General features: G+C 40.6%; 5 protein-coding genes, 1 long non-coding RNA gene and 4 other non-coding genes across 20 annotated transcripts; 4 read left to right on the forward strand and 6 right to left on the reverse strand.

The window, feature by feature from the left end:
- The first annotated feature begins 18,717 nt into the window (after window positions 1–18,717).
- On the forward strand, window positions 18,718–18,836 carry LOC133614022 (5S ribosomal RNA). Its single transcript, XR_009816531.1, has one exon. It is a non-coding gene; the product is annotated as a 5S ribosomal RNA (ribosomal RNA).
- A 1,041-nt stretch (window positions 18,837–19,877) lies between these two features.
- On the forward strand, window positions 19,878–37,369 carry LOC133613922 (uncharacterized). The gene is made up of 4 exons (XM_061971846.2): window positions 19,878–20,767; window positions 20,987–21,107; window positions 22,044–22,274; window positions 35,516–37,369. The coding sequence occupies exons 1-4, from the start codon at window positions 20,243–20,245 to the stop codon at window positions 36,970–36,972; spliced, it is 2,334 nt and encodes a 777-aa protein (XP_061827830.1). The 5' UTR covers window positions 19,878–20,242; the 3' UTR covers window positions 36,973–37,369.
- Window positions 37,370–39,908: 2,539 nt separating this feature from the next.
- Window positions 39,909–39,981, forward strand: trnap-ugg (transfer RNA proline (anticodon UGG)). Its single transcript has one exon. It is a non-coding gene; the product is annotated as a tRNA-Pro (tRNA).
- Window positions 39,982–52,015: 12,034 nt separating this feature from the next.
- Window positions 52,016–68,339, reverse strand: LOC133613926 (uncharacterized). Its single transcript, XM_061971855.2, has 4 exons — window positions 68,133–68,339; window positions 66,850–67,116; window positions 59,515–59,739; window positions 52,016–54,047 (listed from the first exon to the last, which is right to left on the reverse strand). The coding sequence occupies exons 1-4, from the start codon at window positions 68,233–68,235 to the stop codon at window positions 52,744–52,746; spliced, it is 1,899 nt and encodes a 632-aa protein (XP_061827839.1). The 5' UTR covers window positions 68,236–68,339; the 3' UTR covers window positions 52,016–52,743.
- Window positions 68,340–70,522: 2,183 nt separating this feature from the next.
- On the reverse strand, window positions 70,523–70,594 carry trnap-ugg (transfer RNA proline (anticodon UGG)). The gene has a single exon. It is a non-coding gene; the product is annotated as a tRNA-Pro (tRNA).
- Window positions 70,595–74,812: 4,218 nt separating this feature from the next.
- LOC133613921 (uncharacterized) lies at window positions 74,813–243,372 on the reverse strand. 9 transcript variants are annotated; one of them, XM_072914400.1, is made up of 5 exons: window positions 137,383–137,857; window positions 124,615–124,833; window positions 90,544–90,768; window positions 76,904–77,076; window positions 74,813–75,115 (listed from the first exon to the last, which is right to left on the reverse strand). In XM_072914400.1, exons 1-5 carry the CDS (start codon window positions 137,567–137,569, stop codon window positions 75,074–75,076), a joined length of 846 nt encoding a protein of 281 aa, XP_072770501.1. In that variant the 5' UTR covers window positions 137,570–137,857; the 3' UTR covers window positions 74,813–75,073. The 9 variants fall into 9 exon arrangements, with proteins under 9 accessions (XP_072770501.1, XP_072770500.1, XP_072770496.1 ...); XM_072914399.1 differs by having other exon boundaries at window positions 76,738–77,076; XM_072914395.1 differs by having other exon boundaries at window positions 74,813–77,076.
- LOC133613933 (uncharacterized) lies at window positions 156,848–165,396 on the reverse strand. Its single transcript, XR_012050758.1, has 4 exons — window positions 165,366–165,396; window positions 164,095–164,365; window positions 163,813–164,028; window positions 156,848–157,213 (listed from the first exon to the last, which is right to left on the reverse strand). It is a non-coding gene; the product is annotated as an uncharacterized lncRNA (long non-coding RNA).
- Window positions 169,969–187,208, forward strand: LOC133613927 (uncharacterized). 3 transcript variants are annotated; one of them, XM_072914403.1, is made up of 4 exons: window positions 169,969–170,355; window positions 171,420–171,600; window positions 177,296–177,556; window positions 184,518–187,198. In XM_072914403.1, exons 1-4 carry the CDS (start codon window positions 170,323–170,325, stop codon window positions 185,834–185,836), a joined length of 1,794 nt encoding a protein of 597 aa, XP_072770504.1. In that variant the 5' UTR covers window positions 169,969–170,322; the 3' UTR covers window positions 185,837–187,198. The 3 variants fall into 3 exon arrangements, with proteins under 3 accessions (XP_072770504.1, XP_072770503.1, XP_072770505.1); XM_072914402.1 differs by having other exon boundaries at window positions 171,370–171,600; window positions 184,518–187,197; XM_072914404.1 differs by lacking the exon at window positions 177,296–177,556 and having other exon boundaries at window positions 171,370–171,600; window positions 184,518–187,208.
- Window positions 200,829–217,929, reverse strand: LOC133613928 (uncharacterized). Its single transcript, XM_072914401.1, has 4 exons — window positions 217,545–217,929; window positions 216,643–216,873; window positions 210,558–210,926; window positions 200,829–202,775 (listed from the first exon to the last, which is right to left on the reverse strand). The coding sequence occupies exons 1-4, from the start codon at window positions 217,645–217,647 to the stop codon at window positions 201,289–201,291; spliced, it is 2,190 nt and encodes a 729-aa protein (XP_072770502.1). The 5' UTR covers window positions 217,648–217,929; the 3' UTR covers window positions 200,829–201,288.
- LOC133614017 (5S ribosomal RNA) lies at window positions 218,472–218,590 on the reverse strand. The gene has a single exon (XR_009816526.1). It is a non-coding gene; the product is annotated as a 5S ribosomal RNA (ribosomal RNA).
- Window positions 243,373–246,098: the final 2,726 nt, after the last annotated feature.

The raw sequence follows: 246,098 nt of genomic DNA on the forward strand, positions 1-246,098 counted from the left end.
CTATATTTAATGCCTCATGTGGGGTAGACTACTGTTGGGTTTTGCATGGTTGAATGAATGTATGTATGTATGTGTATGCTTGCTTTAGTACTATTATCTTGTGTTAATCATATAGCGTTGTTTTTTTTTTGTTGTTTTTTTTTGTTGTTGTTGTGCTTGCTACCATGTTTCATCATTCCATGTATATACTGTCCTCTGGACCCCTGTCAAAAGCTTCTTCTAGCTTATTTGGGGGACCCTTTCACGTACAAACATCTTTAAATGATGATATTTCACTACTATTGTAATTGTTATATGGTATTGTGAATAAACTTGAAACTTGAAAACTTGAAAAAAAAAATGTGAGCCAAGACATCCAGGGGGTTTAGCTCGCTCGTCTGCGGGAACAAACTGCCGCCATTGCTTGCCGTGCTACCGAGGCCCTTTGTCCCTGAATTGCTCACACACTCCGGCAGATTCAATGGGGGTCTGGCGGCAGATTTCTTTGACTTTATGGTTGGAAATGCATCTGCTTTGAGTGTTGCAGGATATCCACACATTCTTGCCATCTCTGTCGTAGCATAGCTTTCGTCGGTAAAGTGTGCGGAACAAACGTCCAATTTCTTGCCACTTTGGCATCTTTGGGCCACTGGTGCAACTTGAATCCGTCCCTGTTGGTGTTGTTACACCCTCCGACAACACACCGACGAGGCATGATGTCTCCAAGGTACGGAAAACAGTCGAAAAAACGGAAAATAACAGAGCTGATTTGACTCTGTGTTTGAGAAAATGGCGGATTGCTTCCCGATGTGACGTCGCTCCGAGAGCCAATATTAAAAAGGCGTTTAATTTGCCAAAATTCACCCATTTACAGTTTGGAAATCGGTTAAAAAATATATGGTCTTTTTTCTGCAACATTAAGGTATATATTGACACTTACATAGGTCTGCTGATAATGTTCCCCTTTAAAAAAAAAAATTCTTTTTTTTTGTCCTGTCCAGCTTCTCAAGTAAGTCATATAGTTGATGTAGATGATCATATAGTAGATGTAGATGATCATATCGGCTGTTCACATTGACTTTACAAAAGAGAAGTGTGGGATACTTCTCTTGTTGCCTTATTTGTATTTGACTTTATTAAATGTATTTATATTATCATTTGCTGCAGCCGGGCCGGAGCAGGAGGGGATAGAAAGAGAAGAAAAAGGAAGACAGAGGGGGAAATTGTGGGGAAAAAGGGGGATTAGACAGAGAGACAACAACAACAACAGCAAACACAACAACAACAACAACAACAGCAACAATAGAGCAACATCAGCAAATAGGACATGTACAAATATGATGGTAAAAGTAATAGCAAATAAGCAGTTAGCAAAAATAAAGAATAATACAGAAATGACAATGAGCATTATTACACTACAAATGGAGCAATACAAATACCAATAGAAATAGCGCTATTGATAATGAACAATACCAATACTTTACCTTTATTATCAACAATACAGTTGTTTGAATGCAACAATACTTATACGTAATGATAACTTGAGATACGAAAGAATGCAGAAAAATGGAGGGGGAGAAAGAGAAGCAACCAACATTAACCTTGTAGATTGTTATAGTAACAATAGGTCAAGCTTTGTCAGTGTGCCATGTGTTGTACCCAGTTTACCCTAGGGCAACAACGTTAATATATGTTTGATGAAACCTGATTATGTGCATGAGTGTACGTGCTTGTACAATGAATGTATATGTACAGAATGTGTATATTTGTTTGTACAGTGAATATATATGTACAGAATGTGTATATGTGTTTGTACAGTGAATATATATGTACAGAATGTGTATATGTGTTTGTACAGTGAATATATATGTACAGAATGTGTATATGTGTTTGTACAGTGAATATATATGTACAGTATGTGTATGTTTGTATATTGAATGTGCGTGTGGCTGTACGAACTTTAAGTATGTAAATATGTACTGTATTTGTGTATGTATGTGGGAGCGTAGGTACCTATGTATGTATGTGTGTATGTATGTATGTGAGTATATGTGAATTTGTATGAACAATATATTCAACTCCCAGTGTGCGTGGGAGCCAGAGCACGGCCCCAGCCCCCCCGCCCCCCGAGAGCCCAACCCACAAACAGTAGGTGTGGTGCCCAGGGAACCAGGGACCACCGCCCCCACGCAGCCAAGCCGGCCAGCGACAGGAACCCCAGAGCCCGGCCCACCGCACCGCCCACAAGGGCCAGCAGCAGGCCGCAGACAGACGCACCCGGCAGAGGACAAGGCATGAGAAAAGCAGGGGACAGCCAGACCCCAAGCCAGTGAGAGACCACACCCCACACGGGCATAAGCGAGACGCCCCGCCCGAGGGACCCAGAGACTCCCCGCAACCGGACGGGAAGACCGCCCCCGCCCCACCGGCAACCGGGCCCCCACGAGTCCACCCCCCACCCCAGGCAGAGAGCGTGGCGAGGCCATCCCCCGGCCACCCCACCCAAATCGGACGCCGCAGGACCACCCGGCACAGGGCCACGGGAACCACCCACCCTACCTGCAGGGACCCCAACGATGGAGATGGAACAACCAGCAACCGCCCCGCCGAGCTCCCCCCCTGAGGGAGGGGAAAAAATCCAAAAATAATATTAATAAAATATATTAAAAAATAAATAATTAAATAAATAAAAACATTAAAAAAAAAAATAATAATTAAAAGAAGATCACAGACATGCTGACACACAAGGTCACTACCCCAGCAACTGGCCAACTCGCAGCACCTCGTAATACCTTGCAGCACCAAGCTACCACAATAGATGCAGGGACTAGACTCAGCAGGCCCCAACCAAGACGGGCACCCGGAAGTGATGGACGGTGGGACCCAGGAGCTCCAGACACGCAGTCCGGATGCAGTAGCCTGAGGCGTCGACCCCCGCCTGACAGGCAGGCCCAGAGCGTACCCCCAGAAATATACATACATATACATACACATACACATAAACATATACATGTACACATACACATATGTACATACAGTATACATACACATACATACACATACACTATGTACACATACATACATACACATACACACATATACATACATATACACAGTTCGTCAGCCCCGACAACCACCACGCGCGCGCGCTGCCACCAGTCACAACATCAGCCACCCCCCTGCACCAGACCCAGCAGCCACGGGCGCCCACACCACAAACAAACGGCAGCAGAAACAGCACCTGCAATACCCCCAGACAGCCAGCACCACCCAATCAAATCAAAGCGATAAAAAAAGCTGAGACCGGCAACCACACGCCAACAGGACTACGGAGACCAGCCAGCGCCAGCCCGCCAGTCAGCCCAAACGCCAACACGCAAACAAGAGACACCAATACCCCCACCCCCCCTCACCACCAAAAGACCCCACCACCCCATCCCAAACCCGCACAAACACACCACCGCCCAAACAACCGAGTCCCAGCATCCAGACCAGACATGGGGGCCGTGCCGCCACCACATCAAGTCACCAACAGAGACCCCACAGCGCAAGGTCGGGCCACACGGGCACAGACCCCACCCAACAGGAAGTGAGACCCGCGCGACGCCACACACAAATAAATAATATGATTTTAAAAATAATTTAAAAAATAAAATAGAATAAGTAAATAATAAAAATAAAAATAATAAATACATTAAAAATAATAATAATAATAAATGAAAAAAAACCTGGCAGGCCACCAGACCGCAGTCCCCGCCGGCCGATGAGGCAATGAGGGGTGCGCCGAACCCCAACCACCCCCCATGCATGTGTACAAGTCCCCCAGAGTGTCTACTGTGTAGTTAAAATTAGGAGGTCAGCCGTAACAGCCGACCTCCAGTCCCTATTGATGTGTGTAGCGTGAGTGAGATATGTATGCTTGTGGGAACTAATAATGCGATTAAAATTGGGGGACATCAAGGTCATGGTGGGTCCCAACCAAGCCGAGCCCCCCAAATCCTAAGTGTCTAATATGCAGCTAAGATTGAGGGATGGACGAGCAGGGGACAAGACAGGAGGACTGGAGCCCCATAGGAGGCATCCTCATCCCACCGCCATGCCTCCCCGCAGGACAATCCCCAAAGTCTTATATTTGTGTGACTGTGTGTGCTATAAGTAGGAGGAGTAGAGGGCCCGGACATCCCCCCCAGTCCATGTGGCCGCCAACCAGGAACTACGGCCAGGAGGTCGCCACCCATCCCTACCATCAAGTGTTAAACTGGAAACTAATTTACAAACACAACTTCATCACACACAATACTCCACTGTGGAGTTGTTGTTATATTCCTATTATGATCCTGACCTCATAGTAAACTACCGACCGGTGTCCCACCTTCCCTTTATTTCGAAAATCCTCGAAAAAATTGTCGCACAGCAGCTAAATGAACACTTAGTGTCTAACAATCTCTGTGAACCTTTTCAATCTGGTTTCAGGACAAATCACTCTACGGAGACAGCCCTCGCAAAAATGACTAATGATCTACTGCTAACGATGGATTCTGATGCGTCATCTATGTTGCTGCTTCTTGATCTTAGCGCTGCTTTCGATACCGTCGATCATAATATTTTATTAGAGCGTATCAAAACACGTATTGGTATGTCAGACTTAGCTTTGTCGTGGTTTAACTCTTATCTTACTGACAGGATGCAGTGCGTCTCCCATAACAATGTGACCTCGGACTATGTTAAGGTAACGTGCGGAGTTCCTCAGGGTTCGGTTCTTGGCCCTGCACTCTTTAGTATTTACATGCTGCCGCTAGGCGACATCATACGCAAATACGGTGTTAGCTTTCATTGTTATGCTGATGACACCCAACTCTACATGCCCCTAAAGCTGACCAACACGCCGGATTGTAGTCAGCTGGAGGCGTGTCTTAATGAAATTAAACAATGGATGTCCGCTAACTTCTTGCAACTCAAAGCCAAGAAAACGGAAATGCTGATTATCGGTCCTGCTAAACACCGACATTTATTTAATAATACCACTTTAACATTTGACAACCAAACAATTACACAAGGCGAATCAGTAAATAATCTGGGTATTATCTTCCACCCAACTCTCTCCTTTGAGTCACACATTAAGAGTGTTACTAAAACAACTCTCTCGTTTGAATCACACATTAAGAGTGTTACTAAAACGGCCTTCTTTCATCTCCGTAATATCGCTAAAATCCGTTCTATTTTATCCACTAGCGACGCTGAGATCATTATTCATGCGTTCGTTACATCTCGTCTCGACTACTGTAACGTATTATTTTCGGGTCTCCCTATGTCTAGCATTAAAAGACTACAATTGGCACAAAATGCGGCTGCTAGACTTTTGACAAGAACAAGAAAGTTTGATCATATTACGCCTATACTGGCTCACCTGCACTGGCTTCCTGTGCACTTAAGATGTGACTTTAAGGTTTTACTACTTACGTATAAAATACTACACGGTCTAGCTCCAGCCTATCTTGCTGATTGTATTGTACCATATGTCCCGGCAAGAAATCTGCGTTCAAAGAACTCCGGCTTATTAGTGATTCCCAGAGCCCAAAAAAAGTCTGCGGGCTATAGAGCGTTTTCTATTGGGGCTCCAGTACTATGGAATGCCCTCCCGGTAACAATTAGAGATGCTACCTCAGTAGAAGCATTTAAGTCCCATCTTAAAACTCATTTGTATACTCTAGCCTTTAAATAGCCCCCCTGTTAGACCAGTTGATCTGCCGTTTCTTTTCTTTTCTTTTCTCCTCTGCTCCCCTATTCCTTGTGGAGGGGGGGGGGCACAGGTCCGGTGGCCATGGATGAAGTGCTGGCTGTCCAGAGTCGGGACCCGGGGTGGACCGCTCGCCTGTGCATCGGTTGGGAACATCTCTGCGCTGCTGACCCGTCTACGCTCGGGATGGTCTCCTGCTGGCCCCACTATGGACTGGACTCTTACTATTATGTTGGATCCACTATGAACTGGACTCTCACAATATTATGTCAGACCCACTCGACATCCATTGCATTCGGTCTTCCCTAGAGGGGGGGGGGGGGGGGGGTTACCCACATATGCGGTCCTCTCCAAGGTTTCTCATAGTCATTCACATCAACGTCCCACTGGGGTGAGTTTTTCCTTGCCCTTATGTGGGCTTTGTACCGAGGATGTCGTTGTGGCTTGTGCAGCCCTTTGAGACACTTGTGATTTAGGGCTATATAAATAAACATTGATTGATTGATTGATTGATATTAAAATGAGAAACTGATGCACTTATTGAGTGATAAAAGTATTTTATTATTTGAAGATTTCATTGTTAAGTACAAGCTGGGGGGAAAAAAATACAAAAATTAAAAAGGCTTTTGTTGAAAATATTCTAATTACAGTATATCATCTTTTTAATTATTTACTATTTTTTCTTTACTGTATTTTCTCTGGAACAAAAAATTACTCACATCTTGAAAGTTTCCATTCTTCCAAAAAAGACAGAATCAATCAATCAATCAATCAATCAATCAATGTTTATTTATTTTTGCTGTAGGGATGATGCGTCAGTAATGCTGTAGTCTCGCGAGAGAGAGCGTACGTGACGCGGGGAAAAAAAAATAGAATCAAGTGGCACACGCAGCTGCCAAACAATTCTGATTCACTCAGAAAATAAAGCAAATAAAACTTAAATATCAAAATCTGGAGGCACTTGAAGGCTACATCGAAGAGTGCTACGATCGTCTCGTCATGGGGAAACCATCTAAGACGCCAACGTCTAAAAGAAGCCGCCCGGAGGACTCACCTGGCCATGTGTCACCACCGGGCACAAACTTCACCGACATCCTGGATTCCATCGACAAAAGGCTGACTTGTTTGGATGGCCGCCTCGCACTTGTCGAGGTTCTCCACAAGGAATTCCAAGCCATCCGAGAGAGTTTGGAATTCGGACAACAGCAGGTCATTTCTCTCGCCAAGGAGAACGCCGCTCTTCGTGAGTCCGTAAAATCCCTCACCGACGGAGTGACGCAACTCACTCGAGAAAACAGGAGCATGAAGGAGACGATGTTGGACCTCCAGGCAAGAAGCATGAGGGACAATCTGGTCTTCGCGGGAATACCGGAAAAGACCGAGGAAGATCCAGAGGAAACCATCAAGTCCTTCATGGAACACCAGCTCAAGCTTCCAGCGGACACCATCAGGAACATCACCTTCCATCGCGTCCACCGGCTTGGAGCCAAAAAGCCGGAGAACAGGAGGCCGAGACCCATCGTGGCCAAATTCGAACACTTCAAGCAGAAGGAGCGGGTGAGGAACCAGGGCCGAGAGCTGAAAGGATCCAACTTCAGCATCAACGACCAGTTTCCAAAGGAAATTCTCGACAGGCGCCGCCATCTGTTCCCGCTTCGCAAGAAGTTTATCACCGAAGGATGCCGTGCAGTCATCGCGGTGGATAAACTTTTCATCAACGGCCAACTTTACCGTGATCCAGAAGCCACGCCGTGGCTGTATTATTAGCGTCTGATACACGGTAAATGTTGTATTTTTGTTTTGTTTTGTTATTCCATTATGCTTCAATCCCTCTCTTTTTTCCCCCCCTCTTGCTCACAATACACCTGTGCGTCACATAGCGCTCACGTAAACACCATACGCTCTCTCTCTCTCTTTCTTTCGGTAAACCAACATGTTTACTATTTTACTTTCTTGTTTTCCTTTTTATGTCACTTATTTCACTACCTGTTTAATCCACCACTTTCTTCTTTTCTTTTTATTTTATGCTTTTTGTTTTGTTTTTCTCTTTCTATTTCTCCACCTGTTGTGTGTCCCCTTGTTGTCATCAGCATTTACACTCACAGCTAATACATGCACAACTATACACACTCTGCACACCTACATATATGCATGATAGGTTTACATTTAGATACAGACATGCATTATTTACACATAAGGTACACACATACATCCACACACTTAGTTACAGTCTAGTTTAGTATGTCCACTATACAGTTTGTCACTTGGAATGTGCGTGGTGTCGGGTCAAAGGAAAAAAATATAAAAATTCTTAATCATTTGAAGAGCATGCAAGCAGACATTGCTTTACTACAAGAGACTCACCTCTCCAAGTCCGATACCTCAAAACTGCATTCATCGCAATACCCACACACATACCTTGCTAGTTACAACTCCAAACAGAGAGGCATAGCCATTCTCATAAGTAGAAAGGTCAACTTTACAGTCCATAACTCCATTACTGACATAGAGGGAAGATACATCATTCTTAATATTTCTGTTGACGGGAGAAACTTATGTATCGCCAACATTTATGGTCCAAATGTTGATGACCCCTCCTTTTTTCACACTTTCTTCTCTTCACTTTCTCCTCACTCAAACCACTGCTTGATTCTAGGAGGGGACCTCAACTTAGTATTTAATCCAAATATAGATCGGTCCAGAGTGACTGGGAGTCACCGTGAGTCTCAGTCAGTGGTAATACTTAAGCAATATATGAAGGATTATGGTCTTTGCGATGCCTGGCGTTCTTATCACCGCACTCTTAGGGAATACACTTATTTTTCTCCAGTTCACCACTCATTCTCTCGCATTGATTACTTTTTAACTAGTAGCTCAATTTTATCTGACATCTCAAACATTCACATCCATCCTATCATCATCAGTGACCATGTACCTGTCTCACTTTCCCTCACCAACAAAACTATCACTGCACCTATCAAACAATGGAGACTTAATACATCATTACTAAAGGACCCAGACTTCCTAAACTATTTTGAGAAAGAATGGACAGATTTTTTAGATTTTAATGATCAACCAGAAATCACGGCGTGCGTTCTCTGGGAGACGGCAAAAGTAGTTATGCGAAGAAAAATGATTTCTTATTCATCATACAAGAAAAAAAAGGAACGTTTACTAGAGCAGGAACTTGAAAATGAAATAAAAAATATTAGAATTAGCTTATGCGAATTCACAACATGATCACACTCTGAACAAACTGAGAAAACTCAAATTAGATTTAAGAGAAATAATTGATAAGAAAAGTCAATTCCTGCTCCAGAGGTTACGCTTAGAAAAATTTGAACATGACAATAAACCAAGCAAATATTTGGCTAACCAACTAAAATTAAACAAAGAAAAAAACTCTATACCATCCATCAAGGATTCAGATGGGAACATTACACACGTTCCTGAGGAAATTAACTCCATCTTTAGAGACTTTTACAGAAACTTGTATACACCCCAGATTGACCCATCTCTTTCAGACATTGAGACATTTCTCAATGGTATAGACTTACCTAAATTGAATACAAGGCAGGTATCAAATTTAGATCTTGCTATTTCTGTAGGCGAACTACACGATGCTCTTCAACAGATGCCAAACAATAAAGCACCAGGGCCTGATGGGTTCCCTGTGGAGTTCTACAAAACATTCTGGTCACTGCTAGCTCCGATATTTACGAAAATGGCTTTAGAGATTAAAGAAAACTCATTCCTTCCTCCAAATATGAACTCTGCCACGATCAGTCTCTTGCTAAAACCTGATAAAGACCCAACACTTCCATCCAGTTACCGGCCAATCTCCCTGATTAATGCTGATCTTAAAATTATCTGCAAAGTATTAGCTCAAAGATTAGAAAAAGTCACTCCATATATAGTACATCCTGATCAAACAAGTTTCATCAAAGAGAGACAATCGTCCAACAATGTTCGCCGTCTACTCAATGTGATAGACTATTCTGTTATTCATAATCTAAAAACAGCTGTTGTTTCATTAGATGCTGAAAAAGCATTTGATAGAGTGAACTGGAATTTTCTTCTAGCTACTCTACAGAAATTTGGATTTGGAGACTCATTTATAGAATGGATTAAGGTCCTATATAGTTTTCCTACAGCTTCGGTTAGAACGAACAGCCAAATATCTCCAAGGTTTAATCTTATGAGGGACACAAGGCAAGGGTGTCCACTTTCTCCGTCACTGTTTGCTATATTTATTGAACCTCTTGCAACCGCTATTCGACAGCATGCAAATATTAAAGGCATCCATACCGCAACCGTTCATCATAAAATAAGCCTTTATGCCGATGATGTATTACTTTTCTTACAAAATCCACATTCTTCTCTTCAAGATACAATCTCACTTATCAATAAATTCAGTTCTATTTCAGATTACTCCATCAACTGGTACAAATCTACTGTGTTACCAATTAATTTTGACTTTCAGAGCACCTCATCGATTCCACTGCATAAAGGGAACATTAAATACCTGGGAATCAATATTTCCTCCACATTGTCAGATCTGAATCGCTTGAATTACTCCCCAATCTTAAAATCGATTGAGGATGATCTGGCGCGTTGGAAAACACTGCCAATCTCACTTATGGGAAGGGTTTCTACCGTGAAAATGATGGTCTTGCCTAGGGTTAATTATCTATTTTCAATGATTCCAACCAAACCTTCTCAAATCTGGTTTAAGTCACTAGACTCACACATCAATCAGTTTCTTTGGAAGAGTAAACCAGCACGAATCAGCCTTAAAACTTTACAAAAACCCAAAGAACATGGGGGTCTAGAACTCCCAAACTTTTCCTATTATTTCCTTGCAAATAAACTACAATATATATTAAAATGGATCAATCCCACTTTATTAGATAGTTTATGGTTAGAGATTGAACAATCACTTAGCCAGGAGATCTCAATTTCTAACTTGCCCTTTATTAGCCAAATTCTCCGAAAACACAACTGCTTTAAAAGTATTAATATACGCACTACCTTAACAGCTTGGTGGGAGTTTTTGAAAATAACTGGGTCCCCGCTCACTCCATGCCAATTTACGCCTATTTGGAATAATCCTGATTTTCTTTTAAACAAGAAGCCATTGAACTTTCCAACATGGTATGATAAGGGAGTCGGATGCCTTGGGGATATCATCAATGCAAACAGTTTTATCTCTTTTAAAAGTTTAATAACACAATATGCAATCAATCCTAATAAATTTCTAGAATATATACAAATCAAATCTGTAATCAGCGCAAGATTCAACAAAACAACATGGGAAAGTAATCCTACGACCGTTAAATTCTTCAAAACATCTGCCCCCAAAGCTTTATCCAAAGTATATGCTCTCTTATCAAAAATAGATAACACAATAAGTATTCCAACTTCTAAATGGCACTCAGACGTATCAACAAGCTGTGACCCAGAATTCTGGAAACAAATATGCCTCAATACTACTCGTTTGATTAAGAATCCAAATGTACGACTGATTCAGCTCAAAATACTTTACAGAATACATTACACCGGTCTAAGAATGTATAAAATGGGTTTAGCTGACTCTAACATCTGTGTACACTGCTCAGATAATAAGATAGATAATTACTTGCATTCAATGTGGTCCTGTGCTCCCGTGAGTAACTTTTGGCTTGGAGTGTGCGAGAACCTATCATTAGCGTTAGAGATTCCTATTCCCATCTCCCCCGCACTCTGCCTGTTGGGTGATCTCTCCGCAACTGATCTTGATATAAACAAAACATACCTCCTTATAAATGCGTTAGGCATCGCCAAGAAAACTATTCTCATAAATTGGAAATCAAAAAATAATTTATGTATAAACCTTTACAAAAACATTTTATTAGATTATGTAGTTATGGAAAGAATGTCTGCTGAATCAAACCAACAACTGACAGAATTCCGATCTCTTTGGGCACCGCTAATTAATTTTCTGACCTGACTCCCTTGGGGGCCGGGGCTGGGGCTCTGTCCCGGGGGTCTTGCTCCGTGGGTGGGGGGTTCTGGGTGCCGGGGGGGCCGTGTGCCGCGGGGTCGGGTGGGCCTGGGGTGTGCTTCCTGGTTCCGGCCTGGCGGGCCGATCCGTGGGTGGTCTGGTGGCTGGGGGTGGGTGGAGGTGCCTGGGCGGGTGTTGGGGTGCGGGTGGGGCTGTGGGCGGCCGCCTTGGGTTGGTTGGGGGGGCTGTCCCTCCCGTGGGTGGTTGGGCGGGGGGTTGCGCCCATGGGGCTGGGGTCTTGCCGCTGTCGGGCGGGGGTCGGCTCGTGCCCCTCTGGCTCCGGGTGTCCGTGGGCTTCCTCCTTCCCCTGGGGTGCGGGGCGGGGTCTGCCCGGGGTCGCCCTGCGCTGCGGCTGTGCGGGCCTGCCTGGTGCCGGGTTGGGGGGACTGCTTGCCTCCCTTGTTGGGGCCCCGGCGGTGCTGCCCGACTGCCCTGCGGGAGTCCCCCTCCTGTGTTTTACTCTGCCCTTATTTTTTTTATTAATTTTATTTATTTATTTTAATTTATTTTATGTGTATATATATATATATATATGTGTATGTATGTGTATATATGTATATGTATGTATGTATATATGTATGTATGTATGTATGTGTATGTACGTGTATATATATATATATGTATGTGTGTATGTATATATATATATATATATTATTATTATTGTTATTATTATTATTATTATTTTTTTTTTTAAATCTATTTAATATATTTAACTTATTCTGTTAAATTATATATGGGTACGCGTGTATGTGGGTGTGTGTACGTTTGTATATATGTATGGTGAAATCTGTGTGTATGTATGTAGGTACATATGTATGTGTCGCTGCCCCGGTGTGCATTGCTGATCGCGGCGCCGGGTCTGCTGAGGTGCCGTGGCATGCCGGCTGTGGGCGCAGGGCTGGGCCCTTATGGCTTTTTGCCGGATGGGATGCCTGGTGGGTGGTGGGCGGGGGGGGCCTGGACGTGCGGGAAGGGCTGCGGGGTTTGGTGGCGTTGGGCACTGTTGGCGACCAGGCCTCTTGTTTATTTTTATTTATTTTATTTTATTTAAAGGGTTTATTTTTATTTTATTTTATTTTATTTTTATTTTCTTTCTATTTTATTTTTTATTTTTTATTTTTTAATTTTTTTTTTTTATTGTTTTTGTGTGTTGTGTATGTATGTGTTTGTGTATATGTGGGCTTATGTATATGTGTGTGGGTGTATTAATTTGTATATATGTGTGGATGTGTATGTTTATATGTATATGCATGCGTGTGTATATGTGTGTATATGTATATGCATATATGTATGTGTGTATGTATGTGTATATGAACGTGTAGGTGTGTGCATGGGTGTGGATGTCCGGTGGCTCAATTGGCCTGGCTGTGGATGAGTTGGGGTAGGTGGGTTGGTGGCCTCGGTGGTAGCCGGGGGTGTGCGTTGTTGTGGTTTACGGGGTCGGTCGCTTTTTTGTTTTGGTTTCGGCGGCCGCGGGTGTTTACGCTGCGGACGGGCGGTGGTGGTGATGGTTGCTGCGGTGATACCAGCGGTTGGCATCGCTGTGTTGGGTTGGAGTGGTTGGGGTCTGTGGCTGGTGTCTGTGTGCTTGTGGGGTTGTGGGGCTGGCTGGCGTTGGCTTGCCGGCTGTTTTGGGGGCTGGCGGGCGGACGGGATGCATTGGCTTCTTCCCCCGTTGGGGGGCTCCTTCCCCTGGCCGGGACTCGTATGGGCTCGTTGATGTGTGGATGGCCGGGATGCGGTGTTTGCATTGGGCGTGGGGGCTGTGCAGTTTTTCTGCGTTTGGTTGCCGGTATGGGCTCTGCAGGGTTGGGTTGGGGCGGGCGGGGGCTGGCTTTGTTTGGCGGGGGGAGGGCTCGCGTGGCGTCACGTTAAAGTGGTCTGGTGTGGGTCACGGGCTGTGGCGGGGGGTGGCGGCCTCCTGGCCGTAGTTCCTGGTTGTCGGCCGCGTGGACTGGGGGGATGTCCGGGCCCTCTACTCCTCCTACTTATAGCGCACACAGTCACACATATATAGGACTTTGGGGATTGTCCTGCGGGGAGGCATGGCGGGGGGTTGAGGATGCCTCCAATGGGGCTCCAGTCCTCCTGTCTTGTCCCCTGCTCGTCCATCCCTCAATCTTAGCTGCATATTAGACACTTAGGATTTGGGGGGCTTGGCTTGGTTGGGACCCACCATGACCTTGATGTCCCCCAATTTTAATCGCATTATTAGTTCCCACAAGCATACATATCTCACTCACGCTACAGTACACACATCAATAGGGACTGGAGGTCGGCTGTAACGGCTGACCTCCTAATTTTAACTACACAGTAGACACTCTGGGGGCCTTGTACACATGCATGGGGGGTTTGGGGTTCGGCGCACCCCTCATTGCCTCGTCGGCCGGCGGGGTCTGCGGTCTGGTGGCCTGCCAGGCTTTTATTCATTTATTATTGTTATATATATTTTTTATTTTTAATGTATTTATTATTTTTATTTTTATTATTTACTTATTTTTATTTTATTTTATTTTTTTAAATTTTTTTTATTTTTTTTATTTATTTATTTTTTTTAAAATCTTATTATTTATTTGTGTGTGGCGTCGCGCGGGTCTCACTTCCTGTTGGGTGGGGTCCGTGCCCGTGTGGCCCGACCTTGCGCTGTGGGGTCTCTGTTGGTGACTTGATGTGGTGGCGGCGCAGCCCCCGTGTCTGGTCTGGATGCTGTGTCTCGGTTGTTTGGGCGGTGGTGTGTTTGTGCGGGTTTGGGTTGGGGTGGGGGGCCTTTTGGTTGGGGGGGTTGTTGGTGTCTCTTGTTTGCGTGTTGGCGTTTGGGCTGACTGGCGGGCTGGCGCCGGCTGGTCTCCGTGGTCCTGGTGGCGTGTGGTTGCTGGTCGCAGTTTTTTTTTTTGATCGCTTTGATTTGATTGGCTGGTGCTGGCTGTCTGGGGTTATTGCGGCTGCTGTTTCTGCTGCCGTTTGTTTGTGGTGTGGGCGCCCGTGGCTGCTGGGTCTGGTGCAGGGGTGTGGCTGATATTGTGACTGGTGGCAGCGCGCGCGCGTGATGGCTGTCGGGGCTGACGAACTGTGTATATGTATGTATATGTGTGTGTATGTATGTATGTATATATATGTGTAAGTGTACATATGTGTATGTATATGTATATATGTGAATGTGTGGGTATGTATACATGTATGTGTGTATGTGTATGTATATATGTATGTATGTATGTATATTTCTGGGGGTACGCTCTGGGCCTGCCTGTCAGACGGGGGGCGACGCCTCAGGCTACTGCATCCGAACTGCGTGTCTGGAGCTCCTGGGTCCCGCTGTCCATCCCTTCCGGGTGCCCGTCTTGGTTGGGGCCTGTTGGGCCTAGTCCCTGCGTCTATTGTGGTAGCTTGGTGCTGCAAGGTATTCCGAGGTGCTGCGAGTCGGCCAGTTGCTGGGGTAGTGACCTTGTTTATCAGCATGTCTGTGATCATCTTTTAATTCTTTTTTTAAATTAATTAATTAATTAATTTATTTATTTATTTATTTTTTAATATATTTTATTAATATTATTTTTAAATTTTTCCCCTCCCTCAGGGGGGGGGCTCGGCGGGGCGGTTGCTGGTTGTTCCATCTCCATCGTTGGGGTCCCTGCGGGTGGGGTGGGTGGTTCCCGTGGCCCTGTGCCTGGGTGGTCCTGCGGCGGCCGATTTGGGTGGGGTGGCCGGGGGTTGGCCTCGCCGCGCTCTCCGGGGGTAGGGGGTGGGCTCGTGGGGGACCGGTTGCCGGTGGGGCGGGGGCGGTCTTCCCGTCCAGTTGCGGGGAGTCTCTGGGTCCCTCGGGCGGGGCGTCTCGCCTTTCTGCCCGTGTGGGGTGTGGTCTCTCGCTGGCTTGGGGTCTGGCTGTCCCCTGCTTTTCTCGTGCCCTGTCCTCTGCCGGTTGCGTCTGTCTGCGGCCTGCTGCTGGCCCTTGTGGGCGGTACGGTGGGTCGGGCTCTGGGGTTCCTGTCGCTGGACGGCTTGGCTGCGTGGGGGCGGTGGTCCCTGGTTCCCTGGGCACCACGCCTCCTGTTTGTGGGTTGGGCTCTCGGGGGTGATGGGGCCGTGCTCTGGCTCCCACGCACTCTGGGAGTCGAATGTATTGTACATGCAAATTCACATATGCTCACATACGTACATAGGTACCTACGCTCCCACATACATACACAAATACAGTACATATTTACTTACCTAATGTTCGTACATCCACACGCACATTCAATATACAAACATACACATACACATACTGTACATATACATTCACTGTACAAACACATATACACATTCTGTACATATACATTCACTGTACAAACACATATACACATTCTGTACATATACAAGTACATATACATACTTACACTCATGCACATAATCACGTTTCATCAAACATATATTAACGTTGTTGCCCTAGGGTAAACTGGGTGTAACACATGGCACACTGACAAAGCTTAACCTATTGTGACTATAACAATCTACAAGGTTAATGTAGGTTGCTTCTCTTTCTCCCCCTCCATTTTTCTGCATTCTTTTGTATCTCAAGTTATCATTACGTATATGTATTGTTGCATTTAAACAACTGTATTGTTGATAATAAAGGTAAATTATTGGTATTGTTCATTATCAATAGCGCTATTTCTATTGGTATTTGTATTGATCCATTTGTAGTGTAATAATGCTCATTGTCATTTCTGTATTATTTTTTATTTTTCGCTAACTGCTTATTTGCTATTACTTTTACCATCATATTTGTACATGTCATATTTGCTGATGTTGCTCTATTGTTGTTGTTGTTGTTGTTTGCTGTTGTTGTTTTTGTCTCTCTGTCTAATCCCCCTCTTGTCCCCACAATTTCCCCCTCTGTCTTCTTTTTTTTTTTTCTCTTTCTATCCCCTCCTGCTCCGGCCCGGCTGCACTAAATGATAATATAAATACATTTAATAAAGTCAAATACAAATAAGGCAACAAGAGAAGTATCATACACTTCTCTTTTGTAAAGTAAATGTGAACAGCCGACATAGGCATCTACATCAACTATATGATTTGCCTGAGAAGCTGGACAGGACACAAAAAAAACAAACAAACAAAAAAACAAAAAACAAAAGGAAGACCTTGCCAAAAGAGACCTTTCCAGCCGGCGTCATCATAAAAGCTAACTCGAAGGGATGGATGGATGAAGAAAAGATGAGCGAGTGGTTAAGGTAAGTTTAAGTTTACGCGAAGAGGCCGGGTGGCTTTTTTCACGCAGCTTCGTCCATGTTGATATACGACTCCATGCGCGCCCACATCACGCTGGTTTTTAATATATTATTAAAGTTTGACTGACCTATCTGACTGTTTTTTTGACATTCCTTTAGCGCAGTTAGATGCGGCTTATAACACGGGGCGGCTTATAGGTGGACAAAGTTTTGAAATATGCCGTTCATTGAAGGCGCGGCTTATAACCCAGGGCGCCTTATGGTGCGGAAAATACGGGTATTTGTTTTAAAAGTCTCCATGTCATCATGCAACTTAGTAACCCAATTCCACTTTATATTAGTCCTTTTATTTTAAAATAGGATCAAAAATATTTTGATATTAAAAACAAATGTTTATTTTCAATAGATTCCTGGTCATATGACCTAAAATCCCAAATTCATTTTAAATATTAGAAGTGATTTTTCTAATGTGTTTCACACCTTTTTGTTTTAAATTGTAAGTTTAATATGATTTTATATAAATTAGTAATATTGAAAACCATGGTTTCATTTTTAGCTCCCGCAACAACTACGACTATCCAACATAAAACCAACTTTACTCTCATTTGGAGCTAATACAAATGTTGATAATTATCTGTATAAGATATATCATGCACATGATTTTTACTAAAAAACGTATTTTTTTTTTTTTTTAAATAAAACCCTATTTTAAAATAAAAGGGTGTGTGTTACACTAAAAGGTTAGCATGACTAATAAGTGGAATTAGGTTACCAAGTTGTATGACATTGAGACTATTGGGAAAATATCCTTATTTTTTTTATATTAAACATGGATATATATGTTAGAATTATGAAATAATGGGCATGCACAATAAGAAGGTATGACTAATTATTTACCTTCTTTTAGATGAGTCTGGGCTTCACGGTGGCAGAGGGGTTAGTGCATCTGCCTCACAGTACGAAGGTCCTGAGTAGTCTTGGGTTCAATCCCGGGCTCGGGATCTTTCTGTGTGGAGTTTGCATGTTCTCCCCGTGACTGCGTGGGTTCCCTCCGGGTACTCCGGCTTCCTCCCACCTCCAAAGACATGCACCTGGGGATAGGCCCCTCCCACCTCCAAAGACATGCACCTGGGGATAAGTTGATTGGCAACACTAAATGGTCCCTAGTGTGTGGATGTGAGTGTGAATGTTGTCTGTCTATCTGTGTTGGCCCTGCGATGAGTTGGCGACTTGTCCAGGGTGTACCCCGCCTTCCGCCCGATTGTAGCTGAGATAGGCTCCAGCGCCCCCGGCGACCCCAAAAGGGAATAAGCGGTAGAAAATGGATGGATGGATAGATGAGTCAGTGTTTTGATGTAGCAGATATACAATTTTCAAGGCAATGTTGATTTATTGACGGTCCCTACGCATAAAGCAGTGTTGAGAGCTGTGATCCAGCACCCCCCGCCACCCCAAAAGAGACAAGCGGTAGAAAATGGATGGAGAGCTGCACCTCACACAGCCACAAAAAGCACATTAGTGTACGCATGCGCGACAGGCTCTAAGATAAATAATAATTGTCTTTCACCCCCTGTGATGAGGTGGCGACTTGTCCAGGGTGTACCCCGCCTTCTGCCCGAATGCAGCTGAGATAGGCTCCAGCACCCCCCGCGACCCCAAAAGGGACAAGCGGTAGAAAATGGATGGATGGATGTCTTCCATCCCGTCTGTAAGAGTTCCATTTAAAAAGGTTGGTTTTACCTCGTCTTTCGGCTTCCGGCCATACTACCCTGAACACGCCCGATCTCGTCCGATCTCGGAAGCTAAGCAGGGTCGGGCCTGGTTAGTACTTGGATGGGAGACCGCCTGGGAATACCAGGTGCTGTAAGCTTTTACACTCACGCCAGAGGGCGCTACAAAGTGCTGAGACTACAGCTGTTGTGATTCTACTCAGGAGTTTGCACTTAACCTGCTCTCTGGAATATTCCCCCGGTGACTGTGTGAGTTTTGTGTAAACATGTTGATACACTTTGTTACAAACTGAGAGGAACATCAACCTCTCATAAATATTGTGTGTCTGAAACTGTCTTGGCGTCTTGTCCAGGGTGTACCCTGCCTTCCGCCCGAATGCAGCTGAGATAGGCTCCAGCACCCCTCGCGACCCCAAAAGGGACAAGCGGTAGGAAAGGGATGGATGGATGGCTAATCAAAGAAAAATAAATAAATAAAATAAAAAAAATAAAAAATAAAAATAATTACAAAAAAAAAATATATATATATATATATATATATATATATATATATATATATATATATATATATATATATATATATATATATATATATATATATATATATATATATATATATATAAAATAAATAATGCAAAGGGAAATTTAAAAAGAACATGAAAACCTCCCACAGTCTAAAATACATTATAAAAACGATTAGCATCAAAGACAAAAGGAATATAATGAGTGTAATATTTATTTTGTTTCTTTTGTTTCTTTCCTTATGCTACTGTTGTTTCAATACATTGTTAAATATTTGAATATTTTTACAAAAATAAGTTGTATGTCTTTGTTTTGAAAATGTAAAATGGACAAGTTTACTTTTATTTTCAGGGGGGAAAGAGTTGGTTACTTGTTTCTCTCGCGAGATCTGGAAAGAGCTGCTAACTTGTTTCTCTCGCGAGATCTGGAAAAGAGCTGGTTACTTGTTTCTCTCGCGAGATCTGACAAGACTGCGCGCGAAGCAAACAGGGCGAGGATAAAGCAAGATGGCGTCTGACGGTGAAGACGTTATTGCAGTCGTCACAGTTCAGTGTTCTTAATCTGTGCGTCCATGTACACATATATGTCCTTTATTACACTCTATTAAACATCGTTAATAACTGTTTGTATATTAGTCTGAGCGCACTTTGATGCTTCTAGAGCTAGCTTAGCTTGCTAGTTAGCTTAGCTTGTTAGCTGCTAACAAAGAGTGATGAAAACACATCGCTAAGCAGAGATCAAGTGTGAGTGTAAAGTGTTGTGATTGTGTGAAAATGTGCGAAAGAACCATAGCAGAGTACGAGGAGGAACTTTGTCCAACAAAAGAGGAGAAGGAGCGACAACATGAAAAACATCAAGTTGTGTTACACACAACAGGGTGAATTTTGGCGAATTAAACGCCTTTCTATTATTCGCTCAATGTGACGTCACATTGGTAAGCAATCCGCCATTTTCTCAAACACAGAGTCAAATCAGCTCTGTTATTTTCCGTTTTTTCGACTGTTTTCCGTACCTTGGAGACATCATGCCTCGTCAGTGTGTTGTCGGAGGGTGTAACAACACCAACAGGGACGGATTCAAGTTGCACCAGTGGCCCAAAGATGCCAAAGTGGCAAGAAATTGGACGAAATTTGTTCAAAACACGAGGCTGTGGGGAAAGCCGACGAAATGGTCAGTCGTTTGTTCCGCACACTTTACCGACGAAAGCTATGCTACGACAGAGATGGCAAGAATGTGTGGATATCCTGCGACACTCAAAGCAGATGCATTTCCAACCATAAAGTCAAAGAAATCTGCCGCCAGACCCCCATTGAATCTGCCGGAGTGTGTGAGCAATTCAGGGACAAAGGACCTCGGTAGCACGGCAAGCAATGGCGGCAGTTTGTTCCCGCAGACGAGCGAGCTAAACCCCCTGGATGTCTTGGCTCACACCGTCCCTTATGCCACCGAAGATGATCAAGAGAAGAATATCGACCCTAGCTTCCCTGGCCTGCTGACATCAACTCCAAAACTGGACAGATCAGCTTTCAGGAAAAGAGAGCGGATGAGCGTATGTCTACAGAATATATTAATTGATGAAAACTTTATTCATTACTCGTGGTTTTACGTAAATTATTATACATAAACTGTGTTTACCAATAATTTAGCTTAAAAACTTTTTTTTTTTTCAATCATTCGAGTACATTCAGGTAGTCTTGTGTAATGCAGTATTTTGTGTCTATTTAGGTATGGTTTACCTGAGTGAAGTCTCCCCATTATTTTGTTACAGGTGTTACAGGACATGTTTTCGAACTCTTATGGACATTCACTGTTCTCTGAAGAGGATGATTATCAAACTTTGTCAAGAGCGGATATTGGAGTTCAGACATACCCTGATGTGAAGTCTAAAGGTAACAATTAATTGCCGAATCCGTCCTCGCTTTCTCCCGTGTCGCTGGCTGTCGTGTCGTTTTCATCGGTTTGGCTTGCATACGGTTCAAACCGATATGGCTCAATAGCTTCAGTTTCTTCTTCAATTTCGTTTTCGCTACCTGCCTCCACACTACAACCATCCGTTTCAATACATTCGTAATCTGTTGAATCGCTTAAGCCGCTGAAATCCGAGTCTGAATCCCAGCTAATGTCGCTATAGCTTGCTGTTCTATCCGCCATGTTTGTTTGTATCGGCATCACTATGTGACGTCACAGGAAAATGGACGGGTGTATATAACGATGGTTAAAATCAGGCACTTTGAAGCTTTTTTTAGGGATATTGCGTGATGGGTAAAATTTAGAAAAAAACTTTGAAAAAATAAAATAAGCCACTGGGAACTGATTTTTAATGGTTTTAACCCTTCTGAAATTGTGATAATTTTTCCCTTTAAGGGTTGGAATTGGGGGTTAAATCACCATAAAAATTATTCCCGGGCGCGGTCCCCGCTGCTGCTCACTGCTCCCTTCACCTCCCAGGGGGTGATCAAGGGTGATGGGTCAAATGCAGAGAACAATCTGGCCACACCTAGTGTGTGTGTGACAATCATTGGTACTTTAACTTTTTAATGTGGCAGTGATTGTGGAAAAAACAAAGCCTGATCTAAAGATGACATCTTGATCTCATACCATCTCAAACCAATTGGCCGTTCATTATTAAGTGAAATGTCTTAAAGTCGCTTAAATTTGTCTGTAACCAAGCAACACTATGTTTTATCCAGTTACTTGATTAATCGAAAACATTTCCAGTAGAACACTTGATTAATAACATTTTCAATAGCCACAGCCCTATATTTCATGTACGATTTAATATTGAGCATGTAGGAGTTAAAATGTGTTTTGTTTGTGTCCTGTAGACATCCATCAGCTGATTGGACACCAAGAAGAATGTCTCCATCATCTGCAGGGGGACAGTTTCACTTCAGAGGATCCACAGCCCTCACACATGAAAGAGGAAGAGGAGGGAGAGTGTCCTGTAGGGCAGGAGGAGGATGATGTCAGCAAGTTTCCACTGACTGTTGTCTCTGTGAAGACTGAAGAGCATGAAGACAAAGCACCTGAGTCCTCACAGCTTCATCACAGTCCAAGTAAGCACAACATCCACATATCATCTAATACAATGTTTGTGACACATGTTCATCCGGGGGCCACATTTATGACTAAAGATGGAGATATACTTGCTTTTTAACACCACCATTTAAAAATGAATGCTCATCAATCATCAACAGTGTAATTGCTGGGGTGTAACCATGTGACCTAGAGGCCGTCCTCCTTACCTCACGTGGTCAAATGAAGGTAAACATTCAATATGGCTACTGTTTATTTACCTTTAGCAGCACATATGTCAGCATATTTCAAAGGTTTAGTGGTGAAGATTAGGGGTGTATACCAAGTACCATTTTTTTAGTACTAGTTCCTAATTATGTCGTCCATGAGGACCGTGAAGATTCTGGACTAACGACACAACTATTTGTATTTTTAATTCCAGCTGACTGACGTAACTATGACACGTTGTCACATGGAGTTCAGCTGCCGCTGCTACACATTAAAATCAGCTTTGAATAATGACAAATAAGGAAGCAACAACACACACAAGTGTGATGTGTGTGTTATTGACAAGAAGATGACATAACTGCATTTCACCTTGCACTGCACACATAGTTGACTTCTTTAAGACTTCAAATAAACAGCTGTTTTTTTGTTTTGTTTTTTTCTTTATTTAACCAGGTAAAAATCCCATTAAGATCAAATATCTCTTTTCCAAGGGAGACCTGGCCAAGAGGGCAGCAGCAAGGTTACATTAAAAACAGTAAACAACACATAAAACATGACATTTACAACATTAAAACTTGCTGACATGACACACGTGCATACAGACAAGGTAGACTGCAATCCTTTCACAGAAGCTTTAAACTCATTCAATGTAACAAAGGTTTGAAGTTGAATATTGGATTGTAGGTTATTCCAAGCCTTCGCTGCTGAAAACCTAAATGCTTTCTTGCCCAGTTCAGTTCTTACTTTGGGGACGACAAATTGCAGAACATTCATTGAACGCAGATTGTGACTTCCTTGTTTCTTTGTTAAAAGACAAGACAGATAAGAGGGGGTGATACCCAGAATGGTTTTGTAGATGAACACATACCAATAATTGAAGCGTCGAGCACATAAAGATGTCCAGTTAACCATTGAGTATAACACACAATGGTGAGTAAGTTAACCATTGAGTATAACACACAATGGTGAGTAAGTTAACCATTGAGTATAACACACAATGGTGAGTAAGTTAACCATTGAGTATAACACACAATGGTGAGTAAGTTAACCATTGAGTATAACACACAATGGTGAGTAAGTTAACCATTGAGTATAACACACAATGGTGAGTAAGTTAACCATTGAGTATAACACACAATGGTGAGTAAGTTGGTGATGAATGTCAGTGCCCCGTGGTACACACTATCCAGCTTGTGGAGACAAGCAGCAGTAGCATTCATGTACAACACATCTCCATAGTCAATAACAGGTAAAAAGGTTGTTTCCACCAATTTCTGTTTCACAGTAAAAGAAAAGCAAGACTTGTTTCTATAATAAAATCCCAGTAAAAGTTTCAGTTTTTTTTTTTTTTGCTACATACTGAATGTGTTCCTTAAAACTCAAGTGGTCATCAATTAAAATCCTAAATATTTAAAAGCAGATACTAACACAATTTGTTGCCCATTTCTTGTTCAAATGTTCTCACTCAGTGCTGATCTTACAGTTTTTGATGTGGTAAAGAACATACACTTTGTTTTCTCTGCATTTAAAAGCAGTTGAAGATAGCAAAGTTGTTCTTGTACTCTGTCAAATGCATGTTGTAGATATTTAAAGGCCTCAGCAGGAGTGGGTGCTGTGCAGTATATGACAGTATCATCAGCGTAGGAATGGAAAGTTGAGTTCAGAATATTCTGTCCAAGATTATTAAGTATTAATTAATAATGGGCCCAACACGGAACCTTGAGGGACACCCTTTTCCACTTGCAGTATGTCCGAGAAGGAACCTTCTGTCTGAACAGCCTGAGTTCTGCTTGTGAGGTCATTTGCAAACCATCCAACTGTTTGCTGAGAAAAACCAAAAGCTGAAAGACGTTTGATTAAAATGACATGATCAACAGTATCAAATGCCTTTGAAAAGTCAATAAAGAGGGACAGACAGCACTGCTTCTTGTCAAGAGCTTCAGTTACATCATTTATAAACTTCATAGCAGCAGTAACAGTACTGTGATTTCTGCCAAAACCTGACTGAAAAGTATTTTATCTGTTCACTGATAAGGGATTCAATCACTTTTACCAGAACAGAGAAATTAGAGATCGGTCTGTAATCATTTAGATTACAAGGGTCACCTCCTTTTAATAGGCGGATTACAAGGGCAGATTTCCAATCTAAGGGGATTTCATTTGAAATTCGAGTAAGGTTAAAAATGTGAGTCAGTGGTCCAGCTATAATTTCACCTGCCAACTTTAAAAAGAACGGCTCCAACTTAGCTGAGGCAGCTGGCTTTCTAGGTGTAAGTTGTTTTAGAGCCCTGATGACCTCTGTTGTGGTAAAGGGCGTAAAGTTAAAAACCTGGGTATTTTCAACGGTTCTTTCCGGAGTTAGCGGAACTTCAGTAAAGTTGTCAGAATTATAGAGAAAACCAGAGTTAATAAAATGATTATTATAATGACTACCCATTTCTCTTCTGTCACTTACTCTGACACCATCAACAAGTATACTAGGTGGGAGATTGACTGAATTACAGCAGGCGGACAAAGATTTGATGATTTTCCAAAACTTCTTTGGGTGTTTGAGGTTTTCAGTTGTTGTGGAGAAATGCAATTCTAATTTTGACTTTCCGAAGGAGAGAGGTAAATTGTTTTCTTAATTGTCTAAAATTCAACCAATCTGCTTCTAACCCTGACTTGCGTGCCCTGGCCCAAGCAGCATTACGCTCATGCAATACATCTGACAGGTCCGATGTAAACCACTGATTGTCACGTCCTTTAACCCTACATTTTCTAAAAGGGGCATGTTTGTTCACTATACTCAAGAAGTTTCCGTGAAAATATTTCCAAGCCAGTTCAACATGATCAAAAAGAGCAATTCTATCCCAATTAAAAAGATGCAAGTCATGTAAAAAAAGCTTGCGTCTCAAATAATTTCATATAATGTTTTTCAAGAAGACGAGGCTTGCTTTTAGGAATCCTTGTGTCTCGCACTACTGCAATCACACAATGATCACTCACATCATTAGGGAAAACACCAGATGCAACACATTTAAAGGGCATATTTGTTAGAATTAAGTCAATGAGTGTAGCTTTTTGAGGGCATTTAGGATTAGGTCTTGTAGCTGAGTTAATTAATTGTGTTAAATTTAGAGATTGACACTGTGCTTTCAAAGAGTCAGACACAGATGTGAGCCAGTCCCAGTTCAAATCACTATTTCATTGTATTTCAGTTGAGACAGAAACTTCACAAAAGTAGATAGGGAATTACTAGGGTCCGATGGAGGCCTAAAACACCCCACTACCATAATGTGGTGATTTCTAGCTAATTCAATTTCAAGTGCTAACAGTTCAAGTTCTTTACTTACTGATTCAGAGAGCACTAATTTAACATCAAACCTCTGCTTAATATATATGGCCACTCCACCACCTTTTCTTTGTCGGTCAGTACGATAGACATTATAGCCATGAATGTAAATATCTTTATCAAGCACAGATTGTTTAAGCCAAGTTTCAGATAAGACTACAATATCAACATTTGTTGAGTTCATCCAGATCTTTATCATATCCAGTTTAGGGAGTAAACTCCGAACATTGATATGAATAATCCCAAGACCAGATCTAGTTTTAAAATCTGCAGGTGTAAAACATTGTGTAGGTGTATCAGGCCTGGATTAGTCTCAACATTTCCTGAGAGCAATAACAATAATATAACTAAACATTTGCGCTTAAAGTTACCATCTTTTGAGTCGGTCTTTAATCTGTGAAAGTAAGTGCTCACAATAGGGGAGGATGCAGTAATGTTGACGTGATCTCTCAAAACAAGGAAACAATAAGAATGAATGGACTCTACAATAGTATGCAGCCATTTTGTTTTGTCCAAAGTCACAGAAATCTTCAACTGAGATAAGGCCGAGGTTATTTTGTAGCTGCCACTATGATGACATGTCAAATTATCAAATATGTCAAACTGTGCATCTTGAAGTAGCATAGCTCGTGAGTGGGGGCGACCAGACCCATTTGGGACACCAGTAAAACCACACAAAAGTATAAAACACAATATAATAATTTGTGACATAGTGAGAGGAGAAGTTACACTTGTTTTACCACTTTTGAAGATGTTAGCAGACAGGGCTAAAGACTAGCAACCAAGGCCGATGGGTGGAAGCCTGTATACGAAGCCAATGGCTGGAGGCAAACAGCAGGCCGATGGAAGGCTAGTAGGCAGGTCGATGGTGGAAGGCTGGTAGGCAGGTCGATGGTGGAAGGTTAGCAGGCAGGTCGATGGTGGAAGCCTAGCAGGCAGATCCATGGTGGAAGGCTGGTAGACAGGCCGATGGTGGAAGGCTAGTGGCGCGGTTGGTAGAGTGGCCGTGCCTGAGGGTTCCTGGTTCAATCCCCACCTTCTACCAACCTAGTCACGTCTGTTGTGTCCTTGAGCAGGACACTTCACCCTTGCTCCTGATGGGTCGTGGTAAGCGCCTTGCATGGCAGATCCCGCCATTAGTGTGTGAATGAGTGAATGACAGTATGTGAAGTATGTAAGAAGGTGCGCTTGTTTTATGTCTGTGAGAAGGAGAGACAAGAAAGAGTGAGAAGAGCCTGTAGTGTAATGCCTGCAGCTAAAAGCAACTGTGTGAGAACGTATACTCCAATATCACCATATAGTCATTTTCTATATCGCACAGAGACAAACCCACGATATATCCAGTATATTCCATATATCACCCAGCCTTAATTCTAACTAATAAATGTAAATAAAAGTCCACTTGCAATGGAGCCAATGGGAGGTCCTCTATAACCATCCAAAATACACCAACAATACTCCATTTGCATTTTATGGCTTGAATGTCCACCAAGTGTTAGTTGAGTTGAGTTGAGTTGACTTTGAGTTTATTTGGAACATGCAAGCATACAACATGATACATCACACATGCATGCATACAACATGATACATCACACATGCATGCATACAACATGATACATCACACATGCATGCATACAACATGATACATCACACATGCATGCATACAACATGATACATCACACATGCATGCATACAGCATGATACATCACACATGCATGCATACAACATGATACATCACACATGCATGTATACAACATGATACATCACAATTTCCAGTTTGTCTTTTCAACATGTTGGAAAAGGAGTAGGAAGAAGCAGAGCTTATTTAATTCTACCCCTTTCTTTTACATAACAGTGTCTAAATTTTAGTTCACTTCCTGTTCTCAATGTATTCACAATATACTCCATAAGTAATCACAATAAAAATAAATAAATAATAATGAGTGAAATAAGTTATATTTCATATGGTGAGATGAGTAAGATGATGTAGAAAATGAATGATGGATGAAATAAATTGAGAATGTTTATCTTCTTCTTTGTACTTTGTAAACACTTTAAGTGTGAAAAGTTTCTTGAAGTGGATCATATTAGTACATTGTTTGATTGCTTTGCTTCATCCATTCCATCATTTAATTCCACATACTGATATACTGAAGGTCTTAAAGGCCTACTGAAAGCCACTACTAGCGACCACGCAGTCTGATAGTTTATATATCAATGATGAAATCTTAACATTGCAACACATGCCAATACGGCTGGGTTAACTTATAAAGTGCAATTTTAAATTTCCTGTGAAACTTCCGGTTGAAAACGTCTAGGTATGATGACGTATGCGCGTGACGTCGATGGTTGAAACGGAAGTATTCGGACACCATTGTATCCAATACAAACAGCTCTGTTTTCATCGCAAAATTCCACAGTATTCTGGACATCTGTGTTGGTGAATCTTTTGCAATTTGTTTAATGAACAATGGAGACAGCAAAGAAGAAAGCTGTAGGTGCGATCGGTGTATTAGCGTCTGGCTACAGCAACACAACCAGGAGGACTTTGACTTCGATAGCAGACGCGCTATCCGACGCTAGCCGCCGACCGCATCGATGATCGGGTGAAGTCCTTCGTCGCGCCGTCGATCGCTGGAACGCAAGTGAGCACCGGTGTTGATGAGCAGATGAGAGCTGGCGTAGGCGGAGAGCTAATGTTTTTAGCATAGCTCTGTCGAGGTCCATAGCTAAGTTAGCTTCAACGGCGTCGTTAGCAACAGCATTGCTAGGCTTCGCCAGACGGCACAGCATTAACCGTGTGGTTACAGGTCCAGAGTTTGGTAGTATTGTTGATCTTCTGTCTATCCTTTCAGTCAGGGGCTTATTTCTTTTGTTTCTATCTGCATTTAAGCACGATGCTATCACGTTAGCTCCGTAGCTAAAGTGCTTCACCGATGTATTGTGGAGATAAAAGTCACTGTGAATGTCCATTTCGCGTTCTCGACTCTCATTTTCAAGAGGATATAGTATCCCAGGTGGTTTAAAATACAAATCCGTGATCCACAATAGAAAAAGGAGAAAGTGTGGAATCCAATGAGCCCTTGTACCTAAGTTACGGTCAGAGCGAAAAAAAGATGCGTCCTGCACTGCACTCTAATCCTTCACTCTCACTTTCCTCATCCACAAATCTTTCATCCTGGCTCAAATTAATGGGGTAATCGTCGCTTTCTCGGTCCCAATCGCTCTCGCTGCTGGTGTAAACAATGTGCAAATGTGAGGAGACTTTCAACTTGTGACGTCACGCTACTTCCGGTACAGGCAAGGCTTTTTTTTATCAGCGACCAAAAGTTGCAAACTTTATCGTCGATGTTCTCTACTAAATCCTTTCAGCAAAAATATGGCAATATCGCGAAATGATCAAGTATGACACATAGAATGGATCTGCTATCCCCGTTTCAATAAAAAAAACACATTTCAGTAGGCCTTTAAGTGTTGTACGTGTATACAAATGTTTTAAATTACATTTTTCTCTAAGTTTATATTCCTCCTCTTCTGTTGAGAATTGTTGTACATTCTTGGGTAGCAGGTTATAGTTTGCTTTGTGTATCATTTTAGCTGTTTGCAAATTCACTATGTGGTGGAATTTCAGTATTTGTGATTCAATAAATAAAGTGTTTGTATGTTGTCTATATCCAACATGATGTATTATTATAACTGATCTTTTATGTAACACAGTTAATGAATGAAGTGTACTTTTGTAGTTATTTCCCATATTTCTACACAATAAGTCAGATATGTAACACTAGTGAGCAGTAGAGAATATGAAGTCATTTTTGGCCTAGAACATATTTTGCTTTATTCATTATTGACGTGTTTCTTGCTACTTTATGTTGTATATTTTTTACATGAGATTTCCAGTTCAATTTATCATCAATTATTATACCTAGACATGTGGTTTCATTTACTCTTTCAATTTCAATGAACACTTAGTGTCTAACAATCTCTGTGAACCTTTTCAATCCGGTTTCAGGGCAAATCACTCTACGGAGACAGCCCTCGCAAAAATGACTAATGATCTACTGCTAACGATGGATTCTGATGCGTCATCTATGTTGCTGCTTCTTGATCTTAGCGCTGCTTTCGATACTGTCGATCATAATATTTTATTAGAGCGTATCAAAACACGTATTGGTATGTCAGACTTAGCTTTGTCGTGGTTTAACTCTTATCTTACTGACAGGATGCAATGAGTCTCCCATAATAATGTGACCTCGGACTAAGTAACATGCGGAGTTCCTCAAAGTTTGGTTCTTGGCCCTGCACTCTTTAGTATTTACATGCTGCCGCTAGGCGACATCATACGCAAATACGGTGTTAGCTTTCATTGTTATGCTGATGACAGCCAACTCTACATGCCCCTAAAGCTGACCAACACGCCGGATTGTAGTCAGCTGGAGGCGTGTCTTAATGAAATTAAACAATGGATGTCCGCTAACTTCTTGCAACTCAACGCCAAGAAAACGGAAATGCTGATTATCGGTCCTGCTAAACACCGACATTTATTTAATAATACCACCTTAACATTTGACAACCAAACAATTACACAAGGCGACTCAGTAAAGAATCTGGGTATTATCTTCCACCCAACTCTCTCCTTTGAATCACACATTAAGAGTGTTACTAAAACAACTCTCTCCTTTGAGTCACACATTAAGAGTGTTACTAAAACGGCCTTCTTTCATCTCCGTAATATCGCTAAAATTCGTTCTATTTTATCCACTAGCGACGCTGAGATCATTATTCATGCGTTCGTTACGTCTCGTCTCGACTACTGTAACGTATTATTTTCGGGTCTCCCTATGTCTAGCATTAAAAGACTACAATTGGTACAAAATGCGGCTGCTAGACTTTTGACAAGAACAAGAAAGTTTGATCATATTACGCCTATACTGTATATACCTTTATATACATATATACATATATATATACCTATACTGGCTCACCTGCACTGGCTTCCTGTGCACTTAAGATGTGACTTTAAGGTTTTACTACTTACGTATAAAATACTACACGGTCTAGCTCCGTCCTATCTTGTCGATTGCATTGTACCATATGTCCCGGCAAGAAATCTGCGTTCAAAGAACTCCGGCTTATTAGTGATTCCCAGAGCCCAAAAAAAGTCTGCGGGCTATAGAGCGTTTTCTATTGGGGCTCCAGTACTATGGAATGCCCTCCCGGTAACAATTAGAGATGCTACCTCAGTAGAAGCATTTAAGTCCCATCTTAAAACTCATTTGTATACTCTAGCCTTTAAATAGCCCCCCTGTTAGACCAGTTGATCTGCCGTTTCTTTTCTTTTCTTTTCTCCTCTGCTCCCCTATTCCTTGTGGAGGGGGGGGGGGGGACAGGTCCGGTGGCCATGGATGAAGTGCTGGCTGTCCAAAGTCGGGACCCGGGGTGGACCGCTCGCCTGTGCATCGGCTGGGAACATCTCTGCGCTGCTGACCCGTCTCCGCTCGGGATGGTGTCCTGCTGGCCCCACTATGGACTGGACTCTTACTATTATGTTGGATCCACTATGGACTGGACTCTCACAATATTATGTCAGACCCACTCGACATCCATTGCTTTCGGTCTCCCCTAGAGGGGGGGGGTTACCCACATATGCGGTCCTCTCCAAGGTTTCTCATAGTCATTCACATCGACGTCCCACTGGGGTGAGTTTTTCCTTGCCCTTATGTGGGCTTTGTACCGAGGATGTCGTTGTGGCTTGTGCAGCCCTTTGAGACACTTGTAATTTAGGGCTATATAAATAAACATTGATTGATAAACATTGATTGAATTTCTATTCCGTCTATTTGTATTTGTGTCTGACTTTCTCTTCTCCTGTTACCAAATAGCATTATTTTACTTTTACTGAGATTCAAAGATTGTCAAAGCATCTTTTTAATGTGTTCATTTCTTCTGTTATTATTTGTATTATCTTCTGTGTGTTCTCTCCTGAACAAAACACTGTTGTATCATCTGCAAATAATACTAACTTTAAATCTTTTGTAACTTTACAAATGTCATTTATATAGAGATTGAATAATTGAGGTCCTAGTATTGATCCCTGAGGTACACCACAGGATGTATTGAGTGTTGTAGAAGTGTGTTGGCCTAGCTTCACGTATTGTTTCCTGTTGGTTAAATAACTTCTTATCCAGTTTAAGACCAACCCTCTGATGCCATATCCTTCTAGTTTTTTGATGAAAATATTGTGATTAATTGTGTCAAATGCTTTAGTTGGATCCAACAACACTGCTGCTGCACATTTTTTACTATCTATTGCATTGCTCATTTCTTCTGTCATTTCAATTAAAGCCATCAAAGTTGAAATATTAGCTGTGTATCCATATTGCTTCTCTTCTAGTATTCTATGTTTGTTTGTGAACTCTCTAATCTGTTATTGGAGACTTTTTCAATGATTTTAGAAAACTGTGGAAGTAAAGAAACAGGTCTCTCTCTCTCTCTCTCTCTCTCTCGCTCTCTCTCTCTATATATATATATATATGTATGTGTGGGAAAAAAAATCACAAGACTATTTCATCTCTACAGGCCTGTTTATGAGGGGGGGTTCCCTCAATTATCAGGAGATTTTAATGGGAGCATTCACATGGTTTATATAGGGCACAGAGTGGGTGGGTACAGGCTGGCGTAGGGGCGTGGTGATTGGCTCATGTGTTACTACCTAGGAGGTGTTTCCGTCTGTGGCGGCATGCTGTTACAATTTCGCTGCGCTTGTTGAGGGATGACAGGTCTGGACGGTAAATAATAAACAGTTTCTCTTTCAAGCATAGGTTGCATCTTTTATTACCACTATTGTAAGGTGTGCTGGATGCAAGAATTTGCCATGTTATTGAATATTCAACATTATTGTCTTTGAGGTCCCAAATGTGTTTGCTGAGTTCTGTGGTATTCCGCAGGTTTTGGTTCCTGAAAGAAGCCTTGTGATTGTTCCATCTGGTTTTGAATTCTCCCTCGGTTAATCCTACATATGTGTCGGATGTGTTAATGTCCTTGCGTGTTACCTTAGATTGGTAGACAACTGATGTTTGTAAGCACCCCCCGTTGAGAGGGCAATCAGGTTTCTTTCGACAGTTACAGCCTTTGTTGGTTTTGGAGTCGCTCTGTCCGGGGGCCGACGGCTCATTTGCAATTGTTTTGTTGTGGTTTGAGATGATTTGTCGTATATTGTTCATACAGCTGTAGCTCAATTTAATGTTGTTCTTGTTGAATACTTTTCTTAGGGTGTTGTCTTTGGGAAAGTGTTTGTCAATCAGATTGAGGAATTTGTGTCCAATGTTAGTTGAGACGTTTTTGCTGTATGGGGGGTTGTACCAGATGATGTCGTTTCGTTCTCTGTTCTTTTTTGGCTGGTTTCCTGGCGCGGGTTCATAGGTGAGGGTGAAATTGTATCCGCTTTCATCAAGGGCTTTTTGGTACGGGGGGGGGGTTGCTTGGTCAAATTCAGCTTTGCTAGATGACAGCATCGATAGCCTTTTATTAATTCCGGTAGGTATTCTTTTCGTGGTGGTGGGTGGGTGGTTGCTGTCATGGTGCACGTATTGGAGTGTTGTGTTGGGTTTCGTGAATGGTTGGTAGCTGTTATTTCTCAGGTTGAAAGTGACGTCAAGGAAGTTGACGGTTTGCTTGTTGGCTTCAATCGTGATCCGTAGGCCGTTCTCTTTGAAAATTTGGCATATGCGCTTCTTGGTATTCTCGCTGCTCCTTGGCGAGGCGCGACACACTGCCAGTCCGTCATCACGGTAAATACCAAGGTTCAGATTGAGGCTAGTGAGCTGGGAGAGGAGGAAACTCCCAACGAGTTCACACGTTTCTGCTCCGTCAAAACTTCCCATAGTGACGTCAAATGTTGCATTGTTCTTTTTTTGCCATGGTGTACTGTTGTGGATGAGAATGGAGTTTTTTGCGTGGATGATGATGTTTCTTTCGTTGCCTGTGATTGAGTCGTAGTCTGAGGCGAAGTCTAGTGCTTGAGTCAGTAGGTCTTGCGTGATGGAAGGGTAAAATTCTTCGATATCAAAGGAGATAAAGTTGTGCTGTTGTTTGTCTTGGATGTTGTTGAACCATTTGATTACTGCTGCTGTATTTCTCCATTGGTTGAGTGGTGTTTTGTCCTTGATTTTTGTGTTGACTCTGTCCAGGATTATTTTGCTGATTTTTCCTATTTCAGATTTAGTTGGGTTTATTAGTCGGCATGTTGGGTTATTTGCGAAGTTGGGTTTGTGGTCCTTCAATGTGATGAAGGCTTCCTTGTTGGCTGTGGCGTCCACCCTGTCCTCAATGTCCAGTTCAGCCGCGATCCTTTTATTTTCCAGGTGGATGTTCTGTAAGGTGTTGGGTTGTGCTTTTTTGTATGATTTGGTGATGCTTCTGTCCAGTAAGGTGTGATGTTCTGGTATGTCCATTCTGTAGAAGTTTGTGGTTTTATCGGCAGCTATGATGAGGTTGTTTACTTTCTTGATGCGCTCCTTGTCATTTTTCAGCTTGGTGAGGAGTGGGTTGCGGATTGGCTTGAATTTGACTGATTGTATCATTTTGAGCATGTCGTTCTCAAAATCCTTTAGTTCCTCAACTGTGGGTGGGTTCTTGGTAGATTTGAATCCGTAAGTTTTCTTTTGCGTTCCTTTTGTTTCAGGGTGGAGGAAAAAATGTGCTTTCCACCGCATCCTTCTTAGGAAGTGTTCCGTCTTTTCTATGAGCCTTAGCTTGTAGTCATTCTGCGCGGGTATGGGAATGTTCTTCGTGGAGTAGTCGATGTTGAATTTTTCCATTTCTGATCGTCGTACAGTGCTCAACAAATGTCAATTTGGAGCGGAGTATATGTCTTAATAAGGTTATCCAAAAAATAGTGCTCGATACCGTAGTAGAGCGCAATATATGTATGTGTGGGAACAAAAATCACAAGACTATTTCATCTCTACAGGCCTGTTTCATGAGGGGTTCCCTCAATCATCAGGAGATTTTAATGGGAGCATTCGCATACCATGGTTTATATAGGGCACAGAGTGGGTGGGTACAGGCTGGCCTAGGGGCGTGGTGATTGGCTCATGTGTTACCTAGGAGGTGTTTCCGTCTGTGGCGGCATGCTGTTACAATTTCGCTGCGCTTGTTGAGGGATGACAGGTCTGGACGGTAAATAATAAACAGTTTCTCTTTCAAGCATAGGTTGCATCTTTTATTACCACTATTGTAAGGTGTGCTGGATGCAAGAATTTGCCATGTTATTGAATATTCAACATTATTGTCTTTGAGGTCCCAAATGTGTTTGCTGAGTTCTGTGGTATTCCGCAGGTTTTGGTTCCTGAAAAAAGCCTTGTGATTGTTCCATCTGGTTTTGAATTCTCCCTCGGTTAATCCTACATATGTGTCGGATGTGTTAATGTCCTTGCGTGTGTATATATATATATATATATATATATATATATATATATATATATATATATATATATATATATATTTGATGTGGCAAGCTACTTTTGCAGTGTAGCTTGTAGTGTAGCGTGCTACAATTGTCTGAGGATAGCTTAGCTCCATTTAATTGAGAGTAACTTGTAGCTTAGCTTACTACATTGTCCAGGTAGCTTGCCCATCACTGTCTATTTGGCCTAGCTCACATGTCAATAGTTTGAATACTGCAAACTTCAATACAGTAACACCTCATTTGTTCTGCAGACGTCCAGCGGGTGTCAGCAGAGAGTCATGAAGAGATTCCCTCCAAGCAGCAGGAGTGGAGCTCCAGTGTGGGACAGAAGGAGCTGGAGCCCCCACACATTAAAGAGGAAGAGGAGGAACTGTGGGAGCAGCTTCAAAGGTTGGTGGAGGCTAACGAAGAAGATGAAGCTCAGTCCTTACAGCTTCATCACAGTCAAAGTGAGGAGAACAGAGGGGCGGAGCTTGTAAGTCAACACATCACAGAAGCTGATGGAGAGCATTGTGAAGATATCAAGTCAGAACCAGACAGCATCTTTGCTCCACTGTCAGACATGGACCACATGATGTCACACTCTTCTGATCACAGTGACCACATCCAAAAACCTTTGGAGAGTAAAAATGACTCTAAAGGTGATACGAGACATCACACTAACAACAAACACTTTGACTGCTCTGAATGTGGGAAATCATTTAGATGGCAGAGTCATTTTACAGTACACATGAGAATACATACTGGAGAGAAACCTTTTACTTGCTCTGTTTGTAAGAAGAGTTTCTACACAAAGCAAAGCATGACCACACACATGAGAACACACACTGGAGAGAAACCTTTTACTTGCTCCGTTTGTAAGAAGAGTTTCTCCAGAAAGGAACACATGACCACACACATGAGAACACACACTGGAGAGAAACCTTTTGCTTGCTCAGCTTGTGCTAAAAGATTCAACAATAAGAATGACATGATATTACACATGAGAACACACACAGGTGAGAAACCTTTTACTTGCTCTGTTTGTAAGAAGAGTTACTCCAGAAAGGAACAAGTGACCACACACATGAGAACCCACAGTGGAGAGAAACCTTTTACTTGCTCTGTTTGTAAGAAGAGTTTCTACAGCAAGCAAATCATGACCACACACATGAGGAGGACACACACTGGAGAGAAACATTTTGCTTGCTCAGCTTGTGCTAAAAGATTCAACACTAAGAAGGAAATGATATTACACATGAGAATACACACAGGTGAGAAACCCTTTACTTGCTCTGTTTGTAAGAAGAGTTTCTCTAGAAAGCAACACATGACCAGACACATGAGAACACACACTGGAGAGAAACCTTTTTCTTGCTCAGCTTGTGCTAAAAGATTCAACACTAGGAATGACATGATATTACACATGAGAACACACACAGGTGAGAAACCCTTTACTTGCTCTGTTTGTAAGAAGGGTTTCTCCAGAAAGGAACACATGACCACACACATGAGAACACACACTGGAGAGAAACCTTTTACGTGCTCTGTTTGTAAGAAGAGTTTCTACAGAAAGCAAAGCATGACCGTACACATGAGAACACACACTGGAGAAAAACCTTTTGCTTGCTCAGCTTGTGCTAAAAGATTCAACACTAAGAATGGCATGATATTACACATGAGAACACACACTGGAGAGAAACCTTTTACTTGCTCAGTGTTAGAATAATTATGTATATATTATCACACTAACTTTAGTATCCTTAAAGTCTGTTGCTTTAGTTATTGTGCTCAAGTTAGACTTTTCTATTCGTGCAAGGACAAAAACTTCTTGTCTGAGGGGTGGCCTCAGCCACAGATGTTATCTTTGTTTTAGCCCGCTAACAGCCAAGGACTTCAAGGACCTCAACGAAGATAAGACGATTGCACGCAGACGAAGCAGAGACTTTAAGGACCTCAACGAAGATAAGATGACATCACGCAGACGAAGCGGAGACAAGGCGAAATCACAAGGCCCCCACCACATTCTGTCACGTATTGTGCGTCCTGGACCTGCTTTGCATAAAATATGTGACCACTCCTTTTAGATGCGGCCTCAGTGATGTTGACTGTGGAACTCTTGAATAAATAGAGGGACGCGGGAGCTGAACCTTAGAGCGTAGGGTGAGACTGTGACTAAGTGTGCAGCTCCATGTGTTCTCCTCATGAGCTAAATTGAACTCTGTCTCTGCATGATTCCTTGCTTCTTGTCTGATGAATATATGTCATCAGTGTTTGAACCTGACACTCAGCTTGTGCTAAAAGATTCTACACTAAAAAGGAACTTTTATTACACATGAGAACACACATAGGTGAGAAACCTTTTACTTGCTATGTTTGTAAGAAGAGTTTCTCCAGAAAGCAAATCATGACCACACACATGAGAACACACACTGGAGAGAAACCGTTTAGTTGCACTGTGTATGATAAGATGTTCAGGTTTAAGTATCAGGCCAGTAGACACAAGTGTGTAACAGTCATGGAAGCTGCAGGGATTTAAAAACACTTAATGGGGAACATTATCACAATTTCAGAAGGGTTAAAACCATTAAAAATCAGTTCCCAGTGGCTTATTTTATTTTTTGAAGTTTTTTTCCAAATTCTACCCATCACGCAATATCCCTAAAAAAAGCTTCAAAGTGCCTGATTTTAACCATCGTTATATACACCCGTCCATTTTCCTGTGACGTCACATAGTGAAGCCAACACAAACAAACATGGTGGATAGAACAGCTAGCTATAGCGACATTAGCTCGGATTCAGACTCGGATTTCAGCGGCTTAAGCGATTCAACAGATTACGCATGTATTGAAACGGATGGTTGTAGTGTGGAGGCAGGTAGCAAAAACGAAATTGAAGAAGAAACTGAAGCTATTGAGCCATATCGGTTTGAACCGTATGCAAGCGAAACCCACGAAAACGACACGACAGCCAGCGACACGGGAGAAAGCGAGGACGAATTCGGCGATCGCCTTCTAACCAACGATTGGTATGTGTTTGTTTGGCATTAAAGGAAACTAGCAACTATGAACTAGGTTTACAGCATATGAAATACATTTGGCAACAACATGCACTTTGAGAGTGCAGACAGCCCATTTCAGGTGCGCTAAGAACATATATTTTTCCACAATTTCAGCACTCAGGTTAACCATACCTAAATAGACACAAAATACTGCATTACACAAGACTACCCGAATGTACTCGAATGAAAAAAATAAATGTTTTTAAACTAAATTATTGGTAAACACAGTTTATGTATAATAATTTACGTAAAACCGCGAGTAATGAATAAAGTTTTCATCAATTAATATATTCTGTAGACATACCTTCATCCGCTCTCTTTTCCTGAAAGCTGATCTGTCCAGTTTTGGAGTTGATGTCAGCAGGCCAGGGAAGCTAGGGTCGATATTCTTCTCTTGATCATCTTCGGTGGCATAAGGGACGGTGTGAGCCAAGACATCCAGGGGGTTTAGCTCGCTCGTCTGCGGGAACAAACTGCCGCCATTGCTTGCCGTGCTAGCGAGGGCCTTTGTCCCTGAATTGCTCACACACTCCGGCAGATTCAATGGGGGTCTGGCGGCAGATTTCTTTGACTTTATGGTTGGAAATGCATCTGCTTTGAGTGTCGCAGGATATCCACACATTCTTGCCATCTCTGTCGTAGCATAGCTTTTGTCGGTAAAGTGTGCGGAATAAACGTCCAATTTCTTGCCACTTTGGCATCTTTGGGCCACTGGTGCAACTTGAATCCGTCCCTGTTGGTGTTGTTACACCCTCCGACAACACACCGACGAAAGTGAGAAAATGGCGGATTGCTTCCCGATGTGACGTCACGTTGTGACGTCATCGCTCCGAGAGCGAAGAATAGAAAGGCGTTTAATTCGCCAAAATTCACCCATTTAGAGTTCGGAAATCGGTCAAAAAGATATATGGTCTTTTTTCTGCAACATCAAGGTATATATTGACGCTTACATAGGTCTGCTGATAATGTTCCCCTTTAAATTAGTGGTAAAAGTGCAATATAATAACACAGTTTCAGAATAACTTACCTGTTAAAATCTCACAATTCATGAGATTTGTATCTAAAATGATATTTTTCGGGGCTTGTTGGTCTAGTGGTATGATTCTTGCTTAGGGTGCGAAAGGTCCCAGGTTCAATTCCTGGACAAGCCCTTAACAGTGATTTAAAACTCTTAGCTTAATTTTCCAAACTGCACACACTCAAGGGATCAATGAAAATATATAAAATCAAATACAGTGATACCTCAATTTTCTAGCTCTAATTGTTTTAGGACAGCGCTTGTAACCCTTAGTTCTTTTTTGCAGGAAAATAGCCATACCTTTAAATTAGTGGTAAAAGTGTATTATACTAACCTAGTTTTAGATTGTGTTCCCTATCAACATGTCACATTTATTGAGATTTTTGCAAAATGACAAGTCAGAGCTTGTTGGTCTAGTCGTATGATTCTCGCCTGAGGTCTGGGGTTCAATTACTGAAAAAGCTCTTGTTCATTTATGCATGAAAATTGTAGTGAATCAACATTTTTGTTAATAAAATTGCAGTTACAGGTTATCGCCCCAGATAAAATATAAACTTTTTTGAGAATTTGGTACCAATTGCCATAGGGCTTGTTGGTCTAGTGGAATGATTCTCGCTTTGGGTGCGAGAGGTCCTGGGTTCAATTCCTGGACAAGACCTTAACAGTGATTTAAAACTCTTAGCTTAATTTTCCAAACTGCACACAATGAAGGGATCAATGAAAATGTATAAAATCAAATACAGTGGTAGCTCAAATTACGAGCTCTATTTGTTTTAGGACAGAGCTTGTAACCCTTAGTTCTTTTTTGCAGGAAAATAGCCATACCTTTAAATTAGTGGTAAAAGTGCAATATACTAACCCAGTTTCAGAATGATTTCCTGTTAAAATCTCACAATTCATGAGATTTGTATCTAAAATGATATTTTTCGGGGCTTGTTGGTCTAGTGGTATGATTCTCGCTTAGGGTGCAAGAGGTCCCGGATTCAATTCCCGTACAAGTCCTTAACAGTGATTTTGAACTCATAGCTTAATTTTCCAAAATGCACACAATGAAGGGATCAATGAAAATGTATAAAATCAAATACAGTGGTAGCTCAATTTACGAGCTCTAATTGTTTTAGGACAGAGCTTGTAACCCTTAGTTCTTTTTTGCAGGAAAATAGCCATACCTTTAAATTAGTAGTAAAAGTGTAATATACAAACCTAGTTTTAGATTGTGTTCCCTGTTAAAATTTCACAATTCATTAGAATTTTTGATGAAACTTGATTTTTCGGGGCTTGTTGGTCTAGTCGTATGATTCTCGCTTCGGGTGCGAGAGATCCAGGCTTCAATTCCCGGACAAGCCCTTAAACAGTGCTTTCTAACCCTCAGCTCAATTTTCCAAACTTCACATACTCAAGGGATCAATGAAAATGTATAAAATCAAATACAGTGGTAGCTCAATTTACAAGCTCTATTTTTTTTAGGACAGAGCTTGTAACCCTTAGTTCTTTTTTGCATGAAAATAGCCATACCTTTAAATTAGTGGTAAAAGTGCAATATACTAACCCAGTTTCAGAATGATTTCCTGTTAAAATCTCACAATTCATGAACATTTTTGATGAAACTTGATTTTTCGGGGCTTGTTGGTTTAGTGGTATAACTCTCTCTTAGGGTGCGAGAAGTCCCGGGTTCAATTCCTGAACAAGCCCTTAACAGTGATTTAAAACTTTTAGCTCAATTTTCCAAAATGCACACAATGAAGGGATCAATGAAAATGTATAAAATCAAATACAGTGGTAGCTCAATTTACAAGCTCTAATTGTTTTAGGACAGAGCTTGTAACCCTTAGTTCTTTTTTGCAGGAAAATAGCCATACCTTTAAATTAGTGGTAAAAGTGCAATATACTAACACAGTTTCAGAATGATTTCCCTGTTAAAATCTCACAATTCATGAGATTTGTATCTAAAATGATATTTTTCTGGGCTTGTTGGTCTAGTGGTATGATTCTCGATTAGGGTGCGAGAGGTCCCGGGTTCAACTTCCGGACAAGCCCCTAACAGTGATCTTGAAGTCTTAGCTAAGTTTTCCAAACTGCACACACTCAAGGGATCAATGAAAATGTATAAAATCAAATTCAGTGGTAGCTCAATTTACGAGCTCAAATTGTTTTAGACAGAGCTTGTAACCCTTAGTTCTTTTTTGCAGGAAAATAGCCATACCTTTAAATTAGTGGTAAAAGTGCAATATACTAACCCAGTTTCAGAATGATTTCCCTGTTAAAATCTTACAATTCATGAGATTTTTATCTAAAATTATATTTTCTGGGGCTTGTTGGTCTAGAATGATTTCCCTGTTAAAATCTTACAATTAATGAACATTTTTGATGAAACTTAATTTTTCGGGGCTTTTTGGTTTAGTGGTATAACTCTCTCTTAGGGTGCGAGAAGTCCCAGGTTCAATTCCTGAACAAGCCCTTAACAGTGATTTAAAACTCTTAGCTCAAATTTCCAAACTGCACACACCCAAGGGATCAATGACAATTATAAAATCAAATACAGTGGTAGCTCAATTTACAAGCTCTTAATTGTTTTAGGACAGAGCTTGTAACCCTTAGTTCTTTTTTGCAGGAAAATAGTCATACCTTTAAATTAGTGGTAAAAGTGCAATATACTAACCCAGTTTCAGAATGATTTCCCTGTTAAAATCTTACAATTCATGAGATTTTTATCTAAAATTATATTTTCTGGGGCTTGTTGGTCTAGTGGTATGATTCTCGCTTAGGGTGCGAGAGGTCCTGCGTTCAATTCCTGGACAAGCCCTTAACAGTGATCTTGAACCCTCAGCTCAATTTTCTAAACTGCACACACTCAAAGGATTGATTGATTGATTGATTGAGACTTTTATTAGTAGGTTGCACAGTGAAGTACATATTCCGTACAATTGACCACTAAATGGTAACACCCCAATAAGGTTTTACACTTGTTTAAGTCGGGGTCCACTTCATATATATACTATCGCCATAATACAGTCATCACACAAGAGAATCACATTGAATTATTTACAATCTGGGGTCTGGAGGGGGGTGAGAGAGAGAGAGAGAGAGAGAGAGAGAGAGAGAGAGAGAGAGAGAGAGAGAGAGAGAGAGAGAGAGAGAGAGAGAGAGAGAGAGAGAGAGAGAGAGAGAGAGAGAGAGAGAGAGAGAGAGAGAGAGAGAGAGAGAGAGAGAGTGAAACTACTTGTAACAAAGTGATTTGGAACCCATCTGAAGTAGTGTTTCTTTCTGAGTCCTGGTTCAATCCACATTTAAAATGGCATTTTTTTGAAGAAAACATTGCAGTAAACATCAAACTCTGTGGATCCATTGGGATTTTATTCAAAACGAATAGAATTTGGCTTGCATTCATGTGGTTTGAAAACAAACTGAGAAAGGGTTACAGAAAAAACTTCAAGACACTGACGGGATTTGAGCCCAACATCTCCTATTTAACAAACAGGCACCTTGACTGACAGCTACAGCGCCTGGAACAGCATGGGATTTCAACACGATGTCTATAACCCTACACTGAATTAATGATAGCCAATTTGAGGCGATAGCATTGATTATCAGTCATTTACATTAGTTTAAACAAGCATGGCTTGAAAGTTATGTTGCAAACGTTTTAACTAGAAACTTTTTTGCAAATTTGAGAGAGAGAGAGAGAGAGAGAGAGAGAGAGAGAGAGAGAGAGAGAGAGAGAGAGAGAGAGAGAGAGAGAGAGAGAGATCAGAAGGCATAAGAAAAAGTATCTACATTTGATGATTAAGAATGAAAGAGTTAAAGACTTGCTTCAACAACACTACTTTGCAACAAAGAAATGCTATAAACAAAAAGCTGCTACATGCGTCTTGTCATTTTATCTGCAGTGTTTACAATTAAAACGGACTTCTTTTCAATTTGGACTCAAAACTCACCTTTTCCAGTCTTCGTCAAAAGGCCACCCTTCAAAAGTTTGTAACCTATTCTCCCAAAAGTACATCGTAAATGTTTCACTTTCGTTAAAAAGCTCCATTTGGGCTTGATTTAAAAGCCGGATAAAAGTTGTAAAAATGGCAAAAAAAAAACAAGCAAAGCGAATTGAAATATGACAGTTTTCTTGAAAATGTTTTGATTGGATAGTTTTCTTCTTCATGGTTGAGCCACACAAGTGCTGGTGCGGCCTACGCCACCTTGTGGTTGTCTTGCCCAACTGTTGAAGAAAAACATGTAAATACTACAACTAACATTTGATGCAATAAATCAAAGTCCCTTTATTTTGCATACTGAGAGACAATATCAATAATTGTATGATGGAAACTTCTCATGAACGCTACTTCCGCTTCCTAGTCTAGCAACACAACGCCATCAAGTGCTTGATTGGCGTCAACATTGAAGTAACAACAATACTATAGTTTAAGTCTTTCAAACAATAAATCAAAGCAAAATTCTTTCTTTAATCGACTAATATGAGTTGTAATGATCAGTTTATTCTCCAGAGGAGTCAATGTGTCACATCACATCCTGTATGCCATATCAAAATAAAGACAACACCACAGTAAGAGACAAAATAAAGACTTGATGACCGCTAAATGCAAACTGCTATTGGTCAGAATTTGAGGCGCGGGAAACAGTGGTGGTCTCTCTTCCGCTGTAAATAAAGATGGAAGGAAGGAGTTTGCTTATTTCTCACAGTGGTGTATTGTGAAAGTGGGCTCCTTACTACGGAATCATGTCTTTCTCAGTACCGGAGACAACCAAGTGTATGTCTTTAACTCCCAGGACAGAAATCTGAAGGCCACTATTAGATGATACACACACCATTTGCTTCTCTCCGTCTCTTCCCTTTTCAAGGTTGGGAAAAGACTTTTCTTGCTTCATTTGTTTGTGTGGTGGTAGAAGATGATGCCCTCTCAGTCTCTGCAGCTCATTGACAAGTCAGGTGGGAAGGCTTTTTGTCCCAAACAGTCCAAGATCCTTTACATGCTTTTTTTGTCCCAACTGAAGCACGCCCAAATAGCCAGGACCAGGTCAAAGATTTTTTTAAAAAGGGCCTTTTCTTCCCCCCCCCCCCCCCCCCCCCCCCATTCCCGGGGCGGCGTTTAACGGTAAGGGGGAGAAACGTTTTTTTTTGTTTGTTTTTTACCTCAGAAAAACACGAAAAAAGATTGTTATCATTACCGATTTTAACATGGAAGAAAAGCTGGACTCAAGTCGTGCCCCCCCTCCCTACCACCTTTTTCGAAAACTTTTCTTTTTTTGGGGGCGAGTGAAATTTTGTACAAATATTAAAAAAGAAGAGGAAAGAATGGCGAAGGACAGTCGTAAGGGGGGACCCCGGACCAAAGAGGAAAGGGGACCGTCGCGGGGGGGGGGGGGGGGGGGGGGGCAATTTTTCTCACATTTGTTTTTTTTTCCAAACTCCTTCCGTCAACACCAACCCGGGATTGAACGGGCCGAAGGATACTTCCTGGTTTCGACGAGAGGAAGCAAGTCGGCTGCAAAGAAAATGCAAAATAAAGCTTTTACATTGAAAACCCCGTCGCCAAAATGTTTTTCCGGAAAAAGATAAAGGAAAGAAGAAAGCGTCCTTTTGCAATGAAGTTTAGGATGAAATAGGCTGGCATCATCATTACCACTTGTGGTCCCCTCCAAGGTTTCTTCCATTCCAAATATCCACCGCGCCCAGCAAAAGCCTTCCATCTTTTCAGGACCAAAGCCTTGAAAACAACTCACATCTCTTTTTGGCATCTTACACACACAACTTACACACAACATGTATCATGTGACTTACACACAACATGTATCACGTGACTTACACACAACATGTATCAGGTGACTTACACACAACATGTATCACGTGACTTACACACAACATGTATCACGTGACTTACACACAACATGTATCACGTGACTTACACACAACATGTATCAGGTGACTTACACACAACATGTATCACGTGACTTACACACAACATGTATCACGTGACTTACACACAACATGTATCACGTGACTTACACACAACATGTATCACGTGACTTACACACAACATGTATCACGTGACTGACACACAACATGTATCACGTGACTTACACACAACATGTATCACGTGACTTACACACAACATGTATCACGTGACTTACACACAACATGTATCACGTGACTTACACACAACATGTATCACGTGACTTACACACAACATGTATCACGTGACTTACACACAACATGTATCACGTGACTTACACACAACATGTATCAGGTGACTTACACACAACATGTATCACGTGACTTACACACAACATGTATCACGTGACTTACACACAACATGTATCACGTGACTTACACACAACATGTATCAGGTGACTTACACACAACATGTATCACGTGACTTACACACAACATGTATCACGTGACTTACACACAACATGTATCAGGTGACTTACACACAACATGTATCAGGTGACTTACACACAACATGTATCAGGTGACTTACACACAACATGTATCACGTGACTTACACACAACATGTATCACGTGACTTACACACAACATGTATCACGTGACTTACACACAACATGTATCACGTGACTTACACACGACATGTATCACGTGACTTACACACAACATGTATCACGTGACTTACACACAACATGTATCACGTGACTTACACACAACATGTATCACGTGACTTACACACGACATGTATCACGTGACTTACACACAACATGTATCACGTGACTTACACACAACATGTATCACGTGACTTACACACAACATGTATCACGTGACTTACACACAACATGTATCACGTGACTTACACACAACATGTATCACGTGACTTACACACAACATGTATCACATGACTTACACACAACATGTATCAGGTGACTTACACACAACATGTATCACGTGACTGACACACAATATTAGTATTTCCAACTAGGACTTTCCCTCATGTGTGTTGTGGCAAAATGTGAATGGCTGACAAAAATGTGTTTCCTTGGCGGAGGTCACTGAACCTCCATTTGTGTCTTGGTGTGTCCACAGTGGATTAGTAGGTGTGAGACAAACACTTTATCTTCCTGGTTGTTGTATCGCTACGTGTTTGACATTATTTAAGACTTTATGGTGCCTGGAAAAGGACAGTTTGCCTCTTCTGTGGTATTGATGAGATTTAAAGGAGTGTTGTTAGTCCCATGGTGATGTGATAAAACCTCTTTGTTGTTTGGAAGATACACACAATTGTAACTGTTATTTCTTCCTGCACATAATAAATATGTACAACGTGTTTGGATGTATTCATTTATGTAACATTGTCATTAAATGTAATATTGCCAGACAAAAAGTGATATTTTGATATTTACACACTCGTATTTGACTAGAATACCCTTATGAGCATTACATATATCAACATCAACTACCTACTGTACTGTTTACTTGTTGAAATACCCTTTTTGGAGCAAATATATACCCATATAGTTTATATGTCTATATATAATATAATATATAATATACATATCAGAGGTGGGACCAAGTCATTGTTTTGCAAGTCACAAGTAAGTCTCAAGTCTTTGCCCTCAAGTCCGAGTCAAGTCCCGAGTCAAGACAGGCAAGCCCCGAGTCAAGTCCAAAGTCAAGACTGGAAAGTCTCAAGTCAAGTCCTAAGTCCTGCATTTTGAGTTTCGAGTCCTTTCAAGTCCTTTTAACCACAGACTAATATATTAACACAGATTGTGTATGCTTTTCAAACGCTGTATTTATTTATTAAAACAAGTGCATTTGAAATTGCAGGAAAGAAAATTGTGCTGACATTGCACTTTATAATAGCACTATTAACCAGTCATTTGAAACATTAACTCATTCCTTTACAGAACAAACACATTGAAAAATAAAGTGCAAATGTACTTATTTGTACAAAAGTGTTAACATTGAAAAAACATGACATATACGTGAACATAACAAAAAAGTTGTACTTTTTATATGTCAGGGCCCTATGCTGCATTGCATTTGCAAAAGACCAAATTAGCCAAGAGTCTGTCAGTCATTTGTGCACGATGGGGGCGTAGTATGATGCCACCATGGCTGAAAACTCGCTCCACTGGAGCACTGGAGGCAGGCACTGCCAAGACTCTCATGGCCACTCGGAACAGTGAAGGAAGAGTCTTCATGTTCAATGCCCAGAACAAAAGGGGGGAGAGAGTTGTTTTGGGTTGGTGCACTACTTGTAAGTGTATCTTGTGTTTTTTATGTTGATTTAATAAAAAAAAAAAAAAAGAGTTCTTGTGCGGCCCGATACCAATCGATCCACGGACCAGTACCGGGCCGCGGCCCGGTGGTTGGGGACCACTGAGGTAAACAACCAACAGTATGTCAGAAAGCTAGCTAAAACGGTACACATATTCATAATATAGTATACATTTTAACTGACCTTTATTTGACTATTTTTGTCTTTTTTTAGGTGGCTAAAATACGCGGTGCTGCTGACCGCCGTCTAACGTTACGTGTGATATATTGACTAACGTAACCCTGCTTGAAAAAAATCACTGAACAAAAAGTATGAATAAGGTAGTGAACTGCAACAGATTCCCGTGTTTGCAATAACGTTATAACGTTAGCAGTGAGTTTACAGCCTCACTGATTTAACTACACAGCAAATAAAAGTCACGTTACTTAGCCAATAAACGTTATCTTACATTCAAAACTTACCCTTCTTTGTGCAACTTCAAATGCCGGACGAAGTTGGAAGTTGTTGCCTCTCCATCAGTCATTTTGGAACCGCATGTGTTGCATACTGCAAACCGTTTTGTGTTGACCACCTCGTAATTTTTATACCCAAACGAAATAATTTTAGGTATCATTTTTTGTTCACTGGCGTGTGGTTTGGACATGTCTTCTTCGTTGGTTGTCCTGCAATTTGATTGGATGAATGCTGTGTGATGAAAACAAAGTAGATCTAATTTGATTGGCTGTTGTACTGAGAGCACACCAGCTGACACACGCAACGCTGATAGACAAGTACACAATGAAAAATACGGAGCGCTCCCGAATAACTTTTTCATCTTTGGGTTTTGGGGAAAGTAGCAAGTCATGTCAAGTCATGTCAATTCAAAAGGCTCAAGTCCAAGTGAAGTCACAAGTCATTGATGTTAAAGTCTAAGTCGAGTTGCAAGTCTTTTTACATTTTGTCAAGTCGAGTCTAAAGTCATCAAATTCATGACTCGAGTCCAAGTCATGTGACTCGAGTCCACACCTCTGATACATATGTATAAGCATGTATATATACAGGTAAAAGCCAGTAAATTAGAATATTTTGAAAAACTTGATTTATTTCAGTAATTGCATTCAAAAGGTGTAACTTGTACATTATATTTATTCATTGCACACAGACTGATGCATTCAAATGTTTATTTCATTTAATTTTGATGATTTGAAGTGGCAACAAATGAAAATCCAAAATTCCGTGTGTCACAAAATTAGAATATTACTTAAGGCTAATACAAAAAAGGGATTTTTAGAAATGTTGGCCAACTGAAAAGTATGAAAATGAAAAATATGAGCATGTACAATACTCAATACTTGGTTGGAGCTCCTTTTGCCTCAATTACTGCGTTAATGCGGCGTGGCATGGAGTCGATGAGTTTCTGGCACTGCTCAGGTGTTATGAGAGCCCAGGTTGCTCTGATAGTGGCCTTCAACTCTTCTGCGTTTTTGGGTCTGGCATTCTGCATCTTCCTTTTCACAATACCCCACAGATTTTCTATGGGGCTAAGGTCAGGGGAGTTGGCGGGCCAATTTAGAACAGAAATACCATGGTCCGTAAACCAGGCACGGGTAGATTTTGCGCTGTGTGCAGGCGCCAAGTCCTGTTGGAACTTGAAATCTCCATCTCCATAGAGCAGGTCAGCAGCAGGAAGCATGAAGTGCTCTAAAACTTGCTGGTAGACGGCTGCGTTGACCCTGGATCTCAGGAAACAGAGTGGACCGACACCAGCAGATGACATAGCACCCCAAACCATCACCCAACCATGCAAATTTTGCATTTCCTTTGGAAATCGAGGTCCCAGAGTCTGGAGGAAGACAGGAGAGGCACAGGATCCATGTTGCCTGAAGTCTAGTGTAAAGTTTTCCACCATCAGTGATGGTCGGTCCAAGCCCCCCTAAAATATTCTTAAGCCCCACTAAATCATTTGGTGTTATATATTTTTATTTTTTTATTTTACAAATACATGCCGACATATTCATTATAAAGTGGGCCGAATATGAGTTTAAATAAATAATCATATAACCTGTCATTATTCACTCAGTTTCCCCTCACTTCATAGCGTAAGGTAGCGAGCCCCTTTAGTGTGTCGGTATCCAATCCATTCCACTTCTTCATATAGAAAATGCCCACATCACTCAAAATCCAGTCCGCATTTTCTCTGCGACCTTGCTTGCGGTCCTGCAGGTGTACGAAGCACATTAGCACACAGCAGAACAAGAACGTGAACGGATGCAAAATGAACATAAGAAAGGTTTTCAAGAAAGTAAGTATTCATCACTGCTTGTAGTAAAATGTATTAGCTCCACTTTACACCTGGTCTGTGTTTGACAAAAAGTTACTTTCCCGCTCTAAATACACCATCTTTGTAGTCATTTTTCTCCTGCGTGGACTTCCGTCCTCCTTTACAATGAGTGAAGCTGCACCAAACCTTGTGTCTGCAATTGTAAATCATTTACTTTTTAACTTTTGTGTTTCTTGTAGAATCTATATCAAGTAATATACATTAGCCTATTGTTCAAATAATGGAAAAAGCATCATTAAATATATTTGTTGTATTGTATTGTTACATTAATAGCTGCACGGTGGCAGAGGGGTTAGTGCGGCTGCCTCACAATACGAAGGTCCTGACTAGTCCTGGGTTCAATCCCGGGCTCAGGATCTTTCTGTGTGGAGTTTGCATGTTCTCCCCGTGACTGCGTGGGTTCTACTCCGGCTTTCTCCCACCTCCAAAGACATGCACCTGGGGATAGGCCCCTCCCACCTCCAAAGACATGCACCTGGGGATAGGCCCCTCCCACCTCCAAAGACATGCACCTGGGGATAGGCCCCTCCCACCTCCAAAGACATGCACCTAGGGATAGGCCCCTCCCACTTCCAAAGACATGCACCTGGGGATAGGTTGATTGGCAACACTAAATTGTCCCTAGTGTGTGAATGTTGTCTGTCTATCTGTGTTGGCCCTGTGTATGCTAATGGCTACATTAGCACACTTGCGCAGGACTCAAATGTGTTTTTGCAGTTTCCTGAGTGTTAATTTTACACCACTTTAAACTATTTTGGAGAACCATTTCTCGTAAAGTTTGCCTGGAGTTATTGAAGAAAAGGTAAAACTGTTTCTTGGTGTTTTATAACTAAGACTGAGTTCTCTATGCTTTGTATCAAGTCAATTTGACATCTTTGTTTGTATAAAACTAAGTTCTTGGTCTGTGTTGGTACGCAAATCTGACATCTTTATGTCAAATTGACTTCTTGATGTTTTGTTTTCACTCAAAGGCAACATTTTGGTTTGTGTTTGCAAGTAACTTTGACATCTTGTGGTGTTATATTCAAGATTGTTGATTTAAGGATTATTCTACATTAAAAATACCAACCAGGTTTTGTCTGATGTGTTTTTATGGGATGTAGGGTGATTTTTAGCTTGCTTAATTTCCAATCAATTTTGAGTTGGGCACATATAAATCAATTTCACTTAGTAACCAAAATAATTTCATTTCAGCTGTATTTGTTAAAAATTAGTCTGACAAATGTAAATCAATTTCGCTTAGTTATTGCAATAACTTCAGTTGGGCTTTATTTGCTAAAAATTAGTTGGATTAACACATTTTTGTTGTATTGTGAGAATGTACTAATTTTGAGTTGGGCCAACATATATTTGTTGGATGGAAATCCTGCCCTCATTTTAATTGAGTTCATCCAATGAGTCATTTTTTTGAGTGTGTGGTGTCATTTTTCTAGCTGTTAAGAGAAGTATTTGATCTTAAATATATAAATAATCCTCCATATTGGCAGCCATAGTGATTCATTTATTGGATCCGACAAAAAGTAAACACAAATGCTGACTTCCTCGCTGATAAAACATGATAGCAACATGCATCTGCTAGCTCATGATCGCCCCCACTTCTCAGTGTGGCGAGTTGGAGTACTACAAGAGGTGCTTAAAGCTGTATTTTTAGTCTTATTATCAAGGAATAATGAGGTCACACTTATATTAAAACATTAATGTTATGGTTTCGTCCAGTAGTGGACCGGTAACGTCTGATGATGATGATGATGAAGATGTATCTGTGCAAGTGAACAATTGGATCCACAAGGGACAACAACCCTTTCCACAGACTACACACACACATCAGAAACATAAATGTTAGAAGCCTACAACAATATATGTGAAGAAGACTTTAGAATTAAAAGTGAAGATGTGAGGTGAAATAAGTACAAATGCAGCAATAAAAACAAGCAACTCCACTCACGATGGCTCTAAAGTTCAGTGATGTGTTGCTAACTTCAGCATTTTTCTTCTTTGTTGATGTTTTGCAGTAGTTAACATCCATGATGTAACAATGCTGCTAATCTACCAGATGTTAACCATTTTATTCATTCATACTTTTAATTGGATAATAACAATAAAATGCAATGGAAAAATGTGTGGAAAAAACAATGGAAATAATCAGATGCCCTCTCTTCAAAGATGAGAAGGAAAAAAAGTAGCGACATATATAATATTCAAGACATGTACACAACTTAAAAAGTAACTACAGGACAACATATAAGACTAGAAGATGAGAAGCACTACATACAACATCAAATATACATTCTTATTAAACATGCTGTGTTTTAAAACTACATTTAGCACAATCACTTGGACAAAAATAGTTGCTTGAGGAATGGACATGGAAAGAATGGACAGAGCATAAATGTGGGGAGGTCGTCAGAAAGACAAACTGAAAAACACTGAACTTAAATACTACAGACATGATTAACGAAAACAGGTGCGTGACTCAAGACGTGAAACAGGTGCGTGACGTGACAGGTGAAAACTAATGGGTTGCTATGGTGACAATCAAGAGTGCACAATGAGTCCAAACGTGGAACAGGTGAAACTAATGGGGTAATCATGGAAACAAGACAAGGGAGTGAAAAGACAGAAACTAAAGAGTCCTATAACTAAACAAAACATGACTTAAAACAAAACATGATTACACAGACATGACAATGACATCATTGCTAGATCATTGCTTTCCTCTTTCATTGCTGTCGCTTTTAACTGCCCAATATCTCAGAAGCGATAAAAGTTTGTAGTGAGAGAGGTAATCGCTCAGCCACTCCGAGCAAGCCACACTCTCTTGAGATAAAATCAGTACTCCCCCCTTGTATAAAGTGTTTTTACATCCCTGCAGCTTCCATGACTTTTACACACTTGTGTCTACTGGCCTGATACATAAACCTGAACCTTTTAACACATGCAGAGCAACTAAACGGTTTCTCTCCAGTGTGTGTTCTCATGTGTGTGGTCATGTGATGCTTGATGGAGAAACTCTTCTTACAAACAGAGCAAGTAAAAGGTTTCTCTCCAGTATGTGTTCTCATGTGTAATATCATGTCATTCTTAGAGTAGAATCTTTTAGCACAAGCTGAGCAAGCAAAAGGTCTCTCTCCAGTGTGTGTCCTCTTGTGTATGATCATGTTACGTTTTATGGAGAAATTCTTCTTACAAACAGAGCAAGTAAAAGGTTTCTCTCCAGTATGTGTTCTCATGTGTAATATCACGTCATTCTTAGAGTAGAATCTTTTAGCACAAGCTGAGCAAGCAAAATGTTTCTCTCCAGTGTGTGTTCTCATGTGTGTGGTCATGTGTGGCTTTGTGGAGAAACTCTTCTTACAAACAGAGCAAGTAAAAGGTTTCTCACCTGTATGTGTTCTCATGTGTAATATCATGTAATTCTTAGTTTTGAATCTTTTAGCACAAACAGAGCAAGTAAAAGGTTTCTCTGCAGTGTATGTTCTCATGTGTGTGGTCATGTGTGGCTTTGTGGAGAAACTCTTCTTACAAACAGAGCAAGTAAACGGTTTCTCTCCAGTGTGTGTTCTCATGTGTAATATTATGTAATTCTTAGTTTTGAATCTTTTAGCACAAACAGAGCAAGTAAAAGGTTTCTCTCCAGTGTGTGTTCTCATGTGTGTGGTCATGCCACCTTTTCTGGAGAAACTCTTCTTACAAACAGAGCAAGAAAAAGTTTTCTCTCCAGTATGCATTCTCATGTGTTCTGTAAAATTACTCTTCTGTCTAAATGATTTCCCACATTCAGAGCAGTCAATGTGTTTGTTGTTAGTGTGATGTCTCGTATCACCTTTAGAGTCATTTTTACTCTCCAAAGGTTTTTGGATGTGGTCACTGTGATCAGAAGAGTGTGACATCATGTGGTCCATGTCTGACAGTGGAGCAAAGATGCTGTCTGGTTCTGACTTGATATCTTCACAATGCTCTCCATCAGCTTCTGTGATGTGTTGACTTACAAGCTCCGCCCCTCTGTTCTCCTCACTTTGACTGTGATGAAGCTGTAAGGACTGAGCTTCATCTTCATCATGAAGCTGCTCCTCTTTAATGTGGGAGGGGGCCTGTAGCTCCTTCTGTCCCACACTGGTGTGCCACTCCTCTTCATGACTCCCCGCTGACACCCGCTGGACGTCTGCAGAACAAATGAAGTGTTACTGTATTGAAGTTTGCAGTATTCAAAAGTAGCTTGCCACATCAAAGCTACATTTAACAGCATTTATATATATATATATATATATATATATATATATATATATATATATATATATATATATATATATATATATATATATATATATATATATATATTGTCCCACATGTATAATATCAATGTTTATGTTGTCCATGGAAAGAAGTTAGTAAGAAGCAAAAGAAAAACAACCAACCATGGATGACAAAAGGACTGAAAAATGCTTGTCACAAAAAAAAGACATTATATGGAATATTAATAACACAGACATCTATAGAGGCAGAAAATAAGTATAAGAAATATAAAAACAATCTAATTGGTATACTAGGAACATGTAAGAAGGAATACTACAGACAATTATTAAAGAAGAACAGAAACAACATGAGAGCAACATGGGGCATCCTAAATAGCATCATTAAAAATGCTGCTAAGAAAGATTACCCCCAGTACTTTCTACATGGAAATACAAAAAATGACAATATGAACCAAATAGTTGAACGTTTTAATGATTACTTTGTTTATATCGGAAACAATGTGGAACAAAGATTTCCAAATGCAGATGATGGATCAGTTGAGGACTTGAGTGAGCTCATAGACAGAAATCCCAATTCCATGTTTCTTAAGAACGTGACAAAAGAAGAAATAATCAAAATTGTAAAACATTGTAAATCCAAGACCTCAACCGACTGTCATGGAATAGATATGGTAACCATAAAAAAGGTTATAGAAGACATTTCAGAACCTCTGACATATATCAGCAACGTATCATTTCTAACCGGTAAATTCCCTGACAAAATGAAAATTGCAAAAGTCGTACCAATTTATAAGAATGGAGACATACACCAGTTTACTAACTACACACCAGAATTCACAGCAAATATGTCAACATGGATAGCATTGATCCAAATAACAGAGGAAATGAGCAATGCAATAGATGGTAAAGAATGTGCGGTCGCAGTATTCATGGACTTAACTAAAGCATTTGACACAATTAATCATGATATTTTAATAACAAAACTAGAACGATATGGCATCAGAGGTTTGGTCTTGAACTGGGTAAGAAACTATTTAACCAACAGGAAGCAATATGTGAAGATGGGTGAAAATATGTCAACACGGCTAGATATATCTTGTGGTGTACCCCAGGGATCAATACTGGGACCAAGATTGTTTCATCTTTGTATAAACCACATTTGTAAAGTTACAAAGGACTTAAAGTTGGTTTTATTTGCGGACGACACAACTGCTTTCTGTTCAGGAGAGAACACACAGAAGATAATACAAATAATAACAGAAGAAATGAACACAATAAAAAGATGCTTTGACAAAAACAGACTATGTTTGAATCTCAGTAAAAGTAAAATAATACTATTTGGTAACAGTAGAAGAGAAAGTCAAACACAAATAGACGGAATAGAAATTGAAAAAGTACCGTATTTTTCAGACTATAAGTCGCAGTTTTTTTCATAGTTTGGCCGGGGGTGCGACTTATACTCTGGAGCGACCTATGTGTGAAATTATTAACACATTACCGTAAAATATCAAATAATATTATTGATCTCATTCACGTAAGAGACTAGACGTATAAGATTTCAAGGAATTTAGCGATTAGGAGTGACAGATTGTTTGGTAAACGTATAGCATGTTCTATATGTTATAGTTATTTGAATGACTCTTACCATAATATGTTACGTTAACATACCAGTTGGTTATTTATGCCTCATATAACGTACACTTATTCAGCCTGTTGTTCACTATTCTTTATTTATTTTAAATTGCCTTTCAAATGTCTATTCTTGCTGTTGGCTTTTATCAAATACATTTCCCCCAAAAATGCGACTTATACTCCAGTGCGACTTATATATGTTTTTTTCCTTCTTTATTATGCATTTTCGGCCAATGCGACTTATACTCCGGAGCGACTTATACTCCGAAAAATACGGTAAATGAAACCAAATTTCTAAGTATAATTGATGATAAATTGAACTGGAAATCTCATGTAAAAAATATACAACATAAAGTAGCAAGAAACCCGTCAATAATGAATAAAGCAAAACATGTTGTAGACCAAAAATGACTTCATATTCTCTACTGCTCACTAGTGTTACATATCTGACTTATTGTGTAGAAATATGGGAAATAACTACAAAAGTACACTTCATTCTTTAACTGTGTTACAAAAAAGATCAGTTATAATAATACATCATGTTGGATATAGACAACATACAAACACTTTATTTATTGAATCAAAAATACTGAAATTCCACCACATAGTGAATTTGCAAACAGCTAAAATGATACACAAAGCAAACTATAACCTGCTAGCCAAGAATGTACAACATTTCTCAACAAAAGATGAGAAATATAAACTCAGAGAAAAATGTAATTTAAAACATTTGTATGCACGTACAACACTTAAGACCTTCAGTATATCAGTATGTGGAATTAAATGATGGAATGGATGAAGCAAAGCAATCAAACAATGTACTAATATGATCCACTTCAAGAAACTCTTCACACTTAAAGTGTTTACAAAGTACAAAGAAGAAGATAAACATTCTCAATTTATTTCATCCATCATTCATTTTCTACATCATCTTATTCATCTCACCATATGAAATATAACTTACTTCACTCATTATTATTTATTTATTTTTATTGTGATTACTTATGGAGTATATTGTGAATACATTGAGAACAGGAAGTGAACAAAAGTTTTAGCAACTGTTATGTAAAAGAAAAGGCGTAGAATTAAATAAGCTCTGCTTCTTCCTACTCCTTTTCAAACATGTTGAAAAGACAAACTGGAAATTGTGATGCATCATGTTGTATGCATGCATGTGTGATGTATCATGTTGTATGCATGCATGTGTGATGTATCATGTTGTATGCATGCATGTGTGATGTATCATGTTGTATGCATGCATGTGTGATGTATCATGTTGTATGCATGTATGTGTGATGTATCATGTTGTATGCATGCATGTGTGATGTATCATGTTGTATGCATGCATGTGTAATGTATCATGTTGTATGCATGCATGTGTAATGTATCATGTTGTATGCATGCATGTGTGATGTATCATGTTGTATGCATGCATGTGTGATGTATCATGTTGTATGCATGCATGTGTAATGTTTCATGTTGTATGCATGCATGTGTGATGTATCATGTTGTATGCATGCATGTGTGATGTATCATGTTGTATGCATGTATGTGTGATGTATCATGTTGTATGCATGCATGTGTGATGTATCATGTTGTATGCATGCATGTGTAATGTATCATGTTGTATGCATGCATGTGTGATGTATCATGTTGTATGCATGCATGTGTGATGTATCATGTTGTATGCATGCATGTGTGATGTATCATGTTGTATGCTTGCATGTGTGATGTATCATGTTGTATGCATGCATGTGTGATGTATCATGTTGTATGCATGCATGTGTGATGTATCATGTTGTATGCATGCATGTGTGATGTATCATGTTGTATGCATGCATGTGTGATGTATCATGTTGTATGCTTGCATGTGTGATGTATCATGTTGTATGCATGCATGTGTGATGTATCATGTTGTATGCATGCATGTGTGATGCATCATGTTGTATGCATGCATGTGTGATGTATCATGTTGTATGCATGCATGTGTGATGTATCATGTTGTATGCTTGCATGTGTGATGTATCATGTTGTATGCATGCATGTGTGATGTATCATGTTGTATGCATGCATGTGTGATGTATCGTGTTGTATGCTTGCATGTTCCAAATAAACTCAACTCAACTAACACTTGGTGGACATTCAAGCCACAAAATGCAAATGGAGTATTGTTGGTGTATTTTGGATGGTTATAGAGGACCTCCCATTGGCTCCATTGCAAGTGGACTTTTATTTACATTTATGAGTTAGAATTAGGGCTGGGTGATGTATGGAATATACTGGATATATCGTGGGTTTGTCTCTGTGCGATATAGAAAATGACTATATAGTGATATTGGAGTATACGTTCTCACACAGTTGCTTTTAGCTGCAGGCATTACACTACAGGCTCTTCTCACTCTTTCTTGTCTCTCCTTCTCACAGAGACATAAAACAAGCGCACCTTCTTACATACGTCACATACTGTCACGTGTGCAACGTCATACGCTCTCACGGAGCAGACAGGTAGCGGCATGGTAACGCTAGTTGTGGTGCTAGTGGTAATACGAGAGAAAGAAGGTGCCAATCTGGTCACAAATTAAGGAATAATTCATTCCCAAGACAAACAGCAGGGGGTCCATCGTCTGGCGGTGGTTTGGCTTCAAGCGGGTAGATGGTGAACAAGTATGCGGCAAAAGCGTTGCTACAAAAAGTAGCAGCACTGCTAATGCAGCATCATTTGAAATGTCACCCGCTAGAGAATGAAGAGTGCTTGAAACTCTGAATGTCAACATCTCCGTTCAGTGCCACACCCACAAAATGCCCAAGCAACCATTTCCAGATCAACACCGTATGAAACAAATAGTCAACAACAGAAGGAGATAACGTCCGCAGGAACCTACCACATAGTGAAGGACATACACTATTTGATTTCCTATTATGCAGCTCATTTTTATTTATTTGACACTTATTGAAATATCTTGACATCATGCACAAAAGTGCACTTTATTTGTTTTAAACTATTGTAGTGGCATTCTGTACAGAAAGTGTACTTTAATTTAGTGTTGTTTTGATATGTCATCTTAGTGACATCATGCACAAAAGTGCACTAATAGCTTGTTTTAAAATGTCTGACAATCTTGCATTTTCTGTTTTGAAATGACATGAATGTTTGTGCCACTGCTTAATAACTGTTTAATAAATACACTTTTGCTAAATTGACTTAGTTGTGGTTCCCTCTCTGCATGAAAGTTTAAAAGTAGCATATATTAATGCAGTATGAAGAAGAATGTTTTAAAGTAGACACACAGAATCATCATACTGCTGTGATTATATGCATTAGTGTTCATTCAAGGCTAAGGCAAAATGTACACATATATATGGTGTATTGTGACATGGCCTAAACATATCTACATATATATGGTGTATCGTGACATGGACTAAACATATCCACATATATATGGGGTATCGTGACATGGACTAAAAATAGAGATATTAATAAAAGGCCATATCGCCCAGCCCTACTTGAAATGCGATTTTTTTTTTGTATATATATCCACCATCATGTCTTTTATAAAGATTGTGAACAATAGAAAAATTCCCCCAAAAAGTGCAGTTCCCCTCTAAATTCCAATGATTAGATTTAAGACTTGAAGTGTATGAGCATGAAGTGATGAAGCCTACTTGGATGAGTCTTCTAAGACAAAGTGAACAGTCCAGTTGTGATGGATTGAATGCCCTGAGAATAAAATGATATGTGCTTACTTGGACTGTGATGAAGCTGTGAGGACTCAGGTGCTTTGTCTTCATGCTCTTCAGTCTTCACAGAGACAACAGTCAGTGGAAACTTGCTGACATCATCCTCCTCCTGCCCTACAACACACTCTCCCTCCTCTTCCTCTTTCATGTGTGGATCCTCCGCTTCCTCTTTAATGTGGGTGGGCTGTGGATCATCCTCTTCCTTTTTAATGTGAAGGGGCTGTTGAACGTCTGTTGGGTAAATAAGTCAATAAGATAAAGAGAGAATATAAATAGTTTTGGACTGACACTGTTAACACAATGACATTATTTGTGTTCTTTTGTGTGTTGTGTTAAAAGAGTGTAACAAAACAACCAATAAAAACACGGAAATACTTCCTTTTGTCCCAGCCACTAAAATTCATTAAAATTGAGTACAAAAACAGACTTGGAAATTTGATGAGGAGCAAGTTTTTTTTATAAGTACAAGGCAGCATTGATTGAGGCATTCTTAACTTTACACTCACTGATATAAAGTGTGTAAATATTTTCTTCTGTATACGGTCTATGACACCTAAACTTTATCTCTAAACTTAACCACAATTTGTGGTGTAGAATGACGTCTGGAACTCAAGATAGTTCCACATGTCTGGGAACGCCACCGACGGATAATCCTTGATATTACTCAACAAATCTTTAGGGATCTATTCCGTTTCATAATTAGATTTTTTTCTCGTATCTGCTTTTTGCAGGAAGATCTAGGCCAGGGGTGTTTAAAGTAATTTTAGATGGGGGGCCACGTGGAGGAAGATCTACTCCAAGTTGGCCGGACTGGTAAAATTACGGCAAGATAACGTAAAAAATAAAGACAATTGCAGATTGTTTTCTTTGTTTAAAAAGAGAACAAACACATTCTGAAAATGTACAAATCATGTTGTTGTTTTTTTTTATACATACAATAGTATTCTATCTGTAGTTGTCCTTTTTTACACTTTCAGAATCAATTATGTGATAATGTTCATCAGTCAACTCATTGGTGTTCATTTTCAATCTATCAAGATAAATAAATTATATCAAAATCAAATTACAGGATGTTATTGATGTAGTTTGCTCATTTCCCCCGACTGGTGCGCTAACATCATGTGTTTTAGTTGTGTTTTACATATGTAGCATCATCTACAAAGATACAAAGAATTGCTATTGCGACATCTAGAGGACACATTTAGAACAGCAGTTTCTTTCATTCAAAAATTTCAACTCATTTTTGTACTTAGCCAACTCATCCCGTCTCATTCACTCATTCACACACTAATGGCGGGATCTGCCCTGCAAGGCGCTTACCACGACCCATCAGGAGCAAGGGTGAAGTGTCCTGCTCAAGGACACAACAGACGTGACTAGGTTGGTAGAAGGTGGGGATTGAACCAGGAACCCTCAGGCACGGCCACTCGACCAACCGCGCCACTAGCCTTCCACCATCGACCTGCCTCCTAGCCTTCCACCATCGACCTGCCTGCTAGTCTTCCACCATCAACCTGCCTACCAGCCTTCCACCATCGACCTGCCTGCTAGCCTTCCACCATCGGCCTGCCTGCTAGCCTTCCACCGTCGACCTTCCTGCTAGCCTTCCACCATCGACCTGCCTACCAGCCTTCCACCATCGACCTGCCTACTAGCCTTCCATCAACCTGCCTGCTAGCCTTCCACCATCGACCTGCCTACCAGCCTTCCACCATCGACCTGCCTACTAGCCTTCCATCGACCTGCTGTTTGCCTACAGCCATTGGCTTTGTCTACAGGCTTCCACCCGTCAGTCTTGGTTGCTAGTCTTTAGCCCTGTCTGCTAACATCTTAAAAAGTGGTAAAATGAATGGAACTTCTCCTCTCACTATGTCACATATTATTATATTGTGTTTTATACTTTTGTGTGGTTTTACTGGTGTCCCAAATGGGTCTGGTCACCCCCACTCACGAGCTATGCTACTTCAAGATGCACAGTTTGACATATTTGATCATTTGACAATTCATCATAGTGGCAGCTACAAAATAACCTCGGCCTTATCTCAGTTGAAGATTTCTGTGACTTTGGACAAAACCAAATGGCTGCATACTATGGTAGAGTCCATTCATTCTTATTGTTTCCTTGTTTTGAGAGATCACGTCAACATTACTGCATCCTCCCCTATTGTGAGCACTTACTTTCACAGATTAAAGACCGACTCAAAAGATGGTAACTTTAAGTGCAAATGTTTAGTTATAATATTGTTATTGCTCTCAGGAAATGTTGAGACTAATCCAGGCCCTGATACACCTACACAATGTCTTACACCTGCGGATTTTAAAACTAGATCTGGTCTTGGGATTATTCATATCAATGTTCGGAGTTTACTCCCTAAACTGGATATGATAAAGATCTGGATAAACTCAACAAATGCTGATATTGTAGTCTTATCTGAAACTTGGCTTAAACAATCTGTGCTTGATAAAGATATTTACATTCATGGCTATAATGTCTATCGTACTGACCGACAAAGAAAAGGTGGTAGAGTGGCCACATATATTAAGCAGAGGTTTGATGTTAAATTAGTGCTCTCTGTATCAGTAAGTAAAGAACTTGAACTGTTAGCACTTGAAATCGAATTAGCTAGAAATCACCACATTATGGTAGTGGGGTGTTATAGGCCTCCATCGTCGACCACGCCACCTTAATCACTCGTCTTGAGAACTGTGTGGGCATTAAGGGCGCCGCCCTCAACTGGTTCCGGTCGTACCTAACCGACAGGAGTTTTTGTGTAAAAGTAGACAGTTTTATGTCGTCCACAGCTCCTTTACCACATGGGGTCCCCCAGGGCTCAATCCTTGCCCCAATTTTATTTGCGCTTTACCTTCTCCCCCTTGGTTCTATTTTTAGGAAATACAGTATTGCATTTCATTTTTACGCCGATGATTGCCAGATTTATTTTCCCATGGCACAAAATAACACTGTTCAACATCTTACTGACTGCCTGCACGACATCAAAGTCTGGCTTTCAGCTAACTTCCTGAGCCTAAATGAAGACAAAACAGAAGTTATGTTGTTCGGTCCAAGTCGCTCTCCCTCCCCCAACGTTGACCTCGGCACTCTGACCCCGTATCTCAGCGACTGTGTCACAAACCTGGGGGTAAAGTTTGACTCAGATTTTAAATTCGAAAAACAAATCAGCAGCGTCGTTCAAAAAAGCTTTTATCAATTACGCCAAATAGCGAAAGTGAAACCGCTTCTATCAAGTCATGATCTTGAGAAATTAATCCACGCCTTTATCTCGACTCGTCTTGATTACTGTAATGCCCTGTATGTAGGCATTAGCCAGGCCTCCCTCGCCCGCCTGCAGCTCGTGCAGAACTCTGCTGCTCGTCTGCTAACACAGACCCGCAGACGTGAGCACATCACCCCTATTTTAGCGTCCCTTCACTGGCTCCCTGTGCGTTATCAAATCAATTTTAAACTCCTTTTATTTGTTTTTAAATGTTTAAACAACCTCGCGCCAACCTATCTCTCCGACCTCCTTCAGCCTTACTGCCCCACCCGATCCTTAAGATCAGCCGATCAGCTGCTGTTGACGGTCCCTGACACAAGGCTGAAGCTTAGAGGTGACAGAGCTTTCGCCGTGGCTGCTCCCAAGCTCTGGAACGACCTACCCCTGAGTGTTGGACAAGCCTCCTCTCTTCCTGTTTTTAAATCTCTCTTAAAAACATACTTTTATTCCATGGCTTTTAACACTGAGTGATATCCATCCTGCAATGGCGCCCCATAATACACCTGCTGTGAACCTGTTTTTATGTTTTTATGTTTTTATTTATTCTATTTTAATTATTTATTTTTTATCGTGTTCTGTTTGTGTTGTGTTGTGTTTGCTCGGTACTCGTTTTATCTTTTAACCTGCTCATTGTACAGCACTTTGGCTACCCCTGTGGTAAATTTTAAATGTGCTTTATAAATAAAGTTGATTTGATTTGATTTGATTTGATCTGCCCCTACTAATTCCCTATCTACTTTTGTGAAGCTTCTGTCTCAACTGAAATACAATGAAATAGTGATTTAAACTGGGACTGGCTCACATCTGTGTCTGACTCTTTGAAAGCACAGTGTGAATCTCTAAATTTAACACAATTAATTAACTCAGCTACAAGACCTAATCCTTAATGCCCTCAAAAAGCTACACTCATTCACTTAATTCTAACAAATATGCCCTTCAAATGTGTTGCATCTGGTGTTTTCCCTAATGATGTGAGTGATCATTGTGTGATTGCAGTAGTGCGAGACACAAGGATTCCTAAAAGCAAAACTCGTCTTCTTGAAAAACATAATATTAAATTATTTGAGACGCAAGCTTTTTTACATGACTTGCATCTTTTTAATTGGGATAGAATTGCTCTTTTTGATAATATTGAACTGGCTTGGAAATATTTTCACGGAAACTTCTTGAGTATAGTGAACAAACATGCCCCTTTTAGAAAATGTAGAGTTAAAGGACGTGACAATCAGTGGTTTACATCGGACCTGTCAGATGTGTTGCATGAGCGTAATGCTGCTTGGGCCAGGGCACGCAAGTCAGAGTTAGAATCAGATTGGTTCAATTTTAGACAATTAAGAAAACAATTTACCTCTCTCCTTCGGAAAGTCAAAATTAGAATTGCATTTCTCCACAACAACTGAAAACCTCAAACACCCGAAGAAGTTTTGGAAAATCATCAAATCTTTGTCCACCTGCTGTAATTCAGTCAATCTCCCACCTAGTATACTTGTTGATGGTGTCAGAGTAAGTGACAGAAGAGAAATGGGTAGTCATTATAATAATCATTTTATTTCCTCTGGTTTTCTCTATAATTCTGACAGCTTTACTGAAGTTCCGCTAACTCCGGAAAGAACCGTTGAAAATACCCAGGTTTTTAACTTTACGCCCTTTACCACAACAGAGGTCATGAGGGCTCTAAAAAAACTTAAACCTAGAAAGCCAGCTGGCTCAGATAAATTGGAGCCGCTCTTTTTAAAGTTGGCAGCTGAAATTATAGCTGGACCACTGACTCACATTTTTAACTTTACTCGAATTTCAAATGAAATCCCCTCGGATTGGAAATATGCCCTTGTAATCCCCCTATTAAAAGGAGGTGACCCTAGTAATCTAAATGATTACAGACCGATCTCTAAACTCTCTGTTCTGGCAAAAGTTCAGATAAAATATTTTTTGGAAACCAACTTTATTCTGTCACCATTTCAGTCAGGTTTTGGCAGAAACCACAGTACTGTTACTGCTGCTATGAAGTTTATAAATGATGTAACTGAAGCTCTTGACAAGAAGCAGTGCTGTCTGTCCCTCTTTATTGACTTTTCAAAGGCATTTGATACTGTTGATCATGTCATTTTAATCAAAAGTCTTCCAGCTATTGGTTTTTCTCAGCAAGCAGTTGGATGGTTTGCAAATGACCTCACAAGTAGAACTCAGGCTCTTCAGATAGAAGGTTCCTTCTCGGACGTACTTCAAGTGGAAAAGGGTGTCCCTCAAGGTTCTGTGTTGGGCCCATTATTAATTAATAATTAATAATCTTGGACAGAATATTCCGAACTCAACTTTCCATTCCTACGCTGATGATACTGTCATATACTGCACAGCACCCACTCCTGCTGAGGCCTTTAAATATCTACAACAAGCATTTGACAAAGTACAAGAACAACTTTGCTATCTTCAACTGCTTTTAAATGCAGAGAAAACAAAGTGTATGTTCTTTACCACGTCAAAAACTGTAAGATCAGCACCGTGTGAGAACATTTGAACAAGAAATGGGCAACAAATTGTGTTAGTATCTGCTTTTAAATATTTAGGATTTTAATTGATGACCATTCACATTCAGTATGTTGCAAAAAAACCCTGAAACTTTTACTGGGATTTTATTATAGAAACAAGTCTTGCTTTTCTTTTACTGTGAAACAGAAATTGGTGGAAACAACCTTTTTACCTGTTATTGACTATGGAGATGTGTTGTAAATGAATGCTACTGCTGGTTGTCTCCACAAGCTGGATAGTGTGTACCACGGGGCACTGAGAGTCATCACCAACTAACTCACCATTGTGTGTTATACTCAATGGTTAACTTACTCACCATTGTGTGTTATACTCAATGGCTAACTTACTCACCATTGTGTGTTATACTCAATGGTTAACTTACTCACCATTGTGTGTTATACTCAATGGTTAACTTACTCACCATTGTGTGTTATACTCAAAGGTTAACTGGACATCTTTATGTGCTCGACGCCCAATCATTGGTACGTGTTCATCTACAAAACCATTCTGGGTATCACACCATCTTATCCGTCTTGTATTTTAACAAAGAAACAAGGACGTCACAATCTTCGTTCAATGAATGTTCTGCAATTTGTCGTCCCCAAAGTAAGAACTGAACTGGGCAAGAAAGCATTTAGGTTTTCAGCAGCGAAGGCTTGGAATAACCTACAATCCAATATTCAACTTCAAACCCTTGTTACATTGAATGAGTTTAAAGCTTCTGTGAAAGGATTGCAGTCTACCTTGTCTGTATGCACATGTGTTATGTCAGCAAGTTTTAATGGTGTAAATGTCATGTTTTATTTGTTGTTTACTGTTTTTAATGTAACATTGCTGCTGCCCTCTTGGCCAGGTCTCCCTTGGAAAATAAATATTTGATCTCAATTGGATTTTACCTGGTTAAATAAAGAAAAAAGAAAAAAAAGAAAAAAACAGCTGTTTATTTGAAGTCTTAAAGAAGTCAACTATGTGTGCAGTGCAAGGTGAAATGCAGTTATGTCATCTTCTTGTCAATAACACACACATCACACTTTTGCGTGTTGTTGCTTCCTTATTTGTCATTATTCAAAGCTGATTTTAATGTGTAGCAGCGGCAGCTGAACTCAATGTGACAACGTGTCATAGTTACGTCAGTCAGCTGGAATTAAAAATACAAATAGTTGTGTCGTTAGTCCAGAATCTTCACGGTCCTCATGGACGACATAATTAAAAACCAGTACTAAAAAAAATGGTACTTGGTATACATCCCTAATCTTCACCACTAAACCTTTGAAATATGCTGACATATGTGCTGCTAAAGGTAAATAAACAGTAGCCATATTGAATGTTTGCCTTCATTTGACCACGTGAGGTAAGGAGGACGGCCTCTAGGTCACATGGTTACACCCCAGCAATTACACTGTTGATGATTGATGAGCATTCATTTTTAAATAGTGGTGTTAAACAGCAAATACATCTCCATCTTTAGTCATAAATGTGGCCCCCGGATGAACATGTGTCACAAACATTGTATTAGATGATATGTGGATGTTGTGCTTACTTGGACTGTGATGAAGCTGTGAGGACTCAGGTGCTTTGTCTTCATGCTCTTCAGTCTTCACAGAGACAACAGTCAGTGGAAACTTGCTGACATCATCCTCCTCCTGCCCTACAACACACTCTCCCTCCTCTTCCTCTTTAAAATAGGGGGGCTGTGAATCCCCATCGTGCCCTTTAAAATGTGAGGGCTGTGGATCTTCTGAAGTGAATCTGTCCCCCTGCAGATGAGGGAGACATTCTTCTTGGTGTCCAATCAGCTGATGGATGTCTACAGGACACAAACAAAATACATTTTAACTCCTACATGCTAAATATTAAATTGTACATGAAATATAGGGCTGTGGCTATTGAAAATGTTATTAATCAAGTGTTCTACTGGAAATGTTTTCGATTAATTGAGTAACTGGATAAAACTTAGTGTTGCTTGGTTAAAGACAAATTTAAGCGATTTTAAGACATTTCACTTAATAATGAACGGCCAATTGGTTTGAGATGGTATGAGATCAAGATGTCATCTTTAGATCAGGCTTTGTTTTTTCCACAATCACTGCCACATTAAAAAGTTAAAGTACCAATGATTGTCACACACACACTAGGTGTGGCCAGATTGTTCTCTGCATTTGACCCATTAACCTTGATCACCCCCTGGGAGGTGAGGGGAGCAGTGAGCAGCAGCGGTGGCCACGCCCGGGAATCATTTTTACGGTGATTTAACCCCCAATTCCAACTCTTGATGCTGAGTGCCAAGCAGGGAGGTAATGGGTCCCATTTTTATAGTCTTTGGTATGACACAAGCTACCGATCTCAGGGCGGACACTCTAACCACTAGGCCACTGAGTAGGTGGATGTAGCAGGTGTTGTAGTAGGTTAATGGCTGCACCAATATGAAGGAAATAACAGGTCAGTATAGCTTTTACACACATAAATAACTTGTCAAACCTGCCAGCTAGCAGGCTAGGTTTACAGCGTCAGTTACCATGGTAACTGACTCTGACTTTGTCTTACCTCTCTTTTATTTTTGGAGGTCAAACTCTGGAGCTTTACATACTCAGGAGTTTGCACTTAACCTGCTCTCTGGAATATTCCCCCGGTGACTGTGTGAGTTTTGTGTAAACATGTTGATACACTTTGTTACAAACTGAGAGGAACATCAACCTCTCATAAATATTGTGTGTCTGAACATCCTCACATGACAATTCATCTTCCTATAGACAATCCATTGAAGAAAAGTGTTAATAATAAATATAAAGTTAGTAAAGATGTGAGAGTAAGAAGTAAACAAACCTGTTGTGTGTAACACAACTTGATGTTTTTCATGTTGTCGCTCCTTCTCCTCTTTTGTTGGACAAAGTTCCTCCTCGTACTCTGCTATGGTTCTTTCGCACATTTTCACACAATCACAACACTTTACACTCACACTTGATCTCTGCTTAGCGATGTGTTTTCATCTCTCTTTGTTAGCAGCTAACAAGCTAAGCTAACTAGCAAGCTAAGCTAACTAGCAAGCTAAGCTAGCTGGAGAAGCATCAAAGTGCGCTCAGACTAATATACAAACAGTTATTATGACTCTATTTAATAGAGTGTAATAAAGGACATATATGTGTACATGGACGCACAGATTAAGAACACTGAACTGTGACGACTGCAATAACGTCTTCACCGTCAGACGCCATCTTGCTTTAGCCTCGCCGTGTTTGCTTCGCGCGCAGTCTTGTCAGATCTCGCGAGAGAAACAAGTAACCAGCTCTCCCCCCCCCACCCCCGGTACAACTATTTCAACATTCTGAAAATAAAAATAAACTTTTACATTTTCAAAACAAAGACATACAACTTATTTTGGTAAATAAACAGTAGCTTATATGACCCCTTTAAATGATAAGTTGCCTGATCAGAGCGAGACGAGTCGTGGCTCCTCAGCTTCATGCAGGACGGAGTGGTAGGAGGCGTGGGCGAGGTTGACTGCTCCCCAGACCGGGAGCCCCGCTTTTATTTCCTCTCCCACCGCCGCCTGCGTCGCCTGCTGGCTCCGATAACAATCCACGGAGATTCCCGCTGTCTCGCTATCTCGTCGGGTATGTTGTGCAAGCGGTGGAAATCGCTGGAGACAGCTATCCTAAGTAGAAAAGCAATGTCCAGCAGGTTTTGAGGACTGTGTGTGTCGCGACGGTAGACAGACATAACCAAAACACTATCAAACATAAACAGACATAACCAAAACACTATCAAACATAAACAGACATAACCAAAACACTATCAAACATAAACAGACATAACCAAAACACTATCAAACATAAACAGAAATAACCAAAACACTATCAAACATAAACAGACGTAACCAAAACACTATCAAACATAAACAGACATAACCAAAACACTATCAAACATAAACAGACATAACCAAAACACTATCAAACATAAACAGACATAACCAAAACACTATCAAACATAAACAGACGTAACCAAAACACTATCAAACATAAACAGACGTAACCAAAACACTATCAAACATAAACAGACATAACCAAAACACTATCAAACATAAACAGACATAACCAAAACACTATCAAACATAAACAGACGTAACCAAAACACTATCAAACATAAACAGACGTAACCAAAACACTATCAAACATAAACAGACATAACCAAAACACTATCAAACATAAACAGACGTAACCAAAACACTATCAAACATAAACAGACATAACCAAAACACTATCAAACATAAACAGACGTAACCAAAACACTATCAAACATAAACAGACATAACCAAAACACTATCAAACATAAACAGACATAACCAAAACACTATCAAACATAAACAGACATAACCAAAACACTATCAAACATAAACAGACATAACCAAAACACTATCAAACATAAACAGACATAACCAAAACACTATCAAACATAAACAGACATAAACAAAACACTATCAAACATAAACAGACATAACCAAAACACTATCAAACATAAACAGACATAACCAAAACACTATCAAACATAAACAGACATAACCAAAACACTATCAAACATAAACAGACATAACCAAAACACTATCAAACATAAACAGACATAACCAAAACACTATCAAACGTAAACAGACATAACCAAAACACTATCAAACATAAACAGACATAACCAAAACACTATCAAACATAAAAGGAAGCACCGAAAGTGGGAGTTGCCGCCATCTTGTTAAAGCTCTGTCCTAAAACAATTAGAGCTTGTAAATTGAGCTACCACTGTATTTCATTTTATATGTTTCATTGATCCCTTCAGTGTGTGCAGTTTGGAAAATTAAGCTAAGAGTTTCAAATCACTGTTAAGGGCTTTTCCAGGAATTGAACCCGGGACTTCGCGCACCCTAAGCGAGAACCATACCACTAGACCAACAAGCCTCGAAAAATCAAGTTTCATCAAAAATGTTCATGACTCGTGAGATTTTAACAGGGAAATCGTTCTGAAACTGGGTTAGTATATTGCACTTTTACCACTAATTTAAAGGTATGGCTATTGTCCTGCAAAAAAGAACTAAGGGTAACAAGCTCCGTCCTAAAACAATTAGAGCTTGTAAATTGAGCTACCACTGTATTTGATTTTATACATTTTCATTGATCCCTTGAGTGTGTGCAGTTTGGAAAATGTAGCTAAGACTTCAAAATCACTGTTAAGGGTTTGTCCAGGAATTGAACCCGGGACCTCTCGCACCCAAAGCGAGAATCATACCACTAGACCAACAAGCCCTATGGCAAACTTTACCAAATTCTCAAAAAAGTTTATATGTTATCTGGGGAGACAACCTGTAACTGCAATTTTATTAACACAAATTTTGATTCACTACAATTTTCATCCATAAATGAACAAGAGCTTTTTCAGTAATTGAACCCCAGACCTCAGGCGAGAATCATACGACTAGACCAACAAGCTCTGACTTGTGATTTTGCAAGAATCTCAATAAATGTGACATGTTGATAGGGAACACAATCTAAAACTAGGTTAGTATAATACACTTTTACCACTAATTTAAAGGTTTGGCTATTTTCATGCAAAAAAGAACTAAGGGTTTCAAGCTCTGTCCTAAAACAATTAGAGGTAGAAAATTGAGCTACCACTGTATTTGATTTTATACATTTTCATTGATCCCTTCATTGTGTGCAGTTTGGAAAATGATGCCAAGACTTCAAAATCACTGTTAAGGGGTTGTCAGGGAGTTGAACCTGGGACCTCTCGCACCCTAAGCGAGAATCATACCACTAGACCAACAAGCCCCGAAAAATGTCCTTTTAGATACAAATCTCATGAATTGTGAGATTTTAACAGGGAAATCATTCTGAAACTGGGTTAGTATATTGCACTTTTACCACTAATTTAAAGGTATGGCTATTTTCCTGCAAAAAAGAACTAAGGGTTACAAACTCTGTCCTAAAACAATTAGAGCTTGTAAATTGAGCTACCACTGTATTTGATTTTATAATTTTCATTGATCCCTTGAGTGTGTGCAGTTTGGAAAATTAAGCTAAGAGTTTTAAATCACTGTTAAGGGCTTCACCAGGAATTGAACCTGGGACCTCTCGCACCCTAAGCGAGAATCATACCACTAGACCAGGGGTCGGCAACCTTTACCAGTCAAAGAGCCATTTTGACCAGTTTCGCAAATTATAGAAAACAATGGGAGCCGCACAAATTTTTTTTGAAATTTTAAATGAAATAACACTGCATACAAAGTTTTCTTTTTGCTTTGTGCTATGTATAAACCAGGGGTCTCAGACACGCTGCCCACACCTTTATATGGAATTTGAGAGCTGGTGCGGCACGCGGGTTTTATATGAATGGCGCTTGTCAGCGTCATGTGTGCCGTGATGGTACAGCATATAGCACCCACTACAACCAGCGTGCCTGATCAGCCACACATTGTAGGGTGTTTTCACTTGCTCACGTAGGTGACAGCAAGGCATCCTTGGTCAACAACCACACAGGTTACACTGACGGTGGCGGTATAAAAAAAACGAACACTCTTACTAATAATGCGCCACACTGTGAACCCACACCAAACAAGAATGACAAACACATTTCGGGAGAACATCTGCACCGTAACACAACATAAACACAACAGGACAAATACCCAGGATTCCATGCAGCCCTAACTCTTCCGGGATACATTATACACCCCCGCTACCAAACCCACCCACCTCAACCGACGCACAGAGAGGTGGGAGGGGGGGTGGGTGGTGTTGATGTGTGAGGGAGCAGGGTTAGGGTGGGGGCGGGGTTTGGTGGTAGAGGGGGTATATAATGTAGCCCGGAAGAGTCAGGGCTGCATGGGATTCTGGGTGTTTGTTCTGTTGTGTTTATGTTGTGTTAAGGTGCAGATGTTCTCCCGAAATGCGTTTGTCATTCTTGTTTGGTTTTGGTTCAAAGTGTGGCGCATTATTAGTAAGAGTGTTAAAGTTGTTTTATATGGTCACCGTCAGTGTAACTTGTGTGGCTGTTGACAAAGTATGCCTTGCTGTCACGTACGTGTGCAAGCAGAAGATGTATATTGTATCACAAGTGTTGGGCTGGCACGCTGTTAATACAGATTGTGGAGAGCGCCAAATGTTGTACCATCATGGCACGCCCTTATTATAGCTGTAAGGATGAAAATCGGTGAACATTAATCCCGGGAGTTTTCTGCGAGAGGCACTGAAATCCGGAAGTCTCCCGGGAAAATTGGGGGGTTCAGCAAGTAAGCTGCTGAGCCGCATCAGAGTGATGAAAGAGCCGCATGCGACTCCGGAGCCGCGGGTTGCCGACCCCTGCACTAGACCAACAAGCACCGAAAAATATCATTTTAGATAAAAATCTCATGAATTGTGAGTTTTTAACAGGGAAATCATTCTGAAACTGTGTTAGTATATGTGAGTTTTTAACAGGGAAATAATTCTGAAACTGTGTTAGTATATTGCACTTTTACCACTAATTTAAAGGGGAACATTATCAGCAGACCTATGTAAGCGTCAATATATACCTTGATGTTGCAGAAAAAAGACCATTTTTTTTTTTTACCGATTTCCGAACTCTAAATGGGTGAATTTTGGCAAATTAAACGCCTTTCTATTATTCGCTCTCAGAGCGATGACGTCACGTTGTTACGTCACATCGGGAAGCAATTCGCCATTTTCTCACTTTCGTCGGTGTGTTGTCGGAGGGTGTAACAACACCAACAGGGACAGATTCAAGTTGCACCAGTGGCCCAAAGATGCCAAAGTGGCAAGGAATTGGACGAAATGTGTTCAAAATACGAGGGTGTGGGGAAAGCCGACGAAATGGTCAGTCGTTTGTTCCGCACACTTTACCGACGAAAGCTATGCTACGACAGAGATGGCAAGAATGTGTGGATATCCTGCGACACTCAAAGCAGATGCATTTCCAACCATAAAGTCAAAGAAATCTGCCGCCAGACCCCCATTGAATCTGCCAGAGTGTGTGAGCAATTCAGGGACAAAGGCCCTCGCTAGCACGGCAAGCAATGGCGGCAGTTTGTTCCCGCAGACGAGCGAGCTAAACCCCCTGGATGTCTTGGCTCACACCGTCCCTTATGCCACCGAAGATGATCAAGAGAAGAATATCGACCCTAGCTTCCCTGGCCTGCTGACATCAACTCCAAAACTGGACAGATCAGCTTTCAGGAAAAGAGAGTGGATGAGGGTATGTCTACAGAATATATTAATTGATGAAAACTTTATTCATTACTCGCGGTTTTACGTAAATTATTATACATAAACTGTGTTTACCAATAATTTAGCTTAAAAACATTTATTTTTTTCAATCATTCGAGTACATTCGGGCAGTCTTGTGTAATGCAGTATTTTGTGTCTATTTAGGTATGGTTAACCTGAGTGCTGAAATCGTGGAAAAATATATGTTCTTAGCGCACCTGAAATGGGCTGTCTGCACTCTCAAAGTGCATGTTGTTGCCAAATGTATTTCATATGCTGTAAACCTAGTTCATAGTTGTTAGTTTCCTTTAATGCCAAACAAACACATACCAATCGTTGGTTAGAAGGCGATCGCCAAATTCGTCCTCGCTTTCTCCCGTGTCGCTGGCTGTCGTGTCGTTTTCGTCGGTTTCGCTTGCATACGGTTCAAACCGATATGGCTCAATAGCTTCAGTTTCTTCTTCAATTTTGTTTTCGCTACCTGCCTCCACACTACAACCATCCGTTTCAATACATGCGTAATTTGTTGAATCGCTTAAGCCGCTGAAATCCGAGTCTGAATCCGAGCTAATGTCGCTATAGCTTGCTGTTCTATCCGCCATGTTTGTTTGTGTTGGCATCACTATGTGACGTCACAGGAAAATGGACGGGTGTATATAACGATGGTTAAAATCAGGCACTTTGAAGCTTTTTTTAGGGATATTGCGTGATGGGTAAAATTTTGAAAAATACTTCGAAAAATAAAATAAGCCACTGGGAACTGATTTTTAATGGTTTTAACCCTTCTGAAATTGTGATAATGTTCCCCTTTAAGTGTTTTTAAATCCCTGCAGCTTCCATGACTGTTACACACTTGTGTCTACTGGCCTGATACTTAAACCTGAACATCTTATCACACACAGTGCAACTAAACAGTTTCTCTCCAGTGTGTGTTCTCATGTGTGTGGTCATGTCACGCTTTCTGGAGAAACTCATCTTACAAACAGAGCAAGCAAAAGGTTTCTCTCCAGTGTGTGTTCTCATGTGTCTGGTCATGATTTGCTTTCTGGAGAAACTCTTCTTACAAACATAGCAAGTAAAAGGTTTCTCACTTATGTATGTTCTCATGTGTAATAAAAGTTCCTTTTTAGTGTAGAATCTTTTAGCACAAGCTGAGTGTCAGGTTCAAACACTGATGACATATATTCATCAGACAAGAAGCAAGGAATCATGCAGAGACAGAGTTCAATTTAGCTCATGAGGAGAACACATGGAGCTGCACACTTAGTCACAGTCTCGCCCTACGCTCTAAGGTTCAGCTCCCGAGCCCCTCTATTTATTCAAGAGTTCCACAGTCAACATCACTGAGGCCGCGTCTAAAAGGAGTGGTCACATATATTATGCAAAGCAGGTCCAGGATGCACAATACGTGACAGAATGTGGTGGGGGCCTTGTGATTTCGCCTTGTCTCCGCTTCGTCTGCGTGTTGTCGTCTTATCTTCATTGAGGTCCTTAAAGTCTCCGCTTCGTCTGCGTGTTGTCGTCTTATCTTTGTTGAGGTCCTTGAAGTCCTTGGCTGTTAGCGGGCTAAAACAAAGAGGCCACCCCTCAGACAAGAAGTTTTTGTCCTTGCACGAATAGAAAAGTCTAACTTAAGCACAATAACTAATAACTAAAGCAACAGACTTTAAGTATACTAAAGTTAGTGTGATAATATATTCATAATTATCCTAACACTGAGCAAGCAAAAGGTTTCTCTACAGTGTGTGTTCTCATGTGTAATATCATGCCATTCTTAGTGTTGAATATTTTAGCACAAGCTGAGCAAGCAAAAGGTTTCTCTCCAGTGTGTGTTCTCATGTGTATGGTCATCATGTGCTTTCTGGAGAAACTCTTCTTACAAACAGAGCAAGTAAAGGGTTTCTCACCTGTGTGTGTTCTCATGTGTAATATCATTTCATTCTTAGTGTAGAATCTTTTAGAACAAGCTGAGCAAGCAAAAGGTTTCTCTCCAGTGTGTGTTCTCATGTGTCTGGTCATGTGTTGCTTTCTAGAGAAATTATTCTTACAAACAGAGCAAGTAAAGGGTTTCTCACCTGTGTGTGTTCTCATGTGCAATATCATTTCATTCTTAGTGTTGAATCTTTTAGCACAAGCTGAGCAAGCAAAATGTTTCTCTCCAGTGTGTGTTCTCATGTGTCTGGTCATGATTTGCTTTCTGGAGAAACTCTTCTTACAAACAGAACAAGTAAAAGGTTTCTCTCCAGTGTGTGTTCTCATGTGTAATATCATGTCAATCTTTTTGTTGAATCTTTTAGCACAAGCTGAGCAAGCAAAAGGTTTCTCTCCAGTATGTGTTCTCATGTGTGTGGTCATGATTTGCTTGCTGTAGAAACTCTTCTTACAAACGGAGCAAGTAAAAGGTTTCTCACCTGTGTGTGTTCTCATGTGTAATATCATGTCATTCTTTTTGTTGAATCTTTTAGCACAAGCTGAGCAAGCAAAAGGTTTCTCTCCAGTGTGTGTTCTCATGTGTATGGTCATGTCACCCTTTCTGGAGAAACTCTTCTTACAAACAGAGCAAGTAAAATGTTTCTCTCCAGTGTGTGTTCTCATGTGCAATATCATGTCACCCTTTCTGGTGAAACTCTTCTTACAAGCTGAGCAAGTAAAAGGTTTCTCTCCAGTGTGTGTTCTCATGTGTGTGGTCATGTGTTCCTTTCTGGAGAAACTCTTCTTACAAACAGAGCAAGTAAAAGGGTTCTCACCTGTGTGTGTTCTCATGTGTAATATCATGTCATTCTTTTTGTTGAATCTTTTAGCACAAGCTGAGCAAGCAAAAGGTTTCTCTCCAGTGTGTGTTCTTATGTGTCTGGTCATGTGTTCCTTTCTGGAGAAACTCTTCTTACAAACAGAGCAAGTAAAAGGTTTCTCACCTGTGTGTGTTCTCATGTGTGTGGTCATGTGTTCCTTTCTGGAGAAACTCTTCTTACAAACAGAGCATGTAAAAGGGTTCTCACCTGTGTGTGTTCTCATGTGTAATATCATGTCATTCTTTTTGTTGAATCTTTTAGCACAAGTTGAGCAAGCAAAAGGTTTCTCTCCAGTGTGTGTTCTCATATGTCTTGTAAAATCACTCTTCCATCTAAATGATTTCCCACATTCAGAGCAGTCAAAGTGTTTGTTGTTAGTGTGATGTCTCGTATCACCTTTAGAGTCATTTTTACTCTCCAAAGGTTTTTGGATGTGGTCACTGTGATCAGAAGAGTGTGACATCATGTGGTCCATGTCTGACAGTGGAGCAAAGATGCTGTCTGGTTCTGACTTGATATCTTCACAATGCTCTCCATCAGCTTCTGTGATGTGTTGACTTACAAGCTCCGCCCCTCTGTTCTCCTCACTTTGACTGTGATGAAGCTGTAAGGACTGAGCTTCATCTTCATCATGAAGCTGCTCCTCTTTAATGTGGGAGGGGGCCTGTAGCTCCTTCTGTCCCACACTGGTGTGCCACTCCTCTTCATGACTCCCCGCTGACACCCGCTGGACGTCTGCAGAACAAATGAGGTGTTACTGTATTGAAGTTTGCAGTATTCAAACTATTGACATGTGAGCTAGGCCAAATAGACAGTGATGGGCAAGCTACCTGGACAATGTAGTAAGCTAAGCTACAAGTTACTCTCAATTAAATGGAGCTAAGCTATCCTCAGAGAATTGGAGCACGCTACACTACAAGCTACACTGCAAAAGTAGCTTGCCACATCAAAGCTACATTTAACAGCATATACAGTATATATACATATATATATACATATATATATATATATATATATATATATATATATATATATATATATATATATATATATATATATATATATATATATATATATATATATATATATATATATATATGTATTGGCCCACATGTACAATATCAATGTTTATGTTGTCCATGGAAAGAAGTTAGTAAGAAGCAAAAGAAAAACAACCAACCATGGATGACAAAAGGACTGAAAAATGCTTGTCACAAAAAAGAACACATTATATGGAATATTAATAACACAGACATCTATAGAGGCAAAAAATAAGTATAAGAAATATAAAAACAAGCTAATTGGTATACTAGGAACATGTAAGAAGGAATACTACAGACAATTATTAAAGAAGAACAGAAACAACATGAGAGCAACATGGGGCATCCTAAATAGCATCATTAAAAATGCTGCTAAGAAAGATTACCCCCAGTACTTTCTACATGGAAATACAAAAAATGACAATATGAACCAAATAGTTGAACGTTTTAATGATTACTTTGTTAATATCGGAAAACATGTGGAACAAAGATTTCCAAATGCAGATGATGGATCAGTTGAGGACTTGAGTGAGCTCATAGACAGAAATCCCAATTCCATGTTTGTTAAGAACATGACAAAAGAAATAATCAAAATTGTAAAACATTGTAAATCCAAGACCTCAACCGACTGTCATGGAATAGATATGGTAACCATAAAAAAGGTTATAGAAGACATTTCAGAACCTCTGACATATATCAGCAACGTATCATTTCTAACCCGCAAATTCCCTGACAAAATGAAAATTGCAAAAGTCGTATCAATTTCTAAGAATGGAGACATACACCAGTTTACTAACTACACACCAGAATTCACAGCTAATATGTCAACATGGATAGCATTAATCCAAATAACAGAGGAAATGAGCAATGCAATAGATGGTAAAGAATGTACGGCTGCAGTATTCATGGACTTAACTAAAGCATTTGACACAATTAATCATGATATTTTAATAACAAAACTAGAACGATATGGCATCAGAGGTTTGGTCTTGAACTGGGTAAGAAGTTATTTAACCAACAGGAAACAATATGTGAAGATGGGTGAAAATATGTCAACACGGCTAGATATATCTTGTGGTGTACCCCAGGGATCAATACTGGGACCAAGATTGATTCATCTTTATATAAACCACATTTGTAAAGTTACAAAGGACTCAAAGTTAGTTTTATTTGCAGACGACACAACTGCTTTCTGTTCAGGAGAGAACACACAGAAGATAATACAAATAATAACAGAAGAAATGAACACATTAAAAAGATGCTTTGACTATCTTTGAATTTCAGTAAAAGTAAAATAATAATATTTGGTGACAGTAGAAGAGAGCATCAAACACAAATACAAATAGACAGAATAGATATTGAAAGGGTAAAATAAACCAGATTTTTGGGAGTATTAATAGATGATCAAATTAACTGGAAATCCCATATACAAAATATAAGACTTCTATGGAAATGCAAGAACCGAGACTCAGATTTCCCTCGCCCGGACGCGGGTCACCGGGGCCCCCCTCCGGAGCCAGGCCCGGAGTTGGGGCACGATGGCGAGCGCCTGGTGGCCGGGCCTGTCCCCATGGGGCCCGGCCGGGCACAGCCCGAAGAGGCAACGTGGGTCCCCCCTCCAATGGGCTCACCACCCATAGCAGGGGCCATAGAGGTCGGGTGCAATGTGAGCTGGGCGGTAGCCGAAGGCAGGGCACTTGGCGGTCCGATCCTCGGCTACAGAAGCTAGTTCTTGAGACGTGGAACGTCACCTCGCTGGGGGGGAAGGAGCCTGAGCTAGTGCGCGAGGTAGAGAAGTTCCGGTTGGATATAGTCGGACTCACCTCGACGCACAGCAAGGGCTCTGGAACCAGTTCTCTCGAGAGGGGCTGCACTCTCTTCCACTCTGGCGTTGCCAGCAGTGAGAGGCGACGGGCTGGGGTGGCAATTCTTGTTGTCCCCCGGCTCAGAGCCTGCATGTTGGAGTTCAACCCGGTGGACGAGAGGGTAGCTTCCCTCCGCCTTCGGGTGGGGGGACGGGTCCTGACTGTTGTTTGCGCTTACGCGCCAAACAGCAGCTCAGAGTACCCACCCTTTTTGGATTCACTCGAGGGAGTACTTGAGAGTGCTCCCCCGGGTGATTCCCTCGTTCTACTGGGGGACTTCAACGCTCATATTGGCAACGACAGTGAAACCTGGAGAGGCGTGATTGGGAAGAATGGCCGCCCGGATCTGAACCCAAGTGGTGTTTTGTTATTGGACTTTTGTGCCCGTCACGGATTGTCCATAACGAACACCATGTTCAAGCATAAGGGTGTCCATATGTGCACTTGGCACCAGGACACCCTAGGCCGCAGTTCTATGATCGACTTTGTAGTTGTGTCATCGGATTTGCGGCCTCATGTTTTGGACACTCGGGTGAAGAGAGGGGCGGAGCTTTCTACCGATCACCACCTGGTGGTGAGTTGGCTGCGATGGTGGGGGAGGATGCCGGACAGACCTGGCAGGCCCAAACGCATTGTGAGGGTTTGCTGGGAACGTCTGGCAGAGTCTCCTGTCAGAGAGAGTTTCAATTCCCACCTCCGGAAGAACTTTGAACATGTCACGAGGGAGGTGCTGGACATTGAGTCCGAGTGGACCATGTTCCGCACCTCTATTGTCGAGGCGGATGATTGGAGCTGTGGCCGCAAGGTAGTTGGTGCCTGTCGTGGCGGTAATCCTAGAACCCGTTGGTGGACACCGGCGGTGAGGGATGCCGTCAAGCTGAAGAAGGAGTCCTATCGGGTTCTTTTGGCTCATGGGACTCCTGAGGCAGCGGACAGGTACCGACAGGCCAAGCGGTGTGCGGCTTCAGCGGTCGCGGAGGCAAAAACTCGGACATGGGAGGAGTTCGGGGAAGCCATGGAAAACGACTTCCGGACGGCTTCGAAGCGATTCTGGACCACCATCCGCCGCCTCAGGAAGGGGAAGCAGTGCACTACCAACACCGTGTATGGTGCGGATGGTGTTCTGCTGACCTCGACTGCGGAAGTTGTGGATCGGTGGAGAGAATACTTCGAAGACCTCCTCAATCCCACCAACACGTCTTCCTATGAGGAAGCAGTGCCTGGGGAGTCTGTGGTGGGCTCTCCTATTTCTGGGGCTGAGGTTGCTGAGGTAGTTAAAAAGCTCCTCGGTGGCAAGGCCCCGAGGGTGGATGAGATCCGCCCGGAGTTCCTTAAGGCTCTGGATGCTGTAGGGCTGTCTTGGTTGACAAGACTCTGCAGCATCGCGTGGACATAGGGGGCAGTACCTCTGGATTGGCAGACCGGGGTGGTGGTTCCTCTCTTTAAAAAGGGGAACCGGAGGGTGTGTTCTAACTATCGTGGGATCACACTCCTCAGCCTTCCCGGTAAGGTCTATTCAGGTGTACTGGAGAGGAGGCTACGCCGGATAGTCGAACCTCGGATTCAGGAGGAACAGTGTGGTTTTCGTCCTGGTCGTGGAACTGTGGACCAGCTCTATACTCTCGGCAGGGTCCTTGAGGGTGCATGGGAGTTTGCCCAACCAGTCTACATGTGCTTTGTGGACTTGGAGAAGGCATTCGACCGTGTCCCTCGGGAAGTCCTGTGGGGAGTGCTCAGAGAGTATGGGGTTTCGGACTGGCTGATTGTGGCGGTCCGCTCCCTGTATGATCAGTGTCAGAGCTTGGTTCGCATTGCCGGCAGTAAGTCGGACACGTTTCCGGTGAGGGTTGGACTCCGCCAAGGCTGCCCTTTGTCACCGATTCTGTTCATAACTTTTATGGACAGAATTTCTAGGCGCAGTCAAGGCGTTGAGGGGATCTGGTTTGGTGGCTGCAGGATTAGGTCTCTGCTTTTTGCAGATGATTTGGTCCTGATGGCTTCATCTGGCCAGGATCTTCAGCTCTCACTGGATCGGTTCGCAGCTGAGTGTGAAGCGACTGGGATGAGAATCAGCACCTCCAAGTCCGAGTCCATGGTTCTCGCCCGGAAAAGGGTGGAGTGCCATCTCCGGGTTGGGGAGGAGATCTTGCCCCAAGTGGAGGAGTTCAAGTACCTCGGAGTCTTGTTCACGAGTGAGGGAAGAGTGGATCGTGAGATCGACAGGCGGATCGGTGCGGCGTCTTCAGTAATGCGGACGCTGTATCGATCCGTTGTGGTGAAGAAGGAGCTGAGCCGGAAAGCAAAGCTCTCAATTTACCGGTCGATCTACGTTCCCATCCTCACCTATGGTCATGAGCTTTGGGTTATGACCGAAAGGACAAGATCACGGGTACAAGCGGCCGAAATGAGTTTCCTCCGCCGGGTGGCGGGGCTCTCCCTTAGAGATAGGGTGAGAAGCTCTGTCATCCGGGGGGAGCTCAAAGTAAAGCCGCTGCTCCTCCACATCGAGAGGAGCCAGATGAGGTGGTTCGGGCATCTGGTCAGGATGCCACCCGAGCGCCTCCCTAAGGAGGTGTTTAGGGCATGTCCGACCGGTAGGAGGCCACGAGGAAGACCCAGGACACGTTGGGAAGACTATGTCTCCCGGCTGGCCTGGGAACGCCTCGGGATCCCCCGGGAGGAGCTGGACGAAGTGGCTGAGGAGAGGGAAGTCTGGGCTTCCCTGCTTAGGCTGCTGCCCCCGCGACCCGACCTCGGATAAGCGGAAGAAAATGGATGGATGGATGGATGGAAAATATAAAACATAAGGTGGCAAAAACATTTTAATAATGAATAAAGCAAAATATGTCCCGGGCCAAAAATTACTTCATATTCTCTACTGCTCACTAGTGTTACATATCTGACTTATTGTGTAGAAATATGGGAAATAACTACAAAAGTACACTTCATTCATTAACTGTTACAAAAAAGATCAGTTATAATAATACATCATGTTGGATATAGACAACATTCAAAAATTTTATTTATTGAATCACAAATACTGAAATTCCACCACATAGTGAATTTGCAAACAGCTAAAATGATACACAAAGCAAACTATAACCTGCTAGCCAAGAATGTACAACAATTCTCAACAAAAGAGGAGAAATATAATCTTAGAGAAAAATGTAATTTAAAACATTTGTATGCACGTACAACACTTAAGACCTTCAGTATATCAGTATGTGGAATTAAATGATGGAATGGATGAAGCAAAGCAATCAAACAATGTACTAATATGATCCACTTCAAGAAACTCTTCACACTTAAAGTGTTTACAAAGTACAAAGAAGAAGATAAACATTCTCAATTTATTTCATCCATCATTCATTTTCTACATCATCTTATTCATCTCACCATATGAAATATAACTTACTTCACTCATTATTATTTATTTATTTTTATTGTGATTACTTATGGAGTATATTGTGAATACATTGAGAACAGGAAGTGAACTAAAGTTTTATCAACTGTTATGTAAAAGAAAAGTGGTAGAATTAAATAAGCTCTGCTTCTTCCTACTCCTTTTCCAACATGTTGAAAAGACAAACTGGAAATAGTGATGTATCATGTTGTATACATGCATGTGTGATGTATCATGTTGTATGCATGCATGTGTGATGTATCATGTTGTATGCATGCATGTGTGATGTATCATGTTGTATGCATGCATGTGTGATGCATCATGTTGTATGCATGCATGTGTGATGTATCATGTTGTATGCATGCATGTGTGATGTATCATGTTGAATGCATGCATGTGTGATGTATCATGTTGTATGCATGCATGTGTGATGTATCATGTTGTATGCATGCATGTGTGATGTATCATGTTGTATGCATGCATGTGTGATGTATCATGTTGTATGCATGCATGTGTGATGTATCATGTTGTATGCATGCATGTGTGATGTATCATGTTGTATGCATGCATGTGTGATGTATCATGTTGTATGCTTGCATGTGTGATGTATCATGTTGTATGCATGCATGTGTGATGTATCATGTTGTATGCTTGCATGTTCCAAATAAACTCAAAGTCAACACAACTCAACTAACACTTGGTGGACATTCAAGCCACAAAATGCAAATGGAGTATTGTTGGTGTATTTTGGATGGTTATAGAGGACCTCCCATTGGCTCCATTGCAAGTGGACTTTTATTTACATTTATGAGTTAGAATTAGGGCTGGGTGATATATGGAATATACTGGATATATCGTGGGTTTGTCTCTGTGCGATACAGAAAATGACTATATGGTGATATTGGAGTATACGTTCTCACACAGTTGCTTTTAGCTGCAGGCATTACACTACAGGCTCTTCTCACTCTTTCTTGTCTCTCCTTCTCACAGAGACATAAAACAAGCGCACCTTCTTACATACGTCACATACTGTCACGTGTGCAACGTCATATGCTCTCACGGAGCAGACAGGTAGCGGCATGGTAACGTTAGCTGTGGTGCTAGTGGTAATACGAGAGAAAGAAGGTGCCAATCTGGTAACAAATGAAGGAAGAATTAATTCCCAAGACAAACAGCAGGGGGTCCATCGTCTGGTGGTGGTTTGGCTTCAAGCGGGTAGATGGTGAACAAGTATGCGGCAAAAGCGTTGCTACAAAAAGTAGCAGAACTGATAATGTAGCATCATTTGAAAAGTCACCCGCTAGAGAATGAGGAGTGCTTGAAACTCCGCATGTCAACAACTATGTTCAGTGCCACACCCACAAAATGCCCAAGCAACCATTTCCAGATCAACACCGTATGAAACAAATAGTTTTTTTTAATTAATTGTATTTATTTATTTTAATTTATTTCATATATATATATGTGTATATGTATGTGTATGTGTATGTGTATATATGTATATGTATATACCGTATTTTCCGCACTATTAGCCGCACCTAAAAACCACAAATTTACTCAAAAGCTGACAGTGCGGCTTATAACCCGGTGCGCTTTATATATGGATTAATATTAAGATTCATTTTCATAAAGTTTCGGTCTCGCAACTACGGTAAACAGCCGCCATCTTTTTTCCCCGTAGAAGAGGAAGTGCTTCTTCTTCTAAGCAAGCAACCGCCAAGGTAAGCACCCGCCCCCATAGAAGAGGAAGCGCTTCTTCTTCTACTGTAAGCAACCACCCGCCCCTGTAAAAGAAGAAGAAGCGCGCGGATATTACGTTTCATTTCCTTCGTGTGTTTACATCTGTAAAGACCACAAAATGGCTCCTACTAAGCGACAGGTTTCCGGTTCATGAAAAGACGCAATCTCTCCATCCGCACACGGACTACTATTTCACAGCAACTGCCTAAAGACTTTCAAGAAAAGCTGGCTACTTTCCGTGCATATTGTAAAAACAAGATAGCTGAAAAAAAGATCCGGCCAGAGAACATTATCAACATGGACGAGGTTCCACTGACTTTTGATATTCCTGTGAACCGCACTGTGGATACAACGGGAGCACGTACGGTGAATATTCGCACCACAGGGAATGAGAAGTCATCCTTCACTGTGGTTCTAGCTTGCCATGCTAATGGCCAGAAACTTCCACCCATGGTGATATTCAAAAGGAAGACCTTGCCAAAAGAGACCTTTCCAGCCGGCGTCATCATAAAAGCTAACTCGAAGGGATGGATGGATGAAGAAAAGATGAGCGAGTGGTTAAGGTAAGTTTACGCGAAGAGGCCAGGTGGCTTTTTTCACGCAGCTCCGTCCATGTTGATATACGACTCCATGCGCGCCCACATCACGCTGGTTTTTAATATATTATTAAAGTTTGACTGACCTATCTGACTGTTTTTTTGACATTCCTTTAGCGCAGTTAGATGCGGCTTATAACACGGGGCGGCTTATAGGTGGACAAAGTTTTGAAATATGCCGTTCATTGAAGGCGCGGCTTATAACCCAGGGCGGCTTATGGTGCGGAAAATACGGTATATATATGTATGTATGTATGTATGTATGTGTGTATAAATATATATATGTATATATGTATATATATATATATATTTATATATATATTTTTTCTTATCTATTTAATATATTTAACTTATTCTGTTAAATTATATATGGGTACGCGTGTATGTGGGTGTGTGTACGTTTGTATATATGTATGGTGAAATCTGTGTGTATGTATGTAGGTACATATGTATGTGTCGCTGCCCCGGTGTGCATTGCTGATCGCGGCGCCGGGTCTGCTGAGGTGCCGTGGCATGCCGGCTGTGGGCGCAGGGCTGGGCCCTTATGGCTTTTTGCCGGATGGGATGCCTGGTGGGTGGTGGGCGGACGTGCGGGAAGGGCTGCGGGGTTTGGTGGCGTTGGGCACTGTTGGTGACCAGGCCTCTTGTTTATTTTTATTTATTTTATTTTATTTAAAGGGTTTATTTTTATTTTATTTTATTTTTTACTTTTCTTTCTATTTTTATTTTTTTATTTTTTATTTTTTTATTTTTTTATTTTTTTGTGTTGTGTATGTATGTGTTTGTGTATATGTGGGCTTATGTATATGTGTGTGGGTGTATTAATGTGTATATATGTGTGGATGTGTATATGTATATGCATGCGTGTGTATATGTGTGTATGTGTATGTATATGTATATGCATGTATGTATGTATATGTGTGTGTGTGTATATATGTGTGTATGTATGTGTATATGAATGTGTAGGTGTGTGCATGGGTGTGGATGTCCGGTGGCTCAATTGGCATGGCTGTGGATGAGTTGGGGTAGGTGGGTTGGTGGCCTCGGTCATAGCCGGGGGTGTGCGTTGTTGTGGTTTACGGGGTCGGTCGCTTTTTTGTTTTGGTTTCGGCGGCCGTGGGTGTTTGCACTGCGGACGGGTGGTGGTGGTGATGGTTGCTGCGGTGATACCAGCGGTTGGCATCGCTGTGTTGGGTTGGAGTGGTTGGGGGACTGTGGCTGGTGTCTGTGCGCTTGTGGGGTTGGCTGGCGTTGGCTTGCCGGCTGGTTTGGGGGCTGGCATGCGGACGGGATGCATTGGCTTCTTCCCCCGTTGGGGGGCTCCTTCCCCTGGCCGGGACTCGTATAGGCACGTTGCTGTGTGGATGGCCGGGATGCGGTGTTTGCATTGGGCGTGGGGGATGTGCGGTTTTTCTGCGTTTGGTTGCCGGTATGGGCTCTGCAGGGTTGGGTTGGGGCGGGCGGGGGCTGGCTTTGTTTGGCGGGGGGAGGGCTCGCGTGGCGTCACGTTAAAGTGGTCTGGTGTGGGTCACGGGCTGTGGCGGGGGGTGGCGGCCTCCTGGCCGTAGTTCCTGGTTGTCGGCCGCGTGGACTGGGGGGATGTCCGGGCCCTCTACTCCTCCTACTTATAGCGCACACAGTCACACATATATAGGACTTTGGGGATTGTCCTGCGGGGAGGCATGGCGGGGGGTTGAGGATGCCTCCAATGGGGCTCCAGTCCTCCTGTCTTGTCCCCTGCTCGTCCATCCCTCAATCTTAGCTGCATATTAGACACTTAGGATTTGGGGCGCTTGGCTTGGTTGGGACCCACCATGACCTTGATGTCCCCCAATTTTAATCGCATTATTAGTTCCCACAAGCATACATATCTCACTCACGCTACAGTACACACATCAATAGGGACTGGAGGTCGGCTGTAACGGCTGACCTCCTAATTTTAACTACACAGTAGACACTCTGGGGGCCTTGTACACATGCATGGGGGGATTGGGGTTCGGCGCACCCCTCATTGCCTCATCGGCCGGCGGGGTCTGCGGTCTGGTGGCCTGCCAGGCTTTTATTCATTTATTATTGTTATATATATTTTTATTTTTTTATTTTTATTATTTTTATTTACTTATTTTTATTTTATTTTATTTTATTTTTAAAATTTTATTTTATTTTTTAAATCTTATTATTTATTTGTGTGTGGCGTCGCGCGGGTCTCACTTCCTGTTGGGTGGGGTCCGTGCCCGTGTGGCCCGACCTTGCGCTGTGGGGTCTCTGTTGGTGACTTGATGTGGTGGCGGCGCAGCCCCCGTGTCTGATCTGGATGCTGTGTCTCGGTTGTTTGGGCGGTGGTGTGTTTGTGCGGGTTTGGGTTGGGGTGGGGGGCCTTTTGGTTGGGGGGGTTGTTGGTGTCTCTTGTTTGCGTGTTGGCGTTCGGGCTGACTGGCGGGCTGGCGCCGGCTGGTCTCCGTGGTCCTGGTGGCGTGTGGTTGCTGGTCGCAGTTTTTTTTTTTGATCGCTTTGATTTGATTGGCTGGTGCTGGCTGTCTGGGGTTATTGCGGCTTCTGTTTCTGCTGCCGTTTGTTTGTGGTGTGGGCGCCCGTGGCTGCTGGGTCTGGTGCAGGGGTGTGGCTGATGTTGTGACTGGTGGCAGCGCGCGCGCGTGATGGCTGTCGGGGCTGACGAACTGTGTATATGTATGTATATGTGTGTGTATGTATGTATGTATATATATGTGTATGTGTACATATGTGTATGTATATGTATATATGTGAATGTGTGGGTATGTATACATGTATGTGTGTATGTGTATGTATATATGTATGTATGTATGTATATTTCTGGGGGTACGCTCTGGGCCTGCCTGTCAGACGGGGGTCGACGCCTCAGGCTACTGCATCCGAACTGCGTGTCTGGAGCTCCTGGGTCCCGCTGTCCATCCCTTCCGGGTGCCCGTCTTGGTTGGGGCCTGTTGGGCCTAGTCCCTGCGTCTATTGTGGTAGCTTGGTGCTGCAAGGTATTCCGAGGTGCTGCGAGTCGGCCAGTTGCTGGGGTAGTGACCTTGTTTGTCAGCATGTCTGTGATCTTCTTTTAATTCTTTTTTTTAATGAATGAATGAATTAATTTATTTATTTATTTTTTAATATATTTTATTAATATTATTTTTTAATTTTTCCCCTCCCTCAGGGGGGGGGCTCGGCGGGGCGGTTGCTGGTTGTTCCATCTCCATCGTTGGGGTCCCTGCGGGTGGGGTGGGTGGTTCCCGTGGCCCTGTGCCTGGGTGGTCCTGCGGCGGCCGATTTGGGTGGGGTGGCCGGGGGCTGGCCTCGCCGCGCTCTCCGGGGGTAGGGGGTGGGCTCGTGGGGGCCCGGTTGCCGGTGGGGCGGGGGCGGTCTTCCCGTCCGGTTGCGGGGAGTCTCTGGGTCCCTCGGGCGGGGCGTCTCGCCTTTCTGCCCGTGTGGGGTGTGGTCTCTCGCTGGCTTGGGGTCTGGCTGTCCCCTGCTTTTCTCGTGCCCTGTCCTCTGCCGGGTGCGTCTGTCTGCGGCCTGCTGCTGGCCCTTGTGGGCGGTACGGTGGGCTCTGGGGTTCCTGTCGCTGGCCGGCTTGGCTGCATGGGGGCGGTGGTCCCTGGTTCCCTGGGCACCACGCCTCCTGTTTGTGGGTTGGGCTCCCGGGGGTGATGGGGCCGTGCTCTGGCTCCCACGCACTCTGGGAGTCGAATGTATTGTACATGCAAATTCACATATGCTCACATACGTACATAGGTACCTACGCTCCCACATACATACACAAATACAGTACATATTTACCTACCTAATGTTCGTACATCCACACGCACATTCAATATACAAACATACACATACACATACTGTACATATAAACTCACTGTACAAACACATATACACATTCTGTACATATACATTCATTGTATAAACACATATACACATTCTGTACATATACAAGTACATATGCATACTTACACTCATGCACATAATCACGTTTCATCAAACATATATTAACGTTGTTGCCCTAGGGTAAACTGGGTGTAACACATGGCACACTGACAAAGCTTAACCTATTGTGACTATAACAATCTACAAGGTTAATGTAGGTTGCTTCTCTTTCTCCCCCTCCATTTTTCTGCATACTTTCGTATCTCAAGTTATCATTACGTATATGTATTGTTGCATTTGAACAACTATTGTTGATAATAAAGGTAAATTATTGGTATTGTTCATTATCAATAGCGCTATTTCTATTGGTATTTGTATTGATCCATTTGAAGTGTAATAATGCTCATTGTCATTTCTGTATTATTTTTTATTTTTTGCTAACTGCTTATTTGCTATTACTTTTACCATCATATTTGTACATGTCATATTTGCTGATGTTGCTCTATTGTTGTTGTTGTTGTGTTTGCTGTTGTTGTTTTTGTCTCTCTGTCTAATCCCCCTCTTGTCCCCACAATTTCCCCCTCTGTCTTCTTTTTTTTTCTCTTTCTATCCCCTCCTGCTCCGGCCCGGCTGCACTAAATGATAATATAAATACATTTAATAAAGTCAAATACAAATAAGGCAACAAGAGAAGTATCCTACACTTCTCTTTTGTAAAGTAAATCTGAACAGCCGACATGGGCATCTACATCAACTATATGATTTGCCTGAGAAGCTGGACAGGACACAAAAAAAAAAAAAAAAAAATAGTCAACAACAGAAGGAGATAACGTTCGCAGGAACCTACCACATAGTGAAGGACATACACTATTTGATTTCCTATTATGCAGATCATTTGTATTTGACACTTATTGAAATATCTTGTGTCACATCATGCACAAAAGTACATTTTATTCGTTTTAAACTATTGTAGTGGCGTTTTGTACAAAAAGTGCACTTTAATTTAGTGTTGTTTTGATATGTCATCTTAGTGACATCAAGCACAAAAGTGCACTAAAAGCTTGTTTTAAAATGTCTCTGACAATCTTCCACTTTCTGTTTTGAAATGACATGAATGTTTGTGCCACTGCTTAATAACTGTTTAATAAATACACTTTTGCTAAATTGACCTAGTTGTGGTTTCCCTCTCTGCATGAAAGTTTAAAAGTAGCATATATTAATGCAGTATGAAGAAGAATGTTTTAAAGTAGACACACAGAATCATCATACTGCTGTGATTATATGCATCAAGTGTTCATTCAATGCTAAGGCAAAATATCCACATATATATGGTGTATCGTGACGTGGCCTAAACTTATCCACATATATATGGTGCATCGTGACATGGCCTAAAAATAGAGAAATTAATAAAAGTCCTTATCGCCCAGCCCTACTTAGAATGCGTTTTTTTTTTTTTAATATATCCACCATCATATATTTTATAATGATTGTGAACGATAGAAAAATTCCCCCCAAAAAGTGCAGTTCCCCTCTAAATTCCAATGATTAGATTTAAGACTTGAAGTGTATGAGCATGAAGTGATGAAGCCTACTTGGATGAGTCTTCTAAAACAAAGTGAACAGTCCAGTTGTGATGGATTGAATGCCCTGAGAATAAAATGATATGTGCTTACTTGGACTGTGATGAAGCTGTGAGGACTCAGGTGCTTTGTCTTCATGCTCTTCAGTCTTCACAGAGACAACAGTCAGTGGAAACTTGCTGACATCATCCTCCTCCTGCCCTACAACACACTCTTCCTCCTCTTCCTCTTTCATGTGTGGATCCTCCGCTTCCTCTTTAATGTGGGTGGGCTGTGGATCATCCTCTTCCTTTTTAATGTGAAGGGGCTGTTGAACGTCTGTTGGGTAAATAAGTCAATAAGATAAAGAGAGAATAGAAATAGTTTTGGACTGACACTGTTAACACAATGACATTATTTGTGTTCTTTTGTGTGTTGTGTTAAAAGAGTGTAACAAAACAACCAATAAAAACACGGAAATACTTCCTTTTGTCCCAGCCACTAAAATTCATTAAAATTGAGTACAAAAACAGACTTGGAAATTTGATGAGGAGCAAGTTTTTTTTATAAGTACAAGGCAGCATTGAATGAGGCATTCTTAACTTTACACTCACTGATATAAAGTGTGTAAATATTTTATTCTGTATACGGTCTATGACACCTAAACTTTATCTCTAAACTTAACCATAATTTGTGGTGTAGAATAACGTCTGGAACTCAAGATAGTTCCACATGTCTGGGAACGCCACCGACGGATAATCCTTGATATTACTCAACAAATCTTTAGGGATCTATTCCGTTTCATAATTAGATTTTTTTCTCGTATCTGCTTTTCGCAGGAAGAACTCGGCCAGGGGTGTTTAAACTAATTTTAGATGGGGGGCCACATGGAGAAAGATCTACTCCAAGTTGGCCGGACTGGTAAAATCACGGCAAGATAACGTAAAAATAAAGACAATTGCAGATTGTTTTCTTTGTTTAAAAATAGAACAAACCCATTCTGAAAATGTACATATCATGTTGTTGTTTTTTTACATACAATAGTATTCTATCTTTAGTTGTCCTTTTTTACACTTTCAGAATCAATTATGTGATAATGTTCATCAGTCAACTCATTGGTGTTCATTTTCAATCCATCAAGATAAATAAATAATATCAAAATCAAATTACAGGATGTTATTGATGTAGTTTGCTCATTTCCCCGACTGGTGCGCTAACATCATGTGTTTTAGTTGTGTTTTACATATGTAGCATCATCTACAAAGATACAAATAATTGCTATTGAGACATATAGAGGGCACATTTAGAACAGCAGTTTCTTTCATTCAAAAATGTTGACTCATTTTTGTTCTTAGCCAACTCATCCCATCTCATTCACTCATTCACACACTGATGGCGGGATCTGCCATGCAAGGCGCTTACCACGACCCATCAGGACCAAGGGTGAAGTGTCCTGCTCAAGGACACAACAGACGTGACTAGGTTGGTAGAAGGTGGGGATTGAACCAGGAACCCTCAGGCACAGCCACTCTACCAACCGCGCCACTAGCCTTCCACCATCGACCTGCCTACTAGCCTACCACCATCGACCTGCCTGCTAGCCTTCCACCATCAACCTGCCTGCTAGCCTTCCACCATCAACCTGCCTACCAGCCTTCCACCATCGGCCTGTCTGCTAGCCTTCCACCATCGACTTGCCTACTAGCCTTCCATCGGCCTGCTGTTTGCCTCCAGCCATTGGCTTCGTCTACGGGCTTCCACCCATCGGCCTTGGTTGCTAGTCTTTAGCCCTGTCTGCTAACATCTTCAAAAGTGGTAAAACAAGTGGAACTTCTCCTCTCACTATGTCACAAATTATTATATTGTGTTTTATACTTTTGTGTGGTTTTACTGGTGTCCCAAATGGGTCTGGTCACCCCCACTCATGAGCTATGCTACTTCAAGATGCACAGTTCGACATATTTGATAATTTGACAATTCATCATAGTGGCAGCTACAAAATAACCTCGGCCTTATCTCAGTTGAAGATTTCTGTGACTTTGGACAAAACAAAATGGCTGCATACTATGGTAGAGTCCATTCATTCTTATTGTTTCCTTGTTTTGAGAGATCACGTCAACATTACTGCATCCTCCCCTATTGTGAGCACTTACTTTCACAGATTAAAGACCGACTCAAAAGATGGTAACTTTAAGCGCAAATGTTTAGTCATATTATTGTTATTGCTCTCAGGAAATGTTGAGACTAATCCAGGCCCTGATACACCTACACAATGTTTTACACCTGCGGATTCTAAAACTAGATCTGGTCTTGGGATTATTCATATCAACGTTCGGAGTTTAATCCCTAAACTGGATATGATAAAGATCTGGATAAACTCAACAAATGCTGATATTGTAGTCTTATCTGAAACTTGGCTTAAACAATCTGTGCTTGATAAATATATTTACATTCAGGGCTATAATGTCTATCGTACTGACCGACAAAGAAAAGGTGGTGGAGTGGCCATATATATTAAGCAGGGGTTTGATGTTAAATTAGTGCTCTCTGAATCAGTAAGTAAAGAACTTGAACTGTTAGCACTTGAAATTAAATTAGCTAAAAATCACCACATTAGTGGGGTGTTATAGGCCTCCATCTGCCCCTAGTACAGGGGTCGGCAACCCGCGACTCCGGAGCCGCATGCGGCTCTTTGATCACTCTGATGCGGCTCAGCTGCATACTTACCACCCTTCACAATTTTTCTGGGAGACTTACGGATTTCAGTGCCTCTCCCAGAAATCTCCCGGGACACATATTCTCAGATTTTCACCCTAACAATTATAATAAGGGCGTGCCGTGATGGTACAGCATTTAACGCCCTCTACAACCTGTACTAACAGCGTGCCAGCCCAGCCACATGTTGTATGCAACTGCTGCTTGCTTACATAAGTGACTGCAAGGCATACTTGGTCAACAGCCACACAGGTTACACTGACGGTGGCCGTATAAAACATCTTTAACACAACAGAACAAATACCCAGAATCCCATGCAGCCCTAACTCTTCCGGGCTACATTATACACCCCCGCTACCACCAAACCCCGCCCACCCCAACCTTGCTTCCCCCCAACTATCACCCCTCACACCCCTCCGTGCGTCGGTTGAGGTGGGCGGGGTTTGGTGGTATGGGGGTGTATAATGTAGCCCGGAAGAGTTAGGACTGCAAAGGATTCTGGGTATTTGTTCTGTTGTGTTTATGTTGTGTTAAGGTGCGGATGTTCTCCCGAAATGTGTTTGTCATTCCTGTTTGGTGTGGGTTCACAGAGTGGCGCATTATTAGTAAGAGTGTTAAAGTTGTTTTATACGGCCACCGTCAGTGTGACCTGTGTGGCTGTTAACCAAGTATGCCTTGCTGTCACTTGTGTGAGTTAGCAGAAGCCTCATACATCCTGTGGCAGGGCCGGCACAATGTTTGTACAGGTTGTAGAGGGCGTTAAATGCCGTGCCATCACGGCACGCTCGAGAGAATAGTTGCCCTGAAATTATTCGTAGTCTCCCGGAAAAATCGGGAGGGTTGGCAAGTATGACGCTGTCAAGCGCCAGTCATATAAAACTCTCGGGCCGCAGTAATATTCAATTTTCATATTAAGGTGCGGGCCGCGTGTCTGAGACCCCTGGTTTATACATAGCACAAAGCAAAAAAAAAACTTTGTATGTAGTGTTATTTCATTTTAAATTTCAACAGTTTTGTGGCTCCCATTGTCTTCTTTAATTTCTGAAACTAGTCAAAATGGCTCTTTGAGTGGTAAAGGTTGCCGACCCCTGCCCTAGTAATTCCCTATCTACTCTTGTGAAGCTTCTGTCTCAACTGAAATACAATGAAATAGTGATTTGAACTGGGATTGGCTCACATCTGTGTCTGACTCTTTGAAAGCACAGTGTGAATCTCTAAATTTAACACAATTAATTTCCTCAGCTACAAGACCTAATCCTAAATGCCCTCAAAAAGCTACACTCATTGACTTAATTCTAACAAATATGCCCTTCAAATGTGTTGCATCTGGTGTTTTCCCTAATGATGTGAGTGATCATTGTGTGATTGCAGTAATGCGAGACACAAGGATTCCTAAAAGCAAGCCTCGTCTTCTTGAAAAGCGTAATATGGAATTATTTGAGACGCAAGCTTTTTTACATTTCATCTTTTTAATTGGGATAGAATTGCTCTTTTTGATAATGTTAAACTGGCTTGGAAATATTTTCACGAAAACTTCTTGAGTATAGTGAACAAACATGCCCCTTTTAAAAAATGTAGGGTTAAATGACGTGACAATCAGAGGTTTACATCGGACCTGTCAGATGTATTGCATGAGCGTAATGCTGCTTGGGCCAGGGCACGCAAGTCAGGGTTAGAAGCAGATTGGTTGAATTTTAGACAATTAAGAAAATAATTTACCTCTCTCCTTCGGAAAGTCAAATCAGAATTGTATTTCTCCACAACAACTGAAAACCTCAAACACCAAAAGAAGTTTTGGAAAATCATCAAATCTTTGTCCACCTGCTGTAATTCAGTCAATCTCCCACCTAGTATACTTGTTGATGGTGTCAGAGTAAGTGACAGAAGAGAAATGGGTAGTCATTATAATAATAATTTTATTTCCTCTGGTTTTCTCTATAATTCTGAAAACTTTACTGAAGTTCCGCTAACTAAAAGAACCGTTGAAAATACCCAAGTTTTTGACTTTACGCTTTTTACCACAACAGAGGTAATGAGGGTTCTAAAACAACTTAAACCTAGAAAGCCAGCTGGCTCAGATAAATTGGAGCAGCTCTTCCTAAAGTTGGCAGCTGAAATTACAGCTGGACCACAGACTCACATTTTTAACCTTACTCTAATTTCAAATGAAATCCCCTTGGATTGGAAATCTTCCCTTGTAATCCCCTTATTAAAAGGAGGTGACCCTAGTCAGTGTTTCCCACAGGACAGGCATCTATTTGTGGTGGTGTGGTCGGGGGGCGGGGGGGAGGGGGGGGGGGGGTCGGCAGCGGCAATGACCAAGAAGAACGCGGAGTTGGAACATAATTACAACATTCTATGTACATATTTATATACAGATTTGAACAATTAGTGATTCACTGAAATATATTTATTAATTGTGGTTCTTACAAAAAAGATATCTTATAAAATATAAAAGCTAAAATGTCTCTTAAAGCTCTGCCCCTTTAATTAGTGAATACTAAATAATTTAACTTTAGCCTACTACTACAACCATATTATTTACCAGCAACATGAAGTGAAACGGAGGCAGAGGTGTCCTGCCACAGTCAGTCAACAACCTCCTCCTGTAGGCCTACCTCCTCTCCAAGTCGAGCCCTTTTCGGCCGTTGAAAATATTTTTCTATACTCATCTGTGTGAAGGAGTGAACATCCAACATTAGAATTTATTACTAGCGAGCAGAACTGCTCTTTGTACAGTGCCGTCTAACCTTAAGCGGCAGCAGCTCAACACATGCAGGGTTCAACGTTAAGGTTTTTTCTCCTTGCCCGACTTCTCAAATCTACTTGCCCCAATATTTTTACTTGTCCTGCCTAGGTTTTTTTCTGGCTGTGTAGTGCTCATGGCTTATATCTTACTAAAATTCTTCCCGTTGACTATTTACAACACTACACAGTAATTATTATTATTATTATTATTATCTATAATTACATTTAAATGGCATTGCATACATGTAAAATTAAATGCTATTTCACATTATTTGACCAGTAGCAGATACACTCATCTGAACAGGTCAGCCACCTGTTTAAAGCCCGATCACAGTTGAAATCTTGAAATGAAGGGCCTTTAATGGCCAAAACATTAACCTGGACAACATTTTAACTGCTGGTCGGCTCAGATTTTATTCTTTTCATTGCATTCACATGCTGCAGTGGACAGTGGACAATTTAGCTTCAGTCCATGTGTGTTTATTGACAACATGGTTATAACCTGGACACGTTAGCTCGTCGGTATTGTAACACGTGACTGTTACTACGTGCGTCTGCCCCGGGCCACAAGTCAAACAGCGGCGATGTTAATGAAGCAGCGTCAGGCTGCTCACCGTCAGTGAAACGCTCGGTGAAATCACGGATTAACGTTAAATATATGACGAGCCGCAAGCGATGCAGCTATAACCTATCTACTAGTGATGGGTTGATGAGGCGTCATGAAGCGTTTCGAGACATTGCAAAACTGTATTGATACTGTGTCGATACTGTGTCACTAAATACTGACATCTGCTGGACATTAAAAATCCCTACAGGCAACCTATGGACCGACTCAACTGACACTGATTTTATGACCTAGTACAGTGGTTCTCAAATGGGGGTACGCGAACCCCTGGGGGTACTTGAAGGTATGCCAAGGGGTACGTGAGATTTTTTTTAAATATTCTAAAAATAGCAACTATTCAAAAATCCTTTATAAATATATTTATTGAATAATACTTCAACAAAATATGAATGTAAGTTCATAAACTCAGTGAAGCACAAGCTCAGGTTTGTCACTAAAATGTCTGTCAAAAAAAACTGTGAAAAGAAATGTAACAATGCAATATTCAGTGTTGACAGCTAGATTTTTTGTGGACAGGTCCCATAAATATTGATGTTAAAGATTTTTTTTTTAATGAAGAAATGTTTAGAATTAAGTTCATGAATCCAGATGGATCTCTAATACAATCCCCAAAGAGGGCACTTTAAGTTGATGATTACTTCTATGTGTAGAAATCTTTATTTATAATTGAATCACTTGTTTATTTTTCAACAAGTTTTTAGTTATTTTTATATCTTTTTTTCCAAATAGTTCAAGAAAGACCACTACAAATGAGCAACATTTTGCACTGTTATACAATTTAATAAATCAGAAACTGATGACATAGTGCTGTATTTTACTTCTTTATCTTTTTTTTTCAACCAAAAATGCTTTGCTCTGATTAGGGGGTACTTGAATTAAAAACATTTTCACAGGGGGTACATCACTGAAAAAAGGTTGAGAACCACTGACCTAGTATATACAATAATATAAACCAAGTCATTGTATTTCATTTAGGATTATTTCATAACTTCATTTAAATAAAAATATATTTTTTGTCTTTTTTAGATACAGTCAATAAATAATGTGAACATGTATCATAACATGGAAATCTAAGAGAACGTGTTGTGAATGAGGATGCTTGTGGACCTGGAAATTATTTATTTATTTTTACACATTTTTATTTAAAAAAAACAGTTTTTCCAACGTATTCAATTTTAGATGCTTTCTCTTCTTAGTTATTATTTCTCCGGCTGTAGAAAAGAGCCGCTCACAGGGCACAGAGGAGGCGTCAGTGCGACACAGTTCGCGTATTGGCCACGTGACCAAAACAGCTCATGATCGGTCACGTGACTTTCTAAAAGCGGTACGCGCACCGACACAGGGTTTCGCTCTATGATGCATCGGTGTTGCCGGACCCATCACTACTATCTACCTATAACACCTGTAAAAATGAAGCAATGCTACCACGCTAGCAAGCGTTAGCTAGCCGGCTATGAGCCACCAAGCTGCTAACTGTCGCCAAAAGGCACCATTTAAGTTTTTTTCCCCATGGCATCCTGGATCAAGGCTTTCAGCAGCTTTTGGACGTTTGAGGTAGAAACGTAGGAAGCGCCATCATTATGAAAAGTAGCCGGCGAGTATTTTGATTCCGTCCGTCCCTCTTCTTCTTCTTCTTCTGGCCCACCAGGTGAATTAAGCGCTATTGGCGTAGCATAGTAGGCTACCGCCACCTACTGCACCAGAGGTGTAACTACAAGCAACATTCACAGACAGTCCCATTGCTTTTATGAGCGGTCGAGCAAGTCAAAAGCCGAAAAATCCATTTGTGGCGGACGTAATTCTTTCGTGGCGGGCCGCCACAAATAAATGAATGTGTGGGAAACACTGCTAGTAATCTAAATAATTACAGACCAATCTCTAAACTCTCTGTTCTAGCAAAAGTGCTTGAATCCCTTATCAGTGAACAGATAAAAGACTTTTTGGACACCAACTTTATTCTGTCACCATTTCAGTCAGGTTTTGGCAGAAATCACAGTACTGTTACTGCTGCTATGAAGTTTATAAATGATGTAACTGAAGCTCTTGACAAGAAGCAGTGCTGTCTGTCCCTCTTTATTGACTTTTCAAAGGCATGTTATACTGTTGATCTCATTTTAATCAAACGTCTTTCAGCTATTGTTTTTTCTCAGCAAGCAGTTGGATGGTTTGCAAATGACCTCACAAGCAGAACTCAGGCTGTTCAGATAGAGGGTTCCTTCTCGGACGTACTGCAAGTGAAAAAGGGTGTCCCTCAAGGTTCTGTGTTGGGCCCATTATTAATTAATAATTAATCATCTTGGACAGAATATTCCGAACTCAACTTTCCATTCCTACGCTGATGATACTGTCATATACTGCACAGCACCCACTCCTGCTGAGGCCTTTAAATATCTACAACATGCATTTGACAGAGTACAAGAACAACTTTGCTACCTTTAACTGCTTTTAAATGCAGAGAAAACACGTTCTTTATCACATCAAAAACTGTAAGAGCAGCACTGTGTGAGAACATTTGAACAAGAAATGGGCAACAAATTGTGTTAGTATCTGCTTTTAAATATTTAGGATTTTTAATTGATGACCACTTGAGTTTTAAGGAGCACATTCAGTATGTTGTGAAAAAAACCTGAAAGTTTTACAGGGATTTTATTATAGAAACAAGTCTTGCTTTTCTTTTACTGTGAAACAGAAATTGGTGGAAACAACTTTTTTACCTGTTATTGACTATGGAGATGTGTTGTACATGAATGCTACTGCTGGTTGTCTCCACAAGCTGGATAGTGTGTACCACGGGGCACTGAGATTCATCACCAACTTACTCACCATTGTGTGTTATACTCAATGGTTAACTTACTCACCATTGTGTGTTATACTCAATGGTTAACTTACTCACCATTGTGTGTTGTACTCAAAGGTTAACTTACTCACCATTGTGTGTTATACTCAATGGTTAACTTACTCACCATTGTGTGTTATACTCAATGGTTAACTTACTCACCATTGTGTGTTATACTCAATGGTTAACTGGACATCTTTATGTGCTCGACGCCTCAATCATTGGTATGTGTTCATCTACAAAACCATTCTGGGTATCACCCCCTCTTATCTGTCTTGTCTTTTAACAAAGAAACAAGGAAGTCACAATCTTCTTTCAATGAATGTTCTGCAATTTGTCGTCCCCAAAGTAAGAACTGAACTGGGCAAGAAAGCATTTAGGTTTTCAGCAGTGAAGGCTTGGAATAACCTACAATCCAATATTCAACTTCAAACCCTTGTTACATTGAATGAGTTTAAAGCTTCTGTGAAAGGATTGCAGTCTACCTTGTCTGTATGCACATGTGTTATGTCAGCAAGTTTTAATGTTGTAAATGTCACGTTTTATGTGTTGTTTACTTTTTTTAATGTAACCTTGCTGCTGCCCTCTCGGCCAGGTCTCCCTTGGAAAAGAGATCTTTGATCTCAATGGGATTTTTACCTGTTTAAATAAATAAAAAAATAAAATAAAATAAAAACACCAGCTGTTTATTTGAAGTCTTAAAGAAGTCAACTATGTGTGCAGTGCAAGGTGAAATGCAGTTATGTCATCTTCTTGTCAATAACACACACATCACACTTTTGCGTGTTGTTGCTTCCTTATTTGTCATTATTCAAAGCTGATTTTAATGTGTAGCAGCGGCAGCTGAACTCAATGTGACAACGTGTCATAGTTACGTCAGTCAGCTGGAATTAAAAATACAAATAGTTGTGTCGTTAGTCCAAAATCTTCACGGTCCTCATGGACAACATAATTAGGAACCAGTACTAAAAAAATTATACTTGGTATACATCCCTAATCTTCACCACTAAACCTTTGAAATATGCTGACATATGTGCTGCTAAAGGTAAATAAACAGTAGCCATATTGAATGTTTGCCTTCATTTGACCACGTGAGGTAAGGAGGGCGGCCTCTAGGTCACATGGTTACACCCCAGCAATTACACTGTTGATGATTGATGAGCATTCATTTTTAAATGGACGTGTTAAAAAGCAAGTATATCTCCATCTTTAGTCATAAATGTGGCCCCCGGATGAACATGTGTCACAAACATTGTATTAGATGATATGTGGATGTTGTGCTTACTTGGACTGTGATGAAGCTGTGAGGACTCAGGTGCTTTGTCTTCATGCTCTTCAGTCTTCACAGAGACAACAGTCAGTGGAAACTTGTTGACATCATCCTCCTCCTGCCCTACAGGACACTCTCCCTCCTCTTCCTCTTTCATGTGTGAGGCCTGTGGATCCTCTGAAGTGAAACTGTCCCCCTGCAGATGAGGGAGACATTCTTCTTGGTGTCCAATCAGCTGATGGATGTCTACAGGACACAAACAAAACACATTTTAACTCCTACATGCTAAATATTAAATCATACATGAAATATAGGGCTGTGGCTATTGAAAATGTTATTAATCAAGTGTTCTACTGGAAATGTTTTCGATTAATCGAGTAATTGGATAAAATAGTGTTGCTTGGTTAAAGACAAATTTAAGCGACTTTAAGACATTTCACTTAATAATGAACGGCCAATTGGTTTGAGATGGTATGAGATCAAGATGTCATCTTTAGATCAGGCTTTGTTTTTTCCACAATCACTGCCACTTTAAAAAGTTAAAGTACCAATGATTGTCACACACACACTAGGTGTGGCCAGATTGTTCTCCATCACCCTTGATCACCCCCTGGAAGATGAGAGGAGCAGTGAGCAGTAGCGGTGGCCGCGCCCAGGAATCATTTTTATGGTGATTTAACCCCCAATTCCAACCCTTGATGCTGAGTGCCATTTGTATAGTCTTTGGTATGACTCAGTCGGGGTTTGAACTCACAAGCTGCTGATCTCAGGGCGGACACTCTAACCACTAGGCCACTGAGTAGGTGGATGTAGCAGGTGTTGTAGTAGGTTAATGGCTGCACCAATATGAAGGAAATAACAGGTCAGTATAGCTTTTACACACATAAATAACTTGTCAAACCTGCCAGCTAGCAGGCTAGGTTTACAGCGTCAGTTACCATGGTAACTGACTCCGACTTTGTCTTACCTTTCTTATTTACATACTCAGGAGTTTGCACTTAACCTGCTCTCTGGAATATTCCCCCGGTGACTGTGTGAGTTTTGTGTAAACATGTTGATACACTTTGTTACAAACTGAGAGGAACATCAACCTCTCATAAATATTGTGTGTCTGAACATCCTCACATGACAATTCATCTTCCTATGGACAATCTATTGAAGAAAAGTGTTAATAATAAATATAACGTTAGTAAAGATGTGAGAGTAAGAAGTAAACAAACCTGTTGTGTGTAACACAACTTGATGTTTTTCATGTTGTCGCTCCTTCTCCTCTTTTGTTGGACAAAGTTCCTCCTCGTACTCTGCTATGGTTCTTTCGCACATTTTCACACAATCACAACACTTTACACTCACACTTGATCTCTGCTTAGCGATGTGTTTTCATCTCTCTTTGTTAGCAGCTAACAAGCTAAGCTAACTAGCAAGCTAAGCTAGCTCGAAAAGTGCGCTCAGACTAATATAAGCGGATGCAAACAGTTATTAACGATGTTACTCTATTTAAGTGTGTAATAAAGGACATATATGTGTACATGGACGCACAGATTAAGAACACTGAACTGTGACGACTGCAATAACGTCTTCACCGTCAGACGCCATCTTGCTTTATCCTCGCCGTGTTTGGTTCGCGCGCAGTCTTGTCAGATCTCGCGAGAGAAACAAGTACAAACCAGCTCTTTCCAGATCTCGCGAGAGAAACAAGTAACCAGCTCTAAATATGAGCTTATATTTATACATTGTATTTATTTACTCTAACCAACTATGAAATGATATAACATATATACAATGTGCTTCTGTCAGCAGCTACACTTTTCCTAACTAAGAGTTTCCCGCTTGTCTCCAACCCTTCCCCCATGCATTCCTGAGCTAAGATAAAAGGTGACACTCTCCTGTAAACAGACGGCCTTTGTCTTTTCAGGCCTCCAATAAATACTAAAAAAAAAGGTATTCTCTGAGCATTTCTTATTAAATAGATTATTACATTGTAAAACAACAGACACTTTACTTTTGCTTGTCCTTATGTCCCTGCAAGATGATGTTATGTTTTGGACGCATGGCTGCAATGGTTGTGATCTCTCAGATGCAGAATTTTACACCAGTAAAACCAGCAAAGCAGTAATTATAGTCTGCAAATTGTGTTGTTGTTGAAGTATATTTATCTGATTAAAAGTCAAATACAGTTTATATACTTGTCTGTCTATCTGTGTTGGCCCTGCGATGAGGTGGCGACTTGTCCAGGGTGTACCCCGCCTTCCGCCCAAATGCAGCTGTGATAGGCTCCAGCACCCCCCGCGACCCTGAAAGGGACATGCGGTAGATAAATGGATGGATGGATCATTTGTTGCCGTGCTTTTTTGTGTAGACACCATGAAAACATACATTTAGAATGAATCGTTCATGACTTGCCCATCACTATGACTCTTTGGCCCCGCCCCTAAGTGACGCATGCGTGGAGGATAGTGATGGGATCGGCAGTTCTTTTGACTGTACTGAATCACTAGAATCAGTTCCTTAAATTGATTCGTTCAAAAGATTCGTTCGTTGCATGTACGAGTCTGACTGATGATTTTTAAATGATCAAAGATATATTATTGTACAAAAACACAATTTTAGGTCAACATTTTTGCACATTGCTGTTTCAGGTTTTTGTTACCAAAAATAATAAAGTGAATCAGAATCAGCTTTATTGTCCAGTTATGTTTAACACACATGGAATTTAACTTCAGTAGACTGCGCTCTCTTTGTACAAAGTAAACATTAAATATGAACAATTAACTAAAAATATAAACTAGTAATTAAAGACTAATATGTACAAGACTGATGAGACAAGATGACACTTTTACTGTAAATGCAAAGCTTTATCACTTGGACTGTTCAACCCCAGGCCACTCTTGTAGCTGAATGTTTTCTACATTTTAAGATTAGGAACCATATGTGGCACTCTGGACATCATTCGTTCATTCATTGGTATTATTTATGTTCTTAACTGGGCCACCCCCATATCTTTATAAATGACATGTCATTTGTAAAGACATGCCAGGCTGACAATAGGATCATGTAAACAACACTGCCAGAGCCGCAATGAGTTTATAGTAGGTGTGTGAATGATCAATCAATATTATTGGCAGAAATAGAGGGCCCCAAAATCAAATTTTGCTTAGAGCCCCATGGAGGCTTGGGCCGGCACTGCAGTACAGTGTGCGCAGGTCGGCGAATCACCGAATCACTTCTGCAGCAGCAGTTCTGTAAATATGCAAACAAAAAGAAAATAAATACCTTCAAAATAAAACAAATAAATTAAGAGCCAGAAATGCCAACATAAAAACTAAATGTTCTGTAGCCTACGTTTAAAAATATAACAAAGAAAATATTAACTTAAATGTGCAAACAAAAAGAAAATAAATAGGCTACCTTAAATAAAACTAAACAAATGTAACCTATTTTTATGGGCTTTCCTCTTGGTGATGTTAAGTTCCTGTTATACGCTGTCATACAGTATATGCCTTGAGCTCTTATTTTGAAGGCGCTAAGAGCGGAAGTGAGGTCACGTTGTTGGAGTGGAGCAAAGGTTTTGAAAAGAAGGTAAATAAAGGGTCCTCGTGTAAACTGGAGATTCCGTGTTTATTATTTTGTAGTTTCATACCGTATAGGCGACATATATAAACCCTCGGTTACACAAATATTAAACCAAGTGCCAGAAAAGCCAACATTAAAACTAAAATTTCTGTAGCTTACATTTAAAAAAATAAAAATGGAAATATCAACTTAAATATGCAATAAAAAAGAAAATAAATAGCTTGAATAATATAAAAATCAAGATAAATAATAGCCTATGTATATGTACATACATTAGTTATTATTTTTATTTTAAATCTTCTCAAACAGCTTGCCCTACACTTTATCCCCCGCCCCTCCCCCTCGCGTCGCTGCTGCTCAGCCTTACCCTGCACTGACTTTCTTTCTGTCTCCTCTACTCTCATAACTTGATGTGTTGAGATAATGTGTGTGTTTGTTTCCGTGTGGCTTGAGTCAACATTAGCCGTTAGCTTGGAGAATGAATGGAGAACGGATGCCAATGGCATGAAACATATCCCCGCGACGGGAGGAGAATCACTCGCGGATTGGGGCAAGCAGAGCAGAGAGCGAGAGCGTTGTCGTTCACTGAGTGATTCATGTCGTTAATCCAAGGTGAACGAATCGTTCGCTCAGTCCCTCCCCCCGCCCCCACGATGAGTAGCTGGCTGCGTCGTTCGCCGACGTCGAGGGTTCAGTGAGTCACAGAATGCGCCAGTTCCACTCATACCGGCATGGTCGCAGCGGAGCTCAACTGAACTGAGAAAGGAACGAATCAGTTCATGAAGTGATTCGGTTCAGTACGTTCACTCAAAAGATTCGTTCGTTCGAACGAATCGTTCGCGAACGACACAACATGCGTGGATGATATGCGCTTTGCAGCAAAGTTCTCCTTTACTCCACACACGCTTCTAAGCCTCGCTACTAACTACACTTTATTCATCCTCCGTGTCAGGATAAACTCCACTCGTCTCAGTCAACTTTGGACTTTGGACCCGCTTAGCTTGCTACTTGTTTTAGCGCGCTAGTTAGCTTAGCGTGCTAGTTAGCTTAGCTTGCTAGTTAGCTTAGCGCGCTAGTTAGCTTAGCTTGTTAGCTGCTAACAAAGAGACGAGGATTTGATCAACACATCGCTTAGTTAAGATCAAGTGTGAGTGTAAAGTGTTGTGATTGTATAAAAATGTGTGAAAGAACGATAGCAGAGTACAAAGAGGAACTTTCTCGGACAAAAGAAGAGAACAAAAGACTACGTCAACTACTGGACACTGTTTTCAAGAAACCTCAAGTTGTGTTACACAGAACAGGTTTGTTTACTTCTTACTCTCACATGTTTACTAACTTTATATTTCATTATTAACATGAACATGACGTGTTAGATTAATTGTGATTACTAAGGTTTGTTTACTTCTTACTCTCACATGTTTACTAACTTTATATTTCATTATTAACATGAACATGACGTGTTAGATTAATTGTGATTAATAGGTGTAGTCAGACACATGATTGTTATTGTGTTATTAATGCGATTATCAGACAGCAGTCATTTCCATTAGATAATGTTCAAATATAGGTGATTTGGCACACTTATAATTAAAATAACAAAAATAATGTTGTTTTTCATCAGATATGTACTAGTATTGTATATGTGGATGGGGGCCCTGCTTTGGAAATAATGTGTACCCCTTTCAGAGATCACATTTAGTTCCACTTCAAACATTCACGTGATCCACAATGAGATGAGATGGTATAAAGTGAACAGTTTTGAAACTTTCTAACTCGGGGGGAAAAAACGGGATCTCGTTGGAAGCGCGATGTATTGGGTATAACAAAATGGTGTCTGCCAATGTAGTTTACAATGTCACTACATCAGTAGTTGTCAAACTTTTTTCACCAAGTACCACCTCAGAAAATACTTGGATCTCCAAGTACCACCATCATGAACAGCATTAACATACAGTAGCATAGTAGGCCTTAATTATTCATTAAAAACAAGGAAGACACGTTATTTAACAAGTATATTTAATATTTTTAGTTACTCTAACATTACACACAGTTTGAACAGTAACACTGTGTTTGAATGTAGAAAAATAAAACACTGTATTTAAATAATGAAATAATAATTGGCGTACCCTTAGGTGATGCCTGCGTACCACAGTTTACATCATATTCACATAAATCATGTATCTATTGTCTGCCCTAAATGTCAAAATATTTTTGTTTGTATCCCACCCATACCACCCCCACCCCAAAAAAAGAAAGAAACAACAAAAAAACCAAAGTAATATCTACAAATACATCGATTAAATAAACAAAGAACAAAAAATAATAATAATACATTAATAATAATAATAATCAGAAATAAAATAAAATACATACAGATGCATATATATAAATATATATATACATACATACATACATATACACATAAAGGGAGTAATCCCTTTTATTCTTTTTTTTTGCAGTACAATCACTAATTCGAAAAATTAAAATCAGGTTTATGGGGCGTGACATAGTTGACACAGTTTTCCCAGTATAAAGTAAATGTCTCCAATTCATAATTAATAAAGGCAGTTATCTTCTCCATTTTATATATGTCCATTGTTGTTTCCATCCATTGCTTCAGAGTTGGGCTCTCCTGGGATATCCATTTCCTAGTAATGCTCTTTTTACAAGCCACCAGTAGGATATTCATGAAGTGTTTATCTTTCTTCAGCCAGTCCTGAGGTACATGTCCAAAAAACAAAGTTTTACTTTGGAGGGGTATTTCACATTTGAAAATATCCTGTAGAGCTTGGTGTATCTCTTTCCAATAGTCCTTTATGGTGGAGCAGTCCCACAAAACATGGTAGTGATTTGCATTTGAATTCCCACAATTTCTCCAGCAGGCAGGGGAGTTGTTATCATAGTGACACTTCTGAAAAGGTGTAATAAAAAATCTGATCAAACTTTTCCAGCCAAACTCCCTCCACTTGGTGAGCTGGTACACGTCCATTGATATTTCCATTTTATTGTCCATTCTTCCTCAGATTTAGTTATCCCTCCTTCCTTCTCCCATTTTGTTTTAATATATGAAGTTGAATATGATTTCATATTCAACAGACCCTTATACAAGCATGAAACACTTCTATCAATAATTTCTGAATTGTAGGCTTTTGTAAACAGTTCAATCAAACATATACTCGTCTTTGTGACACTTTTCACCTTCATATTAACAAAATGCCGCAACTGCAAATGTTGATAGAAGTCTTGGTTTTCTAATATATATGTCCTTTTAATAGTTTCAAAACTAAGCATTTTTTATCTTTCATTACACTGCATAAAACTGTTATACCCTTAGATATCCAGTCCTTAAATCTTGAGTCTAATTTATTAGGTGTAAACTCTGTATCATAGGCACACCATTTAAGAACTGCAATATCACTCTCGAGTTTGTATTCCTTTATGATCATTTTCCACACTTTAAGGGTCCATTTCACCCATGGGTTATCAATGTTATTTATGTGGGTCTGTAAATTGCTATCCGCCAGAATTGCTTGTATGGGGATGGAGGGCATTTCTTCTTCAATAATTTTCCATTGAGCAATGTATGATGAGTTGCACCAGCATATCACTGCTCTCATCTGGGCTGCAAAATAGTAATATCGGAGGCAAGGTAAACCCCATCCTCCCTTTTCTTTGACCAATTGTAAAGTTTTGAGACAAACTCTTGGCCTTTTACGTTGCCATATATACCTTGATAGCATTTTGTCCCATTCATTGACTTGGTTTTGGTAAATCTCTATTGGCAGGGTTTGAAATAGGTACAGCAGTCTTGGCAGTACATTCATTTTAATGGAATCAATTCTAGAACTAAGGCTAAAAAAAGGAATTAAGTTCCATCTTGCTATGTCATCTTTTATTTTTTTATATATGGGTAGATAATTGTATTCTGATCATTTTGTTAGATCTTTTGGCAAAATAATGCCCAGGTATTTAAAAGACTCTGTTTGCCATATCAGAGGGTAACTACTTCTGATTTCCCCTGGTGGGTTATAATTATATGAGAGTAGCTGGGTTTTACCTATATTGATTTTATATCCTGATAGTTGACCATACAGTTCAAATGATTGTATTAATTTAGGGAGCGAGTATGTTGGGTGTCCGAGGTAAACCAAAATGTCATCCGCATAGCAGGCCAATTTATACTCCCTTCCTTTAATCATGATTCCCTTAATATCTTTATTGTGTCTAATAGACTGAGCTAATGGCTCTAGATATAATGCAAAGAGTAATGGTGACCATGCACATCCCTGTCTAGAGCCCCTTTCTAGGGTAAAACAGTTTGATAAGTATCCATTGACTTTAATCCTAGCAGTAGGATTGTTATATAGTGCCTGTATAGTTTTAATGATTGTATCCTGAAAGCCAAATTTATATAAAACTCTGTAAAGAAAATTCCAATTGACCGAATCAAAGGCCTTTTCAGCATCCACACTTATAACAATTGCTTGGATGTTTTTTCTTTGTATATGATCCATAATATGTAGTGTCTTTCTTATATTGTCTTGTGTTTGTCGTTGATGTATAAAACCTGTTTGATCATTATGTATCAATATAGGTAAGAAATCTTCTAATCGTTTGCCCATAATGGAAGTAAATAGTTTATAATCTACATTGAGAACCGATATTGGCCTGTAAGATCCACATTCAATTCTATCCTTGCCTTCTTTTGGTATAGCTGAGATAATTGCAGTTGTGAATGATGCCAGTGACTTGGGCCTCGGCGCGGTCCTGATGCAACGCCTTGAAGGTGAAGAACGGCCAATTGCCTTTGCCTCCAGAGCGCTCCAAGGAGCTGAAGTCCGCTACTCCACTGCCGAAAAAGAGTGCTTGGCTGTGGTGTGGGCTGTTGAGAAGTGGAGACATTTCCTTGAGGGAACAACTTTTGATGTCTTCACGGACCATAGTGCCCTTTCATGGGCATTCAACTGCCCTAAAACTTCGTCCCGACTAACACGGTGGACGCTGAGACTCCAGGGATTCACATTCAGAGTCCATTACAAAAAGGGCTGCTGCAATGTGGTACCAGATGCACTGTCACGGGCACCCCAATTACTAGAAGGGAAGATTTGCCTCCTTGTCCCAAAAACCTACTGGTCAGATCTCCCCAGCACACTGCAAGATCTTTCTGAGGCCCAAAAAACTGATTCAACATGTCTGGAATGTGGACCCTCTGTTGACCAACCTACGCCTGGCCGGATCCACTATCAACTTCAGCAAGGGGTGTGGTACCGAGGAGTACCATCTAAGTATGGCGGCTTCAATTATCAGCTGGTAGTGCCATTGGCTCAGGTGCCACAGTTCCTGGCCTACTTTCATGACAGTCCATTCGGAGGACATCTGGGGAGAATGAAGACACTCTTGAAGATTCTGGAAGTAGCTTGGTGGCCGACAGTAAGGAAAGACGTCTGGAGTCACGTCCAAGCATGCATAACGTGTCAGAAATACAAAAACCCCAACGTCAAGCCAGCTGGGCAACTCCAGTCCTCTACTGTCAACGCCCCAGGAGAGATGCTGGGAGTGGACTTCATGGGACCTTTTCACCTCAGTAAGGCCCGGAACTCTGTGCTGATGGTGGTGGTAGACTACTACTCCAAGTGGGTGGAGCTTTTTGCCCTGAAAGACGCCAAAACTCCCAAGGTCTGCCAAATTCTCAAAAATGACATTTTCACTCGCTGGGGAGTTCCCAAATATCTTGTGTCTGACCGAGGTTCACAAGTTCACAAGCCAACTGATGTCCCGTCTGTGCGAATCCTGGGGGGTAACCCATAAATTAACCACAGCTTACCACCCACAAACCAACATGACAGAACGAGTCAATCGCACACTCAAGACCATGATTGCCGCCTTCGTAGGGAACCATCATCAGGACTGGGATAAGTGGCTGCCTGAATTCCGGTTTGCCCTTAACACCGCTGTCCATGAGACGACCGGTTCAACCCCTGCCAGGTTGACTCTCGGGCGGAATCTGATGGGACCCCTGGAACGACTGGTGCACAAAGCTCCACCACCACACACATCTGCATATCACACCATACTTACACACACACACCTAAAGGGAGAAGTGGAGAGACATGTAGGCGCGTCCAAAGCTCGACAAGCCAGATATTATAATGCACGACACAAAGATGTACACTTTGTAGTTGGGGATCTGGTCTGGATTAGGGCGCACCCACTTTCCAAAGCTTCAAGTAAATTCTCTGCCAAACTTGCACCCAAATGGTTAGGGCCTGTGCGGGTAGAGAAGAAGTTAGGTCCTGTAAATTACAGTATTCGTTGGTTGACTGATAAGTCTAAGGTGGATACTATTAATGTGGTAAACATGAAACCCTATTATGGTCCCCATAAGCCGCTGGCTGGGGGTGGGGGGATGTAATGGCCATAGGGGTCCATCGAGGCGTATACATAGAATGAATATTGCCAGTCACAGTTAACTTGTGCTCAGCTGGGAAAATAAATATATATATATATACTTATTATGTCATCCATTTACTTATTATAAACTGTTACAGGCGTATCAAATAATCATATTAATATTAAAAATGCAACTTAATGATATGTGGGGATATAAAGGGCATCCGGTGCTAACAGACCGGGCGGAAGCGGAAATTGACGTCATAAACCACCTAGGAGCACCTGTCAGACCCGGCGTTTTTGCTACGGAGCCACTTCATGGGAGAATCCTAATTTTTTACCTTTTTTTGTGGACTTTCCATTGGCCTGTGGAGAACCGGCACAACAGACTCTTTTTCCAGGAGGACTTTGATTTGGATGTGCAGACGCGGTGCCGTGAGTACGCAGCTGCGGCTTCCAAACATTTGATCGCTTGCCCGTACGTGCATGCCTCTATGTGCATGTCACGTACGTAACTTTGGGGACTTTGGGGAAATATATGTGTTGTATGAACTTCGGGAAAGTGCATGGTACTTTGGGCTGTGGGATTGAGTGTTTTGTGCGGGTGTGTGGTTTTGTATTGGCGGGTTATATGGACGGGAGGGGGGAGGTGTTTGTAATGCTGGATTAATTTGTGGCATATTAAATACGAGCCTGATCGTATTGTGGCTAATAGTTATACATGTCTTGTGTTTATTTACTGTATTGATCATTCCCAGCTGAATATCAGGTCCCACCCGTGACTCCTTAATTGCGTAGTGGCAGAGACACCCGGAGAACTTGGATGCGTTTGTTACAAAATGATCACTGACGTCACTCACTAACAAGTCTCCAGTTACAGTATGATCTACAATGTTACAAAATATGTTGTCAATAAGTGTGGTGCTGTGTGTTGTGATTCTTGTGGGTCGTGTGATCAGTGGGAATAAGCCCATGGAGAACATGGTGTCAACAAATTTTGCAGTGTGTTTGTGTTTATTAGGATTCAAAAGGTTAATATTAAAGTCACCACATACTATATATTTTTTGTTTCTCTTAAATAATTTTTCCATCCATTCATTAAATATTTTTAAGTCGGATCCTGGTGTTCTATAAATGCAGCTTACAATAATGTGTTTCCTATTTGAAAATGATAATTCCACAGTGACGCATTCGAAGAGTTCCTCAACAGTTAAACACATATCATTTACAATACTACAGCTGATATTTTTGTCCACATACAGAGCCACACCTCCTCCTCTCTTATTTTTACGGTTGGTGTAAAACATTTCATACCCATTTAATTCAAACTCATTACTTGTATTCTCATTCATCCATGTCTCTGAAATACCTATAATATTAAATGGAGATTTGAATTGATTCAAATAGTCCTGGATATCATCAAAATGAGAGTATAGACTCCTGCTATTAAAATGTACTAGAGATATGTTATTATCTTGCATAAATGTTTGATCAAATGTGACGTCAGTATAATATAAACAATCATTGTTGGTGTTTTGTGGAGCATTTCTATCTGGATCCATTTCGCTCATAAATCTTTGTGATTTGTAGTTGATGTGGTCTGAGAAACTGATCGATTCCAAATTGTGGGAGTTTATCAAATCATCATTCTCCTCTATTTCAGAGGAGAATTCACTATCAGAACTATCCATATAGAGTTATCTCAAAAACATGAAAAGAAGAAGAGGGTGTGTGATCATGGTCAGATAAATCATTCCTCTGTTCATGTAACATGAACAAGAGAAGAGGGCATACGGTCAAGGACTGTGGGCCACAGACACACAACACAAAAATGCACACAACTGGACCATTCAAGCAAACACATAAACAATCTCTCATCCACACACACACAAACATACACTCGTACACTGCAGGCAATAAAATAAACATGGAAAACAAAAAACAAAACAAAACAAAAAGCTCCCCCCTAGAGCTACTAAATATCCAATTGCAAAAGTAAAAAACTAAAGAAGTAATATTAACAAAAATATACACACAAACATACACATACACATACATATACATATACATATATATATATATATATACATATACATATACATACACATGCACATCATACATGCATGAGGTGTGACAAGTATCACATATTTAATATGGAACAACTTCAAAATGCAAAAATAGTTTCCTAAATAATTCCCATTCATCACACCATTTGCATAGTTAGGTTCGGATATCAAAATAGAAACAAATAAAAATTAAACTCATATATCTTCTGTGTACAAAATAATATTGTGGTTTAGCGAAAAACAGAAAAAGAAAATCAGTCACGTGGCAACATGACGCGTCAACAACCCAGGAAGTAAACAGATCCATGCCTGTCTCCAGCGCAGAAGCACTGCGATGAAAAAGTCTCATTGAAGAAAAATCAAACAAAAATAGTCTTACCAGGTGTTGTATGTCCATGTCTCTGTGTGAGTACCCCCAAGTTCAGTGGAGTTTACGAGGCTGCGGAGATGAACTTTTCAGCCTCTGCTGGATTGTCAAAAAAGTGTTTTTGGGAGCCTTTGGAGAGTTTGATAGTTGCTGGATAAATGAGAAAGGCTTCAAAACCAGCTTTCCGAGCGCTGTACATAGTGGAGTAGCAGGGTCGTCTCAGCTTGGCCGTCGCGTCACTGTAGTCCGGGGCAAAGCGAACTGAAGAGGAACTTTCCGAGCCTCCTTCAGGATGCGGTCCCTATCCGTGTACCTCAGACATTTCACAATAATCGCCCTGGGACGGGGAGATTGCCGCGGGGGGCCAATGCGATGAGCCCGCATGAGCTCCGGAGGATTGGCAGCCAAGGCAGGGAACCACTTGGGGATGTTGGCGGACAGGTAAGATAACTAACATAAATGTTAGAAGCCTACAACAATATATGTGAAGAAGATTTTAGGATTAAAAGTGAAGATGTGAGGTGAAATAAGTACAAATGCAGCAATAAAAACAAGCAACTCCACTCACGATGGCTCTAAAGTTCAGTGATGTGTTGCTAACTTCAGCATTTTTCTTCTTTGTTGATGTTTTGCAGTAGTTAACATCCATGATGTAACAATGCTGCTAATCTACCAGAGTCCACATTTTGTTAACCATTTTATTCATTCATACTTTTAGTTGGATAATAACATCAATAAAATGCAATGGAAAAAATGTGTGGAAAAAAAACAATGAAAATAATAAGATGTCCTCTCTTCAAAGATGAGAAAATAGAATAAAATAGTAGCTACATATATAATATTCGGTAAATGCACACAACTTAAAGGGGAACATTATCACCAGACCTATGTAAGCGTCAATATATACCTTGATGTTGCAGAAAAAAGACCAAATATTTTTTGTAACCGATTTCCGAACTCTAAATGGGTGAATTTTGGCGAATTAAACGCCTTTCTATTATTCGCTCTCGGAGCGATGACGTTGTGACGTCACATCGGGAAGCAATCCGCCATTTTCTCAAACACATTACAAACACAGAGTCAAATCAGCTCTGTTATTTTCCGTTTTTTCGACTGTTTTCCGTACCTTGGAGACATCATGCCTCGTCGGTGTGTTGTCAGAGGGTGTAACAACACGAACAGGGACGAATTCAAGTTTCACCAGTGGCCCAAAGATGCGAAAGTGGCAAGAAATTGGACATTTGTTCCGCACACTTTACCGACGAAAGCTATGCTACGACAGAGATGGCAAGAAAGTGTGGATATCCTGCGACACTCAAAGCAGAAGCATTTCCAACGATAAAGTCAAAGAAATCTGCCGCCAGACCCCCAGGAAAAGAGAGCGGATGAGGGTATGTCTACAGAATATATTAATTGATGAAAACTGGGCTGTCTGCACTCTCAAAGTGCATGTTGTTGCCAAATGTATTTCATATGCTGTAAACCTAGTTCATAGTTGTTAGTTTCCTTTAATGCCAAACAAACACATACCAATCGTTGGTTAGAAGGCAATCGCCGAATTCGTCCTCGCTTTCTCTCGTGTCGCTGGCTGTCGTGTCGTTTTCGTCGGTTTCGCTTGCATACGGTTCAAACCGATATGGCTCAATTGCTTCAGTTTCTTCTTCAACTTCATTTTCGCTACCTGCCTCCACACTACAACCATCCGTTTCAATACATGCGTAATCTGTTGAATCGCTTAAGCCGCTGAAATCCGAGTCTGAATCCGAGCTAATGTCGCTATAGCTTGCTGTTCTATGCGCCATGTTTGTTTGTGTTGACGTCACAGGAAAATGGACGGGTGTATATAACGATGGTTAAAATCAGGCACTTTGAAGCTTTTTTTAGGGATATTGCGTGATGGGTAAAATTTTGAAAAAAACTTCGAAAAATAAAATAAGCCACTGGGAACTGATTTTTAATTGTTTTAACCCTTCTGAAATTGTGATAATATTCCCCTTTAAGTATTTTTAAATCCCTGCAGCTTCCATGACTGTTACACACTTGTGTCTACTGGCCTGATACTTAAACCTGAACATCTTATCACACACAGTGCAACTAAACGGTTTCTCTCCAGTGTGTGTTCTCATGTGTGTGGTCATGTGACGCTTTCTGGAGAAACTCTTCTTACAAACAGAGCAAGCAAAAGGTTTCTCTCCAGTGTGTGTTCTCATGTGTCTGGTCATGTGTTCCTTTCTGGAGAAACTCTTCTTACAAACAGAGCAAGTAAAAGGTTTCTCACCTGTGTGTATTCTCATGTGTAATATAAGTTCCTTCTTAGTTTTGAATCTTTTAGCACAAGCTGAGCAAGCAAAAGGTTTCTCTCCAGTGTGTGTTCTCATGTGTCTGGTCATGATTTGCTTTCTGGAGAAACTCTTCCTACAAACAGAGCAAGTAAAAGGTTTCTCTCCAGTATGTGTTCTCATGTGTTCTTTAAAATGACTCTTCTTTCTAAATGATTTCCCACATTCAGAGCAGTCAAAGTGTTTGTTGTTAGTGTGATGTCTCGTATCACCTTTAGAGTCATTTTTACTCTCCAAAGGTTTTTGGATGTGGTCACTGTGATCAGAAGAGTGTGACATCATGTGGTCCATGTCTGACAGTGGAGCAAAGATGCTGTCTGGTTCTGACTTGATATCTTCACAATGCTCTCCATCAGCTTCTGTGATGTGTTGACTTACAAGCTCCGCCCCTCTGTTCTCCTCACTTTGACTGTGATGAAGCTGTAAGGACTGAGCTTCATCTTCATCATGAAGCTGCTCCTCTTTAATGTGGGAGGGGGCCTGTAGCTCCTTCTGTCCCACACTGGTGTGCCACTCCTCTTCATGACTCCCCGCTGACACCCGCTGGACGTCTGCAGAACAAATGAGGTGTTACTGTATTGAAGTTTGCAGTATTCAAACTATTGACATGTGAGCTAGGCCAAATAGACAGTGATGGGCAAGCTACCTGGACAATGTAGTAAGCTAAGCTACAAGTTACTCTCAATTAAATGTAGCTAAGCTATCCTCAGAGAATTGTAGCACGCTACACTACAAGCTACACTACAAAAGTAGCTTGCCACATCAAAGCTACATTTAACAGCATTTATATATTTATATATATATATATATATATTGGCCCACATGTATAATATCAATGTTTATGTTGTCCATGGAAAGAAATTAGTAAGAAGCAAAAGAAAAACAACCAACCATGGATGACAAAAGGACTGAAAAATGCTTGTCACAAAAAAAAGACATTATATGGAATATTAATACCGTATTTTCCGCACTATTAGCCGCACCTAAAAACCACAAATTTACTCAAAAGCTGACAGTGCGGCTTATAACCCGGTGCGCTTTATATATGGATTAATATTAAGATTCATTTTCATAAAGTTTCGGTCTCGCAACTACGGTAAACAGCCGCCATCTTTTTTCCCCGTAGAAGAGGAAGTGCTTCTTCTTCTTCTACGCAAGCAACCGCCAAGGTAAGCACCCGCCCCCATAGAACAGGAAGCGCTTATTCTTCTACTGTAAGCAACCACCCGCCCGCGTAGAAGAAGAAGAAGCGCGCGGATATTACGTTTCATTTCCTTCGTGTGTTTACATCTGTAAAGACCACAAAATGGCTCCTACTAAGCGACAGGTTTCCAAGACGCAATCTCTCCATCCGCACATGGACTACTATTTCACAGCAACTGCCTAAAGACTTTCAAGAAAAGCTGGCTACTTTCCGTGCATATTGTAAAAACAAGATAGCTGAAAAAAAGATCCGGCCAGAGAACATTATCAACATGGACGAGGTTCCACTGACTTTTGATATTCCTGTGAACCGCACTGTGGATACAACGGGAGCACGTACGGTGAATATTCGCACCACTGGGAATGAGAAGTCATCCTTCACTGTGGTTCTAGCTTGCCATGCTAATGGCCAGAAACTTCCACCCATGGTGATATTCAAAAGGAAGACCTTGCCAAAAGAGACCTTTCCAGCCGGCGTCATCATAAAAGCTAACTCGAAAGGATGGATGGATGAAGAAAAGATGAGCGAGTGGTTAAGGTAAGTTTACGCGAAGAGGCCGGGTGGCTTTTTTCACGCAGCTCCGTCCATGTTGATATACGACTCCATGCGCGCCCACATCACGCTGGTTTTTAATATATTATTAAAGTTTGACTGACCTATCTGACTGTTTTTTTGACATTCCTTTAGCGCAGTTAGATGCGGCTTATAACACGGGGCGGCTTATAGGTGGACAAAGTTTTGAAATATGCCGTTCATTGAAGGCGCGGCTTACAACCCAGGGCGCCTTATGGTGCGGAAAATACAGTAACACAGACATCTATAGAGGCAGAAAATAAGTATAAGAAATATAAAAACAATCTAATTGGTATACTAGGAACATGTAAGAAGGAATACTACAGACAATTATTAAAGAAGAACAGAAACAACATGAGAGCAACATGGGGCATCCTAAATAGCATCATTAAAAATGCTGCTAAGAAAGATTACCCCCAGTACTTTCTACATGGAAATACAAAAAATGACAATATGAACCAAATAGTTGAACGTTTTAATGATTACTTTGTTGATATCGTAAACAATGTGGAACAAAGATTTCCAAATGCAGATGATGGATCAGTTGAGGACTTGAGTGAGCTCATAGACAGAAATCCCAATTCCATGTTTCTTAAGAACGTGACAAAAGAAGAAATAATCAAAATTGTAAAACATTGTAAATCCAAGACCTCAACCGACTGTCATGGAATAGATATGGTAACCATAAAAAAGGTTATAGAAGACATTTCAGAACCTCTGACATATATCAGCAACGAATCATTTCTAACCCACAAATTCCCTGACAAAATGAAAATTGCGAAAGTCGTACCAATTTATAAGAATGGAGACATACACCAGTTTACTAACTACACACCAGAATTCACAGCTAATATGTCAACATGGATAGCATTAATCCAAATAACAGAGGAAATGAGCAATGCAATAGATGGTAAAGAATGTGCGGCCGCAGTATTCATGGACTTAACTAAAGCATTTGACACAATTAATCATGATATTTTAATAACAAAACTAGAACGATATGGCATCAGAGGTTTGGTCTTGAACTGGGTAAGAAGCTATTTAACCAACAGGAAGCAATATGTGAAGATGGGTGAAAATATGTCAACACGGCTAGATATATCTTGTGGTGTACCCCAGGGATCAATACTGGGACCAAGATTGTTTAATCTTTATATAAACCACATTTGTAAAGTTACAAAAGACTTAAAGTTCGTTTTATTTGCAGACGACACAACTGCTTTCTGTTCAGGAGAGAACACACACGAGGAGGCAGGCGCGTCGTCATCGTGGCAGGCAAGGAAGCTGCAGATGAAGCAGGCGGCGAAGCTCGCCGTGGCGCGTCAGGCGGCAAAACTCGGCGTGGCGCGTCAGGCGGCGAAACTCGGCGTGGCGCGTCATGGTCTTGGCGTGGAGGGTCTTGGTCTTGGCGTGGAGGGTCTTGGTCTTGGCATGGAGGGTCTTGGTCTTGGCATGGAGGGTCTATGACTGGCGGCACTTGACGTGGAGCTGCGACTGGCGGCACTTGACGTGGAGCTGCGACTGGTGGCACTTGACGTGGAGCTGCGACTGGCGGCACTTGACGTGGAGGTGCGACTGGCGGCACTTGGCGTCGTGGAGCTGCGACTGGCGGCACTTGGCGTCGTGGAGCTGCGACTGGCGGCACTTGGCGTCGTGGAGCTGCGACTGGCGGCACTTGGCGTTGTGGAGCTGCGACTGGCGGCACTTGGCGTGGTGGGTCTTGGCGTGGTGTAGCTACTGGCAGCACTGGAGCTTGGCGTGAAGCTGCTACTGGTGCTAGCCGTGGTGCAGCGGCAGGTGCTAGCTTTAGTGCAGGTGGAGGTGGCCTAACTGGGGGTTGCGGCTTGGCATGGCGAAGCGGAGTCACCCCACCAGTACAGTTCCCAGCCCTAGCCCCCCTCAAGGAGCGGAAACCAGACGCGCTCCCCGCGGTCGGGAACCATTTTTAGGGGTGGGTGGAGGGAGGTCAGGAGGGGGGCAGAATCCTCCCCACTAAATTGTCCAAAAAATATTTATTTTTCCCCCACCTGGGGTTGTGTGGGCGGAAAAAAAGAAACATTTTGTGACGGGGGCGGGGCTTGAGTCTTGGGGGGGCAAGGACAGTCCCAGTGAGCGGATCTGTGAAATATGTTTCTGAAAGTGTCTGATTCTGGCAAAAAAGTCCTTTGGTGGTGGCTGATAGAAAAAGTTAACAGAATTTAAAAAAAAATCTTTGTCTCTGACGTCATCACCAGTGGGCGGGGTGACGTCATGACAAGGCGGCGGCGTGATGTCAGCTGCGGGAAAACTTATTTGCTGGCGACATCTGTCAGGACTTGGACTATGGCGTGGTTTGTTCTCCCGAGGTGCAAAAGATTTGGACCAGATGTGGCGTGAAGGGGAGTACATGATTTATTTTAACACTATATATCAAAAAGGAACAAACGAAAAGTGCGCACAATGGCGGAGGTACAAAACTAGGCTATTGAAAACAAAACTTGCACATAGGCAGAAACTGTGAACAATGAAACAAAAACACTAACTGTGGCATTAATAAACAAAAACTTACTTGGCATGGACTATGAAGTGTGCAGAGGTAAACAGAGTGTGACAGGGGTATGAATCCGGATGTCGCCAGAAAGACAAACTGAAAACAATGAACTTAAATACTACAGACATGATGAGTGAAAACAGGTGCGTGACTCAAAACGTGAAACAGGTGCGTGACGTGACAGGTGAAAACGAATGGGTTGCTATGGTGACAAACAAGAGTGCACAATGAGTCCAAATGTGGAACAGGTGAAACTAATGGGTAACTATAGAAACAAGACAAGGGAGTGAAAAGCCAGAAACTAAAGAGTCCAATAACTAAACAAAACAAAACATGACTAAAACAAAACATGATTACACAGACATGACAATACTGTAATAACTTGAAGTAAATAATGAAGATTAAAAAACAATTACAAACAAAACATTTAAAACAAAACTTATTAAATGTAACTAAAAGCTTCCCTTTTTTATATTTGCATAGTATGTATATATTAATGTTGTAAATACACATCTTTATATATCTAGAAAATGTGGTCCTAAAGAGGTAGGCACTGTCACATCTAATAGAGAGCCAAATACTAGAGTCTGTGAACATTGCTCCAAAGTCAAGATTTGTTGTTGATTTAATGTGCATACAAAAGTGAACATTGACAGGTGCAAAGGCAGCAATATATGATAAAACAAGACGGCAGCTAAAGAAGGACTTCCCTATTCATCCCCAAAAAACCTGCCAGGTGAGCAGCTGATTTGACCACTTCTGGTGCTGACGTAAGACAACCTGCGTCACATATGTTTATTTGAATGAAATAAGTTTATTTCCATCATATAATCAACCATCAACCATTCTGTGTGACCAGTTTAACAGTACAGATGATACATATTTAACAATCATACACATTTACACACAAAAAGAAAAGAAAAAGAATGTCGGAAAAAGGAATAGGCTGAAGCCAAAGCTTATATTTGGAGGGATTACCCCCAATACTTCTTAGACGGAAACACACATAATGACAACATGAAGGAAGTATTTGAAAGCTTCAATAATTTCTTTGTAAATATTGGACCAAAATTGGAAGAAAGTATTCCAGACCCAGTTTCAATTGAGGACTATAATGATACCATAGAGCCAAATCCCAACTTCATGTTTCTCAGTAATGTGACACAGGAGGAAATAGTTATAATCCTGTAGTCTAAGACTTCAACTGATTGTAATGGAACTGATATGGAAACCTTGAAAAAAGTTCTATACGAGATCTCAGGACCATTCATGTATATTAGTAACCTATCATTTCAAATACCCAAACTAAATGAAAATAGCAAAAGTTGCACCAATTTATAAGACTGGAGACAAACACCAATTTACAAATTGTAGAACTGTTTCTTTACTTCCACAGTTTTCTAAAATCATTGAAAAACTGTCCAATAACAGATTAGAGAGTTTCACAAACAGACAGAATACTAGAAGAGAACCAATATGGATACACAGCTAATATTTCAACTTTGATGGCTTTAATTGAAATGACAGAAGAAATGAGCAATGCAATAGATAGTAAAAAAATGTGCAGCAGCAGTGTTGTTGGATCTAACTAAAGCATTTGACACAATTAATCACAATATTTTCATCAACAAACTAGAAGGATATGGCATCAGAGGGTTGGTCTTAAACTGGATAAGAAGTTATTTAACCAACAGGAAACAATACGTGAAGCTAGGCCAACACACTTCTACAACACTAAATATATCCTGTGGTGTACCTCAGGGATCAATACTAGGACCTCAATTATTCAATCTCTATATAAATGACATTTGTGAAGTTATAAAACATTTAAAGTTAGTATTATTTGCGGATGATACAACAGTGTTTTGTTCAGGAGAGAACACACAGAAGATAATACAAATAATAACAGAAGAAATTAACAAATTAAAAGGATGGTTTGACAAAAACAGATTATCTTTGAATCTCAGTAAAAGTAAAATAATGCTATTTGGTAACAGGAGAAGAGAAAGTCAAACACAAATGGACGTAATAGAAATTGAAAGAGTAAATGAAACCACATTTCTAGATATAATGATTGATGATAAATGAACTGGAAATCTCATGTAATAAATATACAACATAAAGTAGCAAGAAACACGTCAATAATGAATAAAGCAAAACATGTTCTAGCCCAAAAATGACTTCATATTCTTTACTGCTCACTAGTGTTACATATCTGACTTATTGTGTAGAAATATGGGAAATAACTACAAAAGTACACTTCATTCATTAACTGTGTTACAAAAAAAAATCAGTTATAATAATTCATCATGTGCGATATAGAAGTTGTATGCATAGCTGTGTGATGTATCATGTTGTATGCATGCATGTGACGGCGTGGCGCAGTGGAAGAATGGCCGTGCGCGACCCGAGGGTCCCTGGTTCAATCCCCACCTAGTACCAACCTCGTCATGTCCGTTGTGTCCTGAGCAAGACACTTCACCCTTGCTCCTGATGGGTGCTGGTTAGCGCCTTGCATGGCAGCTCCCTCCATCAGTGTGTGAATGTGTGTGTGAATGGGTAAATGTGGAAGTAGTGTCAAAGCGCTTTGAGTACCTTGAAGGTAGAAAAGCGCTATACAAGTACAACCCATTTATCATTCATTTATGTGTGATGTATCATGTTGTATGCATGCATGTGTGATGCATCATATTGTATGCATGCATGTGTGATGTATCATATTGTATGCATGCATGTGTGACGCATCATGTTGCATGCATGCATGTGTGATGCATCATGTTGTATGCATGCATGCATGTGTGATGCATCATGTTGTATGCATGCATTTGTGATGCATCATGTTGTATGCATGCATGTGTGATGCATCTTGTTCTATGCATGCATGTGTGGTGCATCATGTTGTATGCATACATGTGTGATGCATCATGTTGTATGCATGCATGTGTGATGCATCATGTTGTATGCATGCATGTGTGATGCATTATGTTGTATGCATCCATGTGTGATGCAGCATGTTGTATGCATGCATGTGTGATGCATCATGTTGTATGCATGCATGTGTGATGCATCATGTTATATGCATCATGTTGTATGCATGCATGTGTGATGCATCATGTTGTATGCATGCGTGTGTGATGCATTATGTTGTATGCATGCATGTGTGATGTATCATGTTGTATGCATGCATGTGTGATGTATCATGTTGTATGCATGCATGTGTGATGTATCATGTTGTATGCATGCATGTGTGATGTATCATGTTGTATGCATGCATGTGTGATGTACCATGTTGTATGCATGCATGTGTGATGTATCTTGTTGTATGCTTGCATGTTCCAAACAAAGTCAAAGTCAACTCAACTCAACTCAACTAACACTTGGTGGACATTCAAGCCACAAAATGCAAATGGAGTATTGTTGGTGTATTTTGGATGGTTATAGAGGACCTCCCATTGGCTCCATTGCAAGTGGACTTTTATTTACATTTATGAGTTAGAATTAGGGCTGGGTGATATATGGAATATACTGGATATATTGTGGGTTTGTCTCTGTGCGATATAGAAAATGACTATATGGTGATATTGGAGTATACGTTCTCACACAGTTGCTTTTAGCTGCAGGCATTCCACTACAGGCTCTTCTCACTCTTTCTTGTCTCTCCTTCTCACAGAGACATAAAACAAGCGCACCTCCTTACATACGTCACATACTGTCACGTGTGCAACGTCATATGCTCTCATGGAGCAGAGAGGTAGCGGCATGGTAATGTTAGCTGTGGTGCTAGTGGTAATACGAGAGAAAGAAGGTGCCAATCTGGTAACAAATGAAGGAATAATTAATTACCAAAGAAAACAGCAGGGGGTCCATCGTCTGGCGGTGGTTTGGCTTCAAGCAGGTAGATGGTGAACAAGTATGCGGCAAAAGCGTTGCTACAAAAAGTAGCAGCACTGCTAATGTAGCATCATTTGAAAAGTCACCCGCTAGAGAATGAAGAGTGTTTGAAACTCTGCATGTCAACATCTCCGTTCAGTGCCACACCCACAAAATGCCCAAGCAACCATTTCCACATCAACACCGTATGAAACAAATAGTCAACAACAGAAGGAGATAGCGTCCGCAGGAACCTACCACATAGCGAAGGACATACACTATTTGATTTCCTATTATGCAGCTCATTTTTATTTGACACTTATTGAAATATCTTGTGTGAAATCATGCACAAAAGTGCACTTTATTTGTTTTAAACTATTGTAGTGGCGTTCTGTACAAAAAGTGCACTTTAATTTAGTATAGTTATGATATGTCATCTTAGTGACATCATGCACAAAAGTGCACTAATAGCTTGTTTAAAAATGTCTCTGACAATCTTGCACTTTCTATTTTGAAATGACATGAATGTTTGTGCCACTGCTTAATAACTGTTTAATAAATACACTTTTGCTAAATTGACATAGTTGTGATTTCCCTCTCTGCATGAAAGTTTAAAAGTAGCATATATTAATACAGTATGAAGAAGAATGTTTTAATGTAGACACATAGAATCATCATACTGCTGTGATTATGCATCAAGTGTTCATTCAAGGCTAAGGCAAAATATCCACATATATATGGTGTATCGTGACATGGCCTAAACATATCCACATATATATGGTGTATCGTGACATGGCCTAAACATATTCACATATTAATAAAAGGCCATATCACCCAGCCCTAGTTAGAATGTGATTTTTTTTATATATATCCACCATCATGTTTTTTATAATGATTGTGAACGATAGAAAAATCCCCTAAAAAGTGCAGTTCCCCTCTAAATTCCAATGATTAGATTTAAGACTTGAAGTGTATGAGCATGAAGTGATGAAGCCTACTTGGATGAGTCTTCTAAGACAAAGTGAACAGTCCAGTTGTGATGGATTGAATGCCCTGAGAATAAAATGATATGTGCTTACTTGGACTGTGATGAAGATGTGAGGACTCAGGTGCTTTGTCTTCATGCTCTTCAGTCTTCACAGAGACAACAGTCAGTGGAAACTTGCTGACATCATCCTCCTCCTGCCCTACAACACACTCTCCCTCCTGACTGATCCACACTTCCTTCTCTTCCTCTTTCAAGTGGGGGGGCTGTGGATCCTCCTCATTATATTTAATGTGAGGGGGCTGCTGGACGTCTGTTGGGTAAATAAGTAAATAAGATAAAAAGAGAATATAAATAGTTTTGGACTGACACTGTTAACACAATGACATTATTTGTGTTCTTCTGTGTGTTGTGTTAAAAGTGTGTAGCAAAACAACCAATAGAAATGCGGGAAATACCTCCTTTTGTCCTAGTCACTACAATTAATTCAAAAGTGAGTACAAAAACAGACTTGGAAATTTGATGGGGGCAATTTGAAAAGTTTTTATAAGTACGAGGCAGCATTGATTGAGGCATTCTTAATTTTGCACTTACTGATGTAAAGTGTGTAAATATTTTATTCTGTATACGGTCTATGACACCTAAACTTTATCTCTAAACTTAACCACAATCTTGTAATGGCATAGTCATTACCATCATTTCAATATCATGGAAATAAAAAATCAAATTCCAAAATCACTTAAAAAAACATTCATGGTATGTTTTTGTTATCATGCAGAATACTTTCTTGTGGTCATTTTGTTGGCTGGGCCAAAAGGAACTTTTACCAAAACATGTTTTACTATGCGCTTTTTTATGGAGTATTTCCATCAACAATTCCTCTTTAGGAATTGGAGACCATCTACGACACGCTGAAGAAAAGTCAGTCACCTTTATGCTCTTTTAATAAATTAAGTGTTGACTACTTTGGTTATTGAAAATAAATGTTTACTTTCCCTTATTGTTGCATGTAAGTCAGAATCAGGAAGTGAAATTATAACTTTAATTAGATTTGATTACAGTATAACATGTATTTGGTGAGTGTGTGAGTTTTGTGTAAACATGTTGATACAGGTTTACATCTTCTTGGGGACTGGAACACAGATATGTCCTGAAAGGATGCACCCATTTTTAAAACCTTCACTAAGCTGTGCCACCAACATTGTCTCACTTAACTCATTAAGCCAGCGTTTCTCAAAGTGTGGGGCGCGCCCCACTGGTGGGGAATAGAGACATGACAGGTGGGGCGCGAGGAACGGGAAGGAATTTCACTTTAATTTTTTTTTTTTTTTTTTTTACTATGCTTTCATTTTCTATACACACTGTAAATCCCTTTGTGATTCTGTCTGTGAAATCCGCTATATAAATACATGTAAATTACTTATTTTTCCTGTAGGCTTTAAATTTCTAGGTAGGAGCAAAAGTTTGACAGACATAGCAACAGTACCGTATTTTCCGCACTATAAGGCGCACCTAAAAACCACAAATTTTCTCAAAAGCTGACAGTGCGCCTTATAACCCGGTGCGCTTTATATATGGATAAATATTAAGATTCATTTTCATAAAGTTTCGGTCTCGCAACTTCGGTAAACAGCCGCCATCTTTTTTCCCGGTAGAACAGGAAGCGCTTCTTCTTCTACGCAAGCAACCGCCAAGGTAAGCACCCGCCCCCATAGAACAGGAAGCGCTTCTTCTTCTACTGTAAGCAACCACCCGCCCGCGTAGAAGAAGAAAAAGCGCGCGGATATCACCGTACGTTTCATTTCCTTTGTGTGTTTACATCTGTAAAGACCACAAAATGGCTCCTACTAAGCGACAGGGATCCGGTTCATGAAAAGACGCAATCTCTCCATCCGCACACGGATTACTATTTCACAGCAACTGATATTCCTGTGAACCGCACTGTGGATACAACGGGAGCACGTACGGTGAATATTCGCACCACAGGGAATGAGAAGTCATCCTTCACTGTGGTTCTAGCTTGCCATGCTAATGGCCAGAAACTTCCACCCATGGTGATATTCAAAAGGAAGACCTTGCCAAAAGAGACCTTTCCAGCCGGCGTCATCATAAAAGCTAACTCGAAGGGATGGATGAAGAAAAGATGAGCGAGTGGTTAAGGTAAGTTTAAGTTTACGCGAAGAGGCCGGGTGGCTTTTTTCACGCAGCGCCGTCCATGTTGATATACGACTCCATGTGCGCCCACATCACGCTGGTTTTTAATATATTATTAAAGTTTGACTGACCTATCTGACTGTTTTTTTGACATTCCTTTAGCGCAGTTAGATGCGGCTTACAACACGGGGCGGCTTATAGGTGGACAAAGTTTTGAAATATGCCGTTCATTGAAGGCGCGGCTTATAACCCAGGGCGCCTTATGGTGCGGAAAATACGGTAACTAATGGGGGCGGGGCTAAGCGGAACAAATTTGACGAGACAAGCGCAGCAAAATTAAAAGCTTTCCCACTGTTAAACGACACAGTTGCGAGACGTATATGCGACATTGCAAGTGATCTTGAGGAACAACTCGGAGACAAATGAAAAGAAAGTCGTTTTGCTTTACAAGTGGACGAAGCTACTATGACAGCAATAAAGACTGCCTGTTCATCGCATATGTCCGCTTTGTGAATGGCGAGTCACTGTGCGAGGATTTGCTGTTTTGCAAATACATCAAAAATAGAGCCTCTGCTGATGAGCTGTTCGAGATAATGGACAGTTTCCTCAAAGAACACGACCTTAAATGGGAAAACTGTGTGGGCTTTTGCTCTGATGGCGCAATGACCATGGCAGGGTCAAGAAACAAGCTGCAGGCTCTAATAAAAAGGGTTGCGCCAAATGCGCATTGGACACACTGTGTCATTCACCGGGAAGCACTCGCGTCAAGGCAGCTCATCCCCGAACTCAATGAGGTTTTAACAGATGTGAGCGCGGTAAATTTGATCAAAACACGACCACTGAAAGCGCGACTGTTCTCTGCACTGTGTGAGGAAATGGGAGCTGATCATACAGCCGTGCTGTTTCACCATACTTGCCAACCTTGAGACCTCCAATTTCGGGAGGTGGGGGTCGGGGGCGAGGAGTATATTTACAACTAGAATTCACCAAGTCAAGTATTTCATATATATATATATATATATATATATATATATATATATATATATATATATATATATATATGTCTTGCCAAATGCATAGCTCCTCCTTTTTTTTGCAAAGATTGCAAAGTGGCACTTTTATTTTATTTATTTTGAATTTGATGCAAATTATTTGATTTATTATTGAACTTGATGCAAGTTATAACACTTTTATTTGATTTATTATTGAACTTAATGCAAGTTATAACACTTTTATTTGATTTATTATTGAACTTGATGCAAGTTATAACACTTTTTTTGATTTATTATTGAACTTGATGCAAGTTATTTTATTTATTATTGAACTTGATGCAAGTTATACCAGGCAGCACGGTGGAAGAGGGGTTAGTGCATCTGCCTCATAATACGAAGGTCCTGAGTAGTCTTGGGTTCAATCCTGGGCTCGGGATCTTTCTGTGTGGAGTTTGCATGTTCTCCCCGTGACTGCGTGGGTTCCCTCCGGGTACTCCGGCTTCCTCCCACCTCCAAAGACATGCACCTGGGGATAGGTTGATTGGCAACACTAAATTGTCCCTAGTGTGTGAATGTGAGTGTGAATGTTGTCTGTCTATCTGTGTTGGCCCTGCGATAAGGTGGTGACTTGTCCAGGGTGTACCCCGCCTTCCGCCCGATTGTAGCTGAGATAGGCTCCAGCGCCCCCCGCGACCCCAAAGGGAATAAGCGGTAGTAAATGGATGGATGGATGGGCAAGTTATACCACAGCTGCACAGTTATTTTATTTATTATTGAACTTGATGTTATTTTATGTTATTGAGTTTAAATGTATACAACTTGATGTTACTTGATGTTCAATAAATTTGAAAATGTTAAGCTTGGCATTAGCATTGGAGCGATGGGGGCAGGTGGGGCTTGAAAACTCCCCCTTGTCCAAAGTGGGGGATGACAAAAAAAGTTTGAGAACCACTGCATTAAGCAAACTACCAGGGTGAGTGAGTCCTTTTAAACCTTTGTAGACCTTGTTGTTACTTCTGACCAGTCTAAGATCACCATAAGTGGAACTACTGTATGCGGCTTAAGTGATCATTCCATCATTTTCTGTACCCGTAAAGAACATAGAACCGAGGCTGACGGCCACAAAACAAGCGAAGCTACAATCCTTTAGACCTAGACTAGCAAGGCTTTCAATGACAAACTGGCAAATTAAGACTCGCCTGGTACTTGCAAGTACACAGGTTTTTGGGTCAATTCCTAACCCCAGAAAAGTATATAACTTCACAGTCAAAGTGGGTGACAATATTATAACAAACAAAAATGAGATGACCTATCTTGGCTGTATCGTAGAGACTAATCTCTCCAGTGAAAAAATGACTACTAAGGTAGTCAAAGAATCAACCGACAAATTATGTTCTTACTAGTGTTGTCCCGATACCAATATTTTGGTACCGGGACCTGTACCAAAATGTATTTCGATACTTTTTGATACTTTTCTAAATAAAAGGACCACAAAAAAGTGCATTATTGGCTTTATTTTAACAAAAAATCTTAGGGTACATTAAACATATGTTTCTTATTGCAAGTTTGTCCTAAAATAAAATAGTGAACTTACTAGACAACTTGTCTTTTAGTAGGAAGTAAACAAACAAAGGCTCCTAATTAGTCTGCTGACGTATGCAGTAACATATTGTGTCATTTATCTACCTATTATTTTGTCAAAATTATTCAGAACAAGTGGTAGAAAATTGATTATTAATCTACTTCTTCATTTACTGTTAATATCTGCTTATTTTCTGTTTTAACATGTGCTATCTACACTTCTGTTAACATTTAATAATCACTTATTGCTCTGTTGTTTGATACTTCACATTAGTTTTGGATGATACCACAAATTTGGGTATCAGTCTGATACCAAGTAGTTACAGGATCATACATTGGTCATATTCAAAGTCCTCATGTGTCCAAGGACATACTTACTGACTTTATAAACATAATATATATTTTTTTAAACAAAAGAAGATGTTGTGATGCCAAAAAATATTGATATAATCATAGAAGTTGTACTTTTTACAGGCGGTATAGTACCAAATATGATTCATTAGTATCGCGGTACTATACCAATACCGGTATACCGTACATCCCTAGTTCTTACACAGTAGGATCACCCCGCTGGTAGGTAGAAATACACTTAAGACTCTAACACAAGCGCTCATTTATTAACCCCACTTTAACTACAGAGTTCATGTTTGGTACCGTGACGCCTTAAAAGCCCTGAAAAACAAACTCCAGACTAGGGATGTCCCGATCTAGGTTTTTGCACTTCCGATCCGATACCGATATTGTTTTTGCACTTCCGATCCGATACCGATACTGACCGATACCGATACTGACCGATAATGGCCTATCCGAGCATGTATTAAAGTTTAAAGTTATTTAGCCTACTTAGTTGTCAGAATCATGTTGAAAAGGGTTTTAGTACTCTTGATAACAACTAGCCAGCTGAATTAGGGGAGTTTGAATAATACACAATGGTTGGTAACAAGAAACTGACCTGTTTATTCAAGGATAAACACAAAATAGACAAAATTATACATGACAAACAGAAATGGCATCATTGAAACAAGGGCTGGGCGATATGGCCTTTTTTTAATATTGCGATATTTTAAGGCCATATTGCGATACACGATATATATATCTCGATATTTTGCCTTAGCCTTGAATGAACACTTGATGCATATATTTACAGCAGTATGATGATTCTGTGTGTTTTGATTGATTGATTGAGACTTTTATTAGTAGGTTGCACAGTGAAGTACATATTCCGTACAATTGACCACTAAATGGTAACACCCGAATAAGTTTTTCAACTTGTTTAAGTCGGGGTCCACTTAAATTGATTCATGATACAGATATATACTATCAGATATATATATCATCATAATACAGTCATCACACAAGATAATCACATTGAATTATTTACATTATTTATAATCCAGGGTATGGAGGGGGGCGCCGGATGTAAGTGTCAAAAAGACAGCCAAAAGAGTTTGGTATGAGAATAAATCTGAAGTTAAAATATAGGGTAGAAATGCATCCATTTGCAGGAAATGTAGTCTTGATTTTCAACATTTTCTTTTAAGGCTTGCATGTCTACATTAAAACATTCTTCTTCATACTGCATTCATATATGCTACTTTTAAACTTTCATGCAGAGAAGGAAATCACAACTAAAAAAATCACTAATTTTTTCATACGGTGTTGATCTGGAAATTTTTGCCTCGGCATTTTGATGGTGTGGACGTCTGGCACCAAACGGAGATAAGCGTCTCGACAGACGTTATAATATTTGAACAATGATGACGAAAACTGTTTTCTCTGTCGTGTCGGTGTGTCGAAAATGGTTATGCACTTATTTTTTTATTTGATTTTGTGCGTGGCATATAATTGCTATGCGCAGAGGACGTTTAAACAGTGCGCAATTGCACAAGCGCGCACCTTAGAGAGAACGTTGGTCACACGGCTGCGCTAGCATCACAGCTAACGTTAGCCATGCTGCTATCTCTCGGCTCGGGGAGGGCTTATATGTATGTGACGTATGACGTGACAGTATGTGACGTATGACATGACAGTATGTGACGTATGACGTGACAGTATGTGACGTATGACGTGACAGTATGTGACGTATGACGTGACAGTATGTGACGTATGACGTGACAGTATGTGACGTGTGTCGTGACAGTATGTGACGTATGACGTGACAGTATGTGACGTGTGTAAGAAGGTGCGCTTGCTGTCTGTGAGAAGGAGAGACAGGAAAGATTGAGAAGAGCCTGTCATGTAATGCCAGCAGCTAAAAGCAACTGCATGAGAATCCACAGACCTGTGGATGTGTTGAAGGTGTGCTGGAAAATGCGGAATGGAAATTATAGGGAGCAGCAGAAAAGTGGAATGTATTATTTAAATAGGTGCGTGGAAAACACGGAGCAGAGTTTGTTTTTTTTAACTGGATCTGGATCGGCATTTTCCCATGCCTTGCCGATACGATCCCGATCCGATCCAAATATCGGATCGGGACATCCCTACTCCAGACAGCCAAAACAAAATGATTGGGCTTCTACTCAACCCCCCATCTTGCGCCCACTTCCGTCAACCATTTCAGAGTACAGCTTCTTGCAGTTGGTCTGGTGTACAATATACACCATACCACTAAAATACCCATGTATTGCAACTAGGGATGTCCCCATCCAATATTTGGATCGGATCGGCCGCCGATATTGGCAAAAAAATGCGTATCGGCAAAGCATGGGAAAATGCCGATCCAGATCCAGTTGTGAAAAAACTCCGGTCCGTGTTTTCCAACGCACCGATTTAAATAATACATTCCACTTTTCTACTGCTCCCTAATTTCCGTTCCGCATTTTCCAGCACACCTTCAACACATCCACAGGTCTGTGGATTCTCACGCAGTTGCTTTTAGCTGCTGGCATAACACGACAGGCTCTTCTCAATCTTTCCTGTCTCTCCTTCTCACAGACAGCAAGCGCACCTTCTTACACACGTCACATACTGTCACGTCATACGTCACATACTGTCACGACACACGTCACGTCATACGTCACATACGTATTCGCCCTCTCCCAGCAGAGAGGTAGCAGCATGGCTAACGTTAGCTGTGGTGCTAGCGCAGCCGTGCGCGCCTGTGCAATTGCTATGGCGTCACATTAGTGCCAAAAATCAGAGCGCATAAAAACTGTTATCGCGCGCTGATTCTCCACTTCGTGCGCGCGCGCGACACCCTTTTGCGCGCGCGTGGTGCCTTTTTGCGCGCGCGGTCCCTTTCAAAAGGCACCGCGCGCGCCGTCTCGGTCTGTGCGCTGTCATGTTTCGTTTTGGCACTTTGGGGGCGGGTCTGCTTAGACGGCCCCTTCTTTCTGATTGGTCAGGGGAAAAATGCTCAAAGCCAATCAGAAGTATAGCAGGGCGGGTCATCGTCAATATGTATCAAGATTTACGGAGGAAGAAGTGGATAAAAACATGTCGCGCGCTGATGAAGGTTATTTCATACCACATAAACACAATACAGGGTAATACAAAATGTGACCCAAATAAATAATAAGACAACAAACACCATAATCACATCTTTCGGCCAGAACTGGTCCACCAGCAATAACATCCAACCATAACATTATTTTATCATTTCACTTCTTCTTGAACATTTGTTTTCTAATTTATGGAATTTCTTTTGATTCAGCCATAAAAGTAATGAAATCATCTTTGAATTTTGTTTTTAAAATGTTAAAAATAGCCTTTTAATAATGTATTCTGAAACAGTTTAAAATAATCAGAGAACTGACTAACACTGACCCTACACAACTATGTTGCACAATTAAGTCTTTTTTTTTTTAAAGCGAAAGAGGTAATTTCAACAAGTACAGCATCCTATGTCATATCTACATGTAATAAGATTTGTAACAAGGCAAACCGTTTGTAAATTGGTCGAAAATCGAGCAAGTTATGGTAATGTAATTAGTACATGTACCATTGACATCAATGTAATGATTGAGGCTAGATGTCCGAGGTAAGATGGCTACAACGTTGCTACGCTGGAGAATGATTGGTCATATGAAAAATGCTCAGAGTCAATCAGAAAGGAGGGGCCGTCTAAGCATACCCGCCCCCAAAGTGCCAAAAAGAAACATGACAGCGTGAGGAGAGATGCCAGGAGTACACAGAGAGCGCACAGACCGAGACGGCGCGCTCTCTGTGTACTCCTGGCGCAGAAAGGCACCGCGCGCACGCAAAAAGGCACCACGCGCGCGCAAAAAGGCACCACGCGCGCGCGCACGAATTGGAGAATCAGCGCGCGGTAACAGTTTTTATGCGCTTGGATTTTTGGCATTAATGTGACGCCATAAATTGCGCACTGCTCAAGCGTCCTCTGCGCACGGCAAATCTATGCCACGCACAAAATCAAATAAAAAAATAAGCGCATAACAATTTTCGACACACGGACACGACAGAGAAAACCGTTTTCGTCATCATTGTTCAAATATTGTAACGTCTGTCGAGACGCTTATCTCCATTCGGTGCCACACGTCCACACCATCAAAATGCCGAGGCAAACATTTCCAGATAAACACCGTATGAAAAAATAGTGATTTTTTTAGTTGTGATTTCCTTCTCTGCATGAAAGTTTAAAAGTAGCATATATTAATGCAGTATGAAGAAGAATGTTTTAATGTAGACACATAGAATCATCATACTGCTGTGATTATATGCATGCAAGTGTTCGTTCAAGGCTGAGGCAAAATATCGAGATATATATCGTGTATCGCAATATGGCCTTAAAATATCGCAATATTAAAAAAAAAGGCCATATCGCCCAGCCCTAGTTCAATGATGCCATTTCTGTTTGTCATGTATAATTTTGTCTATTTTGTGTTTATCCTTGAATAAACAGGTCAGTTTCTTGTTACCAACCATTGTGTATTATTCAAACTCCCCCAATTCAGCTGGCTAGTTGTTATCAAGAGTACTAAAACCCTTTTCAACATGATTCTGACAACTAAGTAGGCTAAATAACTTTAAACTTTAATACATGCTCGGATAGGCCAGTATCGGTCAGTATCGGTATCGGTCAGTATCGGATCGGAAGTGCAAAAACAATATCGGTATCGGATCGGAAGTGCAAAAACCTGGATCGGGACATCCCTAATTGCAACTACCTAGAGGTAGTTGTACAAATGACATTCAACCCAGATTTCACGACGAAAAAGGTTCTAAATCGTTTTCCTGCTATCCCACCAAAATGTGGAACTCCCTATCAAAAAGAGAAGACATTACAGGTTGCGGCTACTCGTAACTGGGACTATACAAAGCCTTTTGCTTTTTGTAAATTATAATTTCATTTAGGCAGCACGGTGGTAGAGGGGTTAGTGCATCTGCCTCACAATACGAAGGTCTTGAGTAGTCTTGGGTTCAATCCCGGGCTCGGGATCTTTCTGTGTGGAGTTTGTATGTCCTCCTCGTGACTGCGTGGGTTCCCTCCGGGTACTCCGGCTTCCTCCCACTTCCAAAGACATGCACCTGGGGATAGGTTGATTGGCAACACTAAATTGGCCCTAGTGTGTGAATGTGAGTGTGAATGTTGTCTATCTGTTTTGGCCCTGCGATGAGTAGCTGAGATAGGCTCCAGCGCCCCCCGCGACCCCAAAGGGAATAAGCGGTAGAAAATGGATGGATGGATAATTTCATTTATTTTCTTGCAGTATATTTGTATTTAGGGACGGCGTGGCGCAGTGGAAGAGTGGCCGTGCGCAACCCGAGGGTCCCTGGTTCAATCCCCACCTAGTACCAACCTCGTCGTGTCCGTTGTGTCCTGAGCAAGACACTTCACCCTTGCTCCTGATGGGTGCTGGTTAGCGCCTTGCATGGCAGCTCCCTCCATCAGTGTGTGAATGTGTGTGTGAATGGGTAAATGTGGAAGTAGTGTCAAAGCGCTTTGAGTACCTTGAAGGTAGAAAAGCGCTATACAAGTACAACCCATTTATCATTTATTTATTTTAAATGCTAATTTCTACATAGTAATGTGAGTTAAAAAAATATTTCAACTGAAACCATCTCAGGCTTTTTTGTAGCAGCAGGGTTTCCCGCAGCGTTTTGTTGTTAAGGCGGCCGCCTTAACAACAAAGAGCCACCGCCTAAACTAACGTCTTAACAGGATCTCCAGCCACACGTCAGCATTTAAAGAAACTATTACTGTCCCCAAGCAAACGCATACACTGAGTGTCATACACATGCCAAAATATGGGGGGCGCTGTAGCCTCGGACTTAAGACCATTTTAGCCAATCAGAAACAAACTAAAACGTCATTTCTGGAGGCGGCATATAGAAAAAATGGCGGGTCACGGCAACAAAGAATTATATATGTGGACTGACAGAGAAGTAGAGCTACTTTTAAGCATCGTCTTGGAGCTTAAAGTTAACAAAAGTCAACAAAGTGTTGACTGGTAAACTTGCCAGTCCAAGTCTGGTGACATTATTACCCTATTTTGGAACGGTACGGACTAGGAGGGACATCTGAGGAATTTCCTCATCGGAAAGAGGACATGACAAAAACAACTATCGACACTAAACTGAAAGTGATTGGTGGAAAGTACAGACAAGCAGTGGACGCAGGTGGAAGAAGTGGTTACGCTAGAGTTGTTTTGCTGTACTTCCAACTATGCCAGCAGATCTGGGGCGGTTCTCCATCAACTACATCCATTCCATTTGGAATAGAAACATCAGATATTGACACAAGCTCTCACAGGAGTTGGGATTCTCCATTCACCCTTGACAGCCTGGTCACAGACAAAGATATGCCCAATGATGTACAAGAGCAGCAAGATTCCAATAGGAACAATCCACAATCTTCTGTGGTGAAAGAGAGAAGAGCTCTACTTCAGGTATGTGGGCGCTAACTTCATTGCTAGGAAGTAATATTGTTAAAAGGCAGATAGATGTGGCATCAAAACATTTTTATATGAACTGCACTGCAATTCCAAATGCTCTCAGATGACCACTTTCAACAATGTGGAATCATATTTGTTTGAATATGATCATTGTTTGACAACAGTGTGACAAAAATACTTGCTTTGGAATCAGAAGTCAAGATGGCAAGCATATATTAAAAGTTCAGCTGTTTTAGATGTATTTAAATAGGCTTGTATTAAAAATGCTGTGAGTAGTTTCTTGTAATAAATAATATTTAGTTAAGTAAAACTGCAGTTGCATTAAATGTTGTTTTTTTTCTGTCAAAATTAAAATACCTCAAAGTGTTTTATTTACACACATTGTTTCCCGACGATGTTGACGGCCATTTGACATGTTGTAAATAACATGTCACTATCTTACACCTGTGCTAAAGTGGCTTTATCTCAAATAATGCATTCATGATTGTTGAAAGTAATTTTGTAAAAATCCTCGTAATTTCTTTTTTTTTTCACTAGGCAAAACTCAACAGCCACAAGCAGGACAGACTAAAAGGAAAACTTCCAATGGAGATAAAGTTGCTGAATGCAGTAGAAGACGACGTCCAGATAAAGAAGAGACTTCTGGACATGATGGAGACATCAGAGAAGCAATCGTCTGACAATTTAGACATACTAACATCAAATTACTAAGTCAAAATATTGACTTACTAAGTCATAATAATGACATAATTAATATCTCAGGTAACTAGGACTGTTTTGTGTTTTGTTTGTACTTTACGGAAAAAATATGGAGGTATATATCGTACATCACCATTCTGCAAATGGAGCGGAAAACACAACCAAAAATTGTAAGCTTCTTTATTTCTCTAATATTTTTATTTAATATAAGATATTGTTATTTGGTTATTTTTTAATAAACAATGTGTTCAATGTAATCGGAGTCTGTAGTCTGACCCATCACCCTTGATCACCCCCTGGGAGGTGAGGGGAGCAGTGAGCAGCAGTGGTGGCCGCGCCCGGGAATAATTTTTGGTGATTCAACCCCAAATTCCAACCCTTAATGCTGAGTGCCAAGCAGGGAGGTAATGGCTCACATTTTTATAGTCTTTGGTATGACTCGGCCGGGGTTTGAACTCACAACCTACCCATCTCAGGGCGGACACTCTAACCACTAGGCCACTGATTGACCATCTATTGAAGAAAGGTGTTAATAATTATATATAAAGTTAGTAAAGATGTGAGAGTAAGAAGTCAACAAACCTGTTCTGTGTAACACAACTTGATGTTTCTTGAAAACAGCGTCCTTTAGTAGCTTGTTCTCCTCCTTTGTTCTAGAAAGTTCCGCCTCGTATTCTGCTATCGTTCTTTCTAACACTACAAATATTTCTTCAACGGCAGCAGTTAGTCGCTGATCCACCAACGCTCTCAACATGTATAATGTAGACATTTTCACACAATCACAACACTTTACTCTCACACTTGATCTCGACTGAGCGATGTGTTGATAACTTCTGTTAGCAGCTAACAAGCTAAGCTAACTAGCGAGCTAAGCTAACTAACAATAAACGAGCACGAGAAGCAGCAAAGTGCTTCTAGCGCATCGAGACGATTTTATCGTTAAAATAAAGAATCAAAGATGTATTTCATACGACGTAAATATTTCAAACTGAAGAACAAATAATAAGACTGACTTATTAGCGTCCTTCTGGCTTCTTTCTGCGTCAATGTGCTTTCACGACAGTTGGCACGCTTGACGTTACAAGACGGTTCTGCTCTCGTCTATGACTGCTCTGCTCTCGCGAGATGTGTCATGCGCAGAAGGCTTAAAGCTTTGTAGTAAATCAGGAGCGTGATCACTTTTTGATTTTCTACATTTATTTTGCATCATTGACTTTGTTAAAACTGTTGTTTTTAATAAAATCATTAATTGTATTATTTTGTTGTAATTGTTTCACTAATTAAAAAGATGTATATATTGTTGTATTATTCACCATTAAGTCGATACATTTTGGTCATGTGTTTTATTCTGGTGATAATGAAAAATGAGGTAAAAGGCGAAGTGAAAGTGAAACTTAGCTACTGCCTCTCGCCTACACGTCAATTTATCGTGCGGTAGCCAAAAGTCACCAGTAGATGGCAGTACAGTATTGTAAAGTCCTACATATAGTACCATTGAAATGTTGCTGCTCATATTAATAAAACGCTAAATCCTTTATTTTTGACAAAATACCTCTAGTAGTGATACAAATGTGCTCTGGCAAAATAATCTTATTTCCTTTGTTTGGCTTGAAAGAAGCTATGAAAATAAACATGACAAAAAATGTGTAAATCTCCGCCATTTTAGTTTTTTTTTTAAAGTTCTCAGGAAGAAAAAAAGGTTGTAGATGATGTGAAAGGACCAAATCCTCTGTTAAGGAATAATACAAATAATAATAATCAATTTTATTTACAAGGTGCCTCTCTGGAGACGATACAAACATTACAACATTGAACAATATAAAACAGAAAATGTCAGTTGAGACAAGAAACTAGAAATAGCTGAAATGAAAGTGAATAAGTATTCTGGAATAAGTGTGTTCTTGATTTGAAAAGGCTAAATGAGTCCATATTGTGGAAGTCTTGCTGTTCCAAAAATATGGAGGGTCAAATGGGACAACATTAAACAAATAATACTAATAATTACTTAAATGTGATAATTCATTACAAATGGAATTAAATACATACATGTATTTTATCTTTCAAACTCAGCCATCAAAGTCAGTGGGCGGGTCCTAACATCTGATTGGTCCCACCGACCAGAGAGAATAGCGGTTTATATCTTCGTCCGAAAGTGAGGAAATTGTTACATCTTTGTAACTGTTTTGGACTTAAATTTGCTTGTTATCTGTATGTGGTATATAAGTTCCTGTCCTGTGCCCTAATTTGGTGTTTTTCACTTCCTCGTGCTGTTCACAGGCTTCCACACCAGCTGCCTGATATGCAACCGGGACACACCTGTACCCACTTGACAATCAATCTCGTATTTCAGTCCAGATTGTCAACCAGACAGCGTCGGATCATTGCTTCGCGTACGTGTGATGTTTCCGGTACAAAATTAGTTCCGTCTCTTGTGCATTTACTTCTGCACTCGCCTTCTTTTGTTTTCCTTCACTCCTATTGTGGTTGAGTTTTCTATTCTTTCCTCCCCTCCATGTGAGTATTTTCTCTGCATCCTTGGGGTCACGTCGATAAGCTGCATTCCAGCTCCTGACAGAAATAACTGTATTACATTCCTCTACTTTATTTGATACATGCGGGTCAGCATAGGTCTTACTTCTACATGTTGCACATCTACAAGCAACTCCCAAAAAGTATTTAAAAGTTTGTCCTTCAAAGACGTCACATTTTCAATTACTTTTAAAGTTCCAAAGATATGAAGATATGACGGGGCGAGGTTGTGGATAATCTTGAAAGTAAGAATGATCTTAAATTGGCTACGGTCTTTGACGAGGAGCCAGTGGAGTTGCTGCAAGACCAGGGTGATGTACTGGACTAAGGGGGTTCTGGTGAGTATCCGGCTGGGGGAGTTTAAGGATTCAAGGAACTTTGTTTAAGACACATAAGATGGCAGGAAAACTTGGTTGGGTCCCTATTAAAAGGTTAATTTGTTCAACCTTGGCCTGCGGCTTTGTTCACTTTTACATTTTGGCCCACTCTGTATTTGAGTTTGACACCCTTGGTTTGCATGTACTTAAAATAACAAGTTAGTATATGAATTGGCCTGAAAACAAACACACTGCTGTTTACAACATTATTCACAGGAAAAGAAAACCACTTTTTACAAGGGGTGGGCAAAATGGCCTAAAATCTATATTGCCATAAATTCCCTTCTGCCCGAGTGCAGCTGGGATAGGCTCCAGCGCCCCCTGTGATTTTATTGTCAGTTACTGATGTATAAACTTGGAAAAATATGAGGTTGTTTACAGTGTAAATCTGTATTCTGTATTGTTGTCTCTGCTATGGCGCCATCTTGTGGTCACGTTTGCTCACTGCGAGTGCTGTGGGTTGAAAGTGTATTTCCTTTTGCTTCGTGCCTTGAACCCCAAGTATGGTTACGTCATTCATCTCGCCAAGCAACGTTTGTAAGTGTAACCGGGTATTTCAACTGGATGTGGGATGGCGGCGCCCCGGCAACAGACTCATTCTGTTTTTTGTTTTGAAGTCAACATGTCAGTTTCCACCGCCTGACTTCTATATTTAGTGGCCGACACAACAAGGCGGTTCAATTGAGCTAAAATCTGCTCGTGTGGGACAAGAAGTCATGCATAAACACAAAATAAATGATCCAGTTTACTTTCAAAGTAGAATATTCTGTTTAAGGCGGATGGTATTCTACACTTTGAAAATACCTAATGGAAATGAAGTCCACTTGTCAAAGGTTTTCAGATCTAATTTCAACTTCTTGACACAAATAGACGAAGACATGCTAATTCTAAAAGGCCCAAAATGAAAGAATCATACAACAGGCATATCCCCCGGCAGCCATATGGGGGCATGTGTCAAATACCAGCTGATACGAGGACTTGAATAAAAATCATTCTCCTACAGTTTCAAAGCAATGTGTACATTAAAATTCAGCGTTGTATTAAAATGACTAGTTCCATCTCCAACATGAACACTAACACTACTAACACTACTGCACACAGGAAAACGTGTGGAGGAGAATTGCAAGTAGCCGAAACAAAGATTGAAAATGACTGACAAAAGGCTCACTTTGTTCATGTACCGTATTTTTCAGACTATAAGGCGCACTTAAGATGCTTTCATTTTCTCAAAACTCGACAGTGCGCCTTATAGTCCGGTGCGCCTAATGTACGGCATAATTCTGGTTGTGCTTACCGACCTCGAAGCAATTTTATTTAGTACAAGGTGTAATGATAAGTGTGACCAGTAGATGGTAGGCACACATAAGAGATACCTGTAGATTGCAATATGACGCCATTAAACAACAAAACTTTTTATGTTCCATTGAAAATAAAGAACATTACACACACAAAAATCTGTCAAAATTCTTTAGTACGACTTTAAAAGCCACACCGCTTGATGGAATGTCAGACCATGATGGCTACTGTAGTCAGAGATACAAGTTTTACTATTGTGTGTGTATAAGGACCACAAAATGGCACCCATTCGCAGACATATTATCTGGCGTTTTGTTTCGCAATATTATGCAAAAGAATCAGAATCAGAATCAGAATCAGAATCAGCTTTATTGTCATTACGCAAGGTAACGAGATTGAGGCCATTCCATACAGTGCGATGTGTGCATGCTAGAAAAACAATGTGCAAATATATAAAAATATAAAAAATGTAGAAGTGCAATGAATATGGTGTGAAATGAATATATACATGAAAAAACAAAAAAACAAAAAAAAACAGGGTGGTTGGTGGAATGGGTTATTGCACCGAAGAGAAGGCAGTTATGAGGGACAATGGGGCAGTCCGTTCAGGATGGTTATGGCCCTGGGGAAGAAGCTGTTCTTTAGCCTGTTTGTTTTGGTTTTAATGTACCTGTAGCGCTTCCCAGAGGGCAGCAGGTGGAACAGGTCAGAGCCAGGGTGGGTGCTGTCCTTGATGATGGCACTGGCTCTGTTGAGGCAGCGGGAGGTGTAGATGTCCGTCAGAGAGGGGAGAGGGCGGCCGATGATCTTCTGAGCCGTCTTGACCACTCTTTGCAGCCTCTCCCTGTCTGCTGCAGTGCAGCTGCCGTACCATACCGTAATACAGTAGGTCAGCAGGCTCTCGATGGACGAGCGGTAGAAGGTCAGCAGCAGGTCAGGCTTCAGGTTGTACTTCCCGAGGACTCTAAGGAAGTGTAGCCGCTGCTGAGCCTTCTTGATGATTGATGTGGTGTTGACTGTCCAGGAGAAGTCATTAGAGATGTGGACTCCAAGGTACCTGAAGGTGTGGACCCTCTCTACACGCTCGCCGTTGATGTAGAGGGGGGCAGGGTCGATGCTGTTCCTCCTGAAGTCGACGATGATCTCTCTGGTCTTGCTGGTGTTGAGAGCGAGGTTGTTCTCCGAAGACCAGGCCGTCAGCTTCAGGACCTCCTCTCTGTAGGCAGCCTCGTCACCCCTGGAGATGAGCCCGACCACTGTGGTATCGTCGGCAAACTTGACGGTAAGGTTGTCACTGTGGGCCGGACTGCAGTCATGGGTGTAAAGGCAGTAGAGGAGGGGGCTCAGCACACAGCCCTGTGGGGAGCCGATGCTCAGCGTGCGGGAGGATGAGAGGTGCGGGCCAAGTCTCACATTCTGGGGTTGGTCCGTTAGGAAGTCCCTTATCCAGGCGTTTGTGAGAGGGGGGAGGCCAAGAGTGTCCAGTTTATTGCAGAGTCTGTCCGGGATTATTGTATTGAAGGCAGAGCTATAGTCCACAGAGAGCATCCGGACGTAGCTCTGCTGCTGCTCCAGGTGGTTCAGAGCAGAGTGGAGAGCAACAGCGATGGCGTCCTCTGTGGACCTGTTCGCCCGGTATGCGAACTGGTGGGGGTCGAAGTCTGGAGGGATATGGTCCTTGATGTGCTGGAGAACAAGTCGCTCGAAGCACTTCATGATTACCGGAGTGAGGGCCACTGGTCGGTAATCATTCAGGCTGGTGATGGGAGACTTCTTCGGCACCGGGATTATTGTAGATGACTTCAGGCAGGATGGGATGACTGCCTGAGCCAGGGAGAGGTTGAAGATCCTGGTGAGGGGGGGAGCGAGCTGGTAGGCGCACGTCCTGAGCACCTTTCCAGGTACTCCGTCTGGTCCGGTAGCCTTCCTGGGGTTCACAGCCAGGAGCACTCGTCTGACACTGTGCTCCTGTACAGTGAGTGGAGTGGCGCCGGAGCCCGGTGGGGGCGGGGGCAGGGCTGGAGCAGATGAGTGTCGCCAAAACCAACTTTTCTTACCTTCTGGTACCTGCTGATGTGTATTTGGGATCTGCAGAAGTCCTGAAAATGTGTGCACGTCCGTGCCGATGCCATAAGCTTCTTCTTTTTTCCTATCTTCTTGTTATGGGACATTCACCCTCTGCTGTTGCCTTTTCTAATATAAAGTAGTGTAAAATTATGTCAGTAAAGCACTAAAACATACCGGTGTAGTGAGTTTACATTATTCACCCAAGTAACTTTAGTTATTAGAGACTTCCGGTCGGACACTTTTTCACGGGACACATTTCCAATGTTGTTGTTGCACTAGTGAGCCACGGATGAGGAGATGCTGTGCCGTTGTTGTTTGAAGTAAAGTCTAAATGTCATTAAAACAGTTAACTCCATCTTTTGACACTTCTTCCAATCCCGTCCTTGCACGCTACACCGCTACAACAAAGATGACGGGGAGAAGACGCTGTCCAAGGTGAGCCACGTAAATAAGACCGCCCCCAAAACGACGCATCCGGAAGCGACTGTCAGAAAGTGTAGGTATATATGTATTTACATATTGTTGCTCATTAGCGCATTAATTTCAAAAACACATCACAAAGTTTGTTTGTTTTTTAACAAGATTACTGAATATTACACACTACAGAATTCATGAGAGCCAACAAACAAACAAAAAACATCACCTACTGTACAAAGTCTGCTGTGACTATGACACGGACTGATATAATCTCGTTATATTCCCATTTAGATAAACAGTGATTCATAATCGTCGCACAGAAGAGAGGGGTGAAACCATGCATCTTTTTGTGTCGTTCTCCATTGCCGGGTCTAAATTGGCTGTCAAACCGTACCAACTTGTCAAAGTACATCTTCATCCTTCTACTATCCAGGTGAGAGGCATAATTCATGAACTGGAATAATCTTTCACCAGCACCGAGGCGAGGAAGGAGCTCACCAGCCGGTGATGTCAACATAGACACACAAGCTATAAATAGTTTGTCTGCGTTAGCACTTATAATAACAATATCACTAATAGTTGGTTGCTATTCAAGCCACGAAATGCAAATGGAGTATTGTTGGCACTTTTTGGATGGTTATAGAGGACCTCCCATTGGTTCCATTGCAAGTGGACTTTTATTTACAAACCCCGTTTCCATATGAGTTGGGAAATTGTGTTAGATGTAAATATAAACGGAATACAATGATTTGGAAATCATTTTCAACCCATATTCAGTTGAATATGCTACAAAGACAACATATTTGATGTTCAAACTGATAAACTTTTTTTTTTGTTGCAAATAATCATTAACTTTAGAATTTGATGCCAGCAACACGTGACAAAGAAGTTGGGAAAGGTGGCAATAAATACTGATAAAGTTTAGGAATGCTCATCAAACACTTATTTGGAACATCCCACAGGTGTGCAGGCTAATTGAGAACAGGTGGGTGCTATGATTGGGTATAAAAACAGCTTCCCAAAAAATGCTCAGTCTTTCACAAGAAAGGATGGGGCGAGGTACACCCCTTTGTCCACAACTGCGTGAGCAAATAGTCAAACAGTTAAAGAACAACGTTTCTCAAAGTGCAATTGCAAGAAATGTAGGGATTTCCACATCTACAGTCCACAATATCATCGAAAGGTTCAGAGAATCTGGAGAAATCACTCCACGTAAGCGGCATGGCCGGAAACCAACATTGAATGACCGTGACCTTCGATCCCTCAGACGGCACTGTTTTAAAAACCGACATCAATCTCTAAAGGATATCACCACATGGGCTCAGGAACACTTCAGAAAACTACTGTCACTAAATACAGTTGGTCGCTACATCTGTAAGTGCAAGTTATAGCTCTACTATGCAAAGCGAAAGCCATTTATCAACAACATCCAGAAACGCCGCCGGCTTCTCTGGGCCCGAGATCATCTAAGATGGACTCATGCAAAGTGGAAAAGTGTTCTGTGGTCTGACGAGTCCACATTTCAAATTGTTTTTGGAAATATTCGACATCGTGTCATCCGGACCAAAGGGGAAGCGAACCACCCAGACTGTTATCAACGCAAAGTTGAAAAGCCAGCATGTGTGATGGTATGGGGGTGTATTAGTGCCCAAGACATGGGTAACTTACACATCTGTGAAGGCACCATTAATGCTGAAAGGTACATACAGGTTTTGGAACAACATATGCTGCCATCTAAGCGCCGTCTTTTTCATGGACGCCCCTGCTTATTTCAGCAAGACAATGCCAAGCCACATTCAGCACGTGTTACAACAGCATGGCTTCGTAAAAAAAGAGTGCGGGTACTTTCCTGGTCCGCCTGCAGTCCAGACCTGTCTCCCATCAAAAATGTGTGGCGCATTATGAAGCGTAAAATACGACAGCGGAGACCCCGGACTGTTAAACGACTGAAGCTCTACATAAAACAATAGGAAACAATTCCACTTTCAAAGCTTCAACAATTAGTTTCCTCAGTTCCCAATCATTTATTGACTGTTGTTAAAAGAAAAGGTGATGTAACACAGTGGTGAACATGCCCTTTCCCAACTACTTTGGCACCTGTTGCAGCCATGAAATTCTAAGTTAATTATTATTTGCAAAAAAAAATAAAAAAATAAAAAAAAGTATGAGTTTGAACGTCAAATATGTTGTCTTTGTAGTGCATTCAACTAAATATGGGTTGAAAAGGATTTGCAAATCATTGCATTCTGTTTATATTTACATCTAACACAATTTCCCAACTCATATGGAAACGGGGTTTGTAGATTTATGAGTTAGAATGTGATTTAAAAAAATATATCCATCGTCAAGTCTTTTATAATGATTGTGAACAACAGAAAACATTCCCCCAAAAAGGAGCAGTTCTACTCTAAATTCCAATGATTAGATTTAAGACTTGAAGTGTATGAGCATGAAGTGATGAAGCCTACTTGGATGAGTCTTCTAAGACAAAGTGAACAGTCCAGTTGTGATGGATTGAATGCCCTGAGAATAAAATGATATGTGCTTACTTGGACTGTGATGAAGCTGTGAGGACTCAGGTGCTTTGTCTTCATGCTCTTCAGTCTTCACAGAGACAACAGTCAGTGGAAACTTGCTGACATCATCCTCCTCCTGCCCTACAACACACTCTTCCTCCTGAGTGATCCACACTTCCTCCTCTTCCTGTATAATGTGTGTGTGTGTGGGGGCTCTGGATCCTCCTCTTCCTCTTTAATGTGAGGGGGCTGCTGGATGTATGTAGGGTAAATAAGTAAATAAGATAAGGAGAGAATATACTGTAAATAGCGACTGAGCATTTTTTGGGAAGCTATTTTTATACCCAAGTGAAGTGAAGTCAATTATATTTATGTAATACTTCCATATTTCAAACTATCTAATCTATAAATGAATGAATGAATGAATGAAATAAGTTTATTTCCGTCATATAATCAACCATCAACCATTAACCATTGTGTGTGACCAGCTTAAGAGTACAGACTATACATTTATAACAATCATACACATTTACACACAAAAGGAAAAGAAAAGAAAAAGCATGACCGAAAAAGAAATAGGCTGAAGCCAAAGCTTATATTTGGCTATCCTAAACCTTCACTGAAAATAAGATTACCTGGAACATCAACGTTAAAAAAAAATGTAGGAGCATATTAACAAGATTGTTACACAAACAACAATGTCACACATGTTATATGTGCTGATGTTATCAGAAAGTCAACATTAAAGTCTTGACAGTTTATTTCAAATCCTGCAGTTTCATTTGCTGCTGTTTTTCTCACCAGCACACTTGTGTTTCTTACACTGGTACTTATAAGAGAATCTTTCACCACACACACTGCAACTCAACACTTTCTCTCCTGGATGTGTTCTCATGTGTCTTTTCAAATGTTGACTTTGTGTAAAACCTTTACCACAAGTTGAACAGGAAAAAGGTTTTTCACCAGTGTGTGTTCTCATGTGTACTTTCAAATATTGACTTTGTGTAAAACCTTTACCACAGTTTGAACAGGAAAAGGGTTTTTCACTAGTGTGTGCTCTCATGTGTACTTTCAAATATTGACTTTGTGTAAAACCTTTACCACAATTTGAACAGGAAAAGGGTTTTTCACTAGAGTGTGCTCTCATGTGTACTTTCAAAGATTGACTTTGTGTTAAACCTTTACCACAGGTTGAACAGGAAGAAGGTTTTTCACCAGTGTGTGTTCTCATGTGTACTTTCAAATATTGACTTTGTGTAAAACCTTTACTACAGATTGAACAGATAAAAGGTTTTTCACCAGTGTGTGTTCTCTTGTGTCTTTTCACTCTCTGACTTTGTGTAAAACCTTTACCACAGGTTGAACAGGAAAAAGGGTTTTCAACAGTGTGTGCTCTCATGTGTCCTTTCAAAGATTGCCTTTGTGTAAAACCTTTACCACAGATTGAACAAGAAAAAGGTTTTTCACCAGTGTGTTCTCATGTGTCCTTTCAAATGTTGACTTTGTGTAAAACCTTTACCACAGGTTGAACAGGAAAAGGGGTTTTCACCAGTGTGTGCTCTCATGTGTATTTTCAAAGATTGCCTTTGTGTAAAACCTTTACCACAGATTGAACAAGAAAAAGGTTTTTCACCAGTGTGTGTTTTCATGTGTACTTTCAATATGTGACTTTCTACAAAACCTTTACTACAGATTGAACAGATAAAAGTTTTTTCTCCAGTGTGTGTTCTTGTGTGTGTTTTCAGAGAACTATGGTATTTAAAAGTTTTGTCACAGTGAGAACATTTGAAGTGAGTGTTGTCAGTGTGACATGTCTTATCATCTTTAGAGTGTTCATCATCAGTGTCAGGAGAGTGTGACGTTGTGTCCTCACTATCTGATAGTGGAGCTAAGATCTTGTCTGCTTGTGATCCTCCACAGTGGTCTCCATCAGCTTCTGTTGTCATGTGTTGTGTTGAGCTGCTGCTTGGAGGCTCCGCCTCTCTCTTCTCCTCACTTTCACCTTTGACCTCATCATCTTCACTCTTCACAGGGACACCGGTCACTGGGAACTCCACCAGTCCTTCAATATGATCTCCCTCCTGACTGATGCTTTGTTCCGCCTCTTCCTCTTTAATGTGGGGGGTCAGTGAGTCTTCCTCTTCCTTTTTACAGGAAAGGGTCTGTGTCAAAGAGGAAAAGGAGAAGCCAGAGGGTCCGTGGTGCCTGGTCTTCCTCTTTGGTGGATACTCCTTCAACATCCTGAAGCTACTCTCCTGTTTTTCAGGCAGAAGTTGTTCTTCACAGACGTCTGCAGGACACAAAATGACAAACATGCTTGAGAAATGTCCAGATTTGCTCAGTCACATGAGGCATTCAGTAAGTTCACATGTACTTAAAATAACAAGTTAATGCATGAATTGGCCTGAAAACAAACACACTGCTGTTTACAACATTATTCACAGGAAAAGAAAACCATTTTTTACGAGGGGTGGGCAATATGGCTTAAAATCTGTATTGCCATAAATTCCCTTCTGCCTGAGGTATGATGTATAAACTTGGAGAAAAGATTAAGTCGTTTACATTGTAAATCTGTATTCCGTATTGCTAGCTCTGCTATGGCGCTACCCTGTGGTCGAGTTTGCTCACTGCGAGTGCAGTGGGTTGAAAGTGCATTTCCTTTTGCTACGTGCCATAAACCTGAAGTATGGTTTCTTCATTTACCGGTATCTCGCCAAGCAACGTTTGTAAGTGTAACCGGGGATTTCCACTGGATGTGGAACGGCGGCGCCATGGCGACAGACTCGTTCCGTTTTTTGTTTTCAAGTCAATGTGTCAGTTTCCACCACCTGGCTTCTATATTTAGTGGTCGACACAACAAGGCGGTTTAATTGAGGTAAAATCTGCTCGTGTGGGACAAGAAGTCATGCATAAACACAAAATAAATGATCCAGTTTACTTTCAAAGTAGAATATTCTGTTTAAGGAGGATGGTATTCTACACTTTGAAAATACCTAATGGACATGAAATCCACTTGTCAAAGGTTTTCAGACCTAATTTCACCTCCTTGACACAAATAGACGAAGATATGCTGATTCTAAAAGGCCCAAAATGAAAGAATCATATAACAGGCATATCCCGGTCAGCTATATGGGGGCCTGTACTTCAGCATTATATTAAAATGACCATCTCTAACATTAAAGTAAGTGTCGCTAACACTAGGAAAATGTGTAGAGTAGAACTGCAAGTAGCCGAACCAAAGGTTGTGAATAACTTACTTTGTTCATGTAAGTCTGCTGTGGAATTAACATGCTCAGGTGCTGAGAGCCATGCACAGAGTGAGACCTCTTAGTCCAGTTTAAAATCCAGAGACCAAGAAGGAAACACACGGACAAAGCAATGTATTGATGACGGCAACAATGAAGTTAGTAGGTTTATTTTAATTTATATCGGTCCCGGCCTACGACTACATGAATATTTGAATGCCTCTGGACATCGTATTTAATGCTTTTTAATACCATTTAAAGACGAACATTATCACCAGACCTATGTAAGCGTCAATATATACCTTGATGTTGCAGAAAAAAGACCATATATTTTTTTAACCGATTTCCGAACTCTAAATGGGTGAATTTTGGCAAATTAAACGCCTTTCTAATATTCGTTCTCGGAGCGATGACGTCACAACGTGACGTCACATCGGGAAGCAATCCGCCATTTTCTCAAACACCGAGTCGAATCAGCTCTGTTATTTTCCGTTTTTTCGACTGTTTTCCGTACCTTGTGCAGACAGCCCAATTTTCATCAATTAATATATTCTGTAGACATACCCTCATCCGCTCTCTTTTCCAGAAAGCTGATCCGTCCAGTTTTGGAGTTGATGTCAGCAGGCCAGGGAAGCTAGGGTCGATATTCTTCTCTTGATCATCTTCGGTGGCATAAGGGACGGTGTGAGCCAAGACATCCAGGGGGTTTAGCTCGCTCATCTGCGGGAACAAACTGCCGCCATTGCTTGCCGTGCTACCGAGGTCCTTTGTCCCTGAATTGCTCACACACTCCGGCAGATTCAATGGGGGTCTGGCGGCAGATTTCTTTGACTTTATCGTTGGAAATGCATCTGCTTTGAGTGTCGCAGGATATCCACACATTCTTGCCATCTCTGTCGTAGCATAGCTTTCGTTGGTAAAGTGTGCGGAACAAACGTCCAATTTCTTGCAACTTTCGCATCTTTGGGCCACTGGTGCAACTTGAATCCGTCCCTGTTCGTGTTGTTACACCCTCCGACAACACACCGACGAGGCATGATGTCTCCAAGGTACAGAAAACAGTCGAAAAAACGGAAAATAACAGAGCTGATTTGACTCGGTGTTTGAGAAAATGGCGGATTGCTTCCCGATGTGACGTCACGTTCGAAGACCTCCTCAATCCCACCAACACATATTCCTATGAGGAAGCAGTGCCTGGGGAATTCTGTGGTGGGCTCTCCTATTTCTGGGGCTGAGGTTGCCGAGGTAGTTAAAAGCTGGGTGGATGAGATCCGCCCAGAGTTCCTTAAGGCTCTGGATGCTGTGGGGCTGTCTTAATAGACAAGACTCTGCAACATCGCATGGACATCGGGGGAGGTACCTCTGGATTGGCAGACCGGGGTGGTGGTTCTTCTCCTTAAGAAGGGGAACCGGAGGGTGTGTTCCAACTATCGTGGGATCACACTCCTCAGCCTTCCCGGTAAGGTCTATTCAGGTGTACTGGAGAGGAGGCTACTCCAAATAATTGAACCTCGGATTCCGGAGGAACCGTGTGGTTTTCGTCCTGGTTGTGGAACGGTAGACCAGCTCTATACTCTTGGCAGGGTCCTTGAGGGTGCATGGGAGTTTGCCCAACCAGTCTACATGTGCTTTGTGGACTTGGAGAAGGCATTTGACCGTGTCCCCCGGGAAGTCCTGTAGGGAGTGCTCAGAGAGTATGGGGTATCAGAGTGTCTGATTGTGGCGGTCCGCTCCCTGTATGATCAGTGTCAGAGCTTAGTCCGCATTGCCGGCAGTAAGTCGGACACGTTTCCAGTGAGGTTTGGACTCCGCCAAGGCTGCCCTTTGTCACCGATTCTGTTCATAACTTTTATGGGCATAATTTCTAGGCGCAGTCAGGGCGTTGAGGGGATCCAGTTTGGCGGCTGCAGGATTAGGTCTCTGCTTTTTGCAGATGATGTGGTCCTGATGGCTTCAACTGGCCAGGATCTTCAGCCCTCACTGGATCGGTTCGCAGCCAAGTGTGAAGCGACTGGGATGAGAATCAGCACCTCCAAGTCCGAGTACAGGGTTGTCGTCCGGGAAAGAGTGGAGTTCCATCTCCAGGTTGGGGAGGAGATCTTGCCCCAAGTGGAGGAGTTCAAGTACCTAGGAGTGTTGCCCACGAGTGGGGGAAGAGTGGATCGTGAGATCGACAGGTGGATCGGTGCGGCGTCTTCAGTAATGCGGACGCTGTATCGATCCGTTGTGGTGAAGAAGGAGCTGAGCCGGAAGGCAAAGCTCTCAATTTACCGGTCAATCTACGTTCCTATCCTCACCGATGGTCATGAGCTTTGGGTTATGACCGAAAGGACAAGATCACGGGTACAAGCGGCCAAAATGAGTTTTCGCCGCCGGATAGATGGATATTTTTGCTTAAAAAAACATATATATATTTTGTCCGGTCCAGCTTCTCAGGCAAATCATATTGTTGATGTAGATGCTGATATCGGCTGTACAAATTTACTTTACAAAAGAGAAGTGTGGGATACTTTTCTTGTTGCCTTATTTGTATTTTGACTTGATTAAATGGATATATCTTATTATTTGGTGCAGCCTGGCCGGTGCAATATTTTTGCTTCATTAAGGTTTAATTATACATGTTCAGATGTGCCCTCTATTATTGTGTTTGTCCTAATTATCTTTTATTTCCAAAACACCTGTTTTCATTATTGAAGGCTGACATGCACAGCTGAAATTCATGCCAATTTGTTTGTGCTAGTAAAAACAGGTGCGCTCACAGCCCTATGTGCTGTGTGGTGTGATCACATAAAAAAGTAATTGTCTCTCGAGTGTTTTTGATGATTATTATACGTTGCTGTTTAAATGGTGGTTTCTCCACGCAAATCCGCTGAGCTGTTTTCAAATTGCCAACAATACATAAACAATATAAAAAGACAAAACCACTTAATAATGACGACAACAGTTTTACATTTTAAGAATGCAATACAGTTCATTGCATTCTTTGCATGCATAATAGTAATCAATATTTATTTTGCCATCATAACATGTTTGAGATGAAAACACACAGAATATATATATATATATATATATATATATATATATATATATATATATATATATATATATATATATATATATATATTAATGTTTATTTATATAGCCCTAAATCACAAGTGTCTCAAAGGGCTGCACAAGCCACAACGACATCCTCGGTACAGAGCCCACATAAGGGCAAGGAAAAACTCACCCCAGTGGGACGTCGATGTGAATGACTATGAGAAACCTTGGAGAGGACCGCATATGTGGGTAACCCCCCCCTCTAGGGAGACCGAATGCAATGGATGTCGAGTGGGTCTAACATAATATTGTGAGAGTACAGTCCATAGTGGATCCAGCATAACAGTAAGAGTCCAGTCCACAGTGGGGTCAGCAGGAAACCATCCCGAGCGGAGACGGGTCAGCAGCGCAGAGATGTTCCCAACCGATATACAGGCGAGCGGTCCACCCTGGGTCCCGACCCCGGACAGCCAGGCCACCATCCATGGCCACCGGATCTGTGTGTCTCCCCTTCCACAAGGGATAGGGGGGAGCAGAGGAGAAAAGAAAAGAAACGGCAGATCAACTGGTCTAAAAAAAGGGGGGGCTATTCAAAGGCTAGAGTATACAAATGAGTTTTGAGATGGGACTTAAATGTTTCTACTGAGGTAGCATCTCTAACTGTTACCGGGAGGGCATTCCATAGTACTGGACCCCGAATAGAAAACGCTTTACAGCCCGCAGACTTTTTTTGGGCTCTGGGAATCACTAATAAGCCGGAGTTCTTTGAACGCAGATTTCTTGCCGGGACATATGGTACAATGCAATCGACAAGATAGGACGGAGCTAGACCGTGTAGTATTTTATACGTAAGTAGTAAAACCTTAAAGTCGCATCTTAAGTGCACAGGAAGCCAGTGCAGGTGAGCCAGTATAGGTATATATATATGTATATATGTATATACAGTATAGGCGTAATATGATCAAACTTTCTTGTTCTTGTCAAAAGTCTAGCAGCCGCATTTTGTACCAACTGTAATCTTTTAATGCTAGACATAGGGAGACCCCAAAATAATACGTTACAGTAATCGAGACGAGACGTAACAAACGCATGAATAATGATCTCAGCGTCGCTAGTGAACAAAATGGAACGAATTTTAGCGATATTACGGAGATGAAAGAAGGCCGTTTTAGTAACACTCTTAATGTGTGACTCAAAGGAGAGAGTTGGGTCGAAGATAATACCCAGATTCTTTACTGAGTCGCTTTGTGTAATTGTTTGGTTGTCAAATGTTAAGGTGGTATTATCAAATGAATGTCGGTGTTTAGCAGGACCGATAATCAGCATTTCCGTTTTCTTAGTGTTGAGTTGCAAGAAGTTAGCGGACATCCATTGTTTAATTTCATTAAGACACGCCTCCAGCTGACTACAATCCGGCGTGTTGGTCAGCTTTAGGGGCATGTAGAGTTGGCTGTCATCAGCATAACAATGAAAGCTAACACCGTATTTGCGTATGATGTCGCCTAGCGGCAACATGTAAATACTAAAGAGTGCAGGGCCAAGAACCGAACCCTGGGGGACTCCGCACGTTACCTTAACATAGTCCGAGGTCACATTGTTATGGGAGACGCACTGCATCCTGTCAGTAAGATAAGAGTTAAACCACGACAAGGCTAAGTCTGACATACCAATACGTGTTTTGATACGCTCCAACAAAATGTTATGATCGACGGTATCGAAAGCAGCGCTAAGATCAAGAAGCAGCAACATAGATGACGCATCAGAATCCATCGTTAGCAGTAGATCATTAGTCATTTTTGCGAGGGCTGTCTCCGTAGAGTGATTTGTCCTGAAACCGGATTGAAAAGGTTCACAGAGATTGTTAGACACTAAGTGTTCATTTAGCTGCTGTGCGACAATTTTTTCGAGGATTTTCGAGATAAACGGAAGGTGGGACACCGGCCGGTAGTTTACCATGAGGTCAGGATCGAGGTTAGGTCTTTTGAGCAAAGGATGAATAACCGCTTTTTTGAATGCTAGTGGAACAGTGCCAGAGGAAAGTGATAAGTTTATAATATTTAGCACTGATGGACCTAATAATACAAAAAGCTCCTTAATAAGTTTCCCAGGAAATGGGTCAAGTAAACATGTTGTTTGTTTTGTCCCCTTAACACATCTTAACAATTCCTCTAATGTTATTTCATCAAAGAGAGAGAAACTATTTTGGAGGGCGGTATCCTTCGTAGATACAGTTGTATCTGTGTTAATAGAACCCAGTTGTAGCTGCGATGCATTGTCTTTAATCTCCTTTCTAATGAGTTCAATTTTCTTATTAAAGAAATTCATAAAATCATCTGCTGAGTGGGTGGAGCTACTGGGAGGAGTCCCTTGTTGGGTTAGCGATGCTACTGTACTAAACAAAAATTTCGGATCATTTTTGTTGAGGTGGATGAGATTTGAGTAATATTTAGCTTTAGCTAGGGTAAGCATGTGTTTATAAGTTATTAAACTATCACTCCATGCTTGATGGAAAACCTCAAGTTTAGTAGCGCGCCATTTGCGTTCCAGCTTTCTACATGATAATTTATGGGCTCTAGTTTCTTCTGTAAACCATGGGGTGCGCCTTTTAGGGGCTCTTTTAAGCTTTAGCGGTGCTATACTATCAATGGTGTCGCGCAGGGCGTCGTTAAAGTTGTTAGTGAGGTTATCAATAGAGCCGACATAATTTGGGAATGGTGCCATTACCGAAGGCAGTAGGCCAGCAAGAGTCATCGTTGTGGCAGCATTAATGTTGCGGCTGCTATAGTAGTTATTATTATTAGTTTGTTGACAATGAGTCAGGACTTCAAATTTTATAAGGTAATGATCGGACATTACTTTAGTATACGGGAGTATCGTAACTTTGGAGGTGGTGACACCCCTGACCAGCACTAGATCTATCGTATTACCGTTGCGATGCGTAGGTTCATTTATTATTTGTGTAAGACCACAGCTATCAATTATAGTCTGGAGCGCCATGCACTGAGGGTCCGATGGGGTATTCATATGGATATTAAAGTCCCCCATTATGATTATATTATATTATATTGAAAATTCACTGATGAAGTCCGAATTGGGTCCTGGGGGGCGGTAGATAACAGCCAGGTGGAGAGGCAGCGGTGTGACAAACCTCATAGTAAGCACCTCAAACGAGTTATATTTATTATTTAGGTTCGGGGTAAGATTTAAGTTTTTATTGTGTATGAGTGCAACTCCCCCACCCATTTTAATGGGACGGGCAATATGCGCTCCCGCATAGCCAGGAGGAGACGCCTCACCCAGCGCAAAGAAATCGTCTGGTTTGAGCCAGGTCTCGGCGAGACCAATGACGTCAAGATTATTGTCTCTAATGACCTCATTAACTAATAACGTTTTGGAAGATAATGATCTTATGTTTAAGAAGCCCATATTATAGGTAGTGGGCTGTTTTGAGGAGTTTTTGTTGAAATTATCCGTAGTAGCAATAATAATAATGTTGTATTTATTATGTGTAGTGCACTTTAAATAATTTCGACCATATCTAGGAATTGATATGACGGGAATTTTCCGATTGTTTGCTTGATGTTGTGATAAACCGAACGCATCATAACTTGCCACCTCAGTAGAGTGCATGTCTACTTCTGACACAGAAAAAAAAAATTTTGAGTTGTGTATTGTTCTAAAATAGTTGCTATGTGTGCAGGTATTATCCAGCCTGGCGCTGGCTAGTTCTATTTTAACAAACTTCTCACCCGGACTAGCGCTTCTTTGAGGATTAGCCTTTCGCTTTGTTGTTAGCCCCGCTCGGCATCCCCGCTTCTGCTTCCGCTCACACCGCTTATGTGTCTTCCGTTGACGGTCCCCGCTGGCACTTAACTCCGCTGCTTCAGAGGCCGCTGGATGTAGCCAGCGAAGAATCCCCATGCTAGCGAGGAGGTCGAAAGTACCCGCATCTTTCAGCCTATAACGGCCCGATCTATCCACATCCAGAATCGTCTGTCGGTCGTATCTGATCACGAAGTGTCCACGCTGTGAGCCAGCCATGAAATAGACAGAATTGACGGGTATTTTTGCCAAATCGCTCTACACTTCCAAGAGCGTCTGCAAGCCGCTGCCATCAGGGCGCCGCCATCTTGAGTCTCCGGGAAGATGGTTTGTCTTGTGGGGATGATGCAATGCTTTCATTTACCGGTAGATTCTTCATGAAAACGAGACAGTTTGAGGTTGATGTTCCTCTCAGTTTGTAACAATGTGTGATTGATTGATTGAAGGAGTTATGAGAAGTTTGCATAGGAAAGGCTACACTTTCATCACGGTACACATTCACTGCTCAGTGTTTCCCCCAGAAAATGTGTTAGTTAAGTTGGTGGGAGGGGGCGTCGCCCGGGATAGGCGGCCGGACGGGGAAGGGGGTGGGTGGGTGTAAGGAACAGTGTAACTCGGCCTGTCGCCACCATCACGTCTCCACCTCATCGCTGCCACCACAGCCTGGGGGGGGCAATAGACTACAGACTCTGATTACATTGAACACATTGTTTACTGAAAAATAACCAAATATCAATATCTTATAATAAATACAAATATTAGAGAAATAAAGAAGCCTACAATTTTTGGTTGTGTTTTCCGCTCCATTGGCAGAATGGCGATATACGATATATATCTCCATATTTTTTCCCTAAAGTACAAACAAAACACAAAACAGTCCTAGTTACCTGAGATACTAAGTATGTCATTATTAGTAAGTCAATACTTTGACTTAGTAATTTGAAGTTAGTTTGTCTAAATTGTCAGACGATGTCTTCTCTGATGTCTCCATCATGTCCAGAAGTCTCTTCTTTATCTGGACGTCGTCTTCTACTGCATTCAGCAACTTTGTCTCTATTGGAAGTTTTCCTTTTAGTCTGTCCTGTTTGTGGCTGTTGAGTTTTGCCTAGTGAACAAAAAAAATATTAATTTATTAGGATTTTTACAAAATGACATTCAACAATCATGAATACATTATTATTATTGTTTTTTTTTTTTTTTGTCCTGTCCAGCTTCTCAGGCAAATCATATACCGTATTTTCCGCACCATAAGGCGCCCTGGGTTATAAGCCGCGCCTTCAATGAACGGCATACTTCAAAACTTTGTCCACCTATAAGCCGCCCCGTGTTGTAAGCCGCATCTAACTGCGCTAAAGGAATGTCAAAAAAACAGTCAGATAGGTCAGTCAAACTTTAATAATATATTAAAAACCAGCGTGATGTGGGCGCGCATGGAATCGTATATCAACATGGACGGAGCTGCTGAAAAAAGCCACCCGGCCTCTTCGCGTAAACTTAAACTTACCTTAACCACTCGCTCATCTTTTCTTCATCCATCCCTTCGAGTTAGCTTTTATGATGACGCCGGCTGGAAAGGTCTCTTTTGGCAAGGTCTTCCTTTTGAATATCACCATGGGTGGAAGTTTCTGGCCATTAGCATGGCAAGCTAGAACCACAGTGAAGGATGACTTCTCATTCCCTGTGGTGCGAATATTCACCGTACGTGCTCCCGTTGTATCCACAGTGCGGTTCACAGGAATATCAGTTGCTGTGAAATAGTAATCCGTGTGCGGATGGAGAGATTGCGTCTTTTCATGAACCGGATCCCTGTCACTTGGTAGGAGCCATTTTGTGGTCTTTACAGATTTAAACACACAAAGGAAATGAAACGTACGGTGATATCCGCGCGCTTTTTCTTCTTCTACGCGGGCGGGTGGTTGCTTACAGTAGAAGAACAAGCGCTTCCTGTTCTATGGGGCGGGTGCTTACCTTGGCGGTTGCTTGCGTAGAAGAAGAAGCGCTTCCTGTTCTACCGGGAAAAAAGATGGCGGCTGTTTACCGAAGTTGCGAGACCGAAACTTTATGAAAATGAATCTTAATATTTATCCATATATAAAGCGCACCGGGTTATAAGGCGCACTGTCAGCTTTTGAGAAAATTTGTGGTTTTTAGGTGCGCCTTATAGTGCGGAAAATACGGTAGTTGATGTAGATGCCCATATCAGCTGTTCAGATTGACTTTACAAATGAGAAGTGTAGGATACTTCTCTTGTTGCCTTATTTGTATTTGACTTTATTAAATGTATTTACATTATCATTTGGTGCAGCCGGGCCGGAGCAGGAGGGGATAGAAAGAGAAAAAAAGAAAACAGAGGGGGAAATTGTGGGGACAAGAGGGGGATTTGCATTTAGCAAAAATAAAAAATAATACAGAAATGAGAATGAACATTATTACACTACAAATGGAGCAATACAAATACCAATAGAAATATATATGAACAAAGTTTTAAAATAGGCCATTCATTGAAGGTGCACCTTATAATCCGGTGCGCCTTATAGTGCGGAAAATACGGTAATCTCATTTTTGTTTGTTATAATATTGTCAGCCACTTTGACTGTGAAGTTATCTACTTTTCTGAGGTTAGGAATTGACCCAAAAACCTGTGTACTTGCAAGTACCAGGCGAGTCTTAATGTGCCAGTTTGTCATTGAAAGCCTTGCTAGTGTAGGTCTTAAGGATTGTAGCTTCACTTGTTTTGTGGCCATCAGCCTCAGTTCTATGTTCTTTACGGGTATAGAAAAAATAAAACCTAGCAAGTCTACTCCCATAACGAAAACAACTGAAATAACATAAATAAAACAAAGCAAAATAACTAAAGAAAATTAAAAAAAGAAAAGTGTAGTTCTAAGGCAGGGGTCTGTAATAGATGCCCCTGAGTTGGGCTAGATAAAACATCTGGCTGTGGGGGAAATCCTCTCCCAACTATGGGCTGAGGGCCCCCATCATGGCACTTGGTAGAAAGAGAAACAAAATCTCTGTTCATTACATAGATACATCCCTCATTTGTATATATTCTCATCTAGCTCGGGTTATTATACAAACGCAAATGTCTTGGAGTGAATTTAAAGTCACCTGTTTTGGTTCTGTTCATCTTACCAACACTTTAAGAAGTCAGTCAAAATTAACAGGTCCTCCGTGGGTTATATGGACGGGAGGGGGGAGGTGTTTGTTATGCAGGATTAATTAGTGGACCAGCAGCACGCACAATCATGTGTGCTTACGGACTGTATCCCTTGCAGACTGTATTGATATATATTGATATAAAATGTAGGAACTAGAATATTAATAACAGAAAGAAACAACCCTTTTGTGTGAATGAGTGTAAATGGGGGAGGGAGGTTTATTGGGTTGGTGCACTAATTGTAAGTGTATCTTGTGTTTTTTATGTTGATTTAATAAACATAAAAAAACGATACCGATAATAAAAAAAATGATACCGATATTTTCCGATATTACATTTTAAAGCATTTATCGACATCTCTAATATATATATATATATATATATATATATATATATATATATATATATATATATATATATATTCATATATATATATATTCATGTACTTACACTGTAAAAACTAATACTGGATGACATTAAATTATATATATATATATATATATATATATATATATATATATATATATATATAAGCTATAAACAGCAAGTCCCAGGCCGCCCCGAAGCAGTCAATCACCTTCATCAGAGCAGGACAGAAGGCAAGCTGTCAGCCCAACTTCTCAGGAGGGCTCCTGGCCACCGCTCGTGACTGGCAGCTCCATGTTGACCTGGGAAGGCAACTCAAGTTCCCGGCCAATATCGCTACCACGTCACTCCGCCCAGACATGGTGTTAACATCGGAGTCAACCAAGCAAGTGGTGCTACTGGAGCTGACTGTCCCCTGGGAGGAGCGAATTGACGAAGCAAATGAGCGTAAGAGGGCCAAATACGCTGAGCTCACTGTAGAGTGTCGGAGTAACGGCTGGAGAGCCCGCTGTGAACCAAATATTTTATTGGTACACTTACAAGTAAATACATATGGTTAGTGACAAAGTAAAATGTGTATCGTTTAATGTTAATGGGCTATTGAACCCAATTAAACGCAATAAAATATTATCGAAGGTGAGGACAGAACAAGCCCACATAGTATATTTACAGGAGACCCATTTGACTGACAAGGAGCATGTAAAACTAAAGAGAATGGGCTTCACTCATTTGTTTTGTTCGTCATATAAATTAGGACATAGGAGAGGAGTTACAATCCTCATCTTAAAAAACCTACATTTTGCAAAAGTACTGGAATTTGGTGATAAGGAGGGTGGATTTATTTTAGTAAAGGGAAAGATAGATGGGAACCCAATCACCTTATTGAATGTCTATGCACCCCCTGGGAGTGATATTCATTTATTCCAAAAAATCACCAATATTATGGTAACGGAAACCAAAGGTCTTTTGATTTGTGGTGGGGATTTAAATATATATTTACAGCCAAAATTGGACTCATCTAGTATAAAAATACATAACGTGAAACCCCTTTATAAGAAAATAAACACACTTTTTGAGTAGGCTTAATTGACATATGGCGAGACTTTTTCCCAGACAGAAGGGATTATACTTATTTCTCTGCTCCGCACTGTCTTTATACAAGAATAGATTATTTCTCACATTTGGAAAGGATAAAGATAAAATATGTACCTGTGAAATTGGGACGATAGATCTAAGTGACCATGCACCTATATACCTATCTATTGACTTTAATCTGAGGGCAAAAAATAATACATAGAAACTAAACTCAAGTCTGCTGAATGACCTATCCTTTAAGACACAAATTAAATCTGAAATTACCGTAGTCTCTTCTTGGAGTTCAATGACACAGGAGAGGTTTCACCTCCCATATTATGGGACACTCTGAAGGCTGTTTTAAGAGGGAAAATTATAGCAATATCTTCATTTAAGAAAAAAAATGAGAATACAAAATCAAATGACAAAAAAAACAAAAACTAAAAGAATTAGAAAGAAAACAAACTAGATTTGGCACAGGATACATTATGGGAAATAAGAAAAACTAGGAATGAAATGAACAGTTTGGCCACACAAGAAATTAAAAAAAATATAATGTTTTTGAAACAGAGACACTGTGAAAGTGGCTCTAGTCTATGAAAATACTGCTAGGATTAAAGTCAATGGATACTTATCAAACAGTTGTACCCTAGAAAGGGGCTCTAGACAGGGATGTGCATGGTCACCATTACTCTTTGCATTATATCTAGAGCCATTAGCTCAGTCTATCAGACACAATGAAGATATTAAGGGAATCATGATTAAAGGAAGAGAGTATAAATTGGCCTGCTATGCGGATGACATTTTGGTTTACCTCGGACACCCAACATACTCGCTCCCTAAATTAATGCAATCATTTGAACTGTATGGTCAACTATCAGGATATAAAATCAATATAGGTAAAACCCAGCTACTCTCATATAATTATAACCCACCAGGGGAAATCAGAAGTAGTTACCCTCTGTTATGGCAAACAGAGTCTTTTAAATACCTGGGCATTAATTTGCCAAAAGATCTAACAAAATTATCAGAATACAATTATCTACCCATATATATAAAAAAAAAAAAAGATGACATAGCAAGACGGAACTTAATTCCTTTTTTTAGCCTTAGTTCTAGAATTGATTCCATTAAAATGAATGTACTGCCAAGACTGCTGTACCTATTTCAAACCCTGCCAATAGAGATTAACCAAAACCAAGTCAATGAATGGGACAAAATGCTATCAAGGTATATATGGCAAAGTAAAAGGCCAAGAGTTTGTCTCAAAACTTTACAATTGGTCAAACAAAAGGGAGGATGGGGTTTACCTTGCCTCCGATATTACTATTTTGCAGCCCAGATGAGAGCAGTGATATGCTGGTGCAACCCGTCATACATTGCTCAATGGAAAATTATTGAAGAAGAAATGCCCTCCATCCCCATACAAGCAATCCTGGCGGATAGCAATTTACAAACCCACATAAACAACATTGATAACCCATGGGTGAAATGGACCCTTAAAGTGTGGAAAATGATCATAAAGGAATACAAACTCGAGAGTGATATTGCAGTTCTTAAATGGTGTGCCTATGATACAGAGTTTACACCTAGTAAACTAGACTCAAGATTTAAGGACTGGATATCTAAGCGTATAACAGCTTTATGTAGTGTAATGAAAGATAAAAAAATGCTTAGCTTTGAAACTATTAAAAGGACATATATATTAGAAAACCAAGACTTCTATCAACATTTGCAGTTGCGGCATTTTGTTAATATGAAGGTGAAAAGTGTCACAAAGACGAGTATATGTTTGATTGAACTGTTTACAAAAGCCTACAATTCAGAAATTATTGATAGAAGTGTTTCATGCTTGTATAAGGGTCTGTTGAATATGAAATCATATTCAACTTCATATATTAAAACAAAATGGGAGAAGGAAGGAGGGATAACTATATCTGAGGAAGAATGGACAATAAAATGGAAATATCAATGGACTTGTACCAGCTCACCAAGTGGAGGGAGTTTGGCTGGAAAAGTTTGATCAGATTTTTTATTACACCTTTTCAGAAGTGTCACTATGATAACAACTCCCCTGCCTGCTGGAGAAATTGTGGGAATTCAAATGCAAATCACTACCATGTTTTGTGGGACTGCTCCACCATAAAGGACTATTGGAAAGAGATACACCAAGCTCTACAGGATATTTTCAAATGTGAAATACCCCTCTAAAGTAAAACTTTGTTTTTTTGTCATGTACCTCAGGACTGGCTGAAGAAAGATAAACACTTCATGAATATCCTACTGGTGGCTTGTAAAAAGACCATTACTAGGAAATGGATATCCCAGGAGAGCCCAACTCTGAAGCAATGGATGGAGACTACGATGGACATATATAAAATGGAGAAGATAACTGCCTTTATTAATTATAAATTGCAGAAATTTACTTCATACTGGGAAAACTGTGTCAACTATGTCACGCCCAATAAACCTGACTTTAATTTTTCGAATTAGTGATCGTACTGCAAAAAAAAAAAAAAGGGGGATTACTCCCTATATGTGTATATGTATGTATATATGTATATATATATATATATATATATATATATATATATATATATATATATATATATATATATATATATATATATATATATTTATATATATATATATATATATATATATATATATATATATATATATATATTTATATATATGTATCTGTTTATATTTTATTTTATTTCTGATTATTATTATTATTATTATTAATGTATTATTATTTTATTTTTATTTTTTTCTTCTTTGTTTATTTAATCGATGTATTTGTAGATATTACTTTGTTTTTTTGTTGTTTCTTTTTTGGGGAGGGGGGGTGGTATGGGTGGGATATAAACAAAAATATTGTTATGTAGTACTAAGGGGAGGTGACGGCAAACAGACACCAGGGGGGAGTATGTCCAAAGATTTATTATGTATATATATATATATATATATATATATATATATATATATATAATAATAATAAAACAATACTAATATAAACTAAACTGATGAAATGGAGTGTGTGACAAAACCCTAGAGTGAGTGGTGTTAGACTATGTGTGTAGTTAGCTGTTGTGTATTACCGTGCTGTTGGATGAGGGAGCAGACAAGTCCAAAGAGGGCAAGGCAAAAAGGGGTCCAAGATCTGCGATGGGTCCGTGGGGCATAGAGAGACGTCATAGTCCGGGGGCGAGCAAGGAGTCGGGAAACGCGGAAGGCAGTCCAAAACACAGGGGGGGGGGAAAACAACGGGAGATGTCGAAGGGGAGACTCGGGAAGGCAGGTACACCAAGAGGTAACTAGGGGAGAACAAACAAGGATATCAGACACGAGAGAAAAACGCAGAGAGAGAGCATAAGCCTTACGGTATCCAAAGGGTAAACTAAGTTCCCGCGTCGAACCTTGGGTCCACTGGTCCTTTATGCAGCTCACCCTCATCAGTACCAGGTGTGCTGATTGCGGGTAAGTGATTGCAGCTGGCGGCAGCTGCAGGGCAGAGACGCGCGTGGCACGTCCCTGGATGTGCGCTGCGGTCGTGGGCGTGTCCGGGCGAGCAGCCAGAGGAGAGAGCGCAAGTGGGCGTGGCCCGCGGTGCTCTCGTCAGGGCGCACAGATGAGGGCGCATTGGAGTGCGCCCTGGCCGTGACAAATATTTTGACATTTAGGGCAGACAATAGATATATGATTTATGTGAATATGATGTAATGGATAGGAATGTCTGATGCTGGATGTCAATAAAAATAAAATGAAAAAAAACACACAAAAAACTGTGGTACGTGTACCACTAGTGGAACACAGGCATCACCGAGTGGTACGCCAATTATTATTTCATTATTTAAGTACAGTGTTTTATTTTTCTACATTCAAACACAGTGTTACTGTTCAAACTGTGTGTAATGTTAGAGTAACTAAAAATATTAAATATACTTGTTACATAATGTGTCTTCCTTGTTTTTAATGAATAATTAAGGCCTACTATGCTACTGTATTTTAATGCTGTTCATGATGGTGGTACTTGGAGATCCAAGTATTTTCTGAGGTGGTACTTGGTGAAAAAAGTTTGACAACTACTGACGTAGTGACATTGTAAACTACATTGGCAGACACCATTTTGTTATACCCAATACATCGCGCTTCCAACGAGATCCCGTTTTTTTTCCCCGAGTTAGAAAGTTCCATAACTGTTCACGTTATACCATCTCATCTCATTGTGGATCATGTGAATGTTTGAAGTGGAACTAAATGTGATCTCTGAAAGGGGTACACATTATTTCCAAAGCAGGGCCCCCATCCACATATACAATACTTGTAAATATCTGATGAAAAACAACATTATTTTTGTTATTTTAATTCTAAGTGTGCCAAATCACCTATATTTGAACATTATCTAATGGAAATGACTGCTGTCTGATAATCACATTAATAACACAATAACAATCATGTGTCTGACTACACCTATTAATCACAATTAATCTAACACGTCATGTTCATGTTAATAATGAAATATAAAGTTAGTAAACATGTGAGAGTAAGAAGTAAACAAACCTTAGTAATCACAATTAATCTAACACGTCATGTCCATGTTAATAATGAAATATAAAGTTAGTAAACATGTGAGAGTAAGAAGTAAACAAACCTGTTCTGTGTAACACAACTTGAGGCATCTTCAGTAATGCGGACGCTGTATCGATCCGTTGTGGTGAAGAAGGAGCTGAGCCAGAAGGCAAAGCTCTCGATTTACCGGTCGATCTACGTTCCCATCCTCACCTATGGTCATGAGCTTTGGGTTATGACCGAAAAGACGAGATCACGGGTACAAGCGGCCGAAATGAGTTTCCTCCGCCGGGTGGCGGGGCTCTCCCTTAGAGATAGGGTGAGAAGCTCTGCCATCCGGGGGGAGCTCAAAGTAAAGCCGCTGCTCCTCCATATCGAGAGGAGCCAGATGAGGTGGTTCGGGCATCTGGTCAGGATGCCACCCGAACGCCTCCCTCGGGAGGTGTTTCGGGCACGTCCGACCGGTAGGAGGCCACGGGGAAGACCCAGGACACGTTGGGAAGACTATGTCTCCCGGCTGGCCTGGGAACGCCTCGGGATCCACCGGGAGGAGCTGGACGAAGTGGCTGGGGAGAGGGAAGTCTGGGCTTCCCTGCTTAGGCTGCTGCCCCCGCGACCCGACCTCGGATAAGCGGAAGAAGATGGATGGATGGATGGATGGATGGATGGATGGATGGATGGACAACTTGAGGTTTCTTGAAAACAGCGTCCAGTAGTTGACGTAGTCTTTTGTTCTCTTCTTTTGTCCGAGAAAGTTCCTCTTTGTACTCTGCTATCGTTCTTTCACACATTTTCACACAATCACAACACTTTACACTCACACTTGATCTTAACTAAGCGATGTGTTGATCAAATCCGCGTCTCTTTGTTAGCAGCTAACAAGCTAAGCTGACTAGCACGCTGAGCTAACTAGCGCACTAAAACAACTAGCAAGCTAAGCTAACTAGCATGCTAAGCTAACTAACGCGCTAAAACATGTAGCAAGCTAAGCTAACTAACGCGCTAAAACAAGTAGCAAGCTAAGCGGGCCTAATAATGTCCAAAGTTGACTGAGACGAGTGGAGTTTATCCTGACACGGAGGATGAATAAAGTGTAGTTAGTAGCGAGGCTTAGAAGCGTGTGTGGAGTAAAGGAGACCTTTGCTGCAAAGCGCATATCCTCCACGCATGCGTCACTTAGGGGCGGGGCCAAAGAGTCATAGTGATGGGCAAGTCATGAACGATTCATTCTAAATGTATGTTTTCATGGTGTCTACACAAAAAAGCAAGGCAACAAATGATCCATGCATCCATTTATCTACCGCGTGTCCCTTTCGGGGTCGTGGGGGGTGCTGGAGCCTATCTCAGCTGCATTCGGGCGGAAGGCGGTGTACACCCGGGACAAGTCGCCACCTCATCGCAGGGCCAACACAGATAGACAGACAAGTATATCAACTGTATTTGACTTTAAATCAGATAAATATCATTCAACAACAACACAATGTGCAGACTATAATTACTGCTTTGCTGGTTTTACTGGTGTAAAATTCTGCATCCGAGAGATCACAACCATTGCAGCCATGCGTCCAAAACATAACATCATCTTGCAGGGACATAAGGACAAGCAAAAGTAAAGTGTCTGTTAATTTACAATGTAATAATCTATTTAATAAGAAATGCTCAGAGAAAACCTTTTTTTTTTAAGTATTTATTGGAGGCCTGAAAAGACAAAGGCCGTCTGTTTACAGGAGAGTGTCACCTTTTATCTTAGCTCAGGAATGCATGGGGGAAGGGTTGGAGACAAGCGGGAAACTCTTAGTTAGGAAAAGTGTAGCTGCTGACAGAAGCACATTGTATATTTGTTATATCATTTCATAGTTGGTTAGAGTAAATAAATACAATGTATAAATATAAGGTCATATTTACATATAATGTGATTAAAAATGTGTTTCCTTTGGTTAATTCATGCAAGTATATGTTAACTTTATTTTTGTTACAAAACCCATGTCAATTGGAGGGGAACATACATTTTTTGTTCCGGTTTGGTCACATTGTTGGGGGGACAATTAATATGTGACGGAATAAGGGAAGCAGCATGAGACAGCAAGCATTCGATGTAAGAGGTTAATGGAGTCTCGGCTTGAAAATAAACTTTATTTCCTCTGAGTTTGTGAGGCCAATGAGGTATGATTCTTTCTGATAATGTATGTGAAATCAATGTGTTTTTCTTTTATGTGATGTCAGACTAATTGTAAGTTCTGTTTTTCTTATTTATATGTTCTGACGGCATTATTTTTGGCATTGTTGTTACCGAGAAGAAGGCGTGGCTGAAATAAAAGTTGGACCTTGAAAATTGCTGAATGTGATCATATCGAATAGGACACAGATGGTGTTATATCTCTCTTACACAGTGTCAGTCACTTTACCATTTTGGGGCCCTGTTGCTCACCAAAATACTGACTTAATGGACCACAATGGAAACAAGCCTTTTGGCTTTTTGTGCCATCCATTTGCCTTTTTAAAGCATTACATGGATCCAATTCTTTAAGATGTCAATAAACTTCTCAATCAATCAATCAATCAATCAAACCCCCCACTTGGCCGTCAGTGTCCTGTCCGTTACAACTTCTTCACAACTCCCCAAGATAGGAGACCCTCAGCATCCTTGGGAAGTGGAGCCCAGGGGCTGGCGTATGTATGTTTATGTGGTGTGTTATGACCCCTCACATGTCAGCATGATGGGACATTGTTTACCAGAGACTGGCTGGGTGAGGACACACAAGGCCCACGCAAAACAGGAACAACATTCTTTCTACAAAACACCAATTGTGATGCACCATTAGATACTGAAGTGAATGAATTCACTCATATTATGTTTTGCTTATGGTGAAGGTTTATATTCACCTTGGAGAAAGCCAACGACCAAGTTTAAGTAAATAGTAGTATTTCAGTTTGAGCACATAATAAGATAAGGCCCCTTAGTTTGACATTCGCAGGTGGGCTGGATCACTCCTCATAGGTGGAACAGTTCTGGGTCGGCACAATGATGAGACTTTTTCCACTGTTCTCAGCTTTATTTATGTTCCTTCCAACCTGCGGGCGACAATCACACAATGTCCCTATCCCGTCTTTCTTTGGCTTGCGCCTAAACACACAGAATAACACTCGTTACCTACGCACGTAAGCACACACACACACACACACACACACACACACACACACACACACACACACACACACACACACACACACACACACACACACACACACACACACACACACACACCCTGAACAAGTCTCATTACCTATGCACAAACACACACACACACACTGAACAAGTCTCCTACAACAAAGATCGGACGGTTGGCGCCAATGTTAGCGATGTAATGTTGCCTGGAATGTGAATTTCAAACTAAAGGACAACACAGGTAAACATATTCACATTCTTGGTGCACACATCCATTCATTAAAGAGCTCATTTGTAGCAAAAAGCCAAGAAAAGGTCGGTGGGATCGTCCGAGCGAGACTCACCCTCAGCCATGTGAAACTTTTCTGTGAGGGGAGAAGGGAGGGGCTCCACAACCCAGGAGAACTACAGGAGCTCAGGAGGGACAAAAAGATATCAAACCGCCCTCTCACAGGCGAGCAGAAAAGAGAACTATTTGGAGATCAAATGCACAAACAAAATATAATAAATAACAAAGGTGTATTTTAACTCTATTACATAGGGAAGAGGCCCTAATTTGGATTTCGGAATACAAATAACCATTAACAATATGGCGGCAGCTCCCACTTTCGGTGCTTCCTTTTATAATTGATAGTGTTTTGGTTATGTCTGTTTATGTTTGATAGTGTTTTGGTTATGTCTGTTTATGTTTGATAGGGTTTTGGTTATGTCTGTTTATGTTTGATAGTGTTTTGGTTATGTCTGTTTATGTTTGATAGTGTTTTGGTTATGTCTGTTTATGTTTGATAGTGTTTTGGTTATGTCTGTTTATGTTTGATAGTGTTTTGGTTATGTCTGTTTATGTTTGATAGTGTTTTGGTTATGTCTGTTTATGTTTGACAGTGTTTTGGTTATGTCTGTTTATTTTTGATAGTGTTTTGGTTATGTCTGTTTATGTTTGATAGTGTTTTGGTTATGTCTGTTTATGTTTGATAGTGTTTTGTTTATGTTTGATAGTGTTTTGGTTATGTTTGATAGTGTTTTGGTTATGTCTGTCTACCGTCGCGACACACACAGTCCTCAAAACCTGCTGGACATTGCTTTTCTACTTAGGATAGCTGTCTCCAGCGATTTCCACCGCTTGCACAACTTACCCGACGAGATAGCGAGACAGCGGGAATCTCCGTGGATTGTTATCGGAGCCAGCAGGCGACGCAGGCGGCGGTGGGAGAGGAAATAAAAGCGGGGCTGCCGGTCTGGGGAGCAGTCAACCTCGCCCACGCCTCCTACCACTCCGTCCTGCATGAAGCTGAGGAGCCACGACTCGTCTCGCTCTGATCAGGCAACTTATGATTTAAAGGGGTCATATAAGCTACTGTTTATTTACCGAAATAAGTTGTATGTCTTTGTTTTGAAAATGTAAAAGTTTATTTTTATTTTCAGAATGTTGAAATAGTTTTACCGGGGGTGGGGGGGAGCTGGTTACTTGTTTCTCTCGCGAGATCTGACAAGACTGCGCGCGAAGCAAACACGGCGAGGCTAAAGCAAGATGGCGTCTGACGGTGAAGACGTTATTGCAGTCGTCACAGTTCAGTGTTCTTAATCTGTGCGTCCATGTACACATTTATGTCCTTTATTACACTCTATTAAATAGAGTAACATCGTTAATAACCGTTTGCATCCGGTTATATTAGTCTGAGCGCACTTCTCCAGCTAGCTTAGCTTGCTAGTTAGCTTAGCTTGTTAGCTGCTAACAAAGAGAGATGAAAACACATCGCTAAGCAGAGATCAAGTGTGAGTGTAAAGTGTTGTGATTGTGTGAAAATGTGCGAAAGAACCATAGCAGAGTACGAGGAGGAACTTTGTCCAACAAAAGAGGAGAAGGAGCGACAACATGAAAAACATCAAGTTGTGTTACACACAACAGGTTTGTTTACTTCTTACTCTCACATCTTTACTAACTTTATATTTATTATTAACACTTTTCTTCAATAGATTGTCTATAGGAAGATGAATTGTCATGTGAGGATGTTCAGACACACAATATTTATGAGAGGTTGATGTTCCTCTCAGTTTGTAACAAAGTGTATCAACATGTTTACACAAAACTCACACAGTCACCGGGGGAATATTCCAGAGAGCAGGTTAAGTGCAAACTCCTGGGTATGTAAAGCTCGACAGTTTGACCTCCAAAAATAAGAGAGGTAAGACAAAGTCAGAGTCAGTTACCATGGTAACTGACGCTGTAAACCTAGCCTGCTACCTGGCAGGTTTGACAAGTTATTTATGTGTGTAAAAGCTATACTGACCTGTTATTTCCTTCATATTGGTGCAGCCATTAACCTACTACAACACCTGCTACATCCACCTACTCAGTGGCCTAGTGGTTAGAGTGTCCGCCCTGAGATCAGTAGCTTGTGTCATACCAAAGACTATAAAAAAAGGGACCCATCACCTCCCTGCTTGGCACTCAGCATCAAGAATTTGAATTGGGGGTTAAATCACCTTAAAAAAGATTCCCGGGCGTGGCCACCACTGCTGCTCACTGCTCCCCTCACCTCCCAGGGGGTGATCAAGGTTAATGAGTCAAATGCAGAGAACAATCTGGCCACACCTAGTGTGTGTGTGACAATCATTGGTACTTTAACTTTTTAATGTGGCAGTGATTGTGGAAAAAACAAAGCCTGATCTAAAGATGACATCTTGATCTCATACCATCTCAAACCAATTGGCCGTTCATTATTAAGTGAAATGTCTTAAAGTCGCTTAAATTTGTCTTTAACCAAGCAACACTAAGTTTTATCCAGTTACTCGAGTAATCGAAAACATTTCCTGTAGAACACTTGATTAATAACATTTTCAATAGCCACAGCCCTATATTTCATGTACAATTTAATATTTAGCATGTAGGAGTTACATGTGTTTTGTTTGTGTCCTGTAGACATCCATCAGCTGATTGGACACCAAGAAGAATGTCTCCCTCATCTGCAGGGGGACAGTTTCACTTCAGAGGATCCACAGGCCTCACACATGAAAGAGGAAGAGGAGGGAGAGTGTCCTGTAGGGCAGGAGGAGGATGATGTCAGCAAGTTTCCACTGACTGTTGTCTCTGTGAAGACTGAAGAGCATGAAGACAAAGCACCTGAGTCCTCACAGCTTCATCACAGTCCAAGTAAGCACAACATCCACATATCATCTAATACAATGTTTGTGACACATGTTCATCCGGGGGCCACATTTATGACTAAAGATGGAGATATACTTGCTTTTTAACACCACCATTTAAAAATGAATGCTCATCAATCATCAACAGTGTAATTGCTGGGGTGTAACCATGTGACCTAGAGGCCGTCCTCCTTACCTCACGTGGTCAAATGAAGGTAAACATTCAATATGGCTACTGTTTATTTACCTTTAGCAGCACATATGTCAGCATATTTCAAAGGTTTAGTGGTGAAGATTAGGGATGTATACCAAGTACCATTTTTTTTAGTACTAGTTCCTAATTATGTCGTCCATGAGGACCGTGAAGATTCTGGACTAACGACACAACTATTGGTATTTTTAATTTCAGCTGACTGACGTAACTATGACACGTTGTCACATTGAGTTCAGCTGCCGCTGCTACACATTAAAATCAGCTTTGAATAATGACAAATAAGGAAGCAACAACACACACAAGTGTGATGTGTGTGTTATTGACAAGAAGATGACATAACTGCATTTCACCTTGCACTGCACACATAGTTGACTTCTTTAAGACTTCAAATAAACAGCTGTTTTTTTCTTTCTTTTTTTTTCTCTTTTCTTTATTTAACCTGGTAAAAATCCCATTAAGATCAAAGATCTCTTTTCCAAGGGAGACCTGGCCAAGAGGGCAGCATCAAGGTTACATTAAAAACAGTAAACAACACATAAAACATGACATTTACAGCATTAAAACTTGCTGACATAACACATGTGCATACAGACAAGGTAGACTGCAATCCTTTCACAGAAGCTTTAAACTCATTCAATGTAACAAGGGTTTGAAGTTGATATTGGATTGTAGGTTATTCCAAGCCTTCGCTGCTGAAAACCTAAATGCTTTCTTGCCCAGTTCAGTTCTTACTTTGGGGACGACAAATTGCAGAACATTCATTGAACGAAGATTGTGACTTCCTTGTTTATTTGTTAAAAGACGAGACAGATAAGATGGGGTGATACCCAGAATGGTTTTGTAGATGAACACATACCAATGATTGAGGTGTCGAGCACATAAAGATGACCAGTTAACCATTGAGTATAACACACAATGGTGAGTAAGTTAACCATTGAGTATAACACACAATGGTGAGTAAGTTAACCATTGAGTATAACACACAAAGGTGAGTAAGTTGGTGATGAATCTCAGTGCCCCGTGGTACACACTATCCAGCTTGTGGAGACAACCAGCAGTAGCATTCATGTACAACACATCTCCATAGTCAATAGCAGGTAAAAAGGTTGTTTCCACCAATTTCTGTTTCACAGTAAAAGAAAAGCAAGACTTGTTTCTATAATAAAATCCCAGTAAAAGTTTCTGTTTTTTTTACAACATACTGAATGTGCTCCTTAAAACTCAAGTGGTCATCAATTAAAAATCCTAATTATTTAAAAGCAGATACTAACACAATTTGTTGCCCATTTCTTGTTCAAATGTTCTCACACAGTGCTGATCTTACAGTTTTTGATGTGGTAAAGAACATACACTTTGTTTTCTCTGCATTTAAAAGCAGTTGAAGATAGCAAAGTTGTTCTTGTACTCTGTCAAATGCATGTTGTAGATATTTAAAGGCCTCAGCAGGAGTGGGTGCTGTGCAGTATATGACAGTATCATCAGTATAGGAATGGTAAGTTGAGTTCGGAATATTCTGTCCAAGATTATTCATTAAGAATGGGCCCAACACAGAACTTTGAGGGACACCCTTTTCCACTTGCAGTACGTCCGAGAAGGAACCCTCTATCTGAACAACCTGAGCTCTACTTGTGAGGTCATTTGCAAACCATCCAACTGCTTGCTGAGAAAAACCAATAGCTGAAAGACGTTTGATTAAAATGACATGGTCAACAGTATCAAATGCCTTTGAAAAGTCAATAAAGAGCGACAGACAGCACTGCTTCTTGTCAAGAGCTTCAGTTACATCATTTATAAACTTCATAGCAGCAGTAACAGTACTGGGATTTCTGCCAAAACCTGACTGAAATGGTGACAGAATAAAGTTGGTTTCCAAAAAGTCTTTTATCTGTTCACTGATAAGGGATTCAAGCACTTTTGCCAGAACAAAAGTTTAGAGATCGGTCTGTAATTATTTAGATTACTAGGGTCACCTCCTTTTAATAGGGGGATTACAAGGGCAGATTTCCAATCCAAGGGGATTTCATTTGAAATTAGAGTAAGGTTAAAAATGTGAGTCAGTGGTCCAGCTATAATTTCAGCTGCCAACTTTAGGAAGAGCGGCTCCAACTTATCTGAGCCAGCTGGCTTTCTAGGTTTAAGTTGTTTTAGAGCCCTCATGACCTCTGTTGTGGTAAAGGGCGTAAAGTTAAAAACCTGGGTATTTTCAACGGTTCTTTCCGGAGTTAGCGGAACTTCAGTTGAGTTGTCAGAAATATAGAGAAAACCAGAGGAAATAAAATGATTATTATAATGACTACCCATTTCTCTTCTGTCACTTACTCTGACACCATCAACAAGTATACTAGGTGGGAGATTGACTGAATTACAGCAGGCGGACAAAGATTTGATGATTTTCCAAAACTTCTTTGGGTGTTTGAGGTTTTCAATTGTTGTGGAGAAATAACATTCTGATTTGACTTTCCGAAGGAGAGAGGTAAATTGATTCCTTAATTGTCTAAAATTCAACCAATCTGCTTCCAACCCTGACTTGCGTGCCCTGGCCCAAGCAGCATTACGCTCATGCAATACATCTGACAGGTCCGAGGTAAACCACTGATTGTCACGTCCTTTAACCCTACATGTTCTAAAAGGGGCATGTTTGTTCACTATACTCAAGAAGTTTTCGTGAAAATATTTCCAAGCCAGTTCAACATTATCAAAAAGAGCAATTCTATCCCAATTAAAAAGATGCAAGTCATGTAAAAAAGCTTGCGTCTCAAATAATTTCATATAATGTTTTTTCAAGAAGACAAGGCTTGCTTTTAGGAATCCTTGTGTCTCGCACTACTGCAATCACACTGATCACTCACATCATTAGGGAAAACACCAGATGCAACACATTTGAAGGGCATATTTGTTAGAATTAAGTCAATGAGTGTAGCTTTTTGAGGGCATTTAGGATTATGTCTTGTAGCTGAGTTAATTAATTGTGTTAAATTTAGAGATTGACACTGTGCTTTCAAAGAGTCAGACACAGATGTGAGCCAGTCCCAGTTCAAATCACTATTTCATTGTATTTCAGTTGAGACAGAAGCTTCGCAAGAGTAGATAGGGAATTACTAGGGGCAGATGGAGGCCTATAACACCCCACTACCATAATGTGGTGATTTCTAGCTAATTCAATTTCAAGTGCTAACAGTTCAAGCTCTTTACTTACTGATTCAGAGAGCACTAATTTAACATCAAACCTCTGCTTAATATATATGGCCACTTCACCACCTTTTCTTTGTCGGTCAGTACGATAGACATTATAGCCATTAATGTAAATATCTTTATCAAGCACAGATTGTTTAAGCCAAGTTTCAGATAAGACTACAATATCAGCATTTGTTGAGTTTATCCAGATCTTTATCATATCCAGTTTAGGGAGTAAACTCTGAACATTGATATGAATAATCCCAAAACCAGATCTAGTTTTAAAATCCGCAGGTGTAAAACATTGTGTAGGTGTATCAGGGCCTGGATTAGTCTCAACATTTCCTGAGAGCAATAACAATGATATAACTAAACATTTGCGCTTAAAGTTACCATATTTTGAGTCGGTCTTTAATCTGTTAAGGTAAGTGCTCACATTAGGGGAGGATGCAGTAATGTTGACGTGATCTCTCAAAACAAGGAAACAATAAGAATGAATGGACTCTACCATAGTATGCAGCCATTTGGTTTTGTCCAAAGTCACAGAAATCTTCAACTGAGATAAGGCCGAGGTTATTTTGTAGCTGCCACTATGATGAAATGTCAAATTATCAAATATGTCAAACTGTGCATCTTGAAGTAGCATAGCTCATGAGTGGGGGTGACCAGACCCATTTGGGACACCAGTAAAACCACACCAAAGTATAAAACACAATATAATATAATTTGTGACATAGTGAGAGGAGAAGTTCCACTTGTTTTACCACTTTTGAAGATGTTAGCAGACAGGGCTAAAGACTAGCAACCAAGGCCGATGGGTGGAAGCCCGTAGACGAAGCCAATGGCTGGAGGCAAACAGCAGGTCGATGGAAGGCTAGTAGGCAGGTCAATGGTGGAAGGCTAGCAGGCAGGTCGACAGTGGAAGGCTAGCAGGCAGGTCGATGGTGGAAGGCTAGCAGGCAGGCCGATGGTGGAAGGCTGGTAGACAGGTCGACGGTGGAAGGCTAGCAGGCAGGTCGATGGTGGAAGGCTGGTAGGCAGGTCGATGGTGGAAGGCTAGCAGACAGGTCGATGGTGGAAGGCTAGCAGGCAGGCCGATGGTGGAAGGCTAGTAGGCAGGTCGATGGTGGAAGGCTAGTGGCGTGGTCGGTAGAGTGGCCGTGCCTGAGGGTTCCTGGTTCAATCCCCACCTTCTACCAACCTAGTCACGTCTGTTGTGTCCTTGAGCAGGACACTTCACCCTTGCTCCTGATGGGTCGTGGTAAGCGCCTTGCATGGCAGATCCCGCCATCAGTGTGTGAATGAGTGAATGAGACGGGATGAGTTGGCTAAGTACAAAAATGAGTCGGAATTTTTGAATGAAAGAAACTGCTGTTCTAAATGTGTCCTCTAGATGTCGCAATAGCAATTCTTTGTATCTTTGTAGATGATGCTACATATGTAAAACACAACTAAAACACATGATGTTAGCGCACCAGTCGGGGAAAATGAGCAAACTACATCAATAACATCCTGTAATTTGATATTGATATTATTTATTTATCTTGATAGATTGAAAATGAACACCAATGAGTTGACTGATGAACATTATCACATAATTGATTCTGAAAGTGTAAAAAAAGACAACTAAAGATAGAATACTATTGTATGTAAAAAAAAAAAAAAACATGATTCGTACGTTTTCAGAATGTGTTTGTTCTATTTTTAAACAAAGAAAACAATCTGCAATTGTCTTTATTTTTTACGTTATCTTGCTGTGATTTTACCTGTCCGGCCAACTTGGAGTAGATCTTCCTCCACGTGGCCCCCCATCTAAAATTAGTTTAAACACCCGTGGCCGAGATCTTCCTGCGAAAAGGAGATACGAGAAAAAAATCTAATTATGAAACGGAATAGATCCCTAAAGATTTGTTGAGTAATATCAAGGATTATCCGTCGGTGGCGTTCCCAGACATGTGGAACTATCTTGAGTTCCAGACGTCATTCTACACCACAAATTGTGGTTAAGTTTAGAGATAAAGTTTAGGTGTCATAGACCGTATACAGAATAAAATATTTACACACTTTATATCAGTGAGTGTAAAGTTAAGAATGCCTCAATCAATGCTGCCTTGTACTTATAAAAAAAACTTGCTCCTCATCAAATTTCCAAGTCTGTTTTTGTGCTCACTTTTGAATGAATTTTAGTGGTTGTTTTGCTACACACTTTTTAACACAACACATTAAAGAACACAAATAATGTCATTGTGTTAACAGTGTCAGTCCAAAACTATTTATATTCTCTCTTTATCTTATTTACTTATTTACCCAACAGACGTTCAACAGCCCCTTCACATTAAAGAGGAAGACGATTATCCACAGCCCACCTACATTAAAGAGGAAGAGGATGATCCACAGCCCACCTACATTAAAGAGGAAGAGGAGGATCCACACATGAAAGAGGAAGAGGAGGGAGAGTGTGTTGTAGGGCAGGAAGAGGATGATGTCAGCAAGTTTCCACTGACTGTTGTCTCTGTGAAGACTGAAGAGCATGAAGACAAAGCACCTGAGTCCTCACAGCTTCATCACAGTCCAAGTAAGCACATATCATTTTATTCTCAGGGCATTCAATCCATCACAACTGGACTGTTCACTTTGTCTTAGAAGACTCATCCAAGTAGGCTTCATCACTTCATGCTTATACACTTCAAGTCTTAAATCTAATCATTGGAATTTAGAGGGGAACTGCACTTTTTGGGGGAATTTTTCTATCGTTCACAATCATAAAAGACATGATGGTGGATATATTAAAAAAATTAAATAACAATCGTATTCTAACTAGGGCTGGGCGATATGGCCTTTTATTAATATGTGGATATGTTTAGGCCATGTCACGATACACCATATATATGTGGATATGTTTAGGCCACGTCATGATACACCATATATATGTGGATATGTTTAGGCCACGTCATGATACACCATATATATGTGGATATGTTTAGGCCATGTCACGATACACCATATATATGTGGATATGTTTAGGCCATGTCACGATACACCATATATATCTGGATATGTTTAGGCCATGTCACGATACACCATATATATGTGGATATGTTTAGGCCATGTCACGATACACCATATATATGTGGATATGTTTAGGCCATGTCGCAATACACCATATACAGGTAAAAGCCTGTAAATTAGAATATTTTGAAAAACTTGATTTATTTCAGTAATTGCATTCAAAAGGTGTAACTTGTACATTATATTTATTCATTGCACACAGACTGATGCATTCAAATGTTTATTTCATTTAATTTTGATGATTTGAAGTGGCAACAAATGAAAATCCAAAATTCCGTGTGTCACAAATTTAGAATATTACTTAAGGCTAATACAAAAAAGGGATTTTTAGAAATGTTGGCCAACTGAAAAGTATGAAAATGAAAAATATGAGCATGTACAATACTCAATACTTGGTTGGAGCTCCTTTTGCCTCAATTACTGCGTTAATGCGGCGTGGCATGGAGTCGATGAGTTTCTGGCACTGCTCAGGTGTTATGAGAGCCCAGGTTGCTCTGATAGTGGCCTTCAACTCTTCTGCGTTTTTGGGTCTGGCATTCTGCATCTTCCTTTTCACAATACCCCACAGATTTTCTATGGGGCTAAGGTCAGGGGAGTTGGCGGGCCAATTTAGAACAGAAATACCATGGTCTGTAAACCAGGCACGGGTAGATTTTGCGCTGTGTGCAGGCGCCAAGTCCTGTTGGAACTTGAAATCTCCATCTCCATAGAGCAGGTCAGCAGCAGGAAGCATGAAGTGCTCTAAAACTTGCTGGTTGACGGCTGCGTTGACCCTGGATCTCAGGAAACAGAGTGGACCGACACCAGCAGATGACATGGCACACCAAACCATCACTGATGGTGGAAACTTTACACTAGACTTCAGGCAACGTGGATCCTGTGCCTCTCCTGTCTTCCTCCAGACTCTGGGACCTCGATTTCCAAAGGAAATGCAAAATTTGCATGGTTGGGTGATGGTTTGGGGTGCCATGTCATCTGCTAGTGTCGGTCCACTCTGTTTCCTGAGATCCAGGGTCAACGCAGCCGTCTACCAGCAAGTTTTCAAAATATTCTAATTTACTGGCTTTTACCTGTATATGTGGACATTTTGCCTTAGCCTTGAATGAACACTTAATGTATATAATCACAGCAGTATGATGATTCTATGTGTCTACATTAAAACATTCTTCTTCTTACTGCATTAATATATGCTACTTTTAAACTTACATGCAGAGAGGGAAATCACAACTAAGTCAATTTAGCAAAAGTGTATTTATTAAACAGTTATTAAGCAGTGGCACAAACATTCATGTCATTTCAAAACAGAAAGTTCAAGATTGTCAGAGACATTTTAAAACAAGCTATTAGTGCACTTTTGTGCATGATGTCACTAAGATGACGTATCATAACAACACTAAATTAAAGTGCACTTTTTGTACAGAACGCCACTACAATAGTTTAAAACAAATAAAGTGCACTTTTGTGCATGATGTCACACAAGATATTTCAATAAGTGTCAAATAAAAATGAGCTGCATAATAGGAAATCAAATAGTGTATGTCCTTCACTATGTGGTAGGTTCCTGCGGACGTTATCTCCTTCTGTTGTTGACTATTTGTTTCATACAGTGTTGATGTGGAAATGGTTGCTTGGGCATTTTGTGGGTGTGGCACTGAACGGAGATGTTGACATGCAGAGTTTCAAGCACTCTTCATTCTCTAGCGGGTGACTTTTCAAATGATGCTACATTAGCAGTGCTGCTACTTTTTGTAGCAACGCTTTTGCCGCATACTTGTTCACCATCTACCTGCTTGAAGCCAAACCACCCCCAGACGATGGACCCCCTACTGTTTGTCTTGGGAATTAATTATTCCTTCATTTGTTACCAGATTGGCACCTTCTTTCTGTCGTATTACCACTAGCACCACAGCTAACGTTACCATGCCACTACCTTTCTGCTCCATGAGAACATATGACGTTGCACACGTGACAGTATGTGACGTATGTAAGAAGGTGCGCTTGTTTTATGTCTCTGTGAGAAGGAGAGACAAGAAAGAGTGAGAAGAGCCTGTAGTGTAATGCCTGCAGCTAAAAGCAACTGTGTGAGAACGTATACTCCAATATCACCATATAGTCATTTTCTATATCGCACAGAGACAAACCCACGATATATCTAGTATATTCCATACATCACCCAGCCCTAATTCTAACTCATAAATGTAAATAAAAGTCCACTTGCAATGGAGCCAATGGGAGGTCCTCTATAACCATCCAAAATACACCAACAATACTCCATTTGCATTTTGTGGCTTGAATGTCCACCAAGTGTTAGTTGAGTTGAGTTGAGTTGTGTTGACTTTGAGTTTATTTGGAACATGCAATCATACAACATGATACATCACACATGCATGCATACAACAAGATGATGTAGAAAATGAATGATGGATGAAATAAATTGAGAATGTTTATCTTCTTCTTTGTACTTTGTAAACACTTTAAGTGTGAAGAGTTTCTTGAAGTGGATCATATTAGTACATTGTTTGATTGCTTTGCTTAATCCATTCCATCATTTAATTCCACATACTGATATACTGAAGGTCTTAAGTGTTGTACGTGCATACAAATGTTTTTAATTACATTTTTCTCTGAGTTTATATTTCTCATCTTTTGTTGAGAATTGTTGTACATTGTTGGCTAGCAGGTTATAGTTTGCTTTGTGTATAATTTTAGCTGTTTGCAAATTCACTATGTGGTGGAATTTCAGTATTTTTGATTCTATAAATAAAGTGTTTGTATGTTGTCTATATCCAACATGATGTATTATTATAACTGATCTTTTTTGTAACACAGTTAATGAATGAAGTGAACTTTTGTAGTTATTTCCCATATTTCTACACAATAAGTCAGATATGTAACACTAGTGAGCAGTAGAGAATATGAAGTCATTTTTGGTCTAGAACATGTTTTGCTTTATTCATTATTGACGTGTTTCTTGCTACTTTATGTTGTATATTTTTTACATGAGATTTCCAGTTCAATTTATCATCAATTTTTATACCTAGACATGTGGTTTCATTTACTCTTTCAATTTCTATTCCGTCTATTTGTATTTGTGTTTGACTTTCTCTTCTACTGTTACCAAATAGCATTATTTTACTTTTACTGAGATTCAAAGATTGTCAAAGCATCTTTTTAATGTGTTCATTTCTTCTGTTATTATTTGTATTATCTTCTGTGTGTTCTCTCCTGAACAAAACACTGTTGTATCATCTGCAAATAATACTAACTTTAAATATTTTGTAACTTCACAAATGTCATCTATATAGAGATTGAATAATTGAGGTCCTAGTATTGATCCCTGAGGTACACCACAGGATATATGTAGTGTTGTAGAAGTGTGTTGGCCTAGCTTCACGTATTGTTTCCTGTTGGTTAAATAACTTCTTATCCAGTTTAAGACCAACCCTCTGATGCCATATCCTTCTAGTTTTTTGATGAAAATATTGTGATTAATTGTGTCAAATGCTTTAGTTAGATCCAACAACACTGCTGCTGCACATTTTTTACTATCTATTGCATTGCTCATTTCTTCTGTCATTTCAATTAAAGCCATCAAAGTTGAAATATTAGCTGTGTATCCATATTGGTTCTCTTCTAGTATTCTATGTTTGTTTGTGAAACTCTCTAATCTGTTATTGGACACTCTTTCAATGATTTTAGAAAACTGTGGAAGTAAAGAAACAGGTCTAAAATGTGTAAATTGGTGTTTGTCTCCAGTCTTATACAAACCCTGTTTCCATATGAGTTGGGAAATTGTGTTAGATGTAAATATAAACGGAATACAATGATTTGCAAATCCTTTTCAAGCCATATTCAGTTGAATATGCTACAAAGACAACATATTTGATGTTCAAACTCATAAACTTTTTTTTTTTTTTGCAAATAATAATTAACTTAGAATTTCATGGCTGCAACACGTGCCAAAGTAGTTGGGAAAGGGCATGTTCACCACTGTGTTACATGGCCTTTCCTTTTAACAACACTCAATAAACGTTTGGGAACTGAGGAGACACATTTTTGAAGCTTCTCAGGTGGAATTCTTTCCCATTCTTGCTTGATGTACAGCTTAAGTTGTTCAACAGTCCGGGGGTCTCCCTTGTGCTATTTTAGGCTTCATAATGCGCCACACATTTTCAATGGGAGACAGGTCTGGACTACAGGCAGGCCAGTCTAGTACCCGCACTCTTTTACTATGAAGCCACGTTGATGTAACACGTGGCTTGGCATTGTCTTGCTGAAATAAGCAGGGGCGTCCATGGTAATGTTGCTTGGATGGCAACATATGTTGCTCCAAAAGCTGTATGTACCTTTCAGCATTAATGGTGCCTTCACAGATGTGTAAGTTACCCATGTCTTGGGCACTAATACACCCCAATACCATCACACATGCTGGCTTTTTAACTTTGCGCCTATAACAATCTGGATGGTTCTTTTCCTTTTTGGTCCAGAGGACATGACGTCCACAGTTTCCAAAAACAATTTTAAATGTGGACTTGTCAGACCACAGAACACTTTTCCACTTTGTATCAGTCCATCTTAGATGAGCTCAGGCCCAGCAAAGCCGACGGCGTTTCTGGGTGTTGTTGATCAACGGTGTTTGCCTTGCATAGGAGAGTTTTAACTTGCACTTACAGATGTAGCGGCCAACTGTAGTTACTGACAGTGGGTTTCTGAAGTGTTCCTGAGCCCATGTGGTGATATCCTTTACACACTGATGTCACTTGTTGATGCAGTACAGCCTGAGGGATGGAAGGTCACGGGCTTAGCTGCTTACTTGCAGTGATTTCTCCAGATTCTCTGAACCCTTTGATGATATTACGGACCGTAGATGGTGAAATCCCTAAATTCCTTGCAATAGCTGGTTGAGAAAGGTTTTTCTTAAACTGTTCAACAATTTGCTCACGCATTTGTTGACAAAGTGGTGACCCTCGCCCCATCCTTGTTTGTGAATGACTGAGCATTTCATGGAATCTACTTTTATACCCAATCATGGCACCCACCTGTTCCCAATTTGCCTGTTCACCTGTGGGATGTTCCAAATAAGTGTTTGATGAGCATTCCTCAACTTTATCAGTATTTATTGCCACCTTTCCCAACTTCTTTGTCACGTGTTGCTGACATCAAAGTTAATGATTATATGCAACAAAAAATAAGTTTATGAGTTTGAATATCAAATATGTTGTCTTTGTAGCATACTCAACTGAATATGGGTTGAAAATGATTTGCAAATCATTGTATTCCGTTTATATTTACATCTAACACAATTTCCCAACATACTGTATATGGAAACGGGGTTATTACATATGTTGACCAGATGTTGAGATATTTGCTGGGAGTCCATATTGGTTCTCCACCAGCGTCCCACTTTTGTTGATAAATAAATCTAATCAGCTATTGAATAGTTTTTCCATGATTTTGGAGAATGGTGGAAGTAATGAAACTGGTGTGTAGTTAGTAAACTGGTGTATGTCTCTATTCTTAGAAATTGGTACGACTTTTGCAATTTTCATTTTGTCAGGGAATTTGCGGGTTAGAAATGATACGTTGCTGATATATGTCAGAGGTTCTGAAATGTCTTCTATAACCTTTTTTATGGTTACCATATCTATTCCATGACAGTCGGTTGAGGTCTTGGATTTACAATGTTTTACAATTTTGATTATTTCTTCTTTTGTTACACTTTTAAGAAACATGGAATTGGGATTTCTGTCTATGAGCTCACTCAAGTCCTCAACTGATCCATCATCTGCATTTGGAAATCTTTGTTCCACATTTGTTCCGATATTAACAAAGTCATAATTAAAACGTTCAACTATTTGGTTCATATTGTCATTTTTTGTATTTCCATGTAGAAAGTACTGGGGGTAATCTTTCTTAGCAGCATTTTTAATGATGCTATTTAGGATGCCCCATGTTGCTCTCATGTTGTTTCTGTTCTTCTTTAATAATTGTCTGTAGTATTCCTTCTTACATGTTCCTCGTATACCAATTAGCTTGTTTTTATATTTCTTATACTTATTTTCTGCCTCTATAGATGTCTGTGTTATTAATATTCCATATAATGTCTTTTTTTTGTGACAAGCATTTTTCAGTCCTTTTGTCATCCATGGTTGGTTGTTTTTCTTTTGCTTCTTACTAACTTCTTTCCATGGACAACATAAACATTGATATTATACATGTGGGTCAATATATTTATATATATATGTATATAAATATGCTATAAAAGCTACTTTTGCAGTGTAGCTTGTAGTGTAGCGTGCTACAATTCTCTGAGGATAGCTTAGCTCCATTTAATTGAGAGTAACTTGTAGCTTAGCTTACTACATTGTCCAGGTAGCTTGCCCATCACTGTCTATTTGGCCTAGCTCACATGTCAATAGTTTGAATACTGCAAACTTCAATACAGTAACACCTCATTTGTTCTGCAGACGTCCAGCGGGTGTCAGCGGGGAGTCATGAAGAGGAGTGGCACACCAGTGTGGGACAGAAGGAGCTACAGGCCCCCTCCCACATTAAAGAGGAGCAGCTTCATGATGAAGATGAAGCTCAGTCCTTCCAGCTTCATCACAGTCAAAGTGAGGAGAACAGAGGGGCGGAGCTTGTAAGTCAACACATCACAGAAGCTGATGGAGAGCATTGTGAAGATATCAAGTCAGAACCAGACAGCATCTTTGCTCCACTGTCAGACATGGACCACATGATGTCACACTCTTCTGATCACAGTGACCACATCCAAAAACCTTTGGAGAGTAAAAATGACTCTAAAGGTGATACGAGACATCACACTAACAACAAACACTTTGACTGCTCTGAATGTGGGAAATCATTTAGAAAGAAGAGTCATTTTACAGTACACATGAGAACACATACTGGAGAGAAACCTTTTACTTGCTCCGTTTGTAAGAAGAGTTTCTCCAGAAAGGAACACATGGCCACACACATGAGAACACACACTGGAGAGAAACATTTTACTTGCTCTGTTTGTAAGAAGAATTTCTTCCAAAAGGGTAACATGGCCACACACATGAGAACACACACTGGAGAGAAACCTTTTACTTGCTCCGTTTGTAAGAAGAGTTTCTTCAGAAAGGGTGACATGACCACACACATGAGAACACACACTGGAGAGAAACCTTTTACTTGCTCTGTTTGTAAGAAGAATTTCTTCCAAAAGAGTAACATGACCACACACATGAGAACACACACGGGAGAGAAACCTTTTGCTTGCTCAGCTTGCACGAAAAGATTCAACCATAAGAATCACATGATATTACACATGAGAACACACACAGGAGAGAAACCTTTTGCTTGCTCAGTTTGTGCTAAAAGATTCAACACTAAGAATGAAATGATATTGCACATGAGAACACACACAGGTGAGAAACCTTTTACTTGCTTTGTTTGTAAGAAGAGTTTCTCCAGAAAGGAACAAATGACCATACACATGAGAACACACACTGGAGAGAAACCTTTTTCTTGCTCAGCTTGTGCTAAAAGATTCAACACCAAGAAGGAAATGATATTGCACATGAGAACACACACAGGTGAGAAACCTTTTACTTGCTCTGTTTGTGAGAAGAGTTTCTCAGGAAAGCAAAACATGACCACACACATGAGAACACACACTGGAGAGAAACCATTTGCTTGCTCTGTTTGTAAGAAGAATTTCTCCACAAAGCGTGACATGACCACACACATGAGAACACACACTGGAGAGAAACCGTTTAGTTGCACTGTGTGTGGTTAAATGTTCAGGTTTAAGTATCAGGCCAGTAAACACAAGTGTGTAACAGTCATGGAAGCTGCAGGGATGTAAAAACAGTTAAAGAGTGATTGTGCTAAATGTAGTTTAAAAACACAGCATGTTTAATATGAATGTATATTTGGTGTTGTATGTAGTGCTTCTCATCTTCTAGTCTTATATGTTGTCCTGTACTTACTTTTTAAGTTGTGTGCATGTATTGAGTATTATATATGTAGCTACTGTTAAGTTCCACTCTTCTACTCCAAAAAGGACCCAAGGACAACTAACGATTTCCAATTGATCAACTTTTTATTTTCCAACTTGAAGCATTGTTGGTTTAATTTCAGTTGATCTTCAAAATCATCAGTAGGTTGTAAACCTTTAAACCACAAAAACAGAGATGTTAACAATGTGATTACACAGCTATTTTCCAACAATGTTTTACAAATGCTTTTAAACCGCTGAATAATGTTTTAAACTTTAAACATTAAACCATAAGCTTTGACTATAAACCTTTTAACTTTAACCATTTGCTATTTTAACTTAAGCTTTAAACCTTTTAACATTTTAACTTCAGCTTTAAACTTTTACATGAGCTTTAAAGTGGTCAAACACAGTATGCAATCAATGCTCAAATGTAATGCAGTCATTTAAGTTGAAGGCAAACAAATGAGGATAGTTCAGTAAGCAATTTAACAAGCTTGCAGGTTCAAGTTAAGCATATCACACAAACATTTCCATGGTCATCAAATGAAGCATATTCACTGACCATTGGTGTGTTTGGAGAAACTTGTTGAGTGGATCTTGCGGTTGTGGCTGCTAGCTGTTCTTCCTTCCATGTAGTTTGTTTGGTGAATGAGTCTGACTCACCTCCTTCCTTTTCACCTGCCTTCAATTAGTCATTTGGCGACCATTTTACCTCAGCATTCTGGAAATTGTAGTTTTCACTGATTTTGACCATGTAGGGCATGGATTACTGCCACTTCTGAGTTTTTGACTCCACAGCTACTATTTTATTGTATTTTGTCATTGTTAAAGAGAGGACATCTTATTATTTTCATTTCGGTTTTTTTCACACATTTTTTCCATTGCATTTTATTGATGTTATTATGCAATTAAAAGTATGAATGAATAAAATGGTTAACAAAATGTGGACTCTGGTAGATTAGCAGCATTGTTACATCATGGATGTTAACTACTGCAAAACATCAACAAAGAAGAAAAATGCTGAAGTTAGCAACACATCACTGAACTTTAGAGCCATCGTGAGTGGAGTTGCTTGTTTTTATTGCTGCATTTGTACTTATTTCACCTCACATCTTCACTTTTAATCCTAAAGTCTTCTTCACATGTATTGTTGTAGGCTTCTAACATTTATGTTTCTGATGTGTGTGTGTAGTCTGTGGAAAGGGTTGTTGTCCCTTGTGGATCCAATTGTTCACTTGCACAGATACATCTTCGTCATCATTAGTTTATTATTGTTCTTCGGTCAATGGTCAACAAAATAAACAAACAGTTGTACATTCATAGATTGAAAATGAAAATGTTGCAGAGCGAAAGTGTTTAGGCTGAAGTTGAACACGTATTTTGCCTAACCCTATAAACAATGTCAAGTACAAGATGAACTTCCGAAAATGATGAAATGTCCTTTGTACAACATATTATAAATACACATTATACACAACATAAACACAGTTCAATGATATACACAGTAAAGGCATGTGAAATATCCTTGTACACCTTTGCACCAATTATATACTATATACAAACACTTCCATTATTATTTATATCTCACACTTACCGTATTTTCCGCACTATAAGGCGCACCGGATTATTAGCCGCACCTTCAATGAATGGCATATTTCATAACTTTGTCCACCAATAAGCCGCCCCGGACTATAAGCCGCGCCTACGCTGCGCTAAAGGGAATGTCAAAAAAACAGATAGGTCAGTCAAACTTTAATAATATATTGAAAACCAGCGTTCTAACAACTCTGTCCCAAAATGTACGCAAATGTGCAATCACAAACATAGTAAAATTCAAAATAGTGCAGAGCAATAGCAACATAATGTTGCTCGAACGTTAATGTCACAACACACAAAATAAACATAGCGCTCACTTTCTGAAGTTATTCTTCATTCGTAAATCCTTCGTCTTCGGTGTCCGAAGTGAAAAGTTGGGCAAATGTGAGATCCAAAATGGACGGTTCCGTCTCGTCGAAGTCATCGGAGTCAGTGTCGCTGTTATCCAGCAGTTCTGTGAATCCTGCCTTCCGGAAAGCTCGGACCACAGTTGTGACCGAAATATCTGCCCAGGCATTTACGATCCACTGGCAGATGTTGGCGTCGTCTGGCGCTGCCTCCGTCTTAGTGAATGTGTGTTCGCCTTCTGTCATCCATTGTTCCCACGCAGTTAGCAGTCTAGCTTCGAATGCCCTGTTGACACCAATATCTAGCGGCTGGAGGTCTTTTGTCAATCCACCCGGAATGACGGCGAGTATTGAATTAAGCGCGTAAGCGTGTCTCTTAAAGTGATGTTATGAGCTAGCAAATATAACAACTACACTACCCAGCATGCAACGATAGTTACGAGCATGCGCGGTAGCCCTGAGAAGCGTTGTATGCTGGCAGTTAGAATGTGGTTATGAGCACGCTGTGAGTAAACGTTGAGAACTCAGTTAACACGCCTCGTCTGCATTATTTATAATTAGACAGACAACACACTTAATAGGAGCCATTTTGGGGTCTTTACATAAACACACAAATGGAAATGAAACGTCACATATCCCAGCATGCACCGCGCGCTTCTTCTTCTTCCGGGGGCGGGTGGTTGCTTACAGTAGAAGAAGAAGCGCTTCCTGTTCTATGGGGGCGGGTGCTTACCTTGGCGGTTGCTTGCGTAGAAGAAGAAGCGCTTCCTGCTCTACCGGGAAAAAAGATGGTGGCTGTTTACCGAAGTTGCGAGAACGAAACTTTATGAAAATGAATCTTAATATTTATCCATATATAAAGCGCACCGGGTTAAAAGCCGCACTGTCAGCTTTTGAGTAAATTTGTGGTTTTTAGGTGCGGCTAATGGTGCGGAAAATACGGTAGTTTGTAATGAACATTGATCATAGTATTAACTACAGTGTTGATTCAAGAGTGATATATTTTTTCAAGACATGTTTTTTAAATGTGTGAATGGAAGTGGAACATTTGAAGGAATGATCCAAGCTGTTCCTAACCCTGCAGTGTAACAGCATCACAGCTTGTTAGAGACCAGGGAAAACTGGAGCTCAGCCTTTTAGCGGCCGGACAATAAGATAAGAAGTGGCAGGAGTTGGTCAGTGGGCAAGCAGTCAGAGCGTGGACTGTGGATGTCGGCCAGAGCGGAGTTACGTAACCTTTCCACGCCCACTTCCCCCTTGTGGAGCCGAGCAGACACACTCCAGCGCCCACTGATGATTTACTGCCGAGGATGACACAGCGGTTCCACGTTCCGTGCTCTCATTCCTCTGACGACTGGGACCAGCTGGATCAGTTGCAGTGTGTGCTATACAGCAGTGGTCCCCAACCACCGGGCCGTGGACCGATTGGTACCGGGCCACACAAGAAATTAAAACTTTTTTTTTTTTTTTTTTTTTTTTAAATCAACATAAAAAACACAATATATACATTATATATCAATATAGATCAATACAGTGTGCAGGGATACAGTCCGTAAGCACACATGATTGTATTTCTTTATGAAAACAAAAAACAATTTAATTTGAAAAGGTCAGGGGTAAGCGGGCAGATTTGGTGGGGGAGGTTTTACAAGAGGGCAGCACGGTGGTAGAGGGGTTAGTGCATGTGCCTCACAATACGAAGGTCCTGAGTAGTCCTGAGTTCAATCCTGGGCTCAGGATCTTTCTGTGTGGAGTTTGCATGTTCTCCCCGTGACTGCGTGGGTTCCCTCCGGGTACTCTGGCTTCCTCCCTCCTCCAAAGACATGCACCTGGGGATAGGCCCCTCCCACCTCCAAAGACATGCACCTGGGGATAGGCCCCTCCCACCTCCAAAGACATGCACCTGGGGATAGGTTAATTGGCAACACTAAATGGTCCCTAGTGTGTGATGTTGTCTATCTGTGTTGGCCCTGTGATGAGGTGGCGACTTGTCCAGGGTGCACCCCGCCTTCCGCCCGACTGTAGCTGAGATAGGCTCCAGCGCCCCCGAAGGGAATAAGTGGTAGAAAATGGATGGATGGTTTTACAAGAAAAAATGTCAAATAAATGTGAGCACTTGCTTATTTAGACACTGTGTTGTACTGCACTGTTGATGCTGGATAAAGCATTTTGAAGAAAATATGTATATTAAATATTTTTTTAAATATAATAGAATTCAGAAAAATATGCCTCAAAAATTGCACACGTCCCGAAACTTTTACCATTTGTGTTTTAACTTCTTTTCCCACTCAGCAGCTAAGAAAAACGGTTACATGCCTTCAAAATAAAATGCAGATACAACATAAAATGAGAGTTTGAACTCACCGTAACGCTGTAGATTGGTCAAGCTGGAGTGCGTTACCACGGTGATTAGCAATCCTCTCTAACAATTGTGTCTCAATGTCTTCAGCTATTTCCTCAATGTGCCGAGTCACGGTGTAGCCGACAGAGATATCTTCTTAGCAGCCTCTCCTAGAAGTTGACTTTAGCGGCAGGAAGGATCACTTCTTCACCAATAGTGAATGGCTTTTTAGCCTTAGCAATATGATTAGCCACTAAGTACGATGCTCTCAGTGATTCTCATTGACTGATGTGGTCATTTCTTCTCTTTTTCATCTTCATCTTTTTTTCTTTCAAAATACTTGTCTTTGAATCCAGGGTGCTCGGTCTCTAAGTGGCCAAGCAGTTTTGAAGGCTTCATGGCCTCATTAGAGAGCTGCTGGCCACATATTATGCAGAGTGCGGGGGAATCACCTGTTGCCATGAATCCATATTTCAAGTAGGACTTCTGCTATTGTCTGTTAAAAGCTTTCTTTTTGTTGGAAGTCGTAGGCTGTTCTTCTCTCTCTTCCCAAAGCCTTTTCCCCTTCACAAAGAAACTTTCCAAAGACGTCTGTTTTTTGCTCATTTTCCTAGCAGGGTTACATTTTGCCGCTCAAGTGACCAATATATAACCCAGAGAATCCGGTCATTTTTCAAAATAAAATACTAAAAAAAAAAAATAAAAAAAAATCGTTCGGGCTCAGATCATAAATAAAACGGAAATAACTAATTATTTCTGGTGCGGCCCGGTACCAATCGATCCACGGACCGGTAGCGGGACGCGGCCCGGTGGTTGGGGACCACTGGGCCAAAAATTTGGACACAGCTTCTCCTGACTATTTACATTGTAGATTGTCACATCAACACTATGAATGAACACATGAGGAGTTATGTACTTGACAAAAAAATAACTGAAAACATGTTTTATATTCTAGTTTCTTCAAAATAGCCACCATTTGCTCTGATTACTGTTTTGCACACTCCTGGCATTCTCTCCATGAGCTAACTCCTTCAAGACTGTGGGACCCCGAGGCGTTCCCAGGCCAGCCGGGAGACATAGTCTTCCCAACGTGTCCTGGGTCTTCTCCGCGGCCTCCTACCGGTCGGACGTGCCCTAAACACCTCCCTAGGGAGGCGCACGGGTGGCATCCTGACCAGATGCCCGAACCACCTCATCTGGCTCCTCTCCATGTGGAGGAGCAGCGGCTTTACTTTGAGCTCCCCCCGGATGGCAGAGCGTCTCACCCTATCTCTAAGGGAGAGCCCCGCCACTCGGCGGAGGAAACTCATTTGGGCCGCTTGTACCCGTGATCTTGTCCTTTCGGTCATAACCCAAAGCTCATGACCATAGGTGAGGATGGGAACGTAGATCGACCGGTAAATTGAGAGCTTTGCCTTCCGGCTCAGCTCCTTCTTCACCACAACGGATCGATACAGCGTCCGCATTACTGAAGACGCCGCACCGATCCGCCTGTCCATCTCACCATCCACTCTTCCCTCACTCGTGAACAAGACTCCGAGGTACTTGAACTCCTCCACTTGGGGCAAGATCTCCTCCCCAACCCGGAGATGGCACTCCACCCTTTTCCGGGCGAGAACCATGGACTCGGACTTGGAGGTGCTGATTCTCATCCCAGTCGCTTCACACTCGGCTGGTAGAGATGTCCAATAATAATAATAATAATACCTGAGATTTATATAGCGCTTTTCTAAGTACTGTTGCGTTTGGACCAGTTGTTCCTCCCAGGGAATTCAAGTCACAAGTCGCTCCCAAGCTCTTTACGACACTTAAAGCTGAGTAGAAAAACCACCAGAGACAGAATAGATATTTTGTAATATATTTGCAAAGCTTTGTAAATACATTGAGACCAGTCCAGCATAGAACATTCAATCGCGCCGCCAAGATGGTCTGCCCCCCTCCCATGAAAAACCCTCTCCCCTATCAAGTCTCTCTCCCTCCCACCCTCGCAGTCATGTCCCTCCAGCCAAAACACATGCCCATTGTCCTCCGCACCTGGACATAAGGCTAGATAAGAGAAAGGAGTATCTCTCTTTCTTACATTCCTCACTCAAGGTTTAGCACACAGTATTTGCAGACAACCAAAAGACCACAATTGGAAGAAAAACACTAATATGATTATGAAATCAAAAGAAGTAACACTTAAATACGGATATATGTAAATATCTGCCTCCGACAGTACCCATAGTCGCTCTACATGTAGAACCCATCATTTATTCTCACCTGGTGGTGGTAAGCTACTTTCATAGCCACAGCTGCCCTGGGGTAGACTGACGGAAGCGTGGCTGCAATTTGCGCCAACGGCCCCTCCGACCACCACCTATCATTCATCATTCAATTCACCGGTGTGAGTGGCACCGGGGGCAAAGGGTGAAGTGTCCCGCCCAAGGACAAAACGGCAGCGATTTTTGGATGGTAAGAGGCGGGGAGCGAACCTGCAACCCTCAGGTTTCTGACACGGTTGCGCTACCCACTACGCCATGCCGATATTATCGGCCAATAAATGCTTTAAAATGTAATATCGGAAATTATCGGTATCGCTTTTTTTTTTATTATCGTTTTTTTTGTTTTGTTTTTATTATTATTTGTATTTTTTTTTATTTTATTAAATCAACATAAAAAACACAAGATACACTTACAATTAGTGCACCAACCCAAAAAACCTCCCTCCCTCATTCATACAAAAGGGTTGTTTCTTTCTGTTATTAATATTGTGGTTCCTACATTATATATCAATATATATCAATACAGTCTGCAAGGGATACTGTCATGACTTGGTCCTTGGGTTTTGTTTTTCCGGAAGGCAACGGAAAGTTGGCTCGGGCGAGACGGGAATGTGAGTACATATTTTATTTTTACAATAACCAAAGGAACAAACTAAAAGCGCGCACGATGGCGGAGAACAAACTATGAAAGCAAAAAGACTATAGCACAAAGGCAATTAACTCAGAACACGAAACAAAACACTTACTGTGGCATGGGACTGTGAACATGGCTTGAGAGGATAAAGAGTGTGCAGAGCATAAATGTGATGTCGCCAGGTGACCAACAGAAAAAGAAAAGCTTAAATAACACAGGCATGATTAACGAAAACAGGTGCGTGACTCAAAACGTGAAACAGGTGCGTGACGTGACAGGTGAAAACTAATGGGTTGCTATGGAAACAAAACAAGGGAGTGAACAACCAGAAACTAAAGAGTCCAATAACTAAACAAAACATGACTAAAACAAAACATGATTACACAGACATGACAGGATACAGTCCAAAAGCACACATGATTGTGCGTGCTGCTGGTCCACTAATAGTACTAACCTTTAACAGTATTTTCATTCATTACTAGTTTCTATGTAACTGTTTTTATATTGTTTTACTTTCTTTTTTATTCAAAAAAATTATTTTATTTTATTATTATTATTTTTTTTTTTAAAGAACCTTATCTTCACCATAACAGGTTGTCCAAATTAGGCATAATAATGTGTTAATTCCACGACTGTATATATCAGTATCGGTTGACATCGCTATCGATAATTAAAGAGTTGGACAATATCGGATATCGGCAAAAAGCCATTATCGGACATCCCTATACAAAGGTGCTGTCCGTGTGACTCTCCCATCCCCTCTTACCTTTCCGTTAAACTCTGTTTTTGCCAACAATAGTCCTTCACAAAAGGTGAAGGCGGTGGTAAATATATTCATTCATCCATTTAATTCATCATTTATACATATTTTTGGGTGTCTGGAACGTGTAATAGTATTTAGATATTTTTTTCCCAAAAAAGGAAATGGCTTTGGTTTTCGAACAATTCGGTCTTTGTCTGACTTTTTGGAATGACTTACTAACAAAAACCGAGATACCACTCTACCAAACTGTACTCAGTGGCCTAGTGGTTAGAGTGTCCGCCCTGAGATGGGTAGGTTGTGAGTTCAAACCCCGGCTGAGTCATACCAAAGACTATAAAAATGTGAGCCATTACCTCCCTGCTTGGCACTCAGCATCAAGGGTTGGAATTGGGGGTTAAATCACCAAAATGATTCCCGGGTGCAGCCACCGCTGCTGCTCACTGCTCCCCTCACCTTCCAGGGGGTGATCAAGGGCAATGGGTCAAATGCAGAGAATAATTTTGCCACACCTCGTGTGTGTGTGACAATCATTGGTACTTTTTATTGGTTATTGGTTTTTATTAAATGGCTGGAATAAAAAAGACAATATAACATACATCCATAAACGTGGACGCATGTGAAAAAGTGCAATATATTTATCTGTACAGTAACCTATTTATTTATTTATATATGCACCTTATTGCTTTTTTATCCTGCACTACCATGAGCTTATGTAAGGAAATGTTGTTCTTATCTGTACTGTAAAGTTCTAAATTAGCCACCCTTGCTCTGATTAATGCTTTGCACACTCTTGGCATTCTCTCCATGAGCTTCAGTATTTCGATACATTGATACATTTAGAAATAAAGGCAACCACAAAAATTACATTATTGGCTTTATTTGAACAAAAATCTGAGTGTACATGAAACATAAGTTTATTATTGCAGTTAAGTCCTTAAATAAAATGTTGAACATACTAGACAACTTGTCTTTTAGTAGTAAGTAAACAAACAAAGACTCCTAATTAGTCTGCTGACGTATGCAGTAACATTTTGTGTCATTTATACACCTATTATTTTGTACACATTATGAGGGACAAACTGTAAAAATTTATTATTAATCTACTTGTTCATTTACTGTTAATATCTGCTTATTTTCTGTTTTAACATGTTCTATCTACACTTATGTTAAAATGTAATAATCAAAAAACATTAGTTTTGGATGATACCACACATTTAGGTATGGATTCGATACCAAGTAGTTACAGGATCATACATTGGTCAAATTGAAAGTCCTCATGTGTCCAGGGACATATTTCCTCAGTTATTAAACTGTGGAAGTGGCTTCCTAGCGGTTCCGCTGGTCACACACGTCACAGGAGACCTGCAGCGTCCAGAGTTGAACAAAGTTTTAATATGCATCAACAATTTTTTTAAATGTATAAATGGTTGATTTATATAGGCTAGTAAGGTAAAGTTTTGTACCTGACAAGTTACCAACTATCCCACACCTGGGACACAGTCCTGCAGGGCCGTTTGGTAGACATCCAGACGACAGGGGGCGGCCCGCCCTACCCCCGGCGCACACCAGGGGACACCACTTCAGGTGGGATGGAGCAATCCATATAACACGTCGCTAACATCACGTGACACCTCTGATGAAGGCTGCAGAAGCAAGATAGCCCACACTTGACCTTACTAGCCTATACAAATCTACCATTTATAAATACCAGTGACATGCGGTGAGGTTGATGGCTGGTGAGGCACTGACTTCATCACAGTCAGATTTACAAACATATGAACCCTAAAGAGTATCTTATTCACCATTTGATTGGCAGCAGTTAACGGGTTATGTTTAAAAGCTCATACCAGCATTCTTCCCTGCTTGGCACTCAGCATCAAGGCTTGGAATTGGGGGTTAAATCACCAAAAATGATTCCCGGGCGCGGCGCCGCTGCTGCCCACTGCTCCCCTCACCTCCCAGGGGGTGATCAAGGGGATGGGTCAAATGCAGAGGACAAATTTCATTACATCTAGTGTGTGTGTGACAATCATTGGTACTTTAACTTAACTTTAACTTTACACAAACAAACTGTAGCACACAAAAAAGCACATTTAATTAAAAAAACGTTATTATGGTCTTACCTTTACTTATAAATGAAGTCCATGCGCCGCTGTTGCGCCGGATAATGTACCCCCGTCGTAGAATGCACCCCCTGACGGGAGTGTTATATCAACTAAAGCCCACACTTAAACTTTCCACGTGCAAGATTGAATCTATTTAAAAAAGTGTAACCGAGGGTTTATAAATGTGGCCTATACTGTATGAAACTACAAAATAACAAACAAGGATGCTCCAGTTTACACGAGGACCACTTTATTTACCTTCTTTCAAAAACCTCCGCTCCACTCCAAAGTGTCATCACTTCCGCTCTTAGCGCCTTCAAAATAAGAGCTCAAGGCATATACTGTATAACAGCGTATAACAGGAAAATCACAAAGAGGAAAGCCCATAAAAATAGGTTACAAAATTTATTTAATAAGAAGCCAAAAAGTGAAAAAACAATAATGTTCGTGTTGGAGGAGTTGTGAATGAACACAATATGAAATCCGTGCTGCAGTCTGCAGGTGTACCTAATGTTGTGGCCCTGCAGTCATTCACGGCTCCTCCAACACGAACATTATTGTTTTTGCACTTTTTGGCTTCTTATTAAATAACTTTTTTAAATAGATTCAATTTTGCACGTGGAAAGTTTAAGTGTGGGCTTTAGTTGATATAACACTCCCGTCAGGGGGTGCATTCTACGGCGGGGGTGCATTATCCACAAGGAGGCGGGATTACTGCGAGCCTCAGCCGGTGCGTCTCGGTATGATGACGTTTGCGCGTGACGTCACGGGTTGAAGCAGACATTTTGGAATAGCACGGTGGCCAGCTTAAGTCGTCTGTTTTCACCACATAATTCCACAGTATTCTGGACATCTGTGTTGGTGAATCTTTTGCAATTTGTTTAATGAACAATGGAGACAGCAAAGAAGAAAGCTGTAGGTGGGATCGGTGTATTAGCGGCGGCTGCAGCAACACAACCAGGAGGACTTTGAGTTGGATAGCAGACGCGCTACCATGACTACAGCTTTGGCTTCCAAACATTTGATCGCTTGCCCGTACGTGCGTGTCGCTATGTGCATGTCACGTACGTAACTTTGGGGAAATATATGTTTCTTGCCGACTCTGATGGCGGCCGGGGTGTCGTCGAAAGCTACAACGCCCGCCGCCGTGCCGCTGTCCTCACCTGTCTGGGTTGACTTCCTCCATCTCCGGGCCGCCGACCGCATCGATGATCGAGTGAAGTCCTTCGTCGCGCCGTCGATCGCTGGAACGCAGGTGAGCACGGGTGGTGATGAGCAGATGAGAGCTGGCGTAGGTGGAGAGCTAATGTTTTTAGCATAGCTCTGTCGAGGTCCCGAAGCTAAGTTAGCTTCAATGGCGTCGTTGGCAACAGCATTGCTAGGCTTCGCCAGGCTGGACAGCATTAACCGTGTGGTTACAGGTCCAGGGTTTGGTTCGGTGTCTCCTGATAGTAGAAGTAATAGTAGTATTGTTGATCTTCTGTCTATCCTTCCAGTCAGGGGCTTATTTCTTCTGTTTCTATCTGCAGTTAAGCACGATGCTATCACGTTAGCTCCGTAGCTAAAGTGCTTCACCGATGTATTGTCGTGGAGATAAAAGTCACTGTGAATGTCCATTTCGTGTTCTCGACTCTCATTTTCAAGAGGATATAGTATCCGAGGTGGTTTAAAATACAAATCCGTGATCCACAATAGAAAAAGGAGAGAGTGTGGAATCCAATGAGCCCTTGTACCTAAGTTACGGTCAGAGCGAAAAAAGATGCGTCCTGCACTGCACTCTAATCCTTCACTCTCACTTTCCTCATCCACGAATCTTTCATCCTGGCTCAAATTAATGGGGTAATCGTCGCTTTCTCAGTCCGAATCGCTCTCGCTGCTGGTGTAAACAATGTGCAGATGTGATGAGCTCTTCAACTTGTGATGTCACGCTACTTCTGGTACAGACAAGGCTTTTTTATCAGCAACCAAAAGTTGCAAACTTTATCGTCGATTTTCTCTACTAAATGACACATAGAATGGATCTGCTATCCCCGTTTAAATAAAAAAATGTCATTTCAGTAGGCCTTTAAGTGTTTTTAAATCCCTGCAGCTTCCGTGACTGTTACACACTTGTGTTTACTGTCCTGCTACTTAATCCTGAACATCTTATCACACGCAGTGCAACTAAACGATTTCTCTCCAGTGTGTGTTCTCATGTGTGTGGTCATGTTTTGCTTTCTGGAGAAACTCTTCTTACAAACAGAGCAAGTAAAAGGTTTCTCCCCTGTGTGTGTTATCATGTGTAATATAATTTCCTTCTTAGTGTTGAATCTTTTAGCACAACGTGAGTGTCAGGTTCAAACACTGATGACATATATTAATCAGACAAGAAGCAAGGAATCATGCAGAGACAGAGTTCAATTTAGCTCATGAGGAGAACACATGGAGCTGCACACTTACCGTATTTTCCGCACTATAAGGCGCACCTAAAAACCACAATTTTTCTCAAAAGCTGACAGTGCGCCTTATAACCCGGTGCGCTTTATTACGATTCATTTTCATAAAGTTTCGATCTCGCAACTTCGGTAAACAGCCGCCATCTTTTTTCCCGGTAGAACAGGAAGCGCTTCTTCTTCTACGCAAGCAACCGCCAAGGAAAGCACCCGCCCCCATAGAACAGGAAGCGCTTCTTCTTCTACCCGCCCCCGGAAGAAGAAGAAAAAACGCGCGGATATCACCGTACGTTTCATTTCCTGTTTACATCTGTAAAGACCACAAAATGGCTCCTACAAAGCGACAAGGATCCGGTTCATAAAAAGACGCAATCTCTCCATCCGCACACGGATTACTACCGTATTTCACAGCAACTGATATTCCTGTGAACCGCACTGTGGAACGGGAGCACGTACGGTGAATATTCGCACCACAGGGAATGAGAAGTCATCCTTCACTGTGGTTCTAGCTTGCCATGCTAACTTCCACCCATGGTGATATTCAAAAGGAAGACCTTGCCAAAAGAGACCTTTCCAGCCGGCGTCATCATAAAAGCTAACTCGAAGGGATGGATGGATGAAGAAAAGATGAGCGAGTGGTTAAGGGAAGTTTACGCGAAGAGGCCGGTTGGCTTTTTTCACACAGCTCCGAAGGCGAACACACCTTCACTAAGACGGGCAGACAGCGCCGGACGACATACGCCAACATTTGCCAGTGGATCGTAAATGCCTGGGCAGATATTTCGGTCACAACTGTGGTCCGAGCTTTCCGGAAGGCAGGATTCACAGAACTGCTGCACAACAACAGCGACACTGAATCCGATGACTTCGACGAGACGGAGCCGGCCATTTTTGGATCCCACGCTTGCGCAACTTTTCAATTCGGACACCGAAGACGAAGAATTCGAAGGATTTACGAATGAAGAATAACTTCAGAAGGTGAGCGCTATGTTTATTTTGTGTGTTGTGACATTAACGTTCGAGCAACATTATGTTACTATTGCTCTACACCATTTTGAATTTTACTATGTTTGTGATTGCACATTTGCGTACATTTTGGGAGTGAACAGAGTTGTTAGAACGCTGGTTTTTAATATATTATTAAAGTTTGACTGACCTATCTGACTGTTTTTTTGACATTTACTTTAGCGCAGCGTTTTTTTGACATTCACTTTAGCGCAGCGTAGGCGCGGCTTATAGTCCGGGGCGGCTTATTGGTGGACAAAATTATGAAATATGTAATTCATAGAAGGTGCGGCTAATAATCCGGTGCGCCTTATAGTGCGGAAAATACGGTAATAGTAGTATTGTTGATCTTCTGTCTATCCTTCCAGTCAGGGGCTTATTTCTTTTGTGTCTATCTGCAGTTAAGCACGATGCTATCACGTTAGCGCCGTAGCTAAAGTGCTTCACCGATGTATTGTCGTGGAGATAAAAGTCACTGTGAATGTCAATTTCGTGTTCTCGACTCTCATTTTCAAGAGGATATAGTATCCGAGGTGGTTTAAAATACAAATCCGTGATCCACAATAGAAAAAGGAGAGAGTGTGAAATCCAATGAGCCCTTGTACCTAAGTTACGGTCAGAGCGAAAAAAGATGCGTCCTGCACTGCACTCTAATCCTTCACTCTCACTTTCCTCATCCACGAATCTTTCATCCTGGCTCAAATTAATGGGGTAATCGTCGCTTTCTCAGTCCGAATCGCTCTCGCTGCTGGTGTAAACAATGTGCAGATGTGATGAGCTCTTCAACTTGTGATGTCACGCTACTTCTGGTACAGACAAGGCTTTTTTATCAGCAACCAAAAGTTGCAAACTTTATCGTCGATTTTCTCTACTAAATGACACATAGAATGGATCTGCTATCCCCGTTTAAATAAAAAAATGTCATTTCAGTAGGCCTTTAAGTGTTTTTAAATCCCTGCAGCTTCCGTGACTGTTACACACTTGTGTTTACTGTCCTGCTACTTAAACCTGAACATCTTATCACACGCAGTGCAACTAAACGATTTCTCTCCAGTGTGTGTTCTCATGTGTGTGGTCATGTTTTGCTTTCTGGAGAAACTCTTCTTACAAACAGAGCAAGTAAAAGGTTTCTCCCCTGTGTGTGTTATCATGTGTAATATAATTTCCTTCTTAGTGTTGAATCTTTTAGCACAACGTGAGTGTCAGGTTCAAACACTGATGACATATATTAATCAGACAAGAAGCAAGGAATCATGCAGAGACAGAGTTCAATTTATCTCATGAGGAGAACACATGGAGCTGCACACTTAGTCACAGTCTCGCCCTACGCTCTAAGGTTCAGCTCCCGCGTCCCTCTATTTATTCAGTAGTTCCACAGTCAACATCACTGAGGCCGCCTCTAAAAGGAGTGGTCACATATATTATGCAAAGCAGGTCCAGGACGCACAATACGTGACAGAATGTGGTGGGGGCCTTGTGATTTCGCCTTGTCTCCGCTTCGTCTGCGTGTTGTCATCTTATCTTCGTTGAGGTCCTTAAAGTCTCTGCTTCGTCTACGTGTTGTCGTCTTATCTTCGTTGAGGTCCTTGAAGTCCTTGGCTGATAGCGGGCTAAAACAAAGATAACTGTGGCTGAGGCCACCCCTCAGACAAGAAGTTTTTGTCCTTGCACAAATAGAAAAGTCTAACTTGAGCACAATAACTAATAACTAAAGCAACAAACTTTAAGCATACTAAAGTTAGTGTGATAATATATACATAATTATTCTAACACTGAGCAAGCAAAAGGTTTCTCTCCAGTGTGTCTTCTCATGTGTAGTATAATTTTCTCCTTAGTGGTGAATCTTTTAGCACAAGCTGAGCAAGCGAAAGGTTTCTCTCCAGTGTGTGTTCTCATGTGTATGGTCATGTGTTCCTTTCTGGAGAAACTCTTCTTACAAACAGAGCAAGTAAAGGGTTTCTCACCTGTGTGTGTTCTCATGTGTAATATCATTTCATTCTTAGTGTTGAATCTTTTAGCACAAGCTGAGCAAGAAAAAGGTTTCTCTCCAGTGTGTGTTCTCATGTGTCTGGTCATGTGTTGCTTTCTAGAGAAACTCTTCTTACAAACAGAGCAAGTAAAGGGTTTCTCACCTGTGTGTGTTCTCATATGTGATATCATTTCATTCTTAGTGTTGAATCTTTTAGCACAAGCTGAGCAAGCAAAATGTTTCTCTCCAGTGTGTGTTCTCATGTGTGTGGTCATGCTTTGCTTGCTGTAGAAACTCTTCTTACAAACAGAGCAAGTAAAAGGTTTCTCTCCAGTGTGTGTTCTCATGTGTCTGGTCACTTGTTCCTTTCTAGAGAAACTCTTCTTACAAACAGAGCAAGTAAAAGGTTTCTCACCTGTGTGTGTTCTCATGTGTAATATCATGTCATTCTTATTGTTGAATCTTTTAGCACAAGCTGAGCAAGCAAGAGGTCTCTCTCCAGTGTGTGTTCTCATGTGTCTGGTCATGCGTTCCTTTCTGGAGAAACTCTTCTTACAAACAGAGCAAGTAAAAGGGTACTCACCTGTGTGTGTTATCATGTGTAATATCATGTCATTCTTTTTGTTGAATCTTTTAGCACAAGCTGAGCAAGCAAAAGGTTTCTCTCCTGTGTGTGTTCTCATGTGTGTGGTCATGTGTTCCTTTCTGGAGAAACTCTTCTTACAAACAGAGCAGGTAAAATGTTTCTCTCCAGTGTGTGTTCTCATGTGTGTGGTCATGCTTTGCTTTGTGGAGAAACTTTTCTTACAAACAGAGCAAGTAAAAGGTTTCTCTCCAGTATGTATTCTCATGTGTCTTGTAAAATTACTCTTCTGTCTAAATGATTTCCCACATTCAGAGCAGTCAAAGTGTTTGTTGTTAGTGTGATGTCTCGTATCACCTTTAGAGTCATTTTTACTCTCCAAAGGTTTTTGGATGTGGTCACTGTGATCAGAAGAGTGTGACATCATGTGGTCCATGTCTGACAGTGGAGCAAAGATGCTGTCTGGTTCTGACTTGATATCTTCACAATGCTCTCCATCAGCTTCTGTGATGTGTTGACTTACAAGCTCCGCCCCTCTGTTCTCCTCACTTTGACTGTGATGAAGCTGTAAGGACTGAGCTTCATCTTCATCATGAAGCTGCTCCTCTTTAATGTGGGAGGGGGCCTGTAGCTCCTTCTGTCCCACACTGGTGTGCCACTCCTCTTCATGACTCCCCGCTGACACCCGCTGGACGTCTGCAGAACAAATGAGGTGTTACTGTATTGAAGTTTGCAGTATTCAAACTATTGACATGTGAGCTAGGCCAAATAGACAGTGATGGGCAAGCTACCTGGACAATCCAATCCAATCCAATCCACTTTATTTATATAGCACATTTAAACAACAAAATGTTTCCAAAGTGCTGCACAACAATATTAAACACAATTAAAAACAATATAAAATAAATGTTTAAAAACAATTTCAAAGGGTAAAACCAATTAAAACAGTAAATAGAAAGCAAAAAGCAAAATTTTAAAAACACAGAGGACAACAGAGGACCACACAACTCACGTAGTGTTAAAAGCCAGAGAATAAAAGTGGGTCTTAAGACGAGACTTAAAACAGTCCACTGTGGGAGCAGTTTGAACATGGAGGGGCAGAGTGTTCCAGAGCTTAGGGCCGACCACAGAGAAGGCCCTGTCTCCCCTGGTTTTAAGTCTCGTCTTGGACACCACGAGCTGGAGCTGGCTCTCGGACCTCAGAGCGCGCGCAGGATTGTAAGTTTGGATGAGGTCCGAGATATACTGAGGTGCCAGTCCTTGTAAAGCTTTAAAAACAAACAGCAAGGTTTTAAAATCAATTCTAAAATGAACAGGGAGCCAGTGCAAACTCTCAAGGATTACAATGTAGTAAGCTAAGCTACAAGTTACTCTCAATTAAATGTAGCTAAGCTATCCTCAGAGAATTGTAGCACGCTACACTACAAGCTACACTGCAAAAGTAGCTTGCCACATCAAAGCTACATTTAACAGCATTTATATATACAGGTAAAAGCCAGTAAATTAGAATATTTTGAAAAACTTGATTGACACCAGCAGATGACATGGCACCGCAAACCATCACCCAACCATGCAAATTTTGCATTTCCTTTGGAAATCGAGGTCCCAGAGTCTGGAGGAAGACAGGAGAGGCACAGGATCCACGTTGCCTGAAGTCTAGTGTAAAGTTTCCACCATCAGTGATGGTTTGGGGTGCCATGTCATCTGCTGGTGTCGGTCCACTCTGTTTCCTGAGATCCAGGGTCAACGCAGCCGTCTACCAGCAAGTTTTAGAGCACTTCATGCTTCCTGCTGCTGACCTGCTCTATGGAGATGGAGATTTCAAGTTCCAACAGGACTTGGCGCCTGCACACAGCGCAAAATCTACCCGTGCCTGGTTTACGGACCATGGTATTTCTGTTCTAAATTGGCCCGCCAACTCCCCTGACCTTAGCCCCATAGAAAATCTGTGGGGTATTGTGAAAAGGAAGATGCAGAATGCCAGACCCAAAAACGCAGAAGAGTTGAAGGCCACTATCAGAGCAACTTGGGCTCTCATAACACCTGAGCAGTGCCAGAAACTCATCGACTCCATGCCACGCCGCATTAACGCAGTAATTGAGGCAAAAGGAGCTCCAACCAAGTATTGAGTATTGTAAATGCTCATATTTTTCATTTTCATACTTTTCAGTTGGCCAACATTTCTAAAAATCCCTTTTTTGTATTAGCCTTAAGTAATATTCTAATTTTGTGACACACGGAATTTTGGATTTTCATTTGTTGCCACTTCAAATCATCAAAATTAAATGAAATAAACATTTGAATGCATCAGTCTGTGTGCAATGAATAAATATAATGTACAAGTTACACCTTTTGAATGCAATTACTGAAATAAATCAAGTTTTTCAAAATATTCTAATTTACTGGCTTTTACCTGTATATATATATATATATAGGCCCACATGTATAATATCAATGTTTATGTTGTCCATGGAAAGAAGTTAGTAAGAAGCAAAAGAAAAACAACCAACCATGGATGACAAAAGGACTGAAAAATGCTTGTCACAAAAAAAAGACATTATATGGAATATTAATAACACAGACATCTATAGAGGCAGAAAATAAGTATAAGAAATATAAAAACAAGCTAATTGGTATACGAGGAACATGTAAGAAGGAATACTACAGACAATTATTAAAAAAGAACAGAAACAACATGAGAGCAACATGGGGCATCCTAAATAGCATCATTAAAAATGCTGCTAAGAAAGATTACCCCCAGTACTTTCTACATGGAAATACAAAAAATGACAATATGAACCAAATAGTTCAACGTTTTAATGATTACTTTGTTAATATCGGAAACAATGTGGAACAAAGATTTCCAAATGCAGAAGATGGATCAGTTGAGGACTTGAGTGAGCTCATAGACAGAAATCCCAATTCCATGTTTCTTAAGAACGTGACAAAAGAAGAAATAATCAAAATTGTAAAACATTGTAAATCCAAGACCTCAACCGACTGTCATGGAATAGATATGGTAACCATAAAAAAGGTTATAGAAGACATTTTAGAGCCTCTGACATATATCAGCAACGTATCATTTCTAACCGGCAAATTCCCTGACAAAATGAAAATTGCAAAAGTCGTACCAATTTATAAGAATGGAGACATGCACCAGTTTAAATGATAAATGATAAATGGGTTGTACTTGTATAGCGCTTTTCTACCTTCAAGGTACTCAAAGCGCTTTGACACTATTTCCACATTTACCCATTCACACACACATTCACACACTGATGGAGGGAGCTGCCATGCAAGGCGCTAACCAGCACCCATCAGGAGCAAGGGTGAAGTGTCTTGCTCAGGACACAACGGACATGACTAGGTTGGTACTAGGTGGGGATTGAACCAGGGACCCTCGGGTTGCGCACGGCCACTCTCCCACTGCGCCACGCCGTCCCTACTACACACCAGAATTCACAGCAAATATGTCAACATGGATAGCATTAATCCAAATAACAGAGGAAATGAGCAATGCAATAGATGGTAAAGAATGTGCGGCCGCAGTATTCATGGACTTAACTAAAGCATTTGACACAATAAATCATATTTTAATAACAAAACTAGAACGATATGGCATCAGAGGTTTGGTCTTGAACTGGGTAAGAAGCTTTTTAACCAACAGGAAGCAAAATGGGAAGATGGGTGAAAATATGTCAACACAGCTAGATATATCTTGTGGTGTACCCCAGGGATCAATACTGGGACCAAGATTGTTTCATCTTTGTATAAACCACATTTGTAAAGTTACAAAGGACTTAAAGTTAGTTTTATTTGCGGACAACAAGACTGCTTTCTGTTCAGGAGAGAACACACAGAAGATAATACAAATAATAACAGAAGAAATGAACACATTAAAAAGATGCTTTGACAATCTTTGAATCTCAGTAAAAGTAAAATAATAATATTTGGTAACAGTAGAAGAGAAAGTCAGACACAAATACAAATAGACGGAATAGAAATTGAAAGAGTACCGTATTTTTCAGACTATAAGTCGCAGTTTTTTTCATAGTTTGGCCGGGGGTGCGACTTATACTCAGGAACGACTTATGTGTGAAATTATTAACACATTACCGCAAAATATCAAATAATATAATTTAGCTCATTCACGTAAGAGACTAGACGTAGAAGATTTCAAGGAATTTAGCGATTAGGAGTGACAGATTGTTTGGTAAACGTATAGCATGTTCTATATGTTATAGTTATTTGAATGACTCTTACCATAATATGTTACGTTAACATACCAGTTGTTTATTTATGCCTCATATAACGTACACTTATTCAGCCTGTTGTTCACTATTCTTTATTTATTTTAAATTGCCTTTCAAATGTCTATTCTTGGTGTTGGCTTTTATCAAATACATTTCCCCAAAAAATGCAACTTATAATCCAGTGCGACTTATATATGATTTTTTCTTTCTTTAATATGCAATTTCAGCCGGTACGACATATACTCCGGAGCGACTTATAGTCCGAAAAATACGGTAAATGAAATCAAATGTCTAGGTATAATTGATGATAAATTGAACTGGAAATCTCATGTAAAAAATATACAACATAAAGTAGCAAGAAACACATCAATAATGAATACAGCAAAATATGTTCTAGACCAAAAATGACTTCATATTCTCTACTGCTCACTAGTGTTACATATCTGACTTATTGTGTAGAAATATGGGAAATAACTACAAAAGTACACTTCATTCATTAACTGTGTTACAAAAAAGATCAGTTATAATAATACATCATGTTGGATATAGACAACATACAAACACTTTATTTATTGTATCACAAATACTGAAATTCCACCACATAGTGAATTTGCAAACAGCTAAAATGATACACAAAGCAAACTATAACCTGCTAGCCAAGAATGTACAACTATTCTCAAAAAAAGATGAGAAATATAATCTTAGAGGAAAATGTAATTAAAAACATTTGTATGCACGTACAACACTTAAGACCTTCAGTATATCAGTATGTGGAATTAAATGATGGAATGGATGAAGCAAAGCAATCAAACAATGTACTAATATGATCCACTTCAAGAAACTCTTCACACTTAAAGTGTTTACAAAGTACAAAGAAGAAGATAAACATTCTCAATTTATTTCATCCATCATTCATTGACTGGAAATTGTGATGTATCATGTTGTATGCATGCATGTGTGATGCATCATGTTGTATGCATGCATGTGTGATGTATCATATTGTATGCATGTGTGATGTATCATGTTGTATGCATGCATGTGTGATGTATCATGTTGTATGTATGCGTGTGATGTTTCATGTTGTATGCATGCATGTGTGATGTATCATGTTTGTATGCATGCATGTGTGATGTATCATGTTGTATGCATGCATGTGTGATGTATCATGTTGTATGCATGCATGTGTGATGCATCATGTTGTATACATGCATGTGTGATGTATCATGTTGTATGTATGCATGTGTGATGTTTCATGTTGTATGCATGCATGTGTGATGTATCATGTTTGTATGCATGCATGTGTGATGTATCATGTTGTATGTATGCATGTGTGATGTATCATGTTGTATGCATGCATGTGGGATGTATCATGTTGTATGCTTGCATGTTCCAAATAAACTCAACTCAACTAACACTTGGTGGACATTCAAGCCACAGAATGCAAATGGAGTATTGTTGGTGTATTTTGGATGGTTATAGAGGACCTCCCATTGGCTCCATTGCAAGTGGACTTTTATTTACATTTATGAGTTAGAATTAGGGCTGGGTAATATATGGAATATACTGGATATATCGTGGGTTTGTCTCTGTGCGATACAGAAAATGACTATATGGTGATATTGGAGTATACGTTCTCACACAGTTGCTTTTAGCTGCAGGCATTACCGTATTTTCCGCACTATAAGGCGCACCGGATTATTAGCCGCACCTTCAATGAATGGCATATTTCATAACTTTGTCCACCAATAAGCCGCCCCGGACTATAAGCCGCGCCTACGCTGCGCTAAAGGGAATGTCAAAAAAACAGTCAGATAGGTCAGTCAAACTTTAATAATATATTAAAAACCAGCGTTCTAACAACTCTGTTCACTCCCAAAATGTACGCAAATGTGCAATCACAAACATAGTAAAATTCAAAATAGTGCAGAGCAATAGCAACATAATGTTGCTCGAACGTTAATGTCACAACACACAAAATAAACATAGCGCTCACTTTCTGAAGTTATTCTTCATTCGTAAATCCTTCGTCTTCGGTGTCTGAAGTGAAAAGTTGGGCAAATTTACGATCCACTGGCAGATGTTGGCGTCGTCTGGCGCTGCCTCCTCGTCTTAGTGAAGGTGTGTTCGCCTTCTGTCCTCCATTGTTCCCACGCAGTTAGCAGTCTAGCTTCGAATGCCCCGTTGACACCAATATCTAGCGGCTGGAGGTCTTTTGTCAATCCACCCGGAATGACGGCGAGTATTGAATTAAGCGCGTAAGCGTGTCTCTCAATGTGCTGTTATGAGCTAGCAAATATAACAACTACACTACCCAGCATGCAACGATAGTTACGAGCATGCGCGGTAGCCCTGAGAAGTTCCCACGCAGTTAGCAGTCTAGCTTCGAATGCCCTGTTGACACCAATATCTAGCGGCTGGAGGTCTTTTGTCAATCCACCCGGAATGACGGCGAGTATTGAATTAAGCGCGTAAGCGTGTCTCTCAATGTGTTGTTATGAGCTAGCAAATATAACAACTACACTACCCAGCATGCAACGATAGTTATGAGCATGCGCGGTAGCCCTGAGAAGCGTTGTTGTATGCTGGGAGTTAGAATGTGGTTATGAGCACGCTGTGAGAAAACGTTGAGAACTCAGTTAACACGCCTCGTCTGCATTATTTATAATTAGACAGACAACACACTTAATAGGAGCCATTTTGGGGTCTTTACATAAACACACAAATGGAAATGAAACGTCACATATCCCAGCATGCACCGCGCGCTTCTTCTACGGGGAAAAAAGATGGCGGCTGTTTACCGTAGTTGCGAGACCTAAACTTTATGAAAATGAATCTTAATATTTATCCATATATAAAGCGCACCGGGTTATAAGGCGCACTGTCAGCTTTTGAGAACATTTGTGGTTTTTAGGTGCGCCTTATAGTGCGGAAAATACGGTACACTACAGGCTCTTCTCATTCTTTCTTGTCTCTCTTCTTCTCACAAAGACATAAAACAAGCGCAACTTCTTACATACGTCACATACTGTCACGTGTGCAACGTCATACGCTCTCACGGAGCAGACAGGTAGCGGCATGGTAAGGTTAGCTGTGGTGCTAGTGGTAATACGAGAGAAAGAAGGTGCCAATCTGGTAACAAATGAAGGAATAATTCATTCCCAAGACAAACAGCAGGGGGTCCATCGTCTGGCGGTGGTTTGGCTTCAAGCGGGTAGATGGTGAACAAGTATGCGGCAAAAGCGTTGCTACAAAAAGTAGCAGCACTGCTAATGTAGCATCATTTGAAAAGTCACCCGCTCGAGAATGAAGAGTGCTTGAAACTCCGCATGTCAACATCTCCGTTCAGTGCCACACCCACAAAATGCCCAAGCAACCATTAACACATCAACACTGTATGAAACAAATTGTCAACAACAGAAGGAGATAACATCCGCAGGAACCTACCAAATAGTGAAGGACATACACTATTTGATTTCCTATTATGCAGCTCATTTTTATTTGACACTTATTGAAATATCTTGTGTGACATCATGCACAAAAGTGCACTTTATTTGTTTTAAACTATTGTAGTGGCATTCTGTACAGAAAATGTACTTTAATTTAGTATTGTTTTGATATGTCATCTTAGTGACATCATGCACAAAAGTGCACTAATAGCTTGTTTTAAAATGTCTCTGACAATCTTGCACTTTCTGTTTCGAAATTACATGAATGTTTGTACCACTGCTTAATAACTGTTTAATAAATACACTTTTGCTAAATTAACTTAAGTTGTGGTTCCCTCTCTGCATGAAAGTTTAAAAGTAGCATATATTAATGCAGTATGAAGAAGAATGTTTTAAAGTAGACACATAGAATCATCATACTGCTGTGATTATATGCATCAAGTGTTCATTCAAGGCTCAGGCAAACTGTACACATATACATGGGGTATCGTGACATGGACTAATAATAGAGATTTTAATAAAAGGCCATATCGCCCAGCCCTACTTAGAATGCGATTTTTTTTAATATATATCCACCATCATGTCTTTTATAAAGATTGTGAACAATAGAAAAATTCCCAAAAAGTGCAGCTCCCCTCTAAATTTCAATGATTAGATTTAAGACTTGAAGTGTATGAGCATGAAGTGATGAAGCCTACTTGGATGAGTCTTCTAAGACAAAGTGAACAGTCCAGTTGTGATGGATTGAATGCCCTGAGAATAAAATGATATGTGCTTACTTGGACTGTGATGAAGCTGTGAGGACTCAGGTGCTTTGTCTTCATGCTCTTCAGTCTTCACAGAGACAACAGTCAGTGGAAACTTGCTGACATCATCCTCCTCCTGCCCTACAACACACTCTCCCTCCTCTTCCTCTTTCATGTGCGGATCCTCCTCTTCCTCTTTAATGTAGGTGGGCTGTGGATCATCCTCTTCCTCTTTAATGTGGGTGGACTGTGGATCCTCCTCTTCCTCTTTAATGTAGGTGGATTGTGGATCATCTTCTTCCTCTTTAATGTGGGTGAGCTGTGGATCATCCTCTTCCTCTTTAATGTGGGTGGGCTGTGGATCCTCCTCTTCCTCTTTAATGTGAAGGGGCTGCTGGACGTCTGTTGGGTACATAAGTCAATAAGATAAAGAGAGAATAGAAATAGTTTTGGACTGACACTGTTAACACAATGACATTATTTGTGTTCTTTTGTGTGTTGTGTTAAAAGAGTGTAACAAAACAACCAATAAAAACACGGAAATACTTCCTTTTGTCCCAGCCACTAAAATTAATTCAAAAGTGAATACAAAAACAGACTTGGAAATTTGATGAGGAGCAAGTTTTTTTTTATAAGTACAAGGCAGCATTGATTGAGGCATTCTTAACTTTACACTCACTGATATAATGTGTGTAAATATTTTATTCTGTATACGGTCTATGACACCTAAACTTTATCTCTAAACTTAACCACAATTTGTGGTGTAGAATGACGTCTGGAACTCAAGATAGTTCCACATGTCTGGGAACGCCACCGACGGATAATCCTTGATATTACTCAACAAATCTTTAGGGATTTATTCCGTTTCATAATTAGATTTTTTTCTCGTATCTGCTTTTCGCAGGAAGATCTCGGCCAGGGGTGTTTAAACTAATTTTAGATGGGGTGCCACGTGGAGGAAGATCTACTCCAAGTTGGCCGGACTGGTAAAATCACGGCAAGATAACGTAAAAAATAAAGACAATTGCAGATTGTTTTCTTTGTTTAAAAATAGAACAAACACATTCTGAAAATGTACAAATCATGTTGTTTTTTTACATACAATAGTATTCTATCTTTAGTTGTCCTTTTTTACACTTTCAGAATCAATTATGTGATAATGTTCATCAGTCAACTCATTAGTGTTCATTTTCAATCTATCAAGATAAATAAATAATATCAAAATCAAATTACAGGATGTTATTGATGTAGTTTTCTCATTTTCCCCGACTGGTGCGCTAACATCATGTGTTTTAGTTGTGTTTTACAAAAGTAGCATCATCTACAAAGATACAAAGAATTGCTATTGCGACATCTAGAGGACACATTTAGAACAGCAGTTTCTTTCATTCAAAAAATTTGACTCATTTTTGTACTTAGCAAACTCATTCCGTCTCATTCACTCATTCACACACTGATGGCGGGATCTGCCATGCAAGGCGCTTACCACGACCCATCAGGAGCAAGGGTGAAGTGTCCTGCTCAAGGACACAACAGACGTGACTAGGTTGGTAGAAGGTGGGGATTGAACCAGGAACCCTCAGGCACGGCCACTCTACCAACCGCGCCACTAGCCTTCCACCATCGACCTGCCTGCTAGCCTTCCACCATTGACCTGCCTGCTAGCCTTCCACCATAAACCTGCCTAACAGCCTTCCACCATCGACCTGCCTGATAGCCTTCCACCATCGGCCTGCCTACCAGCCTTCCACCATCGACCTGCCTACCAGCCTTCCACTGTCGACCTGCCTGCTAGCCTTCCACCGTCGACCTGCCTACTAGCCTTCCATCGACCTGCTGTTTGCCTCCAGCCATTGGCTTCGTCTACGGGCTTCTACTCGTTGGCCTTGGTTGCTAATCTTTAGCCCAGTCTGCTAACATCTTCAAAAGTGGTAAAACAAGTGGAACTTCTCTTCTCACTATGTCACAAATTATTATATTGTGTTTTATACTTTTGTGTGGTTTTACTGGTGCCCCAAATGGGTCTGGTCACCCCCACTCACGAGCTATGCTACTTCAAGATGCACAGTTTGACATATTTGATAATTTGACATTTCATCATAGTGGCAGCTACAAAATAACCTCGGCCTTATCTCAGTTGAAGATTTCTGTGACTTTGGACAAAACCAAATGGCTGCATACTATGGTAGAGTCCATTCATTCTTATTGTTTCCTTGTTTTGAGAGATCACGTCAACATTACTGCATCCTCCCCTATTGTGAGCACTTACCTTCACAGATTAAAGACCGACTCAAAAGATTGTAACTAAGCGCAAATGTTTAGTTATATTATTGTTATTGCTCTCAGGAAATGTTGAGACTAATCCAGGCCCTGATACACCTACACAATGTTTTACATCTGCAGATTTTAAAACTAGATCTGGTTTTGGGATTATTCATACCAATGTTCGGAGTTTACTCCTTAAACTGGATATGATAAAGATCTAGATAAACTCAACAAATGCTGATATTGTAGTCTTATCTGAAACTTGGCTTAAACAATCTGTGCTTGATAAAGATATTTACATTCAGGGCTATAATGTCTATCGTACTGACCGACAAAGAAAAGGTGGTGGAGTGGCCATATATATTAAGCAGAGGTTTGATGCTAAATTAGTGCTCTCTGAATCAGTAAGTAAAGAACTTGAACTGTTAGCACTTGAACTTTAATTAGCCAGAAATCACCACATTATGGTAGTGGGGTGTTATAGGCCTCCATCTGCCCCTAGTAATTCCCTATCTACTCTTGTGAAGCTTCTGTCTCAACTGAAATACAATGAAATAGTGATTTGAACTGGGACTGGCTCACATCTGTGTCTGACTCTTTGAAAGCACAGTGTGAATCTCTAAATGTAACACAATTAATTAACTCAGCTACAAGACATAATCCTAAATGCCCTCAAAAAGCTACACTCATTGACTTAATTCTGACAAATATGCCCTTTAAATGTGTTGCATCTGGTGTTTTCCCTAATGATGTGAGTGATCATTGTGTGATTGCAGTAGTGCGAGACACAAGTATTCCTAAAAGCAAGCCTTGTCTCCTTGAAAAACATAATATGAAATTATTCGAGACGCAAGCTTTTTTACATGACTTGCATCTTTTTAATTGGGATAGAATTGCTCTTTTTGATAATGTTGAACTGGCTTGGAAATATTTTCACGAAAACTTCTTGAGTATAGTGAACAAACATGCCCCTTTTAGAACATGTAGGGTTAAAGGACGTGACAATCAGTGGTTTACATCGGACCTGTCAGATGTATTGCATGAGCGTAATGCTGCTTGGGCCAGGGCACGCAAGTCAGGGTTAGAAGCAGATTGGTTGAATTTTAGACAATTAAGAAATCAATTTACCTTTCTCCTTCGGAAAGTCAAATCAGAATTTTAATCCTCCACAACAACTGAAAACCTCAAACACACAAAGAAGTTTTGGAAAATCATCAAATCTTTGTCCGGCTGCTGTAATTCAGTCAATCTCCCACCTAGTATACTTGTTGATGGTGTCAGAGTAAGTGACAGAAGAGAAATGGGTAGTCATTATAATAATCATTTTATTTCCTCTGGTTTTCTCTATAATTCGGACAACTCTACTGAAGTTCCGCTAACTCCGGAAAGAACCGTTGAAAATACCCAGGTTTTTAACTTTACGCCCTTTACCACAACAGAGGTCATGAGGGCTCGAAAACAACTTAAACCTAGAAAGCCAGCTGGCTCAGATAAGTTGGAGCCGCTCTTCCTAAAGTTGGCAGCTGAAATTATAGCTGGACCACTGACTCACATTTTTAACCTTACTCTAATTTCAAATGAAATCCCTTGGATTGGAAATCTGCCCTTGTAATCCCCCTATTAAAAGGAGGTGGCCCTAGTAATCTAAATAATTACAGACCGATCTCTAAACTCTCTGCTCTGGCAAAAGTGCTTGAATCCCTTATCAGTGAACAGATAAAAGACTTTTTGGACACCAACTTTATTCTGTCACCATTTCAGTCAGGTTTTGGCAGAAATCCCAGTACTGTTACTGCTAATATGAAGTTTATAAATGATGTAACTGAAGCTCTTGACAAGAAGCAGTGCTGTCTGTCCCTCTTCATTGACTTTTTCAAAGGCATTTGATACTGTTAATCATGTCATTTTAATCAAACGTCTTTCAGCTATTGGTTTTTCTCAGCAAGCAGTTGAATGGTTTGCAAATGACCCCACAAGCAGAACTCAGGCTGTTCAGATAGAAGGTTCCTTCTCGGACATACTGCAAGTGAAAAAGGGTGTCCCTCAAGGTTCTGTGTTGGGCCCATTATTAATTAATAATTAATAATGTTGGACAGAATATTCCGAATTTAACTTTCCATTCCTACGCTGATGATACTGTCATATACTGCACAGCACCCACTCCTGCTGAGGCCTTTAAATATCTACAACATGCATTTGACAGAGTACAAGAACAACTTTGCTATCTTCAACTGCTTTTAAATGCAGAGAAAACAAAGTGTATGTTCTTTACCACATCAAAAACTGTAAGATCAGCACTGTGTGAGAACATTTGAACAAGAAATGGGCAACAAATTGTGTTAGTATCTTCTTTTAAATATTTAGGATTTTTAATTGATGACCACTTGAGTTTTAAGGAGCACATTACAGTTGTAAAAAAAAAACCTGAAACTTTTACTGGGAAACCTGAAACTTTTACTGGGATTTTATTATAGAAACAAGTCTTGCTTTTCTTTTACTGTTAAACAGAAATTGGTGGAAACAACCTTTTTACCTGTTATTGACTATGGAGATGTGTTGTACATAAATGCTACTGCTGGTTGTCTCCACAAGCTGGATAGTGTGTACCACGGGGCACTGAGATTCATCACCAACTTACTCACCATTGTGTGTTATACTCAATGGTTAACTTACTCACCATTGTGTGTTATACTCAATGGTTAACTTACTCACCATTGTGTGTTATACTCAATGGTTAACCTACTTACCATTGTGTGTTATACTCAATGGTTAACTGGACATCTTTATGTGCTCGACGCTTCAATTATTGGTATGTGTTCATCTACAAAACCATTCTGGGTATCACAACATCTTATCCGTCTTGTCTTTTAACAAAGAAACAAGGAAGTCACAATCTGCGTTCAATGAATGTTCTGCAATTTGTCGTCCCCAAAGTAAGAACTGAACTGGGCAAGAAAGCATTTAGGTTTTCAGCAGCGAAGGCTTGGAATAACCTACAATCCAATATTAAACTTCAAACCCTTGAATGAGTTTAAAGCTTCTGTGAAAGGATTGCAGTCTACCTTGTCTGTATGCACATGTGTTATGTCAGCAAGTTTTAATGTTGTAAATGTCATGTTTTATGTGTTGTTTACTGTTTTTAATGTAACATTGCTGCTGCCCTCTTGGCCAAGTCTCCCTTGGAAAATAAATATTTGATCTCAATGGGATTTTACCTTGTTAAATAAAGAAAAAAAAAGGAAAAAAAACAGCTGTTTATTTGAAGTCTTAAAGAAGTCAACTATGTGTGCAGTGCAAGGTGAAATGCAGTTATGTCATCTTCTTGTCAATAACACACACATAAACTTGTGCGTGTTGTTGCTTCCTTATTTGTCATTATTCAAAGCTGATTTTAATGTGTAGCAGCGGCAGCTGAACTCAATGTGACAACGTGTCATAGTTACGTCAGTCAGCTGGAATTAAAAATACAAATAGTTGTGTCGTTAGTCCAGAATCTTCACGGTCCTCATGGACACCATAATTAGGAACCAGTACTAAAAAAATGGTACTTGGTAAACACCCCTAATCTTCACCACTAAACCTTTGAAATATGCTGACATACGTGCTGCTAAAGGTAAATAAACAGTAGCCATATTGAATGTTTACCTTCATTTGACCACGTGAGGTAAGGAGGACGGCCTCTAGGTCACATGGTTACACCCCAGCAATTACACTGTTGATGATTGATGAGCATTCATTTTTAAATGGTGGTGTTAAAAAGCAAGTATATCTCCATCTTTAGTCATAAATGTGGCCCCCGGATGAACATGTGTCACAAACATTGTATTAGATGATATGTGGATGTTGTGCTTACTTGGACTGTGATGAAGCTGTGAGGACTCAGGTGCTTTGTCTTCATGCTCTTCAGTCTTCACAGAGACAACAGTCAGTGGAAACTTGCTGACATCATCCTCCTCCTGCCCTACAGGACACTCTCCCTCCTCTTCCTCTTTCATGTGTGAGGGCTGTGGATCCTCTGAAGTGAAACTGTCCCCCTGCAGATGAGGGAGACATTCTTCTTGGTGTCCAATCAGCTGATGGATGTCTACAGGACACAAACAAAACACATTTTCACTCCTAGATGCTAAATATTAAATCGTACATGAAATATAGGGCTGTGGCTATTGAAAATGTTATTAATCAAGTGTTCTACTGGAAATGTTTTCGATTAATCGAGTAACTGGATAAAATAGTGTTGCTTGGTTAAAGACAAATTTAAGCGACTTTAAGACATTTCACTTAATAATGAACGGCCAATTGGTTTGAGATGGTATGAGATCAAGATGTCATCTTTAGATCAGGCTTTGTTTTTTCCACAATCACTGCCACATTAAAAAGTTAAAGTACCAATGATTGTCACACACACACTAGGTGTGGCCAGATTGTTCTCTGCATTTGACTCATTAACCTTGATCACCCCCTGGGAGGTGAGGGGAGCAGTGAGCAGCAGCGGTGGCCGTGCCCGGGAATCATTTTAACGGTGATTTAACCCCCAATTCCAACCCTTGATGCTGAGTGCCAAGCAGGGAGGTAATGGGTCACATTTTAATAGTCTTTGGTATGACACAAGCTACTGATCTCAGGGCGGACACTCTAACCACTAACCACTGAGTAGGTGGATGTAGCAGGTGTTGTAGTAGGTTAATGGCTGCACCAGAAAAGTGTTAATAATAAATATAAAGTTAGTAAAGATGTGAGAGTAAGAAGTAAACAAACCTGTTGTGTGTAACACAACTTGATGTTTTTCATGTTGTCGCTCCTTCTCCTCTTTTGTTGGACAAAGTTCCTCCTCGTACTCTGCTATGGTTCTTTCGCACATTTTCACACAATCACAACACTTTACACTCACACTTGATCTCTGCTTAGCGATGTGTTTTCATCTCTCTTTGTTAGCAGCTAACAAGCTAAGCTAACTAGCAAGCTAAGCTAGCTGGAGAAGTGCGCTCAGACTAATATACAAACAGTTATTATGACTCTATTTAATAGAGTGTAATAAAGGACATATATGTGTACATGGACGCACAGATTAAGAACACTGAACTGTGACGACTGCAATAACGTCTTCACCGTCAGACGCCATCTTGCTTTATCCTCGCCGTGTTTGCTTCGCGCGCAGTCTTGTCAGATCTCGCGAGAGAAACAAGTAACCAGCTCTTTCCAGATCTCGCCAGAGAAACAAGTAACAAGCTCTTCCCCCCCACCCCGGTACAACTATTTCAACATTCTGAAAATAAAAATAAACTTGTACATTTTCAAAACAAAGACATACAACTTATTTTGGTAAATAAACAGTAGCTTATATGACCCCTTTAAATGATAAGTTGGCTGATCAGAGCGAGACGAGTCGTGGCTCCTCAGCTTCATGCAGGACGGAGTGGTAGGAGGCGTGGGCGAGGTTGACTGACTGCAAAAGACCACACCATTATTTTTAAATCAATCTAAATATTGCTCTAGTTGGTATTTGTGTTTTAAATCCTGTTGTAAAGGTTTGTACTTTCAACTGTAGTTGTAAATATTAAGTGGAATTGTATTTTAATAACCGAATATATTCCCTTATTTTGGAATAGTTGCAATTAAAGCAATACATGAATCACAACAGCTGTAGTCTCAGCACTTTGTAGCGCCCTCTGGCGTGAGTGTAAAAGCTTACAGCACCTGGTATTCCCAGGCGGTCTCCCATCCAAGTACTAACCAGGCCCGACCCTGCTTAGCTTCCGAGATCGGACGAGATCGGGCGTGTTCAGGGTAGTATGGCCGTAAGCCGAAAGACGAAGTAAAACCAACCATTTTAAATGGAACTCTTACAGACGGGATAGGAGACAATTGTTATTTATCTAAGAGCCTGGCGCGCATGCGTACACTAATGTGCTTTTTCATGCTGTGTGATTGTCTTCCTTTGCTACGGCGGTCAAGTTGCTTTCACGGTGGATATTTGCCTCCGGAGCTCCAGCGGAAGCTCCCCCTCACTGTGCCCACACTGCTCTCTCATGCTGCGGGGAGATTGCAGGAGAGGTGCCGCTCTCAACACTACCGGTACTTTATGCTTAGGGACCGTCAATAAACTACCATTGTCTTCGAAGATGTATATCTGCTACATCAAAACACTGATTCTTCTAAAAGGAGGTCAAATAAATAGTCCTACATTTTTAATATCGTTCCTGATTTTATAATGTAAATAATTTTTTTATTTAAACAATAATTATTTGATTTAAAAGTCTCCATGTCATCATGCAACTTAGTAACCAAATTCCACTTTATATTAGTCGTGCTAACCTTTTATTTTAAAATAGGATCAAAAATATTTTTAAATTAAAAACATATGTTTCTTTTCAATAGATTCCAGGTCATATGACCTAAAATCCCAAATTCACTTGATATTTGAAGTGTTTTCTCTAATGTGTTTCACACCTTTTTGTTTTAAAATGTAAGTTTAATTGGATTTTATATAAATTTGTAATATTGAAAACCATGGTTTCATTTTTAGCTCCCGCAACAACTACGACTATCCAACATAAAACCAACTTGACTCTCATTTGGAGCTAGTAAAAATTTTGATAATTATCTGTATAAGAAATATCATCACGCACATGATCTTTATTAAAAAACTTTTTTTTAATAAAACCCTATTTTAAAATAAAAGGGTGTGTGTTACACTAAAAGGTTAGCATGACTAATAAGTGGAATTAGGTTACTAAATTGTATGACATGGAGACTATTGGGAAAATATCCTTATTTTTTTATATTAAACATGGATATATATGTTAGAATTATGAATTAATGGGCATGCACAATAAGGAGGTATGACTAATTATTTACCTTCTTTTAGATGAGTCAGTGTTTTGATGTAGCAGATATACATTTTTCAAGACAATAGTGATTTATTGACGGTCCCTAAGCATAAAGTAGTGTTGAGAGCTGTGATGAGGTGGCATCTGAATGCAGCTGGGATAGGCTCCAGCACCCCCGCCACCCCAAAAGAGACAAGCGGTAGACAATGGATGGAGAGCTGCACCTCACACAGCCAGAAAAAGCACATTAGTGTACGCATGCGCGCCAGGCTCTAAGATAAATAATAATTGTCTCCCATCCCGTCTGTAAGAGTTCCATTTAAAAAGGTTGGTTTTACCTCGTCTTTCGGCTTACGGCCATACTACCCTGAACACACCCGATCTCGGAAGCCAAGCAGGGTCGGGCCTGGTTAGTACTTGGATGGGAGATCGAATTACTTAATTTAATTAGAACACAACAGGCGCAGTAAATATGCAGGGATTACCTAAACTGATGTGTTGTGTTAATTTAGCAATATTAAAGGTGTCATATGTAGAATGTGCATGTCAAGTGATCATTAAATGTCCCTGATATGTCAAAAGGCGTTAATAAATCATGTTCTTTTCCAATACCTCAATAACTGATAACAGTAGTTCAGCTGGGAAATGCTCACCTCATAATTAGATTTACAGCCCCGGAATCTTGTTATTGTTTTCATTTCCATGTCCCGCCCTCTACCGTTTGACCAATTAGAAAGTCTGTGAGTGTGTCACATCCTGGTTGCCAGTTGCACACCGTCATCTTCGTCTGGCTACTGCCACTGGTAAAGTTACTAAACATGTCAGACCTTAGTCAATCTAAAAGGCCTCGTTACCATTTTCAACTTATTCATGACAAAGCCAGGAACCAAATGAGGATTTGTATCAGGGATGCCTTTGAAAGATGGAGACAATTGAAGGCGGAGAAGATTTTTTCATCTGACGGCAAACTTCCTAATTTCCTTCTTGAAAGGTAAGTCAGGCATTTACCTTTTCTTATTACTTGTAATAAATGGAAATTGACATTTGGTATGCAAACTATATATCCAATACAGTCTATGATCTTGTCTAACAAAGCTAGTATGTTCATGCAACCAATGCTTAGTGTGATGGTGCTCAGCTCCTAGTGTAATGCTTAGCATGCTAGCCCGGTCAATGACACATCCACATATAAGCTAACGGGGGAAATATATGCCTGTTATCCTGTATGTCCATGTGTATTTGAACTGACAAGGTAAAACATATTTTCCATAAATAAAAGCAATGTGGATATGTGTAGTGTCAGTGCCTATTTCCTTCTCAACATGCTGATAGGCTGAGGAAATGTGTTCCAACATTAGCACGGCTGTTGTCATGGCAATGTGAAAGGTATGGAGACAGACACATCACATGATCAAATAATTCCTCATTGGTGTAGCCTATAGACACATCTTAGTAAAATGTCTCTTTAGTTTTGGGCGTACATTAGGCTGCTAAGCATGCTCTGCTTATTTTCACCAGTAGAACCTTTGCTAGTGTTGGTTGTAGTTTGTTCTAGTCTTTGTTTTCTGATAGTACTGACAACAACCATATGGTTGCTATTTGTTGTGATATTGTACGCAGGCATGATGCACTTCTTTCTGAAAATAGCCTAATTCTGTGTAAAATGTGTTGCTTAGAGATTTGTTATTGACAAAATGCTTGTCTATTCAGCATTTATGGTCCCAGCACCTCAACCCTTAGTAAGAGGCAGTGGAAGTTGGAAGTTCCTTGCAGTGGCCCAGTCCATGGAGCTGGATTCGGCTGCGTATCTGGCAACCTCAGTCAGGGAGAGAGGAGGGGAACTACAGAATTTTGACTGTGATTGCAGTACCATTTCTGGCCACATTATTACATATGGCACCTTTAAAAAAAGCATGCATGTCAGCTTTATGTTAGTAGTAGGGGTGCATGATAAATATTGTACAGATAATTATCAATGTATATATATTTTTTATTAGCTCCAATTGAGAGTTAATTGGGTTTTATGTTGGACATTCGTAGTTGTAGCGGGAGGTTGAAAAGTAACCATGGTTATCAATATCAAAAATGTATTATAAAATCCATTCTTTCATCCATTTTCTACTGCTTGTCCCTCCAATTAAACTTAAATTTTAAAACAAAAAGGCATGAATGACACTAAAGAAAAGCACTTAAAATATTAAGTGAATTTGGTATTTTAAGTGACTTAGGAATCTTTTAAAAAGAAACCAAGATTTTTAATATGCAAATGTTTTTTTTTTTAATAAAACCCTATAAAAAAAAAGGGTGTCTATTATATAAAACTGGATATCCATCCATCCATTTTCTACCGCTTATTCCCTTCGGGGTCGCGGGGGGCGCTGGAGCCTATCTCAGCTACAATTGGGTGGAAGGCGGGGTACACCCTGGACAAGTCGCCACCTCATCACAGGGCCAACAGATAGACAGACAACATTCACACTCACTGGATATGAATGATAAAAGTAGGAAATAATGGGCGTGCACGTTAGCACGTTATTAAGGAGGTAGGACTATTTATTTGACCTCCTTTTAGAAGAATCAGTGTTTTGATGTAGCAGATATACATCTTCGAAGACAATAGTAATTTATTGACGGTCCCTAAGCATAAAGTAGTGTTGAGAGCGGCACCTCTCCTGCAATCTCCCCGCAGCATGAGAGAGCAGTGTGGGCACAGTGAGGGGGAGCTTCCGCTGGAGCTCCGGAGGCAAATATCCACCGTGAAAGCAACTTGACCGCCGTAGCAAAGGAAGACAATCACACAAAGGAAAACACAAATAAGCCACGTGAGCTCTGGAAAATTCTCAACAACCAGCTTCCTGGTTGCAGCCAGAAACTTAAAACCAGACTCACCAACATCAGCATCAAGGAGGGTGACTCCCTCATTACAGACAAAATGGAGGTAGTAAGCAGACTTAACACCTTTTTCACCAGCATAGCCACAACTCTTGTCAACAAGCTGTCCCACCACTCTGGTCGCTTTGGTGTAGAACACATTAAAGCCTTCTACAGAAAGCTAGGAGTATCCAACAATCATTTCAAATTAGAAATGGTCACAGCTGATGAGGTGTTTAAAAAATTGAGCGCGCTCCACCCAAACAAGGCCACCGGCCTTGACAAAATCCCCTCCAGATTCCTCAGGGACTCTGCCTCCATTATTGCCCCGATCATCACACACATAATAAACCTCTCAATTTCACAAGGCCAAGTACCAAAAGATTTTAAGATAGCAAGAGTAACTCCCCTCTTTAAAAAAGGAAGCAAATTGGAACCTGGCAACCACCAATCTGTTTCTATTCTCAGCTCCATTTCGAAAGTAATGGAAAACATAGTTTATGAACAGGTCGATAGTTACCTTGCCACTAATAAACTCATGTACAAATTCCAATCCGGCTTCAGAACTAACCACTCCACTGACACATGCCTTCTCTATCTGACTTCAGAACTAACCACTCCACTGACACATGCCTTCTCTATCTGACTTCAGAACTAACCACTCCACTGACACATGCCTTTTCTATCTGACTTCAGAACTAACCACTCCACTGACACATGACTTCTCTATCTGAATTCAGAACGAACCACTCCACTGACACATGCCTTCTCTATCTGACTTCAGAACTAACCACTCCACTGACACATGCCTTCTCTATCTGACTTCAGAACTAACCACTCCACTGACACATGCCTTCTCTATCTGACTTCAGAACTAACCACTCCACTGACACATGCCTTCTCTATCTGACTTCAGAACTAACCACTCCACTGACACATGCCTTTTCTATCTGACTTCAGAACTAACCACTCCACTGACACATGACTTCTCTATCTGAATTCAGAACGAACCACTCCACTGACACATGCCTTCTCTATCTGACTGACCACATCAAACATGAGGTGGACGTGGGCATGGTCATGCTGAACCTTCAGAAGGCCTTTGACACCGTTAACCACGCTATACTGTTGGATAAGCTCAGAGCAATCGGATTTGATAAAACCTCATCGATCTGGATGCAATCTTACTTGGAGGGAAGGGAGCAGGTGGTTGAGTTGAACGGCACCCCCCCCTCTCAGTGAGCTGTGGAGTCCCCCAAGGCAGTATATTAGGGCCTTTACTGTTCCTAATATACATAAACGACATGTCATCAGCATGCGACTGTGAATTGTTTTTGTTTGTGGATGACTCGGCCCTGCTGGTATCCGACAAGGACAAGTCACAGGTGGAGAAAATCCACAGTGCTGAACTCTGTAGTACCTGCACCTGGCTCGCTGACAACAAGCTATCCATACACTTGGGTAAAACAGAATCCATCCTGTTTGGGTCCCACATCAACCTTAAGAAAGTCAGTGACTTCACTATAAAAGTGGGTGACATTGTTATCACCAGGAAAGATGAGGTCACCTACCTAGGTTCCATTCGAGAGGCTAATCTTTCCTGTGATAAAATGGCAACCAAGGTCAACCAACGAACGAGATTTCTCTGTAGAATCTCCTCTCTGTTCAACAAAAGCACCATGAAGATTCTGGAGGGAACTCTCGTTCAACCCTTTTTCCATTACGCATGCACCTCCTGGTACCCTAGCACCTCCAAAACCCTCAAATCTAGACTTCAAACATCCCAGGTTAAGCTAGTCAGATTACTTCTAGACCTCCACCCCAGATCACACCTCACTCCTACCCACTTCTCCAAAGTGGGCTGGCTCAGGGTGGAGGACAGAGTAAAACAACTTGCACTGAGCCTAGTCTATAAAATCCGCTACACTTCCCTGATACCGAAGTACATGTCAAACTACTTCCTTAACGTAAATGACCGCCATAACCACAACACCAGGGGGAGCTCCACTAACCACGTTAAACCCAGATTCCAAACTAACAAAGGTCTTAACGCATTCTCCTTCTATGCCACATCAATGTGGAATGCGCTCCCAACAGGTGTAAAAGAAAGTGTATCTCTATCTTCCTCCAAAACCGCAATAAAACAACACCTCCAGGCAACTTCAACCCTTGACTAACACCCTCCCTTCCTCATCATACCACTTCGGATTGTAAATAATCAAATGTAGTCACTTTTTCTTATAATTTCTGATCTCTCTCTCTGTGTCCAATACTTGCTGTACATATGTACCAAGTCAGACCTACACTGTTCCAATGTCAATTTCTCTGAAGTGTTGATACCAACCAAACATAACCCCCCCCCCCCCCCCCCCATATCCCACACCCCGGATTGTAAATAATGTAAATAATTACATTTATATACTGTGATGATTATCTTGTGTGATGACTGTATTATGATGATAGTATATATCTGTATCATAAATGAAAAACGTATTCGGGTGTTACAATTTAATGGTCAATTGTACGGAATATGTACTTCACTGTGCAATCTACTAACAAAAGTCTCAATCAAGCAACATGCATCTGCTAGCTCATGATCGCCCCCACTTCTCAGTGTGGTGAGTTGGAGTACTACAAAAAGCAATCAGTGCTTAAATCTGTATTTTTAGTCTTATTATCAAGGAATAATGAGGTCACACTTATATTAAAACATTAATGCTAAGGTTTCATCCAGTAGTGGACCGGTGATGCCTGATGATGATGATGATGATGATGATGATGATGAATATGTATCTGTGCAAGTGAACAATTGGAAACAACCCTTTCCACAGAACACACACATCAGAAACATCAATATTTGAAGAAGACTTTAGGATTAAAAGTGAAGATGTGAGGTGAAATAAGTACAAATGCAGCAATAAAAACAAGCAACTCCACTCACGATGGCTCTAAAGTTCAGTGATGTGTTGCTAACTTCAGCATTTTTCTTCTTTGTTGATGTTTTGCAGTAGTTAACATCCATGATGTAACAATGCTGCTAATCTACCAGAGTCCACATTTTGTTAACCATTTTATTCATTCTGACTTTTAATTGGATAATAACATCAATAAAAAGCAATCAAAAAAATGTGTGATTTTATAAGACACAAAAAAAAACATTTAAATAAGATGCCATCTCTTTAAACAATGAGAATATAAAATAAAATAGGAGCTACATATATAATATTCAATACATGCACACAACTTAAAAAGTAAGTACAGGACAACATATAAGACTAGAAGATGAGAAGCACTACATACAACATCAAATATACATTCATATTAAACATGCTGTGTTTTTAAACTACATTTAGCACAATCACTGTTTAACTGTTTTTACATCCCTGCAGCTTCCATGACTGTTACACACTTGTGTCTACTGACCTGATTCTTAAACCTGAACATCTTATCACACACAGTGCAAGTAAACCGTTTCTCTCCAGTGTGTGTTCTCATGTGTCTGGTCAAGCGTTCCTCTCTGGAGAAACTCTTCTTACAAACAGAGCAAGTAAAAGGTTTCTCACCTGTGTGTGTTCTCATGTGTAATATCATGTCATTCTTAGTGTTGAATCTTTTAGCACATACAAAGCAAGTAAAAGGTTTCTCTCCAGTGTGTGTTCTCATGTGTGTGGTCATGTTACGCTTTGTGGAGAAACTCTTCTTACAAACAGAGCAAGTAAAAGGTTTCTCACCTGTGTGTGTTCTCATGTGTAATATCATGTCTTTCTTAGTGTTGAATCTTTTAGCACAAACAGAACAAGCAAAAGGTTTCTCTCCAGTGTGTGTTCTCATGTGTGTGGTCATGTTAAGCTTTCTGGAGAAACTATTCTTACAAACAGAGCAAGTAAAAGGTTTCTCTCCAGTATGGATTCTCATGTGTACTGTAACATTACTCTTCTTTCTAAATGATTTCCCACATTCAGAGCAGTCAAAGTGTTTGTTGTTAGTGTGATGTCTCGTATCACCTTTAGAGTCATTTTTACTCTCCAAAGGTTTTTGGATGTGGTCACTGTGATCAGAAGAGTGTGACATCATGTGGTCCATGTCTGACAGTGGAGCAAAGATGCTGTCTGGTTCTGACTTGATATCTTCACAATGCTCTCCATCAGCTTCTGTGATGTGTTGACTTACAAGCTCCGCCCCTCTGTTCTCCTCACTTTGACTGTGATGAAGCTGTAAGGACTGAGCTTCATCTTCATCATGAAGCTGCTCCTCTTTAATGTGGGAGGGGGCCTGTAGCTCCTTCTGTCCCACACTGGTGTGCCACTCCTCTTCATGACTCCCCACTGACACCCGCTGCATGTCTGCAGAACATAGAACACACATGAGGTGTTACTGTATTTTACTTTGCAGCTCTTATGCCAACCATCCACATTATGTGAGGTTGGCCTAATCAAATATATGCATAAAAACTATCATATCTAAATCATTTATAACTGTTATTACACATCTTACTGGAAGTCTTTTATGGTTGTGGACTTTTATTAACCAACAACAGGACAACATGAAATATGGTGATGATTGAATAATAGTTAGTTAGTTAAATGGATATGCAGTCACGGGTGGCAGATGTGGGGTCCTAGTCCTTGTTTGTTTACATGGACGTCCTCGCAAGACGCAAAGTTGAATGATAAAATCCAACCTTACCTGCATGATTTATCCGTGAGAAATGGGTAGTCATTATAATAATAATTTTATTTCCTCTGGTTTTCTCTATAGTTCTGACAACTTTAATGAAGTTCCGCTAACTCTGGAAAGAACCGTTGAAAATACCCAGGTTTTTAACTTTACGCCCTTTACCACAACAGAGGTCATGAGGGCTCTAAAACAACTTAAACCTAGAAAGCCAGCTGGCTCAGATAAGTTGGAGCCGCTCTTCCTAAAGTTGGCAGGTGAAATTATAGCTGGACCACTGACTCACATTTTTAACATTACTCTAATTTCAAATGAAATCCCCTTGGATTGGAAATCTGCCCTTGTAATCCCCCTATTAAAAGGAGGTGACCCTAGTAATCTAAATAATTACAGACCGATCTCTAAACTCTCTGTTCTGGCAAAAGTGCTTGAATCCCTTATCAGTGAACAGATAAGACTTTTTGGACACCAACTTTATTCTGTCACCATTTCAGTCAGGTTTTGGCAGAAATCCCAGTACTGTTACTGCTGCTATGAAGTTTATAAATGATGTAACTGAAGCTCTTGACAAGAAGCAGTGCTGTCTGTCCCTCTTTATTGACTTTTCAAAGGCATTTGATACTGTTGATCATGTCATTTTAATCAAACGTCTTTCAGCTATTGGTTTTTCTCAGCAAGCAGTTGCATGGTTTGCAAATGCCCTCACAAGTAGAACTCAGGCTGTGAAGATAGAAGGTTCCTTCTCGGACGTACTGCAAGTGGAAAAGGGTTTCCCTCAAGGTTCTGTGTTGGGCCCATTATTAATTAATAATTAATAATCTTGGACAGAATATTCCGAACTCAACTTTCCATTCCTACGCTGATGATACTGTCATATACTGCACAGCACCCACTCCTGCTGAGGCCTTTAAATATCTACAACATGCATTTGACAGAGTACAAGAACAACTTTGCTATCTTCAACTGCTTTTAAATGCAGAGAAAACAAAGTGTATGTTCTTTACCACATCTAAAACTGTAAGATCAGCACTGTGTGAGAACATTTGAACAAGAAATGGGCAACAAATTGTGTTAGTATCTTCTTTTAAATATTTAGGATTTTTAATTGATGACCACTTGAGTTTTAAGGAGCACATTACAGTTGTAAAAAAAAAACCTGAAACTTTTACTGGGAAACCTGAAACTTTTACTGGGATTTTATTATAGAAACAAGTCTTGCTTTTCTTTTACTGTTAAACAGAAATTGGTGGAAACAACCTTTTTACCTGTTATTGACTATGGAGATGTGTTGTACATAAATGCTACTGCTGGTTGTCTCCACAAGCTGGATAGTGTGTACCACGGGGCACTGACATTCATCACCAACTTACTCACCATTGTGTGTTATACTCAATGGTTAACTTACTCACCATTGTGTGTTATACTCAATGGTTAACTTACTCACCATTGTGTGTTATACTCAATGGTTAACTGGACATCTTTATGTGCTCGGCGCCTCAATCATTGGTATGTGTTCATCTACAAAACCATTCTGGGTATCACCCCATCTTATCCGTCTTGTATTTTAACAAAGAAACAAGGAAGTCACAATCTTCGTTCAATGAATGTTCTGCAATTTGTCGTCCCCAAAGTAAGAACAGAACTGGGCAAGAAAGCATTTAGGTTTTCAGCAGCGAAGGCTTGGAATAACCTACAATCCAATATTCAACTTCAAACCCTTGTTACATTAAATGAGTTTAAAGCTTCTGTGAAAGGATTGCAGTCTACCTTGTCTGTATGCACATGTGTTATGTCAGCAAGTTTTAATGTTGTACATTTGATGTTTTAAGTGTTGTTTACTGTTTTTAATGTAACCTTGCTGCTGCCCTCTTGGCCAGGTCTCCCTTGGAAAATAAATATTTGATCTCAATGGGATTTTACCTGCTTAAATAAAGACTAAATAAAAAATAAAAATTACTGAATATTACACACTGCAAACTTCCTGAGAGCCAACAAACATAATAAAACATCACTTACTGTACAAGGTCTGCTGTCACTATGACGCAGACTGATAGAATCTCGCTATATTTCCGTTTAGATGAAGAATGATTCATAATCGTCGCACGGAAAAGGGGGGTGACGTCAAGTGTCTTTTTGTGTCGTTCGCCATTGCTGGGTCTAAATTGGCTGTCAAACGACATCAACTTGTCAGAGTACGACCTCATCCTTCTACTATCCAGGTGAGAGGCACGATTCATGATCTGGAATAATCTTTCACCAGCACCGAGGTGAGAAAGGAGCTCACCCACAAAATGCAAATGGAGTATTGTTGGCACTTTTTGGATGGTTACAGAGGACCTCCCATTGGCTTATTTACATTTATGAGTTAGAATGTGATTTTAAAACAATATATATCAACCATCATGTCTTTTATAATGATTGTGAATTATAGAAAAATTCCCCCAAAAAGTGCAGTTCCCCTCTAAATTCCAATGATTAGATTTAAGACTTGAAGTGTATGAGCATGAAGTGATGAAGCCTACTTGCATGAGTCTTCTAAGACAAAGTGAACAGTCCAGTTGTGATGGATTGAATGCCCTGAGAATAAAATGATATGTGCTTACTTGGACTGTGATGAAGCTGTGAGGACTCAGGTGCTTTGTCTTCATGCTCTTCAGTCTTCACAGAGACAACAGTCAGTGGAAACTTGCTGACATCATCCTCCTCCTGCCCTACAGCACACTCTCCCTCCTCTTCCTCTTTCATGTGTGGATCCTCCTCTTCCTCTTTAATGTGGGTGGGCTGTGGATCCTCCTCTTCCTCTTTAATGTAGGTGGGCTGTGGATCATCCTCTTCCTCTTTAATGTGAAGGGGCTGCTGGACGTCTGTTGGATAAATAAGTAAATAAGATAAAGAGAGAATTGAAATAGTTTTGGACTGACACTGTTAACACAATGACATTATTTGTGTTTTTTCTTGTGTAACAAAACAACCAATTAAAAACACGGGAAATACTTCCTTTTGTCCCAGCCACTAAAATTAATTCAAAGTGAGTACAAAAACAGACTTGGAAATTTGATGAGGAGCAAGTTTTTTTTATAAGTACAAGGCAGCATTGATTGAGGCATTCTTAACTTTACACTAACTGATATAATGTGTGTAAATATTTTATTCTGTATACAGTCTATGACACCTAACCTTTATCTTTAAACTTAACCATATTTTTATAATGACATAGTCATCACCATAACTTCAATATCATGGTAATAAAAAAAATCTAATTCCACAATCATTTAAAAAAAAACATTCATGGTATGTTTTAGTCATCATGCAGAATACTTTTTTGTGGTCATTTTGTTAGCTAGGCCAAAACAAACTTTTGCCAAAACATGTTTTACTATGTGCTGTTTTATGGAGTTTATCCATCAACAATTCCTCTTTAGGAATTGGAGACCATCTACGACACGCTGACAGAAAGCCAGTCACCTTTATGTTATTTAAAAAATTCATGTGTTGACTACTTTGGTTACTGAAAATAAATGTTTACTTTCACTTATTGTTGCATGTAAGTCAGAATCAGAAAGTGAAATTATAACTTTAATTAGATTTGATTACAGTATAACATGTATTTGATGAGTGTGTGAGTTTTAAATAATACAACTCAATCAAATATTAACATACTACTCAACGATACATACCGATGATACTTTGTTTGGCATGAGATTCGAGCAGATGAAAACGTTTGCAAGCGTCACCGAACTAGCTTAAAGTAGACCTGAAAGGAACTCCTTACTGTAAACTAGGCAATGCTGCCTCCCGCTGTCTAAAGGAGGAAGTGCACCTCACTGTTGAATTCCAAAGTGAACTTAAACACTGGTTTTATATATATATCATCGATAAATTCAACAAACAAGACTGAACAATCTGCTTATTTTCTATTTTAACATGTTCTATCTACACTTCTGTTAAAATGTAATAATCACTTATTCTTCTGTTGTTTGGATACTATACATTATTTTTGGATGATACCACAAATTTGGGTATCAAACTGATACCAAGTAGTTACAGGATCATACATTGGTCATATTCAAAGTCCTCATGTGTCCAGGGACGTATTTCCTGAGTTTATAAACATAATATACATGTTTAAAAAACGAAAGAAATGTTGTGATGCCAAAAAAAATTGATGTAATCATAGTAGTAGTACTTTTTAGAGGCGGTATAGTACCGAATATGATTAATTAGTATCGCGATACTATACAAATGCTGGTATACCGTACAACCCTAGTTCTTACATAGTAGGATCACCCGGCTGGTGGGTAGAAATACACTTACGACTCTAACACAAGCACTCATTTAACCCCACTTTGACTACAGAGTTCATGTTTGGTACCGTGACGCCTTAAAAGCCCTGAAAAACAAACTCCAGACAACCCAAAACAAAATGATTGGGCTTCCACTCAACCGTCCATCTCGGGCTCACCTTTCAGCCAACCATTTCCTTAAAGTGGGGAGGCTCTTGGTAGGTGACAGAGTACATCTTCTTGCAGTTGGTCTGGTGTACAAGATACACCATACCACTAAAATACCCATGTGCCTGTCTAGATACTTCAAAATATATTGACCATTATAACACCAGAGGTAGTTGTACAAGTCACATTCAACCCAGATCTCACTCCAAAAAAGGTTCTAATTAGTTTGCCTGCTATGCCACCAACATGTGGATCTTCCTATCAATAGCCATAAAGGAGGGTAAATCCCTTACTTCCTTCAAAGTCACTTTGACAAGACATTACAGGTTGTCGCTACTCGTAACTGGGAATATACAAAGCCTTTTGCTGCAATTTTCTTGCAGTGTTGTTGTCTTTTTGCTACTTTCTGCATACTTTGTGTTCTATGTGTGTGAGTGAACAAATATTTCATCTGAAACCATCTCAGGCTTTCTTGTAGCAGTGAATTTGTACAGTGATGAAAATGTAGCCTTTCCTATGCAAACTTCTCATAACTCCTTCAATCAATCAATCACACATTGTTACAAACTGAGAGGAACATCAACCTCAAACTGTCTCGTTTTCATGAAGAATCTAAATGAAAGCATTGCATCATCCCCACAAGACAAAGAATCTATTGAAGAAAAGTGTTAATAATCAAATATAAAGTTAGTAAAGATGTGAGAGTAAGAAGTAAACAAAGCTGTTGTGTGTAACACAACTTGATGTTTCTTGAAAACAGCGTCCAGTAGTTGATTGTTCTCTTTCGTTCTATAAAGTTCCGCCTGGTAATCTGCTATCGTTCTTTCGCACATTTTCACACAATCACAACACTTTACACTCACATGTTCACACAATCACAACACTTTACACTCACATGTTCACACAATCACAACACTTTACACTCACATTTGATCTCTACTTAGCGATGTGTTGATAACATCCGTGTCTCTTTGTTAGCAGCTAACAAGCTAAGCTAGCTAAACTTGCTAGCACGATAAGGTTCTCGCTCACCGAGACGGGTTTTTTCCTGAATTACAGACTCAAAGATGTATTTTATACGACACACATTTTTACAAACTGGAGAACAAATAATAAGACTGACTTATTAGCGTCCTTCTGGCTTCTTTCTGCGTGAATGTACTTTCACGACAGTTGGCACGCTTGACGTTACAATACGGTTCTGCTCTCGTCTATGACTGCTCTGCTCTCGCGATATGTGTCATGCGCAGAAGACTCAAAGCTTTGTAGTAAATCAGGAGCGTGATCACTTTTTGATTTTCTACATTTATTTTGCATCATTGACTTTGTTAAAACGGTTTGTAATAAAATGTTTAATTTTATTATTTTGTTGTAATTGTTACATTAACTAAAATGATATATATATTGTTGTATTATTCACCAATAAGTCCATACATTTTGGTCCTGTGTTTTATTCTGATGATAATGAAAAATGAGGTAAAAGGCAAAGCGAAAGTGAAACTAAGCTACTGCCTCTGCCTACACGTCAATTTATCGTGCTGTAGCCAAAAGTCACCAGTAGATGGCAGTGCAGTATTGTAAAGTCCTACATATAGTACCATTGGAAATGTTGCTGCTCATATTAATAAAACACTAAATCCTTTATTTTTGACAAAATACCTCTCGTAGTGATACAAATGTGCTCTGGCAAAATAATCTTATTTCCTTCGTTTGGCTCGAAAGAAGCTATGAAAATAAACATGACAAAAAATGAGTAGTTCTCAGGAAGAAAAAAAGGTTGTAGATGATGTGAAAGGACCAAATCCTCTGTTTAAGAATAATATGAATAATAATAATCAATATTATTTATAAGTTGCCTTTCTAGAGACGATACAAACATTACAACATTGAACAATATAAAACAGAAAATGTCAGTTTAGACAAAAAACTAGAAATAGCTGAAATTAAAGTGAATAAGCATTCTGGAATAAGTGTGTTCTTGATTTGAAAAGGCTAAATGAGTCCATATTGTGGAAGTCTTGCTGTTCCAAAAATATGGAGGGTCAAATTGGACAAAATTAAACAATTGATTGATTGAAATAAATACATCTTTAAATAATTACTTAAAAATTTAATAATTCATTACAAATGGAATTAAATACATAAATGTATTTTATCTTTCAAACTCAGCCATCAAAGTCAGTGGGCGGGTCCTAACATCTGATTGGTTCCACCAACCAGAGAGAATAGCGGTTGATATCTTCGTCCGAAAGTGAGGAAATTGTTACATCTTTGTAACTGTTTTGGACTTAAGTTTGCTTGTTATCTCAGTGTTTCCCACACATTCATTTATTTGTGGCGGCCCGCCACGAAAGAATTATGTCCGCCACAAATGAATTTTTCGGCTTTTGACTCGCTCGACCGCTCATAAAAGCAATGGGACTGTCTGTGAATATTGCTTGTAGTTACACCTCCGGTGCAGTAGGTGGCGGTATGCATTGTAACTCCGCCAATAGCACTTAATTCACCTGGTGGGCCGGAAGAAGAAGAAGAAGAGGGACGGACGGACGGGACCAAAATACTCGCCGACTACTTTTCATAATGATGGCGCTTCCTACGTTTCTACCTCAAACGTCCAAAAGCTGCTGAAAGCCTTGATCCAGGATGCCATGGGGAAAAAAACTTAAACTTAAACTATGAGCCACCAAGTTAGCAGCTTGGTGGCTCATAGCCGGCTAGCTAACGCTTGCTAGCGTGGTAGCATTGCTTCATTTTTACAGGTGTTATAGGTAGATAGGTTATAGCTGCATCGCTCGCGGCTCGTCATATATTTAATGTTAATCCGCGATTTCACCGAGCGTTTCACTGACGGTTTCGCCTGACGCTGCTTCATTAACACCGCCGCTGTTTGACTCGGTCACCTGTTTTCATACCGACAAGCTAACGTGTCCAGGTTATAACCCTGTTGTCAATAAACACACATGGACTGAAGCTAAATTGTCCACTGTCCACTGCAGCATGTGAATGCAATGAAAAGAATCAAATCTGAGCCAACCAGCTGTTAAAATGTTGTCCAGGTTAATGTTTTATTAAAGGCCCTTCATTTCAAGATTTCAACTGTGATTGGGCTTTAAACAGGTGGATGACCTGTTCAGATGGGTGTAACTGCTACTGGTCAAATAATGTGAAATAGCATTTAATTTTACATGTATGCAATGCCATTTAAATGTAATTATAGATAATAATAATAATAATAAATACTGTGTAGTGTTGTAAATAGTCAACGGGAAGGATTCTAGTAAGATATAAGCCATGAGCACTACACAGACAGAAAAAAACCTAGGCAGGACAAGTAAAAATATTGGGGCAAGTAGATTTGAGAAGTCGGGCAAGTAGAAAAAAACCTTAACGTTGAACCCTGCATGTGTTGAGCTGCTGGTTAGACGGCACTGTACATAGAGCGCTTCTGCTCGTTAGTAATAAATTCTAATGTTGGATGTTCACTCCTTCACACAGATGAGTATAGAAAAATATTTTCAACGGCCGAAAAGGGCTGGACTTGGAGAGGAGGTAGGCCTACAGTCCGGACCACAGGTGCGACCTGTTCAGCAGGAGGAGGAGGAGGAGGTTGACTGACTGTGGCAGGACACCTCTGCCTCTGTTTCACTTCATGTTGCTGGTAAATAATATGGTTGTAGTAGTGGGCTAAAGTTAAATTATTTAGTATTCACTAATTAAAAGGGGCAGAGCTTTAAGAGACATTTTAGCTTTTATATTTTATAAGATATATTTTTTGTAAGAACCACAATTAATAAATATATTTCAGTGAATCACTAATTGTTCAAATCTGTATATAAATATGTATATAAAATGTTGTAATTATATTCCAACTCCGCGTTCTTCTTGGTCATCGCCGCTGCCGCCCCCCGCCGACCACACCACCACAAATAGATGCCTGTCCTGTGGGAAACACTGTATCTGTATGTGGTATATAAGTTCCTGTCCTGTGCCCATATTTGGTATTTTTCACTTCCTCGTGCTGTTCACAGGCTTCCACACCAGCTGCCTGATATGCAACCATGACACACCTGTACCATGTTGCCAATCAGTCTCTTATTTCAGTCCAGATTGTCATCCAGACAGCGTCAGATCATTGCTTCGCATACGTGTGATGTTTCCGGTACAAAATGAGTTCCGTCTCTTGCGCATTTACTTGTGCACTCGCCTTCTTTTGTTTCCCCCCACTCCTTTTGTGGTTGAGTTTTCTGTTCTTTTCTTCCCTTCATGTGAGTGCACCTTTTGTTTGTATTAAATAATATTATTTTACTCAGCGTCTGCCTCCCGTCTCTGCATCCTTGGGGTCTCGTCACTAAGCTGCGTTCCAGCTCCTGACAGAAATAACTGTATTAAATTCCTCTACTTTATTTCCTACATGCTGTGGGTCAGCATAGGTCTTACTTGCACATGTTCCACATCTACCAGCAACTCCCCAAAAAGTATTAAAAAGTATGTCCTTCTAAGACGTCATGTTTTCAAATACTTTTAAAGTTCCAAAGATATGATATTCAAGAAATACACAACGCACTGACCCGTGTAAAAAATGATCCAAGGAGGGGAACCTTAAACGATGGGTTAGTGTGGCTGACACTGGGCTTAAGCTGAATAATTGTTTGTTTAAGGAGTTATCCGGCTTAATGTAGACAGGGCCTGACTTTGCCTGTGACCTTTGCTAAATTAATTTTGTCAAATCTTTTAAGGAAGTCCTGGTCTCTGACTGTTCAATGGCAGAACATTATATATATATATATATATATATATATATATATATATATATATATATATATATATATATATATATATATATATATATATATATACATCCATTTTCTACCGCTTGTCCCTTTATATATGTGTATATATATATATGCAGGGCTCAAATTTAACCACGGCAACTGCGGCATTTTCCGTGACCACCCTTGTGACTTGCCGTAATGCCCGAAAAAATTGACCGGCATTTAAGGAAAGAACATGCCGTGACCGCCCTTGACTTTTTACTTGTTAATGGACTATGGATGTACCGTATTTTCCGCACTATAAGGCGCACCTAAAAACCACAAATTTTCTCAAAAGCTAACAGTGCGCCTTATAACCCGGTGCGCTTTATTACGATTAATTTTCATAAAGTTTCGATCTCGCAACTTCGGTAAACAGCCGCCATCTTTTTTCCCGGTAGAACAGGAAGCGCTTCTTCTTCTACGCAAGCAACCGCCAAGGAAAGCACCCGCCCCCATAGAACAGGAAGCGCTTCACCCGCCCCCGGAAGAAGAAGAAAAAACGCGCGGATATCACCGTACGTTTCATTTCCTGTTTACATCTGTAAAGACCACAAAATGGCTCCTACTAAACGATCCGGTTCATAAAAAGACGCAATCTCTCCATCCGCACACGGATTACTACCGTATTTCACAGCAACTGAACCGCACTGTGGAACGGGAGCACGTACGGTGAATATTCGCTCCACAGGGAATGAGAAGTCATCCTTCACTGTGGTTCTAGCTTGCCATGCTAACTTCCACTCATGGTGATATTCAAAAGGAAGACCTTGCCAAAAGAGACCTTTCCAGCCGGCGTCATCATAAAAGCTAACTCGAAGGGATGGATGGATGAAGAAAAGATGAGCGAGTGGTTAAGGGAAGTTTACGCGAAGAGGCCGGGTGGCTTTTTTCACACAGCTCCGAAGGCGAACACACCTTCACTAAGACGGGCAGACAGCCTCGGACGACATACGCCAACATTTGCCAGTGGATCGTAAATGCTTGGGCAGATATTTCGGTCACAACTGTGGTCCGAGCTTTCCGGAAGGCAGGATTCACAGAACAACAGCGACACTGACTCCCGATGACTTCTACGAGACGGAACCGGCCATTTTGGATACCACGCTTGCGCAACTTTTCAATTCGGACACCGAAGACGAAGAATTCGAAGGATTTACGAATGAAGAATAACTTCAGAAGGTGAGCGCTATGTTTATTTTGTGTGTTGTGACATTAACGTTCGAGCAACATTATGTTACTATTGCTCTACACCATTTTGAATTTTACTATGTTTGTGATTGCACATTTGCGTACATTTTGGGACAGAGTTGTTAGAACGCTGGTTTTCAATATATTATTAAAGTTTGACTGAACTATCTGACTGTTTTTTTGACATTCACTTTAGCGCAGCGTTTTTTTGACATTCACTTTAGCGCAGCGTAGGCGCGGCTTATAGTCCGGGGCGGCTTATTGGTGGACAAAATTATGAAATATGTAATTCATAGAAGGTGCGGCTAATAATCCGGTGCGCCTTATAGTGCGGAAAATACGGTAACAATAAACGGTATAATGATACACAGCGGTGAAATTCCAGATGTTTAGTAACACGTTTACATTTTTAATGACCGAAAAACCGTCATTTATCAATGCATTTTACGCAACTGCTTACTTCCTGAATACTGAAGCGCCGCAGCGTCTGCTCATGCTCACTAGAGTCGTACGGCTCGGGAGACATGGCGGTGACTTCATGGACTTTAATTTGAAAATGTTCCCTCCGAGTTAACGGAGCCGATCTCTTCGTTTCACTTCATTTCAATGGCTTCTACTTCCATGGAGTGTCGGTGTGCGATTAAGAGCACAACGCTGTTGGAGGAGAACAATATTTGATGTTGCACTTTCATTTTGAACCTGAAGCTGCTGGGACTGAGAGTTAGCATGCAGCAGGTGATGTGTGGGGAACCTTGTCACAACTTGTTTATAAAGTCTGTAGTTTGTTTACTGGGATGCTCACTCCTCCTTTATTTAACTGCTTTCTTTGTTAGTGTTCCAATAACATCAATACTAGCTCAAATGTTTTGTTATCTCATCCAATTGATCGCCGGCTGAGTTGTCCGTGAGACACAAAGATTGTGTGTTGGATGTGAAAGGTGACACTCTTTATTTTTGTTGGCCAAACTGTTGTACTGAAGTACGTGGTTGTTGTTGAAGAACAAAGCTTGTTTATTAGACTTAATTTTCATTATTCAAACTGCTTTATGTTTTATACACCATGTTTTTTTTACATTATTTGTGGGTTTTTTTTCACTTCACAAAGTAATTACTTTAATTCATGTGACACAGCATTTTGTTCATGTTATATTGTGTATAAATAATTCCTATACAACATATTTCTGCTCAAACTCTCAATGGATCTGTCCTGATACAGCATGTACATGTAAACACATTAGTACATGTAAATGTACATAACTTAAACAATACTTCTTTCTATGAAAATGTAAAACTAGAGATAAAGGCATCATGTAATAACAATTCTGACGTGCTGATACTATTTATGAACAAAAACACAAATGTTTTTATTTAAATATATAGATCCAGAATCTACAGCATTTGTATGAGATATTACAAATGACATGATGTTCACACCAACACTGTTTTACCAAACAATGAATACCGTATTTTCCGCACTATAAGGCGCACCGGATTATTAGCCGCACCTTCAATGAATGGCATATTTCATAACTTTGTCCACCAATAAGCCGCCCCGGACTATAAGCCGCGCCTACGCTGCGCTAAAGGGAATGTCAAAAAAACAGTCAGATAGGTCAGTCAAACTTTAATAATACATTAAAAACCAGCGTTCTAACAACTCTGTCCCAAAATGTACGCAAATGTGCAATCACAAACATAGTAAAATTCAAAATAGTGCAGAGCAATAGCAACATAATGTTGCTCAAACGTTAATGTCACAACACACAATATAAACATAACGCTCACTTTCTGAAGTTATTCTTCATTCATAAATCCCTCGAATTTTTCTCCTTCGGTGTCCGAATTGAAAAGTTGGGCGAATGTCGTCCGGCGCTGCCTCTGTCTTAGTGAAGGTGTGTTCGCCTTCGGTCATCCATTGTTCCCACGCAGTTAGCAGTCTAGCTTCGAATGCCCTGTTGACACCAATATCTAGCGGCTGGAGGTCTTTTGTCAATCCACCCGGAATGACGGCGAGTATTGAATTAAGCGCGTAAGCGTGTCTCTCAATGTGATGTTATGAGCTAGCAAATATAACAACTACACTACCCAGCATGCAACGATAGTGACGAGCATGCGCGGTAGCCCTGAGAAGCGTTGTTGTATGCTGGCAGTTAGAATGTGGTTATGAGCACGCTGTGAGTAAACGTTGAGAACTCAGTTAACACGCCTCGTCTGCATTATTTATAATTAGACAGACAACACACTTAATAGGAGCCATTTTGGGGTCTTTACATAAACACACAAATGGAAATGAAACGTCACATATCCCAGCATGCACCGCGTGCTTCTTCTTCCGGGGCGGGTGGTTGCTTACAGTAGAAGAAGAAGCGCTTCCTGTTCTATGGGGGCGGGTGCTTACCTTGGCGGTTGCTTGCGTAGAAGAAGAAGCGCTTCCTGTTCTACCGGGAAAAAAGATGGCGGCTGTTTACCGAAGTTGCGAGATCGAAACTTTATGAAAATGAATCGTAATATTAATCCATATATAAAGCGCACCGGGTTAAAAGCCGCACTGTCAGCTTTTGAGTAAATTTGTGGTTTTTAGGTGCGGCTAATGGTGCGGAAAATACGGTAATCATGATTAATAATCAAGATATCAATATTGATAAAAATAATCTTAATTATTATTTTGCCCATAAACGTGCAGTCCTAGGTGTAAGACTAGATCTTATACATGAACACTACTTGTATCTATATGGACAAAAGGTGCAGCTACATCTTATATCTACAAGGTGCCATCTAACAAATTGTTCACATTTTTTATATATATTTATATTATTATTTTGTTTCTGCCATATGACTTTGTTTATAATGCTTGTGTTGCTTTCAGATGCACATTCAACTTTCTACTTTAGGTACATATATATATTTTGACATATTTAAAAAAAAAAAACTAAAACTTGGTAAAAGGATTTCAGTATAAGTAGTTTTTGAAAATGTTGAGCACATTTAAAATGACCGCGATAATAATGATAACCGTCATAATTGTGGTCACAATAACTGTGATAAATGTTCATACCGTGACATCCTTATAATGGACAATTGTAACATAATTGTTTCCTCGAATAAATTGATAAAAAAAAAATTAAAAGTCTTACATTTTCAACTGTTTAAGACATTAACAATAATTAACATTAATCGGTATAAACAACATGACACAGCCATTTTGGAAGCATGTGTCAAAGTTTAACCGACAACGAGAACAGCCGAGTTGTTGTAAGATTTTCCCAGAGATACACTAGTTGCATCAGGGTCTGGAAGGACATCAGGTGTTCCCTGAACTTAGGTCAGGCACATGAACCCTAGACCGACCAGGTAGGCCGGCATAATGGGACACTATGCTCACTTTATATATATATATATATATATATATATATATATATATATATATATATATATATATATATATATATATATATATACCGTATTTTCCGCACCATTAGCCGCACCTAAAAACCACAAATTTACTCAAAAGCTGACAGTGCGGCTTTTAACCCGGTGCGCTTTATATATGGATTAATATTAAGATTCATTTTCATAAAGTTTCGTTCTCGCAACTTCGGTAAACAGCCGCCATCTTTTTTCCCGGTAGAGCAGGAAGCGCTTCTTCTTCTACGCAAGCAACCGCCAAGGTAAGCACCCGCCCCCATAGAACAGGAAGCGCTTCTTCTTGTACTGTAAGCAACCACCCGCCCCCGGAAGAAGAAGAAGCGCGCGGTGCATGCTGGGATATGTGACGTTTCATTTCCATTTGTGTGTTTATGTAAAGACCCCAAAATGGCTCCTATTAAGTGTGTTGTCTGTCTAATTATAAATAATGCAGACGAGGCGTGTTAACTGAGTTCTCAACGTTTACTCACAGCGTGCTCATAACCACATTCTAACTCCCAGCATACAACGCTTCTCAGGGCTACCGCGCATGCTCGTCACTATCGTTGCATGCTGGGTAGTGTAGTTGTTATATTTACTAGCTCATAACATCACATTAAGAGACACGCTTACGCGCTTAATTCAATACTCGCCGTCATTCCGGGTGGATTGACAAAAGACCTCCAGCCGCTAGATATTGGTGTCAACAGGGCATTCGAAGCTAGACTGCTAACTGCGTGGGAACAGTGGATGACAGAAGGCGAACACACCTTCACTAAGACAGGGAGGCAGCGCCAGACGACGCCAACATCTGCCAGTGGATCGTAAATGCCTGGGCAGATATTTCGGTCACAACTGTGGTCCGAGCTTTCCGGAAGGCAGGATTCACAGAACTGCTGGACAACAGTGACACTGACTCCGATGACTTCGACGAGACGGAACCGGCCATTTTGGATCTCACATTTGCCCAACTTTTCACTTCGGACACCGAAGACGAAGGATTTACGAATGAAGAATAACTTCAGAAAGTGAGCGCTATGTTTATTTTGTGTGTTGTGACATTAACGTTCGAGCAACATTATGTTGCTATTGCTCTGCACTATTTTGAATTTTACTATGTTTGTGATTGCACATTTGCGTACATTTTGGGAGTGAACAGAGTTGTTAGAACGCTGGTTTTTAATATATTATTGAAGTTTGACTGACCTATCTGACTGTTTTTTTGACATTCCCTTTAGCGCAGCGTAGGCGCGGCTTATAGTCCGGGGCGGCTTATTGGTGGACAAAGTTATGAAATATGCCATTCATTGAAGGTGCGGCTAATAATCCGGTGCGCCTTATAGTGCAGAAAATACGGTATATATATATATATATATATATATATGGAGCCCCTGCCTTGAAAGAACATAATGTTTGCCTTGGTGTCCTAACATATGAGCCCTCCTTTAAGGTAACACTTGCCTTAACCTTAAAAAGTTACAATTGGAGGCCTGTATATGTGTGTATACCAATAGTAACAAGCTAGTCATTGATTTTTAGTTTTAGTTTAAGCAAGTTTCAAACAAGACACTTAAATGTTTGCGGTCATTGTGATTATATTACATTAAAATGTAATTTTCTTGTTGTTAGTCAATATAAAGTTAGTAAACGTGAGAGTAAGAAGTCAACAAACCTGTTGTGTGTAACACAACTTGATGTTTCTTGAAAACAGCGTCCAGTAGTCGATTGTTCTCCTCCTTTGTTCTAGAAAGTTCCACCTCGTATTCTGCTATCGTTCTTTCTAACACTACAAATATTTCTTCAACGGCAGCAGTTAGTCGCTGATCCACCAACGCTCTCAACATGTGTAATGTAGACATTTTCACACAATCACAACACTTTACTCTCACACTTGATCTCTACTTAGCGATGCGTTGATAACTTCTGTTAGCAGCTAACAAGCTAAGCTAACTAGCGAGCTAAGCTAACTAACAATAAACGAGCACGAGAAGCGGCAAAGTGCTTCTAGCGCATCGAGACCATTTTATCCTTGAATGAAGAATCAAAGATGTATTTTATAGGACGTAACTATTTCAAACTGGAATAACAAATAATAAGACTGACTTATTAGCGTCCTTCTCGCGTCTTTCTCCGTCGATGTGCTTTCAAGATAATGTTGTGTCGTTCGCGAACGATTCGTTCGAACGAACAAATCTTTTGAGTGAACGTACTGAACCGACTCACTTCATGAACTGATTCGTTCCTTTCTCAGTTCAGTTGAGCTCCGCCGCGACCATGCCGGTATGAGTGGAACTGGCGCATTCTGTGACTCACTGAACCCTCGACGTCGGCGAACGACGCAGCCAGCTACTCATCATGGGGGCGGGGGGAGGGACTGAGCGAACGATTCGTTCACCTTGGATTAACGACATGAATCACTCAGTGAACGACAACGCTCTCGCTCTCTGCTCTGCTTGCCCCAATCCGCGAGTGATTCTCCTCCCGTCGCGGGGATATGTTTCATGCCATTGGCATCCGTTCTCCATTCATTCTCCAAGCTAACGGCTAATGTTGACTCAAGCCACATGGAAACAAACACACACATTATCTCAGCACATCAAGTTCTGAGAGTAGAGGAGACAGAAAGAAAGTCAGTGCAGGACAAGGCTGAGCAGCAGCGACGCGAGGGGGAGGGGCGGGGGGTAAAGTGTAGGGCAGGCTGTTTGAGAAGATTTAAAATAAAAATAATAACTAATGTATGTACATATACATAGGCTATTATTTATCTTGATTTTTATATTATTTAAGCTATTTATTTTCTTTTTTTATTGCATATTGCAGTTGATATTTCCATTTTTATATTTTTAAATGTAAGCTACAGAAATTTTAGTTTTAATGTTGGCTTTTCTGGCACTTGGTTTAATATTTGTTTTGTTTTATTTAAGGTAGCCTATTTATTTTCTTTTTGTTTGCACATTTAAGTTAATATTTTTCTTTGCTATATTTTTAAACGTAGGCTACAGAACATTTAGTTTTTATGTTGGCATTTCTGGCTCTTAATTTATTTGTTTTATTTTGAAGGTATTTATTTTCTTGTTGTTTGCATATTTAAGTTTACATTTTCTTTGCTACAGAACATTTAGTTTTTATGTAGGCATTTGTTAAGGGTTTCTTAATTTAATATTTGTTTTTGCACTAAACAAACAAGGCCTATTTATTTAACTGTTGATTGCAAGCATTTTAGTAGGCTATCACTATTTTTTTTATTTCCCACTTTTATTTATTTCTTATTTTCATTTCAGTGCAATAAAACATATTTAACAACCAAGACATTTAGTCAAACTTTGTTTATTGTTAAAAAGTAACATAATCTCTACTACAGCTGCAATGTCTGTTTGCGAACGTCAAGGGGAGTCTGTCAGGGCAGAGAGCGATTCACGTCTGTCGCCCTCTGGCCCACAGAACTGTAGCTGAGTGATTCAGGTTCGCTTCACGAACCTACAAGAACTGACTGGTTGTCGCTGAGGACGTGATTCAGCTTCACGCTGCACTCACTCACTCATTCAGAATCAGGACTCGCGAACTACAGAGAACTGACTGTGTCGCGGAGGAGGACGTCACATTGAGGCTCTCGTTCAGTCACTGTGCGCGTCGTTCATTGGGTGCTGAGGGCTTGTGTCGTTCGCGAACTGACACACACCGAGATCTGCCGCTGGGGAAGCTGTTACTGACTGACTCATGATTCGCCGACCTGCCCACAGAACTGCTGCTGCAGAGGTGATTCAGTGATTCGGTGAACGAATTTTTTGAACGAATCAATTTAAGGAACTGATTCTAGTGATTCAGTACAGTCAAAAGAACTGCCGATCCCATCACTACAGTGCTCACTCAATTCAATTATGTATGCTTAATGTGGAAATAATAATAATAATAATAAATAAAATAATAATAATAATAATAATAATGAAAAGGTAAATAAAGCATAAAATAGTCTCAAATAAATAAATTAAATAAAACACAGTATATAAAATATATACTTCAGCAAATAACAATATATATTAAGAAAAATGATCCTTAAAATGTGCAGTAATACACCTCATCTTTCCCACCCACATCGACTCTTTTTATATTTTTTATACAATAAACTATGCCAAAAAAAACTCATAACAGACATACCTTTTTTGAATAGAAACAAAAACAACGGGGCGTCACACACAGTCCACGGCAAAAAGGATCTCTCTCCACTAAAGAATAAAGAAGAAAATAATACACACTCATATTAATGCTAGAGCGGCACACAAGATGTCCACACAGACACACAACAGAGCCCCTGACCCGTGCGTAAACTTACGAGACCAGGAAACCCCGCAACAACTGCCGCTAGCAATAAGCTAATCCACATATAATTTAGCAAACAAAAGTCATTTTTTTGTCACTAATTCAACAACCGACATTGAGGAATTCAACCCGCATGCCCACCAACAAGTCACAAGACAGTGCGCATTCCCACAAAACACTTTTAAGAACGACAACCAAAAAGTTTATAAAAAAACAAAGGGAGAGAGACATAAACGTGACTTACCAGCTCCGAGCGTCAGTGCTCACTGAAGCTGGTCACAAAGGTGCAACGACAAATCACCCCCCAGGGAAACAAAAAGGTATGTAATGGAAAATAATAGAGTGGAACCTATTTACAATGAGAAAAACTTTTGGGGAAGTTCACCACAAAAAATGATGTGAATAAATGACCAAAATTAAAATAAAATAGAATAAAATTTAGCTCAGCTACATATAAAGGTACTGGTGTTTGTATCTATAATAAATACACAGACTATATTTCACTGTTATGTATTTAGCTATGACACTGGAACTTACTAGTGTAACATACATGGAACAATTAAATGTTTTATATATAAATAATGATTTAAGATACATGCCTTGTTTTGTGTGTGTATCCATTATATCTGATTAATATTTATAAAGTCCATGGTTAAAATCATGTTATAGTGTTTATCTAAATCTATGGCTGGCATGGCTACCGTACATGACCAGGGTGGGAACGCTCACAGAGAGAGAGAGAGCAAAGAAGAGGGACTGAGG

Source organism: Nerophis lumbriciformis, linkage group LG13 (genome assembly GCF_033978685.3).
Source record: "Nerophis lumbriciformis linkage group LG13, RoL_Nlum_v2.1, whole genome shotgun sequence".
NCBI classification, from domain to species: Eukaryota; Metazoa; Chordata; class Actinopteri; order Syngnathiformes; family Syngnathidae; genus Nerophis; species Nerophis lumbriciformis.

Excerpts from the sequence above, each read along its gene's own strand:
- LOC133613922 (XM_061971846.2), top strand. The coding sequence starts at position 20,243 with ATGCCTCGTCAGTGTGTTGTCGGAGGGTGTAACAACACCAACAGGGAC. Across the intron at positions 21,108-22,043 it reads CCCTGATGTGAAGTCTAAAG|ACATCCATCAGCTGATTGGA; the intron begins GTAACAATTAAT and ends TGTGTCCTGTAG. Across the intron at positions 22,275-35,515 it reads ACAGCTTCATCACAGTCCAA|ACGTCCAGCGGGTGTCAGCA; the intron begins GTAAGCACAACA and ends TTTGTTCTGCAG.
- LOC133613926 (XM_061971855.2), bottom strand. The coding sequence starts at position 68,235 with ATGTGCGAAAGAACCATAGCAGAGTACGAGGAGGAACTTTGTCCAACA. Across the intron at positions 67,117-68,132 it reads AGTTGTGTTACACACAACAG|ACATCCATCAGCTGATTGGA; the intron begins GTTTGTTTACTT and ends TGTGTCCTGTAG. Across the intron at positions 54,048-59,514 it reads ACAGCTTCATCACAGTCCAA|ACGTCCAGCGGGTGTCAGCG; the intron begins GTAAGCACATAT and ends TTTGTTCTGCAG.
- LOC133613921 (XM_072914395.1), bottom strand. The coding sequence starts at position 137,569 with ATGTCTACATTATACATGTTGAGAGCGTTGGTGGATCAGCGACTAACT. Across the intron at positions 124,834-137,382 it reads AGTTGTGTTACACAGAACAG|ACGTCCAGCAGCCCCCTCAC; the intron begins GTTTGTTGACTT and ends TTTACCCAACAG. Across the intron at positions 77,077-90,543 it reads ACAGCTTCATCACAGTCCAA|ACGTCCAGCGGGTGTCAGCG; the intron begins GTAAGCACATAT and ends TTTGTTCTGCAG.
- LOC133613927 (XM_072914402.1), top strand. The coding sequence starts at position 170,253 with ATGTGCGAAAGAACCATAGCAGAGTACGAGGAGGAACTTTGTCCAACA. Across the intron at positions 171,601-177,295 it reads ACAGCTTCATCACAGTCCAA|ACGTTCAACAGCCCCTTCAC; the intron begins GTAAGCACAACA and ends TTTACCCAACAG. Across the intron at positions 177,557-184,517 it reads ACAGCTTCATCACAGTCCAA|ACGTCCAGCGGGTGTCAGCG; the intron begins GTAAGCACATAT and ends TTTGTTCTGCAG.
- LOC133613928 (XM_072914401.1), bottom strand. The coding sequence starts at position 217,647 with ATGTGCGAAAGAACCATAGCAGAGTACGAGGAGGAACTTTGTCCAACA. Across the intron at positions 216,874-217,544 it reads AGTTGTGTTACACACAACAG|ACATCCATCAGCTGATTGGA; the intron begins GTTTGTTTACTT and ends TGTGTCCTGTAG. Across the intron at positions 202,776-210,557 it reads ACAGCTTCATCACAGTCCAA|ACGTCCAGCGGGTGTCAGCG; the intron begins GTAAGCACATAT and ends TTTGTTCTGCAG.